The sequence below is a fragment of the Typopeltis vanoorti genome, chromosome 10 (assembly GCF_054136105.1).
Source record: "Typopeltis vanoorti isolate ZY-2024b chromosome 10, IOZ_Tvanoo_1.0, whole genome shotgun sequence".
In the NCBI taxonomy this organism is placed as follows: domain Eukaryota; kingdom Metazoa; phylum Arthropoda; class Arachnida; order Uropygi; family Thelyphonidae; genus Typopeltis; species Typopeltis vanoorti.
Genome location: NC_143558.1, coordinates 136847680 through 137090852, shown reverse-complemented (window position 1 = coordinate 137090852; position 243173 = coordinate 136847680). Strand labels below are relative to the sequence as shown.

The following is a 243173-nucleotide window of genomic DNA, read 5'->3' as shown; positions in this document are numbered from 1 at the left end:
GATTTGGTATCGCTGAATATTTGTTATTTGAATTGTATTAAGTCACTGTTACACCAATTCTCGGAGGAGGACATTTCGCAGTCATCTGACCTCGCATGCACCTATTCTTGAGAGAAAGCGGTACTCTTCGTTTTCTTTTTCCCCATCAAACTTAGCCCTGTGTAAGAGGCTTCCTTCATCATACTTACCAAGTAATTAAGCCACCATTTTAGAATATAGTAAAGTACAAATACGGGAGATGATATGTAGATTGAAAGAAACACGGTAGATGTTCGTTTTACTTAGTGCTCAACAATATTCAGATGATGTATTCGTTACAAGTGAATAAACATTAGAAATGGTGAAAACTAGCACAGAGAAAAAAGTATTCGGTTTGTTTCATATCACAATTTACATCGCATTCATTTAAAGAGAACATATTTGCTTTACGGAAAATTTATAAGCTATTCGCAAAAAAATGGCATTAATAGACATAATTCTGAGAAATCTTACTTCAAAATCTGGAACAATAATCAGTGTTCGAAACTTACCATGTTTGTCTCAACGTAATTACTGAAACCAGCATGGCATCTACGTTGTACGGACAAAGCCAAAAAATAACAGTTTATTATTCTAACATTTTTAACACGATTATTAACAATAAAAACTGTAGTAGAGTACGTCAGAATGAAAAATTAATCCATTTCGGAGAATTCATACAGAATATCACTTTGTAAGTGCAGGATGAATTAACACACAAAGAATGAAACTGAAGGTACAGTCGAAAATAAACGTCTATTTCATAAAATATCACTGCAGTTCGTTATGGAGAAGTCTCGGACTTGGATTAAATGTCAGCAAGTAATCGTTGCGGTTCGTGAGCAAATGATGCAGCTTTGGAAAGCGACCAAAATTGCTGATTAAAATGGAAAAAAATGTCTCTCGTTATAACCTAAAAATATAAAATAATTCTGAGTGTTAAATTTTGATATGGACAGTGTGTGCAGAAATACTAATTATATACGAGCCTCTGTAGTTCAGTCAGTATAGACGAAGCCCTTTGGGCGGAAAGACCTGGGTTCGATTCCCGTCTATGACGTGAGGAACTTTTATCTGGTCTCTTTCGACTTAAGGTGAGTTAGGAAATAGGGGCAGGGTTTTTTACACCCGAAAACTCGGGTTTTTCGTCCCCCGAAGAGGCATCTACAGACATGGGACACACAAGGAAGCATAGAGCTAACCAATTTATCCTCGATACGGTAGCGGTTAAATGTAGAAAAAAAAAAATATATATATATAGTACTTAATATATTGGCTTTTAATGTATCGATAGTTTGTGCTGCTTTCTACCATTAGCCAACAGAATGCATTTTTGTGAATGTTTTAGGTAGTCGATTAGTTATCCAACATCGTTCATAATATTAGGGATTACTCTGCTTATTAGGTGCTTGAAGTGGCTTGAAAAAGTTGTGTATTTGGTCCGTAGAGCAAGATTTTCGAATTATATAACACTTGTCCCACTTACGATAGTAACGTATGATTCATATGCAACCTTTCCTGCATGGGATGCAGATTAAAAATTAATAGATTCAAATTGACTTTTGTCAGCATTGTCGTATTCTGAGCTGGTAGACTTACTCATCACTTTTATGACACAATTTCATTGGGCATTTATCATATTAGGAACGAACTAAAAGAGAGAGAATGAGAGAGAGAGAGAGCGAGAGAGAGAGAAAAGACATTCTCATCGTTGACAGGGGCGCATTTTACTTTCCCGCTTTCCAACATTTCCGAACAATCATAGAAGAAACTATCCCTCTCTGATATTATAATACGAAACTGGATATCGCTTTCACCTCATAGGCATAGCTCATTCGGTAACAATGATGCCTTTTAGTTGAAAAAGATTCTTTAGTTCGAGCCTCATCCAAGACTCGAAGAATCTTTATAAGCGATTTTCAAATGAAAGCGAGTTATCCGGTGTCATATGGGGATGATAAGTTCCTGCATCCGGAGACTCGGGTTCTTCATTCCACAAAGCAGGCTAACTGGCCCATTTACACCAATTAAATACATTATAACTAATAAATAGATTGGTTATATTTATTAGTTATTAGAATTCTATTGAACATTCGTAGCTTTATTTTTGTTTTTCAAAGAAATTTATATTCAGATATTATTCGACCTGAACATTCTCATGTTCAAAGGAAAACTAAATTCATTTTCAGTTACTGTTTTAAAAAAGTATTAAAAAAACTGTTTAAATCATTTCTGAATGAAGGCAGCCGAATAAATAAAATATTTTAAACGATTGAATAGTTGAAAATTTTTACTAATTCTTTTTCGGAATATGGTTAGTAAATTTCTTTCTGTAACACAATGGCATGAAACAACACGTTAAAATCATTTTCTTACTCAAGAAACAGGTTTTGGAAAATTCAGTTTTGTTTTTTATATGAAATTACACGGATTGTCGATAGCCATTATTTGTGCCTCGTTGAAATCATTATTCCCAAAGAAAAATGAATCTTCGTAAGAATGAACTTTTTTTTTTAATTGAACACTTCTTGGGAGAAAAAAGTGTTTATCATTTAAGAAAATCTTTTTTCATGAAGAAGCAGGTAGTTTAAATCTGTTTCCAAGGTATCGACTTTTCTTTTGTCAATTGGAGTTCATTTTTCCATCGCGCTCATCTGGAAATCGAAAACAAAGGCAAAATCAGACTAATCTTTTTATTTCCTTTTGTTGGAAAAAGATTATTAAAACGGAGCGTGCGATAATGACATTTTCTTAAGAAAACATTTTCAAAAGGAGCATTTCTCGTCGTGTAATGAATGCTTGTTGGATGCACAAAGCAGATGTGTTTCAGTTTAATTACAAACGAAGTCATTTGTGACCTTTTTTATATATACTAGAAGTTGTTTTGTATAATCAACGAACTTGAGGCTTAATACAACGGTTATTAAGAATACAATATGAAATATTTCATTCGATAATACTTTAAGCGATGTCTATTAATAACCTGTGCAGTTATGAATTTATAACGCAGTTTCTGCAGAAAATTTTGATTTGGAAATTATGGCAGACTTATTTTGGTTATTCAAATAAGATTTATTCAATACTCCATTATTTATTATTGCGCAAATTTTTGATTAAACATTTGTAATAATTTAGCATAAATACAATACATTCCCAACGTTAAAAGATTAGCGGAGGAGGGAAATGATTATCAAACATGTACGGTAAATCCTGCATTTGTTTTGGCCCGACTGATGATTTTCAGAATGTTTGGTAAAAAACATGCTGCGAATAAAAAGTTCGAGAATAAACCTTAGTAAAATCTTATGCTGTGTAGTTTATTTCGATAATTTGGTGAATTGTTTTTTATATTCAGTTACTGACGCATGCCTGTACAGTTCTTTAATACAAGGTATTATTTAAGATAAAGCTGTCTTCTTTGAATGCAACGAAATAATTGAATTTGAATGCAACGTTTGCTTCTTTTCTAGGAATATTCTTCGAGATGTCAATTTACCGGAGGTGAATAACATGAAAATTCCTATCCCACACACACCTAATAACCATCGAATTAACGTTAGAGGGGAGAAAAATCGCGGTAATTTATTTCCATCCTAATTCTTCTTCGTCCTTGATTACTTCGTCATTTTCACGCCTTCCATCTGCACGGTTCATTATACCTTCCCTTTCACTATTACAGATGCGAATTGGAGGCAGTTACTTTCTCGATATGAAGGATGGGTGGTGAAACTGAATCCCTTTGCTTATCCCCCTTTCCTCTGGTACTGATAAATGCGTGCACGAGAAGCCATTTAGGAAACACGACACCAGAAATTCGAACCGCTTCCCCTCATTAGATTCAGCGTTGGCCATTCAGCAAATCACAAAGCTGTTACAGTGAGGTGCTGGAGAGCGTGAGTCCTGCGAGTACGAATAGCTTGGTGCTGGATGTGGTGTCAGATGGCTTTTTTGGATAAATCATAAACAGTGAAGCTTCTCTCCCGAGTAATGCGGACGGTAAACTGCTTGTAGTGACGGCACTTGAAATCGGGCAGCTCTCATCCAGCATAAAGACTACACTCTGACTTAAATACATTTAGGGGGAAATCCAAGCGGTAGTCTCTCCCTTCTTTGCTCTTCCCTACCCCTTCATCGATCTAAAATTTCTGTTTTGATACAGTCCTATTATGACAGGTGAATATCTAGCCGACGGCGAGGCCTATAGCTAAGTAGCGGACGCACCGATTTGTCCGTTATCGCACGCTAGCACACATCCTGACGGGAGCACGGAGCATGAAAAGCTCCCGGCAGAGAAGCAGCAAGCTTCGTCGTAATACGTCCCTACAGTCGCCGGTATTTACCATCTCCCTGGCTTCTGCAGCATATCGCCGTGCACTGCAAATATCCCTTAGGGAGCTTTGTTATTAGATAACATAGGCCATCATAATCCTGCAACTAATATACTTTTCTGTTCTCGTACCTCACCCCTGGAGAAATGGAAGTTGAACGATATGAGGACTTTGAAGAAGAGTTTCTTCTCATTAAGCAGACACCGCTAGCATAGCATGATTAATGTAACCACAGTGAGTGGGAAAACATGCATTATCCTTGTTAAAAGCTAATAATTGAAATAAACCAGATTTTAGTGGCAATAGGGATGTAAATCATTAAACATCCTGACCGACAAATAAATGCAAGAGCTTACATGGTGGTCACCTCGAACATGAATGAAGGGTGTTGCACAATAGCCCGAAAGTCGTACATAATAACATTACATAAGTACGTAAAAACCATCCCATTCTTTATAAAATAAACAACCTAATATTGTTCGACAAAGTCGTAATTCGAACTTCGAGTGTATGGTGAGAATATAGGTTGATTTTTGGATCGTGAAAATGACACTGAGCAAAAGACACAAGACAAACACAGAGCGGATAAGTTGGGACCTAAAGTAGACGATAACCCACCAAACACAGACTACTGTTATCTGTTTTATAAACCACCAAGAAAAGTTTTAAGCTTACACTGTATGAATGGAGGATTAGATAACCCAGGAAGAGTACTGTAGGTTTAGAACTCCGCGTTTTTCAATATAATTGAAGAGTCAAGATAGTACTCCCTCATTATGCGATGAAAGAGATCTAAAAATCTCCACAGACACTATTGCAGTGATATTATAACCCTACTTTCGTTCAGTCTATGAGGTTTACAGAATGGTTTCTTCTCCTTACTAAGATTGCATTTAATAAACCCAGATTCTCAAATACGTTGTGTGCTTAACTTCATGCAGTGTGATGAGTAATTATGTTCAGCACTTCAAGTTCAGTTCTCGAATTGAACTTGAACAGCAATTTTTTTTTCCTGCTAGTGATTCTCTTTCGGCAGAATTGAAGTATACCAACCATTTCAAAATTACTGTACACGATTAGATTTAGAGCAACTTATAGATCATTACTATTTTATATATTCAAACGTAGTTTTTAAAATTATTTGAAAGTAATTCTCTTTTGATCCACTTTTCCCCGAAAATGACAAATTTTATTATTCTTTACTCTGGACGCCTCTGTACACACTGCTTGGAAGGAAGTCAACGGAGATTCCCATGGGTAAGGTGCATCGTCCCGTGTGTTTGTAGCAGGTATAAATTGGAGCAATATGATGCTTCCAAATTCCAAATCAGTGTAAATGTGTCCGGATGAGATGGCTGCAAGAAGCATTGTGATAAGATGCCATGTCGCAGGCCTATCTGTTCGGCAAATGTTTGACAAATGGAGCCATCCTAAGTCAACAATCAGTAATACCATACTGAGATGGAAGCGCATGAATTCAACTGCAAAGTGCTACCATTCACACACACACACTTAACGTGACCGTAAGGTGCTACGAAGGATAATATGCGAAAACCACCATTCGTCAGCCGACACGATGAATGCGAAGTTACGGGCATCGACTGGAATACAAATCTGCACAAAAACATTCAGAACCGAGGCTCACAACATGAGTTTCCCTGGCAGGACCACAATATACAAGCCCCCACATTATCCGAATCAACATGCAGCTTCGTCTTCAATAGTGAAAAGAGCGTGTACAATGGAACGTGGAAGCTTGGAGAGGTGTGTTATGGAGCGAAGAATCACATTACATCCTTTACCTAGAGATGGACAGGTGTCCCGGATGCTCAAGTGAACGTTTCTTACCAGAGTACGTAAATCCAACTATGAAATTCGGAGGTGGCGATGTAATGGTATGGTGCTGTTTTTCCTGGTTTGGCCTCGGACTATGTTTGTGGCGGTACGAACACTGAACTCTGAAAGGTATCTGAACATTCTGAACAATGCAATGCTTCCTGCTTTGGGGCGTTTCCCAGGAACTAACCATTGTCTCTTTCAGCTGCACTGTGTCATAAGGTTGCTGCTGTAAATGTGTGGTTTGTGGAAATGAACGTCACCACAGTTGAGTAACCTCCACAGAGCCTTGATATCAACCCTATTGAACATCTGTGGGAATACTGGAACTTCGGGTGAATCAACGGACGTCTGTCCCACAACAGTCCAGGACGACATTTCGTGCCTACGGAAAGAAAGGTCCAAAATTCCCATGGTTGCTATCGTACGCTTGTGGAAAGTATGCCCCCGTAGGATCAAAAGTAATCGCAGCGAAAGAAAGTCCTACATCTTATTAAAGTGGGCGCCAGGGCTGTTTGTTTCTCACACTGTGGTGTCTGTTGACTTCTTTCCAAGCATTGTGCATAGATCACTGTTTCAGGTGTTGTTATTATGAAGGATGAATTTTATTTTATTTCATTCCTTCTCATCCCTTCCCAATTCACAGAGTAAAAATCATCCACGCATTCAATTCAGACGAATTGATTTCATGCGTTTCAGATGAACGTTGCCCAGCGTGGATGCCGTTATAGTTAAAATACTTCCTAAGTATACTTACTTCCTCCTCTGTGGATGAATAACTTTATTTATATCGCGAGTTTGAAATATGTTTTGCATATTTCAAACTCACTATTATACCTGTGTGAAACGTTACTTTCTGTTCCTTAGCTTTAAAGTGCATATGTCGACGCACCGTTCAATCTTTTTACACGCGTTTAGCCGGTAAGTTTCATCCAATTTACTAATTCAGAAAATAATGAAAGCCAATTCGATACTAACGGTTTTTACATTTTTTAAAGCAGTGTATAAGATGACATTTATATCAAAGTGTATATGTATTTGTTAAAACAAACTTGAGTGAAGTTAGCCGTATGGGTAATGTGTTCATCTCTAAATAGCATGCTTCGGGTTCAAATCCTGCTTGGGCATAAATGTTATTGTTTTGAGATAGCAGCATCACTGTTGTGAGACTAGTGCATTTATTGGATGCTGGCTTGAAAAGGTTCCATGTCTGGTCTTCTGGATTGTATATATATGTGTGTGTGTGTGTCTGTCTGTCTGTCTGTGTAAGGCTTTGATTTGCACCATGAACTTATTTTATTGCTATTTTTATGTGGATCCTGTACTGCGGTCGGAATAAGGATATACGAGATCCTATAAATCCTTATTCCGTCCGCAGCAGTACAGGATCCACATAAAAATAGCAATAAAATAAGTTCATGGCGTAAGTGCACCATGAACACCTCATTACTAAGTATCACTGTCATACTAGCGAAATTAAACGCAATGGCTGTTGTGAAGAACAGCTTATAACTAGGGCAACTTGCGTTAATGCCGATCGGCTTGCTGTATACCACTTGTGCTACAATGAAATATCGTGAATTCCTGTTTATCGGTTAACGTCTTCAGGCTAGAGTTGATCTCGCATACATTTTATATAGTTATGCTACTGAACGGGTAAGAATTCGAGTTCTCTTAATATTACCTTTCTTAATTTAAAGGTTAGATAATTTTCTCTAGAATGTAGGCTACGATATTTTATCTCTGCTGTGTAATGAATTAGAAATTATTTGTTGTAATTTTCTTTTGTTGGTGGAAGAGTACAAGTAAGAAGTTCGCTTTTACATTGGAAAAAAAATACTGGATCGAAACAATTAATGTTTCCAGCTGTCTTACATTAGCATGTTTCGAATTAAATTTAAAGTCAATCTATGCGTTTATTGCATCCTGATCGGTGTAACTTTTGTCAGCTAATGCTGGGAAATAGTTCGACATGTGAAGCAATCCACTTTTTGACAAATTAATAAAAATGTGATGTGTTTAGATAATTGCTTTGTTGATAGTGCTGGCTTTTGAAATGCTGGACACCTAATGACTAGGTGTCCAGCATTTAGGTAAATGCTTTATACTTAATGCTTTCAGGTTTCGGCTCCTATGAATTTTACATTTAGTGGCAGAAGGCGGAAGCTCCCAGTTTACTTCTAATCCCAATTCAATCATGGCTTCTGTTACCAGAGGAAGAAAAGATACTTAATTTTCTACAGAAAGAGAAAAGAACTAATTATATAACACATTGAACACAGTTTCCAGGGAAGACCAAACAGATTTGAACCATTTTTGCATCTCGACTTTTGAGATTTCTTAACGTGTCATTTATACAGAATAACTTCAAACGTTCTGCAATCTTACTCCTGCAATTAAACCAAACATTAATTTAACAAAATACATTTACAGACCTTCAACAGAATTTCCATTCTTCTTTATATGACTGATGTCCAGTTCTTCGGGCAAGTCTTGTATTTATATCAGAAATCCTTTTTGTTTATAAATTTGATAGGTTGGCCACTTCGACAGAAACTCGATCATTGATGGTGATGCTTTTATCACACAACACTCCTCTCATCTTGGGTAACAGATCAAGTTTAGATGCTCATTGCCAAGATTGTTGGAAAGGGAGAATGCTGAGAAAGCACTTCCACCTATACTTTTCCATAACATTGGATATTTTCGTACAGTACCTACTTGTTATGCAAAATGAGAGTGTAACAGCAAGCATCTCCGGCCTTTGCGTGAATTTTCGAGCACAAAATGCCATCCGGAGACTTTCCGTAATATGCTACTGACACGGTCAGCCCATCATTTAATTCTTGTGGTATTAGACAGCTTAAAGGATTCTGCTCCAATGGAAAAAATCACCGTCTGTATATAGACAGGTGTTGATAAACCTATCTATATACGAATACAGGCGGTTCAAATATGACATCTAGCATGTGCGTGGTCGCCGGCAATTTTTTCATTGGAGCAGAATGAAACTGAAGCCACGCCACCTTTAGTACGTGCATTATTTAGACCGATTCAGGAAGCTCTCTTCAGCACATAGGAATCGGGTATACCAACAACATACAGTGCTCTCACAGATCCAACATTTGTTGTCCTGTTAGTTGAGATCTAATACAGGTACCGTTGTACCTGTGTTAAATCTCAAGCTGCTTTGAGATGAAGGAAAATGAGGCTGCAGATGATGCATCTGCTCCGATCTTTACCTAACATACCGTAACCTGCCTGTCTGTTTAGCTGTGGTTTAATCTATGCTAAGCTATGTTTTATATGTGGTTTGATTTATTGTATGTAATCCTCTACTTAGGGCCTTCTCAAAATCTTCAGTGAAGTATGGTGTTAAGTGGTGTTAAATTTTAAACATTCTCATATTATAAAGAATTGAGTTTAATGCTTACCGAACAATTGATACTTTTGTGTATTAATTGTATGAAGGAGCCGTCGTAGCTTTATCAGTAATGAATGCCATTTGGTTGGAAAGCAGGAGGTTCGAATCCCGTCTGGAAAGCGAAGAACCTTCATAAGGGCTTTTCAGCTAAAGTTGAGTTGCCAGTCTCATAAGAAGGGGCACTTTTTCCCCTCATTGAAACTCGGATTTGACATCCCACGAATTGACCAGAAAAACACAGATTTAAAAGACATAGTACTCTGACCTCATAGCCGTATTTTCTTATTCTGTAATTCAAACAAATTGATTGTATAAACTATCTCCTATTAGGCATTTCCGAATTTGGAGCAACATTTGAGGAATAAATGTTTTGTTCTGCATAACTTTAAGATGCACTTTGTCCATTGCAACTTTCGGACTTCATCGTCAATAGTCCTAACAGGCACTTAAGTGTCCACGACCTTCCAACTATACTTGGACTTTGCAACCGTAACTCGAGGATGAGGTGGTTAGCCCCATACCTCACGGTGTGTCCTATGTCTATAGATGCGTGTGTTCACCGGGCTGGTTGGCCTTCCGTGGTTAAAACCCGAATTTACAGGCGAAAAAAACCTTACCGAAGTATGAGACCGGTTAACTCACCTTTCGTCGGAAAAAACCGATAAAGGTTCCTCACGTCACTGACGAGAATCAAACCCAGGTCTTTCCGACCAAAGGGCTTCGTCTTGGACTTAGCTACGGAGGCTCAACTTTTGGACTTCACAAAGCGAAAATATTAGCAAACTACTTCACTGGGAGAAAATTATTTGAAAAACCGAAATGTGATTCCACGAAATGAAAATGTAGCAAAAATTCTTCAGCACTTCAGTTTCACTTGCGTGTCTTTTTTTCAGACTGCATGCATTTGCGTGGAATGCTTTTGTAATGTGCAAATCAAAGAGGAAGCCGCAGGGAAACATTTTTCTCATCATGAGCGGTTTACAAATAATCCATAATCATTATTAGTAAACATCCTTGTGTTGGCAGATTTGTTATGATATATTAAGAAAAATAATTATGTTAGTCTTTATCAGTTAACACAAACTGTGATACAAGCATAATCGAATCCAAAAACTTCGAACTTTAATTCTTGTTTACCGAAATGCCAGAGCATAAATAGCTTCTTGGAGGATACAAATAACTTCAAAACAAACTATGTTGTCCTTTTCTCTCCCTCAATATGGTTATCGCTTCACGATGCATATATTTTTTCCTTTCCTTTTAATGGAATAGTGGGTTTTGATCATCAAAGTGATTCCCTAAAATTCACACGCCTATTTGGAACCAGCTTATTCAGTGAGTAGAATGGATCCCCCAAACCTCAGAATAGCAAATGGACCTACTTATCTAGTATAGTGATTAATTCTCTGTTTAATAACTTAAAGTCCAAAAGAGGTATGGACTGTCAATCCGCCTTCTACCTTGGACACAATATAATTTGCCTGATCCTCTACCAAGTGGCTGACTCGTTTACCATACATCATCATATACATCACTGTTTTCGAAAGAATCATGTTGTAAATATTCAAACAGATTGATGCTTGTTTCTTGGAGCTATTTTGACAGAACATCTTCGCAGTAAAAGTGTAATAATTTAATCATGAATGCCGTGTTTCTCATAAATGTTACTGAAAACATTACAGGTGATCGGTAGTTGGACTTCTGACTAGTTAAGATCCTTATCGGTAATTCTTGTTGGAGATGACGAACTGATTTCTAATAACTAACTGATTTTGAGCCAATGTTTTATCTCAAAATGAAAAAAAAATTCAGTTTTTGTTTTGTTTGTGATCTCATCGCTTCAAATCAATTTCAGAAACATTGAATTACCAACTGAAATTTAACATAATATGCATACTGTACTTCAGGTGAAAAATTTTAACTTGTTTCGTGACCTCATATATGTTACTTAAACGTGGTATGGTACATAAAAACAGTATTATATATGAAATTATTATATGAGATTGTATTATATTTTGCCTTATTTAAAAATCACTAATCGCTGAGTAGTCAGGGAGATGAATGCCCCTTGTTTACATGGCGTGCTGTTTGCACATTAAATGAACTACGCATGCTCAGCAGTTGTAGATCATTTACATTTATGCATAATCAGCGCATTATTAACATACAGACAATACATTAGCTAGCTTGAAATGAATGTTTCTAGCTCGCTGCTTGTTTTAATGTTCCAATTTTAATTTCAAATCTGTCGCTTTTCCAATGTGTGGAGAAGCGGGATAATAAAGTCAAAAACACTAACAGATCATCGTCTCTGCCATTTTTAAGAGCTTGTCAAAGTAGTTATCATTTTACCTCGCAACAGGAAAGCCGCTCCGTTCCCTTACATACCATGTGTGTAACGGTGTGTTCGTTATATATTTGCGGAGTGTACGTGTTGTTTGAGCTGTTCTTCCTTATCTGGTGACACTTCCGTGTTCCGCTGAACGCTGTCGGTGGCAGGAAGTAGCGACCCATCGTTCAGTTTGTAAGATAAGGTAATCACCTGCGGCCATTTAGTCACCCGCGGGGGTAATCTCATGGGGGCGAACTGGAAATTCTCCATCCAGCGAGCTACACATCATCAGCCCTTGCGAGCGGAGCTGGTTTTCCGCTTTTCCTTTCGGAGAGTCAGCGTTCATAACTGACGCTCTGCGGACACCAAATGACGAGCTGGTGGACTCTGAAGCCAGTAAATCATGCTTGGCGAGGGCATTCTTTTATGTTCCTGACCGAAAAGATTAGGTTAACAAATTGAGGATGTTTCGATGCTCTTTACGTCACAAGAGCAGAACGAAAAACCGCATATGTACTTGAATTATTTTGTTGTGCGCGAAAGACTCCTGCAGATGATCTAACTGTTTTTTCCCGTTTGGAAAATCTTACTTACTCTTCACGACAGACTTACTAAACACCAAGTGAATAACCTAGAAAACGTTTTTGAAGATGTATTTAATAATGCTCCTATTAAGCGGATACAACTAATAGTTTCACCTTAATACCGGATATTTCCTTCCTAAACATACAAGCCCATCAAGTAGCACATACAGTTAACGTAATATACGTATAATACTAACCTTATAGCCCGGTTGCTTTGGTGGTAACCCTTCCATATCAAAATAATGAACGTTATATATATGTAGCTCCCACCCACGAAAGGGTGGGAGCTACATTTTTATATATCATATTTTTATTTTTGATAATCGAGTTGATTTATTTTCTACAAAATATTGCATTTATAATTATCTCGGCAACCGCAAAGCTTTCACTTTAGGATTTAGAACAGGCGAAGTCTAGATAGTCATGATCTCAGATGGAGGTGTTCCCTCCAAGCAAGAATTTTTTATCCTTAGCATAAAAACAGATAAACTAAGTGGCTTAAATATAATACAGCTCTTGATGATGAGTTGGTCGTATCGACACCCAACGAAATTTCTCATTTGAACTTACATAAATCCATATTCACCCTTCATTGCAGCATTGTTCCCACGTTTGGAAATCTCTTTAAAATTCCTGAGGAGTTGGAGAAAGTAGGTTACTTTAATTGACCCTTTCACACCCATTCCTTATCAGATCGTGGAATTTTGTAATTTGTTGAAACAACTGATTTGGGGAAAAAATGTTTCCAAAACATCGAAAGTCATGGCTGCACAATAGTTAAAAACGAAATTCAATTAAATTTCATTACATATCAAATTTTGGCTAACGATTATTAACGAAATCTGGTGACTCATTTCAATGGCAAAATGACCAGTACCAATCGAAAATGGCCCTTGAATAGTGTCATTATACATGCGTGATTATACATGCCCAACCTCTTTATGATTGTTTCGGATCATTTTCTTATTTATTTATAAACATGAATTCATTTTGAAAGAAGTTAACTTTAATTCGATCATTCTCCTTAAAACATGAAACGCAACTAGTAAACATTCATCGACCAACTTTTGACTTGGATTTCGAATGAATGACAATAGTTGCTTTTGTTCCACAAATTCTCCAATAATTTCGTGTGTGTCATGGATCTAAAACATCTCTTTTGGATGATTTTTAAAGTTTCTCTCGGTAGAAAACAATGTACTCATCATTATGCTTGCAACATGCAGATTCTTATCACCCACAACATATTAGTACGAAGGTGGGCTAAGGAGTAAACAATGTGGATAATCTATACTAGAGACCAAACTTTGAACTTTTTCATCTCTTTTTAGACGCTACTTCAGGCCTCGGATAAGAAGAATGCTCGCCTCACTCTGGGCGAGGAAATGTCCGTTCCATTCTCATTTATGCCACAGCAGAATATGAGTTCACGGCCTGTTGGTGAGCGAACGGAGATGTTACCCACTTGCCAGCTTGAAAGTGATTACTTGGAAAAGTTGTATAATTTAGTGAAATTTTAAATGAGGTTTAAACGTGATAATCTGTAAGGTTCCTTCCCTTGTGAAGTTTGTTTCGAAGTAAGTGCAAAATGATCCATTAGAAGGGAAACTGAATACACTGCACTACCCCTCTTTGTGAGCAAGTCAGACAAGGCGTGTTCATAGCATTCTGTGATTCTTTTAATTCTTTAAAAGCATTAACCTATTCTGAAACATACTACAATATTAGCATTTCTTTTCTTATGATAGCACAATGATACCAAATAAATTAATGACATAATGCACTTACTCTGAAATGTATACGCTTGCAATGATATTTCCAATATCAATAAAACCATGTTGAACTTTTCTGCATTTATATTAGATTGTCATTCCGTTTAGTCATATTTGTTGCTCATTTGAAATAATCGCTATTCCAGGGATTGTAATAGTAGTCTTAAGGCATTGCAAAAACTTTGTTTTCATATGACACATAAATAGTATCAATCCTGAAAACTCCACTGGCACTTTTTCGGATCAATTTTAGCATGTGTGCACATTTTGCTACTCAATACTTTAATCTAAATCAATCCTCCAGCATCATATGAGTCAATCACGGTGCTTCTTAAGTTCAGGCAGCTCTGGTAAGTGAAATCGACACATCGATTCGATTCATCAGTGGTTGCAAAGAATCCCTTTAAATATACTAGATCCGCGGAGGAAAATGGAGCTCTGTTTGTTACCGTTACTTGCTTTTTTTGAGATGGGAAGTTATTATTATTATTATTAAGAGAGACCTCCAGGGAGTCAGAGACTCATCGAGGGAGGCCATACTACACACACCAGCTATCATACTTATTCTTGAATTCATTCAGACTGCTTGCACTCACAACATCCAATGGCAATCCATTCCAATCACGCACCACCCTCTGAGAGAAAAATCTAGTCCTTACACCCTTCTTGGCAGCCTTCATTCTCAGCTTCCAAGGATGCTCTCTCATCCTTTCCTCACCCTCCATAATTTGAAAAATCCCATCACTTGAAATCCTGTATGACCCTTTCAGCAGTCTGTAAGTCTCAATCACATCACCCTCTTTCTCCTGTTTGTTAGTGTCTGCAATCTACAAATTCTCAACCTGTCTTCATAATCAGTATTCCACAATCTTGATATCATTTTTAACACTCTCCGTTGTACTTTCTCCAATATATCAGAATCACATCGGAGACCAGACCAGCGCACAATAGTCCAAGTGAAGTCTTATCAAGGCACTGTAAAGAGGCAAAATAGCATCCTTTTCTTTACACGTGAACGTTCGTTTGAGCATTGCCACATGGCCCCTGAACTTTAACTTCCTATCTATTAACCCTGGCCTCACCAGTTTCTTCTAGCCTAATCCCACCAATATAATACGACATTGGACTTGTAATCATGCCGAAGTGAATGACTTTACATTTACTGACATTGAACTGACACCCATTTTCCCATGCCCACAATTCCAGCTTATTCAAATCATTCTGCAGTCGATAGTCTATTTTCATGGATTCCATAGATATTTTCCGTCATTAGTCATAAAGATATTTTAGACACGTCCTGAATTCCGGCAGAGTCATTGAGTTATGTAGTCCTCTGAATGAACATTTCGACAGTAAAAAGTCTCTCTGGAGGTACAAAAGTAGAGACTGTAATTTCACATTTTCGATATTCTTTCGACATAGTATGCCGAATTCTGAGTGTATTGATTAATTTGTATTGGTTGATTGATGGATTCTGAGCGTACTTGACTTTTTACTGTTACTGTCGTGCTCCAAACGCACCTTGAAGTTTATGAATAGAAATTTCTTCTGGAAAAGACAACAGTAAAACCTATATTTCTTAGGGGTTTCTATATTTCTTAGCTAAATCATTCTTAAAATTTGTAGCTTGGACAAAAATAAATATCAGTTACGTCAACCTGTTATAAGAATTGAAAAATAACGCTAAGAATGCATTTCCTATTAAATATCTGTTAAATATAGAATGTGGTACTTGTTCTGTTCACAATGGCACCCTGTTTAGAAGTGTCTCTGATAAAATGCTCACTGTAATTCGTTTTATATCCGCAAAAATCGCACGCATACTCACACGATATCAGAAAAAATCAGACATTTACTTGACATTCATGAGAAGAGGGAGTAATGGATAATCAAAATGATGCAGATAATTTCGAAATTGGAGACATAATGTTATTATGATAAAGATCGAAGCGGAAGTTCACCAAGAACGGAATCGATTGTAAGGGGTGGAAATACATGACGAAATGGGAGCATTTCCTGAAAATTAACGAACAGCTGCGTTCCAAAGTAAAACGTAATTATGAATTAATAGAAAACAAATTGAAATTATTTTTGCATAGGGATGGAGAACGAGTGGTTAAGTATAGGCCAGTTTTTTGATAAATTTTGACTAGGAAGTTCTGTAACATGCATTCAGAATATCGATTCTTCTATTGATTCCGTGTTTGAGAATCTCAAATATAATTTGGTTGATAAAGACAGAAAAGAGGTAAGAAGCTAGCTTGAAATTTGTTCATGGATACATATTGACTTAAACGATGAGTTTAATAGCACATTGTAATATTTCATAATCGGCAGAATGGCTTCGTAGAAAATGTAACTTATATAAGCAAATTTAAATGCGGCTTGTACATGTTTATTTCAGACTAGAATTCTTTATATTAGAAGATTTTACAAAAAAAAGGTATGATTTGCATTTAGTCAAATAACTATTTCATACACATTAAACTCGCATCAGTAGAGTTTAGCACACATCAGTGCCGTGTATGTGTGCATAAGAAGAAAGAAGGAATTCGCTGATGTTACTTGAACGACTGAAGTACCTCAGTTATCTTTTTTATGAAATAAAGATTATGAATAACTTAATGCGATTACTTTAGTATATTCGTTATATTTGTTTAGTGGCAGCACTGTATTTTATTGGCTATTGTTACCTTACTGGTTCGAATCTACTAACTGAGGTTCAAATAAATATAATATTACTGAAAATACAACAAATATTACGAACCAAAAGTTCTTAAGGCATTTCTTGAGATCATCGTAGCGAATTTTAGCATAATCATATGATTTATATGATTTTCATGTAATCATTATCGAAAAACACCATAAGGTGTCTTGTGGAGTTTCTAGGATGAATTTCCCCACACATTTCAAGGCCGTGCACTATGATCGAAGAAAAAGTGCAAGAAGCTTGTGCAAAATAAGCGTAGAACGATCCAGCCGAGGTAAAGGCTTCTTGTTTTTGAGACATTTACGGTCTGCTAAACAAATGTCTTTATGAATCACTATGAAATTCTTTTTCCTTTTAATTCAAAGAAATGTCTGGATGAAATCACGTTTTCATTAGGGGTTTAATACTCCCCATTCTTGTTGATTAGAGTCCTGAAGTTAGAAAATTGGAAAACGTATGAGCGGTATCGACAACAAATGTGGAAAGAGAATGTTTGCAGTAAATTTGGTCTTATAATTGTAAATTTAGTAATTCAGTAAATTCAATACTTGTTTGTTTGTACATTATTTTTTTATGTCACGAGAAAAAGTCACAATATTTTACATGTTTTTCTAGTTCTAAGAAATTAAACTACTTTTAAGGAACTTCGTAATAGATACAAAAATAAGTTTCATTCACAAAATTCTTCAGTTGTTTCGATAAAGACAGAAACTGCGGATTGAACATCATCTCATTTGAATTGCAAACAAAAAGGAAAAATGCATTAAAATCTAATCAGACATTTCATAGAATTGTAAACAACGGATGTGCAAATCTAAATTATAAAAGTAGTTTGCATAAAAATCGGTTGTTTTAGAGGATTGATATCTGCTCGCACTCTGCAAACTCAATTAATATTTAATAATACTGATAGATCACATGTGCATTTCCTATTAACATCAGTCAGTTTTCAAGCAAGAAATCAGCATCTCTCTTATTCTTACTCTGCGCGTTTATCCCGCTTCCAATGCAAGGTCCGCGTGTTACAATAATACGACTTTGTTAGCAGCCCCCAACCGGCCTGTCGCTTGGGGGAGGGTATTTTTGACTGTACCAGCGTGTGTTCAGGGGGCCGGTTTGCCTGTTCTGAGGGACGAAAAACCCGAGTTTCCGGGAGAAAAATCTCTACCTCCGTATGAGACCGGCTAACTCACCTTTCGTCGAAAGAGACCAGACAAAGGGTTTCGTCTATACTGACTGAACTACGGAGGCTCTTAAGAAATCAGCACCTCTTTTCATAAATTTTAAGCTTTGGAATACTGTACATGCGATAACAAAATGTATGGGTAACATTTGAATTTTATTTTAAATTGCATACTTGGAAGCACTTAAAAATGAAACAGCATATATGAGCAATAACAAAATGTGAAATAATTTGTGTGTGTGTGCGAGCGCGAAGTAGGCGAATTCTGCATCAGGTGATATTTATTAGAACCTGGGATATTTTGAAGTTTGTATTCCTGTAACAATAACCCGCCTACATCTTTGGTAACAGGATAACTAATTCGGTGCACCCATACCAGTAGAGCTGCTTTATTTTTTTTGAAAGTAGCCATTTGCTACAAGAAAGACATCTAACATTGTGTTATGATATGAAATCTACCCTATAGATATAAAATGATAAGCTTCTTATGTCACGTTTCAAGTGTCGAGTCTTCAAAATTCGAGTCATCAGAATTCAAGGAGAACCGGCCTACCAGTCGGGAATCCGGGGATTGGGAGACGGAGCCCCCCCCCCTTTGAAAACTCGATACTCGACACCCTAGCTGCCAGCGGGGGCCGATCCCCCTTTCGAGTTTTAAAAATTCGAGTCATCAGAATTCAAGGAGAACCGGCCTACCAGTCCGGAACTTGGGGGGTTGGGCGCCGCAGGTGCCAGGGGGACGTAGTCCCTTAGTATATATTTAAAATCATAGTTTTTGTCTTGTAAACCTATCACCGCAACTTATTCATGTCATACGACTATTTTTTGCACAACCATCGACAGTTCGCACAGTGGAGTTGACACTTGAAAAGCCAAATCGTGTCATGTAGTTATTACTATAAGTTACTCTTGCCGATGAAAAGAATGAAGGATGAAAATTAGCACAGCATTTTTCTGCAAGCCTCAGCCGTTTAATTGTTATTACTCCTCTCCCTTGGTAATAGCAATTGCGCCTGTATTTTTTACTTAAATTTTCCTTCTATATATATCCCAGGCGATATACGGCGACTCACATTTGTGTCGCTATTTCACAACGTATAATTCAAGCTGATATGTATTATCTCTCACTCTAATCACTTGAAAGATTCAACCTCAGAAGTATTTTCTAAAGTCTTCTGGTCCCTCTGCTGTAATAAATCCTGCTTTTCTGTTAGTCCGACACATGAAAGTACCGTTGGTGGGTTTTTTTTTCTTCTATATTTTACATAATCTGGACTTAAGATTAACATGCTGTTCTTAAAAAAGTGGCTTGTTTGGAACAAGTCACTTCACGCCCCTAGTGGTCTTAACCCACGCAATAATAGTAATCTGCCAGCTAAAGAAATTCACAAACATCCATGGATCCTGAACACTCCTGAAACTTCCATAATTCTTCTTACTATGGTTGGTTGTTTCTCGAATTTCGGATAGCAGCCATAACGTAAACTTGCTGGTGTCATCATGCCAGCGGGTACGCAGTACTGCTGAGGACCAACTCAAGATTAACATGCTGAGTTCCAAAGGAGTTTGTTTGGAATAGGCAAAAAGAGGAATCTAAGAACAAGTAAATGCTCTTAATTTTATCACAGACTCAACCGTTATATCGCACTCTCTTAAGAGAGCGGCAACAGTTTCAGTAAAACGATACAAAACAACAGTAAAGCATACAACAGATATGGTAAAGCGATATTCGTTTAAAGTTAGCTAACTCTCATTTAATGGTGTTTTTAGTAAAACGATATGATTATCTTTCAGTGAAAACAAGTATATATTTTGTGTAATGGTACTTTAAAACTGTCAAGTTATTGAGCAGAGATATGAAATAACCAAAGACGGAGTTTCAAGCTCGTGCATTGTTAGCAACGAAATAAACCACTTAGATTTCTAAAAAAATCGCAGTATTTTCGGAGTACAATTTAAAGAATACTTGATCGCCTTTTTAACTTAGTACTTGGTACTAAGTTAAAACAGTTAACAGCTGACAGTTAACCAAGTACAAAGGGAACTTTGTACTTGGTCAACTGTCAGTATAACAGTCAGCACTTTATTGGGAAATGAGTTATTACAATAAGTAAATAACTTTCGTTTATTGAGTAAATAAATCGCATGTTAATGACTTGTAATACTTAAAGTTATCACATTTTCTTAATTTCTTAATACTCCAATCTGCTAATAAAATGGATGAACATTTCATTCATTGCGACAATTTAAGATTCATTTTGCCTACAAAAGCTAATAATTTCGAAACATGGAATATTTTTTAGTTTTCACATAATAAAAATAAGTCTTTCTCAATGTTTAAACTGCGATCCTGATCCTATTTATTCGGCAAAGAGGAAAGCCGATGTCCTAACACCATAGGCTTAGCTTCCGATGAATATTTCGATTCCGTACTTTGTCTGTGGCAAGTAATCCGTCCTAACACCACCAGACCAGAGGCTAAGTGGCGTTCATCAGTCTTTTCATCTGTCTTCCTGTCGCATAGCCGCTAGTCCGACACTTCATTGTCAGAAACACTGCTTGACAGGATGATTAGGTCGAAACTGGGGGATGACGCTATCAGACTTGATACACGGACGGTACTAAAGGAATTCAATTAAGCAGATTCTTCTTAAGGATAGCTGATAGACTTTCAATTAGAATGCTAATCGTTGCGTAAATGTTAATTTTCGAAAATTCATGAATTAAGAAATTACGCTTTATAATAGATTGGTATAAAATTAATCTTTCGGGATAATGTGAGTAAATACCGTAATGCGCATTTATGAGACTCTCGGAGAAAAGAAAGAACCTTAACATCGATGCCTCTTTTAGGAAGCTAGGAAAGTTTCTGTTTTGTTTTATTAGAACTTATTCTTGACATTTTAACTAGTTCACCGAAACTTAAATTACTTAAAATAGGACAGCTGTCAAAATTGTTCTCCCAATGAACACTTTCTTAAGATTTTCATTCTGCAGTACCCTCAAGAAAGACATACGCGTCTTTGAGTCTTTTCTTTTCAGTTGAAAAGAATTTTGGTTCCAATATTCTCAAGTGGTCACAGAAATTGATACATATATTATAACAGTCACATGACCACGGCTATTGTCTATGATTATCTTAAAACCTCGAGGAGAAGGAAAAAAACGCAAATGATGCCATATTGCATCAAACGGGGAATTAAACTTCTAAAACCGAGTGAGACGAATATGGTGGAATTGCGTATCAATCCCCAGTGAGGTGAGGAACTGGAGAGCGATAGTGTGTGAGCTATTAGCATCTCAATATTTGAAAATATTGAAAAATATTTCAAAATGTCAGCAATGTTTTCCGAACTGTCGAAATTGTGTTTAGCAACATACACACAACGCATACTTATACGTGAAATTTGCGATAGACTGATGGCTGCAGATCTTGTCTTCTTTGCATGCTTTCCGAATATCACGAGGATTATCGATTGTATGAGCTTGTCTCCAATTTAGTAGATAAAATTTACCTCCGGAGTGATTACGAATAAAACCTCATTACAGCAGGATTATTTGAAAGCAATGTCTTCTTTCTTTTGCAGTACTTAGCCTACCAATCAGATTGTGTTGTTGTGCCGAAAGAGATGAGTCGGTACTTTACATATACAGTGCGCTGAAAATAACGTTGAAATAAAATAATTGACTAAGCCGATTAACATTGTTAAATGACGTCATTGTTAAATGTTTCATTCTACGCTATTCCTAAACTGGGTTTATTTCATGTGTAGGAGAATGAGAAGGATTCATATCGTGTTGCAAAAATTACGGTGAAAGAGATACTAAGTTTTTTTCAAATATTGCGTGCAGATGACGGACCACTTAAGATAGCAATATATGAACACAAAGAGTGCATAACTGAGTGTAAGTGCGTGCGGTGCTGAAGGCATACGTGGTTTAAGGAACTCTCAGGCCATTATTCACCACATTACTCAACAAATAAGAACTAAATGATAATTATTATGAATATTCATCTAACCTTTATATTTTTATTTAAAACTAATAACTTCTTTAGAAATTAAAACTTAGAAACATATACAATAAGAAAGCTCTGTAAATTCTAGAAACAGTTATTTAAAAGAATTCAAGCGTGATATTACAGGTTAACCTCGTGAATCATTTAGCCTATTAGATGTAAGAAGCAGTTCATTGTTACTCATGGCTTTAAGCTGGTCGCTAGCGTAATGGAGGTCGTATAAGTTGCATATAAACTTCTAATATCTCGTAAGATGAGACCTTTAGGAGCGCATAATTTCGGTATATCTTTGATTTTGAAGACAAAACAAGAGGTTTGTCTTCCAGGTAAGACAGCGATGATCAAATCTATAAAGATTTGTATTCTATAAAGATGCGGGATGCAAGGCCTGGTTTATCCTTCCTTGTGTTCGATGCTGCTGAAGTGTATATGAGGTGTTCATTTTTTCATAGCAAAGAAATAATCATCAGAAAAGAAGACAAAAGAAATGCTTCAACTGTCATCAACACAAATAACTATGATACCAAAATCTGTATTCTTTTAACTGACTTCAAGATGAATACAATAATCCTACGTGAATCCGGAGTGATGTGGGCGATCTTATAGCACGCGCATACTTGATGTTTCAGAGGAATTAAAGAAACAACTTAAATCCCGACATCATATTACACCTAGATTATATGAACTTACTAAAATGGGTAAAATTTGAGTAGGTCTTCCCCCCCCTCCCCGATACAGGAGAGGGGGGGGGACATAAATTTGCCGACCTATCTTCTTCCGAAATGCTTTCTAAACTTCTGCTCACCACATCGGACACTCGGACTCCTTAAAATTTATTACATTTTGTAAAAAAAAAAAATCAATATCCAAATAAACCCTTCATATAATTAATCTACTTTGAATGTCTTTATTCTCATACGTGCCGCTTGGAGAATCCAGTGCTTATCTAGAAGTATTTCCATGTGATATTATAGAAATTTTCAACATTGCCATCAGACATTTTTATTCGAATGTAAAGGCAAGTTTTACATCCAGAAATATGGTCTTGCTATGGATCATCGTTAACTTTTCCATGCAAATAGTGTGGTAGGTACAAGTGACATATTCATTATTTCGAGTCATACCCTTGAAAGAGACCTTCACAATTTGGAATATTTCCTAAATTATCTCCTTCTAAAAATTCAGTTTACCTTCGAAATAGAAATTGACAACAAACGATTTTGATTTCTGAATGTTCTAATTCAACGTAGAGTGCAATGTTTACAGGTAACTAATCCATACTGGTAGATGTCCTCCATCCAGCTCACTTCAATCCACAACAAAGGTTTGGAATTATCACTACCTTAAAAAACATATTTAGCCTACCATAAAAATGACGCAACTTAAAAAATTCCTTTCTTGAAACAGTTCCTTCAAAATGGTTACGAAATAAATTCTTGAATCCTCCCCCAAGAAACCCGCATGTACGGCCAGAAGATTTCATCTCGTTATCTTCGTCCGGAGTTCCTCCAGACCTATAGCTCATATATTGCATGGCATTGTCCTAAAAGATAAATTTCATTCCAAACATATTTTAGTATATACAGAACCTTTTGCTCATACTTCAAAGCCTATGCTGATCAGACTTGAAATCCTTTCGAAATTCATTAAATTAATTAATTCATAAAATAAAATGATAGGCGGTAGATGACGTTGGCATAGATGATGGTTGTAGTTGGTGAATTGAGTGGTGGAGACAGAGAGTTGTAGAGTACATGCCCTCCCTCGATGAGTCTTTGGACTCCCTGGAGGTGTCATGAAATAATAATAATAATAATAATAAATGAACGTCTCATCGACATTGAACACAAAAGGAAGAATAAATCGTGCCTTACATCTCATATTCTCACAGAACGCCACAACATCATTTGGTCACTGATGCTAAGCCTGAAAGACAAGTTCTTGTTGCGGACAAAAGCTAGCGAAGTTATCCGCTTCCAAAGCACCGCAAATAGAAACCAAAATATCGCCCTACACGATATTTGAAGTTTAGTGTCATATGGTTATGCAGCATATCAGACCTAAACAACACAATTAAGCTATGCATAACAATGAACTGCTTTCATATAAATATGCTATATCATTATATACTGTATATATATATATATATATATATATATATATATATATATATATATATATATATATATATATATAATGTTTAACTTCATGAAGAAGCTATTAATTTTAAACAGCAGAACATGCCAGGATTAGTATTGTTGGATTCCTTAAATATTATTGTACTTATTATTTTTCTTTTGAATACATAGCACAACTAGAGCATCCGAGATTGTGCTGATGATGTTAAAAGATGAGACAGTCACATTTATCATAAAAATTGAGAAAATAAGATAACTCTGAAAACTGTTGTTCACTCCTGTCGTCGGACATTAGCGGATTCTCTTGGCAATGAGTTCAGGGTGTCGAGAACATGAAGTTCTGAACTCTAAAGTCTCAGTTTGGGTGATATTTGGCTTGCAGGATGCAGATCCCTTGTTACTGGAGAGTAGGCAGGTCGTAGTGCGCAAATCAAACTAACGTTATGAGGTCAGTGTATTAAGCCTGTTAAGCTCGTGTACGTTCAGTCACCTGGAGTGGAGAGAAAATCCTGTTACCTGCGGATAGCTTCCCTTCATTTGAAAATAGCCTCTGTAATTTCAGAATCGACGATTCCTTTTGTGTTACAAGATTTCGGATCGAATCCAGTCTAGAACGCAAAGAATTTTTATAAGGGCTTTTTAACTGAAACTGAAGTAGCATGTCTTATATGGAGGATGTCCTCGCACCAGCGATCGTGGGTGTCTAGTGATAAATCACAATACGCTAATCAGATTAGAGGACGTGTTTGAGTATGACGGCTGCTAATTAACTGAGTTACTAATTGCGAAAACGCTTCTCTCGGTTTGAACTAGAATCACAGCGTTCCGAAAAATGAATACAAACTTTATATTGCCATTGTAACCAGTTCTGTAGTCTACGATATTTCACCTCTTAGAAAGACCCCAATTGAAATACTTCGTATAACCAGTAGCCATAGTCTTAGAGTATGACATGATGAATTGTCAAACTGAAGGGAGAAATGGGAGTGAAATGGTTAGACAAGACAGCAAGGGCCCAATCCCAACTTGCAATGCATCTTTGGAAAGAGTTAGAACATGATTAAGGACGAAATCAGCGGGTCTATCTTCACTTCAAGAACTCATCGTGGTGGAGCAATGAGTCGACATATTTAAATCCGTTTATCAACATTTAGTAGAAAGTCTACCAGGACAACGGTAATTATGATTTCGGAACATTCGAAAAATTCGTTTCGTTTCGAAAATGAAGGGAATTGCACAGATATTAGATGACTGTATGCATACGCCCTCTATGCATAAAGGATAACACAGGAAGGATAGCCAACAAGGACACAAGCATAGTTCTGGGCGCGAACACCGATGAAACATTTGATCGCCTCTCTTAAGTTAAATATGAATGATTACATCACCTAAATATACCAAGTGCCGCTTAAACTTTTATGGATACTTGTGAATGACAGAAGGAAACTTCCAATTGAATGCTATGGTTCATATTTGAAACAAAGCATGCGAAATATTAGAGTTTGTTTTGTAAATCGCAGTAGAATGAAAGGCTGTTTTTCGTATAATACATTAGTGTTGATACCGTGAGTTGGCTAATTCTCGTGGTTAGATAACTCTCAAACACTGCTCTAATGACCTAGAATTTTACAAGCTACTTCTGGTATTCAAATAGATAAAACTGTCCGTCTCAAAATCTTTAGATTAACTGGTTTTTTGTAATCAGCAGGTCTATCTTTACTGCAAGAACTCATCTTGGTGGAGCAATGAGTCGACATATTTTAACCCGTTGTGCAAATAAATACATAAATACATCTACTGTACTGATGATGTTCTAAGATACTTAGGATAAAATATTTACAATTAAATAATTTTCACCGTGGTTAATACGTGTGTTTCTTTTAATTAGATTAATTGGGATATCTTTCTCATTTCTATATTTTTACTCAAAAGCGCAAAACAAATTTATACGGTATAGTCCACAAAAAGAATTATAGAAAGTGATCGGATCTTGCTCCACCCTTGCTATGAGTTGCCTCAGTGTTGCACTATCCAGGTATTTGCTTACACTTGGACTCGCCGAACTTTATATATAGTTTCTATATTCGGCTATGAAACAATATGGGATGTAATATCCCTTAACTTAAATAACTATAGGAAATTTGCAGAGAAGACACCACCAAAGCAAATAAGAGCAGTAACATGAAATAAGCATCAGTGATCTTTTCTCGGTTTTGCTTGTTTTACCAGTATATCTGGTAAAATCTTTCCTATTAATTTAGGCGAGAACAAACAGGAAATGCCATTTTTTAGAGTATAACTTTAAGAAATTCATTTCTTAAGGAACTTCTGCAAGTGATAATTTTTTAGTTTATCGAGTTTCTAATTAATTACAGTGATATACTTTATTTTTTTTTTCGTTAGAAACGTTTATCACGAGAAAACTGCCTGCACGGAATTCACAATCAGAAAACTAATTGCGAAACGGACTGGTGGAAGTGGCGAATATCTGACAACGAGCCATAAGCAGCTGAGAATTATCTTCTCTTCGCTTGCTACTGGCCGGTGACAGAGTTGTTTATAGCTATGCTAATGAGTTCTACACTCCGCCAATCGCAGGCTTCTCATTTAATTTCCTCATCAGCGGAGGAGAAGTGCTGTCATATTATAATCGCTACAAAGCTGTAATTTGAAATTATAATCATGCTAGGGACGTGACACTTAAAGATCACTCTCCGTAAATATCTTACGGGTGCGCAAAGGCAAACATTTTTTTTCTTGACTAAGTTGCATTTTGTTTATTTCACTAGAATTATAAAGAAACGGCATGCATTCTGAATGTATCCTTTCGCATTTAATTTCATGCATTCTGGCGGCGTTGGGACCCGTGCAAGCTATTTTTAACTTTTATTCCAAATTCGCGAAATTTTTATTACTTGATAAACAGAAATACAAAAAAGAAGAGTTTACGTTTTAACTTATTGTACTTCACTATGATGATGAAGGAAAAACCGATGTCAGAAGTTGACATTGGTTCTTCCTTCCTATTTCCACTTCGCTGATAACTGAAAGAGTGCAGTTGAAGAAATAGTTTGAAATGTCCTTAATTTTTTTTTTTTATCAGAGTTCTGTTGAAAGATCGCCCTAGTTTAGTACCCTTCATTGCTACGACACGATGCATCTACTGCATGATTTTATCTTTTCAAAATTTTGTTGCTAAATTTAGAATATGTCTTTCGACTGTTTGAGATGCTAGATGAGATAAAACGAGAAACTTGATTTTTTTTTTAACGGATAGCACTCTAGCTTCGAATTTCCTTAGAGTATCTATATAGTTCTTATTACTTGATAATAAAATATCAAAAGAAGTTCTTTGGTGGTATGATTAATACCATCGAAGCTTTCGGTGGCATGTTTCATTTTTTGTTTCTAATGTCTCGAGTTTTCCAATGTTTGTTGCAATCTGTGTAGTAGGAAAAGTTGACCATCTGCATTACTGTAAACCTATACGAACTGTTTCACAACAAACGGATAACAAATGATTTTGTATAGTGGTACCACCAAACCGATGATTTTGTCAATGCGTGTGTAGCCTAGTTTCAAATGAAGGCAAATTAGCCCACCTCATATGGGGGTAACAGGATTTTTTTATGCTTTTTAAGATAAACGTAGAAACTGCTTCTTTTCATTCCATAAAAACACCAGGTTTTTATGGAATGAAAATACACACATAATTAACAGAAATCATACATTGTCTTCAGAGTCTTTGTTGCTTCGGTCCCAAATCCAAAACAACCCAACTCGATGCATTGCCTAAAGAAATTTGAACAGTTCTAGTGTATCTACCAGCTCGGTTGCCAAGAGGACAGTATTTCCGCTCTCCAATCAATAGGCTGTGGATTCGAATTCGAATGTAAAGTGGACGTTGTTGAAAGTCTTTAATTTATACTGTTATCCTCGCCCAGTTGTGAGACTGCTACCTTCCTGCTTATTGGAGCCTTGAATGGCTTGAAAAAATGTTCATCTACACTATGTATCTCTAGAGCTGTGGTTCCAGATAATCTAACTATTAGAACACCTGCGCAATAAAATATGTTTCAAGTTTCTCTTTCATGGGTGAAAGCGACATTGAAAAACTATCTGGACTGGAGATGTTTGCATTTTAGTTTGAATTTCATGTAGCTTGAATGATTTTGATCGAAATCAAATGCTTTAGCAGGGCAATAGCAAAAGTCGAAGACAGCCATGGAAAATCTCTTCTCATCTCGCCATATTAGAGGCTGTAATGACCTTGATACGAATCACAAATTTAAAAAAAAGCACTTGGTATTTGGAACAGCACGACAAACTTTTGTTTTAGATTGCAAAATTCAGTTTTTAATGGAAAGCCTCCTGAGCAGGTAGGCGCGTATTGCATGATTAAAATTAAACGTTACATGAAAGGCGGACATTCAGCTACCATGTTTCAGCTCCATCTCTGATTATTATTATACAGAGTAAAATAGTAATGACTAATTTATTATTAATTTTTGTATTTATCTAGAATTTTAAAATGCTTCAGTGATCAGATGATTGTTTGTGGAATGTATGGCACAGTTTGGCTGAAAATATGTACATCTACTGACGAGCAACCTTTATTGTACAGAATACTTAGCAGTTTCACAATAACCATTATATTTCACAGATTAAATGTTAGAGCGATTCCAGGAAGACATTATCTTTATGGACCTGCTATAGAAAAATTGCGATTGTCATGTTTACATGACAAAAGACGGCTTATCATAGAGAAGTTGGTTCAGCTTTCTAAAAGCATTCACATACAGCTGAAACCCAACGATCGGGGAATTTTACATCAAAATTCTCTTAGCTCTCTAGAATGTTTATTTGACGTGTTGTACTCATTTTAGTCCACGGCAGCTACTAGTGCAGCATGATCGCGTTTGATTTTCCCTTTGTTTCGGCTCCGATGTTCGTTATCGGTATTATAATCCAGACAGTAATAATCCCTTCTATGTACACCAATGTTTAGTGATCCTTTTCCAGTAATTTCACTAATCCTTGCATTATTGTCAGGTTGTTGTCTTAAGCATGTAAATAATAGCTTTTATGAAGGATTAAATGGCATTTTACCAAATGATCGAATTGCAAAGGCTTCGTAAACAACAGTATTACCAAGAGACTACTTTGTAGTCTCTTGGTAATACTGTTGTTTGCAAGTTCCATACCGATATCTATAAGCTACAAATATTTCTGTGTAATATAGAAGTCGTAATAATATCCCCATCTGCTCTTAGGAATGCGATATAACGTTATTACTTGTCTCTGGGGTTTTGGTCTTGCCTGGTCTCGAGGAAAACATTCTGCTATTTGAAATAAACGATTCTATTCTTCAAAAGCAATCTTTTACACACACATACACACATTTTTTCCCCGAAGTGAAACTGTTAAACTAAAGCTCCGTCGATTCAGGGGGAAATTGGTTTTTCTCTCTCTCTGTCTTCTTTTCCTTGAGACTCTAGTTTTTCCTTCACTCAAAACAGTCAGCTGGTGGACACTGATACTCATGATTTTATTTCCTTTTTGGAAAACTTCTAAATAACCCTACTTCGAAACTACTCTATCTTAAAAACACCATAAATGCTTCCTTTAAAAACAAACCATAACTTTAGGGCCCGTGAGATCGACATCATTAAAGATACGGGGGATCTACGAAGAGCAGAAAACTCTTCACACACACACACACACACACACACACACAGAGAGAGAGAGAGAGAGAGAGAGATAAAAATGAAAAGACGATCACTTCCATTATTAATAATTAAATACGATCGGCGTTTCAGGTGAATATTTATTTAGATCTTAAAATGAACCTCGGAGCGTTAATAACGAAGTCGACATTTTACACACACATTGAGCCGGATATTAAAATAAAATATCATCACTTCTTACCGTGGACCAAGGTTTCTTGTAAGAGGAAACCTTGGTCCACGATAAGAAGGGTATGATCAGGAATGAGTGCGGTGATGTTTTACATTTCCGCTCAATTTGTCGGTTTTTACCCAAGATTCGAAGTACTCGTTTGCAAGGAAATTTTTCCAATAATTTATTTCAACAAATATTTAGAAAAGTAATTGTCTATAGGATCATTACGAACATCGCTGTTTTTCATTGCAGCAAAACGATATTCGACGCGAACGATCATGGAAGTTATGAGGAAGTCTTCTTTTGGATTTAAGTAGCAATACCATGGTAGTGTATTAGTGGAGTAGCAGAATAAACATTTTGAAGCTGGACACTCATATGTCATATATAACGTATAACATGCGCAGTCTGCTCTGCTAGCATATTCAAAAAAAAAAAAAAAAAACCTGGTTTAATCTTCTTGTTGTCTGAGGGTGTTAGAAATCGTGCCTCAACTTCCCTCCCAAACTCGAGGAAGGGGAAAAGAATGTAAAGTAACCTTTCCAAAGCTCCAAAAAAGGTGCAAGTTTGTTGAGGGGAACGAAATATCGTAGTTATGGTGCCTCCAATGATTTTCTTTGGTAGTGCAAGAAAGAAAGGAAAGAAAGAGAGAGAGAGAGTAACAAAAATCGTCTGGTGCGTTTTAGTTCGGGAAGATTAAAATTTTCATGGTAGTTTATCGGTACAATATGTTGAATGAAATGAGCTGTGATGTTTAATGATATCGTAAATCCTTTATAATTCAGCCGTAGTCAAGTATCAACTTGCCTTCTTCACAGTCGCTTTATTTCGGAAAACATTTCTCAATATGCGCTGGATGATCTGTCAAGAGATCAAAAGTTCGCTTTTATTTGTTACTGTTTTTATCCGATAAGAAATTCCTTCACGTTCAATATTAATAAACCGGTTGCAGTTCGCAAAATAGTTCGCCGTCGTTATTACTCTTCTGGTTAGGTATGTGCGTGTACTTTTGAAGAAAGGTACAATTTCTTTTCAGCACTGCATTTATTAAAAGCGGCAACAAACTCGAGATAAAAACTGGTTGAAAGAGTAAGACTTACGGCGAATGATAATGAAAGAAGTCTTAAGGTATAATAAACAGTCAAATGCAGTCCGTTGATTGAAATAAACAGAGCAAAATGGCAGCCAGTAGTAGACTACTGGCTGCCATCATTCCTTATTATCTTCATCAAATCTCTCGAGAGACGGAATAATGTGATATAGAGAAATGTCTGCCACATTACTCCTGCTTTTATGAATGTACCAGTATTCTTCCATAAAAATATGTAATAATTCAAGGTAGATTAGGGCTTGTTTCGTACCAGAACGTCTACTAAACACAGATCAAGGTAGTTTATTAAAGCCTAGTTATCTTCGGGTAATACCGAATCACTCGAGATGTTCTCAAAAATTTGTTATAAACTATGCCCCTGACATCCTCGTTATGGTGAATTTTTATTTTAACTATCTTTTTAGCGCTGAAATATCACTTCATTTTATTTTGTGTTCCCCAATTCAAAATAATATTTGTGGCGTAATTCTGAACTCGAATATACAAACATTTTATTATTCGGCTACAAAGTTCTGTTTCATTCTTCAGCAAGAAAAACCCATCGTTGATATGAAAACATTTGTTGACACCGGGGCCAATCTTACTTTGCAAAGTGAAAAACGTTAAAACAACATTTTTATCATTCTTATGAATAACATAAACACATTTATTATTGATTTTTGTTTGATTCTCTTTGGGGTAATAAAACCAGTTATGCGCATTTCTCTTCTTGAACTTAGAAAATAACTTTATATCTGAAGAGATTGTCTGATTTTTAATCAAACCCAGAAGCATCGCAATTCGAAGTTGAAAATCCGTCAGTAGTAATAAGGAATTCGTTCTTGTTCGCATTTATTCATCCTGGTTGTTAGTGATGATAATATGACTGGCTATATTACACCAATAATCGTATAATTGTCACTAAACAAAAGTGAGTTGTGTTACCAATAATAGCATTCGCAATTTATTTTCGTTATGAATAGAAATATAGCAGCAAAGTTCATTTTGAATACTTTTAGACAGTCAAAAGCGTAGAAAATCTGCAGAATCTATCAGTTATAATATATCCGTAGTAGTACAGGCAGCCCTCAGTTTACGCCTCACTTCCGTTCCTGAAAAAACGGGCGTATACCGAATCGGCGTAAAACGAACCCAATTTTAATGGGAGATACAAAGTTATGTTCCGCGCAGTCAAAAAATATACACGTGAAGTATGTATAACATTACCATATTTAAAGCTTTGATAATACCTATATATATATTTGTTAAAATACAATTATTAATAACGAAAACAAAACAAAATTAAATACAAAAAATGTGAAACTTTGAAAAGATATTACATATTTCTAATATGTAATATGAAAGATATTACATACTGAAGTTACTGGTTTCGGATCACCTGCATTTTTTTTTGTGAAATGTATCCAGTGTTAACTGCCAAGATTTTCTTTTCTTTCTTTAAGGACTGCAGAGTAAGGTCGAATAGATGCGATTACACTCCTTTTTACGTTCGCACTCCGTTCCCAATCGTGGTCCATTTCGCAGAGTTCATCAGTCAATGTCTCTATGCTTGCAAGGATACGACGTAAATCTCCGTTTTTTTATATCTCTCTCTTTCTCAGAGGACCTTCGTTTTCTTTCTCCTCCTTTGGATGTTGACTTAACTGTTCGGCTAATTCTTTTAAGTCTTCATTGGAAAGTGGTTATCATGGCTCTCTAAGACTTCTGTCACATCTTCAGCTGTAATATCGTACAATCCCACCTCTCGCGCAAGCTTGATAACGTCTTCAATAACATTCTCCTCTTGCTCTAATTCCTCGAAGTCGTGCATAAATGCTGGAAGAACGAAGTGTCAACATTTTGCTGACACTTCGTTCCAAGCTGCCTTGATGTTGTTAATGCCCTTCAAAATATCGAATGACCGCAATAGTGTTTAATAGTTTTTCTTGAAGCGTCCAAGACTCTTACCATTTCCATGAATGTTATACGGAAGTAACAGGCTTTGAAGATTGATATAATCCTCTGATCCATCGGTTGCAAAAACGATGTTGTGTTTGGGGGCATGTAAACAACCTTGTTATCCAATGGTGTTCTTACTTCAACAAGGTTTTGAGGATGTCCAGTGGCATTATCCAAGAGAAGCAATGCCTTGGCTGGCAAATCATTTTCTTTACAGACACGAAGAACGGTAGGACAAAAATAATTTGTGTACCAATCTATAAAAACGTCTTGTGTAACCCAAGCTTTCTTGTTCCATTTCCCACAGACTGGCAGCATGGCTTTTAGACCCTTGAAGGGCGTGGTGTCTGTGAATGGTACACCAACATTGGTTTAAGCTTCAAAGTTCTGGAGACATTTGAACAACAAAAGCGAAAGTCTATCTTTTGCAGTTTACAACCTGGAGCGGAAGGTTCTTCTAGGATATGAAGGTGCGTGATGGTAATTTTTTCTAGTAAAGCCCAGTCTCATCAACATTAAAAATGAGATCAGGAGGATAACTTCTTTGTTCTACAGTCTTGCAATTCTTTAGGAAAAGCAGCCGCTGCCGCAACATCTGCACTTGCTGCCTCACCACATAACTTGACACTATGGCACTTACTTCGAGACTTAAATCTCGTGAACCAACCATTGCTTCCTAAAAATGTTTCTTCGACTCCATCTGTCTTTTAAGATCCTCAAAAATTGTTTTTGCTTTCTCAGTTATAATAGTCTGCGTCAGAGGAATGTTTTTCTGATTCAAGTCATCCACCCATAATGATAATAATTTTTCCATTTTTTCATGAAGTTTATCCCTGCTATAACTTACATGTTTTGCATTTAGTAGTGCCGTAGATTGTTGCGCAGACTGTTTTTTATATTTGTAGTAACAGTCGATAGAGGTAAGTTCATAATTCTACAGACATTAGGACGTCTTCCATTCTTCGAATCACCTCCATTTTCTTTTCAAGTGTGATTGATTTCCGCGCCGTCTTAACACCAAGTTCTGCTAACTTTTCTGCACTTCTTTTATCAGACATGATATGTAATTACGTACTTTATCAATTTAAATACGTATGTACGTAAAAAAAATTAAATAGAACAATTGAGTATTAAATTAATTGATTATTTAACAATTAATAAATTGATACACATACGTCATAGTAGCTCGGCAAACACTAGAGTGCCTGCTAGCGTCGTTTCTCAGTCAGACCAAACTACAGTAAGAAAGCACGCGCAGGCATCGGGCATTATTGCGAATCGGCGTAAATTGAATCGTCGTAAACCGAGGGCTGCCAGTATTTGCAAATTCCGCAGATTTGTAGTACAACTGATGAATTTTCTGACTTTACAACGAATTGGGCGTAACGCCAAATAAAAATGAATCAAGAATGACAAACTCGGCTTCACTGATGATTCTTCCCAAAGAGCTAGCCTCTCCAGCACCATTTCACTACGATGACGTAGTTGCATTTTAGCAGTGTGTATGAGTTCAGACTTTGGATAAATGTTACTTCTTGGTCAAATTTATTGCAATGATCAGATTTATTCTATTTATTGAGTCGTCAAATTAAACAATAAAAAACAGTATTTTTGCCCTAATTGGGAACGATATTTGTACAAAAAGAGCCGAACAGTGAAACGTGAGCGCCAAAAAAAAAGTTATAATTGAAGTAGCGCTCCAAATGTTTGAAAACGAAGCTTGTATCCGCTATAGTCGATCACTATTGCTATAACAACTTAGTTACTGTATAACAGCAAAGGGAAACTATCATTGGATGAGGAAAAGAAATTGGTATAATGGAAATCCGGTGTAACTGACATTATTCTGCAGTAATTTGTTCACCAAATTGGTTCAAACTCACTTGCATTAAAATCGGACCTCACTTTCTTTCCCAAAACTTCCTTCCTGCTGACATCGTTACATCTGTAAAAAAAATATCAGGTTATGAATATGGTACGCGTTCTACATATCCTGAGTGGCCCATTTTGAACAGTCACTAAATAAAGTTTTTTTATGTTAATTTTTTTTTTTTGTGTGTGTAGAACGCCCAAATAACCTTTCAAACTACAGCACGTGTTTTTGATTATGTACAATGACTGAACGATTTTTATTAATATTCTTTCATAGTTATGGCACAATGAAACTCTTCAGCTGCAAAAGACAGGCTTTTTTAACTTAATTATATAAAACAGAATAGTTACAAAGCGATGTCATAATGAATCATAGTTAAATCCAACCATAATGAGACCACCCTTTCGCTGTACTGTGAGCAATATTCACTTTTTGAGTAGAAGAACAGCAGTCGATTGCCGTGTAACTGTAATAAGTTTTTTAGTTTAAAGTACTCTCCCCCCCCCACACCCACACATACACACAATACTCGGTCGATCCCGAGCTGTGATCATTAGGATAGGTGTCTTCATCCAAAGACAAATTTTCGTCTCCTTAAATACCGATCTACTAAAATCGCTTTTCTAACGAGCGAAACATTTTCATTGTGGTGATCAGTTTCACGCAGCAACAGCGGTACGACTCTAACTCGACCATATATCATAGTTTATTTTTACCATAGAAACCAATTACAACGTGTCTGAAGATTTCACCGCTCTCGTCGGAAATATTCATGTCGGATAGTAATGTCCGTTCTGCGTTGCCGTGAAAGCTGCCTTAGGCACATAAACTGCACTCAAGTAAAATATAAAATCCATTGCGGAACAGGTTAGGAAAAACTAACTTGCCAGTAAATTTTACTGCATCTTGGAAAACAAATTTATTGCATGTTCTTTGAAGCCACGGTGACCGCAGCAGAGTGTTTGCTAATGTTCATTATAGATTTTCGTAGTCTCTCTCTCCGAATATCAGTTATATACTAATTTAGCTAAAATTCCTAATTCTTTAAAGTAAATAAAAATTCAATTTACTTTAAAAGATTTTGTAGGAATATCTTTAATATTCCTCCAAAAGATAACGAAGTGTACATTTCCGGCTTTTCACGTTTCGACGCAATCCAAAATCTCCGCCTGAAATCCATTATACTGAGTGTAAATATAAAAGTTCAGTATCATTTCATTAAGTGATTAGCAACTGAAGCTATTATGAACCACTGTGTAGAATTAATCTTATTTTCATTCATTTTACAAATGCAACATACACTGCACTTCACAAATCATCAGATTGCCATAATACAACTAAGTTTAAAAAGGTTATGATTCGAATCGTTAGCCATAAATAACTTAACACTCTTTCACACTAGTTGTGGTTTCATTAATTGATTGATTTAATCCTTTATTAAATCAGTTAATCGAAAGAAGCGGATTTGAATCCGATCTGGAACTCGATAGAGAACATTATTTTCCGTTTTTTTCTTTCAGCACACACCAAATCGGTCTGTGCGGATTCATGGACTCATTAAAATTTCGTTGATACCCCAAAATAATCGAAAGATAACTGCATAAAATGTGTCTATCCAAGGAAAAACAAACTTAGGAATTTTCGACTTTACGATTATCCAGTTCATTTTTGGGAATACTGCGGAAGCGACTTTATGGACGCTTATAAAAAAAATCCATAAAAACTTTTAAGCTATGAAAGTAACAAAACTTCACATTCTCTTGAGATGGGAAAGACACTGGAACGATTTATGATCTTCTGACATGGAACGGAGACATTTGATGAATGACGATACTTTTATAGTCGTGAAAGTGTTGGAATTTAGTATCCAGCGAGTGGTTATTATTTCTAAAAGGAACACAAGTCATGGAATAATGTTCGGAATACGGCTGTGCTCTCATTCAGTAATTTGGACACTGTCGAATCAAGAGAATTCAGTGTGCATTTGAAGAATGTCAAGAGAATTCTGCTATGAGCAGTTTTCAAACATCGTTTTGCGTGATATATCTGAAGAAGTCGATAAAAGGCTTTCGTAAATATAATTATAGAGCTTTCATAATATTTTGGAAATGTTAAACATGCGCCATTTCAAATAGAGCATCTTTTTAATTTATCTTGGTTTAGATTCAGAAACTAGAATGGCTCTTCTGGCTATCAGGTAGATGATAATTCGTTTATAATACTTCTCTCCACTTTCACAAAGTAGCCTTTCCAAAGAGGTGTCATTTCCAGGAGAAAATTATTTTCCTTCACGCTTGCCACTTGACTCGAAATGTTTCAGTACTCCTAGGAGAATTCTGCCTAGGAAGAAATTGAACTTGAACTACGGCCTTCTGTCGAAAAATAAAATTAGCGTGGTATTTCTTGTTAAGATCTCCAAATTATCAATGTGTTATGCTTCAGTCATTATATACCCTGTGTCCAAAAAAGAAACCGAACTTTTTGAAAATAGAAAAACTACTGGCGCCGCCTGTTGTAGAAAGTGGCAATATTCATTAGTGTTGTATCAGCTGTTTATGCCATTTATTTCATTAGAAGTCGAGTTATAGTGCAAACAGTGACAGTGTGTTTTGACGAACGGTCGGTCGTCACGATATTCATGCCGTACGCGACGAATTCTCGCTATCAATCGCTTCAAAACTTCGAGATAAAACACACCATTGACCGTTTGGCCAAGCTGAATGAATTCTTTATGGATAATGCCCTTGGAATCGTAAAAACAAATCAGCATTATCTTTATTTTTGACTTCTCCAAGCGACTTTTTTTCGGATGTCCCTCTTCTGGTGGTCTCCACTCTGCACTCTAACGCTTTGTTTCGGGGTCATACTCAAAACACCACGTTTCGTCAGCAGTAACGATCGTTTCAAGGAAGTTTGAGTCTTTACGATCGGTTTTAATGAGGTCCTTGCAGTGTTCAATTCGATACATTTTTTGGTCGTTGGTCAACTTGTGGGGGAAGAAATCGCGAATTCAATTTACGAAGGCCCAAACTCTAGGTTCAAAATGTTGTGCACAGTTGATTTTGGAATCCCCAATTCCTCTTCAATCAATCTCACGGACGATTTCGGGTCTTCTTTGATGAAATCACGCTTGTTTGATGTTAACTTCGCTCAGTCCAGTTTTTGGACGGCTCGGCTTTTCGTCGTCCTCAAGCGTCTCACGATCACTTTGAAATCGCTTAAACCACTGGTTAACTTGAGTACAGGATAAGCACCGTATGCTTTTTGAAGCATTTGATGCGTTTCGGTAAACCTTTTACCAAGTTTAATCCAAAAGTCAATCGCAACTCTCTGTTTAAAACTCATTTTCCGACAGTTCGTCAAAACACACTATCACTCTTGCCACTGTAACTCGGCTTCTAATGAAAAACATGTCATAAACAGTTGACACAACACTAATGAAGGTTGCCGCTTTCGACAACAAAAAGATACAACAGGTGGCGCCACTAGTGTCTTCTATTTTCGAAAAGTTTGGTTTCATTTTGGACAGGGTGTACCCGACCCAGATCACCGTTTACTTGGAAAAACAGCATAGGATCAAGAATATATTTTTGAAATCGACGTGTTGCCTGATCCTCAGGCCTAAATTTAATTGGACATTCGTGGGACTAATGGAAGGATACCTACAGTGCAGCTTTTAGGAATAAACAGCTGAAATATTTTTCCCACTTCGATCCGATGTGGAATATAATTTCATGTGATCGGAAGTATGCTTAGTAAATGCGTGTGAGCGCGAATGGTGATGGGTTGTTGGTTGTAGGCCACTGATTTGTACAGGCACAGACGTCCTTTGGTGATAAAGACCTGGATGCGATTCAGCCTCAGTAAGAAAAGAGCCTTTATAAGGACAGTTAAAGATTTGTTAGCCTGCGGTGAAAAGATTTTTGATCCCGCATTACGTGCAAACCAGCCAGAGAAAACACATTTGCATGCTTCGCAGACTTGAGTTTGATGAACAGAAACAACGAAGGTCATCAGGCCAGTGTTTGTTTGAGGTAGTAATATTAATCGACTTTTTGTTTTAAATTCGAGTTATGCTGGAAATTATTTCCATTGAAGATTGGCTCTTGTTGCCCGAATGGACATTTTTTATCCTCCCTACAGGCAGTAGGTTCGACTCTTCTTGCGAGATTAATGTTTGTCTTTAGATGGTATGTGTTTTAGACAAGTGAATAGTCTCTCTCTTCTAACCAGCAGACTATGGAATGAAAGTTTGAGTGTCATTAGACCGCTGACGATTTTTATCGTCAGCAGTTGAGACCAGTGTCCTGTTTATTCCAATGCCTGAAATGAATTTCAAAAATAAATGATTGATAATATAGTCCCCGTATTAATATCTAAGAAAGGATTTGCAACCCTTAGTAAACGAATTCTTATTATTATGGTTCTCTTTATCCCAGAAGAACATAACAAACATTCCGAAAACGTAAGATGCCAGCCTAATCACATCAAGGAAATCGTCAATAAAACGCAGAATCTGAATGAATGCTACTGTTTTGAGTTTTTATACTTTTTTCCTGAGCATCAATTCACGGTTAGTGATCTAGTTTTGTAGTAATAAAGAAATAGTTTTATTTGATCGTTAATGATACTTATTATGCTATGTAATTTATAGACGTTGTCTCGTTAATATTTGGGAAATTTCGCATGAAATGTTTTCATCCTGCGTAAATTTCCACTTTCCTGTGTTGATGCATTGCGTGGTCTGTTCTGCTTACTATGCCAAATAGAAATTCTTTCACTTTCAATGTTTGCGATTATATTTTAAAGCTATTTTTTCATGTAAAAACATGAAAAAAATAGATTAAAAATCTATTTTTTCTTAATAACTTAAAAACAGATTTTCCCGACTATATTCAATGTTATTTGTGTAATATTTCAAGGAAATCCTTGGGAATTTACACAGTTTATCGTAACGCTCATGTCAAAATGAATAAGGCGACTTTTAAAGTATTACCATATTCTAGGGTAATATTTTTTTTAAAATCGTTTTCTTCAAATCCTGTTTAGATCACGGATGTAAAACACAGAGTAAATTGACCATAATGCATCCCTGTGGAAATCTCTGAACGTTGAGATAATATTTTTTTGATTTGTGCAGGAACTATCAGGAGAGCTACTTACACGTGCAAACAGCTGCATCCGATAATTACAACAATCACTATGGAGTATAAAATAAATCATTTTAATTGGATTTTTTTATTATTAAAGAAATTGCAATAGTTTTCCTTTAAAATGTTCGTTCATTTAAAATGTTTACCTCTTCTAATTTAAAAATTTTTTGAATGATTTTCATTTATACATCATATGGACCATTGAGTGGCCTGATGTAGAAGAAACATGGAGATCTTTGTGGGTAACAAAGAGAAGTTCCGACAGTTCTCTTGTGAAGCATATGCACACATGAAGGCTTTCCATTTGATGAGTAAGCGGTCTCATGTAGAATGTTGTAAATTTTTTAAATTTACAACATTCTACATTTTATAAAACGAAATACATTTTATAAAACGAAATTTTTTAAATTTTAAACTTTCGATATTCTATGTATGATGCTTCCGAATAGAATATTTCTGAAATGAATAAAAAAAGCGTTTCTTATATGCTCCTGTTTATATTTACATAGTGAATGAGCAACAGTCAATTATGCTTATGGCATAATTGATTATTGCCCAAATACAAAACAGAAAGTGTACTTACACTCAGTAGAAGCGTAGGAGAGTCATTTTAAAGGTGGCCACTCTGAAAACTGCTGCGTATCGTTTCTATTGGGTATTTTACGATTATCATCATATTCATTAGAAGAAACGGGTTACAATATGTCCTTCCATTTTATTTCAAGATAGCTAAAGATTAAACGTTCATCTTGCTCACGCATTCACTCTTTTCCAAAGCTGATTTAGTAAACGACGACGCTCTTTTACAGAAGCCTCTGCAAAAACAGGAATGTTTAAAATAATTTTTTTTTAAATTTTTAATTTATTCACAGTGCCTAATTGTAATGTCATTACGTATTTTGTTACCGATTTAAAAGCCAAATTACGTGACTTTATAAAAATAAAATGCATGAGAAACCAAAATGCTTCGTTCCTTTTCTGAATTTTTTTGGAGACGCGTTTTGCTGAGTATCTCTCTCTCTATGGTATTAAGATGTCAGATCCTTGTCTTGAAGTGTGAGAACCGGCTTCCTGCAGGAAGAAGTACCACAGCTATCTAGGGATTTTGCAGAAAACGATGCAGCCCAATACGACCATTCCTTTTGAGACCGAGGAAGAAAATGCATTGCTGAAATTAATTATAGGAGGGTTTATCCAGTTCATCATTGTATTTCTTTTAAAGAGACGAAATAAACCGAAAGATGTAATTAAAGAAACAATTTGGCTGCCCGTATTCACTTGAACTTCACTCGATCATAATTGGTATCAGCGCTTAATAGTTAAGAAGAAATTCCTAATAGACTTTTTTTTTGACAAAAAGTCTCAGAACTGATGAAAAGAGGTACGCTATTCGATTGAAATTACGCAGCTTTGGAATTTACCTTTTAGACTCTTCCAGCTGAAACTACCTCCCGGGAATTTTTCATAAGTAAAAAAGATATTTTTGAAAATAGAAATATAAAGAGGCCTCCCAGTTTACTGCTTACTAGTAGACACTATTCTGTTCGACAGCAAGAAGAAGAATTAATGGCCAAGTATCAGTCATTAATTCCCCTTAAAAGCAGGTATTGTTGATTTGAATATTGCTCCTCGCGGAATCTTTAGTGCTATTGTTGAGAACAATCATAATTTCTGCTGTGCTTACAATCTCCTCTAGATAGGTCTGCATACGCAGAATAATAACAAAGGATATTTCTTTTCCAAATGTACTACAGTAAAACAAATTAAAATTGGTTTCCAGTTAATTACGTTTTTTAAGCACTTTTCTTTATAGATCCCCATTTATTTCCTAGTTGTTTTATGTAACTCTTTCTGTAAAATATACATAAAAATGTCCTGCTATTTGATTTTACTGAATGAGTAGGAACAACACATCAGTCTGAGCGAAATGGCGATGTAGAGACGCGCCTCCATTCCCCTCAGATTTGGTTTGTTCTTATGTATATAAACACATGATTTGTTATGTGCGTTTCGTTTCATAACAAAACAAATATCTCGTTTGGTTTTGTTATTCCGCAAAACATAAGCACCCACTTTTCGTTTTTTCGATCATGTCAATACACATGTTATTCTTCGCTCCATGAAAATGGATTTTATTCAGATTATGACATGCGGGATCCTTACAAAAGCTTCTTCGGCCATCTCACTTTTCTTTTCTGTCGATCCTGGGGCAAAGCGGTAAAGCGTTTCAAGAGGATATAAATTACTATAACTTCGGTTCACCTACATGGAATATAGTGAAATTTCTTATTTAGATTTGTACTAAACTTTGTCAAGTCAGTTCAGTTCAATTTCGCTTTCATTTGAAGCACCTTAGAGGCAAAATTACATCCGCAGAACAAACATTATAATCTGTAAGGAAATTGACTAATTGGCGGGCCGAGTGCATAGTGCTTCCGCTCTCCAGCCAGTGGATTGTAGGTTCGGATTCCATTGCGAGTATGAATGTGGATGTCTTTAGGTGAGATGTGGATAGATTAGTTTGGGGTTAGCCTGCCACTTTGTTTAATGAAGGCCAGAAGGTTACTTGATATGGTTCCCGATTATTTTAACCTTTAGCTCATCCATAGTACTATAAAAATCGTGATAGCTTTAGACCATTTTATAAAATGATTCACAGACACACACACACACACACACACACACACACACGCACAAAGATTGTAAATAATTAAAAAAGGTGCCTTTCATAACAGCATATTCGCATTCTTAAATATAACAACACAATTTCATCACAACAGTTGAAACTAAAGCGGTCTTTTTATACATGCCTTTATAGATATAATTTTGTTTTACCTATTTTTTTTTCAGTTATCCGAAAGCTAAGAGCTAACAACATTTTTACCTGTATATGAAAAAAAAAATTATGACTGCAGCCAGAAGTAGATTAAGTTTATGGCCAGCATACTAATAAGTCATATTATATTAATAATGTGTTATAAATTTCGTACAAATTAAATTGCAACGAGTCAATTTGTCCAACCCAAACTGCAACGTCGTACCATGCTTAGCACCAAGTGATTCAGGAGTTCTTAAGGCAAACTGGTCCACTCCTCCTTCGGAGCTTTGGTTGTTTTCTGGAGGGGAATTTCGAACAGCAGTGCGTCTCTCTATTGCGTCCCAAACGTGTTCTATGGAGTTAAGATCTGGGGAGCGTGCTGGTCACTCGATTCGATTAATATCCTTGGTCTCCAGAGTATCACCGCTGCTCGTGTACGATGTGGTGTGACATTGTTAGCCATAAAAATGAATTCTTCGCCTACAGCACCACGGAACAATAGAACATGACGTTGAAGAACTTCGGCGCAATATCGTTCACCAGTCACAGTCCCTTTTTCCAGCATTTGAAGTTCAGTGCCTTCATTAATCATAATGCTTTCCCACACCATGACTCCAACATCGTCATATATATATCCCTTTCAGGAACATTCTCGCGATGGTAAGCAGTACCACTTTCACGTAAGATCAAGTGTCGTATAGAATCGGAGGAAAGACTAAAACGACTCTCATCTGTAAAGAGTACACTAGCCCATTGGTGTCTTCTCCACGTTTATGGATACAACACCATTGAAAACGTGCTCTATGATGAGCCGTGGGTAACGGGACTCAGACTACAGGTTTTCGGGCATATAGGCCTATTTTTCGCAGACGTCGTGCCACAGTTTATCGAGATACCCGCGTACCTGTGCTTGAATGGAGCCGTCGTGCAAGCCGACCTGCGGTGGTGCGATGATAACGTTTTTTGCTGTTATAACCAAACATCTTTCTTCATGTTCCGTGGTAGGGTGAGGGCAAACGTCTGGAATACATTCTAAATGGTTGGTTTGAAACGCTGTCCAGAGACTGGATAAAACGCTATGAAGATTCCAAACTCTATCGATATCAGTAATTTTGCAGCCTTCTTGAAGCTTTACAATAATTCTTTCACACGCGAACTCATCTAGAGATATTACAAGACATCCATCAAATTTGCGACTTAATTGCTTCACAAAAAAAATCATTCTTCAAACATAATTCGCTTAGCGCAGCTTTTTGCCTTTTATACTGTTTTGTGCTACCACGTGACCCTTTTGCTCGCGATTCGAAAATTCGAATGTGCACCCGTTTTCTACTCCAAATCGTCAGTTGTACAAATTGCCACAAGCTGATTGGTCTTCGGAAATAGTGTTCATCCTTAGGTTTTGGACAGCAGCGTGTGCGTGTGTATGATTTGAAATAATTTTGCCAAACATTGTTAAGGAGAGATTTTTTTCTTCAAAGAAGTTTGAAACATATGCAGTTCAACAACGAAAACTACTCACCAGTACCATATCCCATCAGAGATAACATTTATTGTTTATATACACAAGATCACACTGATCAGATTAATTTTCGATATGTGCTCTTTTTTCGAGAAATTTCTATGATGACTGTGATAAAGTGATGTTATTCGAGAACTTTACCAAGTGTTAGTACTTTTTAAACATTAATCTAGTGTGTCAAAAGTTATAGTGCGACATGACAACTTTAATAGTGGTCTTGAATATCAAATTTCATTACATTTTATTCAGAAAGTGAGGAATTACACATCAGTTCGAATTATTTTCATAATACAAATGCACATAAATTCAATTTTGAAATCAAGGTATTGAATATCTTTTTAATGTATATCTTAAATTCCAAAATTTTCATTCAGCACCAGAGCAGAGTTATCGAAGCGCATAATTTCGACCCTGTGCCTAACAGATAGTCCAATTCGAACAAAAACTGGACAAAATTTTGCTAGGATTCCAAATTTGAGTAACATCTGTAGACAGAATCCTGTAGCAACTTGCGAACTAAGTATCAAAACGATTCACAAATTCTTTAAGTATTTTGTGAAACTCGCGCAAAAACAGCCAACTCTCACTGTTCAATTATTATGATAGTAAATGGGATCACTACAAAATGCACCTTTTCATAATCGTCTCTGATAATTGCCATACTTGTTTTAATCGTATACAGCTTGTTGCAGTAGTTTGTTTCTCAAAACTTGCATAGCGCAGTCAGTGAGGTCTTCATATTTTCTCTTCGGTTGAGGGAACTGAGTTCAAATCCAACAATTAAATACAAACCCTAATGTTATGGGCCCTTAACAATATCGCAATTTTGGTGGAAATTGAACCCATAAAGGGGATGACTGCTGTTGAAATTTGCTGGGAGACTGTTCTTTTTTGTTGGTTATCTTTGTATAGAAATTTGTTGATGATGTTTCGAGGATAACCATTTTGCGATAGTGTTATAGCGATTTGAGACAGTTCTGTTTGAACTTCATCGTCGGAGATAAAGTTTCTAGCTCGATTTTTCAACATGTGGATGATGCTCTGTTTATGTGACCTATAATGGTTTGAAGAGTAATGTAGATATCGTTCGGTGTCCGTAGGTTTTTTGTAAATTGATTTTTGATATTGTTACCTTGTCTTTTAACTAGTATATCTAAGAAGTGTAGCTGTTCATTGTTTTCTACTTCTAGAGTAAATTTGATTTTATTGTGGAGTGCCTTGATTCTATTGACAAACATATGTAGGTTTTCCATGTTTTCTTGCCATATGATGAAGATATCATCTACATATCTCCACCATATTGAAGGTTTAGGAGTAATGCTGGTGAAGATTTCATTTTCAAATTTCTCCATGAAAAGGTCTGCGCATGGAGGTGACAGAGGGCTTTCCATGGCTAGGACTTCTAATTGTTTATATACCGTGTTGTTAACTTTGAAGAAATTTGATTGTAGGCAATGCTTGAACATCTTTGTAATATCAGCAGGAAAGAGATATTTGATAATGTTCATGACTTCTACTGGTATATTCGTGAACAGAGATACTACGTCTAGACTGGCCATTGTGTCTGTTTGTGTTATCTTTACGGTTTTCAGTTTTTTATGTAGGATTTCGATTACTACTCTAGATTCAGAATTTTTTATGTAGGATTCCGTTTGTCAAATTTTTCCTTTAAGTAAGTTTGCTAGGTGCTTAGCCAATAGGTAAGTGGGGGAGGACCTGCCATCCACAATCGGACGAAGTGGCACTTCTTCCTTATGCACTTTAGGCTCCCCATAGTCTAGGAGTAATGGGATGTGAAGATTTAAGTTTTCTTTTTAGTTCTTCAGGCCAAGTATTCATGTTACGGATCAGGAAGTTTGTTTCATTATGGTTCTTCATGGTAGGATCTTTGTTGAAGAATTTTTTTGCCTAAAGAAAAACGAAAACATAAATCTTCACATCCCATTACTCCTAGACTGTATGGGGCGCCTAAAGTGCATAAGGAAGAAGTGCCACTTCGTCCGATTGTGGATGGCAAGTCCTCCTCCACTTACCTATTGGCTAAGCACCTAGCAAACTTACTTAAAGGAAAAATTAGACAAACGGGATCCTACATAAAAAAATTCTCAACACTTTGTCGACAAACTCAAAAATGTGAAGATAACACAAACAGACACAATGGCCAGTCTAGACGTAGTATCTCTGTTCACGAATGTACCAGTAGAAGAAGTCATGAACATTATCAAATATCTCTTTCCTGCTGATATTACAAAGATGTTCAAGCATTGCCTACAATCAAATTTCTTCAAAGTTAACAACAAGGTATACAAACAATTAGAAGGCCTAGCCATGAGCAGCCCTCTGTCACCTCCATGTGCAGACCTTTTCATGGAGAAATTTGAAAATGAAATCTTCACCAGCATTACTCCTAAACCTTCAATATGGTGGAAATATGTAGATGATATCTTCATCATATGGCAAGAAAACATGGAAAACCTACATATGTTTGCCAATAGAATCAAGGCACTCCACAATAAAATCAAATTTACTCTAGAAGTAGAAAACAATGAACAGCTACACTTCTTGGATATACTAGTTAAAAGACAAGGTAACAATATCAAAAATCCATTTACAAAAAACCTACGGACACCGAACGATATCTACATTACTCTTCAAACCATCATAGGTCACATAAACAGAGCATCATCCACATGTTGAAAAATCGAGCTAGAAACTTTATCTCCGACGATGAAGTTCAAACAGAACTGTCTCAAATCGCTATAACACTATCGCAAAATGGTTATCCTCGAAACATCATCAACAAATTTCTATACAAAGATAACCAACAAGAAAGAACAGTCTCCCAGCAAATTTCAACAGCAGTCATCCCCTTTATGGGTTCAATTTCCACCAAAATTGCGAGATTGTTAAAGGCCCATAACATTAGGGTTGTATTTAAACCAACTACCAGCATCAGACAGGTTCTAAGATCTCCTAAAGACAGTGTTCCATTTTATAAATATCCAGGTGTGTATAATATTCCATGCATGTGCGGTCTTTCCTACATTGGACAAACTTCGAGAAGCCTGGAAATAAGACAGAAAGAACATGTTGGCGATGTAAATCACAACAGAACGATCACCTCTGGGTTAGCACATCACTTTTCAACTTCGAACCACACTATAGACTGGAATAACAGTTCTATGCCCTACGTAAACGAAGATTATAGACATCGTTTATTTAAAGAAGCAGCAATAGTGCTACGTACAGGCAGCAACCTAAACAGAAATCAAGGGACCATACTGAACGATACTTGGAAAAATCTAATTAATTCCCTCAGTTCAACAGAACTACAGTACGCGAATAATCATATTACGCGTTTGCATGTAACGCGTGTTCATGATACTGAATAGAAAAGTCACGCGAACGTGTTACCTTAGCTACCTAACGGGTACTAACGTTTTTTTTTTTTTTTTTTTTTTTTTGTATTCTGAAACCTTTTTTTGCATTTTGTGTACTCTGCAAGCCTTGATAAAGCTAGTCAGTTACTAGCGAAACCGGTAGGCAATATTGTACGAACATACGGACGAATTAAAAATCTATGGTCAGTTTAACAATGTCTTATATTTTGCCTAGTAAAATATACAGGTGTTTCAGGTGTCCATTTTAATATCATAGATATAATTCTCGATACGTGAATTGTGAACTTTTTGTATGTAATGATATTTGAGTGAAAAAGATTCGTCCAAAATGTTTTCTTATTTTCTGCATTATACTCTCCAAACCCCGCGTTGCAATAAGGGTGATATCAGATTAAGAAAATAGTCAGAAGTGGACGATTTCTAGGTATCCTAGACTCTACTAATGTTAGCTTTATGAACTGAACTTATAACATATCATTCACTGCTTGGAATTGCATGAAAACATATTTGAGAAAAAAAAAAATATATATATATATATTAGGATAACCAAGTTATTTTATAAACTTGGTTATTTTAACTCCTATTCCCAAGTATGCAAACAATTAAGTTTGCGCCTGAAACATAGTTCAAGTCTAAAGATGGTACAACACCAGGGCAACTCATTGTAAAGGTGGGTAAAGTTCTGATCACTATTCTTAGTATTTTCCCATAATGTAAAGCACATATCACTAGAAGATGTATACTACAATGCATTATGGGTGGGGTCACTACCCAGACCGGTTTCAACCTTTTTTGAGGTCTCCTCAGTGAGTATCTAGACCCTAAATACCAAGGTTTTAGTAATACAGAGCCTTATCAACTTTACCTATAGAAGTTGCAACAAGATGTTTTTATTTTTAATATACAATATCCTCAAGTTAAAAAACTTATTACATCTATATCTCCACCAGAGATTTTTATTTTACCGGAATTAAATTTTTTTAATAAAAATTAAAAAAATTTAATTCCGGTTCGCCTGTTTTGAGAGGTGAAAAATCAGAATTTCCGGAAGAAAAATCCTGTGTTTAGTAAATTGCTCTGTACACGCGAACACTATTCTACTATTGTACACTATTATTTACTACTATTGTACACTATTATTTACTACTATTGTACACTATTATTTACTACTATTTTACTATTACTATTGTACTATTATACGCTATCTATTATACAGTATTCTAAGATTAGGCGAATTTGAAATGGATAAACAGGTTAAAAGATAGGTCTTAAGCGGAAATGGAAAGTTAATATAAAATTTTGTGTATGGATATTCTCTAGAGAAATGCTAGAGGTAAATCTCAGTCCAAAAAGAGAGATCTGATCATGTTTTGGATCTGGATATGATCAAAAGTAAACGGAGGTCAATTGAGAAATATTGTGCTATAAAGATGGCAGGACTCGTTTTGAAAGCAATTTACTGCTATTAAAACAGTCACTTCATAAAGCGTTAGTTGTAGAAATTTTGCAACTTGGGATATTTGTGCTTGCAGGGTTCATCAAATGAGTAGGAGGAAAGTAATGCGCTACCATCAACAAAATCATGGATGGAGTTAGAGGTCAGTGAGGAAAGTCGTTTATATATGGAGAAATATGATGGATGATAAATCACCTTTCGTCTCTGATGAATTGATGGAGAAGTGTGCAGAGATTCCTATAGGTTTGGTTTATTTCGTTGGTATCATTTAATTTGCACTATTTTGTCTACTTTTATATTAAATAGTCCAGTTTGTATCAACACAAGCACACGCACACTCGCGGGCAGACTGACTGACCGAGCGAGAGTGTGTGTGTGAATATAATTGGTTCTTATACATTATGAAATGCGCATGTTGTTTAGTAAATTTTGCTATTAAATAATACTACTCGTGTCCCGAATTAATAAATCCTTAATGGAGAAAAATGTAAGCCATGTAGAGCATATTGCTCTTGTCTGCCAGTTCTCTTAATCCGATTTTTAAACACGAAAGAGAAGAAGTCCGGTTTTCATGCAGATGTGATAATGCCTACAAGTGTGCGTGCGTGCATTATTCTCTTAGAGCTATGAAATGAATACTGGCTGACGAAGGATAAGTCATTACATAAAATATCCTAGAAAAGACTGTTGAGAAACAGTACCTCAATAAGCAGAAATGGTGTCATTTTATTTACTGTAGGCGTAAGCACAAATTATATCTGAGGCGATTCTGAAACGATGAACTATTTTAAAATAATAATAATATAATCACTGATCGAACATTTGTGAAAAGTAATGTTCCAACTGATAGTGTTACCAGGAACGCAAATGTGGTATTTATACAAGGTTGCACCTTCGAGAATCGGAAATTCTGTTTGCTTCACTTTAATTTGGGGAACAAAATCGCCAGTGCTCATATCAAGTTTCAAAACACGTTGCATTCGCGTGACACCAAATACACCAGCCATGCGTGTATTTGGTGTCTTGTTGTAAGCCCAAGCGATATTCATGAAGTCGATTATTCTGTAAACAGCAGAAAAATCGCTAAGTAAAAAATAAATGCAAATATTCGTGCTAAATAAGAAAGAAACAGGAAATGATTGCTTTCATCCTCGACCCGATTTTTCCTGTCAAAAAGAGTTTGTGTTCAGTAGCTGCTTGAGAGACTGATCTAAGACGTGTGCAAGCATTGCAGACGTTTTTGTCTACAGTGCTCCGATTCGAGGATTCATCGCTATCGTTGAACAGCGATATCATTTCATCGTTCCAAGCCATCGGGAAATCACCTTATTACTCATATTACGTGACACCTTCAGGGAGTCCAAAGACTCATTGATGGAGGGTACCTACTCGGTTTCTCATTATTGGGATCGTTCCTAAAAATAAGGTTAATGACATCGGCAAGAGAATTCGCAACAGGAAAAATAATGGTATCTCTGCATGACTTGCCACAAGAATCCCCTCAATCTAAGTAATTTTCCGAAAGTACAAATTATCAGAGAAAGACTACAAATATGGCGCATCTCTTGAACACGATTAGGGTAGCGTATTGGGTTCAGCAAGTCGCCAGCCATGAGTGTATTTGGTGTCTTGGTGTAAGCCCAAGTGGAACTGGGTACGCAAATCCGATTGCACTGAGATCTAGTCCTTTAACGAGGGACAGAGACCCACTTCATAGATACGACTTACCTATCGCTCATCTTGGATCTTTTGGTATCATCATTCTTTCATGATAATAATACGCACTTTACCACAGTGACATACCAAATTCTTTAGCAGGCTGTCGTTCAACACATGCATGATGATGTCAAAAGGAATCTTCAAAATTCGAAATCCCACGAAGATAAAAACGTTTCCTATGAACTTCTCAGTTATTGTTGAGAGCCTATTTCAGGCAATATCTCGAAAGTTTTAGTTCCGTATATATTAGTACAGTGGAATAGCAAAGAGTTAGAATGTTCCGAAAACCTGCTCTGGAGACGAAACCAGATGCCCTCTTATTGAAAGTTGGAGCATCTTACAAAATAAAAGTAACATCTGGTCACGAAAATTGTTAAACCCCTAATGACATTCACACCATCCATTCCACGATGCGACTTGAAACGTCCTGTAGGTTAGCAGGTACCAGGTAAACTGGTAATATATTTTATTTGCTCATTCTATTATTTGAATTATTGATACTGGATTCCTGCTCCCATTTCTTAATGTTAAATATTATAATTACCAATTCGGCTAACATAAAGGACCAATTTATTTGTTAATACTCAGTGATTTAAATTTTACGTAATAAAGTTAAGTTAATCTTCTTTGTATTTTGATATTCCTCAATGGAAATAACGTTCCTTGTATTATGGTAATAAAGGCTGACTGTTGAACACCCGCACTGTGTTCTTTGTGAGTATGTTATCGCAGTTTCTCATTTTTCGCCGGTAAAAGTTACGTCGTAAAGTAAGACGCCACTGTGCTGTTCTCTGTAGCAGATCCACAGGCTCGAAAAGGTACACGTAAGGAGGGCAAATCACGATTAATCTTGCCGCACTTACAAAGCCGCAAAGTACATCACTTCCGTGAAAACCTCCCTCGTTAAATAATGAACGTTAGCAGCGAATGTGCGTCATACCCAGGGGATTCGACGGGAGTCGCTAAGCTATATATATGTTAAGCTTCGATAAGGGAACAAACGCTTTGCTGATGTGTGTCGATTATACCAACACTACAAATCACCCTATTAATAATCTGTGCAACTTGTGCGTAGTCCCTGTGCTACACCGACACAGTTGCGGGACTTGTACAAGCTGCCGTCAGCGAACGGCGATTTCACTGTGCATATAATTGGGATAAAAAACGTACTTCCTAACCACCAAACTTATTTCATGTACGATGTTTGTTCATATTACTCAAATGGCCTAATTGCAAATGAATTTATCTGAAATCTCCTTCATTATAAAGGTAAAATTTTATTAAGAAATGAAACAATTGCACACCAGTAGAGAAAGAACTATGGTCAAAATGAGTGATTTGAAAAGATCGAAAATAGACAAATAGGACAAAAATTTACCAAATGAGTTTTCAGCACAATCCCAAACACGAACCAACTGAAAGGTGATATGCTGAAAATCATGCTGCAGTCAAAGTAAATGAAAATATTGGAAACTGCCTAACGGAGAAAAATAAATTAAATATTTATAAGATCGACGTTTGGGACTTGAAATGAAAAAAGTAATTAAATAGAAGAAGAATCAAAAACTGGAGAAAGCAAATAGAATTCGACACAGCAAATAGTAGAAATCAACATTTGTTTTTGTTTCACTTTTGCCCGAGTAATTTTTCAATATGAGAATTTGAAAGTGATGTCCCACTTTTTTTTTCACCTTCGGTAAACTGGAAGTAGATACTTCCTTAAAGCAAAGAGGCCGTTTTCCTTAAGTTTTTTTTCTACAATTTGTCAATTAGTTTTCAAATCATCTAGAATCGTTAGTGATGTCAGATAATCTCAAAGTACTTTGCGATATAACTGACGTGATGGCCTAAAGTTTCAAGAAGGGTGGAAGTTAAATAGAGCTGACAAGTGTTGAACTGCAAAGTAGTAGGAGCGGGATGATTAATATCTCTTGGTTATTGATGAGTTTAGGTGAAGTCAAGCATCCTTCTTTTGGTAGAAAAGCTGCTGCATCTTCAAATCTGTTACTTCAATTCCATCTTAGCTCTAGAAGTTGCAGTACCAGATACGAATCTTCAAAGCTCTATATAATTCACGTTAATAAATACCACTGACAGCTCTGTTGCTGTATCTACACATCAATCAGTGTTAACTAATTAGATCTTTTTTAATCAGAACTGACTACTTTCCATGTTTTTTCCCCTTCATTCTTATTGGTGTTAAAAGATACATTGAGAAGATATTATTGAGAATGAAACAACGAGAAAGCAGTCAGCATAAATGAATGTCAGCAGTTTAATTCATCCGACTGTCGGGTTGTTTCGTAAAGTGAAATTTCTCGTTCTTATCTTCTATTTCATTTTGTCATTACCAGTTGGCTATTTTTGTGATGCTTAGTGGTATTTATTAACAGATTCTTTTTATAAGCACAGCAGCCAGTTAGTGAAGCCCAACGTAAGCAAGCAGTAATATGACGAGTCTTGCAGGTCGACCGCACAATTTCCAGAGCTCATCACTTGTAGGTAAAATGAAACTAATCTCAGTTTGTGCAGCGTTCTAAAACACCCTTAATTTTTTTTATATTTATTTTTATACATACATTTATTTATGTATACTTTATCAAATCGTTCGTGTAACATATCACCTACTGTTCCGACACATGCCTACGAAGTATGTTTCAGAACAGTTTGCAGTAACGTGATGGCTTTGCGCAAACTTCCCTGAGAAAATTTCTTTACATAAATATCATTATTACTTGAGCTTCAACGAAACAAACACGTGAAAAGTATCGTTTTAAGATTATTTTAAAAATCTCTTCTGTTAAATACATTATTGAAGAATGATCTCTTGGATGTAATTTGCGAACCATGTTTCGGGTGCGTCTGTATAACGCATTCAAAAGTATAATATGCGCCATCTGCATTAGAAGAACCTGGAGTTTGAATTGCATAAAGGCTCTAATAAACATTTTCGAATCTTTTTCAACCAGATGAAGGCTAAAAGCATCTTCCCAAAAGAAGGGAAAATCCCCCCCCCCCGCGAAGAAGACACAGTGGTAAGAAATAGCATTTTAATCCCATGGCCTTAGTCCCATAAACATCCACTGTAAATACCCTAATCATCATTCTCTTTTATGATTCCAGAAGGGCTGAAATGTTAGATATTTAACATATTTCGTTATCTTGAGGTCTCGCCATTTGATCAGATTCTATGTTTTTTACCTAACAAAAAAATTTTCATCGCCTGTGCGAAATCGTTATTCTGCTTATTTGGGAATTTCAAGCAACTTGAAAGGGTTCCATGTTTGCATTGTTTATATTTAGTACAGTAGGAAGGATGCTTTGCATGTGTTGTCCGCACCGCGCGCAGTTTGCAAACATCTCATTTATTAGGCCGTAATCAGAGTGATCACGGCCGAATAAATAGCCTTACCTGGCTTCTTCAGTCAGGTAAGGCAATGTTGCTGGTTCGAGCCCGCACTACGTACAACTACGCCTTTTGAACATGAATCTCGTCGGTGACTTATAGAAGTAAGAGGCCATCACCAATATTGGAACCACATAGAGCAATCAATCATATTAAGGAGGGTTTAATTATTGACTGAATACTACTGATTTTGTGGCTGGTACTAAAGAATGTGTAAAGTAAGTTATACTTTACACATAAATGAGCTAACCATGTTGGATAGTTTAAAATACCATCCTTCGGAACCGTTAAAAAACGTTCGTAATAGTCAGTGTCAAACCAGTAACGTGCCTTAACCTAACTAATCAGATAATCAGCCTAAGGAACAGATATTCCATCAAAAATCAACTCATCCTCAGTAGAAATGGGGTGAGAAAAATTCCTCTCATCAGTTATATTCATCAGTTATATTTACTCAGTGAGTAGATATGTTCATGTTTTTTTTTTTTTTTTGACTGACTGAAACCGAGAACAGGCAACAAGTTAATTTAATGAAGCACACACACGAGAGCGAGCTGATGTAAGGTAAAGAAAGAAATATAACCCTTGGGGTTGTTAAGAATCTCTGTGTTGTTTCGAGGGCGCTGGTATAGTTGCCTCTTGATGTTTTTGGAAGAGTATCCATTATTTAAGAAAGTTCTTTCCACATATTTTAGTTCATTTTTTAGTTCTTCATCGGACAATACTGAGCGTGCATGGTGAGCCAATGTAGAAATGATGCCTAACTTCTGTGCAGGATAGTGATGTGAGGAGGCATTATTCAGATTCAGATTTTATAGATATAGATTCAGATTTTAAAGATTAGCTCTTCCGGAAACTAGGAAGAATTTTGAAAAAAATTAATATTAAAACGTGTTTTTCAAAATCTTCCAAAACTGAGGTCAATTCTAAGCCACCCAAAACAAGCTCATAACCATATTCAGTTCTTCGGTGTATATAAAATAATAGGTGATTTTGGGAGGCCATACTATGGCCAGACTGAGAAGTCAATCGTCCTACGGCTAGAGGAGCATCAGAGAGACATTTCATACAATAGAATCAGAGCAAGCGCACTCTCAAATCACGTCTTATTCTCAGTGAACACAAACGATGAAGGTCGCCAACACGAAATAGATCGGAATGCAACATAAAACGTTTATATTTGTCACAATGAAGTGGAACCCAAATAAATTATCTTAGATTCTTCTCATATCAACAGCAACCTCAGTTATAGTCTACCTTACTCGCATAGTTCTGCCATTAGATACTGGCTTACGCATGAACTCACACGCTCGCATATGAACAACAATAGAATTATAGCACGGACTATAACGACAATTCAAACTTAACCTCAGTTTACAAGTCTGTTATTATAATAGTACAGTGTTTTTATAGAGTTTTTTTCATTTGCTTTAAGTGTTCCCACACCTGAAGAAGTCATTTTTGACGAAACATGTTGTGTGCTTCATTAAATTAACTTGTTCTCTATTATCTCTAATATCGGTTTCAGTCAGTTATGTTCTACCTGAACCTGACTAAAAAAACATGAATATATATATATATATATATATATATATTAATGTTCGTTATTTACTCGGTAGAACTGTATATAAAAAAGGAAATTAAACGGCTTTATACCGAGAATGACAAATTTATTGTTGAGATACGACTAGTTTCGTTGACATACAACTTCTTCAGGTATCATAGGCAAAGAATAAAATAAAAAATAACAGACACATGAAAAAATACATTAACAGATCTAGTATAAAACAAGTACATTTAAAAAAGGAATGCGTGCTAGAGTTCCAACTGAAGTTGACTACGTGCGTGAGCTGGTATTAGTGCGCCAGTATTGGACAGTGGCAATTTGTACATCAGAAATATTATAGCTAAGGCTGTTATTAATATGAGACGAATCAAGCGATATTTCTTTAGATTCAATTATTCTTCTTTCCAGTTCATCATAGCACACATGGATATTAGAGGTTTTTTGCCAGTCAACGATGTGTTGGCGGCCATCATCTGCGTTGATGGAGAAGAGAACGTGGCTAGAGAGCGCTGGCTCTTGTTCTGTTGTAAGAAATGTCTCTCTTTGATGTTCTTCCACGTAAAAGGATGGATTTAGCAGTTTGGCCGTAATATGGTTTGCCATAATCACACAAAATCTTATAGACTCCTGGATACTGAGTAGGAAGATGTTTCATTTTAGGTCTACTTAGTATGGAGCGAAGTTTAGGGAACGTAGTGAAGCAAGTTCTAATGTTGAATTTCTGAAGCATTTTTGCCAGTTTCGGGGAGAGAGAGCTGGTGTATGGTAACGAAAGAAAATTCAATTCTCTAAAATGTATGCAGGATCGTCACACTTTCAATCTTAATTCTGCCTATTTAAAAAAAGTTGTAATTAATAATTCTTCCAATCCACTTTCAACGGCAGAAGAAAGTGTACTTGCTAAAGGTCTCAATTTTGTTATAGCTCCTACTTCAATACTTAAAGAACTCTTCTTAACAAAGATAGAAAAAGCAGCATCCCTATTACCAATCCAAAACCTTCTTCGCATGGAAGCTATTCTCACCATAAATCATGCAAGACCACCTTCTGATAACATTTCTCATTCTGAGAGATCAGCTATTAAAAGTTTTGAGATACAATAATGACATCATTATTCACCCTGCAGACAAGGGAATGCTACTGTCATCTTAAATAGATCAGATTATCATAACAAAATTTTAGAACTACTAGACACTGATACTTACTCTGAACTAAATAGTGATCCTACTAAAGAACTGCACAATAGGACCAACAATTTACTGAAAATCACCTCAGAGTTACCAAGAAACATCCGTCTTTCCCTTAGGTTGTTTCATCCTCTAATTCCTAGGTTATATGGACTCCCTAAGATCCATAAATTAAACGTAGACCTATCGTTGAAGGCATAAACTCCCCTATTTACAACCTCTCAAAATACCTCGCATCCTTTTTAACAAACCTTTATGCTACTTCCTTTTCTCGTGTAAAAAATTCAGCTGATTTTGTCTCAAAAATTAAAGACATCAACTCTTCACGAATGTCCCTACTCAAGAAGTTCTATACCTTCTCCAGACGCAACTATTCAAGTTTAAATGTTTATAACAAAATTCATAAACAAAACTCAGGTTTGGCTATGGGCAGCCCGCTCTCTCCGATTCTTTCTGACATATTTCTTAAAGATTTTGAAGAAAAAGCTATTAATTCCTCACCTCTTAAACCTAAAGTTTGGTATCGTTACAATGACGATGTATTTTTAATCCGGGAACACAGTATCACCAACCTCAACCTTTTTCTGGACCACCTCAACAAGTTTCATCAGAAAATCAACTTCACCTGTGAACTAGAATCCGACGAATGTCTTCCCTTTCTGGACTTAAAACTTACGAGATGCGCTGAGAACATCAAAATCTCCATTTTTAGAAAACCTACTAACACAGACAGATGCCTTCATGCTTCTTCCCATCACTACCCTCCACAAAAGTTTGGTATTATTTCAACCCTAGCACATCGTGCCAGATCTTTATTAACAGATAAAACAGAAATTGAATACGAACTCAATTTTCTTAAAAAGTCTTTCGTTAACAATGGATTCTCTCTTAAAAAGATTAATAAATTTCTTTCTGTCTACCACTCAACTGCTCTTGAAGATTCTTCTCCACCAAGAGGTTTTATTTCGTTACCATACATCAGCTCTCTCTCTCTCTCCCCCCGAAACGCAAAAATGCTTCAGAAATTCAACATTTGAACTTGCTTCACTACGTTCCCTAAACTTCGCTCCATACTAAGTAGACCTAAAATGAAACATCTTCCTACTCAGTATCCAGGAGTCTATAAGATTTTGTGTGATTGTGGCAAATCATATTACGGCCAAACTGCTAAATCCATCCATTTACGCATGGAAGAACATCAAAGAGACATTTCTTACAACAGAACCAGAGCCAACGCTCTCTCTAGCCACGTTCTCTTCTCCATCAACGCAGATGATGGCCGCCAACACATCGTTGACTGGCAAAAACCTCTAATATCCATGTGTGCTATGATGAACTGGAAAGAAGAATAATTGAATCTAAAGAATCTATTGCATCTATTGCATCTATTCAATATGAATTGAATCTATCGCTTGATTCGTCTCATATTAATAACAGCCTTAGCTATAATATTTCTGATGCGCACATTGCCATTGTCCAATACTGGCGCACTAATACCAGCTCATGCACGTAGTCAACTTCAGTTGGAACTCTAGCACGCATTCCTTTTTTAAATGTACTTGTTTTATACTAGATCTGTTAATGTATTTTTTTTATATGTCTGTTATTTTTATTTTACTCTTTGCCAATGATACCTGAAGAAGTTGTATTTCAACTAAACTAGTTGTATCTTAACAATAAATTTGTCATTCTCGGTATAAAGTCATTTAATTTCCTTTATATATATATAAACACAATTCTTCATGCTCTGTGATGTAAGTCAGTAATCATCCGCTTGCCCAACAGCTTTTTGAACTAGTTTCAGACTGACTTCCTGTAAACAGAAATGACTATTAAAACTAACACAAGAGCTTCCTGCCTGCCATCTAAAAATTAGTATAAGGTGTCAAATTGTCCCTATCGAGGATGTAAAGCAGTTCCGAGTTCACATCGGAAGCTGAGGTTGAATTAAATGAAGTGCGATTACTTGGTAAGGATTAGAAACTGATATTGAGATCAGATAAGAAACTATAACGCGCCATAAGTAAACAAAGAAGTTTTGCTGTAAATGTGTTTATATTCAGCAAAAACGACTTTGTATTACAAGGTTTGTTAATTGATTTGAATACAATTCAAGTAACACTCAGTTGAAGACTATTACAAACACAGACTGCAGCGCTGCATAAAAAGATGAAAAGTATATGTAATAGTGCGTAAATATGTTAAACATATCGCCTACATAAAATCCAAAATTGACTAATGCATCCCGCGTTGTGCTTCATAATGTCTAATGAAGACATTATGAAGCACAACGCAATGAAGACATTATGAAGCACAAAATTCTCTCTTTCGCCTGAATTGTATGAAGTTGCGTGATTTGCGTGAAATAATAATAAAAAAAACACTAGACATATTTGATTTCATTTTTTTACGAATCATTATATTTTATTCTCTTTAGGTTTAGAAAAACATAAACGTATTTGCCATTTACAAACCTATATCAAACTATCAATATCAGCTAGCAAAGCTTCGGATATTTCATAGCGAAAGCTATGAAATATCCGAAACACTTTTCAATAAACTATTGTACAGTAAAAATTTTACTAATATTATTATTTGCAGCTTATTTCCTGAAAGGAAATTCATATCGATAGACGGAGAAATAACAAGATTACTAACTTCTTTTATTCGTAATGCGTTTTGTTGCTACGAAGATATCACGAGAATTTCATGAAAACTTCATAGAGTGTTCGGAAGCATTCATGCCTCTTGTTTCGAGAAACTTCAGTTGGGATCTTCTGAAAGATTCAACGAAACTTTTCTCGGCATTTTCAGCAGAGAATAAATCGTTCTTCTTTTTCCTATAAGATAGCGACATAATCGGTGCTCGAATGCATACAACGGGACAAATTAATAAAGTCCCTCAGAGGTTTTATTTATCGGTGCTAATACGAAAAACGCAACTTTATTTTCAAGCTGAAACTATGATTCACCTTCCTCGTGATGCTAAATGCACTATAAGTTCACAATCGTTCGTGGATAATATTTTCAGAAAAATAAAGTAAATGGTGGTCGATTGGCATCCTCCCAACACGATGGCTCAATATTATAATGAACGTTGGGTGACATTTGTAACATGAATACAACAAAGAATAGACAGAAGCACAACTTTCGGAACAAAACAACTTGTTTTACTCTATGAAGACGAGGAACAAGACATCATACGAATAAACATAAGACGAAACGTTTTAGAGGAAAAAGTTATTTGTGGAAATAGTATAACATACGACTTGAATAAACAATGTTAGATATCACTAACGTTTCCAATTAAACTTGTAGAATGGATCCCACATGCACCGTAAAACGTTGACTGTTCAGAGCTGAAAAACTGACAAGGTGCGATTTTTATTTGTTTTGTCGTTTATTCTCATTCCAAAATAGCTATTGTTTGTAAACTGTAGATCTTCAGTGGGAAAACAAACCCTTATAAAGATTCTTCACATCCTAGACAGGAATCCTAGATCTTTCTAACCAAAACGCACGTCGCTACCGAATGAGATGAAGCGGGGGTTCATTACTAAATGATAAAACTTGCAATCAACTTTCTTTCGAAAGAGCGATATGAAGATAGGATGAATTCAAGGATAGTTCCGAATTAGAAAAATAATGCGCTTTTGAAGCAAAATATTCTTGAGAATTTCAGCTAATCGGAATAATAAGTTAGGAGAGTATATTTGCATGCGAAATGGAAGCTCGGTATTTCTGTAACTGAGCAAGTTTTGGATAAGCAATTTAAGATCATACGAAGATGAAAAACGCACTAGAAACAAAACATACTTTTCTTTTCAGATCGCATTAATTTTACAAGCTCGCAGTGGGAAGTTAAAATGTCAAAGTGTTCGAAATATTTGTTTTTGCTTGAATACACACTATAATCACACTACGAGCATCTCATCGAAGCATTCTGATATCACGTGCGGAAAGATAATGAAAATTTGCACATTATTTCACTGATTTTGTTTTCTGTTAGGACGAAGTTAAGCATGCGGAGAGAAAATTGTTTACAAACTCATGCTCAGTGCACTTCAGTGATTCATTTGCAGTGTTAGCAATGATGATGATGATGATGAAATAAACTTCATAAGTAACCGTTTTGCAGAGGAATTTATTGTTAATCACCTTCAGTGAAGCTTGAATATACACCAGTCTGTACTCTTTTTTTTTTTTTTTTTAAGAATCTGAGTATACGTCGAAGCTGATCGTTGGCCTGGAATTTTACTAGCATTCTTCGCTATGTTCGAAATTAATTAGATGGTAACTTATCAAACTAACGTTATCGATGTTGTAAATGCAAATCTGTGGAAATACTAATCTAAAATTTCTTTATTGTGGTGTACTGCATTAAACAAACAGTTTTCTCGACTAAACATGAGTGATTCTTTATTACTATTCACAATATGCATATAATGTTGAGCTTAGATTAATAGAGATAGCTACAAGATAATTCAGAAGCGATAAGTATTAGAGATGTGTCGATAACCTAATCTTAAAGTTCATTCAACTCTGTAAGTCTTGACCTCCGAAATTCTATGACCTAACCTCAGCAAGTAATTCAAAATTCTTTTCTTTCGAAACACTTAATTTTCTAAGCACCGATCTGAAACAGTTTTCAGATCGCATTAATTTTACGAGCTCGCAGTCGGAAGTTAAAATGTAAAAGTGTTTTACATTTTTACCTCCGTTTTTATCGCATTTAACATTATCCATTGAACTGTAATGAGCGGCTCAATAAACTTATAAAGTTTAAATAGTTTAATAGTTTTTCCCTTGTAATTAAACACGACAAATATTTTTTGGTTTTCAAAATACTTGGCTTTTTTTGTTAATTTCTGATTTTTGAGGAATTAAATAGGAACGGGTATACAAGCCGCGGAAAAACCTAACGAAACAATCAGCTTCGTCAATGAACTGCTTAGTAATTAATGAAACTGTTCCTACCTGTGTAGTACAAAGTACCGATGTCTTTCTTGGTAATTTTTTTATCTTTACTCTCCATTGTCGGCACTGAGATGTCGAAGTGCTGACTTTACTGTGGGGGCTTATCGGGTGGATGACCGTCCGCTGTCGACTGCTGGCTGCTGTCTGGTCCACCGTCAGGATCTGCGGTGGCCACAGAGTCACTGCGCATAAAGCCCACCCTCTGTTTATAATGTATGCTGTGCTTAAAGCTCTCTGATTGACGGTGCAGAGCGATATTGCTGGAGCAAGAATTTATCGAACTTTATGCCGCACTGTCGGAATGAACGCCTCAGTGGCACTATTGGATGAGCCCAGCAATGACGTCACGCCAGACGAGGGATGGCAAATTCCGAAAAACTCGCACGTAACTGTGCTGACGTTGATACTTTGCGCAGTTACAGAACATATCTTCATGCCAATCTCTCCCCCACCTCCATCCCATCTCCTACACGTAACTATCAGACCGCGCATTTTGCCGCATATCCAGGTCACTACTGTTTCGGAAGAAGTTCGCCTTTTGCGCAACTGGACTTACAAATAGTCACGCCCTTCCTCCCACGCAACAGCCTACAGCCGAGCAGAACATCCAGAAGTCTCGGTATGTAGCAGGGAAAAAAATCGCTACGAGTTTAATGTAACCTTTTGACCTTTTAGTAAACGTAGTTTAAGTTAGGAAGGAGGCGATAGTCTTTGTTGTAACGATGAAATATCCATGAAGACTATGAGAAGGGAGACTGTAATGTCAATACTGATAAGGTTTTTGTTATATCTGTGATTATAAATTGGTGATTTAAAACCTTTATGAGAATGTCGGTTATTGTAAAATATTCCGGTAAGAAAAATGAGAACCTCGTCATGTTTATAAGGGAGAAAGGAAATAATAATAATATAAAAATTAGACATTTTAGAAGGATAATTTAATTGGCCATACCGAGATACTCTTTCGTTCTTCCTATGTGCTGATTCATCAAATGATTTGATTGTTTTCTTAGTGTAATATAAGACATGTCATTTTTTCATCATTTCCAAAGTACAATTCGATGAAGAAATATTTAAAAATATTTCCAATCGTTTTGTTTCTTTGAGAAACATTATTTAATTTAAACTAGAAGATTAAATAAATATCAATTTTGGTTTGGAATGTCTAGCTCAGAATTAGAGTATTTCATTTTCTGCTACTTTTCATTTTCAACTATTTCTGTGAGATTTTACTCCTCTGCATAGAAGAAAAGTGGAAGTAAGATTTCATGTATATGTGAAATACTAAATTTCCCAAACAGATTATAGAGATGCCTTTATTTTCAGTAAATATGGTAATTCATGACGTTCAGATATAATTTATATTATAATATGCATAAGTAGAAAAATTTCTTTCATATCCTAATACTGCTACTAAGTTTATTCATTACTTTTATTTGAAGTGTATATTTCTTTAGAAATCCATATTTAAAGAATCAATTTTCGATAGTGTCGTTATGTTACACGAAAGAGACATCTCCGTATTACAAGAGAGCATTGCAGGAATGCCTCTTACGTGGAAAGAAAATTTAAAATGAAGTTGAATTATGTTTGAGAAGGTAGCATAAATGAAATCAATTCCAATGTATTAGTATTCGTGTAATGGAGCGAGTCACAGTTGCAATATGGCGGCGACAGTTTAAAAAGATGCAGAGACGAAGACGCAAGTTTGCAATATCAATAATCCGAGGAGAGAAACTGCAAAATGGCGGCAAGTAAACTTGCTTACATCGAAAAGCAGCATTGATTTTAAAACGTTTAATTTCCTTTAAAAATGTATATATATAAAGAATTTTCGTCCCTTAAGTCTAATATCGAAGCACTAAATGCGCGAATGAAAGAATATTAGATGTGTTATCATTTTTGCTTTAATACATTCTTAATTAATTTTAAGATAAGAAGGAAAATTAATTTTATTTTCATCAAATACTAATAATAATATAAAGAAGAGCTATCGTTAACTAATCCGGTATGTAATAACTGGTACAGATCGTTTCGTTGTGAGTTTAATGTAACCTTTTGACCTTTTAGTGAGCGCAGTTTAACTTGGGAAGGAAGCGTAAAAGCACAACGTCATTCAAACATCCAAAAAAAAAAAAAAAACGTATTTCAGTGTAGGAATATATCTATTAAGGTATGCAGTTTATTTTGTATTCTTAACTTAAAATTACGTAACATAATGTTCTCGATCAAATTACGTTGTTTTTGCTGGTGTTCCAGATCAATACAGTGACGTCATTTAGTGTGAAATATGCTCATAACTATTAAAATAATGTATCATGTAAAGCATTTTTTGGTGTTTACCATGATGACTTTAATTATTATAATAAAGACACTTTAAAGTATTGAAATATATTTTCACTGAAGCAAAAATATTTTGATAGCAGAATTATAATAGATCCTGTTCTGCAATAAGTTTATATACACATCAAAATTGTTTGTAATATATAATATGAATGTTTAATTTCTTCTTTTTCAGAACATTTAATAATGCTGTGTCCAGAATGTCTTAAATATATTAATTAACTTAGGCAAGAATTAAAAAGAGCCTAACGATATTGTACATATCGTATCAATGAACAGGATATTAAAATCAATCTTTCTATACTAGACGAAAATAATCAAAATATTGGCAAATCTTACACCTAGAGTGTAAGATGATGTTCAGCCACTTGATTGGGTTCAATGAAAAAACAGAAATCTGTTTGCGCTTCTGAACTACCCTGACGCAGTCTAATATAAAGAAAGTTTTAGATTTGTATTATTTCTTTATTTTCATAAGGAAAACATTTTGATTGTGACTTTCAAATTTTAGTTGTTGCTTTTCCCACTTTGGTATGAAAGAAATAGCAAAGTAAATTTCCAGACCCCATTCAGGTCATTTATTAGTCATACAGCTAAAATGCACAAGAATGAAAATTATTTTTAAATTTTCATAGCAGAATATCTATTACGAACTATATTAAAGCAGTTTTACTGGCGGTTCTGATTATCTGTTTGTTACCTATAATAAGTCTCAATTACGATCACAATAATAACAGGTTGAAAAATGCTATTTTCACGTGACCGTCATGATTGTGTGACATGCTCTATAAATAGAGTAATAAATAGATTAACCGATATCAGGAGCATATGAGCAGTAAGCAGATTATTCTCATATTACAGTTGAGTAATATTCCCAGAGTATGTTATTAGTTCATATTGCAGAATATTTTTGCGAACGAAAGAAAACGCTTCCGCAGCTTTTGTAAGAACGTAAGAGCATGCTTTACGTTTGTTTCTGCTTCATAACATCTGTGCAGTCTTCGAAATATTTCTCAGAATTTCTGATGTGAGAGAAACAGAACAAGTTGGATGTTCAAAACACACCATTAAATCTTGGATGATACAAGAAACATTGAAATAGAAAATCAAAGATTTTCGTACTGTTCGTACTATTTTCGTACTGCAATCTCGCACTAGGTGCGATGGCAGTTTAAGCGTGTGAAAAAATCACAAGAAAAGGACTCAAGGATATCATTGGCTGCTACTGGGTCCAGTGCTTTCGATTTTACGCAATGGCAGTCGTTACTGGAATTGGTAGGAGATAACTTCGATTTGTGAGCAGCTCAGCTGTCGTGTTATTTCATTTCATAAACCTTCTTTTCATTCATCTTTTCTCAAACTAACTTCTCTAAATTTCTTTGCTGTATTGAAACAAGAGAGGAATATATAAATGGCAGAAATAAGAAGAATCGGCTGCAGTTTGTTTGTTTAGCAATACCATAGAGTGTTATAAGAGGAACTCTTATAATGACTTTTCAGCTGAGGGTGAGTTATTGGACCTCATAGAGCTGAAGGTAAAAATGGAAGAGAACACGCAACTAACTGACAAAAAAAAAATACCCACCTTTAGTTTTCCTCTTCCCAAATGAACCAACTTACTCTTTTGATCAAGAAACTGCGTCAAGCTACTTTCCCAATGACTTCCCATCATCTGGAAATGTAGTTCAGTTATCGCTCAAATATTAGCATGGCTAACAAGGTTTTAAGGAATGCTTTATTATAAGAAGCCTCTATTTTTCGAGTTCTTATCGCTTTGGGAATAAACAATTTGCTGCAGTCAGTTTACTCTTCACTTTTCCTGTAGATTATCTTATAGAAACGTGAGGAGAAATGGCAGAAATGAGAAGAATCTGCGTGGAGTTTGTTTGTTTGACAATACCAAAGAGTGTTAAGAGGAACTCTTCTATTGTCTTTTCAGCTGAAAGTAAGTTATCCGAAATAAGATTCCAAATAATATTTGGAATGAAGAATTAACAAAGCTTGAAGGTTTAGATTCATGGAATAGCAGTTGAGTCCAGTTACTCCATAAATCTCAGCAGACGTAAAACTTAACGTGTGCTGAGAGATGCAATTCGAATAGTGTCACTAAATGCTGGACGCTTTATTAAGAATCACTGGGGACCAGTTATAGTCACTAGTCGATGTAGCAAATTAGATGGGAGGAAAGCCCCATCGATAAAATTGTTTCTTTTTAAATACACACCAATCTTTGGGGTACAAACTCCATAATCATGGCATTATTGTCTTTGCGAAAGAGGAACTTGTTCTTAAAAAAAGAAAGAAAACTTAATACTACCCTTTTAAAAACTGGTAATTGCAGCCTTTAATCTACATAATACAACTGATAACTCCCCACCAGAGACAGGCCCGAAAATATTTGAGTTTAGAAACTAGTATGGCATTTAAAAGCTTCAAAAAACAGTTTGTTTTCTATTCAAATAAAGTGATGATCTGCATAATGAAGTATTAACGAACTCATGAAAATGCAATTGAAAAACTCGCAACTGCATTTTCATGAAGACTAAAATTTAGTTTAATTTCCACATATTTGTAGAAATTAAAGCTCTCACTATGTCCAAGAGTCTATTTGAAGTTACCTTGCTATAATTGCTTAGATGCTGAGTATATTTTTGTAATATCATTTACGCTTGGCAGAAATACCTTCCATTATGATGGTGCATTGTTTCTTTTTATATCTAAAAAAAGAATTTTACTGATCCACACATTTACCAAAATCCTATATCGGTCCTCGAATGTCTTTAATCAGCAAAGCATCAGCAAATGATTATTTTGGTGTGCATCCTTTCATCCATCTGATGATGCTTATTATTGAGAAAGAAAAATTCTCGAGGGAGGAGAGAGCCTTTCAAAGCCCCAAAAGGAATCAAACTAAAATGAAACAGATGTCGTTTTTCTCTCTCTCTCTCTCTCTTCGCACACAAAACGTAACTCTGACGCTGTTTTCCTAAAATCACCAGGGAGTTTTCACAGAAGAGAATTCTTCCTGAAAGGCTTGTAGTTTAAATAAACGCGTTATCAATCAAAATATAATTATAATTTAATTGTGTTTGATTTTTAAAAATTTATCTTTCCCGTTACCCTAGATATGTGAAACTTAACTTGATGCTACTTCTTTTAGACACCATTGCAAGCGAATAGCATCTGTTTAGCTTCGATATATCTCTATTTTACATCCGAATGCACAGTTCAAAAAAATTAACTGATGTTGCTGAAGATACTTCATATTTAAAACTTTGACAAAAACTGTGGAGAATGTTTCGGTTTTCGATAATAAACTGGGAAATAATTATTTCTTCAGTTAAAGACTCGGTCAGATTTTCACTGCCTAGCTAGTGATGCACACAGATGAAGTTACTCTTGGACGCAGGCGATTTTAATCGCTGCCTGGGAATATCAATCAGGTCTGGAGAATCTCCAACTAATTTTGTTGCATTTTGATTATGAAATAAGTGATACGTTACAGTCTCATATTGGGAACGCACGTACAGTGTTATGTTAACGTGCATTCCCTACTTTATTAATGGAATAAAGCAGTTATTTGCAGCCTAGAAGGCGCACCCAACTTAACGGACATTGTCGATTTTTGGAGAGTAGAAAATTTCCAACTACTGACCTCCTTTGAAAGGACACCAGCAGTTGGAAATTTATGACACTCTCAGAACATTTCTTTAATAGTATCGCATTAATAAATTATCGCATTAATAAATTATCTAAATTCTGCATTGTTGTGTAAATACTGATAATTGATCAGTATTCACATTGATTTACGCCACAGTATATCTATTTTTTTTTTCAAGATATGCAGAATTTCACGTATTTATTAGTATTAAAAGATGAGGTCATTGTGTAAATTATTCCAGATCGACTTCAAAGGTTTCTTAACCAAAGATGTTTGGTAAAAACATCTTTGATTTTAAAAAAATACAACACTTGAAATAGTAGGTTTTCTTTACGGCATCACATGGGAAAAATCCAATGCAAGCTGCCATTACTGAATTATGAATACAGTGAACTTTTGGGAATACTTTCAAGATATCGGTTAAGCATTAACCACGTACCTAGAAAAAAAGTATGGCTGAATACACGCTGTAACTTTCGAAATGTTTTATTATACACTATGAAAGGAAATACATCATGCATGCCATTTTAAAAAATGATTAAATAGAAAGCTAAATCTGTAAGAGTCAGTTAGAAAACAGACAAACTGACCAGAAGAACACACGCAATTTTCAGACACAATACACCCGTCTCATATCCTTAATTTCTCCGAAGGTAATTCCAAACCTAAACGCCGTGTCTTAAGGATTTACGGTAGGATTTCTAAAGCATTCTTCTGTGAACAAAAATGAAAGGTGTGGGTCTCGTCTATAGGTGGCATCTGTTACCTACTTTGTCAATTTATTCTTCGATTTTTACCTACTTTGTCTAAAGAAATGACATCGCATAAGTAAAATTTATATTATTACCATGAAGAACGTTGTTCATTTGGTTATAAAGAAAATTATACTCAACAAGAAATCATATTCTTGTTTAATCCTTTATCCAAATATAAGCAAAGTTTTCCCGTGAAGTATTTTCACGACTACGCCACTTGTATATAGAAGTTCTTGACCACATCAAGAGCTTTAGTATCCCATAATGCAAAGCACGCTTCCTTTAGCATGCATTATGCGAAGGGTCACTACTCAGACCAATTTCGACCTTTATTGAGGTCTCATCAGTGTATATGCATAGCACTATATATCCTAAAGGAAATGCGTTTTGCATTATGGGATACATGGGGCAGCAGATACGTATTCCACTTTTAGCGAATGACTGATTGCTTAACCAAAATATTTGTGCTATAAAGAGTGGACCGAAGACTTCGATTTGTCTGTTTCCGACCGAAGGCTCAAAATTAAGGATGGTAAAACCTTGATTCTTCAAGGTACTCACTTTGTCCGACGGGCACTTTATTACAACATGTGAAGCCAACAAACTACAAGTAGTCTAGTCGTGAAGATACTTTACACCCGAGCTCTCTTTGCTTGCACCTGAACTTGTTTAATAAAGGATTAAACAAGAATTAAATTTTTTTCAAGTATAATTTAGAAACTACAATAGGGCTGACATTACTTTAACTATGAAGAATGCAAATTCTATGAATTCATTATTATTTTTGAGGTATAGCAAGAGCAATACCGGTAAAATAACGTAAGTAATGTATAAATTGCATACAACATATCGCTTCAACAGCAGTTGGCCTTTTTTTTTTATTTCATATCAGATTATTTAATGTCATTATGATGCTCACTTGTCCAAAAAAAAAAAAAAAAACGCATGGGGCGGCAGATACGTATTCCATTTTCAGGAAATGACTGATTGCTCAACTAAAATATTTCTGCTATAAAGAGTGGACCGAAGACTTTGATTCGTCTGTTTCCGATCAAAGGTTCAAAATTAAGGATGGCAAAACCTTGATTCTTCGGACTACTCACTTTGTCCGATGGACACTTTATTACCACACGATATGAAACGTGCAAAATTCACCTTCCTATCTAGTGGTTGCATTGATGATTTCAACCGCAAGATCATCAACAAATATAAGGCTACTGCTGTTCTTCTCGAAGAACATAGAGTGCATTAAGTTCGATGAAGGGAACAGTGGAATTCTGAACTTTCAGAATTATCACCTCTAAGTTTCTCGCAGCAGTTATGTTATTTAATGCTGTTGATTAATTTCTATTTTTTATACATCTTCTCATTAGACCTCGCTGTAACTTCATTTATAATTAGTACTCTCTTCTCTAAACAATAGCACAGTAGCATTGTCTGTGCTCTTGTTGCATCTTTCAAAGCGTACTGAATTTCCATGCGATATGCTGAGAAAATAATCTATAAATTAAAATGTTATTTTACATAATTAATCCAAATTTATTATGCAGATATATCTTCGCTTCATAAGTGGAAAACTTTGACGGTCGATCGTTAATGTTTCGTTTTAAACAACACCATACTGTCCAAAACGCAACTGGTAGTCAATAGTTCAAATTAATTTTTTGATAAATCTCATTCGACCCATACACAAAGGTTGGGTTTTTGCATCTAGTATCGTAGCAAGAATGGTACTAAATAATCTTTCGGACTTTTATGTGAATCCTACCTACGAAAGATTGTAAATCTATCGTGCATTAGTACATATACCTGCCATTGAACCCACTGAAACTTTTATTCATCAGTGGGTTCCGTATAGGCATGCAAATGCCAATACTGATCATCTTCAATTCCCTGCGCATAGTTCGGTGAGATGTTGGTCGGGAACAGCCTTCGCCAAATGCTTCGGTCAATTGCTGCACACAAAAAGTTCTGTTTGCCCGTGCAAGCCTTCTCAGTCGAATGCGATCTCATTCCTGACAGACTATCTTAGGACCAGCCTTCGCCTCTTAAACGAGTAATGTAGATTATTTTTCAACATTAAACACCCATAATATCTCACCTTTTGAGAAACGTCAACTCTGCTGTTTTCAAAACCGTGGCTCCAAGGCAAACGGGCATCCGAAATAAGTCCTTTATCGAACTCCGAAAAATTCTTTGTTTTTCCCGTTATGAACAACACTATTGACGATTACTGACCAGCATTCATTTTCTTAAATAGTTGCCTGGAACACGTGGCGACGAACGTGACCAGATATTTGCATATTCGTTAAGTAAGTGACGTATAAGCAAGCATCTGCACGAAGGCTGCTGATTTAATGGTCGGTTTGTGCACTACGAATGGGGTAAAGATACTCTGGAAACTTTTAAGAGCCTTTTTGAGATACTTCAGGCCTCCTGTCAGTAGGACGATAGTGTCACCAGGGACTATCGATGAGAAATTCATCTCCTACTTAAAATCATTCGCAAACATGCATACAACGTTGAAATTCGAACCCAGTGCTTATTGATTGACGCTGAGACGCTGTCCACTCAGTTAGTTATGCCAGCATTTACTAGTTAGCATTTAACCATGATGTCACGATGTTGCTCGAATTTCAGAATAGAGTTGCATTTTTCAACCAATGTCATCTAAGTAGCCGCTTCTAAATTGCAACCTTCCTTCCTACCTTCTCGATACTCTGCTCACTTTTTTAACATATAGGTTCATTTTGGTCCTAATAACAAAAATTGTCAAACGTACCGTAATCAACTTAAGAAAACTATATTTCAAATTATATCGAAAACAGTTAAACGTAGTGACTTATATGAGTTCAATTCTCCCCTACTTTTAGTTCAATTAGGCCTGATTTCTCCAGAGAGCAAATTACGAACTGTAAGCGATATGGTGAAATGATAGAGGTATATTGAAAGGAAGTGATTCGGCCTACCATTTCTTCTTTATTTTAGTCTCATTGGAGAGAATTTTTCAAAAGACATTACGTAATTTCAAAAATATGTATTCCAGTGGAAATTAACAGAACATTGCGATCTATAGATGAAAGTGTCGAACTGGATTGAAATTCTTAGGCGAGCATAAGGAATAATCACTTTCCAAATTTGGTCTAAATCAGTTGAATGATTCTGTCTATACAGGTGTCTGTCTGCTCCTAGCTGAACTATGCGATTTGTAGAAGTGCTTACTAGAAAAAGAAGAAAAACCTTATTTAAATTAAGGGGATATTAAATCCCACATTGTTTTAAAACCGAATAACTCGTATAGCAGAGTATATAAGTTCTTTTCGCTATACCCTTTGGTATCTATTTGGTCTAGCTACTCACTGATAAAGCCTCAAAAAAGGCTGAAACCGGTCTGGGTAGTGACCTCCCACCATAATGTAATAACAGCATACATTTCCTAGGAAATGTGTTTTTACATTATGGAAAATACCAAGAATAGCGATCAGAACTTCACCACCTTTGCTACGAGTTGTCCGGTATTGTACTACGTACTAGGATCACTTGCATTGGCTAACGCTAGTGTCGCCGATACTTTATAGTTTTCTATATCGGCATGAAACTCTCTGATTCCAATCTTTGAGTTTCTTATTTGGTTTTAAAACAATGTGGGATTTAATATCCCCTTAATTTTAATAATGTTTATATCGCCGAAATGAAGCCTATTGGCTCTTTATATCTGAAGAAAAACCTGTTTTTGTGTGTGTGCGATTTTCTCAATTTTCAAGTATCTTATTATTTGGATTTAATGTCACGAATTTGGCAGTTTGGTCCTGTTTACTGCTTCTGTCGAATAAAATTGGCAAGGCCAATCTTCATTTTACTTAGAACTGTAGTTATCGATGTCGAATTTGGGCCTTATTGATTTTTGTAACAACAGCACTTGGCTACAAGTCATTGACTGAAGGGGCGGTAAGTCCACAAATGTATACCGTTCTTTTGAATTCGGATTAATCAGGTTACAACACTTTGTGGTACCTGCAACTTTGTCTCCCCCATAATCAGTACGTTATTGAAGGCGAAACAGACTTGAAGCGTCCTTCTCTGAATAACGGTTTGCTAGAATCATTTCTAAACGTTGAATCATTTCTAAATGTTGAATTTGGAAAACCAACACCTTCCGTTGTTGGTTTTCCAAATTCAACACAAATCTGATATTCGTACGCAAGTCAGCTCCTGTTTTTGCGAAAAATGCTCCACAAAACTGCGCACAAAGAGATAATAAAACTTAAAATGGCATCCGAAAACCATTGTAAATTTAAGTGTTGGCAAATGCTGAGAGTGAAAAAATGTCTTATCTTAACAGTTAATCTATATATAAAATTAAAAGAAAAAGCTCAGTTCAAAAACTTTCTGATACGCAATTATAATACTTATAATTGCGTATCAGAAAGTATTATACTAAGTTGTCTCTTAGTATAATACTTATCAGTATTATACTAAGAGACAACTAGCTTCTTTATTGCTCTACATCTTCAGCCGCAAATTTTATGATTTTTTTTTTCTTTAAGGATGAAAGATGAAAATTTTAAAATGTCGTATATCCTTGGAGAATATCGGAAGAAAACGTGATTGTTCCTGAAAGTAACGGTAAGCAGCTATGACGATACTTTTCTGATAATCTTTTTTTTTTTTATTGCATTTACATTGGATAAATTTTCAAGTACCGTACTTCATCATTTTTTCATCATGATTGCAATTCTCCACGCCAGTTCTTGACAATCAGTAAATCACTATTTTCAGCTCTTTTCTATGTCATATTTCCAGCCTCACATTAGTCGTGATGTCATTTAGTTTCATGTTAAGCATATACGCATAGTGTTAACGTTGTTTTGCCTTATTGGTGTTATTATTATTTACATTGCCTTAAATATCTGTGTGCAGTTTTCGTTATGCTTTATGTAATATGTAGGCATGAACGAATCGTCAATATTTTATGACCAATGAGTTATTTTTGTATATTGTTCATTTTTATTTATACAAAAAGGTTTTTTTTCTTTAAAACCTCTCTACTCGCCTCTCCAATATAGACTGGGGACTCATATTCGCCGTTGTGATCTGCTTACTTTAAATGTGAATGTGCGGAAAACTCAAAATAGGCCAACAAAATGCAAGTATTAATAGTATCACCAATTTGCAGTTTGAATATTGCAGAAAAACAAAATACTTTCTAATACTGGTTTTAGAGGCACATGTACCAATTAATTTCAAAAGAGATACGAGCTGCATACTAAACTAGTATAATAGATCTACTCTATATATATAAAAAGATAAGCCGAAATTTGATACTTTTTTTATGTCACGTTTTTTTGTCTTACCGGCTTACCAGCCCGGAACTCTGGGGGTTGGGCGCCAGTGGGGCAGAGCCCCCTAGTGTGTGTGTATATATATATATATATATATATATATATATATATATATATATATATATATATATATATATATATATATATATCATTTTTTTTAACCTTTAATATATTTTTACAAGATACTAAGCTATTTTAAATATAAACCTGGTTTTCCCAAGATGACCCCTCTTCGCCCAATCGTGGAAGGAATTGATTCACCTACTTAAAATCTTTCAAAATATCTAGCAAAGCACCTTAAGTGTTTCTGCAATAAATCCTCATCGTTCATCAAAAACACCACAGATTTTGTTTCTCATATCAAAGATATTTCCATTAATGAAAATGACATTTTAGCAAGTTTTGAAATTATCTCTTTATTTACTAACGTTCCTACAGACGAGGTACTTACATTACTAAAGGAAAAATTATCCAAAAAATGTTTTCTTTATTAAAACATTTGCATTCATTCTGGTTACTTTCAATATCGGGATTCCATTTACCAACAAAAACAAGGCCTGGCAATGGGCAACCCATTGTCCCCAGTTCTAGCTAACATTTTCCTAGAAGATTTTGAAACGAAAGCTATATCTTCCACCTCATTTAAACCAAAACTTTGGAAACGTTATGTTGAAGATATTTTCATTATATGGAGTAACGGACGCACATCTCTCATGGATTTTCTTCAACATCTTAACAACCAACATCCTAATATAAAATTTACTGCTGATCTAGAACAAAATAATTCCTTACCATTCCTGGATGTAATGATTACACGATGCTCTGAAAGATTGAAAATCTCCATATACAAAAAACCCACTCATACTAATTGATATCTACATAGTCATTCTCATCATTTCCCACCACAGAAGCTTGGAACTATGTCTACCTTAGGACACAGAGCACGCTCTCTTTTGAATGAACCAGATGAACTCCAAAAAGAAATAAATCACCTCTCTCTCTTATCTTTAAACAAAATGGATACTCTGAAAAAACGATTAAGAAATTTCATCTGGATCCTCCTAGGCAGTGCACCACAGAGACTATTAATTTTAAAGGTAGCATATCCATCCTATACATTAGCACAGTCTCTAACAAATTGGCTAAGGTCCTTAAAAAATGCCACATCAGGACGTTCTTCACCACACTTCCAAAAATCCGTTCTCTTATCAGCCATCCAAAACCTATTCATCACAACCTAAAATATCCAGGTGTATATAAATTATGGTGCGATTGCAATATCCCGTATTTTGGACAAACCAACAAATCTATTGAACAACGTATAGAGGAGCATAAAAGAGACATCTCCTATAAAAAGATCACGTGCAACTGATCCTATAAAAACAAAATGCGAGCTTGAGTTCCAAACAAATGTATACTACGCGCTGTCGCGAGTGCGCCAATACTGAACAGAGGCAACGTGTGCGTCAGAGAGATTGAAACTTAGGCTGTTGTTGATATGAGAAGAATCTAGAGAAATTTCTCTAGATTCGACAATCTTTCTTTCGAGCTCATCATAGCACACATTGATGTTAGAAGTTTGAGTCCAGTTCACAATGTGTTGGTGGCCTTCGTCAGAGTTAACTGAAAAGAGAACGTGGCTAGAGAGAGCGCTGGCTCTAGTCCTGTTATAGGAGATATCTCTACGGTGTTCTTCCAAACGTGGAAGGATGGATTTAGCAGTCTGGCTTTCCACAATCACATAAAATCTTGTACACTCCAGGAAACTGAGTTGGAAGATGTTTCTCTTTAGGTTTACTAAGTATTGAAAGAAGTTTTTGGAGCGTAGTGGAGCAAGTTCTGAAGTTAAACCTCTTGAGAATTTTTGCTAGTTTTGGCAAAAATTCTCAAGAGGGCTGATGTAAGGCAAAGAGATGAAGGCTCTGGGGGAATAGGGATCTTCAGAAGTAGTTGAGTGACTGGGGGAAAGAAATTCGTCAATTTTCTTAGGAAAGAAAACATTATTTTTTATTTAAGAAAAAGGAGTTCATTTTCAATTTCTGTTTCTTCTTGTAAGTAAAGATATGGCTCGGTGAGCTAAGGTGGAAATAATACCAAATTTTTGTGGGGGATAGTGATGGGATGAAGCATGAAGGTATAAGTAGGCTTTCTAAAAATTGAGATTTTAATACTCTCAGCACATCTGGTAAGTTTCAGGTCTAGAAAGGGGAGGCAGTCATCGGATTCCAGTTCGAAGGTAAAAGAGATTTTTTCATGACACTTGTTTAGGTGGTCTAAAAATAAATTGAGGTTGTTGACGCCATCTTTGTTTATTTGGAACTCAAGCTCGCATTTTGTTTTCAAACACGCTACTGTCTTTTTGTACATGTTCTGTTATTACAATTTTAAGTCTCTGTAATTCTTTATATATTTCTTTATCTCTCTGTAACAGTCATTAAAGTTTTTTGAATAATATTCCAACCGAGTAAAAATGAATTCTGAATATATATATATTAGGGTTACCAATGTACCTCTAATACTGTTTTTTTTTTAATTACAATACTAACTTCGAATTAATAAAAAAAAGACACTATGAAGAAAAGTACATTTCATGCGCCATATTTTGATCTTTTAACAGAAAGAAAAATTACTACGCCCTAACTTACTCCATCTTGTGTAGATTTTGTACACACTCCTAATTTGCTGACATGACACTTCACCTTGGAAGTTAGTCCGTAGAACTAATAAGCTACTGCTATCATTTCGAAATTAGCTCAGAAATAGTGGAGAAAGTCACACGTCAACGGCCAACTTTTTTTCCGTTACCTTAAAATTCACCATATAATCAACTATCGCTTAAATTGAAAAAAAAATTTCGACTCTCGAAGTAAGACAACAGCCACAATTATCGGAGGCATGGTTTAGTTCAGTGTTTCTCAAAGTGTGGTACGCGTACCCCCGGGGGTACGCGAGAGGTCGTTAGGGGGGTACGTGGCAATTTTCGGCTATGCATAATTAAAAGAGTCATTATATTTTTCAACAAACAGTGCAATTAGAGACAACCGGGATAAAACGGTACTAACTAATAAATCACATCCCCTCTCCAATAGAAACTGTAGACCAAGCAAAACTATATGTTGCCAGTGGAACATATGGTTTTGCTTGATACCACCACTGTCGTTAACGTGATAAAACTAAGAAATATATAATGAATGTGTTTCAGATATTATGGAATTCGGTTGAAGGGAATTAGCATTTCAACTCAACTGTTGAAATGCTAATTTGGCTTTAGTTCGACGATCTTTTGTTAATACCGCACCAATCATATGTAGTTCTTCGCTGCTCTACGTATCTCAAGTCTTGTAAAGTACTGGTAATTTTTGCTTGAAATAATGGGAAAGAAGATGACGCTATTTGGATAGATGACTTTGACGATGCACACAAAGAAACTGTTCTCGATGCCAAAAGTAGTGATGATAGCGAGTAGAAGCTTCCATTAGTAAGTCGCACCATTTTCAGTTTTGTTTCTGAAAACTTTAGTTTCCGAAAATTCCCGCACGTATCTCGCAACACGATGTTTTAATTTTGAGAAAAAAAATTAGAGTTATATTCGAGTCAATACAGTATTTTTTTATTTTAGCTTTCAAATTCTTACGTATGGATCATTGGTTAAAGATTGGATTTATAAAACCCCCAAAAGAGAGCAATATAGCAAATACAAGTAAGCAACAAGAAAACGTTGGTATTGCATCTGGATCAAATGAAATTGATAAGAGTGCGTCGTCTGACATCTCTAGAGAACCAAAATTTAAAAATAAATCATATTTTTTGTTTACATGAACAAAAATTCAAATAAAATGGATATTTAATTTTAATTAATATTTTAAATTAATTTATTTATTGTAACTAAATAATTTTTAATTAATTAAATGAATTATTTTTACTTAATGAATGAATTTATTTTTAATTAATTAATTGAAATATTTTTACTTGATGAATGAATTTATTTTTAATTAATTAATTGAAATATTTTTACTTGATGAATGAATTTATTTTTAATTAATTAATTGAAATATTTTTACTTGATGAATGAATTTATTTTTAATTAATTAATTAGGGGGTACTTGGTAATAATGAAAATTTAAGAAGGGGTACGCAGATATCTGAAGTTTAAAAAACACTGGTTTAGTTGGACATAAGGCGAAGCACTGTGACTATAAGGCTAGTACTCGTATATTATATACATTATCTTAAACGCTTCTAGACATCTGAGTGATAACAAAATGTTGTTATTAATAATAAAACAAATCATTATTTACTTGTTCTTCAAGTAAATCGTCACAAAATATTTTTAGATTAATCTACCGTAATTTTTAATTAAAAGATTACTTATTATATTAGAAATAACGGAAAATGTTTAGAATTAAATTTGCGAAAGTGAATGTGATTCCTTTCCCAAGCCTATTTATTGAGAATTTCTTTCTGATAAGGACAGAAAGAACAGGAAATGAATCCATATGCTCAAATAACTATCTAGCAAGAGACGGTGATTATTCACCAGACTGTCGGAAACAGAATATTTGAATTGCATTTATTGCTAGGTATATAAAGCGACGCTAGTGTCGTTTTTCTAATGAATTAACAGAAAACTGACAATTGTAGTTCAATATATTTACAGTACTAAACCAATAATAAACTTGATCATCAACTGTTTTTCTTATCATAATATTCAGTATAGTTATTTATAATATCATAATAATAATTTATAATACAGTTTGATAACTGATGTAGAAAACAGCGTCTTAGACTTTAAATTCTCACATGATGAAATAAATAAAATGTTTACAAATGCAGTAGTACTTGTCTCACCTCGCTCTCTCGTCACTCTTCTTGAAAAAATATATTAGCAATAAAAAATTAATGTGAGACAAATAAAAATTCCAAAGTTGAAATCCAAATTCGCGTCTAAAAACCCTATAAATTTAAATAATTGCCAATAGGTTTAATTAATTTTTTAATTTACAATTTGGAATAGGAAGAAAAGTATAAAAATCTATAACATTCTGAATGAAATCACTGGAATAAGTAAAACTTTCTTAAATGAAATAAGATTATAAAAGCTGTACTTGATCCTTCAAATATAAGAATTAAAATGTTTTGCTCAAACATTATGAAAAATGAGAGTAGCAACTGAGTATGCAGCTCATGATGTGCGTGGAGATAAGATGGCAATAAGACAAAAACGAATTTCTTTTCTCCTTAATTATTTGTTTCTTATATTTAATGAATTTTTAAGTTTTCCACTTAATAAAATCTGTTACCTTAAGAAGCAGGATCTCATTAGTAAAATAAGGTCTTTATTGGTTCTTAATAAGCAGCATTCCCCATTCCCTCTCTGTGCACGTCTATTGTCCTATTAATCATTAAAACGATAATAAAATTAAAATGGTGAATTACGTATACATTTCAATATTTAAATTATTTCATAAATTTATTTAAGTTATTTATATTTGCAATATCTTTCTAGTAGGTCAGAAATTAGCAGAAAAAATAAGTTATCAACTTCATTATTTTTTCTTTATTGTTCTGAAACACTAGCATCATAAAGTTTTAATCTGTAAACATGCAACGAACAAAACATTATTGGGTTGATGGAGACATCTAAAATATTACACTTGCGCTTTTAGACTGACGCAAAAAAATGTTGATATCCGTACGCATAACTGCTAGAATTACACTAATTTTCTGGTACCAGCGAAACACAATTTGCGCAATTTGGATTTGCATGCCTGGTTGAAGGAGTGTTTAGCGTATAACTTCAACCAACAGACATGCTGTGAATTCTAATCTTATCCTGGCATTAATATTTCGCAAATGTCTCTAGGAGGAAGATTAATTTCATCGCCGGTTCGAGACTATCCTACGCTTACTGAAAGCTTGCAAAAGAATCCATGTTTGTCCTTTAGCAGGTTTTTCAGTTATACAACTCTTAGACCACTGACCACTATAGGCTAATAGTCTTTCGTCGGTGGGATTAACATTGAAATATTAAACTATTGAAAATTAATTCCATGGTAAATTTTCTAAAATTAAAATATTTAGAACACACCATTGTATCTGATACTGCTATAAAAATTAAGTCCGCCATCCATTAGTGTATAACATAATCTAATAAAAATTACGACATACTGAAATTTTAAAAGAAACTTCTGAACATTGATTTTCTTGTCCGTTCACCTCTTAATCTTAAAGCAAATATGCCCTTTTATTGTAAATAATGATAATTCGTCATACATTTCTGTGAGTTTACAACTCGGAGTAACCAAGATTTAGCTCGATTAATCACACATCGAAAGCATGATTAAAATATGTTCTTTCGCGTTGTACAACTTTTAAATTTGCGAACTATGTTTCCATTTTTCTTCTGAGAAATGCTACTGGGCATCTTTATATCACATAGTTTGTTTCCCCCACAAAAATATACAGAAAACTATACGTAAAGAATGTAACTGAAATTGAAAACTTTCCGTAAAAACTTAGAATTAACACAGCCAAAATGTGCATAGATACTGTACAAATAAATTTCACTCATAGAAGAATTTGCTAAAGGTTGACGTACATACAAGTAGATGACGATCCATACAAGCGTATGGATCACCTGCTCGGAAATTATCATTCTAATACGTAGAGTACAAAACGTTCGTTTTGTGTCGCCATGCGATAACGGCTCTACTTCCATTGAACTAGAACGTCAGAAGAAAGAGAGTTATAATTTCAATTCGAGTTCAGTGATTATTAATTCCGCAACCCAATAAAATGGACCTTTGAACTTCATACTATTTCAGACTTGTTAGATTCTAAAATCTAGCACACTTGTTAGATTTTAAGGTCATAAAATGGCTTCACTGTCTGCCCTGCCTTCACCCTGATGATTTTAAAATCACTGATATCACTGAACTCGGCTATCGATGGAGAATAGAGAGTAAAGATTTTGCCAGCAGATTTCCAAACCGTTAGTTACTGCTAAATGAGTTCTGCTTATGAGGAACAAAAAAGGTGACAGTGGATTTTTATACACAGCTTGGAAAGAAGTCAAGAAACACCATAGCATGAGCAACAAACAGCCATGACGCCCACCTTAATAAGAGGTAGGATCCTTTCACTGCATCAATCCTACAGGGATTGCTGCAGTGAAAAGAGCATACCTTCTCTAAGCGTACGATAGCGATCAAATGGAATTTTGGACCATTTTTATATGGGTACGTAATGAGGTCCTGGACTGTTGTGGGGGCGGACGTCCCTTGAATTTAACCGACTCTCAGTTCATCCCACAGATGTAGGGTTGAGGTCAGGGCTCTGTGGAGGCCAGTCAGTGGTGACGTTAATGTCCACAAACTACGCTGTTACAGCAGTAACCTTATGACGTGGTACATTGTGTTGCTGAAAGAGACATTCAATTCCGTAGAAATGCCACAAAGTAGGAAGCATTGCATTGTCCAGAATTTTCAGATACTTCTAGGAGTTCAATGTTCTTAGCACCATAAACAGAAGTCCGAGGCCATACCAGGAAAATCAGGACCATATCATCACGCCATCACCTCCAAGTTTCATAGTTGGCTTACGCACTCTAGTAAGAGACGTTCACCGGGCATCTGTCTCTGCTCGGTAGAGGGTGTAGCGTGAGTCCATTACACAGCTTTTCAAGCTTCCAAGTCCTACTGCACACGCTATTTGCACCACTGAAGACGACGTTGCATGTTAGTACTGGTAATGTGGAGCTTGCAGATTGCAGTCCTACCATGGAAACCCATGTCGTGAGCCTTGGTTCTGAATATTTTTGTGCAGATTCGTGTTTCACTCGATGCTCGAAACTCCGCATTCAACATGCGGCCGACAAATGGCGGTTTTCATTTATTATCCTTCGTAGAATCCTACGGTCACGTTAGGTGAGTGTGATGAATCTTCCACTGCGGCTAGAACTCGCAGTTGATTCCCTGTGCTTCCGTCTTAGTATGTTGTCGCTGATTGTTGACCTGGGATCGCCCAGTATGACAGATAGGTCTGCAACATGAAATCCTATCACAACGCATCTTTTATACTCCGTCAGTTTTCGTCTCACGGCCATTTCACCGGACACAGTTGAAGAAGAAGAAATTAATTTCTAATTTGATTTTGAACAGTGTGGAAATTCAGACTCTCGATACTTTTCTTAATTACTTTTTACATTGCTGCTTTGGACTTGGGAGCATCATATTCCTTCAATTTATACCAGCTACCAAACATGTGAATCGTTATATGGCACGACGCACCTTGCCCATGGGTGGGAATTGTCCGATGACTTCTTTCCAAGCATTGTATATACAGAAAAATCGGACGCCCCAGTTGAAATTTGTACTTCAACATTCTTATCTTCTGCATTGTTAGGTCTTTTATATACATTACACATATTTCTAACTTAAATTTGAAAGAATTATTCTCATCATCAACAAGATTCCAAGGAACCTTATTTTTTTAATATTCTATTAATTTGCAGTTATAAACTCATGTTTTAATAATTAATTTGTATTGAAAGTAAGTTGCACAGGAATTGCTCCAAAATACATTAAGCCTTGCATATCCATATTTTTATTCATATTTAAACTTCGGTATTAATGCAGATTGTCAATTTGGCTGTCATTTTAGTAGTTCGTAATGAAATGTAATTATCACACCGTTTACACTGGCTCAGAAAGTAACATTTTAATTATTCGAAATCGATAACATAAACTCATTTTAGAGATTTTGGATTTAAAAAAAAGCATCAATATAAAAAGGAATTAAGAAAAGGTATCAATAGTCTGGATTTTCATACTGTTCAAAATCAAATTAGAAATTAATTTCTTCTCTCCTGCCCTGAAGACTGGCTGAGTTCCATGTGGATAAGAACCTCCCACCATTCTATGTCCAAAGCAACCTCTTTCATATGCCAACAGATTTGAAAGTCCAATGTAGTTCTAAGGACTTTATGCCATGTAAATCTTGGTCTTCCCCTGGGTCTTGTATCCCCAATAGTGCCTTCAAATAGCAGGCGAGAAAGTCTGTCCAGATCCATTCGCACAATGTAACCAAACTAACGGAGTTGATGTTTTTTTAATTGTGTTAAAAATTGTTAAATTAACGATATTTAAATCTTGCAGCACTTGTGCATTGATCGTATGTTCTCTCCGATGAGTTCTGTTGAAGCATTTTGTTCTGTTGACGCTGTTTGTTAGTGTTATACTTTCGTATTTTATTTTTAGAGTTTTAGGAATTTTGTTGTTTTTTCAAATTTTATAAGTTTATTCATCATTGACCATGCTATGAAAAGTCCGTGTTTTATTGTTCTATGCCATTTAAATTTGAAGCCAAAATTATGCTCCTAGGTAATTAAAACCATTAACTTGTTGTATGGTTTTCCTGATTACGTATTAGTTGTATATCTTCGCGATGTCTTCCAGTTTTCATTGAAAGATATCCGAAGCCATCCGGATCTTTGTTCTACTTGAATTTATAATCATATGATAATTTCTGGAGGTTTCTTGTAATTTTGAAAACTGGTATTGGAAATTTGATTTGCTATCTGTTATAAGTACTACATTATCTGCGTATATGATAAGTGTGATATTAGTTCTCCATTGACACCTTTTGTTGAGGACAATGCTTGTTTGAGGAAAATGTTAAAAAGGAATGGGATAACTCCTCATTTAATTTCAAGTTGTGATATTTTTATGTTGAACTACTGTATGTTGATAGTAGTTTGAAGCAAATCTTAGTATTTCAAAGTCTGTATTTTTCTTTGTTAATTAATTTACCTAAATTAAATTACTTTGCTGAAAGAAAACCAGCTTTTCTTTCTTAAATTAATTGTTAATGTTGAGCACTCTTACGGTATTAAAATGAGATGTCATAATGGCTCTAAGCAGCAATAGTATTAACTCCTTAAAGTAATTCTATAATAATTCGTTATTATATACGCTACTTCGTATGTGATCTTTTTGATTAAAGGCATTAGTTGGCAGAGGCATTAATGAAGTTAATCCGTTTAAATCAGTGTTTCTCAACCATTCTTAGCAATCATCCCTAAAGGACTTTTTTTAATAGATTTTTCAAAGCTCTCCAATCCTTTTTTCTAACAGCCCATTAGAATTTCCAATACCAATATTTTTTTTCGCCATGATAGGAACGAGGAAATCGCTTCTCTAAGTATGCCTGAAAGGTATAGTCTGTTATTTATTCACGATTTAAAAATTAAGCCCATATTTCCTCATTTGTTATACATCTCCATTATCATTCGCCTGTAGCGTTACATTGCTGACTGATTTCTAATATTCTGGTGCACCAAAAACTAATTTCTCTCCCCGGGGGTGATATTGCTACCGTTTAGAAAACTGGTTAAATAATGGATTTCTGAATACTCTAGAGGTGATATGAAGAAAAATGCAGTTATCATTGTTGGTAAGTTTATGGTGGACTTTAGTATTTATTTAATGATTGCATTTGGTAAGATTAAGTCAGAAATATTGATAGAATTCTCTTTTTCATATTCTAATTCAAATTTGAATATTCACAACATTTTTTATCAATCGAAAAATAGCATTTTTTAGGATAGGGGGACCATATGTATCACCAACGAATGGCAGTCTTGGAAATGAGAATTGCAGTGTTTTATTTGTGATTCCCAAATTCGAGTCTACATCCCGCACTTTATTATCACATGTTTACATACCTCTATTTCAGTAATATCGTCAATAATTTCGGCCAAATGGGAGTACGAATCTCCACAAAAAAATTGCTGTCGATATGATTAAAAAATTAAGTTAAACGATTAACATAAACTCGTGTCGCTACTTATTAGGGCTACTGAAGATCATGTTTGGTTTTTTTTTAAATGGTCTTCAGTACATTTCATAAATTTGCAGCTTAGAAACTTTGTTTTCAATGCCATCTGATGACTTATGCATTTGCTAATTCAAGTGTGAGAAAATATTTGTTATTTCAGACGGACATGTTTGTGTCTGGCATACCTGAATAGCGAAATGTACGAATCTTCTCCCTTACCATTACAGAGGTTATATGATTTACATCTCCTTTAATAAAATATTAAACTTGCCAAAAATTTATATTCTTGTTTAATCCTTTATCCAAGTGTAAGCACACACATTTGCGATTGAAGAATCTTCACGACTAAAGTACTTGTATTTAGAGTCTGATGACTTCACCTCAATTGTCTTAGTATTCCAGCAAAGCACACACCCTTTCGAACGCGTCTAATGCTATGCATTACCACTACTCAAACTGGTTTCAACCATTATTAAGGTACGGTTAAAGTAATTCTCCGAAAATTCTGAGTAATCTACATGATCACTCTAAATCCCACTGAGTGACCTGAAGAATCCCTACTAAACTCAACACTAATAACCTGATTTATTCCAGGACAAGAAACTAAGTGGGAGTTCGACCCAATGACAGGCATAAAACTGCCACTCCACATCCGCTGTAGCAATCCCGCCATCAGTGGGAAGAAATACCAAGGTTAAATTAACACAGAATTCATATATTCCCCATATACAAGTAGTGAAAAGGCGTATCATTTCATTATTAAAATACTCTGGATCAAAGAGAGTTGTAGTTTTTCCACTAGGTTATTAAATTTATCGTTGTATGTAAACAGGGTTTTTTGAGTACGGAAAAATCGTAAAAAAAAAAAAAACAACGTTAATATTCAAATATTTTTGCTCTTTTCGTATTCCAACACTGCAATAATCCATTGTAAGAATAATTACTCACTGCACTGACACCCTTTTGGGATCACCCTCTTAGTAAAGATACACATTATTTGATCTCAAGTGTTTTGAGGGTCTCTGTTTACAAGAAATAAGAGAAACATTCAAATACAAAAAAGTGTCTAACAAATAATAATAATGTTGAATAATTAAAGCAAGGTCGCGTCGGTTTTTATGACATTGTTACCCACACGCTATTATTCATATAATAAAATCATCTATCTATAATTAAAATTATAAATAATTTTATATTACTTTTGAAAGATTGTCCCAATCTCTATAGCACAGTCTAAAAATTAACCATCATAATACAATATAATACGCGAGAAATACTTGAGAAACTTGTCAGATGCTTTTTATCAAATATAACCAAATTCCTGAGAATCTGTGCCATAATGTCCTAAAGAATGCAAATGTGTATCTAAGTTCACATGGAATGCTATATAAACTTGGTGGAAGAAAATGAAATAAGTGTGTGTGTGTGTGTGTGTGTGTGTGTGTGTGTGTGTGTGTGTGTGTGTGTGTGTGTGTGTGTGTGTGTGTGTAGTGTGAGATTTCCCTTTTCTGTTTATTATTTACTTTTAATTTTCCATGCAGATATGTTCAAACAGTGACCTTGATCTCTTCTGTAGCAATATCATACATCTGAAATAATTCTGTTTTCGATAATCCTACATTTTATACTAAAGTAAATAAATTTGCTATAAGACGCTTAAACTTAGATAATAGAGAATATTATATTAATTAAAAGACTATTTTATATTTAAAAAAAGTTGTAAATGAGGTGCATCTCTCTTGCTTGCACTAAGCTTGCTCACTCGCCGCAGAATGAGTACGAGGTAGCTCACTTTCAAATATCATACAGAATTCGTGTAGACAGGTCGCACGTATCGATTTCATCTGAAACCATACAGTTCGGATAGCTTGCTGCCTTCTTCCACGTAGGAAGAATCGATACACATATTAGGAATGCCTAGACTTCAAAACGGAAAATATGAGATTCTGTATATCAAGAAGAAATCAGCACGAAAGATTTGTATTCTGTACAATTGGCTCCCTGCTTTCGTCTCCTCCTTCCGACATTTCAATCTGATCTGAAATATAGCAGAAATTATTCCCCTCTCAATTTTTTTAAACAAATTTCATATTCATAAAATATAAAAACTGTGAAAAACTCAAATATATTTTTATGAGCACCTCGTATAGCCACATGTCATAAAATCTAATAGGACAGCGGTGCTGCGGATTCTGTTAGTTGCTCCGGAAATCCAATAAACCCTCATTACTTGTACTCTATGTCCTAGACGTTGAACATTTTTTGGACATTCAATAAGCAGGATAGTGGTCTCACACCAGACGATGAAAATTATCTACCAGCTAGAGACTAATATTCATACTACACTGAGATTTGAATCTACAACCTCCTAGAGAGAGAGAGAGAGAGAGGTGGGGGGGAGGCAAAATGAAATTATTATAGCCGAATCACCTACAGCTATGAGGTCAGTTTATTACATCTCTTAATTCCGTGTTGTCTCTGTCCTGTTTTGTGGGATGGAAAAACTCTGCTGCCTCCGTATTTTCAACTTAAGTTCAATTGAAAAGATTCCTTGCTGCTCAGGGATTCGAACCGCAGGCTTCGAAGGGCAAATGTCTCAACCCAGAGATGGAGAGAAGAAGGGAGGAAGAGAGAATTCAGTCGGTGAAAAGCATCGGGTTTGGTCATGGTCGTATTTCACATTTTAATACTAATTAATAATAATTGCTAGTTTTAAAACCACTCATTCTACACCTTACACTGACACCGCTCTGAAGGTGTACGAACTGATTTGTGGAAGGGGAAAGTGTGCTCGAACCAATCGAAAGAGCACACCTAAGAATTGAAGTGCAATCACAAGCAGGTGCGGATAAAGAAAGAATCAGAGTTTCAAGTTTTAGCGATATCATTTTTTTTTTTTTCATGGTTCGGACTGGGTTCCAGTGACGAGAAATCTTAACGTTCTTAAGAAATAAAACAATTGATCAGAGACTGAAACTAAAATATGAGGATTCTGAGGAAAATTCAAGAAGTAAATGCATGACATCACTGACAAGAAATTTGAAAAGAACTTACTGAATATTTATAGAGGTTTAAGCAGAGCAAGACAGTGAAAAAGACCCATAGGTCAAGGTCTGTTATGGTGCGGCCTATATTCTAGACCATTCTGTGCTTCCAACTTTAGGCAGCCGTTCGCGAAGGCTGTTTCCTGTATAAACACGACAATGCCCCCCGCCGCCGCCACCACCAATACACAAAGCGAAGTAGATGCAAGAATGATTTGATGAGATGGATGTCCAAGAATTTGACTGTCCTGCACAAAGCACTGATCTCAACCTCCATTGAACACTTGTGGGATGAATGAATTAGAACGTTGATTGCGAGTCGAGCAGAATCGCCCGACATCAGTGACCGACTTCACTAACGCTGTTCTGGAAATATGGAAGAGAATTACCACAGCAATCTAGTGGTAAACCGTCTCAGAAGATTGAAGACTGCTGTAACAGTAAAAGGTGGAACTGGGATGAGAAGGCATCTGGATCTTTTTGATCAAATAGTGTATGCATATATATACATAAGAATGAATAGTTCCGTTCCTTTATAAATTAAAATTGTGTTGTTCTTTCTGTATATTTGTAAATACTGCATGTGATCAATAAATACTAATTTGTGTGTGCGTGTGCGCACGCTCATATGGAGAGAGGACTTGCCGAAGAACTTAAATTTTTACACATTTACAATCATTACGTTAAAACACAAAATATGGAAACTGTATCAACAACACAATTGATAAATAACTATCGGAATGCATTGCTATACGAATTGAGAAAACATTCTGTATTGAATATAAGTATACCGAAACATAATTAGTAAATTTTATTGACAGTTCCATCCACGAAAGGCTGTGAGCCTATGGATCACTGGCCTTATTTTAATACAAAACATGTTCATTTTAGCAGTGGTGTAGCTAAAGCTTTTGCCGCCCGGGGCGGTCCCTGAGTTTGCCGCCCTTCTCAATACACACCAAAAATACTACAAAAAGTCAAAACGACGTATAGGGAAATAAATTAAAACACTATGTTTATTTTTAAAGTAAAACTTTAACTTCAACATTCTAAAATGTTATTTTTCTTGCTTTTCTGTTAGCAAAATCGTCGATGACATTGGCGAAGTCTAATTTCATAGTAATGTAGGTAATTCTTAATCTGTTTTATTTAGAAAAAATCCTCTCACAACTAGCAATATTTACAACAAGGAAAATTCGCAGTAGTATTACAATATTTGGAACTGAGTTCTCGAGGCTGTATTTTAGAATTAACTGCAAAAGTTCAAAGTGCCGCCCCCCCCCCAGCTACGCCTCTACAATTTAGTCATTTCAAGTCTCCGATAAACTACTGGTGGTCTTAAAAGACGATGAAAATTATTTGCCACCTAATGGACATCATCTGCGATATAACTGATGACATCCCTCTTTCCTCATAAAAGCTTATTCTGGTTTCGAATACAGTGAAATTATACCTTCAGAATGCTACATGGTATTTCTTTTCTAACAGTAGTGCCTAAACTGCAATTATATTTTTCTTGATTACTGTGGATTCATCACTAATTAAAGATACTGAGTTTTCATCTCTTTCAATTTTGATACATTTTTCAAAGTTAAATCAATTTATTTTACTTGGATCGCCTTATATTTAAATTTACCCTTATTCTTTTATGTATTTTACGGCACCTTTATTTTATTTATTTATTTATTATTTTTTGTACTCATTTGTTCGGTCCTTCATTTCTCTTTTCTTTGTTCCTTCTTCTTCTTCTTCTTCCTATCATGGATTTTAGGCCGGATGACCTGTTCCCGTCTCACGGTATCGCTTTCTTGGTCCCACTTTTATGGCCCCACTTGGAATATCCAGCTGTTTTTCTGAGAAATTTCATTTCTGCTGTTTGTATTCGTTTTTATCTTTGCTTTCTATGTCGATGTTTCACTTCCATATATAGTCTTTTATATAGAACGTTATATAGTCTGATTCTAGTGTGTTTGTGTAACAAGGATGACTTAAAATATGTTGTTTATTATGGCGTTTACTTTAGCAAAATTTGATATTTTAATGTCTATATTGTTTTCGTCTTCCTATGAAAATTCGCATCCCAGATATTTGAAAGTATTTACTTGTTGTAATATTTTATTATCTATCACTTCTTATTGAGTTTTCTCCTTTGAAAGCCATTACTTTTTGTCTTTACTTTTGATATTCTCGTATTATATTGTTCTGAAATTTCATTTAATGGTGTTATTTATTGATCTCTGTAGATCATCTTCTGATGTAGCTAATTATTATTAAGTGACACTTCCAGGGAGTCCAAGGACTCCCTGGAAGACAAATAGTGTGCCATCGTGGATGGCACACTACTCTACTTCGCTAAATACATCTCATCCCCTCTACTACTTAATTCTCCAACTACGACACCACTACCATCAACGCCATCTATCACCCATCATCACTAACAGTATTTTTTTGTCTGTAAATTGCGTGTGTTTTGAAGGCCGATTTCTCTGTACGCGGCATGAAAAACTCGAGTTTCCGGGAGAAAAAACCCTGCTACCACCGTATGAGATCGGCTAACTCACATTCAACTGAGAAAGCGTCATGACGAGAATCAAACCCAGGTCTTTTCCAGTCGAAGAGCGCAATGTTCTGCTATTGTTCCAATTGCGCTACGGCGGCAATGTATATTCCTTCTTCCAGTTCGGCCCTTTGTTTTTCTTTTCTTTGTTCCCTCTTTTGTTATTTTATAAACATAATTTTCATGTATATATTTTGTACAGAAATGTTTGAAAAGTGAAATTTAAATTTTAATGAATGCTATTTATGCTTTCATCCAAACTTAGACCTCAAATAAGGAACACTATTGCAATTCGATTCTAGTAGTCACCGACTTGAACTTTTTCAACCGGTCCTTGAGTTATCAATCTCTGGCACAAGTGAGGACTCCCCTTCCTGAGACTCAGGTTTTTGACCCAGCATATTAGAATCGACTGTGTGACTTTATTTTATACAACACCACTAGTCTTAGGCATCACGAGATGGCAGTAGACGTCTCGTGATTATCATACACTGGTGAGCTCAGTTCTTGGTGATGCTGTGAAAACCTGCTGGCCATCGATTTCCAAAACTTGGTATAATTTGTATAATTATGGTGAGTATAATTTTTACGGATAAAAGAGCTCTGCTCTAGTTTCCTTGGGGAATAAAAAAAGAGTGAACGATTTGTTTATTATATAAGACTGTGTACTCCATTAATGTGTTAGACTGGCCTGTTAACGACCAAATAGCTTGGCTCCAAACAAACCTGATTAATGTTATTATAGGGCAGTTAATAACTACTATATACCCCACTATATCTGTCAATTATTCGTATACTTATACTCTTGAAAGTTTTCTTAGTTTCAGAGAGGACAATCCAGGCCTTCCAAATAAAAAGCATTATCACTATCGCTTGAACTATAAAACTGCTGTTTCTTTTCATTATTATTATTTTATCATCCATTTAAAGTTATCTTGACCAAAATGCAACAAAATACATAAACATTAATACACACGCGCTTTGATTTTAAACTTAGTTCATTCGATAATAGCTATGAGACATATCACAAGACGAAAGGAGAGGAGATAAAACACTTTTTTTTTTCTTATCTTGCTATCAGCTTTAATTTTAATGGAATTAAAATAAATGTTAATTTTATTTCTAATTTTAAATAAATAAACTCCAAAAAAGTCAGTTAATTATACACTGAGGTAGCTTTGCATTTGAAACACACACCACCTAATAACGCGTTGGTCCACCTCTCTGTAATGATGGCTCGCAGACACCTAAGAGCAGATTTCAGAAATTGTCGAACATCCTCCATGCGTAACTCGAATCATGTCCGCTACTGCAACTCCGTCAGTTCACGCTTATTCCATGAAGGAGGATCAGCAGTTCTAGCATATCCCACACATGTTCAATTGGACTACAGTCAGGGATGTTTTTGAAGGCTAAGGCAATGTGGCGAATTCGTTGTCGTGTTCCTCCAACCACTCAGTAGTTGTACGAGCCCGATGACAAAGTGCGTTGTCCTGTTGAAAGATGACAGTAGCCGGGGTAGATCTCCTGCATATATGGATGGATATGGTAGGATGACAGGTCCCTGTAGTGTTCACCATTCAGTGTTTGTGGGATAACTAACGGACCTAGCGCGTGCCAGGGTAAAAAACTCCCCAGACTATAACACCACCGGCCTGTTGAACCCCAACTGCATAACAACGGCTTCATGTGTTTACGCCAAATGCGAACCCGGTCATCAGTGGTGCTACAGGAAACGGGACTCATCACTCCAGAACGACCTTCTTCCATCTGTCGAGGTCCATTGCCGACGTTCTTTGGGCCATGTGAGGTGTTGTTTGCGAGCCTGGTCGTCATCATGGGTATCATTGTTGGTCTCCAGCTGTAGAATCACCAGGCGAAGAAGGTACGGCGCATGGTTCATGTGGGAATGGATCGAACCTCCCCACTGTTGTACTGCTGCGTAAGCTGTGTGACTGTTGCACGTCGTTGGTGAAATACCAGTCGTGACACCCAACGCTCACCTGTAAGATCAACCACGTGTAGCTAATCAATGTGGGCGCTTCTGTTGGATGTCTGTTCATGGTTAATCTAGTTCTGGTACACCCTTGATACAGTAGTACGGGAGCAACCAACAAGTGTGGGTTTTCGAAATACTGGCACTGCCCTTCGGGCTCCAACTATCTGCCCTCGGTCAAATTAGGTGTGCCCATTTACAGTAGCCGCACGTGATGTTGATATCACGTGGTACTTCGTTATCGCTGAATATGTAAATCGTGGGAGAAGATATTCCTAATGCAAAGCTAACTCAGTAGTCCATGTAAATACATTTTCTTTAGGAAAGAATTTTAAAAAAAAATAAAAATAAGTCAAGCATTAATTTTTTTAAAAAAATTATCTAAAAATAAATTGTGACATGAGAAAATAATAACCAGCAAAATTTCTTTGATACTTGTAATATGTTGAAATAATACTGTACATTGAATTAATAAATAAATTCGGAATACGCCGCTACATATTCTGAATTCTATGCGTATGCATCTATTATTTATGCAGAATTTCCTTTCTATTACTGGAATCTTGGTACTAAGTTTGCCGAATCCAAAAAAAGTTCATTATTACTTGAAAGAAATTCCTTTTTCAAGTATAATATTTAGTCCACATCTAAATAGGCATTAAACCATGCTCCCATTTGAAACTGCCATTAAGCAAGTCTCCTCCGTTTTTCATGCTGAGTCCCTGGGTAGTTTTCCCAATATTATTAATCCCGGTGAGGAGGGACTGTTCAAGTAAATTAACGATGAAATCAATTATCGAAGCTGTAATAATGGGCATGGGTTGAAACTAAGAAAAGACCAACTAACGGGGATGTTCACCCGGGATGGGAAACAGGGCAATAAACTGTTACAGTGCAATGCTTGAAGCGAGCTAGCGGAAAACGTATTCACAACCCACAAGTAGGCGACAAGCTAAATCTCCAGATAAATAAGCTCACTGATTGGCTCAGTCGTGGCGGAAAATCGTTTCTGGTGCTGCAGCAATGCGCCGTTATTTAATGCGCACAAGATAAGGTGGGCTGGAAAATGTACGGCATTAAAGGGAGGAAATAACAAGCGTGAGGTTGTGTGTGTGGGAGGGGGGGGGGGGTAGACTGAGGCTAGAATTGATCCATCCATCACAGAATCAAGTTAAAACAATAATAATAATAATAATAATAATAATAATAATAATAATAATAAAACTCTGTAGCATGAATCAACACTGAATGTTTATTCATTCCAATTTTAAAAATGCACAGAAATACTTATAGTAGATTCGAGATAGTAAACTAATTATTTGTTAATAAGAGGATGGATGTTTATTTAATACGTTCCGGTCATCAAAGAGTTAGAGCTAAAAGACTTCTCCTGTTTCTTTTGCAGAATAAAAGATTTTCTTGTTATTGTTTATTTAATATTCCTTTAATGTTTCACAAGTAATATTTAGTAGGTAATAAAATACAAACTTATATAATTTAAAGGCAGGATAATAAACATCCAATGCTGTTTATGTACATAACAAACAGGTAAACAGTGTTTGCATTTAAACGTTAAACATTCAAATTTTTACAAGTTTCAAAAACAATTGGAGAGTTGAATCGTTTATATTTCAACCAGAAGAAACTGCTTGGATTATACAGGATTATACTGTGAATTATGAAAAAGAGTGTAGAACTTCTGAAAAGGAGTGTAGAACAAGGATGTAGAAATTCATAATCAACAGAACTGTGTGTGTGGTTGTAGTTTGGAACTGCGGTTGAAGCAACTAATGCTTCAAGGCCAGTGTATTATGTCTGTGAATTGTATGTATTCTTCTAGTCGATTTGCCCGTTTTGAGGGTTGAAAAACCAGTTTCTAGAAGGAAAAACTTTGCCACCTCCGTATGAGGCTGGCTAATTCATCTTAAAAAGAATGAAACAACTTTACAGATCCTTAACATCTTAGACGGTGAATCCAGGTCTTTCGACTAAAGAGCATTGCCGGAACTGTGTGCAAGCAATAGCTGTCATTCTGATGACTATGCGAGTATAGAAATTAAACAATACACAATTAAAGAGGTTACATTTTATCAACCTTCCAAAGCATAATGTGGACACTAGACAGAAAAACTGCCATATAAAAGTGAAATATGAAAGTGTGTTCCAAAAGATAGCACAGAAATACTATAATACCATCTAAAAGCCTAAACAGAAAAATCTGAAAATCATGAAAATTTGGTATGATCTTAATTGAATTAAATAATCAATAAATTATGGATTTCTTTCGTAAGCACAATATTATAGTTAATATTATCGTACAAGACATGTACAAAAATCTGGTTTTGAGTTATGACAATTAATCTTCTATCTTTATGACAGTTACATCTCCTTTAATTATGATTAAAAAAAAATACAAGATAATCTAAAGCCTATAACACATCAGTAAGTGCATCAGCAAGACGAATAGGAAGCCTACAGGTGTGATTTTTAAACCTTTCGAGTTTATTGTGTTTCAAGGCTTTTCCAAAGAACAGACGTAAGGAGAGAAGGTGAGTCGGGAAATTTGACATTGGGCAGTAAATGGATATCGACCAACATCTGGTTCGTTCTCTTCCACGTTAAGGGAGAGTGGAAGAATGATGGTAACCAGTTGGACAGAACAATGTCAAATTTCAGGGATGGATATTCCTCCACATTGATATTCACATGGGTTCTTTTCCCCTTGGTGACATATCAGATACTGGATTTCAGATTAAATAACGTGTCATACATTGCAGAAGCATCTACTGAGGATGATCCGGCATGCGAGTTCTTTCCGTCGTGATGCCTGGGTGCCTGGCTCCTGAACATAACAGACCCTTCTACATTTATATACACACACTGCTTTAGACATAATTCTAGATGAAATGTTAGAGACGCGAAATAAAAAAAAAATTTTTTTTTAATCCAATAACTTTTCTATGGAACAAGCCATGCAGGTTATCATTTTAGGTATTCACGGACAAGTCGGATAATTTATCTGGAAGTATCAGCTCTCCATATGGGTCAACTGCGTCTGTTTTATCACACCTGTAGAAGAAAGTAGCTTAGTCTGTAAAAACAGCCAATTCGGAATATCTTCTGCTTACTAGTTATGAATTTTCTTTTTTCAATTATGTGTAGAGCAGTCTTAGGCAACTAAGACAAGTCTGCATATTGTTTTAAATTAACAGCTATAGGAAAAGGAACATGATGCATGTTCTTTAGCAGTTACCCGTCGACTAGTATGATTTATTGATAAGAAGCTATTGGTATCTTGACGCTACTTATGTTGTTGGTTTGGGCCATAGTATTATGTTAATCAAAAGTACGTTTGCACAAGAAGAGACTTTAACACAGCCATCCAACCACCCAGGGCATGGAAAAATTTCATAAGAATAACATTCCCTATAGATTTGGAGATAGCAATGCAACCAACTTTTCTCTAGCTGTTCACCGAATGAAATATTTCAAATGGGTGGGGGGGGGGGGGAGGAGAAAGGAAAAATAATGTAACGGAACGATACCATAAGTTAGTGTCACAAAAACATCATGAAATTATGGTTGAAGAAAAGAACTTTAGTACGCCTTTTATTGAACATCTTTAAAGGATTTAGCACCTTTAAATCTTTTTAGAGATCGGTGGGCAGACAGTCTTTACGCTTCAGCCATCACTGACTGTAAGCTCGAGTATCTATGGATCAAGGCTTTCAGGAAAAAGATTTCAGGATAAAGATTGTCAAGTAGCCCTATAAACTAAGAGGGTTATATCTGAAATACTGTGAAATTTAAGGTTAGTTTAAACGGACTTTTAAGTCCGTTTCCAAAGATGTATACATATCGGCCACTGAATTACAAACCTTTAGGCACGTAAACGTCATTTCGCAGCGTATATGCAAAATACTTGGTCATGTGCATCACTGTATGTTTTAAGCAACTATTCAACAATAAATGCTGCTGATCAATAATTGTTAACAGTGTTGATCACAATGGGAAAAAAAAAGGATCTTTCGAATTTCGATAAAGGGAGTATTGTGGATGTCATCTGACTGGAACCACGATTTTGAAAACAGCAGAACTGACTGGTTTCCCAAAAGGTGAAATATCTGGGGCATTTAATCGGTGGAAAAATAACCCACACTGCTTGTCTAAGAAGTATAACTGTGAACCTAAGACAACAGTTTGTCAGGTATGAGATTGCCGTTGCCTTAGGTCTGTACAAACAGAACTTGCTGTATTCAGTAATCGACTGAAACATTTAACGAAAGCTGTTTCCCGACCCGTATATCACCGAATTATGCGCAGAAATTTGAAGAGGATCAGTATTCGCAGTCGCATGCCTATACAGAAACCACTGTATAGGCATGCGATTTCGGCGAAGAACCAGGGAGTTTGTTTACATTGGTGTCGGGATTGGAATCGTGCCTACAACGGACGATCTAGAAGCAAATGACATTTCCATGCTGCTACACAGGCACCTACGTTGAACTACATTATTTGAATATTTGAGGAGAAGTTAAGAACAGCTAACTCTTACCTATTATGATCTTTAATTGCATTATAGTGAATCCTCTTATAAAGAAACTATTTCGTTGTATTCTACTAACCTCCTTATAGTGATATTTATTGCATTCAGACAACCAAGCAGTGCACATCCATTGATACTTTCAGAGGTTTCAACAAACGTACTGTACTATGAAATGAGATCATCATTCACTAAGATTGTTATATGAAGTAGTTATAAACATATTGACCCGTATATGATCCTCGGAATACAATACCGTTTCGTTAGCAAAAAGGAAGGCTACAAAAGGAAATCTATCCATCACAGAAAGAATTATATCAACAGTCTTGAATAATGTAACAAAAATTGAGTTTTGTTGACCAGTGGCGCACCCAAAGTAGCTTTGGGTGCGCCAGTGGGGTTGCAGGGCCCTTCCCCTTGGGAGGAAGGGCCCTGCAACCCCCCCCAAAAAAATAAATACTGGAAATTTTAAAAAAAATCTTTTCTTTCCTAATTCAAATTCATTTTTTTTTATTTATGTTGTGCCGTGTCTTCTCTTTCTATACTACTTATGAATTAGCGGTCACATAAGGTGGGAATACCCTATAGCAATCGGGAATCACGGCCGCTGTGAAAACAAGGCGAACGAAGCAGTGCTCGAGAGGACCGAGCGCTATTTCATTTGCCCGAGCAGGGCTAGAAGTGATCACGGGTATCATGTGTTGGCGATCACTGCAGATGGTCAGTCATAGGTCGTATGCAATGTATTCTCAAAACGTCTACTCAATTCCCCCCCCCCAAGATTAAATCCTGAGTGCTCCACTGTTGTTGACTATAAAGAACGTTTTCTCCATCCACTGTATCTTAACAAAGAAAGTCAGGGTGAATCCCCCACAAAACGGCTATAATTATTATTATTATTATTCCTGACACCTCCAAGGAGTCCGAAGACTCATCGCGGGAGGATACCTACAACTGTCTCAACCACTACGTCGAACTTCTACTACGAATCATCTCCATCAACGCCATCTATCGCCCACCACAACTAGTATTTTTTGTCTGTAAATTGCGTGTGTTCTGAAGGGCCGATTTGTCTGTATGCGGGATGAAAAACCCGAGTTTCCGGGAGAAAAAACTCTGCCACCACCGTATGAGATCGTCTAACTCACCTTCGATTGAAATCGTCCAGATAAAGATCTCTCCCGTCGCGACGAGAATCGAATTTAGGCCTATTCCAATCAAAGGACGCAATGTACCGTCGTTCTTCCAATTGCGCTACGGAGGCGACAAATTCAAGATTGTTGATATTAACGCCCGCATACATTTACTAAAAATTGCTGCAACAGTTTGAAAACAGTGGGTCAAACGTCAACACACGGATACACATTTAATGGATACAGACTGCCCAGTATATCAATACAAAGCAGTTGCTGAAAATGATAGACATAGCGTGTAATCTCGGACTAATTACTGTTTGGATTTTTTCTTGAATAAACTTAATTGTTATAAACAATTAAATTATTTACTTGTAACTCCGTAGTATTTACATTGTCCTTTCCTCTTGCATAGGTTGATTGTAATCTAAGAACCTATTTACTTTGAATTCTGCTGGCAAAGAGCAGCAATTTTCATACTTGTTTAATATATCTGCGAATAAATTTATTTTTCTTTGTAAAAGGGGAAAATAAAATAATTCCTTATTTTTACCCAAGCATAAGTAAACAAGAGTTAGCATGAAAAATATCTTCACGACTATCCTATACTAGAGACATTTCATTTCACATCAAGTTGCACTAGCTAGTATACTATAATACGATACACAATTCTTGGGGGCGTATAATACCGTGCTATACAATAAAGCGTATTATTATACCGGGCGTATAATAATACACTTTATTGGAAAGGGTCGCTAAGTTTCGACCTATACCTATACATTTCATTTTATTGGTAAACTTTGAAGACGAAAGATTTACAATACTTATTCCGTATTAGAAGGTTATAGCACGTTTGTTATTAATGTATTTTGTTGAAAAGGAAAGGCATATGTTTCTTTGACACAGTTCTTTAGAACGAGCAAATTCACTATAATGAAAAATGTCTATTTGCTAAGCATGATAAAACGCTAATCACGTATTCAAGATCGCATTGCACTGTTGTTGATATTTTTTGTTAGTGTCCTGAGGCTGGCAGAGCTGTTTTCAAAAGATTGAGGGTAACCAGATAGGCAAGAGGGTAACAAATTATAACATATGAACTGAGAGATAGTTTGGAGATGAATTGTATATTGATGTTGACCAACATCTCTTTCTTACATGATTAGAGGAGAGTGGATTAATAAAAATACCAATAACAAAAACAAGCCAAAAATTGTGATCTATGAAAAAGTGACGAGAGCTAGTTTGTAACAGAGGGATACTTTGTTAGACAGATAACAGATGACATATCAGTCCTAACAACAATACTCCTTCTTTTGGATAGCATACCATTCTTAGGGTTGTTTTTGATAGATCACTACCCCAAAAAGTATAACGATATTCTAATTGCAGTTATTTGGGATTTATAAAGGATTGGGCAAGCAATAAGTAGTATTTGTTTTGAACAAAGATACCACATATTTTGAGGAATAACGATACAATGTGTTTGCTCCGAATAGACTCCGTGTGAAAGTCAACTCAAAAAGAGAAAAATTATCCTGACTGGAGATCAGAATATTATCAAAAGTAAGGAGAAATGTAGCAAGATCTTTTTTCAAAAGAATAAACCAGGATTGTTTGTTTTCATAGCATCGAAAAATTCACTCGATTATCTTCAGCCCACTGGAAGATAGGGATATCAGTATTTTAAACTGATAGGGATATCAGTAAAACTTTGATTATAGGCAATACAATTTCTTGAATGAAGAAGAGGAATAAAGTTGCATAGAGTATACATGCTACGGATATGATAGAGATTAGTGAGAGGAGGACATTAAGATATAGGAGGAAAAGCGTTATTAAAGCTGCCCTAAGGATCCCTCAGCATTAGGCAGAAATCTGAGAGGAAATCATTTTATGGAATGCGACGAATGACTAGAAATAAAACTGGTGACCAAGTTACCAAGGACAGAAGGGGACCATCACAGTAGTTGTCTTAAGAAGGCCTCTATGAGAGAAGACTAGATAAAATGTCTTAGGAATATCAAGTCCTCATTTCAGCAAGGATTATATTTCAGTTATTCGAATAGTTATTTGAATGAAATCAGACTAGAAGTAGCCACAATGAGCATTGCTTGTAATGCCAGAGAACACAGAGCTCAAATTGGCTAGAAGAGTGAAAGAGGAAACGTAGACCCTCTGATGTAGAGGATGATTCAGTAAAGAATAACATTTCATTTGATGGAAGTCATGTTTGTTGTGAAGCCCCGTAGAACGCTAATGTTGACATTACTCGAAGAGATGGCATCTACAGTACATTTGAAGGGAAGGCTATTAGGAAAAAGTCCAACGTAGATATCGAAATAATAATGTGGATTATCTAAAATGTTAGTTGTGAAAAATTTGTAATAAGTAAACAATTACTGATCATATATTGCTGGCTTCTCTTCCAGAATGTGTGCAATTATAGAAGAGAATGCCGTCTAAATTATTGAACATTCATGCTTTCAAGGAATATGATCTCTGTTTAGATAATTATGTACTTGTTAGCTATCGTGACGAGAAATCAACTTTCAGAGGTATAAATAAAGCAGTCAACATGGCCATCAAAGATGAGAACATCCTAATCAGAATTAAGAGAGAAATAAATGCAGCAAATGAAAGCAACAGGAAATCTTGAGCCAGAGCAAATCGTATAGAGCAGTGGTTCTTAAACTGTGGGACGCGAATACCTTGAAAGGGGGCGCGGCATACTTTCCTACAGATAAAAATTAAAACTGCCCTAAATCAGCTTTAAAAATAACAAATAAAAATACAGAAAAACTTTTGATGATACAGGTTTTAATTATCATGAATTTCAAAATAGCTAATAAATATTTTCTTCACTCGCACTTATAAAACGCGTGCGCCAGAGACAGTATTGATAGTTCGGCAGCGGCCGCATCCTCTTCCAGGCAGCACTATACACGCGCAGCTGAAAGCGACTTAATGACATTAGGCCTAATATTGTGATACTTTAATTATCGTGTGTCAAAAACTGTGAAATAGTATATAGGAAACACAAAATAAACTGAATAAAACGTCAAACTTAGGATGACTTCTATTTTAATAAATAAAACCTAAAACCGGCGGGGGATGACATGTTTTCTCTTGTCAGGTGGGGCTCAGAGGTAAAACGTTTGAGAACCACTGTTTGAGGGTACTGAAAATTTGATATCTACCATGAAATGTTGGATCTCACAAATGCACATTCTTTCCTTTTTATGGAAGGAATCATGCAGATCAGAGAACAGTTACGATGTAGAGCATCGGTTACCAACAGATGGTACGCGTACTCCCGGGAGTACGTGCTGGGCCGTTCAGGGGTACACGAAAAATAATCAGTCATGGCGGAAAAAAGTAAACAATTTTACATTAGGATAGGCGCTGAACAAAAGTGTCAGTATTTAACACGTTCATTGCCAATCACGCGATATCGCGTGTTGCGAATTCTCACCGTTCTGCCGATCACGCGTTATCGCGTAGACGTCGCTAACTAAATAAAAAAATATAAAAAATTTGGCCACCACACGAAATTCCAATTTTCAGCTTGGCAATGAACGTTCATTGCCAATCACGCGATGCGAGTTCTCACCAAACGGCCGATCACGCGTTATCGCGTGGACGTCGCTAACTAAAAAAAAAATAAAAAAAAATTTGGCCACCACACGAAATTCCAATTTTCAGCTTGGCAATGAACGTGTTAAAAACAGCTATTTTAAAAACAAGGGGTACAACGTATAGAAATGGATTTAAAAGGGGTACACAAGTGGAAAAAGGTTGGGAACCACTGATGCTGAGGATGAGATTCAGTAAAGGATAACATTTCAAGTTTTGATGGAAGTCATGTTTGTTGTGAAGCCACACGTGGTGATTTTTTTATAGATTTTGCAATTTTTATTTCACGATTATTTGCTGACTTTGATTTGATGTTTGAGGGAGTTCCCCTCCTCATTGCAGTATTGATATCTTTTGTAATTACAAATGTTAGAAATGTAGTATAGTCATGCAGTAGGAGCAAGGAGCTGTCCAGGTCCCTCCAGGCATCACCTGCTTGAGCAAATAGTATCAGGATTATTTGCCTACTGGTCAGGGCCTGACAGATTTATCGTCAGATTTATTCCGATGTAACATTGATACTGACAGTGGCCTTTGGTTGGAAAGACCTAAGACGTGAAGAACATTTACAAGGGATCATAATCTGAAGGGGTGAGTTAACTGGTTTCATATGAAAGTGGTACAAGTTTCATTTCACAATCTGGTAATCCTGCTTCAGAGGCCAAACATGAAAGTTCTTCAAGCCACTGAGTTCTCCAAAAAGCATGTTGATTGTAGCACACAAGACAATGAAAACTATCACCTAAAGACTTGCAAACATCTATGTCACAGTAGGATTCAACAACAGTCTACTACTAGTTAGAGTGCAGGTATGCTATCTACTTTACGCAGTGGCTATAATTCATATAGCTACTGCATAAAGAACCTTTACAAGTCAATGAAAACTGAATGATAGCAGAATTCTGCTATCATTCAAGATGAGTCTTGGATGACAAGAGTAGAGCATTCACTATATGAAAAAGGGAAATAATGCAAGAATCATAGCAGAATTCTTCAATGAGGCAAATTAAAAAATGAAATTAAAAATTGTGAAAGAACAAGTTCGGTTTAAAGTAACAATTGGTTTGCAAAGATGATTTTTAATTGATAGTGACAAACAAAAAACAAATTATACAGAAATTTAAATTTTCTGTCTAGCACATCAACATATGCTTTGAAAATAAGCAACAAATGTTGGAATGTCATTGTTTTTTAAAAGTTGCTAAATACAAGCCAAAAGAAAATTATGGACAGATATAGAAAACGAATTTGGAGGCTACTAACTTGGATAAAATTAGGCACTAGTTGACTAGGCCTGGGTAGTCAGTGGCGCTTGGTAGCCCGAAGTCGCCGACTGGAGGAACTTTTTCTAAGACTTTCTTCGATCGATTCCTGAGTTAGTCCATCTTTGGTACGAGCAAGTGGGTTTTTCCTCCCGTAAACTCAAGAAAATCGACCGTAGTACCCAAATTATTTCAGACAGTAACATATCTTGTTAGGGTTAGGTACCAAGAGATGGTAGCACTTGATTGCCAGCCTCTTCATCGGTGGCTGCTATAATTAGTGATAGACATGGGCTATCTCTGATTGGCTACCAGTAGAAATTGAACTGCCCACTCAGTCTCCAAAAGCTAGATATGGCATAAAGGCCTCGCCTACTCCTTATAAGGGAATAAAATGTGTTAGCTGATTTATTTTTACTAGTTGACACAAGAGAAAGGTTGCCAGAGAACATTAAGGATGACTCACAAAGGCCTTGACATATAGATTTGATAACTAGATTTGAAGGGGAAGGGACCTATATCCAGGAGTGGATGAAACGGAACAAAAACTTAGAAATTAGGAAGAGTATATGCATAAAGAGGTTTAGTTGTCCAATGAAGGTAGCCACTGGAATTGTGAATTCCATCTCAGTTAACTGAGAACTGCAGAAGTTTAAAATGATGCTGGAACTGGTGATCAAGCTGCCACAATCTATCTATGCTGAACACTGCTGAAATCCAATCAGTCTGATTGGATTGGAGTCTGAGTGGGGTACTGTATCAACTTTTGAATAGCTTCTCTTTTGGCACCTTGTCATATGCTAATACTTTATCCTTCATAGTTGAAGGAACTGTTATTCCTTGCACACCATATGTTTTGTCGACTTCCTGTAAGAAAGGTTCAAGAACCAGTGGTCTCCAGACCCAGAAGTGATAATAAGGTTGAAGTAATGCAAAAGTCATACTTCCATATACAATTAGCCAAAAGGTCATACTTTATTACTAAAATACTCTGGATTAGAGATATATGCCACAAGTTTTTCCATTTGGTTATACTACAAATTAAAGACACCAAGAAATTATATGCTTGGTTTAATCCTTTATCCAAGTGTAAGCAAGCAAAGGTTATGCATGAAATAACTTCACGACTGGGCAACTCATATACAGAGGCTAATGACTTCACATCACTTGCCTTAGTATCCAAAAAACATAATTTCCATTTCTTGGCATCTTTAATTTATTGTATAACCAAGTGGAAAAAACTTTCAACATCTATTTTTAATCCCAGGTATTTTAGTAATAATGTGTGACACCTTTTCAGTACTAGTTTATGGAAATTTGACTTCTGCAGCATTACTTCTATGGTATCACTTCCGAGTCTGGCTCCCACTGATGAGACCTCAATAAAGGTCTCATCAGTGAGTAGTGACGCTTCCCATAATATTACACGTGTCCGTAAGGATATGTGCTTAGTATTATGGAATACTACAGCAAGTATGAAGTCATTAGCCTCTATATATATACAAGTTACCCAGTTAAGTTAAATGCGCAAAGTTTTGCATCTCCCACACCAACTTTCCTTGCTTACGCTTGGATAAAGGATTAAATCAAGCATATAATTTATAGTATAACCAAGTGGAAAAACTTTCAACAAATTTGTGGGGCTTGTTTTGCCAGCCTAGTGTAACAGTTGGCCAAGTGGTTAGCATATCCACTGTCCAGCCAAAAGGCTGTAGGTTCAAATCCCACCATGGGCATGGATTTTGTGATTGTCTGTGAACATACTAGTAGTGGTGGTGGATGGTAGATGGTGTAGTTGTGGTTGGTGGATTGAGTGGTGGACACAGAGTTGCAGAGTAGGTGCCTTCCCTCAATGAGTCTTGGGACTTCCTGGAGGTGTCAAGTAGTAATAATAATAATTGTTTTCCTTCAACTATTCAAATACAATAGGAAGCAGCTTTTAAAACCATTTAACATTAAGACAAAATGTGCTACTTGCACAAAATGCATCATTACTCTTAATCTATTTTAAAAAATATTTTATTTAGATAAAAATATAAATGACTACAAACAACCTTCTGTTTCTGATTACTAACCAACTAAACTATCAGCGAATGCAGCTTAAAATTTAAAATAACATTTTTAATTTTTTTTTTTTTAAAGGAAACAAACATGTTGATTAAGGAAAAATTTTGTTCAATAAAATTTATTAAAAAAGATAATTCAGGTGCTTTATTAGTAAAGTTAAAAATATCACATGACACTATAAATCACAATGAGACAGACATTTTACAGTTCTCCACTGTAAATTAGCAATATTATAAAATTAAATAATGATCTGCAATGTAAAATATCAAATACAAGAATAAAATTGTGCAAAATCATTAAAAATAGTTTTTGGTTATTGTACATGCATCTAATTTTTTTTTTTTTAAAGTAACTCTTTAACACAGAAATGAAACTTTGAATATAAATTTACATTTAAAATACCAACTCATCCATAAAAGAGCTGGCAGAAGTGATACTACAGTTTTTATTAAAACAAAAGTGAGTTTCTCATACACTCCAGGATTTCAGAATTCAAGATTTATTTTTAAATGAAGCCCTAACCAAAGAATTAAATATTGAACTTATGAGAAAGATCATTTGCATGAATACCTAAACTATTCTGCATACTACGAAACATAACATGCACTGCTATTAATTTCAATAACACCAAGGTATTTTATTATAATGGAGGTGGCTGAACTGTTACATCTCTGAAAAATCTATGCCCAAGAGCTGCTTTTGCTGATATACGAAGACTTGGTTCATAAGTGAGAAGTTTCTGGAACAGAAAAATAAAATTAACAACATTTATTTTATGAAAAAAAAAAAAAAGTTATAAAAAGATTGATGAAATGGAAAAATATCACACGTAAATTTTGTTCTTTAAGTGCTATCTAGTCATCGATTTTTGGTGACTCAGCAAACATAGGCATCTCTTTCGAACTCAGTCTTCTTTTAGTATTCATAATTTCATATTAGTAACTTTCTTTATATTGTCTATCCACTCTTCCATCTTCCTCTCTTCATAATTTATAGTGATTAATCTGCTTGCATAACATGTCCCAAATACATTAACTTCTGTTTAGTTCCTTTTCTATTCAGAAAGAGCATTTTATCCCTATGTTCTCCTAAACATTTTTTAAAATCATTCTCACTGTGCACAGGATTCTTAATTGCCACCTTCCATGTCCTTAAGTCAAATAAATCAATTCTTCCCATGTTAATGCTCCAGTTTTTTTTGCATTAATGCTACTGGAAAGATACTGCTTTAACATTCCAATTTTAGTGGCCTTACTGATATTTTTCATAATTTTTGCTAATTTTGACAAAGCTCTTTTCTCCATAGACATCCTTTTAATTCATCCTTATACTGTTCATCATTTCTTATTCTTAATATTGTAAATAATAAGATTTAATCATGAATTCCACCAAAGTGATAGAAGCTATTACTTTTTTTTCCCTAAGAGATTGGAATTCATAATTGATTTATTATTACCCTGATGAATGGAGACCTGAAATGCTATTGTCATTTTTCATCTCTAAAATAGGGTTTCAAGTTTAGCATGCCCCTGAAGGTGTTACCCTCAGGGGCATGCTAAACACACCGTAACCAGAGAGCTGGTACTTACTCCATTTGAGGGTAGAGCAGTAAAGTAAAGGACTGAATATTCATTTATCAGATCTAACATCTGAAGCTAAATATTACTAAACCCTTAATCTCTATAGAGGGAACCCTATATGATCTGTTCTGACTCTGGCACAGAATTTCCTTGTTTCACTTTGTTGCTTTCATTTGTTAACTTTATTGCTGCCTAATTCTGATGATCACATTGATTTCCGATCATCTATCTTTAAAAGCTGATTTTCTACAATTAATTACACAAACAGCAAGATCGTTAAAACCATCAATGAAGATATTAATGTTCATACTTCAAACTAACTTCCGTTCTCTAACTTCAGAGATCAAGCTGAAAGAAAAGCTGATTTATTTGCTATTAGTAATGATCCAATACAAATTGTTCATCTACAAAACAGAATACCAGCAACAAATTGTCCAGGTTTTTATTTCTACAGACTGACCTGCCAATCTTGGCCTTGAGGTACCATAACAATTATTACTGGATGATCATGAGAGATTTTTCATCGCCTGATTACTGGTTCCACTCACCTGCTCTGACCAAATAACTGAAATAATCCTTAATGGAATGAGGGCTTTCATTCTCCAAAGCAGAGACACTGGTTCTCCTAAAAATTTCTCATCTCATCTTCTTTATACCCTCTTTTACCTTGCGGTGTCGAGGGTCCATTGATCATCGGACCTCACTCCGTTTACAGGATAAGGTGGTCAAGCCTTATGCCCCGGTGTATCCTATGGCCTGTAGTGTTAAGTTCTCAAGGCCAGTTTGCCTGCTTTGCGGGATGAAAAACCCCAGAATAAACTGGGGAAAAACCCTGCTGTCCACGCCCAAGACTGGCTAACTTGGCTATGGCTGAGGAAGATCCTTCAGCTCCTCACGTCACCGACGGGAATCGAACCTAGGACACTCCTTCCCTAGGCATATGGTTGCGAAGCGCATAGCTACTAGGCTAACCGCGCAAACCTCCTAAAAATTTACCAAATGCAATTCAAGATAAAAATTCAGCTTATCTTCAATGCCTGAAGTCAAAAACACCAGCATTGCACTTATCCTAAAAGAATTAACAAACCTAATCTGGATCCTTTCTTTTAAGCTTACACGGTGATCCGAATGCATTTTTGAAAATTATGGAGACAACTACTATGTTTGAATAAAAACTTTAGTTGAATATAACTAAAATCTACATTCGATGTTTCGACCTTTATGTCAAGGTCATCTTCTGGAGCATACAACTATACACAGAAAACAAGCTACACTACAATCAAACTGGTTTGTTACAGACACTGACCAACCGCTACAACAATTGTTGGCCTGACCTCTGGTGAAAAAACCCCAATGTTTTTATTCAAACACGGTAGTTGTCTCCATAATTTTCAAAAATGGAAACCTAATCTGGCTTTCAAATAACTAAATTTTAACAAACTTATGAACCTATATATTAGCTCAAAATTAGTGAAAATGTAGGATGGAGACCATTATGCTCCATCACAGTGAATTTAGAAGAGAAAGGCTGTTTTTAGAATCTGCTGCTGCTGCTCTTAAAATAACCACATAAAACTTCCCAAAATATGGGAAATACTAATACTTTGAGATCCCAGTTTACATCCTAGGCCAGGGCTGTCCAACCTTAGGTAATCAGAGGGCTGCATTAAAAAAAAAGATTTATCTGAGGGCTGCATCCATAATAATAAATACAGTACATATATTAAATTACTTGGAGAGTCCCACCATTAGTTAGGTTTAGCAAGCACTTCGAAAATTTCATAAGAAAAGTCATGGTGCTTATAAAAGATTTTATTGAAACAGTAGACAAGAAACAATAATTGTTTATTTCATTTTAGTAAGAGCTCTGCGGTAGTTCGGCTTCGTTTACCAAAGTACCTGTATCATTTTCGATGCTTGCAGTTGCCAATCATAGTAAATTTGCAAGAGAATTATCTGTCAATGAACATCTGTACTTTGATTTAATAAATTTCATTGTTGAAAAAGCGCTTTCACAAAGATACGTGCTCCTGAGCATTGAGCACATCTTGAATCCAAAGTTCTTCAATTTCAGGTACCTCTCTATTGGTAGCAATTTAAAAAATCTTCTTTTCGCTTTTGTTAGTATAAAAAAAAGTGTAAGAACGCTTCTTTGACACATCTAATATTTGAAAAACATGCGAGTATATAGTGATGTAAAAACACCAAATAAAATTACCAATGTCGAGATTATCGATTAGCGATAGAATTAAAATATCTAATACGCATTCGATCCAAATTGTTATTTTATTTTTTCACTCGTGAAAATCAAAACTCACAGGCGAGCCACACAAAATCGCACTGTGGGCCGCATGCAGCCTAAAGGACGGGTTTTGGACAGCCCTGCCCTAGGTCACCGACAAGTGTCCATAGAAAGTGCCCCCCCAACCTAGTTAGGACTAGTCTTTCGTCTATGTGTTTCAGTTAGTTTTGTACTGTGTGTGTGAGATGTCTTAATTTGTACTCCCTGATGTCTCTGAACTGAGATGAAATACTGGAAGCATTAAATATTATTTTAAATCATTTCCTAATGCTGTTTCACTCCATTAAATTTTTATCACTATTTATTATTTCGCGACACCTCCAAGACTCATCAAGGGAGGGCACCAAGCATTTTTCGTATGTAAATTGCATATGTTCTCAAGGCCAATTTTTCTGTATGGAGGATGAAAAACCCAAATTTCTGGGAGAAAAAACTCTGCTACTTCCATATGAGATCAGCTAACTCACCTTCAATTGAAAAAAACAATATAAAGATTCCTCTCACAATGCGAGAATTGAACTTGGGTCTTTTCCAATTGAAGGATGCGACGTACTGTCTTTTCCAATTGTGCTACAGAGGCGCTTATCATGACTGTACAACTTGTCATACTCATCGGGCATCTAAACTATGATATGGAACCATGCCTTGAGGTAAAAGTCAAGCTAATATCTCTGTCTTCCCTTAATTCTTCTCAAAATATTGAAGATCATTATCAGCCATCTTCTTCACTACCTAGAGTCCCACTATGTCCTATCTCCTAACCAATTTTACTTCCCTTCAGAAAAATGCTATGGAACAGTCTGGAGAAATGGTCACTATGGGTATTTCGAAAGGCATTTGATCAGGTCGGGCATAGAGGCCTTCTTACTGAGTTACAATCCTATGGTCTCGCTTCTGCCCTTTTGAGTTGTTGGTTTCCTTGATGGCTGTTAATTGCTTGTCATGAAGGATGATTTCCTCTCAGCAGATTTTGTTATCAATAGAGGTTATGTCAGGGCTGTGCTGCTGCTTACACTCTTCCTCACATGCATCAACAATATTTCCTCACAGCAGATTTTTCTATCAGTAAAGGTTATGTCAGGGCTGTGCTGCTGCTCACACTCTTCCTCACATGCATCAATAACATTTTCTCATAAACCTCTGTAGATAATAAAACACTCCATTTTTCTTCATCATTCGACAACCTTCTAGTGCTCAGATGACTCATGCTTCAAGATTTTCCATAATCAGTGTCTTAAAAACACTCATCTTTTCAGCAATCTCTGCAGTATCCAGTGAATTTCATGAAAATGCAATCCTGTATTCTTTCTTGAAAGAATGATCTTACTTCCATTTCCCCCCCCCTCCTCCTGATAATATTCTGATCTCTAGTCAGTCAGTTTTCTCTTCTTGAATTGACTTTCACATCTATCCTATCTCCGTACAAGCACATTGCATCAAGAGCATACTCAGCCTCAAAAAATAAAAATAAATACACAAATAAAACATGGTGTCCTCTTTAGTTCAAAACTATTTCTTGTCTGCACAGCTTCTAATACATTTATAAATTCCAAACCCACCAAATTTTAGAATACTGTTTTCATATCCAGGGTGATGTATCAAAAAAACTCCCTAACATTGTTTGATACTATCCATCTAGAGGACACTTACTCTGATCACTTTGTCATAGATGTATTGTTTCATCAATGTTTGAGGTTTAATGGAATACAGGCAGTCCCCAGGTTACAAATGAGATACGTTCCTGAGAAAGTCTTTAAGTCAGATTTGTACATCACTCCGATCCCTGATGAACAGCGCATATACAGTAAGAATAATATCCCTGTGCTAGCTACTAGCGTAAAGAAGCTGTGCCAACGAACTGCTTATGCCATGCAGGATTGTTTACATGCGTGGAAGAAACTAGTTCCTGAATTATTAATTTAATTATCCTTGTGGGGAGCCTTGGAGCCCATTCGTAAGTACGGAACGCCATGAGTTGAGTTGTCCGTAACCCATGGACTGCCTGTATTTACAGCACTAGGAAAGGATTAAAATCTAATTTTAATGCTTCCAATATTTCGTATTAGTCACTGAGACATCTTCAGGGATTACAAATAACTCTTGTAACATACACACAAAGACAACACAGTACTAAATGAAACACGTAGGTTACTCCAAAGTCCTATCTAGGCAGTACTCCCTCTATGGGCGTTTGTAGGTGGCCTAGGATGTAAAGTGGAACTCTGATAATTATCGTTTCCCAAATTTTTGGAAGTGTTATAGAATCCATATTTATTTAAATTTGGTTGATTTCTGAGTGCAGCCACAGATTCTAAAAACAGTCTTCCATTTTTAAATTTACTATGATGGAACATGGTGGTTTTCTTCCAGGAGATCTTGTAGGTCATATCCAATACATGCAAGGCAGATTGACCATTATTGTGATTGCAGATGTATGATTTTTATTCTTCCAAATGGATGGTTGCTGATTTACCTGCCTGTCTGAAGTAAGCCAGCTTGCAGGCACAGGGTACTTTATATACTACAGGCACTAAGAGAGGAGGGAGCTGATCTTTGGTAGAACGGATAAGGTTTTCTTTAAGTAACTCTCAAGTAACCCATTTCATTTAGTATTGTGTGTGTTGTGTTACAAGAGTTAGTTATAATCCCTGAAGATGTTTCAGTGACTGAGACAAATATTGGATGCATTGAAATTAGTTTTTAATCCTTTCTTAGTGCTGTAAATATTCCATTAAGATGCCAACAACTGATGTCCTCTCAGCACTTAAACCTTAACACACAGATGTATTGTTATTTACAAACACAAACCACAATGAATAACTAAATTTATTAATAACAGATCAATAAGTACTTTATTATTCAAAACATCCTCAGTGTAGTCAGAGCAATAAACAGAAATTTGAATACAACCATACAATGAAATGCATGCAATAACAACGAAAATCTTTCTGATGTATAGTCACAAAACAGCATTACCTTTGCAGGGAACCATTCTGCATGACTAAAATACAAAGTTATATAAATATGTAACATGATAAATATAGGTATCCCTTGCAAAATTAATTGCTATGATCCCTTTATATACACAGCAAGTGTTTTAATTAACATGCCCTTAAATTTACCATGCAAAAACATACAAGCCTCGAGAACTGTTTCCTGGCTGAGAGAAAGGAAGTCATGAGCATGATAACGTCATTCCTACCATTAAGCATTACAAGCTCCAATTGTTCTTATTCTCAAACTGTATTTACAAATTATGTCCTTTGTAAACTTTTCATCCAAAAAAGGAATTTCATTCAAATTCTCTTAATGATCTGTGTAAGAATGTGAAAGTTTTATTTTTTCTACCAAATACGACATCATTGCTACAATCCCTGGACATGGGCGTCATTATAACTTTCAAAGCCTATTTTCTTAAAAAGACATTCTCAAAGGCAGCAGAAACAACAACAGGAGAAAATGCGATTACGCTCCAAGAATTTTGGAAGACTTTTAACATTAAACACGCAAAAAAATTAGTCTAATAAATATCTTGTAAACATGGCTCAGCAATGATATGGGTCTATAGTTGTCACATTTTCTTTTATCTCCTTTTTTATCTATTGGAATGATTTTACTGACTCTCCAGTCATCAGGGATTTCCTCTTTTTCTAATATTAGGATGTATAATTAGTTCCAGTATTGTATAGTCCTTTCTTCTCCTCCCTCACATATTTCTTTTGAAATACCATCCAGTGTCCAGGTGCCTTTTCATTCTTCATTAATTTTTTGCAATGATAATTTCTAGAATTTTTGGTTTGGATTTTGTTTGATCTATTTGTGCAGTGTGTTGGACCTGATTGGAGATGCTCTTATTTTTGAGTAACTATGAAAAGTGTTTTGTCCAGATTGTTTTGATTTCTGTTGGTTTCCTTCCACCTTGTCACAACTGAGCACATTATAATTAGAATAAATGAACATTATACAGACAAAAACATACCTTAGATTTTTTTTTATTTATTTATTTATTTATTTATTTTATGTGGTTATTAGTAAACCTATAGTACACTTGTATCATCATGGGTGGGCTCAGTAAATTTTTTTAATTTTTTTTTTATAAATTTTAAATATTTATTTGTAATTTTTTATTTATGTTGTACATAGTCTGGAAACCTTGCTCTAGAGACCAAACATGGAACTTTTTCAAGCCACTTCAGACCTCCAATAAGTGGGCAATAGTCTCGCACTGGGAATGGTATCTCCCACCTAAAGACAATCACAAACATCCATGCCTGCAACAGAATTCGAGCAGGTATGCTAATCACTCGACCAACTAGACCAGCAAAGAATGGAAGGATGTACAAGAAGATGATTTGATGTAAATCAGATGCAAGTACGTTAAACATGATATGAAAACTGCAGATGGCAATCTGCAGTTTTCATATTTAGAATATGAAAAATTAATTTTAAAAAAATTAGAATCTGCAGTTTTCATTAAGAATATGCCATTGTTTACATACAGTAAAGAGCGGCATATTCTTAAATAAAATTCAGTTCAAGTCTTTGGCCTTTACTAAAAAAGAACTGCAGCAACAAGCTTCGTATAAAAATCAGCAATAAAAACAAATACTATGAAAATAGCAAGAACACAGAAAACATGAATTGCATTCTCAATGGAGAATGAACTTATGGAACATGTGAATTGGGATTTTAAATTTATTGACATTTCCAATTGCTAGTCACTCGGCAAAACTTTTCATAAATACTAGTTCACTGGTAACTCCTTCCATTTTCAAAAAAACACATGGAAAGATAATCAATATGCCACTTCAGTTTTGTATTTCTTATTGTCAATTGAAGTTTTCCCTTCATTGATAACTCAGTTGATATAAAAAAAACTGAATTTCAAGTTACAGCATACTCAGACATGGAATCGCTAACTTCAGTTTTTTTTATATAAAGGCATTCCAATAAGGCTTAAATCTTTTTATTATAACTTTCTTATAATTATCTTTATTAGTGTATATAAATTTACTAAATGACACTGCAGCAAAAAAAAACAAAAAAACTCATCAACTTTGGTAACTTATTAATAAATCACCAATTTTTGATCAAGAGTCTAAAACATCACTCATTTCAGTTGAAGGTGCTGTATCATCAGTTATCTTTATCTCCCTTTTTATTGAGTTAACTCTATGTAGCTTTTTATAAGTTAATTTTGTGTTAGTGGTGCTTTTCATAAATTTATGAAGTAAGCTGCTAGCAGTAGATGGAAATGGAAGTATTACATCATAAAATTATGTAAGCCAATAGTACTTCCACCTGCTGCTTTAATTATTATTATATCTTCTTTTTCTTTTGCACCATTTACACACACACACACACACACACACACACACACACACACACACACACACACACACACACACACACACACACAGTCTCCTACTTCAGTACATTTAAAGTAATACCTGTGAATGTTTTTGTAGCTATGGATAAAAACGTTTACAGAACCTCATTTTATCAAATATTAACTCACACGAAATAATCTAATTCTTACCTTTGACTTTTCACTATTTGACACAATATGTATCAAGTAGTGAAAAAACTGACACTACTCACAGCTTGCTTAATGAGAGAGAGAGAAAATGAAAGAACATAGAATCACAGGATGTAATTTTATCATTAATAAACAATGTCAAAGTACTTGAATACTTTAACTGTTTACAAAAGGCATGGATAAGTGTTTCCATTGAAACAAAAAAAAATATATATATATATATATATGGGGGAAGGGGAGAAAATAAAATGCTTGTTTCAAGATATATTAGATACTCATAATAAAGGACAATTCTATATTTGATGGTACATCTTAAACTTGAGCCTCCATAGCTCAGTCAGTATAGACTAAGCCCTTTGGTCAGAAAGATATGGGTTCGATTCCCATCCAAGACATGAGGCACTTTATCTGGTCTCTTTCAACTAAAGGTGAGTTAGCTGGTCTCATACAAAAGTAGGGGTTTTTTCACCCAGAAACTCTAGTTTTTCATCCCCTAGAACAGGCAAACTGGCCCTGTTTGCCTGTTCTAGGGAACACATGCATCTACAGACATAGGACAAACTGGGAGGCATAAGACCAACCACCTTATCCCAGAGATGGTTGTGAAGTTCACAGCTAAGAACCTTAATAGTTCGTTAAAAGCTTAAGATAAGACATTTTAAACTAACCTATAATAAAAAGAGCCTGCATATATATCAGTAGCTTAGCAGAATGAAAATGTCCAGGGAAAACATTCCCAAAGACATTGTAAAAACTCGATGTTACAAAAAATAATAATACCTCTAATACATCGATTTTTACAGTAGGAACACACCTTAAATACCTTTGTATAAAATATATCTATGCTTCCTATGTTTAAATTTCGTATAAACACCAAAATAAGCCAAAAGGGAATTGACTCATTCATTGTTTTAAAAACAGAAGTAGGATGTTTGAAACCAAGGTTAATGTCTATAAGTCAGCAGTTTCCTTTGAAAAGTGTTTACAAGTCCTGTAGCAGGTGACCTTCAAGGTCAGTACTGAAAAGGCATGGCTGGCATCAAACAGAAAGTCCCGTATGCCACAGCTAAATTAAGGATGCAAAAGGGGAAGAATAAGATTTGTCACCGAAAGTTCGAGAACTACCAAACTCGTGCTGTTGTCCGGGGTTCTCGTAACTACGCGCAAGACATACACGGGGAAATTTGGGGTCCCATAACCTTGAAGAGAAGTGCAGGGGTAATGAGATATATAAGGCTTGGAATTTTGTTGAAGAGGGCTTCCTGTTTTCATCTCGCATGATCTGTCCACAAGAGGTGCCGATTAGTTCCGGAGGGGGAGAGATGGGAGTCCGTCCACAGAGGGAGTTTCCAGTCTGAAGCCAAGGATAAACCGGAGGTTACGGTCTAAGGAGAAACCTTGCCATATTGGTCCAAGCCTTGCAACTCTGTTTGAGTACGTGCATGCCCACCGACCTACGCAATTCCTCGCCGTTCAGTTCCAGCTGCCGGAAGAAACCTATCCAGTATCCCGTTGGCCGATGCCATCCCTCGACAGTGCCCTGAAACTCCTATCAAGGAAAAGAAGAAAACACGGAATGGAGAAAAGATCCATAGACGGTAGAAAGTAAACAGAACAAGGAGGGAAGACGTGCTAGACAGTCAAGGACCCACGTGAGTCAGTGTGTTCATTTATTTTGTGTGTGAATTAAGACAATTCCCCTAAAGAACTATTGAACTGTTTGGTATAGAAAATTAGGAGTTTTAACATGCATGAATCACTCATAGATCCATATAAGTGATTGATAAGCTAAACATGAGAGTAGTTAAATTCCCTAGGATGTAATTGGGCTAATTGAATTCTCTTTTAATAATTGTATGTGCTAATTTAAATGCTTGTTATAAATAATAGGAATCTTTAATCTCGAAAGGATGAAATTATGCTAATATGATCACCAGTTTCATAACTAAGTTCTTAAGTTAAAGAGAGAGAATCTAAGAGATATATACTGTATGCATGGTGCATGTGTAAAGGTTGATTACGTTTATTATTCGCACCTAAAATATGTGCTTGTTATATGTGAAAAGTCTTTGAAAAATTTGTAATATGAAATGTACCAATTGAGATTTAATTGAGAGAGCTTGAGAGAGTTAATTAAGGATCATACCTGAGAATATATTCAAGACCTAGAATTTCTAAAGTGAATGAAGTATTAATTTCATGTATTGTATATAACTATCTGACCAGTAATTAAATTTTGATTGTTTATTAGTACAAAAATGATTCTGTCTCAGTTTAATCTTTTTGCAATGCACTGATCCCAAATAAAACTAATTCGGATCTGTAAGGTGGGAAACCCGGTAGTTATTAGTTATTTGAGTTCAATATAGAAATTTAGGCCATGACTGCAAACCATGCCTAAGTTAAGATATGAATAAGTTCTTTGTTCAACTAGGGTTGAACAAAGTTCAACAAAGTTGGTTTCTTGTGTCTCAAGGGGAACTTCTGAGGCGCAGTCTTGAAATTCAAATAAGCATCTAGAGATCCCAGGCACAAGTGGGAGTACTTTAGAATAGGACAAAAAAGGAGTAAACCTGGAGTAAGATTGAGTATATAGAGAAACCCCCTAAGAGGAATTAGAAGTCGAAATAAGGTAAAGCAAGATAAAGATATTACAATGTCGCAGCATTGACATTAACGATAAGAAGCAATAACGTCTAACGTGCCAGAAATAACATATTATTATCAAAGGCCCATATTATTACAACATCATGCTGCACAGCTGCAAGCAAAACCATTTTACTATAAACATTAAATAAAATATATAGAGAGCACATGCATTGTATTTAGACAATTAGAATAATTACAGTGTTTAGTATAATCAGTCAAATGAAATTTATGATCCTGTACAGTCAAAAACATCCTTTCTCCACACCATACTGCATGGATGCAAGCCAAACAAAGTAGAAGGTTTATAGTAGCACTAAATTACATAGTGTCCTAACAACCTGCTTCGAAGTAACTGATAAGGAAAATTTATTCATTCATATAAACTTTACTAAGTGCAGAAACAAACTGATTTATGCAATTCACATTTTCAAAAACAAATAGTTTTTTGCAGGCGTAGACTTCTGTGACTAATTGGTTCAAACGACACATTTCGGTGATTAAACCACATTTTTTATTATTCAGTTATACAATATACTGAAATAAATCAATGAATAGCCAGACGGTTATGATTTGTATTTATTAATTTCTCCTGTTTAAACTTTAAGTTATACTATTTACCCCTGAAGATGTAAATCCTACGATTTACAAAACTTGTCGGGAATTATTATTTCAGTATATTGTATAACTGAATAATAAAAAATGTGGTGTAATCACCGAAATATGTCTTTTGAAATAGTTTTTTTTCTTCTTTTTATGACTTCAAATAAGTTAATGTTATATTTAGAATTTTCTATACCATTAAGATGGTTCACAAATACTATTTTCAGAAATGAGTCTGCCAAACTGAAATTTGCACGCTACTGTACGACCACAGATGCAAGACCCCTTGACACTTCTGTGCATGGCAGAAGAAGGCGAATCCATTCCAATAATAGAGTAATCAATGGATTTCATGGGATGAGTTGTTATTACTATACATCGGAAAATTAGCTTCTCTTTCATGAAAATTCTAGTTTTTTAAGTGGTAACTATTTTGCTTGTACAACAGTTGGAAAATTTACGTATAAAGCATGTGATTTCATGTGTTGGTAATGAATTCATACATCACCTTATTCCTTTCTCTCCTCCAACTTGAATTGACTCTTCTTGGCATATTGCCAGCCGAGGATCTTGCATTTGTGGTCAGACAGTATATATATATATATATATATATATATATATTTAAAAATTTATAAAAACGAGTCTGCCAGATGCCGAAACGATATGCTATATTATTATTATTATTATTAGAATGGATGTTCCCATGGATTCAGAAGACTCATTGCAGGAGACACCCTATATTGATACACTAGCCATTATTTACACATTACCTATCATTGCTCTCCTTAAAGTCATTCAAAGACAAAGCATTGCCAGAGGTGGTTGTGAATGCTTTGTCTTTGAATTATTTTCAAAGACAAGACTTTCTTTATTTTCATGTTTTCAACAGTGACATGCATCATAATCCAGCCCTCCAAGTAAAAGATCTATTCTTAATACCCTTGTTAACTATCGGTGGGGGCTGGTGAAAATGTTAAGTGGGTATGCTGCATATATAAAATAAGAAAAATAATTAAATTTTTCATAATTCCTAATTTCATAATTCATTAATTCAGCCCTTGTATAATAAATAAATAATTATATGTTATTTTAACAGAATAAAATAAGATTTACCAAAAATATTTCACCCTCACCACAAACACACACCAATAATAGAGGTTTCGTATCTCACAGAACTAACGCGCACGCAAGCATACAATTTATCTGTAGCACGACACTGCTCAATGAGCAGTGACAGATTCACTTGTTATCTGCAGAGACAAGTGCAAACGAATATTGGAGAGTCTAGCCGTAACTGACCAAAAGTGATAATTCTGACACTGTGTTAGATCGCAGTGCATTTGTTTTGTGTAAAGATAATTCAAAAATAAAATTATTTTCATATTTTCAACAGTGACATGCATCATAATTCAGCCTTGTATCTATAATAAATAAATAATTATATGTTATATTAACAGAATAAAATAAGGTTTACCAAAAAATATTTCACCCTCACCACGAAACACACACACCAATAATAAAAGTTTCGTGTCTTACAGAAATAATGCTCACAAGCATACAATTTATCTGTAGCGACACTGCTCAACGAGCAGTATTGGATTCACTTGTTATGTGCAGTGACAAGTACAAATGAATATCAGCGAGTCTAGCTGCAACTAATCGAACGTGATAATTCCGACTGCATTAGATTGCAGTGCATTTGTTTTGCAATCTACAGAGTTAATCGAACAATTCTAATTATCAATTATTCAATCAATGTTGAAACAAGCTGTAACACCTTTAACATGTTGTACTGCATTTATATAATGTTGTAAGCATTGTTATTATTTATAAACGCAAACAAAATTTAATTTGTTTGTTTTTTCATTGGGGTGCTGCAGTGCTTACGTACAAGCTACCACTGTTAACCACACTCTTACACAATTTGGTGACCCTTATTCTCTCACCTCCTGCACTGTACCAAACAAAATGTCATCAGTGTCAACCCTATAAAATCCCTTTAATAACTTATATGCTTCTATCATATCTCCTCTCTTATGCCTAACAGATAGTTTTCGGAGCCCACAGACCTTCAATCTATTCTCACAAGAAGCATTCCACAGACCTGCCACAATCTTTGTCACTTGCCTCTGGATCTTCTCTACCACTTCATCACCAAGGAATCCAGGCAACCAGATCTGCATGCAATAGTCCAGATGTTGCCTTATAAAGTGGAACAATAACTTCCCCATCCATGCTTGTCAGTGTGTTCTTCAATGACCATGTAATTTGATGTGGTTTTTAAACCTTTGATACGCCCTCTAAACTTGAATTATCTGTCCAAAATCACTGCCCTTTCCCCAAGTCCCTTGCCTCATCAACTTCTTGCAGTTCAATTCCATCAATATATATATATACACACATACATACATACACACACACATATATAGTACACAACATGTGATGTCAAACTCCCAAAGTGCATCATATTACACTTAAACTGGCAGCCAATTAACTTTGCCCATACCGCCAACATATTTAAGTCATCCTGTATGATCTCCACATCACTTCATTGAACATGGCTCATCCCAGTTTTGCATCATCAGAAAATAAATGGATATTTCCTGTAAAAGTATTTCCAATATCATTCAAGTACTGAGCCCTAAGGAACACAACTGGTTACCTGCCTTCTCAACTCCTCCATAAACCACTCTTTGATATTTGTTTATCAGCAGAAAGTTCTTGTCTGATATACAACTCGCATGAGATGCAGCCGGGTGTGAATGTGTTAACTTTACGAGTTACAAGTATCTCAAAGTTAAATTAATTGCAAAATATCTAAGGTAATAATGCAAGCAGTTGACTACACTAACATAAGCATGTGGCCACACTGTCACAAGCCTCATTAAGGTCTCAGTGGTTACATTTTATTGTAAAATATAACAATAAAATTATTACAACATGCATTAAAAATATTTTGTTTTATCAAATACCAGTAGAAAACACTGAATTTCTGGTCAAATTTTAAAGGATTTTTGCTCCACTTGCATGTAAAATTTTCCAGTCTGGTTGGCCAAGTGATTAGCTTAGCATATCTACTCTCCAACCAACAGGTCACGGTTCGAATCCTGCCATGGACATGCATGTTTGTGATTGTCTTTAGCTGGGATATGAATTTAATTGCCCAGTGTGATATCAGTTCCCCACTTAGTGGAGGCTTGAAGTGACTTAAAAAAGTTTCATGTTTGGTCTCTAGAGGAGGGTTTCCAGACTATGTAAAAAAATAAATAAAAATATAAAATATATATTTTGTATTTTTTATATATAGTCATACCCCTACTTACGCGAATCCAGAGTTACGTGGTTTGTTATGTGTACGTATTCCCGTCCCGCTTCACGCCTCACCGGTAGTCATATCTTTCAGGCGCCAGTCGCATTCGCCAGTGTCGCACATACTGTAAACAAGCACTAACGTGTTTCGCGCAGTCTCAATTCACAGACGATTTTTATAGTCTACAAACCTTGCGATTGTTTAATGTTATGGTCTTGATAAATTTTATCACATAAAAAATAATAACGTCATCCAAAAGAAGCAAGTCCGTTTCTTCTACAGCTAGCAAGAAAAGAAAAACATTGACTTGGGAAACAAAACTGAACATTATTAAGGATTTAGAAGGTGGAATGAAAATTTGTGAGCTAGCAAAGAAGTTCGATCTACAGGAATCCACAGTAAGAACAATCATAAAAGAAAGGTTTACAGATTTTGGAGGACATAGATTCTAACGAGGAACGAATTGTAGCCACAAGGCAAGGAATAAAGAAATCATTAGCTTGCTATGAAGACATTTTGCGTGACAAGAAAAAGACATTATGGCGTCAGAAGATTTTATGAAACCATCGACATCGAAATATCTTTCTTTTTTTTTTATGTACGAAAAACTATAATTATGATTATATTTCTTAAAAAATATAGGTGTTTTTGTAAACCTTTGGTCCCAATTGTATGTTTGTATATATAAATTACATGCAAAATTATACCCCGAGTTAAGCGAATTAGACTTGCGCGTTTTTTGTTGGTCCCACCCACCTACCACGTAACTTCGGGGAATTACAATATATATATAAAATAAAAATCAGCTAACGCCTTTTATTCCCTTATAGGGAGTAGGCGAGGCCTTTATACCCTATCTAGCTTTTGGAGACTGAATGGGCAGTTCAATCTCCACTGGTAGCCAATCAGAGATGGCTGGCCTATGCCTATCACTAATTATAGCAGCCACCGATGAAGAGGCTGGCAAACAAGTGCTGCCATCTCTTGGTATCTAATCCTAACAAGATATGTTACTGTCTGAAATAATGTGGGTACTACGTTGATTTTCTTCAGTTTACGGGATAAAAACCAGAGTTTCCAGGAGGAAAAACCCATTGCCCATGCCAGAGATCCACTAACTCGGGAATCGGTCGAAGAAAGGCTTAGAAAAAGTTCCTCTAATCGGCGACTAGACTTGAACTTAAGTCTGACTTCAAGCGAACAAGTGCAGAGGACGTAAGCACCACCTCCACTGAGCTACACAGGCCTTTTATATATATATATATATATATATATATATATATATATATATATATATATATATATATATATATATTAATTATGTTAAAAGATACCAAGCTATTTTAAATATAAACCTAGTTTTAATCCATTTCCCAAGTAAGCAAACAGACAAGTAAGTCAAGTTTGTGCCTGCAAGTAGTGCAAGTCTGGGTGACCCGCACATAGTGCAAGTCTTAGGCAACTCGTGGTAAAGGTGGAATAAGCTCTGATCACTATTCTTTGTATTTACCCTTAATGCAAGGCACATCTCCTTGAGATGTATGATGCTATGCATTAAAGGCAAGGGGCCACTATTCAGACTGGTTTCAACCTTTATTGAGGTCTCATCAGTGGGAGCCAGGCTTAGACAGGCTTAGACTTGTTTTGGTAAAATATTTATAAGCTCTGTATTACTTAAACCTTAGTATTTCTAAGCCTGGCTCCCACTGATGAGACCTCAATAAAGGTCGAAACCGGTCTGGGTAGTGGCCCCTTGCCTTTAATGCATAGCATCATACATCTCCTCAAGAAGATGTGCCTTGCATTAAGGGTAAATACCAAGAATAGTGATCAGAGCTTATTCCACCTTTACCATGAGTTGCCTAAGATGTTCCTGCTTATTCCACCTTTACCATGAGGTGTCAATAAATGATGCCAGACTTGCACTACTTGCAGATCCAAACTTGACTTGCTTGTCTGTCTGCTTACTTGGGAAATGGATTAAAACCAGGTTTATATTTAAAATAGCTTGGTATCTTTAACGTATATTATACCCAAGGTAAAAAACTTTCTACATATAATTATATATATATATATATATATATATATATATATATAATTAATAAAAGTAGAAAAAAAAATCCTTAACCCTCCATGGTACTAATGTACTATTGGGAATCACATAAAAAAATAATAAATACAAAAACAAATCAGTAAACCGGTTTACCAGCATTGCAATCCATACTTGTGAAATGCTTCAGCTATATTGCCACAATTAAAAATTGTGGCAAAATAGCCAAAGATGGACATGAAAATGGCAAATTAAATATGGAAACAGACAACAGAATAAGTAAACTTTGTACAAGGAATGAGAAATGTCAAGAATAAATTTATGTGGACTAAAAAAGAGAAAGATTAGCCAAACAATAACCTAACAGTAGTAAAAATAAGTTTTAATTGTTTTAACTTACAGAGAACCATGTTAGAAATGAAGTAGTCAATAAATGGCATAATCATATTAAAAATATGATCCTATTAAGAAATCAATAAAACAACATTAAGATATTTGTTCAACTGGAATAGATGTTCAATACTTTAAATATGTTAATTTTCTGAGTGGTGATATGAGTTGTAATGAATACATTATGTGTATGCAGGATCATTATAAATAAATGTAATCAGAATTGTCAATAGGAAATTAATAATAATGTGAACTTATCATGTAATGCTATCAATGTATCCTGCACCCTCAAGGAAGGTACAGGATACAATGATGGTCCATATCATCCTTGAGAGTATATATCAAGAATTTGATGATAACCACACAAAACTTAAATAGAAATGAAATCAGAAAAACTTAAATGAAATCATATTTCAGAAATTTTTGTCTTAAAGTAAAGATCTGATAATCCCTATTTGGCCTGAGTCCAGTTTATCCTTCCAGCTTTTCTTCTATATTTCCTCTGTCTATTCCAGGTAAGATTCTTAGTCCATTGATAGAAAAATTCCTCTAATTCTCATTTGTTTTATTTTGTTTTTATAGGTGAGTACTGAAAGCTCTGCATGATCTCAAATTCTACCTTCTTAATTTATGGAGAGTACCTACTGTAAAACTTCTGTACCACCATATTTGAGCATTTCTGGTCAAATATCGTCTACTACATGTTTCCACAGTACCTTAAAAATAGTTGCAGATGTGGTAATCCTAGTAAGAACAAAAATTTTTAAGAAATCTCAACATGTATTTCAATACAATACAGTTATATATAAATAAAATTCATCAAAAAGCAATACTCACTAACAACAAATCATGGCCATCAATATCCAAGGTTGAAACAACTTTTCGTATATCTTGTGGATGCCATTTAGGGAATGAAGACTTATAATCAGGAAGCTGTGTAACACCTGGCCATATTGTTTCATCTGGAGTTCCCAAAGTGCGAAATACTCTAAAAAGTTGATCAATTTCTGAATCCCCAGGGAAGAGAGCTCTTCTGGTTAACTAAAATGAGAAAAACTACTTACAATAATTGAAAATAGTAAGGCTTTTTATTTTAACCACTCATGTGAATCTATACAGAAGATAACACAGACTGCTGAAAATTAATATTCCAAAACTGCTAGGGTCTAGCTCTCTCTTTTTCACAGAGTCCCTGAAATCACTTCCTTGCAGATTCTCAGGTTCTGAGAATGTTGTTTGTTATGTCTTTCTAAAAGAATTTTTCATCAAATTCTCCACTATTCTACTTTCCTCTAAACACACAAATGAGCAGCTTCTGGCCAATATCCATACACAGTTTAGCTTAAAACTTATCAAACCAACTTACTCCTCTCTTTCATTTCATTCACCTCTGCTTTTTAAAACAGCTACCTCCAGGTTAATTTGAACGACCTACAGTTGTTCAAAAAACACATCAATAGATTCTTTCTTTCTCCCTAATTACTTGCCACTTATCACAGTTCTGTTATAGGTTTTTGTAACTGATCATGTGCAGCTTAGGAAATTCAAGTAGTAACATATACCAAGGATATGCCTTGGGAAGTTTGTTAAATTCTCCATGTGTTATGCAGCAAAGAAAGGATTACTGTATATTCCATGTCCCTCTCGATTTCAACTTGCCTTGCAATCACTAAAGAAGGTCAAAAAGAAAAAGATACCTCAGTAAATATCAATATGCTATAAGTTTACAGACTTGCATTGGGTTGTGAGTTAACAAAATTGTTTACAATAGCATTTAACTGATGACTAGGATCTGGCATATGTATATATATCAACCCTACATATGAGAGATCTCAAGAACTATACACAGCAGTGCTGTGTGTGGGTAAGAAAAGCTATAGTTTTTTTGTTATACACATTTTTATTGTATGCACTGTCTTGATTACATACCATAAAGAAGTTGCAAAAATGTATAGCATGCAATTTTTTCCTTCATTCTTAATGATACATAGTGTGTGTGTGTGTAGGTTTTTGCAACTACACAGGGCTTTGTTATGGTGTAATTTTGCAACTTCTTGTGTATGGGGGGGGAGGGGGGAGACTTTCCCTCTGTCTTAACCAGAAAAACATGGTTAAGACAAAGGAGGATGATAAAGCTAGTATGAAGTTGGTCTGAATGTCTACCTAGATGTAAAATGCAATTTTACATGCTTAAAGAAAAGTGGAAAAACAACAGCAGCTAACTAGCAGAAAATCACTCATGAAAATAACTACACAGAAGGGCTATAATAAATTTAGTTTAATCCTTTATCCAAGTGTAAGCAAACAAAGTTTACACCTGAAAATATCTTCAGGACTGAGGTAAGGTGGTACAACACTTAGGCAACTCAGAGAAAAGGTGGACCAAGCTCTCATCACTCCTTGCCTCAGTATCTCCCATAATGCAAAGCACATCTCCTTGCAGACATGTATAATGTCTATGCATTAAGGTAAGGGCCACTACCCAGTTTTGACCTTTATTGAGGTCTCATCAGTGGGAGGTAGACCCAGAAGTGGAGATACCATGGTAGAAGCAACAGGAAAGGAGTGATGAGAGCTTGGTCAACCTTTGCTCCGAGATGCACCACCTTACCTCAGTCCTGAAGATATTTTCAGGTGCAAACTTTGTTTGCTTACACTTGGATAAAGGATTAAAATAAATTTATTATAGTCTAACCAAGTGCAAAATAAGCTTCCTACATAATGCAGAAATAAAATATTTATCAGAAAGTGAATGGAATGACACTGTGAGAGGGAGAAACCATCTATTAACTGAGATGACCTTTTTTCAGATAGCATCTAGTATAAGAAAGCACTATACCTGAACAATCTGGAATTTGTGTAGAATTAGTTGCTGCTGCTGCTGCAGAGGTAAATAGTGTCTTGAGCAAAAAAGATATCTAGCTTTACCAAGGCTAGGAATATATTTTATGTCAGGAAAGGCTAGTGGTGTAAGCTGGCTTAAGAAAAATGTTAACTTTTCTAGGGATCTGTGCTTTCAAAGGTAAGGTGAAAGTGAAGCAAGATCTTTCTGGGAAGACATAAAATAGGACTGCATTTTAGTAACATTAAAGTTGATAAGACTATCCTTACCTCATTATAGCATGGTATGTAGATCAGTGTTGGCTGTGAAAATTCATGAAGCTTAGTATGTTTGAGCACTGATCAAATAAAAAAGAGGAATGGAGTATACTACTATCAGCAAAACTGCAAATAGAATTTGTAGTCAGTAAGAAGATGTCATTTATGTATAAGTGGGTGAAAATTCAGTTCACTGGGGTACTTCAACAATACAAGAAAGTCTGAAGAATGAGAGTCATCAATCATTATGTGCAGAGAAGAAACAAGCTATCTGACTGCCGAGGATGGAAGGGAGACCATAAATGTGAATTTCCAAACTACTATAGCAATTGACATTTGTACCCAACCCAACAAATGTTCTGGAAATGTAAACTGTGACCACGCTTCTCCAATCCTTTCCATGCTTTCTATCCAAAGGTGAATGATGTTTGATAGGAGATGTGCTTTGAGGAAAAATGGTGGACAGTGATTAATAGTAAGTCTCTAGGGCTGAAAAGGTATCTGTTAATCACCTTCTCCATTATTTTTGAGACAACTGAGATAAGGGCAATGCTACAATAATACGATGGATGAATTTTATTTACCATTTTTTATTTTCAGAATAAGCTTAATAAGTGCATGATTCTATGAGAACAAATGATAAATGAACATAAAGATTTTAAAGATTATATGCGATGGGTGTTAATTTTGGAGAGTAATTGTCATAAAAACTTACTGATATCCATATTCAGGATTCTAATGAAAGACCAGAGGAAGCATGTGGTGAACTCTCATGGGCAAAGGCGATTTTATGTGCTATCTGTGTAGGAGTTGGAGAGGAATGATGCCAGGTTTGGTTTGGTTTGGTGTGAAACAAAAACTAGCCAAAACAACTAAGGCACTGAGGCCAGCACTTCATATATGTGGGGGGGGGGGGGGGGGGTACATACATAAAGTTAGCTTTGCATTAGTAATACCTCCACTGATTTACATATTCGGCACAATAATGAAGTACCACATGATATCAACATCACGTGGGGCTACTATAAATGGGCACACCTATCCTCTGTATGTAATCAGTAAATGTTTGCCAGTAATGGGGAAATGTGCAATGTAAGCCAATCTGATCACAGAGAGATAGTTGGGGCTAGAAGTGCAAGTTCCAGTATTTCGGAAACTGGCCACTTTTGTTGGTTGCTCCCATACTCCTGCATCAAGGGTGTACCAGCACTGGATTAACCACGAACAAACATCCAGCAGATGTGCTCACACTGACCAGCCATGTGTGGTTGAATCCAGAAGTGAGCATTAGGTATCATGAGTGGTATCTAAGCAACAACGTGTAACAGTCACACAGCTCACCTGCCAGTACAACAGCAGGGCATTTCAACCCATTTCCACGTGAACCATACACTGTACTTTGCTTCACCTGGGTTCCACAGCAGGTGTTGCATAAATCTTACCAGTAACACTCAGTATACAAAAAAAATACCTCTGTAATTTTCACATTCAGTTTTATATCTCTTTTTTGTGTATGGGTACTATGAGAGTGCTACTCCAATCATCTGGAATTCATCCCTCTGTCCAAACCTTCTGAACTATGCAGTGCAGCCACTGTAAGACTTTTATACCTTCATACATGAGCATTTCTGGTCAAATATCATGTACACCAGCCCTTTCCACATTTCTGGCTTTTTTCTATGAAGTATGGATACATATTCCTGATTTCATGCCTGTTGAGTGCTTTTTACTATTGAGCTGTTGCTGACTGTTTCATTTAGCAATTTTTCAAAGTAATTACTCCATACATCAAGGATATATTTTTCTCCAGTATTCATCCAGTTATCAGAGATGATAAAGGTGACCTTTATCATCTCTGATTCCTTTCACAGCGCTCTTTACTCCATTTCTGAGCTTTTTCAACAGCCTCCAGAATATCTTGCCACCTTCATGATATTTATTGTCTATGTTCTTACCAAGGTCTTTTCATGACTTTCGTTTAGCTAGTTTTACATAGTGTTTAGCTTTCTTACGTTTGCCTCTATATTCTCTATGAGCACAACCTGAGTTATTTGCCAGGAACTTTTGATATGCTTTCTTCTTTTCCTTCACTGCCTCTAACTTCCTGTGTCCACCACGGTGTTATGATTTTTCTATCCTTGCAGACAACCTCACCAGATGCCTCTCTGGCTGAATCAATCAGTGTTTTCTTCAGGGTTTGCCACTGAATCACCAAGGTTTGGTTCCTGTTCTCAAACTCTTTCATTTTTTCTTGAATAATATTTGTGTATTTTAATCTACAGTTCACATTTTAAAAGCATTTTAAGAAAGTTTTAAAGCATTTGCTTTAAAACTTTCTTACATGTTCTTCTTTTCAATATGAAATTCAATTTTATCCTGCTCAAGACTAAATGCTAATCCCTTCCAATTTCAAATCCTTTGTACACTCTAGTATCCTGAACCAGTGAGAAAACATCACTATCAACAACATGGTCAATGAGACTTTTCTTATTCCTTGCATCTTCTCTCCATGTGAATTTGTGCACATTTTTATGTTGGAGCATTGTCTATTCTTGAACTAGTCCATGTCCTGTACAGAAATCCAACAGGTATTTGCCATTATTACTAGCTTTGTTCTTTTCTCCAAATTTTCCCAAAATATTTTTGTGTCTGACCATCATTTCCTATTCTGCTATTTAGATCCCAAACAAGGATCAACTTTTTTTCATTGTCAGTTGCTTTAATAAAGCCTCCACTTCTACCTTAGCAGAACCATCTGTGGGATCATAGGCACAAAGAAGTCTCATTGTCCAGTTCCCCATTCTGATATTTGCCCGCATCACTCTACTTGATATTGCTTGCCATTCGAGAAGATTATCCCCATATTTAATGTTGAATACTATCTGTTCTATAGCAGGAAAAACCCTCCAACTTCCATATGAGCACAGCTAACTAACCTGCAGCTGAAAATGATTCTGTAACCAAAGGACAAACTGCAACAACCTCATAACTACATTAGCAAAGCACTAATAATAACAGGAATCTCTCTTTGGGTGATGTCATGATAGTACAATCTGGATGGAAGAAAGATGGAAACATGGTAAAATTTTATGCAAATCCAGAAAGCAGAAACTTTTTTTGTCCTTTGGTAAAGGACCATTGAAGAGCCCCTCTCAAAATATGGATTGTCTGCTTTTCTCAAAACTGCAATGACTGAAATGTGAGGCTGAAGTTTTGTATCAAACAACTTGTGATATGCCAGAGGGTTTACTTGGACTACCTCAACATGCTGTTTAGAGAACCAAGGCTTTGGGATGATGTAATGAACAATAAAATCTTGCTTCATTCCATTAAGAATCAATTCAGTTAGTCACAGTGGCTGTCTGGATCAGGAGAATGGAAAAGATAATCAGATCCTGGCAGAGGAAAACTGAAATTGCAGAGATAATTCTATTTAGTGTCACTTATCATTGCAGTGCCAAAGGACACGAGACCAAGGAGTGGGAAAAGAACATTCCACTAAAAAGAACATTCTTTCAGTGAAACCATCTCAGATTACTTATTCACGTGTTCTTGAATACTGAGATAATGTTTAGAGTATGTAAAAGTTAGGGAAAGGATGGCACGGATTATTTGGGTATTTTGGAAGGGAATCAGAAAATTTGTGTTAGGTTACTACCTGCTGACAGCAAATATCTTAGTGTTTCATCCAGCTGATCAGTGGAATTAGAAAATCTGAGCCCAGTTGCAGACAAAGTCCCCAAGAAAGATGACTTAATTACAAAAATTCATATACTTCAGAGATAAATACCAAAACAAAAATGGTCAGAGTAATTACTAGAGTTTAGCATGATAAAAACAGTAAACAAAAGCAACTGAATGAAGTAGAAAAATTTTAAGTTAGCAAAAATCAAAATGAGGAAGTAGTGAGATTTGAAATTTTCTGGCAATGGATATCAGAGCATTTATTAAATAAAAGTACCAACATGAAATTTCATCACAATTTACTGGAAATGTCCTCAAGGGATATATATGTGTGTGTACTAGATAAAATGTGAGTTAAACAAAATTAGAATTTTGTAACTAGTTTCCGATCAACTTTTTTCTGAATTAGTTTATTACATGTAAAGTCTCCAAGTGAGGAAAGCAATCACCTCCCACATTTCAATCTCTCGACTGCATCCACCTACTCAATTTTTCTATGTATGCTATTTTTGCTTTGAACACATTTTTTTTGTATGATTTTGAATCTGAATAATTCAAAAATGTCAATAGGGAAGTGTCACTTGATTAAATCAAGTCTGTTAGTCAAACAGTAAGAAAGCTGCAATATCAAAACTAACAATAATGTGTCTGAAATTTTACTAAAATTGTAATATGGTGGCATCTAATAATCTTCAATCTAACTAAAAAAAAATTATAACTATACACATTACAGTGTACCAAATCAGGAGTTTAGGTCATTTGCCAGATATAATTTGAACTATCTCCTATATTGATTTTTGCTTATACGTAACAAAGTAGTTGTGCTTGGAAGATGATGATTAAATATAGTGAAATATAAGCCAGTTAGTATTATTATTTTTTTTTTGTTGTTGTTTTTATGATTTACTGTTTTGGTATTGTAGTATTGTGAAAAATAGGAAATAAGTTCTCTGTATTCCTCACAGCTATAAGGTCTCCTCTCAATTATCTTTGACCCTTAAGCAACCCTATATATTCATTATAAATCCAACATATATACACAGGTAAACACTCAGCTGAATTTTTTCTTCTGTATTCTAATACCACAGACTGAACTATTCTAATGCATAAGAAGGGCATTTTTTTTTAATCAATATTCTGCTCTGCTTGATTACAACCATTACAGTTGGTAGTATGCTTTGAAGATGACTAAGAAACTTGGTTGAGAAATTTTCGTTAAATAAAAGTACACGAGCTCTTTCATGCTAACCTGGTTGAGTGGATGACATATCTGCTCTCACATCCCACACACACTGTGGACTCAAGTCTCACAGTTGCATAGATGTTTATGGCCTTTATGTGGTACTTTTTATTGCCTGGTTTGAGACAACCCACACCGTACTTAAGGGAGGTTGAAATGGCTTGAACCCATAGCATTTTCTTGGTATAGAAACTACATTGAAAGTTGTTTTTTTTTTCACTTTGTTATACTATAAATTACAGATGCCAAGAAATTATATTCTTGATTTAATCCTGTATCCAAGTAAGCAAACAAAGTCTGCACATGAAGTGTCTTCATGACTTAGGCTATTTGTCATCATCATCACCATAATAAACAATTGTAAAATCGTGTATAGAAAGATTTTTATACAAAAATACCTTATATACCGATTTTACTGGAAAACGAAAATCCATACAAACATACTTATGGTTAATCAGCAAAAATTGTTATGTTTAGTAAAATGGAAGTAAATCTTGGTGAATTGTTAAATAATGTAACCGCCAAATTAATGTAAAGAACAAAGAAAGTTAAGGGTGAATAATTTATGTCAAAAGAAAGTTCTAGACAAAGATATTTCCAGATGGATTACCTTATTAACTTATGACCTGAGGCAATTACTATGGCAAAGGTCAAGTATGTATGGGGGTTTTCCCGCCTTGATGCAATGACAGAAAAAGGTGGCAGGTGCAGGCACACAAAATACCCAAGGGATTAAAAACGTAAGAAAACCCAAGGTCAAGTGAGCAAGATAAAAGAGGGTTACGATACGACGATCATGAGTTACGCAGTTAGGATGTAAGTCACGGCAGTTACGACAACAGAGGTCAGAGGTTAGAGAGCCGCAACAGAGTTTTGCTAATCGTCATCAGAGATGGTTCATAGTTACCAACGGGAATTTTTGTAGGCTTAGCAGAGGTGAATAGTCTTCAGGAGGAAGGCCGTGTCGATGTTTGTAGCAGAACAAGTTCATCTTCATTTTGTTTTGGCTCCAGGTTCAGAAAAGCTGTCCCGATTCAAGGTCCGAGTCCTGCGTTCCAGCCGATAGATGCTACAAGTGCAAGACAACTAATTTGAGTTGTGTTTGAAGAAAGTATTACCGGATTTTCATGCTGCCAAGTTCCTGACATTCGCAAAAGATCGGAAAGTATCAGAGGAAAGAGAATTCAAGAATCTATGAGAGTGGACTAGACTACTACTTCAAAGTAAGGTTATTTATGTTGTTCTTACTAAAGACAGAATTGTGATAGTGATTTGTCTGGAGTTTTCTTTGTAATAATAATTGAGGACAATAGGTATTAAGCTATTCTTAGAATTATCTTGGTCAGTTGTATGAGAGAAAACTTGGCATAATTTAAAGTGAAGTATTATGTGCTTAATATTGTTGGTATTAACTAAGCCTGCCTTTGTGTAGAATGGAAGAATTGCTCTGTATGTGATTAAGTGTTAACTAAAGAAATATCATAGGTACATTGTTTTACAAGGATTGTTTACCTAAGAGGTTTAAATGTATTTGTATTCATGAGTTGTTATTGAAGTATAGAGCTGGAGAATTAATTGGTAGTTTTAGTATTAACCCTTTTGTACTTTCTTTGATTATGAATAAATTGTTTTCTTGTTTAAATAATTTGCCTGATTCTTGCTTACCAATACACTGCTCATAAAAATTGAATCTGTATGATTTAAGGGGATAGTTTACCACGACTGTAGTACAGAAGTTTTACGTTGCTAGATTTAGTATTAAGTAATAGAGAAAGGTTCCGTGTTTTACCGAGTGTTTTTCTTCGGAAGGATACTCATCTGCTATCCACAAATTTTGGTGGCACAGCTAGAAATCAAATAAATTTCCAAAATTCAATTTAGAAAACGCTAGTTGTTCAGACAAAGAGATTGGCTCCAGCCAGAGGCAATTTCTTAGATCTGAAGGTTTTGCACACATGAACAACAATATTTGCGGCCTTGAGACAAAAAAGGAAAGAGAGGATTGAAATTTAAGAGATTAAATCAAGCAATGTATTAAGAGCTCGGAGTTATGACTGTTAAGATTAAGATTAAAGTATAAGTTAAAGTTTAAGTTAAAATAAAGAGAGATTTTGAAGATAAGTTTTGAATATGATAATATCGTAGTTTTTACAAAAGCGCAGACGAAAAGATTTAATTAATCGCCATAAATTTACAATGGCGCAGACAACAAGGATTTAATAATAAGATTTAAAAATTTTACATAAATTTAATACAATCCTTATTCATCTGCTGCTGGATGATGATCTCTTCCATATTTTTCCACATTTTGGCCCATAAACTCCAGTCGTTTTCTGCTGAATGATGTAGTTCATCTCTCCACCTTGCTGATGGTTTGCCAGGTCTTCTTGACCCTTCAAGTATTTGCCTTTCTGTACAAATTTTGTCCAGAGGTTGTCTCCCTGTCTTCAATGTGTTCTGCCCATCTTCATTTTTTTATTTTTATTTCTTTAATGATTTCTTTTAATCCTAAATACAAAACTTGACTGAACATTAAAATTTCTACAATACAATATTGTAAAGCATTTGTATATCATATTGCTGGTTTTCAAAAGAATGTTTTTTTTTTCCTAACTCTCCACAAATGGTATTTTAATTCATCATCATCAATTTCCTGATACATACCCAAGGGTTGTTCGGATTACAATGACAGCACTACATGATTAAGTTTACATTATTATTAATCTGCTATCAAAAATATCATCTAGCACTCCAACATTGTCATATCTAACATTCTGTGCATCTAAGACACTTCTGACTGAATCAATCCACCTAGACCTTGGTCTTCCTCTGGGTCTCTTTCCTGCCATCTTGGCATCAAAACACCTGTTTTGCTATTCTTTCTTCATCCATTCTATTTAAGTGGCCATGCCACCTTAGATTAGCTCTGCTGACACATTCTTGAATGCTAACAATGTCAAGTTCCTTTCTAATATCTTCATTTTTAATATGATTCTGCCATTGATTCACTCCCCTAATTTTTCTCAGAATCTTCATATCTGTTGTCTCCGGTCTTTGATCAAGTGTTTTATTTCTAACAAAACTCTCAGATAACTTAAAATTGGTTTGAATACTGTCTGCATTAACAGTTAATCCACTGATTTTGCTGAATTTTTACAAGATATGTATGGAATTAATATCCCTCAAAATCCCATAACAGGCTCATTTGTAAACCTATAGTACATTTGTACCATAAGTGAACAAAGAATTTTTATTTCAATGGATTATATATATATATATATATATGTTACGGTTAAAGTGATAAATCCAGTCATTATTAATAATTACCGGTTAAAGTGAATAATTTACAAGATTTAATCACTTTAACCGGTTAAAGTGAATAATTCCTAGAGGAGTCTGGTAAATGTAATAAAAACATGTTTATAGGTTTTATATATAGGTTTTCATTCTCAATGGAAATTATAACAGCTTAGGTTAGGTTAGTTCATAATGAAAAAAGTAAGGAAAGTACTTTTTTTGCACTCAATGAAATCAGAAACCAGAAATCATTATAAACTAACCTAACCTTTATCTGGAAATCATTATAAACTAACCTAAACTTTATTGGTTAGGTTAGTTTATAATGAAAAAAGTAAGGAAAGTACTTCTTTTGCACCCAATGAAATCAGAAATCATTATAAACTAACCTAACCTGGATGAAAGATAAACATTGTTGTGGGCCAAGCTTAATGATTGCGGGCAGATAAATGGGGATGACAAATAAAAGTTATCCTGGGCAGATGAATGGGGATAATAGATAAACATCGTTGCTGTACCTCTTGCCTCATCAATGGAGAAAAACCTTGATAAGTTCCTCTCTGATTTATCTATTATATCCCATCCATCTGCCCACAATAACTTATTTGTTATCCCCATTTATCTGCCCGCAATCATTAATCTTTCTTTTTTATCTTTCATCCTCATTAAGCTGCCCACGACAGAATAATTTACAAGAATTAATCACTTTAACCGGTAATTATTAATAATTCCTAGAGGAGTGTGGTAAATGTAATAAAAACATGTTTTATAAAAAATATTTTATTTAATAGCAGAGAGAATAGGAGATAAATACATTATTATATGATTATATTGTTGTCCTGTTAAAAACAAATTACTCATTTTTGAAGGAAAGACCTCTGTAGCACTTGGAATTACAAAGAATTTCTGACTTTTTACATTTGCAGCGATGAGTTACGATGGGTACAGTTGCAATATCGGAAACCTTGACCACCTAAATTAGAATTCTTGCGGGCACATTCTCTTTGTCACTGAAATAACCATATTTTGTACCTAATTTATATAAGTTTTCATTCTGAATAGAAATTATAACAGCTATAATATTCCGGTTATCGGTCTTCGCCCTATCTGTTATAATTTGCAATTATAACAGATATGGCGAAGATAGGTCTTCGCCCTATTTTCGCCATATCTGTCCAATTGCAAATGTAGGAGAAATAGGTCTTCGCCCTATTTCTCCTACATTTGCAATTGGAAATTTACTCACTGAAAGCTGTAACATTTTTTCAGCTTGCTTCTTAAGCGACTGCTTAGCAGTTTCGAGATTCTTGAATTTTTTTCTGTGATTTCATTGAGTGCAAAAGAAGTGCTTTCTTTACTTTTTTCTTTATCTTCTAATTCAATATTAGTTATATTTTTTTATTTTGTTATCTTCCTTGTCGATCGTTCCTGTTTCAGAAAAATGTTGTTTTCCTTCGATTTGGCTAACACTTGTATCATCTATTTCCACTTCCACATTGTCACCGTTTTCTGTCCTAATACCGCTTTTCCTCTCTGAGATTATCTTCTCATATTCAACATCTTTATTAGTTTGATCTTTTAATATCATCTCAAAATCTTCTTCACTTGTGATTTCTGACAAGGTATCGACTGGTAAGTATGTTTTCAAACCTACCTTAGCTTTACAGCCAAACATAGCTTCACAGCGATCTATTCCAGAGTGATGTGCTCTGTTTTTCATAAATTGAATAAATTTTATCCCTTCCAACCATTTTATTGTTTTATTTGTTTCAAGCCATGTGTATAACATTTTTTCAATGTCTTCATTTGCTCTTTCAACCGAGCACTGCGATTGATTTTGCCATGGTTTCCCGTGAACAATCTTAAGCTCATTCCACATTCCGCAGACTTCTTCAATAATTTTATTCGTGAATTCCTGGCCTTTGTCACTTTGCAAGATGCATGGGGCTCCAAATATTGTAAATACATCTAATAGATGATGTGCAGCTTCTTCAGCTCGTTTTGTTTTCAAAACTCTAAGTTGAACAAATTTCATAAGATGGTCTTAATAAACCATTATAAATTTATAATCGCCATCAGCTTGTGACTGCATATCAATTAAATCAATCTGACATCTAGAATTAAATTTGATGCTTTTAATTAGTTTAACATGAGCCCTTTTTTTTTTTTTGAATGCTCAATTTTTTTTGGCAGGGTTCACAAAGATTCAAATATATCATAACAATTTCAACTGTGATGTTCTTATACTTCTCTTTAAGCGTTTTCATCATTCTGTTTCATCCTTATTAGTCCATGTTAGTCCTTAAAATCCATGGCTGATGGCAATATGAGTGTCATGAATTAACTGAAAATTTTCCTCCAAGAAAGTGTAATACATAATCTGGTTTCTTTCACTTTTAACAGGTACGACGAGTTTTTCAACATTTCCAATTTTTACGATATCAAATCTTGAGAACCGTTGATAATCTTCAGCCAGAAACCTTCTCTTTGTTCTTTTCAACTTTCGCTAAAAACGAATAATACTCTTCTCTCGTAAATAACCGATTATTTGTCCCTTTTTTCGATCTCAACATATTAACTTGGTCGTTAAATCGTGTTCTCATTATTTCTAAATCTCCCATTATGCTTATGGGTACGTAAAATCAATGAAAATGTGGAGAAATGTATGCACTGACGTAAATAAGAAAAAAAGCAACCTATCCTATTAATGCAGTAATCAGTACTTCTTCTAGGGCTTGTCAATTATGATTATCTACAGGGCTGGCCTGAGAGTATTGATGTCCCTAGGCAAAGAAAATTAATGAAAACCTATAATCTCCCATTATGCTTATGGGTACGTAAAATCAATGAAAATGTGGAGAAATGTACGCACTTAGTAGTGACTGACGTAAATAAGTAAAAAAAGCAACCTCTCCTATTAACATAGTAATCAGTACTTCCAGGGCTTGTCAATTATGGTTATCTACAGGGCCAGTCTGAGAGTATTAATGCCCCTAGGCAAAGAATATTAATGAAAACCTATAAACATGTTTTTATTACATTTACCAGACTCCTCTAGAATTATTCACTTTAACCGGTTAAAGTGATTAATTCTAATTATTCACTTTAACCGGTTAAAGTGATTAATTCTAATTATTCACTTTAACCGGTTAAAGTGATTAATTCTAATTATTCACTTTAACCGGTAATTATTAATAATAACCGGATTTATCACTTTAACCGTAACATATATGTTCAACCAACATACTTTTTATATTTTGGTTGAAGAGCACATACACTAAACACTTAACCAATCAGACCAGCAATAAGACAAATTTTACATAAGTTGGATTTAATCCACCCCACCCATTAATCACACCTTATTTTTTACATGTTTACAGCACATATATGTGGTAGTATGTTAATATATTTTAGAGATTATTGCTGTTAGTTTCATTCACAGGATGTCCAAATAAATTATATATCAATATGTAATTATTGTATAAAGTATATAGTATAAAAAGTATACAAAAATAGAAAAATAAAATTGAATTTGAATTTTATTTAAACAAGAAATCAATTTTTTGTTTAATCCTTTACCTAAGCATAAGCAAACAGCTTTCTGCGTGGTGTGAAGTATCTTTATAACTAGGTTACTTATATATACAAGTTTACTTCCCATCATTTGTCTCAGTATACTATAATTGATTCAGTAAAAAGGTGTATCACTTTATTACTAAAATACTTCAGATAAGAGATAGTAACCAAGGAGAAGAAACTTTCATCAAACTAAAATTATATTGCACAAGAAAGTATATTCTTGTTTAATGCTTTACCCAAGTGTAAGCATACAAAGTTTGCAAGTGAAGTATCATCTTCTTGACTATACTCAGTAACCAAGTGAAAAAAACATTCAACAACTATCTCTGATCCCAAGTATTTTAATAATAAGATGATACATCTTTTTACTATTCTATATGGAAAATATATGACTTCTGCATGGATTTATTAACCTTAGTATCTTCCTGAATCTAGATCCCACTGATGAGACTTCAATAAAAGTCAAAACAAGTTCTGGGTAGTGGTCCTTTCCATACTGTTTTTGCATTATGGGATAATGAGGCAATAGCAGCGTGAAGTCAACAGCTCCTGCATACAAATAGCTTAGTCATGAAAATACTTCATGTGCAACCTTCGTTTGCATACTCTTTGATAAATGATTAAACAAAAATATAATTACCGTATATTCTGATGTATAAGATGCTCCTATATACATAGGAGCGTCTCGATACGATGCACCCAAGAAATTTAATACAATTTTCTGGAAAAAACCTAAACTTTAAAGTACGATTTAAAAAAAAATGGATAAAATAATAGGTAATTTTTAATAGTAAACTGACCTTTCAGAAATTTGCAAAACCCATGTCACTGTCACCTGACTCTTCTCTTTCTCCTTCCTCTTGTTCTTCATCATCATCTTCTTCATATAAGAAATGATCTTCACTTCCATCAAGGGCGTTGCTAATTCCACATTTCAAGAAAGATTTAACAATAGTTTGTTCATTCATTTTTGACCAAGATGTCTTAACCCACTCGCACACTTGAGAGATTGATGGCCGTTTCAGGGCACCCTTTGGTGTTAGGTGATGTACATCGGCATTCATCATCCACTTGTTCCACTATTCGCTCATAAAGACTTTAAAGGGTTTGTTTAAAGATGCATCAAGTGGCTGCAATTGTGATGTAAGTCCTCCTGGTATGACAGCCAATTCAGTATTGCACTCTTGGAATTTTTGTTTGATTGAATCCTTCAGATGAGCCTAGAACTGATCAAATACAAGAAGAGCTTTCTTCTTTAGTAGTGCACCATTCCTTCTTTTTCCATACTTTATCTATCCACACTTTCATGCCACTTTCATCCATCCAACCTTTTTCATGCACATGTACAATCAATCCTGTTGGTATTTTTTCTTTAGGCAGAGTCTTCCACTTAAAAATTATCATTGGCGGCAGCTTCGTACCATCAGCACAACATGCAAGAACTACAGTGTAGTGTGTTTTTTCGTGTCCACTGGTTTTGATTGTAATGTTTTTCTCACCTTTCTCAGCTACAGTTCTATTTGAGGGAACATCAAAAGTTAGGGGCATTTCATCCATATTGGCTATCTGTCCCATTTCAAAATTGTAATTTTTTCGATGTTGAATCACATATTTATGATAAGAAATAATTTTGTCTTCATATTCTTTTGGCATTTTTTCACTGATTTTTGTTTTTGTACGGATACAACGTCCACTGTGTTTCATGAAACGGTAACACCATGACGCAACACCTTTAAAATCTTCAATGTTACGCCTCACAGGCCACTTTGACTGCATGTGTACGAATCATTTTTGTTGAAATGGCAATGCCATTTTGCCGATTTTCTTGCTCCCATTTCAAAACTTCGGTCTCTAGTTCTGGCCACTTCACAATTTTTCCACGTTCTGCATGCTTTTCATTACATAAATTGTACAAAATCTCCTTCTAATCATTTTTTCTGTGGGCGGAGGTCCAAAATGTCTTTCAGCTTCCCTATTCCCATGTTCTTCCGCATATTTTACAACCTGCAATTTGTAACTTGAAGTATATGAATGTTGCCTGTTTTTTTCCATCACTAAAATCTATGGGGAAATATCAAACTGAACACAAAATATCTCAACACATCAACTCAATACTGATAAACATCGGTAACTGATTACTCGGATAAGATATTATGAAACTTGAACAGGGACTCCCCGTTCTTAGCCAATGATGCGCTAGAAGTCACGTGAAGGTCACGCATCAATTTGATTGCACCATCAACCGCCTACAAAGATCTTGGAACATAAAAGGGAGTGCGTATGACTTTGAAAAGAGGAAACAATCTTTACCTTCATTATATAAGATGCACCCCATTTTTAAGATGAATTTTAAGGTAAAAAAGTGTGTCTTATACACCGGAAAATACGGTACTTGTCAAATATATTTCACTTAGTAGCCAATCCCAAAGTGTCAACTTATGAAATTTTCATGAGATAACTGAACAGTAGGTCCTCTCTCTCTCTCTCTCTCTTTTTATTTTTTTTATAACTCTCTTAACAACATGCTGAAGTGTCATCTATTGCTCTTTGCTTTTAAGAATCATGATGCATTAGGATCCATCTTCTCATGCCATTCCTGCTCCTGCTGAAATCTTACAGAATGTGATTGTGATCTCTTTTAGTATGTTTCAAGATGTCATCAAAACTCTTTTTGGTTATTGTTGACTTTAAAAAGGCATGCTTTCCTTTATATGGGCAGCATCCTTCACAGTTGTATTCAATGGTGTGAGACCTATACCACGTCCTATGGCCATTAATCTTTGCCCACCATATTTCTTTATAATTTTCAGTTTAATTCAGTTTCAGTTATAATAGATCGGTTTTAATGTGTTTATGCACTTTCCATTTCTGTTTCTTTTTCTAGTCATGACTTTACTCTACTGCAGTGCATAGAAATTCTAAAAATTAACTCTAAAAAGTGTATGAACACAAATGTACAGCATGTCCATCTTCAACAGTAAACAAAGCAAGCCTGAGGAAAGCACATACATACATTTTGGGATATCTTAAGGAACATTATGTTAGATGGCATGAGAACACATAGGTGTTTTTTTGTAAAAATGTTTTCATAGTCATTTCAGGATAATTTGCATAAATTAGAATTTACACTGGTTAGGCCTATCAATCTATCTATATACAGTAAAACCCCTTTTTTTTACACTTTTCAAGGGACTGATGGAAAAAAGTGTAAATAGCAGGAAATGTAAAAAAGCATTAAAAAAAAGGCTAAAAGATGACTTTGCTAGTATGTGAGTCTACATATTAGATTACAAAATTTAATAACTGAAAATAAATTAATTTACAACTACTTGCATTTATCTATTTAAAAAAATCTTTAATTGTTGATTGTTTTTGCTTTTCTTTTTTTTTTTTTTTTTTTTGACATAGCACCAGATTGCTTTGCACTGAGTTCAATGCTTGACCTGTTTTTTACTATCGTGTTCAAAGGGGACACAGAGAGTCCAAGATCTTTTGCTAAATGCACACGTGTTCCGGCATTCCAATTTACACGTCGCAGAATTGCCATCTTTTCTTCTACCGAAATACGTTTTCTGTCTTTTTTCTCCATGTTACTAATATCGATCATCCACCACTGCAACTTGAAAGCAACTTTCACACGCTAAATTACATAGCAGAAATTCTGCATTATCAATTCTTAGTGTGATTGAAAAATCGCGGTATCGCTCATCACTACATTACTGCTGCAAGTCACCGTGATGGCAGAAACGAAACTACAGCCAAAAGCAACGCCATCTGGGAACAGAAATGAGCAGATTTCCACAGAAATCTATTCGAAAATCAGTATTGCCACCCGAGAAAAAAACGCAAATCACAGGAAATAATGTCCACATCAAGTTGTTAATGGCAGGAAAACAATATATCGTAAGAATAGGTCTTAAGACAGGACCAACGGAAAATGACGTAAATGGCAGGAAAACGTAAATTGCAGGAACGTAAAAACAGGGTTTTACTGTATATATATATATATATATATATATATAATTATTTCCATGACTATATACAATTCTCCCAGTTAAACCACTTCAAGTCTTCTCCAATAAGCATAGTGCAGAACTATAACGAAAACTTTGGAAATTATTTTCATTACAGTCATTTCAAAATTACAATGATGAAGTCAAACTGTCCTCTTTTAATGCAATAATCATCTAAGGTTAATTTCATTTTTTTTTTTTTTTTGATGCATACTTACACACTTTCTCCAAATGTGATCACATAAAATAGTCCATATGATTCATAATTCTATGTACTATGAGCAGTCTTGGACAGATTAAGATGTGCTTCCCCCACCACCAACTTACAGTTCTTTGTAAAATGTGATGTTGAGAAATATGCTGATTCTACTGAAACTTTCTAAATACCATGTAAGCATAAATACTATACAGAATAGTTCTAAGAAAAACATCTTTAAGTTCCTTACCATTTCAGCAAAAATACATCCAATACTCCAAATATCTACAGGAGTTGAATAAAATCTTGTTCCCAAAAGAATTTCTGGGGCTCTGTACCACAGAGTAACAACCTGTAATAAATAAACTTTTTATCAAAAAAAAATTCATTCTTCTCCATAAAAGTTGAACACTTACAGTACAATTGGCATGTGTGCAAGGGTAGACTTGGAAAATGGATAGGACATTTATTCTTAAATGATTTAAATAACTGCAGGTTATGAGAAATAATGATGAATGAATGAAAACAATGAGAGAAAAATATTGAGAAATTTATGAGAAATAATGATGAAATAACTTTCATTGTTATTTCATTGTTAGGAGCATGAACAGATAAAATCGGTGACATAACCATACAAAAAAAAAAATATACCAGAAAAAAATAGTTTATAATTTATCAGAAATACTGACAAGTGCTTAAAGCAAAAAATGCTGGGAAAAGACTGAGATGAAATTGAGTGCTTTAGAAAGATTAAAATGTAGAAGATCATCAAATCAGACTTGACAAATAACAAAGCAAACTGGAAGAAAGTTGCTAATCAGAAACTAGTCACAAAATCCTTATTGTAATACACTGCAGTAACATCTGGTATAACTCTTAATGATATACATAAGTAAACAGTTGATGATATTGATGGAAGAATATTATTTCACATGCATAAAGCAGTAGAAATGAACCTAGACAGAACAAAAGATCTTCAATAAAAAAGGATAGGAGAAATATCCAGAGCAACATATAAATGATGTCATGTAGTTAACACTGCTTTAAAAGACTTATGGATGATTCAAAATATCACACTTCTTTGCAGAGTAATATCCTTCATTATCTTAAATTCAATAAGATACTGTGGCATATAACTCCATATCATGTTATAGAACTGAGGCATCAAGAAATTATTTAAATTTTAACAAAGTGAAACGGTATAAGTTTGCATACATAGCAACTCTTGGTATAGGGCTTCATGAAACAGATATTAAATTATTTTTACAGCTACTTTGTCTGCTTTTGTTTAGGAGTGCCCCCTGTTTTAATGTCATTGGCTTTTTACTCAAGAATTCTTAGGGCATTGCAGATGTATTTTAGAGACAAATATATGTAGCATAATAGAAGAAAATTTGCACATACCTTGTCTTGGATGTTGTTGCCTGTCTTCTTTCTTTCTGCAGTGTGCATACTTCTGCTGTTATGGTGTTGAAAGGGGAGTGGGGGGGGGGGCTTAGGCAGTGTGGGAGAATTAATTTGAAAAAACCTGAGTGTTTTGTATAATATACATATATTATTTTTAAGGGTGGGTGGAGCACTTTTTTTTGTAGGGTGGATAAAGGTGAAAAAGGGGGCTGAAAATAGCAACTGTTTTTTCAGAGGAAGGGAAAGGGTTTATGGGGGTGTGAGCCGTTTCGACTGTGTGGGTCATTGTCTCTCGTGGAGGGAGTGGATGCTATGTCGTGTCAGCTTGGTGTTTCTGCCTTTGAAGTGTTTGTGTTATCACTCAGAGTTGTGAAGCTTCCAACACTCTGAGATTATGTAGGGTCGGAAGACATTGATCGAGTTCTCGTCACATTTTATGGCTACTGTTTCCGATATACTAAGCACTGTTTCATTGTCTTGTCTGTCTATTATGATGGCCTTGTTGATTTTCAGGGTAGGAGGTATGTTTTTGTTCAAGGGCATGAACTGCTATTTCTGTTTTCCCTGTACTTTGTATTCTATTTTTCTTTTTGATGTTGTGTTTTTAGTGTTTAAATGTTCTGGAATAGGGATGTTACAGTCATGGAAGTGTTCTTGTAGTCTTGCCCATAAAGACCTGATGGTAGAACCTGTGTAGGTGATATCACAGTCTTTTTGGCAGGAAAATTTGTAGACTACGTTGTGTTCTAATATTTCTTTGTGTGTGAGAGATTTAGTGGGTTTTAGAAGATTTGCCAATTTTTGGTTTGTGGTGAATAACAGTTTGTAGTCATTGTGTTTGAAGATGTATTTGTAGGCTTTGTATGTGTTCTGGACGTATGGCAGGTTGATAACTTTTTATGTTGGGAAGTTTGTTTTGGTTGTTGGGTTGTTTTGACGGGTTTTTGCTGTCCTGTTTGCATAAGTTATTAGTTGTGTGGGATAGTTGCACTTTTTAAAAATCTGTGTTAGTTTTTTTATTTCTGTGTTAAGATAATTATGGTTAGTTGAAACCTTGTAAACATTTATTAATTGTGATAGGATGACCGATTTTTTAACAGAATATGGATGGTATGAGTAGAAATGGAGGTAATTTCCAATATGCGTGGGTTTGTATATTTTCATGGCTATTTTGTTGTTTATTCTGATCAATGTCAAGTTTAAGAAATTGATGGATTTGTTCTGTTCAGTTTCTATGGTGATGTTATTATATATTCTATTATTATATATTATATATTCTAGCAATACTTTGATTTAATAAGTAAAATTACTCTCCCGGTGTTTAGGCTTATACGTTGATTCTCCAGCATCGTGTTGTTTAAGGAAATTGACAATGTGACTAGACAATAACTAAAAATATGTGATTATTGCTTCCTATCTTTTGCCAAAATTAAATCGGCAACTTCGGGGATTAATACACTGGCATTAAACATGTGCACACAGGCACACTTCAGTAACAAAAAATTCAACAGGAGAGATATAAACTGTCTGCTTATTGGAAGATATTCCTTTTTTGGGAAAGTTAGCTAATATTGTTTGTGTATACGTTAACAGCTCCTGGGGAGTAAAGAGTATCCTGTAGAGTACCACAGGATACTCTTTACCAGTAACTCTATTGACTTTGGTTGTACGTCACCTATTGGCTTTGGTTGGGTGTTCTTGGCTGTTAGACTGACTGTCTGCTGATGAGGGTTTCCCTTAGGTTGTGATCGTTGAATCTGCTGCGGCTTTTACCAGAGCTGCAGCAGATTCAAGGAAAAGCCTCTCGAATTAAAAATTTACTTTGGTGGAGTAAGGTGGCTTTTTTCCCCCAAAGGATCTTGTGCTGGGTATCCATGGCGTAGTCTGCTAATCCTGAGTGGGTGTAATGGTGGAAAAGGATGTAATCCTGGTGCTCTGATATACAAATGTTGGCTGTCCTACCTTTTTGGCCATAATATGAACGGTTGCAGCTGCAGGGTACCTGACACAGTCCAGGTAAATCCAGAGGTTGTAGCTGGTCTTGGGGAAGCAGATAACAGTTGCTAGCTTTCTGTATGGTTTATAAGTGGTCACAAGATTGTCCTTTTTTAAGATCTTGGCCACCTTTTCTGATACACCACAAATATAAGGGATAGTGATGGATTTGCTGTCTCTTACACCATCACTTATATTCTTTGTATTCCTAATCAGAATTTTGTCATTTATAACAACATGAGAATAATGAATGAATAAATAATGTCTGAACCTAAAGAAATGCATAAATATGGATTGTCAGCCAGAGGATATAATACTAATAACTAAGTTACTAATAACATCATTGCAAATTTTAAGCTAGCTGAGTTAATCCTAGATGTAAGAGCATATCGAGGTTTTGAATTAAACTGTGATCATTATATGGTATTGGCAAAAATTTGATTTAAGCCAAAATGATTAAAAATAAATAAAATGGAAAATTCCTATCAACTGAGTTAAAAATTTCTGCATTATAAGATTCACATACTATATCCCAGGATGATAGTACACCGTATAGGCAATAATATCAAAAATGCACTGATGAAAAAAAAAAACAACCCACTCAAAAATCAAATGACAGAGAAGAGGACTGGAAAATTTGAAATAAATCCTGACAAAAGTAACAGAACAGGAAGCTTAGGAATGAAAAGCTTAGTAATAGGAATGAGAATAGAGAGTAAATGGAATAGAAAAAGAGTGGAATAAAGAAATATTATTATTATTACCTTTGGAGAAAGATTAGACTCATCATCATCATCATCAAATTCCTGCCATGTACCCTCAAGGGGTGTACAGGATATGACAGTACTACATGACAAAATTACATCATTACTAACTTCCTATCTACAATTTTCCTCCAAATCAGTCTGTTACTTGTCAAGACTCCAACATTATCAGATCATATTTCTATCGTCTAAGGCACTTTGTACCGTATCAAACCACCTATATCTTGGTCTTCCTCTGGGTCGTTTTCCTGCCAACCTGGCAGAGAACACTTGTTTTGCTAATCTTTCCTCTCCCATTCTATTTAAGTGACCATACCATCTGAGATTAGCTCTGCTAACGCATTCCTGGATGCTGACAATGTCAAGTTCTTTCCTAATATCCTCATTTTTAATATGATATTGCCATTGATGCCATCTGTTCACGCCTCTAATCTTTCTCAGGACTCTCATATCTGCGGTCTCTAGTCTTTGGTCAAGTGTTTTACTTCTGACCCAGCTCTCAGATCCATAAGTTAAAATTGGTTTGAACACAGTCTTGTATACAGCTAATTTAGTGTTCCGACTAATTTCTTTCTTATTCCATATGAATTTATTCAATTGACTTCCCACGATACCAGCTTTGCTGATTCTGTTGTCTATTTCTATATTTAGTTTACCATCTTCAGTAAAAATTGTGCCTAAGTAGCTGAAATGTTTTACTTGTTCCACAGGTTCTCCATTCACAACACAGTTGACATTTTCAATGATTCTGCCTATTTTCATTGTCTTTGTCTTTTTATTGCTGACCTTCATACCATATCTATTACAACAGCTATTCAATTTAGTCAGAGAATCTTGCAGACTTGTAGCGGATTTATTTAGAAGTATAACATCATCCGCATAAAGCAGAGCTGACATTAACATCTCCAATTTTGATATCAGGTTTAATACCACATTCCTTCATAATGTGATCCATATAGATAATGAATAACAGAGGGGATAATGTACATCCTTGTCTCACACCAGATTTAACATTAAACCATCTTCCTGTACTTCCTTCAATTCTAACTGCTGACTCACAACTCAAATAAAGACTAAGTATTGCTTGATATAATGCCCCATTGACACCATATAACTGCAGCGTATTGAATAGCTTCTCTCTTGGCACCTTGTCATATGCCTTTTCCAAATCGACAAAACTTAAATACAGATCTTTGTTATATTCCCATGCTTTCTCGACTATTTGTCGTAAAGTGAAGATCTGATCCTGACAGCCTCTATTTGGCCTGAATCCAGCTTGTTCTTCACCAAGCTTTTCTTCCACAATTCTTCTCAACCGTTTCTCAGGTATACTTGCATAGATCTTGCCAGGAACACTCAGTAGGGATATACCTCTGTAATTCTCACATTCAGTTTTATTTCCCTTTTTATATATGGGTACTATGAGAGCTCTACTCCAATCATCGGGAATTCGTCCCTCTGTCCAGGCTTTCTGAACTATGCAGTGCAGCCACTGTAAGACTCTTATACCACCATACTTCAGCATTTCTGGTCGAATATCATCTACCCCTGCTGCCTTTCCACATTTCAAGCCTTTGATGGCTTTTTCTACTTCAAGTATGGATGGGGGTGCTTAAGGGTCAAAGCTGTATAACTGAGAGGAGACCTCCACATAGCCTTTAAAGGAATGCGGAGAACCGACCAGGGCTTCTGACCTAATGTCCAATCCTCACCTTCCCGTGGTGCACCCTGTTGGGTATCTACTTTGATACTGAACGAACGAGGATGGGCTGGCAATTTGGGATTTAGCCGACCAAATTGTATTCTTATTGGTTAAACCAAAATAAAAAAAAAATAAAAATAAAAATAAAGATTAGACTCATCCTATGCAAATGCAAACAAAGTATTCTGGCAGACCATCTGCCGCCTTCGAGGGAGGAAAAATCGTGCACAGCAAGGGCGATTAAGGACTCTGATGATGCACTTTTAACAACCGAGAAGGATATCCTCCACAGGGAGGGAATACTTTGAGAGCCTTCTTAACCCAGGTGACCCAGCAGTTGTGGACATCCAAGAGGTGCAGATCGGGGCAATGACTAGTCTCACAGCAGAAGAGGTCCATTTAGCAATAAAATCGCTAAAATCGGGCAAGGCTGTTGGCGATGATGAAATTCGGCCCGAAATGCTAAAAGCCTTAAATCGAGGCGGTGTTCTCTGGCTGACTCGAGTGTGTCAGGCTACTTAGATATCTGGGCAAGCACCAAAGCAATGGCAGACAGGCATAATAATACCAGTCTTCAAGAAGGGAGACCAGAAGAATTGCAGTAATTATCATGGCATCTCTCTGCTCAGCCTGCCTGGGAAAGTGTATGCTAGGTGCTTGGAAAGACGGTGCAGGAGCATAGTTGAGTCAAAGTTCCAGGAAGAACAATGTGGCTTTTGTCCTGGTAGAAGCACAACTGACCAAATCTTCACATTAAGGCAAGTCTTTGAGAAATCTTGGGAATATGCCAAGAATGTCTACTCATGTTTTGTGGACTTGGAGAAGGCATATGACCGGGTTCCTCGGGATAAGCTTTGGCAATTAGTACAGGAGTATGGAGTGGATGGCCAACTATTAGCTGCCATCAAGTCCCTCTACGAATGCCCAGAGTTTTGTGTCAGGGTAAACAGCACATAGTCTGAACCTTTCACAGTCTCAGTTGGCCTCCACCAAGGGTGTGTTCTGTCACCCCTCCTTTTCATAATATTTATGGACTGGATTGATAGGCACAGCTGAGGCAGTGAGTGTGTCAGAATTGGAAGATGTAGCATTGGACGTCTGCATTTTGCAGATGACCTAGTTCTGCTTAGCTCTTCCACAGATGACCTCCAGCAGACCCTGGATAGGTTTGTAGCTGTTTGTGCAGACGCCAGAATGAAGATCAGTGGCCAAAACTGAAACATTTGTGGTCTCGAGACAACCATCCCAGTGGACTCTACATGTAAGTGGAGTCCCAATGAGGCAGGTGGAGAAGTTTAAATACCTTGGGTCCATATTCACGAATGATGAAAAATGGGACGTAGAACTAGATACTCGAATTGGCTTAGCAAGCTCAATATTGTGGGAGCTTGGCCGTTCAGTAGTATTGAAGCGGGAGTTAAGCCAGAAGGCAAAGCTGGCTGTCTTCAATACAGTCTATGTCCCCATCCTCACCTATGGTCATGAGAATTGGGTAATGACTGAAAGAATGCGGACACGAATCCAAGTGGCTGAAATGAGGTTCCTTCGAGGGGTTGCAGGGCTGACAAGACTCGACAGTCAGAAGCTCTGCAATTCGGGAAACCCTCAATACTCAACCATTGCTTCTCCGTGTTGAGAGATCACAGTTACGTTGGTACGGGCACCTGGTCAGAATGCCACAAGAGAGGCTCCCTCAGCAGGCCTTTGCCAAGCCAGAGGGTGGGAGGCCACGTGGAAGGCCAAGGACTTGCTGGATAGATTCCCAAACGTGTCCACCCAAAACCTTGGGTGGACACGTTTGGGAATCCCACCAGAACACCTGAGCTTGGTGGCAGAGGATCGTGACCAATGGAAGTTCCTCTTGCAGCTGTTTCCCCCACAACCCAATTAGGAAAGGTGGGCCTTGAAGATGTATGCATGTATGTATTGTTATTATTAATATTTGACACCTCCAGGGAGTCCAAAGACTCATCAAGGGAGGGCACCTGCTCTACAACTCTGTCTCAACAACTCAATCCACCAACTGACCGCAACTACACCAACGCCATCTACCGCCACTAGTATTTCCACAGACAACACAAACATCCATGCCTACAGTGGGATTCGAATCCACAGCCTTTTGGCTGGAGAGCAGATATGCTAACCACTTGGCCAGCCAGGCTGGCCAAAGTTACCAGAAATGGCATTTTCTGGAAAGGAATTTTACTATATAAAATATAGTAAAAACAAAAGGTACCAGAAATGGCTAAATTCCGAGACAGTAACTAGAAAAGGATATATGTAAGCCAGCTTTCTCTCTCTCTCTCTGGTCTTCACCATATATCATGATCAATGGCTAACTCTCTCTTCAAACTTTGCCACCAATAAAGGAGTGCCCCAGGGCTGTTCTATCATCTAGCCTCTTTTCTCCTACACATTAATTACCTATTCTCAGTCACCACTAATCTTATTCACAGTTTTGCTGATGATAGTACACTCCATTCAGCAAACCATGCAGTGTATTAGACATCCCAAGTTTGAAAATTGCTGTGACCAGTGCATTTCCATATGACCCTTCAATGTGCCAGGATAACCGAGTTACTTGCAATACCACCAAAATGCAGTCTTGCCTTTTCTTTTGCAAAAGGCATCTCAACCCACCTTTCCATATCCCCAGTAATACACAAATCTCCAGACAGACAACATAAAAGTATTATAATAATAGCTTTCTCAACCTCTGAAAACCAGGCATTCTTTCCTGCATATAAGATGTTATTTTTCACCCACCCAACTAATGCTATAAAAGTCCCTAATGCTGTCCAGACAATCCTTCCCTCGCAGACTTACTTCAACCTCTATCCCACAAGCATACTCTTTCAGTTTTTTTTTTTTTTTTTGCAGGTACTTTCATCATGGTTACTGCTTCACTGAACTGGCAATATTCCTACACTTCTTGTTGAGACTGTTAAAACAAGAGCAGCTGTACTTTCCCAACATTCCTTTCCAGTACCACTGCAAATACACCACACTTCCTTCTCCTATTCTCTTCAAATAAAACAGCCTACCTAATAAAATGTTCCCATATAATTACAACCTGTAACTCTTCAAGAAAAATGTCAATAAACTTCTTTCCCAGCCCTAACTTGTTATACCCCAACAGTACCGATGTGCTATAAGTTCAAATCTTCAAATGATATAGTTTCCTGAAGATATCCATGTACATCAATTGTTAACTAGGACAATATGGCCAGAAAATCACTGTCAATATTCTTCAAACAACAACAACTCTCGTGCTGCCATTACAAACTATAAATGACAATGTCAGCATTATTCTCATTTAAAAATCTTAGCCAGTGTATTTTCTCTAAAATTGAAAATTATCTGCACAGAGATAAATGCGATGAAGAGAACACGATTCTATATGAACTATTTAACAAAACTACAATAAATACACTGCCAGGTGCAGCAATTACCAGTAGCTAAATCGGACCTGTATTAATACAAACTTTTTCTGTTGTTGTTGTTTTAAAATCACTCAAGGAATCAATCCTGGAAGTGCAGTTTATCTTGAATGGCCTTGTTTATAAAGTTTAATCTGATAATCTGTTTGAGATGCAAGTGACATAGCATTTTAGAGTATTTACTAATGCATTTTTATCTCTCTGAAATAATGTAACATTTTATTTACAGGAAAAAGAAGTTGTAGCTATAGTACTCAACACTAAATATGGGGATAATCTGCCAAAATTTCCCCTATCGGCGACTTTTGGTACTAAATCTGCAGTGGACAAAGATCAGCATGGGGAACTGGACAATAAGACTTAGTTATGCCTATGGTCCTGCAGATAGTATTACTAAGGAAGTGAAGGAATTTTTGGAGAATCCAACTGACACAAAGAAAAAAAAAGTTGGTCCTTGTTGATCAAAACGGCAGAACAGAGTAGGAAATTATTACTACATATAGTCAATGTATTTGAGAAAAGTTGGAGAAAAGAGCAAAGCTAATAACAATCATTAATACCTGCTGGATTTCTGTTCAGGACAAGAACTAGTCAGTCATTACTAACAACATGTTCAAAATAAAGATCTACATAAATTCACACGAAGAGAAGACATACAAGAAAAAAGGAAATGAGACACAAGAAAAGTCTCATTAACTATGTAACCGTTGATAGTAACATCTTCACACTGCTTCAGGATAAAGAGTATACAAACAATTTGAAATAGGAAGTGATTACTATTTAGTTTTGAGCAGGATAAAATTGAATATTATACTGAAAAGAAAAATTTTTCCTGAAATATGCTGCGGCTCTTACCAGCTATCCCAACATAAACAAATATGGTTATATCACATTGCTTCTCATATGGGGAACCCTCATTCGCAGACAGTCAGCCTAACAGCCAAGAACACCCAACCAAAGCCAATTGATGGCATAATTATAGGACTTAGATCATCTCCTGTATTGCTCCTGTTCCATCTTTGTTGCTGAAGTGTGCCTGCATGCATGTGTTTAACACAGTGTATTAATCCCTGAAGATGCAATTTAACTTTGGCAAAATACAGAAAATAATAATAGTATATTTCTAGTTATTATCTAGTCTACGTTGTCAATTTTCTTAAACAACAGGACGTTGAAAAGAAAAGTTGTAAGAAAGTTTTAAAAAAGAATCTAAATTGAGCAGTCTTAGAGTTGAACTCTGTAGACACGAATGCAAAAATACAATTCGAGGGGGGGGGAATGAAAGAGTTTGAAAGCAAGAACCAAATCTTGGACATTTATCAGCAGACCCTAAAGAAAACGCTACTGATTCAGCAAGAAAGTAAAGATGGAAAAATCAGTATTCCACAGCAGACTGAGGATGTTAAAGAAGCAGTCAAGGAAAAGAAGAAAGTTCACATGCGCTCAAAGAGAATATAGAGAAAAATGTAAGAAATGAAACGAAGCAATATGTAAAACTAGCTAAACAAGTTATGGGAAGACTTTGAGAAGAACAGAGAAAACAAATATCAGGAGGGTGGCAAAATATTCTGGAGGCTATTAAAAAAAAAAGTATAGACATGGAGGAAAATGTAATGTAAAAGGAATCATAGCTGATAATGACATGAAAATAACTGGAATAATTATTCTGAAAGACTACTAAATGAAACAAACAATAACAGCACAGTGATAGAAAACATTCAAAAGAAATGTAGTCAGAAGTACATTATTATTATTATATATGCAAAGTGGATACTAGATCCAACATTATTTCAAAGCCAAATGTTTGTAGAAATGATGAAAGTTTCGTACATTGACCTGAGAGCTTACAAGAATACAATCCTCGTCATCCCTGAGTTTCCTTAGCTTGTACTACTTAAAAGACATAAGCGCTTCCCAAGCGTCCATATATTTGCATTTTATTAGTACATTTGATAAAGGTTTCACTGGTGCTGCTGTTTTGAACTGGTTGGTTCTCTTAGGAGACCAGGCAGAAACCTTAAAAGAGCAAAAAAAACCCATTCAGTACTAAGAAAATAGAAATGTCAGAGAAATGTATTTTTCATAAGTGAACCCTCTGTCAGTGCATAAAAGTAATTACTAAAGAAAGAGCCAAAAGGCTTCATTTCGACGATGTAAAATTACATATCCAAAGTGGATACTAGATCCAACATTATTTCAAAGCCAAATGTTTGTAGAAACTATGAAAGTTTCATAAGTTGACCTAAGGCAACTTTGGGGATGCCGAGAATTGTTTTCTCTTAAGCTCTTATGACACTTTCATAGTTTCTGCAAACATTTGGCTTTGAAATAATGTTGGATCTAGTGTCCACTTTGGATATATAATTTTACATCATCGAAATGAAGCCTTAGGCTATTTCTTTAGTAATTATTATTATTTTCCTAACCTCCCTGGAGTCACAACTTAATGTGTGAGGTCAAATCTAGTACGCAAAGTCTATCATACCACTCATCCACAATCTGCACGTTCACCACCATCTCAGGTAATGCATTCCATACTCCTATAGTATGCCCACAGATACGAGACCCTTCAACACTTCTGCGCATGTCAACAGAAGGAGAATCCATTCTGATAATAGGGCAATCAATCCGTATTGTAAGATGAGTGTTTATTATTAAACGTCGGAAAATTAACTTCTCTGTTATGAACATTGTAGATTTTAAGCTATTTTGCTTGTATAACAGTTGGAAACTTTTACGTATAAAGCATGTGATTTTGTGTGTTGGTGACCAAGAAGTCTGTTGGCAGACAGCATCAACAGACTTCTTGTCTGCCAATGACAGCTCTCGCTTATGTGGTCAGACTATACCATTCTCCATGTGAAAAAACACACTTCTTACCCTTTTACTCATCACCTTCTTTTGCAACTTCCAGGGATGGCCCCCTGCCCTTGCTCCCTTTGTTCTACTATATGAAATGAAACATTTCATAAATTATATATTTAGTTTAATCCTTTATTCAAGTGTAAGCAAACAAAATTTGCTTACACACTTGGATAAATATCTCATCGCTTTCCTTAGTATCCCATAATGCAAAACACATCTCATCTCCTTGTGGACATGTATAATGCTATGTATTATGGGAAGGGTTACTACCCAGTTTCGACCTTTATTAAGGTCTCTTTAGTGGGAGCCATATCCAGAGGTTGAAGCAATGCAGAACTAAGAAAATCATCAACGTCATACTTCCATATGCCAGTGTCAAAAGGTATCACACTTTATTATTAAATTACTCGGGATTAGAGAAAGTTGTTGGAAGTTTTTTCCCACTTGGTTAGACTATAAATTATATATTTAGTTTAATCCTTTATTCAAGTGTAAGCAAATAAAGTTTGCACCTGAAATATCTTCAGGACTGGGGCAACTTGTGGCAAAGGTGGACTAAGTTCTCATCACTTTCCTTAGTACCCCATAATGCAAAGCACATCCATCTCCTTGTGGACGTGTATAATGCTATGCATTATGGGAAGAGTCACTATCCAGACCAGTTTCGACCTTTATTGAGGTCTCTTCAGTGGGAGCCTTGAGCTTTACACTTGGATAAAGGATTAAACTAAATATATAATTTATAGTCTAACCAAGGAGGAAAAAACTTCCAACATGAAACATTTCCACAGTGTTAATACAATAACCCTTCAACAGCTTAAAGTCTCGATCATATCTCTCTCTCTCTCCCCTTTGCCTTCTATCCACCAAACTCTGCAGTCTGCTTGCCCTCAGTCTATCATCAATGTCATACAGTCCTAATATCATTTTTGTTATCCATCTCTGCACCCTCTCCAAGGTTACTTCATTCTCTTCAAATCCCAGTGACCAGATCTGAGCACAAAAATCCAGATATGGTCTGATCAAAGCTTTATACAATGGGACCAGCACACTTAACTGTTGTGGTCAGTTTTCTCCTCAACATTGCCACAATTCTCTGAGATGTCTTCACGACCTTTTCAACATGTCCTTGGAACTTCAAATCTTTATCCACGATCATCCCTTCATATTCATTTAATGGAGTTATACTGTTTCTTCCACTTCTTCCAGTATAACTCCATTAAGTGAATATGAAGCATCCCACTGTGGATCCCAAATTTTAAAACCTTACATTTAGTTGCATTGAACTGATATTTCCATTCATTTTCCCATCTTTCCAGTTTATTCAAATCTTCTCCCTAAAATATTCTGTCTTATAAAGATCTATCACACACCATATACTCTCAAAGCCATTGGTGTTATTTCCATGGAGATTCTCCATCCTGAGAGTGTACGATTCATCTCTTATCATGAAATAAGAGATGAATTGAAATGTATCCTGCTGAAATGTGCTATACCCTTCATTTCTGTCCCTGTTAGAGCATCGTCCTCAGTTAACCAAGATTCACTGATACCAAAAATCTTTGGAGAGACTGAGTCAATGCCACAAACTCATTCCCCTTATTCCTAATGCTTCTATAGCATCTGTATACAGAAAAACCAGTGCATTGCCAGTATTCTTAAAGCCATTATTACCCCCCCCCCCTCATATCCACCTGGCTCTGTAATATAATGAGTGATTATTAACAACCACAGTTGTTAATAATCGCTCATTAAGAAGAAATGCAATTTCTGCCCTATGAAACTTCCATTTTCTCTCGCATCCAGATAGTACCATGGTAACATCTAGAAGTGCACCATATATTTGGTTTTGCTTTAGTATTACATTGATTCAATGTGTTCTGCAAAGATTCAGTATTCAGAAGCAGAAAATTTCCTGTTACATGTGTCGGCAAATGCAATGAATTAGGGTAAAAGCTTCAGCTTACCGCACACCAAAGCTTGTTGCATTTATGTTGCCTCATATTTGATGTTTTCTGTGTTTTTATTTTGTATTATGAAGGCTTAAATACTGAAAAAGTATTTAATTTTTGCAGTGAATAATACATATATCAGGGGCAAATATTCTGGGCGTGCTAGGTGTGCAGTGCTCATCCACGAAATATCAGTATTACCGATATTATATTTTTGCATTTATTCCTGCTAAAGTCTCCCCTAATTGTTTGCAGACGTTGCATGATTCTTAAAATTAAACCCAATATACTAATGTTTCATTGCCCTTTTTATGAGGATAATGAAGCATGTGCTTCATGAAGAGTGCACTTTTCGACGCGCAAACATTGCGTCACATTCGCGTTAATAGCTTGAGTGTGCTTTCAAAATGCATACACCTTTGAGCCCTTTGAAAAGATGTAAAGCGGGCACAGTGGGTCAAATTCTTAGCATTCTAGTATTTTTAAACTGCTCAGAAGGCTAGCTCATGTTGAGAGCTCACCCAGCATCTAGCGGCTGTGATTGGTTATTGTGTCAACCAATCCAACTGAACGTTGTCACTTGTCATGAGCTGAGTGCTTTCTGTATCCAATGGCTGTATTACAAACAGCTGTTACACATATTTTCTGGAACTGAAAATTTGAAAGTGGATGTTAGGAGAGAAAACTAATTGTTTCTCTTGCTTGCAGTATATCATCTGCTGAGGTTGCAAATTTTTTAACGGTATAGAGACATTTTTATTCTAGTCTTCGGATACAACAGACAGTAAAAAATATCTATTCCTGAATGAAAACGAATATTCTATGTATTATAAGGTGTTGTTGATCTACAAAAAAATACCAGCATATGTGAGATTGATATGACAGATGAACTGCTGATACTAAAAAAAAAATGTAGGATTCCCAAAAGTGTGGATAATTCTGATAATGATCAGATGTTATGTACACTGAGTCTCAGTAAATAAAAGAAAATTCTTGGAAAATGGAGCAAAATATACACAAACCAGAGAAATACACATAACATGGGCAACAAATTTTACAAAATGATTTGCTGCTCCATCAAACCATATTTATTCCTGCCATACTCTCTGTCTCCCCATAAGTTTTTTTTTTTAAATTATGCCATCGTAAATTCACTTATTCATGTTTAGATTTTATAGGATCGTGCTATTCGCTCTACCCAGCAAATTATAGGACACACACATATTGCAATTGTGAATTATTAATAATTCATTTACCATTAATGAAAGTATTTCTACTCACACTTATTCTTTCCTTTCATTTCCTATTCTCACACGTCTTATAAATGATGGTTCACATATTTTCATCTTTGAGTATTTCAAATATACCAACCAAATATAGCATTCTCCTTAATTGTTGTTTTCTAATAAATCCTAAAACAAACAGATTGTTCCCCCACTCTATGCAGAAGTATTCAAAGTTATCCTGCAATTAATTGCATTGGACCAATTAAGATGAGCGCTGATACGCTATGCACTCTCAAAACTTTCATTCAATGATAAAAATGCAATCATGCGGTCATGTGCATCTGCAGAGGGGAAAACAGGGCACTCCCCCTACCCGGGATCGAGAAAAAAATTCCACAAATTATAATCATAAAAGTGATTGAGATATGTAAGCTTTTTCTGTCTTAAAATTTTATTATGGGTTGAGTTGTTTTGCCTCACGGCGGGGTAGCCATAGCGTGATTTATTGCAGCAATAAAGCATGTGTTCCTGTTTTTGGTTCATCTTTTTATGATTTGTGAAAAAAAGTTCATTACTGTTGTGAACAGCGACTAGTTCGTTTTCCCTCTGTGTCTAGTGAGCAACTGAGTGAAGTGTGAATTGTAAATTTATAGTGAAATTCACCTTCTTGTACAAATTTAAACAGAAAAATACATTTTTAAAGGATAAGCCTTTGTAATTTAATATTATTTTACTTGTTAGTTTTATGATTTTTTTTGCTTTTAAACTGAAATAATTTAATTTAGGGTTTTGGTATTAATTAATTAGTTGATCTTTAATAAAATATACCAGTCAATTATTTTTATATATGAAATTTTGCAAAAACTGTATTCATTCCAAATACGTTTTTTCCCAAGAATTAAAGATCATTAAAATCGATGTAAAATGAAAATAATGTATTTATAGTTTACATTGACAAATAATTACATAAAAAACTGCTAAAAGATGTTTATTGATGACATTATTTAATTACATCAATAATTATAAAAATTTATTGATGTAATTATTTGTCTCCAAGCTTTGTCCTTACCCCCGAAAAATATTCTGCGGACACCCATGCATACAGTCAAAATGAAGTGAAATTTGTAGCGTAGGTTGCATAACCTGCACAAGAGCACACCCAACCAAAATGGGCACTCGATGTCACTAATATATATATGGAATTTTTGATTTATGTGAAGATTCAAAATGCAAAATGTGCAAACAAAAAATATCTTTGTATGGTATGGGAAAAACTGCAAGCACAACTCTAACTATATAAAATGCAAGCATACCTAGGAATTTTTATTTATTTATTTTCTTTTACATTTTTTCTACATGCCACTGGTAAATTTAATATCAGTATCTGTGTAGTAATAGTGTCTGTTGCAAATGCGGAATATACACTTTCTTTTAGAGTTACACGGTGATCAGCATTCATTTTAAAAATTTATGGAATTGACAACTGTGTTAAAAAACTTTTTTATTATCCTGACGTTTCGATCTTCACATCAAGCTCATCATCTGGAGCATACATCAATATACAAGACAAGCTGAGTTACATTATTAACCGTAAGCTAAAGAAAAAATGCTTTGATCACATGTTATTCTACTAGCATGACCTCTAGTGAAAAAAAAAAAAAATTACATCAAATTTCAAGCTAAATTCTATTTACAATGACAGGAATAAACATTCTTTCAGATGGTTTTCTTTCTTTCAGAAAGAAAACCATCTGAAAGAATGTTTCTTCAAGATCATATTAAGATCATCAATTCCAGATGATGATCTTGATGTGAAGATCGAAACGTCAGGATAATAAAAAAAGATTTTAAACACAGTCGTAAATTCCATAAATTTTTAAAATGAGTGGAATATACACATTTCACACAGTCACATAATCGTTTGAGGCAACAGCACTAATGTTATTAAGGAATATAATGATAATGAAGTTTTAAGCATTCTGTGTTTCATTCACACATTGAAGTTAGCAGTAATGGAGTAATAGTAACATTTAACCACACAACACCTGCTGCCTGCCTGAAATTAAAATATCAAACTGGTCTGGTACTATTACACAATTAGAAGATTATCACCTTCCTGTACAACACATCCAGCCTTGAATTAAATTCAGCTGAATTAAAAAGAAAAAGAAGTCTTTACCATTTTTGGATACACTAGTTGAAATATCAGAACAAAACACACTCAATTTCTCAGTCTATGGGAAACCAACTAACAAGGGACATTATAAATGCAACTTCTCATCACCACCCAGCACAAAAAAATGGACATTATTCATTACTTATGTAATACAGCCTACAGAATTTTCACCAATATAGACATAAGAAACCAAGAGCTACAATATCTTAATTCCATCCGTCCAAAAAAAAAAACTAAAACAGATCATTAGCAAAAAAAAAATTCTATTTCAACCTCAATCAGAAGAACAAAAAATCTTAAAATACAAATGAGCAGTGATTCTTCCATATATACAATTCAATCACAAATAAAACAGAAAGATTGCTTTGCCAATGAAACTTAAGTTGCCGTCTACACAATCAAAAAAATCTCTGAACATCTGAAAACTTCCTAAAACCTCCACATCTGCCACTCAAAAAACTGCAAGATTTGTTGCAATTGTAGATTCACAATTGCAACAAATTTTGCCAGTCTATCCTATGCAACTGCAATAATTGCATAGGATAGACTGGCAGATCTGGTGAGATATGCCAATCAGAACACTTTAAGGACATTGAGAATGAAAGATAGCACAAATCAGGACTGGCAATGCATATACAATGGAAACAAAACACCAATTAGAATGTCAAAAAACTGAAAGGCTACACATTGATTACCATTTTTCCTCAAGCATTCAAAGAACAGCTGAAATGATGAAGCATCCTCTACAGTGTAACAAAAAATAAGGGATGATTTTACATCAAGTCTGGTCTTCCTTAATATGTCACTAAACACTTATATCTACCAGAAGTATGCTACAAGAACCTACAAACCAGCAGCCAGCATAACAGCGAATGCATGCTTTTCGTTGTTTAAATGTTTTCGAATATTTGTTCAATAGAAATGTAAACTGTTGAAACAGTTCACATTTCTATTGAATTCCTATTAATTCCTGTTATTTCCTGATGAAGTGAAACAAAATATCTCCCAAAACTAGTCTAAAATAAAACACAGTTTCTATTTGACATCTTTGTTTGTGGTTTAATACCAGAAGAAATCATTCTAAAAATGTTCTATAAATATATTATGCTCAAATCAGTGGTCTAGAATGAAGCCACTGCTAAATTTATTGAAGCCTTTCGAAGAAATTAACCATACCATGCATTCAAATATTGCTTTAATTTTTGAAGTGCTCCAAACTATTACTACTCTGACACATTTTCACATTTTTTCAGAGTAGGAACAATGAAACAATTTTTCTGTGTAAAAATTAACAGAACATTTGATAATTCATCCAAAAATATTATATTTCTACAGTTAAATCCAAGATTCAAGCTAGCATTTTCAACCTAAAAAAAAAAAATGATTATGTTAAAAGTATTCTAATTAATGAAAAATAAATGATGAAGAACTCATAACACCACTCTATCAAAAACAATGAGATTGTTAGAACATAATCAAAAGAAAAATAAGAGCATCATTTTGACATTATCACTTCTCCTCCACTGCTGTATTGCCATGCAGTTGAAAGCAAAATCAGCTGTAGTAAAACATTAATGATGATTTTAATAAACCACTGAACTGATTATCCATAAATGTTTCAAAAATGGAAAATAGTACTGCCCATTTTGAGTGAAATAGCAAGAAAAGCTGTAAACAGTGGTACTACTTGTACCAGTGTTTAGAGCAAAAAGAATTTTTTTCATAAAGAAATATTTATTATAAATGAAGAAATCCAGAAGTGGATTTCTTCAAAAAAACAAAAAAAGCAGAAATGCAGTCAAAATCAAGATTTTCCTTCCTGGGATGACTTACACTCCAGGCCTTATTATTCTCATGCTTGGGATGATGCACCAAAAACCTTTCTAAAAACAATTCATGCTATTGAGAATAGGCAGTCTGAATAATAGATTACTCTCTCTCACACATTTTGGCTTCAAATTTACTGATCAAATTTCTCAACCACTTCTTTCATTCCATCTACCTCTGATCTTTAAAACAGCTTCTCTCCTACTGCTTTCAACAAAGGGCTATGACTTTTAGCTTTTCAAGAAACACAACAGATCCCTTCTTTTGTACAAATCACCTGTCCATGCTACATCAATGTTTCAGGGTGTAACCTCACATGTGTGGTTGATATAACAGTTGATATGGCAAACTATCAGAAGTATAGAGGTAACTAGTTTATTCAGAAGCACTACTAATTTCATCTTAATTGCATTCTTTAGTCAAGTGTAAGGGAAGGATCTAACAGACAAACAAATAGTAAAAAATTAGCATGCCAACAGATGTGGAACTATGTAGCATTCCAATAATTTAAATAATGTATTCATTGTTGCACACACTGCCGTGCTTTCATTTTGCATGGCTGGAAATAGCTAGGAAGCATTAATAAGTTAATGCTAGGATTTAAACTCATGTATCCAGGATCTAATAACACTCCAAAGATTCTTAGATTTTCCTTTCTGTTTATCATAACACAGTGTAAAAATTCAGATTCATTCCACAGAATGTGGCATTTCTCTGCCAAGGCATCATGTGAATCATCTGAAGACAGTACATGTGAACATAGAGCTGTGGCCTGACTCCTGTGGTATTCTATAGCTCTAACATACCTTCTCGATGCACTGTTCAATAGATTTCTCAATCTCTCCATGTACAGGGTCCTAAAGTCACACTACAGTTGATAAACAATAAACCCTTGTATATTTCAGAGTTGTCTGGGTTTAACAGACAGAACTATTAATCTTATTATGATTGAAGGAGTAAATACTATTCTAATCTTCTTTAAGGATTTTAGCCAGTTTCATGTTTACATGCTATAATGCTAAAATGAACTAACAGAGAAGAGGTAATAAAAGCTTTGACATCTCCATAACTAAAGGTGCCTTAAGTGCATTGGTTGGTAAAGAATCTCAAAAAGATGCATTTGTTGTAAATATTTTATAAAAAGATACTTTTTTTTTTTAAATTTAGAAACTGGAGTTCTCTGTCTAGTTCTTCTCATCAATAATGAGATGAATGGCTCTTGCTCTGTGTAGAAAAGATGCCGTTTTTGAGATCTGTAATGAAGCAAGTAGATATCTGTCTATATGAGTCAATTCTAAAGAAAGAAAGAGATTTTTAATTCACTAGATTATTTAGTTAGGTTTAAATCCAAAATTGAAACGACTGGACTAGTTCATAAGTGAATGTGAATCTTATGTTAGGATGTTGTGTGTTGAGATAGTCGATAAAATCAAAAAATGACGGCTGTCTGTGGCACTAAATTAAGAAAATATCATCAATACCTCTTTCTCTCTCATACTTTTAGTATGAGATGATCCAAGACCTTTTTTTTTCAAGTGTTCAATATAAAATTTTCCTAAAACAAGAGAAAGAGTTTATATATGGGATCATAGTATGCATTTAAAATATTCAGAGGAGATAGTGTTTGAAAAGTACCACAATTTTCTTTGAGAATTTTTCTTGTGGTAATATGAGAAGTTCATTAGTTGGGACATTGGAATAAATTGACGATATGAAACCTCACTAAACTGTCATGTTCATCAAGATTGATATTGCTGATAATAGAAACAAAGTGTTGAGAATTTTGAAAACAAAAGATGACTCTCCTCTCAGGCCTTTTATAGTAGTTTAACTAAATATCTTACAAGATGATATGTAGTAGAATCTATACTTTTGACTATTGGACAAAGAGGTGTATGTTCTTTATGAATTTTAGGAATCTTGTACAGCCATAGGGAAGAGGATGTTGAGATCTGAGAGCTAATCTAGTATCCCTGTTAAATTCATAGATAGTTTTTAGAAGGTCCTTAGTTTTGTAACCCTGGTATACTGATGGTCTTTTGTTTTTTTAGGGATGCCCTTTCTAGAGGGTAAGATTGTTAATGGAAGTTTCAATGTATTTATTATGCTTATTTAAAATTTAAGCTGATTTAAAATGCGTCAAGGAAGCCTTTTGTAGAATTAGGAAGGAAGTAGCTATATTTTTGCTAAGAGGAGCTCTGCCGCCATGTTTTTCTCTTTTTTTTTTCCCACCAACAGAATGCAAAGTTGAAGCCTTTGCTAAGAACAATTATTTGTGCAGCCGTAGATACAATTTTTGAGTTGTTGATGGGTTTTTTCTTATCGAAGACTGATTATAAGGTTTCAGAATCATATTTTCAGAGCAAATATACATTTTTAACATGTGTATTTGTCTGTTTTTAAGATGAACTTCCTAATCAGTTGCTTTATTCTATTCATATAGCAAAACCTCCAAATGACAATCTTTAAAACCACATTCTAAACTTTGAGGATGTGATAACACCATTTAAAAAAAGTTCTCAAAATGGCATGTAGATTATTGTATTTATATGAGATGACAGACATTAAATATTCATTTTATATCACTTAACACAAGTATTCAAAAAAAAAAAAGATATACTCCTCCTTGTAGATACATATTCAAATAAGATTTGAAGTATATCAGATGTAAATTAATTTTTTTTAACTTCAAATACATACACATGGACAATTTGCAACAACAAGCATTTCTGAACTTTGTCATCCAGATGCATTCATTATTCATGCTTAATTCATTCTATACATGCAAATAGTAGAAGAAATTTGATTAAAGGAAATGAACTACAGAAAATGCTGTCCAAACCTCATGTGTATATGTTCTAAGAGGCACACCAAAAGCTCTTGCAAGACCAAAATCTGCCAGCTTGATATTTCCTTGCTTGTCAATAAGCAAATTCTGAGGCTTTAAATCTCTATGTAAAACCCGACGGGAATGACAATATGCAATGCCTTGAAGAAGCTGCCACAGATAGCTCTGAAATTAAAATAACCAAAAATGCATTTGGATAAAGTTAAAACAATTACAATAAACATTACTTATTTTTCAGATTTAAAAAAAAAAGAAAAAGAAAACAGATTTTGCTATAATATTTCAAAAATCCAATCATTTATTCTCAATATCAAGGAGAGCAGAATGATATTTTTTGAAAAGGAACCAATTTTTTTTTTTTTTTTTCAAACAGAACTGTGCAATAACAAAAAATTGCAAAATAGGCAAAGAAAATAAGCAAAGCTTATTAGGTAAATATTCTACATTTTTAAAGGTAAATATCTAAAACTATTAAAATCTTTTGTAGACTTAATAAAATCTTTCAAACTCAATTAGTATAGAAAACAAAGTAAAAATGCAAAATTTATTATTATTATCATTATGCTGATATTTTTTGAGCTATGTTTAATTTATGATACTTGGAATAAAAAAAAAGTATAATACCGATTCAAGAAAAACCTTTTCCCTTGAAAGATTAGGAATGAGAAGGTCTTTAAGTCATACAGCTTAATATTCCATAAATATTTTAAGATTCAAAATATTGCACAAAATTTCTTTGCTTGAATTTCCTAGTTGTTGTTTTTTTTTTAATAGATTATAAAGGAACCTCGGTATCATTCATGTTCAAAAATGTGTAAGCAGAGATACTAGGCTTGTTATATAATCTTGATGTTCTTCATCAAGATTATATAACATTAGTAGTCAAACAGCCAGTTTGTCCAACGTAGCAAAAGATGACTAAAACAGGCTATTTGATAAACACCAGGAAAAGACAGAGGTGATGATATATCTTTGATAGGCGATAAGAAAGATGATAACGTCTAGGCTTGTTTGAAGGTGATATTGTTATTATTATTTGTCACCTCCAGGGAGTCCAAAGACTCATCGAGGGAGGGCACCTACTCTACATCTATCCATCTCCATCATCTACACCAGCGCCATCTACTGGTAGTAGGCAATCACGAACATCCATGCCCACGGCAGGATTCGAATCCGCAGCCTTTTGGCTGGAGAGCGGATATGCTAACCACTCAGCCAGCCAGGCTGGATATACAAAATATATCTGCAAAGGGTCCTTGCTATTTAGCCAACCCGGTTGGCCGAGTGGTTAACGTATCTGTTCTCCAGCCAAAAGGCTGTGGGTTCGAATCCTGTCATGAGCATGGATGTTTGTGATTGTCTGTGGATATACCAGTAGTGGTAGTGGGCAGTAGATGGCATTAGTGTAGTTGCAGTTGGTAGAGAGAGAGCTGTAGAGCAGATGCCCTCTCTTGATCAGTCCGGACTCCTTGGAGTCCAAAGACTCATCAAAGGAGGGCATCTACTCTCCCTGGAGGTGTCACATAATAATAATAATAGTTCCTTTAAGGTAATGTATGCTGATCCTTATAAGATCAGATTGCAAATCTGGAAGAGGGATGATAATTATCAAATATTTTCTGTATCTTGCGCTATCCATTAGGTAATAGAGGAAGTTTTATTTTATTTAATTCTTCTAATAAAAGAGACCCAGAAGAACAAATTGTGTGTGCTTGGTGTACAAGGCTTTTGATAATACCTATTTTTTGTAAAGGATGATGATGTGAAGATACATGGATATATCTGCCTGTAAAGGATGGCTTCCTGTAAACAGAAATTCAATATTTAGCCAAACTATCAAAGTTATGATGTATTAAAGTATCCAATAAGGGGAGACTGTTGTTAGTTCATGTTCAATTGAACTTGATGCAAGTACATAGAGTTAATTTTATCCAGAAATTGAAGTAGTTCATTTTCAGAGTGAGATCAGATTGCAAAGATATCATCCACAAAACAGTTAAATGAGATGTCGGGGAGAAATGGTGTTAGAAATCCAATCCTCTAAATGCTCCATAAAATAATCAGCCAAAGCAGATGATATAGGACTACCCATCTCAGTACCCTCGATTTGCTGAAGTAAATTATTATGCAAAATAACCAGCATTGATAGCAAACTTGAATAAATTAATGATATTATCAAGGAAATCTACCTGTAAAAGATTCTAGAAGTGGTATATTTGTAAACAGTGAAACTACATCGAAGGAAACCATAATTTCAGACTTCTGAAGATGATTTTTAATTTTAAGTCAAAATTATTTTTAATATTGAGAAAACATTTCTCTATAATAATTTAAGTAGATTTTAGAGTTACCATATTGATAAGTGCAATGTAGTAAATCTTAGATTGCAGAAGTGTAAGGCTATCTATTGTACTGATGGAACTATGTTCAAGCAGTAGTACAGGATTTGTGATCTGGAGATAATGGCTAATAGTGACCAGTAGTTTAAAGAGCACACTGCATGAAATGCAAGGAATACATAAGCATTGCCACTCTGACAAGGAAGGCACTGACAAGTAAAAATAAGGAGGTGGTTGTACAAATCCTTTATCAGACTACACCCAGACTGCTGTGTGCAGATTTGGTCATCTGATTTCCAGAGTGAAGAGGAAAACTCTAGAGAGCATCTACAGATGAGTAACTAAAGCAATATCAACAAGCTAGAATGCTTATAGTAGCATTCTAACTGAAGAAATGTGAATTGCTGAGTTAAGTGGAAAGATGTGAAAGAAGTGTAAGAAAGATAATTAACATGGTGAAGGGATTTTTTTCTTCTTCTTCCTTTTACCCTCTTTTACCTTGCAGTGTCCAGAGTTTTCTATTAATTTAACCACAACCATACACAAGGATAAGGTGGTTAGTCCTATGTGTATTCTATGTCTGTAGAAGCATTGAGTTCTCAAGGCTGGTTTGCCTTGAAAACTCAATGTTCCCAAGGCCGTTTTTCATCCTACTTGCAGGATGAAAAACCCCAGATAAACTGGGGAGAAAAACCCTGCAGTCCGGCTAACCTGGCTATGTCTGAGAAAGATCCTAAGCACCTCACATCAGAGACAGGAATCAAAACCAGGACACTCCTTTCCAAGGCATATGGTTGCAAAGCACATAGCCACTCAGCTAACCACACGGATGGTGAAGGGATTTTGCAATATTAATATGAAAGGGAGCACAAAGGCCATCAATGGATGATGTAAAACATTGTTGTGAACAAGGGAAGGAAGAGTTGTTTATTTTTGTTTACATGGAATGGTGGATGCTAAAATTATGAACGAGTTTATGGTATAATCGCCAGCAAAGATTGGTCGATTGGTAGAGCCTCTGTTACTAATGGCTCACAAAAAGTTAAGCAAGTCTGAGTGCAGTTAGTAGTTGGAAGGGATTTGTTATTTGATGGTTATGATTTTTCTCCATGAAACTTCATTAATAATAACAGCAGTGTAAGAATAGTTTGCTAGCCTGATATGGCAGAGCACTTCCACTTTCCAACCAACAGGTCATGGTGTTAGACCATCCATCGTAATGAAGGCTCAAACTGGTATAGAAAAAAGTTTCGCACTGGTCTCTAGAGCAAGGTTTTCAGATGATATTACCAGTAGCAATATCATCTGTCAGTTATTATTCTATAAAACTCATGATTTATAAAACATCATTTATTCTGTAAAACTCATGACTTGATCTCTGCTGTCAGAAATAATACTATTCAGTCTGTCACATGAGAAATTTAAATTTAAATTTAATTTTTCTTTTCAAGTTTCTGTTACTCTCAATTGATGCTTTCATTTTTTTTCTTTCTTTTGATGCTTGTTATAATCTTTCTGATTTGCAGCAAGCAACTGCTGATGCAAGTATAAATGATATCAGAAATCATTTCCTTTGAATTTTTTCATGTTTTACATTTATTTCCTTTATTTCTTGCTCATTCAGTTCTTTTCTTTTTTTAAAAAAAATTATTTATGTCCAACTTACCTAACAATAACAGTTTGGAGCTAAATTGCTTAATCCCAAAGCAAAAAACTTCTTTACCATTAAGGATTATTTGACACTATGAATTCATTCCATTGGTAGAGAAGAAAAGAAATTTGTTTCATGGACAAATTGGAATGCCTTCACAAACCTAGAGGATTCTACAGTTATGTTGCTAGTAGTAGAAAGGGTGAATATGGTAGACTGACTTCAATTGCTGGAAACGGATATGATGGCAATGTTCAATGATGATTTCGTATAGGGTATGATTAGCAACAGGAAGGAGGACAGAAGACTGACAGTTCAAGAATGGGAAGTGTTTAGATATCATTACATATGGGAATGTGCAAGGAAGCTAGTAGTGCCCATGACATGGTTGTTCAAAAGAAGTCTGGCAACAGGAACAGTCTCAGAAGAGTGGAAAAATAGTACCACGGCATAAGGGAGAATCCAAGTCAGTTGTGTCAAACTATAGGCCTGTGTGTATATCAAGTGAAGTGGTGAAGGTGTTAGAGAGGCTGGTTAGAAATAGAATACAAACCTGGATTGATGAGAATGGAAATCTTTCGAGAGAGCAGCATGGGTAAGTAAAGGAGAAGCCATGCTTAATAACTTAGTTATGTTTATAACAGGATGACTAGTGTATTGGACAGAGGAGATGCTTATACCGTGATTTATCTAGATTTTGTTAAATCATTTGATCAAGTACTTATAATAAACTACCATTGAAATTGAGGAGGATGGGGATGGATAATCATTTAGTATCTTGGTTACAGGGAGAGCTGATTGATAGCAGCTAGTGAGTTGTATATAGAGATGCAGTGTGCAGAAAAAGGAAGGTGGTGATGAGTGGTGTGCCACAGAGTTCTGTTCTGGGACTACTGTTGTATTTAATTGATATATCAATGATATATAAATTAAATTTCTAATATGATTCCTCCACTGATGCCATCTGTTCACCTCCCCCAATAGTTGGTATAGTTCATGGTATGAAAAGAGATATTCAGTTGCTTGCTAATGGTACTAAATTAGGAAAACCAGTGTTAGAAAGTTCTGACACTGGTTGTTGTTACAAAAAGATTTGAATAAGTTGGTGCTTTGGGCTGAAGAAAAGGATGTCATTTCAATGTTTGCTAAGTATAAAGTTATGCCCTTTGGCTAGAGAAGATAGAATGAGGTTTAACATTCTGTTACAGGACTTCTTCAGGAGGTGGAAGATACAAGGGATCTAAGGATCTTGGTGGATAGAGAACTGAAGTTCGGGAAACATGATGAAAGTTGTAAGAGTTACTCAGAAAATTGCTGCTATAATGCAAGGAATGCTGACATATAAGGAGGTGATAGTGCTACTGCATAAGGCACTGATTAGGCCTCATTTCAATTTCTATGCACAGATCTGGTCACTTGGTTATACTGGTGATAAGGAAACATTAAAAAGAGAGAGTATAGAGACAAATAACTACAACTGTCTCAAGACTAAAATACTGAATGAGGAGAGATTAAGGGACTGTAGTCTTCAGAACTTAGCAGATAGAAGGAGAGGAGATATGATTGAGACATATAAGTTGGTGAGTGGAGCCTATTAAATAGATATATATGGGGAAATTATTGCATAGGATAATGGATGATGTAAGACTGTACAAAGTTCATGTTAGTAAGGAAATGAAAGCAGATTTTTATTCAGTGGGTAGGTAATGAGCAGAATGTATTGCCAGAGTGGGAGGTGAGTGCTCAAACAGTGAATGTGTTCAAGGCAAGGTATGACAGTTGTCATAGCCTGTGAGCATTCAACCTCCCATGAATTCCACGGGCTTGGAAGTAATGCTAAATAGTTTGAATCATGCAGTCAAAATTCTCTGCTAAATTTCATTAAACACTTATTTTTTATTACTGAACAGTTAAATTTCATAATTTTTGTTTCTAGTGTATGTATACTGAATTTGAATAATTAAAAATATATTTCATTATAATATAAAAAAATATAAAAATTTAATAATTTAAAAAATAGTTTTACATGTTTAATTTATTATAATGCAAATTTTAAAAAACACATACCTGTATATTCATGTTTGAATATTATTGTAACTTCTCCCAAACTGCCTTTGCATGAGAGAGGTATGCCCATCTCATTTAATTTTTAGAAGGGATATAAGGGATATAATTGTATTAGTGCTGCATGATTCCAACTGTTTTTGATGTTGAATGTTTGACATCTCAATATTTTTTTTTATTGCAATACTACCAAATTTTTCACTTATTTTTTTTTTAAATAACAGCATACAAACACTGATTGCAACCATATTTAAAACACTGGACAGCATTCCCCCCCCCCCCAAATAAGCAAATTAATTAATACAAACAGGAGAACAACTTTTACCTTAGACTGATGTGTGTGTGTGTGTGTGTGTGTGGGGACAATCCAAATTCATAAACTTCTAAAAAAGTCACTAAACTGCAATTATAATATAATATACATCATCAATATTACTGATATATATATATCTACTAGTCCACACGGTTAGCCTAGTGGCTATGCGCTTCGCAACCATATGCCTGGGGAAGGAGTGTCCTAGGTTCGATTCCCGTCGGTGACGTGAGGAGCTGAAGGATCTTCCTCAGCCATAGCCAAGTTAGCCAGTCTTGGGCATGGACAGCAGGGTTTTTTCCCCAGTTCATTCTGGGGTTTTTCATCCCGCAAAGCAGGCAAACTGGCCTTGAGAACTTAACACTACAGGCCATAGGATACACCAGGGTATAGGGCTGACCACCTTATCCTGTAAACGGAGTGAGGTCCGATGATCAATGGACCCTCGACACCGCAAGGTAAAAGAGGGTATAAAGAAGAAGAAGATATATATCTACTATATATATAAAATGATAAGCCTTTTTATGTCACGTTTTTTGTCAAGTTATTTGAAACGTTTTGAAACTCACAGGCTACCCTGAGTGTCGAGTCTTCGAAATTCGAGTCATCAGAATTCAAGGAGAACCGGCCTACCAGTCCGGAACATAGGGGGTTGGGCGCCGTAAGCACCAGGTGGACGGAGCCCCCTAGTGTGTATATATATATATATATATATATATATACATACACACACACACACACAGAGAGAGGGGGGGGCACACACCATCAAAAGATGTACAGAATAGTGCCAGTAATCATGTAAGCTTTTCATGTAGTACTAACTTCGTATCAAAAAATTTTTCTCCAAATTAGTTTTATCACTGAGGATTCCAATATGATCAGATTTTATATTTCTGTCCTGCAAGACCCTTTAACTGCATCAATCCATCTAGATTTTGGTCTTGCTCTCAGTTTGTTTGTTTGTTTTCCCTGTCATACTGGTATTCTGCTTAAGTGATCATACCACCTGATATTAGCACAGTTCACATTACTATATATAAATAAATAAAATGAAATAACTAAATAATGAAAACTTATTCCTCGTCCTGTCTTCCACTGCCATGCACTCGACCCCGACCCCCATCCTCTTGGCAACCAAAACACACAACACTGCGACAACCAACTCCAAAAAACAACCACCGAAGGACACTCGTATTCCAGAAACAACCCAGCACCACAAAAACGGACCATTCACAGACTAAAAAGCACTTTCCTCAGCACAGCTCAAATTCCCCACCCATGCTACGGTGACTCTAGCACCACCCATCAAGGTGATGGGTGATCAATTTAAGGCACTTTTTATTGTATCAATCCATCAACATCTTGGTCTTCCTCTGTCTTTTTATCCAGCCAACTTGGCAAAGAACACTTGTTTTGCTAATCTTTCTTCTCCCATTCTGTTTAAGTGATCGTACCACCTGAGATTAGCCCTACTAACACATTCTTGAATGCTAACAATGGCAAGTTCTTTCCTAATATCTTCATTTTTGATGTGATGTAATTTGATTCTTATTCCATATAAATTTATTCAATTGACTTCCTGTGATACCAGCTTTACTAATTGTGGCATCTATTTCCATACGGAAGTAGGGTATGTGCGAAGTGTGAGCTAAACGAGGATTTGATGAGAGCTAATATGAATTTGATGACAGAAAGTGTTAGTAGTGAGAATGTCATGGGAAAAATGAGTGCGCGTTCGAAAGAGAAATATGGTGTGAAAGAAAAGCGAAAAATTGTTAAAAAATCATTGAAAAAGAAAACGAGTGATTTGAAAACCATAATAGATGGTAAAAAGAACAAAAGAGAGGTGAATGTGGTGGAAGGAAATGAAATTGAGAGAACGAAAGAAACTCAAAATCACCGAAAATAGTGTGACGAAAGGATCGAAAGAATGAATGAATCTGGAAATAGCGTGACGTAAGGTTCAAAAGTGGGAAAAATGGAAAGAATGAATGAAAGTGAAAGTTAGACACATGGACCGAAAGTAAGGAAACTCAAAAGGATGAATGAGAGTGAAAGAGTGAAGTGGGAGTCGAGAGTTCGAAAATTAGAAAGATTGAATGATAGAAAGAATATGAAGCAAGAAGTTGAATTGGGTTCGATGAGGCAAGAGATGAAATGGATGCAGAGTGAAATTAAGAAAATTCGGGTGAAAACGATTAAAACAAATCAAGTAGGTACGAAAGACGAGTGAGTGGAGCATGGCGACTCCATTATTGAAGGATGTGCTTAATGAGAGGATGCACAAGGTATGTTTTCCAGGTGGTAAAATGAGTAGAGTGATTGAGGCATTGGATATGAGGAGGGAGCGAGCAAAGGAGTTGATGGTTTTAATAGGTACGAATGACTTGACAGAAGACAAAGAGTACATCAGAATGGATATCAGCAGGCTGCTTAGATAAATAAAAGAGAATAGTGTGACAGGAAGGGTAGTAAATGTGTTGCCTAGGTATGACTGTTGTGAGATGAGGCAGAGAGCAAGGATTATGAATGATATGTTGGCTGAAATGTGCGAGGAGAGGCAAGTACAATTTGTTGTATGGAATGAGTTTGAAAGATGAAGAACTGTATGGGATCGATGGACTGCATTTGAGTGGTTATGGTCTGAGTCGCTTGGAGAGACTGTTGCTGGAAGGTAGTGAAGTGAGTACAGAGAATGAATCGGATCAAGTGGGAAGTGATGTGGAAGTGCAGGAGAGTATGATAGGAGAGATTGAAAAGGTGGTTATGAATGAGGAAGTGGCATGAGTATGGAAAATGAGAGAATGGGTGTGCAAGATGAACAGGGAGGCTCAGGGTGGACAAGGGTACACAGCATGAGAAAGGCGGATGCTCCAAGAGGATGTGAGGGAGTTGAGCAAATCAGATGTAAATAAGGCTGTGGGACTTGATAATATATCACCACTTATTTTGAAGGAATGTGCCAGGGAGTTGATGCCTAATTTTTTAATACAAGTCTTGCACTGGGGCAAGTTCCTAAGGAGCAGAAGGAGGGCAAGATTGTGCCACTTCATAAAGGAGGTGATAGAACTCAAGCATCAAACTATAGGCCTATCTGTGTGTCAGGTGTTGTAGTTAATTGTTGGAGAAGCTTGTGAGAACTAGGATTCAGAATTGGATTGACAACAATGGCATTATCTTTCATGGACATCATGAATTTACTACAGGCAGGTCATGTTTTAGTAATCTACTTACTTATTACAATAAGATGACTGCTTCCATGGACAGAGGAGAAGGATACACAGTAATATGCTTAGATTTTGCAAAGGCTTTTGATAGATTACCGCATGATAAGTTGATAGTCAAACTAGAGTGGATGGGGTTGGATATTAGATTGATGCATCGGATTGGAGACTGGCTTGTCTCCACATCTGATAGGTATCAACAAGTTGTGTATGGGAGAGTGATAGCCAGAAAAAGGAAAGTTACTAGTGGTTTGCCTCAAGGGTCTTTTTAGGGCCATTGCTGTTTAACTTGTATATTAATGATATGAAGATTTGGATGGAGATATTCAGTTGTTTGCAGATGATGCAAAGTTGGGACGAACCATGAAGAGTAGAGATGTTGTGGCCTTACAAGAAGACTTGAATAAATTGAGTGATTGGGCACGGGAATGGGGATGTTAGTTCAATGTTGCAAAATGTAAGGTTTTAAAATTTGGAAAATGAAAATGGGATGCAGAATTTATGCTTGGTGAGGATATATTGTCGGAGGTGGAGGAAATAAGAGATCTGGGGGGGTGATGGTGGATAAGGATCTAAAATTTAGGGGACACAAAGCCAAAACTGTGAAGACAACACAAAGGCTTCTGGGAATGATGCGGAAGACACTGACATGTAGAAGTAGGGATATTCTTGTTCTGTTGTATAAGGCTTTGATTAGGCCACACATGGACTATTGTGCCCAGATTTGGTCACCTGGTTTTCAGAAGGATGAAGAGATGTTGGAAAGGGTCTAGAGGCAACTGACTAAGGTAGTTTCTAACCTCTGGAATGTCGAGTATGAGGAAAGATTGAAAAGATGCAAACTGCAGAGTCTGGTGGACAGGAGGAAGAGGGGAGATATGATAGAGACCTACAAGTTATTAAGGGGTTGTTATAGGATCAATGCTGGAGAGGTTCTACAGAAAATAGTGGGAGATCAGGGAAGAACCAGAGGTCATCCTTGGAAACTGTATAAAGAGGGTGTGAGTAGGAGAGTGAGAAGCAGGTTTTATTCATGCAGAATTGTGAATGATTGGAATGCCTTGCCTGAGAATGTGGTGTCTGCAGAGAATTTGAGTGTGTTTAACGCATGGTATGATGAGCTGTGTGTATGATAAAAGGACCTCCTAGATGAGTCTTTGACTCCATGGGGTCTTGAGTAATAATAATAATATTTAATTAACCATCTTCATGAAATATTGTGTCTAAACAACTGAAATGTTTTACTTGTTCTATAGGTTTGCCAGAAACAGAGAAAACATCAACTGTTTTCTCTGTTTCTGCCTATTTTCATTGTCTTTTTATTGCTGACTCATACCAAATTTATTACGATAGTTATTCAAATTAGTCAGGGAATCTTGCAGACCTGTACTGGATTTATTCAGAAGTATAACATCATCTACATAAAGTAAAGAGCTAAGATTAACATCACCAATTTTGATAGATTTAATAACACCACTTTGCACTCATATCACATACCTGATTTTATTTCAAACCATCTTCTCAATGTTTAAACCTTAAAACCAAACACTTTTCTTATAAAGTTAATTTAATGTTTTGGCTAATTCCCATCTTATTACATATAAATTTATTCTGCTGACTCCCTGCTATAGTAGCCTTACTTATTCTGTTGTCTGTTTCTACGTAGATCTTTTCTAAAAATTAGTATACATAATTAATCAAAAATGCTAACCTCCATTGTTACAACATACAAGATAATCAAACTCTGAAGTTAATAACAAAATCTTGCAACAAAAATCGATAAAATAAAAGCTGCTTTGTAAGTTTTGTGCTCTAAAAGTATGACATGATAATTCAATTTCAAAAACGCAATGTAGAGCACTGTAAACCAAGTTATTTTCTACTTTATCTATGAATCAATTAAATAAATTAATAAATAAAACAAGAAAAAAACCAAGGAGCAGCTAGACTTTGTCTCTTGATATTAATAGCATAACTGGAAAAATAACTTAAGCATAACTAATTTTTATTTGTATCTGAGAATTAAAATATTACTACCCAAGTAAGAAACAAAAAGTGCAGCTTTTAGCCATATAAAATTATGTAGGTTCACTTAGAAAACCTTCCAGTAACTATGGGCTAAATTTGATTGTCAATGCACATTTATGAACAAGCAGAAATAACAGCATCATTATATGTAATAATATGAATGCTGTGAAGATATATTTGCAGTATCTTACAACAGAAAAATCCAGAAAATATCATTTTAGATAAAATTAAAATCTTTCAGCATTCATATTTTCAGATATAATACGTAATTCATAAGTAAATCTGTGAAAAATAAAACCTTTAAAAACAATGGGTTGATATGATTTGCTAACAGATTTTGAAAACTGACCAGAACTTCTGAAATGCCCAATACACACCATTATGTGTTTTGATCCATTATTAGTATTGAGTGAAAAATGATCCCTTGTTTTTATCATGGAACAATTTGAACAACCTCAAATTCAATGGAAATGAAGACAGCTATCAGTGTAGCAAGCACTGATGGAGAGAGAGCTCCTATAAGAATCACAAAAATAATTTGTAATTTCTTACAAATTGCTATAGAATGATATAACTGCTGTTACCAAAATATAACACAGGAGACCAGAGTGGGATAATTCTAGCAAACAATATTGTGATCATTTCCTATTTCAAATACCTTGTATATGTATCCTGAGCCAGTATGAAAGTATAACTATCAACAATAAAAAACTTATTGAAAGTAATTTTTGTGTGTTCTCTCCATTTTGTGCACAACTTTATGTTGGAGCACATTAATAATGCATAGTCCATGTCTTGAATGGAACATCCACATTGACATATAATCATAAATGAACTCATTTATGATTATATGTTGAGTAGGCAAACTAGATATTTGATATACTGATCCAGGTTAGGCATGTCTGTACCTACTAATTGAGTGTGCCCTTCTCACAATATCCAATCCAAAGAATCCTTTGTATACAGAAGTCCAATAATAAGATGCAATGCACTGAATATATTTTATAGCGTGTGCGTGCATACACACAACTATATTTATATATTCAGTTGGCTATTCTGAAAATTTTAAAGATAAGTTTCCTTCTGGAAGATATGTCAGTCTTCTTGTTGTAAATTTAAGCATGCAGAGAAGAAAAAAAAAGAAGTTGCTGTCAATGAAGCAATGTCTTTATTCTGTGTATGCCTAAAAATTATGTGCCATCTAATAATCCTAAAAAGAAATGCTTCAGTACTCTAAGGCAGCCTTCGCCATAACCTAATAAACCACAGTGAATATTATCATAACATCACAGAATATCTAAAATAAGGTGAAAAATTAAAAACACATAAGTGTGCTACCATGTACATATGACCAACCTTTGTACTTCTGTACCATAATTTCATCATCATCAAATTCCTGCCATGTACCCTCAAGGGGTGTACAGGATATGATAGTACTACATGAAAAATTTACATCATTATTAACTTCTATCTATAATTTTCCTCCAAATCAGTCCGTTACTTGTCAAGACTCCAACATTATCAGATCTTATATTTCTATCGTCTAAGGCACTTAGTACCGTATCAATCCACCTATATCTTGGTCTTCCTCTGGGTCGTTTTCCTGCCAACCTGGCAGAGAACACTTGCTTTGCTAATCTTTCCTCGCCCATTCTGTTTAAGTGACCATACCACCTGAGATTAGTTCAGCTAACGCATTCCTGGATGCTGACAATGTCAAGTTCTTTCCTAATATCCTCATTTTTAATATGATATTGCCATTGATGCCATCTGTTCATGCCTCTAATCTTTCTCAGGACTCTCATATCTGCGGTCTCTAGTCTTTGGTCAAGTGTTTTACTTCTGACCCAGCTCTCAGATCCATAAGTTAAAATTGGCTTGAACACTGTCGTGTATACAGCTAATTTAGTGTTCCAACTAATTTCTCTCTTATTCCATATGAATTTATTCAGTTGACTTCCTACCATACCAGCTTTGTTGATTCTGTTGTCTATTTCTATATTTAATTTACTATCTTCACTAAAAATCGTGCCTAAGTAGCTGAAATGTTTTACTTGTTCCACAGGTTCTCCATTCATAACACAGTTGACATTTTCAATGATTCTGCCTATTTTCATTGTCTTTGTCTTGTTATTGCTGACCTTCATACCATATATATTACAACAGTTATTCAATTTAGTCAGTGAATCTTGCAGACTTGTAGCGGATTTAGTTAGAAGTATCACATCACCTGCATAAAGCAAAGAGCAGACATTAACATCTCCAATTTTGATATCATGTTTAATACCACTTTCCTTCATAATGTGATCCATACAGATAATGAATAACAGAGGGGATAATGTACATCCTTGTCTCAAACCAGATTTAACATTAAACCATTTTCCTGTTCTTCCTTCAATTCTAACTGCTGACTTACAACTCAAATAAAGACTGTCACGTGAAATACGGGAATGTTTCTGAAGTTATTAATTTCACAATTTTTCAAAACCTGGCAACAGGACTTCCAGAACCCAAGAACTACAGTACAATGTGGCAAGACTACTTTATGTCCTTGACACAATGACATTTCCAAATGTCATGCACCTATATTGAATAATATCAACATAAATGATCAGAGCAAGAAAATAATTCTTGCCTGTACAAAAATAATAACTGACCGACTTACGCAAATCACTGGCCCAAAGGGGGGAAAAAAACTGAGGACTTAATTTTGAGTTTGAGAAAAAACAAATAACTTTTCTTATTAGCAGCCACACCTGACATGCCATGCAAAAACTGTCAATACCACAGAACACAAGACCACTGCATGTGCTTAGCAGGGCTATAAACAAAGTTCAATATATGCTTAAAAACTCTAAATCAGCAGTGGGAGATGAAATATCAGTCAGAGGATCAGATACACTGTAAAATGACCAAAGTTCTACACATGGACTGCAACTTCTCCCACTAATATGCAGCAAACGGTCTGGTTTACCATGGACAAAGTTGAAGAAGCTTTTGTCAGCAGCCTAGAGAAGCCATGTAGTCCAAACTACACCCACATGAATCTAGAATTTTCCAATCCTCTGCAGTGCTATCCACACAATAGGTATCCCCAGAAGACAGAGTGATCGTGTTTGGTCCCCCTGTTCCATCACAACCAGTACAGAAATACTTAGTGGTACAACTAGATGAAGGAAGGGCTTTGCTTCACAATCCATATTGATTATGTGTGCTCAATAACAGACTCAATTAACACAGCTGGCTAAGTCCAAAACTTAAACTGATTCTATACATGATGCTAATCAGCCCAGTCCTGACAGATGACTCTTCTGCCTGATGTCACACAGTGGATTCAAACGTTACTTAAGATAAACCAGAACAAATGTTTACAAATAGTATTCAATTCTGTATGTTTATAAGAAATCAAGGGTGCTAGCTTTAAGATCGAAACCGTTTAAAACAAAAGGGTTGCAAAATTCTTCGCAAATGCTACCACTCATCCTAACTCATCCCGTTAATCCACCGAGCTCTACACTATAGTGAACATGACCTTAAGCATCCTACCATACTGAGCAAGTACGTTTTAAACTCACTACCATCCCACAATGGACAAGCCAAAGGCTCAATCTTTGTGGGCCTCTTTTTATTCCCTACCACCTAGCAGTAGAGCACAGCAAACATCTTCAGGAAAACATTATTTATCAAAGTTCTTATTATAATAAGTTATTTAAAAAAAACTTGCTGACAATGAGTGAGCCAAGTGCTCAATAATCACCAATTTCTCTAGCAAATCTGAAAAAGAGATTCCATAGTTCATCATACCAAAATAGTTATCTTGGTATCTTCCTAGGTCTAGCTCCCACTGATGAGGTCAAAACTGGTTTGGATAGTGACCCTTCTCATGATGGTTTTACTTATGAACTGATGTAAAGTCAACAGTTGTTGACTTTACATCAGTTCATCACTTATATCCTCTTTCTATTTGTAATTGGAAGTGACCACTCATAAAGTTGACTGACTGCTGAAGTTTTCGTGTTAATTTTGAATTTAATGGTGCAGAATTCACATTTTAGTTTATTACTCAAAGTTCAGGTAAATATTAATCACATTTTGAAATTGAAACATTAATTTTGGATTTTCATATTTATAATATTCTGGTTCTTTCTTATGTCTTCCTTATTGTTATTTCTTTATTCTTTGTTATTATGTTTTCCATAAGTAGCCTAGTCATGAAGATAATTCACACAAAAAAAAACTTTGTTTGCTTACACTTGAATAAAGGATTAAACAAGAATACAATTTCTTAGCATCTTTAATTTAATTATACTTTTTCCTGTTGTCATTTTGTATGCGCTAGTGTTGACTTCCTGCCAATCCTCTGTATTCTGATGACAAAGCACAAAAGATTAGCAGGACAATGTCCTCTGCCATATCCCTTGTTCTCTTTCTTACAATTTATGTTTTCTATCCTGCATTTTTTTTTTTTTTTGATTTCCTGCAGTTTTCTTTATTCTGTTTCATGTGATTCCTCATGATTTTTTTGTTTCATTTCCTTCATTGAATGGAGTGGAGAAAATTAATATTTTTCACCCTAAAATCACTATATTATTATTACAGGCAACTCCAAGGAGTCCTTAGACTCATCAAGTGAGGCCCTAAACATCATGCCAAGAACTATCCAACATTTGCACAGTTCTTTGATAGTTTCATTACTCTCCCAGCAAAAAAACCTAGTTCTAACACCCTTGCTAACTACACTCTTACTCAGTTTCCATGGATAGCCCCTAGTTCTCCCACCACCAGACCTGTTCTGAAAAAATTACTTTCAATTAATCTTGTAAAAGCCCTTCAGTAATTTGTATGATTGAGACATACAAATTACTGAACCTATCAACCAGTTTCTGTAACCCACAAATCTTCAACCTGTTCTCGTAAGGTTCATTCCATAGACCTTGCCCAATCTATCTCAATCATCCCACAAAATTTTGACATCTGTATTAACTATTGCTCTACCCGACTTTGCATCATAGGCAAATAACTGAACAGTTCCTCTTAGATCTTTTTCTATATTGTTAATTAACAAAATAAACAGTAGTGGTCCAAGAATAGAACCCTGTGGCATGGCACCAGTCACGGGCCTTCATCTTGGACTCTACTCCTGAATAAACTACTCTCCGATATCTCTCCATTACCCTTCCATCCATCTCACCAATCCAAAGTGTTCACTTAACAAGTGTACTATTTCGACTGATTCAGTTATCTCCCTACAATCAGCATTCATTAAAATCATTCTGCCATGTACATTCTTTCTTTTACTTGCAGCATACGGAAAGCACTGTTTTGGAGTCTCTTTAGCCTACATTGATAACTTCATTTCATAATTTACTTTTGCCTTTCTTACCATACTAGTTACTCTTCTGACCTGTACCTTGTACCGTTCATGTGCCTGCAGATCAACTTTCTCCTTAAATTCCCTTCACAATTGCTTCTTTTTTGCAGCTCCAGCTTAATGATGATATTCATCCATTTAATTCCCACTTGAATTACTCTCCTAATTCTAGGTATGCAGTCTGCCATTACCTCCCTCAAACACTTCTTTACCACTTCCCATGCACTATCGACATTCGGCCCTTGCACTTTTACATGCCATGGCATTGATCCAAGTGATCTCCTAAGCTTGTCATACTTACCAGCCCTGTAATTCCACATCTACCCAGTCTTTACTAAAAATTCCACACATTTAGCCACTTCTCAGGTCAAGACCATATGATCGCTCTCACCAATTGTGCCAATGTGTTCATTTTGGTTATAGACAAATTGTTGTTGTTGTCAAGTCCACTGAAGATCTTCTAGGTATGACCATGGATCTGTAGAACTGCTTTGGCAATCTGTTGAACTTTGATGGAGTAGAGCTTTTCTCTAGAGTTATTGTCAATTTTCTGTAGAGCAGCAACAATTGCTGGACAAGAATAAATATAGGCAGGTGTTAGTTTAAACTCCTGGACAGCTTTTGCATGTTTCATAGCTCCTACTACCGTCTGGCTGAATTTTCATGCCTTTAAAATCTTCCATCCTTAGTCTGGTGATGATTGTGGTTATTTCTCTATTTTCATTAATTTCACTGATTTCATTCTTCTTCTGATAGTTTGTTTTTACCAATCTTATTTTGGCGACAGAGTTAGCATCAGTTAATGATAGTGGGTGTAATTTTTGAGTAAATAACTTGCTTCTTTGGCGAGTCTGTCTGTTCTTTCATTGCCTTCAATATTTACATGGGCTGGTATCCATTGCAGTGTGCAGTTCTTATTTTGCAAATTTAAGGCAATTAATAGTTCATGAATTTCCTGTGTGTGATTTGTTTTTCCATTTTTTTAATGATTTTGTGTAACTGCAGATGGTTATTCCTTCTTAATGTTTATTACTTGATTTGAGAGCTGTTTGTATGGCTATTAATTCACAAGTGAAGTTTAAAGCTATTTTGCCAACTGTGGTTTTAATTTGCATTTCCTTGCCTCCAGGTAGAGTTAGAAAAACCACTGAACCTCCTTGGTTCATCAGATGATCCATCAGTGTAGGCAATGACATGGTTTGGATTGTTTAAGTGATGTATAGCATCAAGTCCTTTTCTTTTATTTTCTTGCTGTGAATCCTTTTTTGAACAAGGTTCAAGGAGATTTAAGTTTATCATTGTGTTTTTTGGTAGAATAGTGGAAAAGAATAGCTCTTTGCTTATTTCAATGGATAGGTGCTCTAAGTCAATCTGTTTTCTAATTTCATGATCATATTGTAACGCAGATGATCTCTTTAGACTAGATTTTCTTGTCCAGGCATCAAAACTCCTGAGTGAGATGTGATCCTGTTGGTGGCTCCTGATTCTGATAGTGAATTTAACTGGGGTTATATCATGTGCCTGCAGATCAACTTTCTCCTTAAATTCCCTTCACAATTGGAGCGTTGTTTTCTAGTATATGAAGCCCACACTCTTGTTGAGCTTTTAAATTATTTGTGGATGAGACTGCACCTATGATAATTTTTGCTGCTGTTGATTAGTAATAACCAGTCCATGTCCTGAGCAGAAATCTAACAGGTGTTTACCATTATTATTAGCTTTGCTCTTTTCTCCAAATTTTCCCAAAATTTGGAGGAAAAAGACCAACTTTTCCTTTTTCCGTCAATTGCTTTCTCTAAAGCCTCAAAAAATTACTCCACTAGAAACTTCTGTGGGATAATAGGCACAAATAAGTCTCATTGTCCAGTTCCCCATTCTCATATTTGCCCACATCACTCCACTTGAGACTGCCTGCCATTCAAGAAGATTAGCCTCGTATTTAGTGTTGAATACTATGGCTACTCCTTCTTTCCCTTGATTGTCATTGACTGAATATAACATTTTGTATTTATTGCTCAGAAAGTTCTCGCCTGTTTTTGTCTTTTTTGTTTCAGTCACCTCTATTATGTCGATCTGGTACTTATCTAATCTCTTAGCTAGTTCCATTTCTTTGCTATTCAGGCTTCTTATGTTGATAGTACCGATCTTGAACTCTGGTGAAGTTGAGTTGGGGTGAGTTTTAGGATTTGTTCCAGTAGCTGACTTTTCGCTGTTTGACCTGGTTCCCTGACGAAAACAATGGGAGCCATTTAACTGGGCGATATCCCAGCCGGCATGAAATTCTGTCATGTTGTACCATCATTTGAAATTTTGGTTTAAGCCAATAAAAATACGATTTGGTTGGCTAAATTGCCGGCCTGGTTGGCCGAGTGGTTAGCATATCCGCTTCAAGCTACTTCAGGATGGTGTAATCATTTTATGCACAGACAAAATCTGGTAATACTACAAAAAAAAGAAAATTGCTCAAAAACTACCAGCAGATCTTGACCACAAACTTACCAGTTTTTTTCATAAAACATGTGATATAATGAAGAAACACAGTTTATTAGTATGGGATATGTCTCATAGTCATTTAACTGAGAATACTAAGTCTTCTAGAAAAAAAAAAAACACAAACATTGCTGTTATACCAGTTGGTTTAACTTCTATATTGCAACCACAAGACGTCTGCTTGAACAAACCATTTAAAGATCACATGCAAGAAGAGTGGAATAATTGGATGTTGAATGGTGAAAAATCATTTACAAACGGTGGATCTATGCATGCTGCATCACTTGATATGTTGTGCAATTTTGTGATCAAATCATGGAATAAAGTAAAAGTAGAGACTGTAATAAAATCATTTAAAAAGTGTGGTATCTCTAATCTTATGGATAGTACAGAAGATGATCTGTTGTGGGACACTGATGACGATGAAAATGAAATCAATTCACTGGATTCGAACTGGGATCCATAGGATGATCATTTAAGCAATGGGGAACTATTTTCAACAGATGATGATGAAAATTAACATGAAAATTGAGATTAATAATTATTATTTGTAATTATATGAAGAGCCAAAGGCTTCAATTCGGTGACATGAACTTATTTAAGTTAAGGGATATTACATCCCATATTGTTTCTTAGCCGAATAAGAAACTCAAAGAGTTTCATGCCGAATATAGAAACTATATAAAGTTCGGTGATTCCAAGCATAAGCAAATACCTGGAAAGTGCAGCACCTGACCCATTTGGTAGTGCAAACTGAGGCAACTCATAGTAAGGGTGGAGCAAGCGCCGATCACTATTCTTGGTATTTATCCATAATGTGAACTTAGCTCCTAGGAGCTATATTACTGTTCTACACTATGTAGAACAGTAATAGAGTAGTAGTAGGTAATATAGTAATAGTAGGTAGACCTAGTTAATACCAAGTTTGTAGCAAACAGAACTTATATCCCTTCTATGAGAATTGCCAAGAAGGTGTCCTAATAAATTACTAATTATATGAAGAGCCAAAGGCTTTAATTCAGCGACATGAACTTATTTAAGTTAAGGGATATTACATCCCATATTGTTTCTTACCTACTCACTGATGAGACCTCAATAAAGGTTGAAAACAGTCTGGATAGTGACCTTCTCTCATAATGTAGAACAGTAATATAGCTCCTAGGAGCTAAGTTCACATTATGGGTAAATACCAAGAATAGTGATCGGAGCTTGCTCCACCCTTACTATGAGTTGCCTCAGTTTGCCCTACAAATGGGTCAGGTGCTGCACTATCCAGGTATTTGCTTACACTTGGAATCGGCGAACTTTATATAGTTTCTTATTTGGCTAAGAAACAATATGGATGTAATATCCCTTAAACTTAAATAAATTATTATTTGTTTTTTAAGACTTACATCTATTGTAATATTTTAAATAAATTTATGTAACAAAAAATTAATCTGATTTGTTTATAAACACTGTCTATTTTCTTATATAATGATGTATTGTTCCTAAATGTTCATCTAAGAAATTAAGCTTCCTTTTTTATACTCGCCGTATAAGACGACCCATGATTTAGAGGGTTTTCTGTAGTATTTGAGAGTCATCTAATATGCCAACATATACGGTATGTTCCCATAGTTGAAATCATACATAATAAATACCTGTCCTCCACTCATTGAGTCTATTTGCTGATGCATATTATCTCCATAATCTATTTCTATCCCCTGGTCTATAGCAGCACCCAACTGTATATTTTGTTTTGCTGGCCTCAATCTCATACCAGATAGCCTCAACTAACTATATCATTTTCTGTTAGCCATGTCTTGCTAATGCCAATAATCTTTGGCCAGGATGAGCCAACCAATGCTAAAAATTCTTCTTGCTTGTTCCGAATGCTGCTGGCATTAGTGTACATAAAGTGCAAAAGCCCCTTAGGTTCACCACAATCCTAATGCTTTACGCTAACTATCCCATTCTGGTACTATAGCAAACCTTGCACTATAAGAATCTCTAGGGGTTTGCTATAACAAACCTCTAATGTATATCTGTGTACCTTAGGTGAACCAAGATATATTACTATGATATACACATTCTTAATGATTATAAAGCACTACAAACTGAGCACAGCATTTGTTATTGCAAATGTGAAATTAGTATACATGTGAGTTATCAGAAATAATGGAAGAATACAGGGCTTTTTATTGAATAGAAAGAAAGCTGCAGAAATTTCTAATACAACAAATGTATTATGTATTTTATATTTTGAAAGTACATACCTATTTTTAATCTCCTATACTCCCTGCTGCTTAAAAAATAAACATGTACATTTAGCTATAAATCACACAAAGACACACAAGAAAATTAATTTATAATTAATTACAACTCTGTTATTACTGAGCAGGTGCATTCCATGGTACATTCCACAAAGCTTGTATTAATTTCTAATATAAAATTTTATGCATTTAATTTCATATTTATATATATAATTCAGTAAGCTGCATTCTAGTTATTGAAAATGGGATCTTATGAAAACAAAAATCCATTTAAATTACACTCCCCCGCATGTCAAGAAAATAAAGTTTCCTCTGAAATTCCTCATAATGTGCATGAAAATGATAAGAACATTTTCCAGTAACTGAAATTTTGATCAACAAAAGTGCCTTAAAAAAGTATTCAACCAGTTAAAATCTTCCTAATGGCCTAAGATTTTCCTAAGATAAAAAAAAAATGATATAAATTCTCTATAATTCAGGCATCCATATTCTCAATAATATACTAAAATAGGTAGTGTTGCCTCTTTAAATCTCTGACAGGCTTGAGGGTTCAAAACTTTTTTGCAACTAGAGCCTTACCTGCGAATATACTACTAATATTCACAGCTTCTCCTCTCTCTTATTATTAATTATTAAAAATTAATTAAATTTAATTGTTTGGCCAAGAGGATAGCATTTCCACTTTCCAACAGATTGTGGATTTAAATCCACAATGTTATATGGATGTTTGTCAAAGTCTTTAAGTGATATCCTTTCTTTTAGGCTTACACAGTGATCCGAATACATTTTTGAAAATTATGGAGACAACAACAGTGTTTGAATAAAAACTTTAGTTATAACTAAAATCTACATTCGACGTTTATGTCAAGGTCATCTTCTGGAGCATACACATTATATACAGGGAACAAGCTACACTACAATCTAACTGGTTTGTTAAAGTTACTGACCAACTGCTACAACAATTGTTGGCCTGACCACTGGTATAAAAAAAAACACTAGAGTCCTATTATTAGTATTATCTGTTGGTTGTAGAATTACATTGGGTGCAATATATATATATTTATTTATTTACAAAATGATTATACATGTACATTCCACAAGTTGGTATGGAATGGTTTCTAATACTAGCTGGAGGTTGGCTAGAGTTCTAACTTAGGCTGGATCTTATATATTAGGTAGGCTGAATGTGTGCCATCCAGATCCTTGGAATTTTCATGCCATCTTTGTTGTTGATATTTGGGTGGTTTATCAGAATTTCGTAGGCTTCCTTAAATTTCCTTTCATACCAGGTTTTTGTACGGTGTAAAGAGCGGGTGCTTTTCCAGTTGATTTGGTGTAAGGTGTTGAGCACGTGATCTTCACCATAATGGTTATATTTAATGTGTCTTATGTGTTCTTTCTTAAGTATTGGGATTGTACGTCCTGTTTCACCAATGTATGGTAAGTTACAAGTGTAGTGGATGCAATAGACTCCAGGATGTGCCAATGGGAGGAGAGGATTCTTAGAGGAGTTGAATATGGTTTTAAGTTTAGTAGGTGGCATTGAGGTTATAATGGTGTAGGATTCTGTTGATTTTTTCTGATAACCCTTTAATGTATGGGATGGCTATGGTTTTACTGAAATCTAGATTCTTTTTTGTTGATGTTTTATGGAGTATTTTATTAATAGTATTTTTGTTATAGCCATTATTTATGAATGTGTCACTGATGATTTTTAGTTCTTGTTTCAGGGCTTGTTGGTTAGAGCAAATTGTTGTAGCTCTGTTTTCAATGGTTACATGTTAAAATTACACGGGACAAAATTACACAGGGAAGAAATTACATATAGATAAAAATACACTAAAAAAATATTACACAAATTTGAATATTCACACCGAAGTTTTTACTTTAGAGTTTTAAAATTTTTATGATGAATTTTATATTTATTTTCAGATAAGAGTTCCGTTAATTTTGTAATACTTTATAAGACCTACCTGTTGACTTTAATTTGATTAAAATATTATTGGTATTTTGTTGTCAAATTAAACACACAAACTTTCTTAATATTGCAAAAATTACTTTTATTTTAAAAAATAATAAAAAAGAAACACTAAGTCATATAAGCTATACAACGTAAAAAATCCAATCGTCTATTAGAGTCATAATTTTGTACACTATTTGAAATACGTTGTTTTAACAAAATGTACCTACAACGTCCTGGGTTTCGTTGACAAGTTAAATGCTGCAAATAATTTGTATGTTGTAAAGAAAATTCTTTAACAATGTTATCCAAAAATTTCCAAACAGTTGGATGGGAACACTGAAAGAGCGACTGAGGTCCATAGTGCCATCCTTCGATACAATTTGTAATTCTAGCTATACAGTTGGCTGCAGAGTGTCTATGATTCCAAGTAGAAATATTGAATAGAGCTATAAGTGCCGACCACAAATGTATGTACGTTCGAAGTAAAGGAGAACTTGCTCGATTTGTTCATTATATTCGTCTAAATTAGAAAACAGATCAGCAACCTCTAAAAATGTTTCTAACACTTCTACTGGTAAAAGTGCAAGTGATTGTAACATTTTAATGTATACTGCAAATGACTGATTGGATTCATACAGAGATTTTAGTCCACATTCATTTACTTTGTGTATAAAAGAATGTGATAAGTGGAAAAAGCAGCCACCAATTTCGATGTTTTCAAACACGGTACGGAAATCATTCATTGCTGCTGTTTCAAAATCGGTCAAAATTTTTTGTAGTCAAGATTGAGGAATTTTCTCCAGTAACATGTTCAGCATTTTCACGTATATTTCTTCCTTTTTCCCTGGTAGAAGAGCCGGTAGACAAGGAAAAGCGATGCCTGGATCATACTGGACATGGATACTGTATAACTGATAATATATTTCTGGAACCACTTTAAAATGTACCATCTGCTAACCAAAAATCGTTAACTGCAAGTTAACGATTTTTAAAAGTTAAAACAACTGAATATTTTCTGTTGAATACTTTCCTACATCATTAATTACAAATTAAACAATATAGGACAAAGAACTGACACTGTGGAACACCACTGGTCACTTGCCTTTTGATGAACTCATCTCCTCCATAAACCACTCTTTGATATCTGTCCATCAGCCACCCGCTAATCCAAATCACCATTCATATCCATCCCAATATGCCACAATTTATGCAATAGAGTTCTATGTGTAATATTGTCAAATGCTTTTTGCAAAGTTTAGCAATATCCATGAATAGCTTATTTCCCTTATCCAAATCCACTGGCACTTGATTATAAAAAGTAAGCAAATTACCTAGGCAAGACCTACCCTTCACAAAACCACGCTGTCCCTTACAGAGTTATCATATTCCTATCCACCCAGCCCTGAATTCTGTCTGTCACTAATTTTACCAATACCTTCACCACCACTCCTGAGATGTTGATTGTCATATAATCTCCTACATCTGTCTTGGAGCCTCCTTTATGAATGGGAACTATTTTGTCCTCTTTCCACTCTATTGGCATCTTCCCAGTAATAAGGCTTAAATTAAACAGCTTGGTCAGAGGCACTGATAATTCCCTTGCACATTCTCGTAATACATGGGCTGATATGCCATCTAATCCCATGGCTGTATTCGTATTGAGGCTCTGCAATATTTTATGCACCTCCATTTCTTCAACCTCTATTCTCCTATCAGTCAATGTTACTACCTAGATACCTACAAAGTGCCCACTCAGCAATTCAATTACAATGAATTCAACAAATCAAAGAAAAATTCTGGTTAATTGGTACACATCGGGACTAGAACACTTTGTCCCAATTAAGCGGCTACTCCAATTATGCGAAATTTTATGGAAAACATTATATATCAATAAAAGTTTAAAATGTTTAAAAATAGAACAAACTTTCAGTATACCTTTTGTTTACCATGTTTTTATTTAAAAAAACTAAACACACATGTATGTGTCAGTATCCCTAAAGAGGTTAATTATACATAGATATCTATCAAAGAAGCATATTTTCCCTAATAATTATTTTGAAGAAATTTATCGAGTGTACCCTGATGTGTTCCCTTTCTAGACTGCAAACTGAACAAAATCAGCACAAGTATCTAATTCAGATAAAGGATTGCCTTCTTGAGTAAAATAGCATCATAATTCAGCAATAAATTTCCTGGCTTCCTGGTTAGTCACTCGCACATGTTCAGGTGTGTCATTCTCATTACTTTCCTTGTCTTCTGGTGTTTTGTTGCAATTTGTTCAACAGCTACAGCCTCACAATCCCCATTTTTATTGTAACATTGAAAGCTATTGTCAATGCATAAAAACTCTTTGTAGTTTCTGATGTGTTGCAGTTCAAAAAAATGATTTCATTTGTAGTTATATCTGGCATTTCCTGGTCTGAATTCTTAAAACCAGTCTTTTAAACCACAATGAACAAAGTAGTTTTGAATTGTTGTGCTACTTATTTCTCACACTATCTACAACAAATTGTACTGCCTGTAAAATTGGTAACCTTTGCACGGATTTCTTTGGCTGTTGAAGATGTCAGTAGATTTTCTTCAACAATTGTTTCAAAAATGTGGTGTACCAACCTTCCATGATATGTCTTCAAATTTTTTTGATTCCTGTGTCCATACTAGGGAAATGTTGTTAGGAAGGAAAAAATTCAACAGGAAGAAATTCAAGTTAAATGTTTTTCAGACATCTAATTGAGGATGTACCAGATAAATATCCAGAAGCAGAAGAATTTTTCTTGATTTCATTGCAATTCTGCATCCAAACTTATTAGCCATTCCTGAAAATAACAGAAGTCATCCATGCATTCTTTTTTTGGCATAACACAGAACTAACAAACTGTCCGTTCTAAGACCTTTAAAGCATCGAGGCTTGGAACTTTTTCCAAAAGCCAACAGCTTCTGTTTGTCACTTCCCGACATATTATAGCAGCATAAACACGGTATGCAATCCATTACTTTTTTTTTTTTAACCTGACAGCGCTGCAAGTTTATAGCTCAGGGAACCACCTGGTGTAGCATGATAAAACAGACCTGTTTCATCAGCATCATAGATTTCATCAGGACTAAACTTCTGTAGCAATTTAGATAGTTTAGTTGATTTCCACTCTTTAGTGCTCACAGTATCGGCACTGTCCTTCTCACCGTGCACCTTCTTAAATTTTATGTCATGTCTGGTTTTCCGCTGCGATAACCAACCATCTGTAGCTTTAATGCTCACATGGCCCAGCTTTCTAGTCAACTCTTCTGATTTGGTTTTTAACATTTGACCATTAACATGCATGCCTCATTCAGTTACAATAGAAAACAAGTGATTGAGTGCCTCCTCAACATCCAGATCCATGCCTTCTCACTTCCATTTTTGGGATTTTCCTGTTGTCCACCATGTGATGTCCATTCTTCTTACAATCTATAATAAATTTAGTTTAATCCTTTATCCAAGTGTGAGCAAACAAAGTTTGCGCCTGAAAGTATCTTCAGGACTGGGTTAAGGTGGTACACACCAGGGCAACTCGTTGCAAAGGTGGAGCAAGCTACCAACACTCCTATCCTAGTATCTCCTATAATGCAAAACACATCTCCTTGCGGATATGTCTATTGTTATGCATTAAGGGAAGGGCCACTACCCAGACCGGTTTCGACCTTTATTGAGGTCTCTTCAGTGGGAGCCAGGCCCAAGTCGAGATATCAGGCAGAAGCATTAGCAGGTCATCTCCACCTATAGGAATTGCCAATTGGTGTGCCACCCTTTTTTTAATAAATTACTCTGGATTTAGAGAAAGATGTTGAAAGTTTATTTTCCACTTGGTTAGAGTATAATAAATTTAGTTTAATCCTTTATCCAAGTGTGAGCAAACAAAGTTTCCACCTTAACCCAGTCCTGAAGATACTTTCAGGCGCAAACTTTGTTTGCTCACACTTGGATAAAGGATTAAACTAAATTTATTATACTCTAACCAAGTGGAAAATAAACTTTCAACATCTTTCTCTAAATCCAGAGTAATTTATTAAAAAAAGGGTGGCACACCAATTGGCAATTCCTATAGGTGGAGATGACCTGCTAATGCTTCTGCCTGATATCTCGACTTGGGCCTGGCTCCCACTGAAGAGACCTCAATAAAGGTCGAAACCGGTCTGGGTAGTGGCCCTTCCCTTAATGCATAACAATAGACATATCCGCAAGGAGATGTGTTTTGCATTATAGGAGATACTAGGATAGGAGTGTTGGTAGCTTGCTCCACCTTTGCAACGAGTTGCCCTGGTGTGTACCACCTTAACCCAGTCCTGAAGATACTTTCAGGCGCAAACTTTGTTTGCTCACACTTGGATAAAGGATTAAACTAAATTTATTATACTCTAACCAAGTGGAAAATAAACTTTCAACTTCTTACAATCTGTCCTGCTGGCCTAACAAATGTGTGATTGTAGATTTTGGAACTAGTTATCTCTGCTAGTTGATAATGACTGGTGTTAGATGGTTGGTTTTTTATTTTGTGAAGTAAGGCAATTTTATCTGCTAACATTAGATCTTTCCTTGGCATCTTGACAGAAGGCTTATAAAAAAATAAAAATTAAATTGCTACATTGTTTGTTACACTTTTTTACTAAAAAATTAACACACACCAGTTTTAATCAAAGTACACTACCTAGCAGTTACAGTAAGTAGAATCATTACACTGTTGCAAGTCCTCTCTACTCTGTATCCTGGCACTAACTGACAGCAACACTCTCTATGCAACTCACTACACATGCACCATCTACATCCACTGTCCCGGTAAAGCAGTATTTGTCCCAAATAAACTGCCCCAATTAACAATAATCTACTGTATTTGGTTTCGCTCTGTTATCTCCCCATCATCAGCACTTTTAAAGTCATCTCTCCATAGTCATTCCTTTTTTTACTTGTCACATAGCAAAATAACTCCCTAGGGTTTCTTTTGGCCTCATCAGATAGCTTTTTATCATAATTAGTTTTGCCCTTCCTTACCATACCAATCACCTTCTTGCCTGTGCCTTACTCTGCTCATGAGCATGCTGATCATTTTTTTCCCTATAATCACTCATAACCTTTTCTTTGTGTGAGACTCCTGCTTAATGAAACTATTCATCCATCTAACTCTACCTGATTTATCCTTCTAACTAAAGGTTACATTCAGATACTGCTTTCTTCAAACACCCATTGTCTACCATCCATGCACAAACATCTCTCTTCTTCAAATTGTTATGCCATTGCTCTGCTGAAAACTGTCTCCTCGGCTTGTCATAATAATGTAATTATTAATTCCATATATATCCCTTCTTAATAGAAAATTCTGTATGTCTGGCAATTTCCCAGATCAAGACTACATGATCACTTTCTCCAAATGAACCACGTGTCCCCTCCACTGCATGTTGCCTCATGTAGTTATTTCTCATCAGTTGTATAAATTGTATTTCCTTCCCTGCCTGTGACCATTCCACCTCCCAATCTATGCCCTCATAGGTGAAATCCCCCATAATAATTACTCAACCTATACTCATCATGCTAATTTGCAAGTGCATGTCATCTACATTTCCCCATATACACCCCCCCCCAGATTATAGCAGCAGTCAATTATATATTTAGTCCTGTTGGCATCTATCTCACACTTAATTGAACATCTGTTGTCAGGTTCATTTCAATATCATTAATGTACACATTGAACAACAATGGTCCAACAACTGATCCCTTGGATACACCCAATTGTTAGCTTAAATCCAGCAGATTCACACCTCTATACACCATTTTCTGATATTTATTCTGTCAGCCATCCACTTATCTGTGTCAAAGTTTTATCCAACTCAGTTATAACATTATTATGAAATATGAGCAAACAACTCAGGCATGACCTCCCTGTAGTACCACTCCAGAGATACTGATCAGTCAGTGGTCAAAGACATTGTAAATATTTTTTTGATTTTTTTAATGTATTTATGTTTTTTTTTTTAATAACAAAATGCTAACGACATTCCTATACTATGGAAATGCTGTTAGTGATATCAGACTCAATTCAGAGAAAACAATTATTGCTGAAGTCAGTAATTACTCCAAGTATGTCTAAAAACAATTTAATAAATCGAATATCACTTACAATAATTTTATACACTTATAAAACATAAACTTTTCTCTCAATTTAAAATACAAACAAACAAGAATGTGCACTGGGCTCAACTAAAAAAAATGAAAAAACTCATAATAAGAAATATTCTATAACACAATATTAAGCCATCAATTGCACTCCAAGCAACTTCAAATAAATTTTTCTACTATTTAGTTCCTTGAGTAAAATAAGCAAAGCAGTAATTATATCAATTATTGTATTGAATTTCAGTTCCAAGTTGATAAGTCATCCATTCCACTTTCAACAAAAGAGAATTTAACTGAAGAAAATTGATATATCAGTATATATCAATTATTGTTAACAGACTATATCTATGCATTTCTTAATAAAAATTTTGTTTGATTCCTTAAATTTATGGAATTATGGATCCATGTTATTCCATAACTTTAAATTTTCCCTTCGCTCTATGCTACACTCTCTCAGTTCCCAAGCTGTTATTTTCTAATGTTCTCTGTTCCTAATCCAAGGAACACTGCCCAATGTCATGCAGATTGCACTGGTTATATCTGGTTTCTTCACTCTGTGTTTGGCAATATCGTTGTCAACACATGTGCCTCTGTCCAGCAGCAAAGATCTAAAAACTTCTAAAATAATACTATTTGCACTTTTCTTCAGTATTTTATTGTGAGAAGCATCTAAAATTCTTTGCATATTATCCATATGTGATATACATATGTACATCACAATATTTATAAATGATTAATCCAATATTCAAATTATACATATTTGGTCATAAAATACTTAAAAAACGAGACTTTTTGTGGTTGACCATAGGTTCTTTATTTAATACATATATTCGTATAATCCTGCCTACTAGTTTCGCTAGCGACTGTCTAGCTTTGTCAAGGCTCGAACGGTACATACAAAAAAATATGAGAGAATACAGAAACGTTGCTAACTGTTAGGCAGTAAAGTTTGAACATATGTGTGACAATGGTTGCATGTGTTGAGAAGCTTCAGTCAGTATCATGGATACGTGTTGTATGCACACGCATAACATGATTTTTCGCGTATTGTAGTTCCATTAAACTGAGTGAGTTGATTAAGTTTTTCCATATATCTTTCAGTATGGCACCCTGATTTCTGTTGAGGTTGTTACCCGTTCTTAATACCACTGCCACTTCCTTGAAAATTCTGTAAACGTAATCATCATCTAAATACGGCACAGAGCTATTTTCCCAGTCAATTGCATGGTTGGAAGTAGAAAAGTGATGTGCTAAGCCTGAGGAGACTGTCCTGTTGTGATTGACATCCCCAACATGCTCCTTCTGTCTGATTTCCAGGTTTCTTTCCTTCTGTCTGATTTCCAGGATTGGTGTAATTCACTTGAATAATTATTCAAGAAATACATATCAATTTTTGTGCCATCCTCAACATAAATACATTCTATTTTTGTAGGATCTATAATGAGCTAAGACTCAACTTATACAAACAAGTCAAGGGCCTAGCTAGTTCAGTTCAGTTCAGTTCAGCTGAACATTCTTTGGCAATACTGATTTCTCATCTATTTCAAATGCTTATCCAGGTAATGCAACAGCTCCTTAACTTCTCTCCATCCAATGTAGTGCCAACACTGTGCACCATGTTACATACACCAGGATGATAAATAGCAAAGCAAGTACTCATTATTTGAACAACTGCATCTGCTTTTGACATAAGAACACTATCTACATTCAGTAAGGTTATTCATTCAAATTCATTATATTTTTTACTTACAGCATAGTGATAAAATTATTTTGAGTAGTCTGTACTTTATACATTTCATAACTCTGCTCAACCTTCAAGTGCATGATATTCCCTTCCCTTCCACATCAACTTCTTCCTATGGACATCTTACTTAATAAGGTTTCACATCCATTTCACTCCCACACCATTTGTTCTGTGAACTCCAGAGACATGTTCCAATACTGCATCAATTAATTATCTTTTCAAAGTTTTTCCTGCACTTCTGTCCTTTCTATTCATACCACAGCACTGAACACAGTATTCTTCTGTGTTCAGTGCTGTGAACACAGAAGTTTTCCAGCTTTGTAGTTAAGCATGTAACCTGTTTTAATTAAAGTAATATATTTAGCTGCTTCTTAAGACAGTGCAGCATGATCAATCACCAACTACTGGCAAAACATTCACATCCTTAACTGAAATCCTCTCTAATGTTATGATCAAATCTAGCATTCTTTGGCCTCAAGTTGCTTAATTCACATGCTATTTGAGAAAAGTTTCCACAGCAGCTCAATAAGTTCTCCTTCATTCTTCCCATGAATGATGTTTTTAAGGAAATTACAACACAGACTAATATAATTAGGAAGGCTATGCTAAGTGATGCCTACATGCACATATCTTATGTTTTATTTCCTGATGATGAAATTCCGAATTTGCTAAAATATTGGAAGTATTCATGAAATTTATTTTAGTTAATATATCAGTCTATCTTGTAATTTCAGTTAAGAACTTATAACTTAAAAATACAGTTGTTGTTGTTATTATTATTACGTGACACCTCCAGGGAGTCCAAGACTCATCGAGGGAGAGCACCTACTCTACAACTCTCTGACACTCGATCCACCAACTACAGTGAACCGCATCATCTACAGCCCATCACCACCACTAGTATTTTCACAATCACAAACATCCATGCCCACAGCAGGATTTGAACCCACAGCCTTTTAGCTGGAGAACAGATATGCTGACCACTCAGCCAACCAGACCATTTTGAATAACCAATGTATAAGCCTTGCCAAAAGATTCTTCCCATGAGTTTTCATTGCTACCCAACCAATGGTCAGATAATTTAAGTCAACCGTGATTATTAATTTAATATTCATCAGTAATTTGGTGATGCATTTCATCATCCCCATCAAGCTTATAGCAACACTTAACCATATATTTCATACTAGCTTCCACTTCACACACAAATAGCTTCAAAAGTCATTGCTATGGATTATTATTATTGTCTTCATGAGTTTCTACCCTAACTACAGTCAGATCATCTAATATCATTAGTAGTAACCCTTGGCCTCCTATCCTTCCTAAGAATACTATATCCTTTATGCTCAATTCCAAGTGATTAAAATATCAGTTACTGGTATACTGAAGAAATAAATGTACTATCACAAACAAAACAAAACAAAACAAAAAAAAAAAATGCATTTTATGAACATTTACAAGATGAGACTAATATAGCCAAATATGAAGAGTATAAAAGAATAAGAAATGAAATAAAAACAAAATAGGACTCATAAAGCAAAAATATTGGGAAGGTTAGTCTAAAAGAATTGGAATATGAGTTATGGAGCAAAGAAACTAGCATGGAGAATAATTTGAAATTATCATCAAATTCCTGATATGTACAGGATATTATGATAGTACTACATGAAAAACTTTCTGTCCTGTTGTACCATCATTTTATTTGTGGTTTAAGCCAATAAGAATACAATTTGGTTGGATAAATCCCAAATTGCCAGCCCATCCTTGTTTGTTCAGTATCCAGGTAGATATTGGTTTCTTCTTGATGGGGAGGAAGTGGAGAGGATCCAGGAGGTGAGTGACCAAGATGATAGCAGGTCTATGGAATGAACCTTATGAGAACAGGTTGAAAATTTGTGGGTTGCAGAAATTAGTTGATAGGTAGAAAAGGGGAGATATGATTGACACATTCAAATTGCTAAAGGGTTTCTATAGTATTAATTCAGAGAAAATTTTTGAGATCAGGACTGGTGGTGGGAGAACTAGGGGTCACCTATGGAAGCTGGGCAAAAGTGTGGTTAGCAAGGGTGTTAGAGCTGGGTTCTTTACTTTTAGAGTGGTAAATGAGTGGAATTAGCTGCCAGAGTCTGTTGTGGGTGCTATGACGGTGATTGAGTTCAAGGCAAGGTATGATAGATACTGTGAGAATGTCGTATAGTTGTGTGGACATGATGTTTAGGGCCTCCTTCGATGAGTCTAAGGACTCCCTGGAGTCACCCGTAATAATAATAATAATAATATCTAACAGCATGCACACCACAAGAAGGTGAGAATTAGACATTAGGTCAGAAGCCCTGGTCAGTTCTTAGCATTCCTTAGGCTATGTGGAGGTCTCCTCTCAGATGATGATGATTTGCTGAAAGTTCACTGGTATTATATCCAGCATCTTAAGCAAAATATCAGCAAATAAGTTAATAAATAGTAATTATGTTCTAATCAGTCTGAGTTCTCATTAATACCATTAAAAATAAATTAACAGATAAGGTGATTCTTTAAGTCCATATTTATTTAACAAAATAAATTATGGATGAAATCATAACAGAATTTACAAAACAGAAATTAAACAGAATAAAAATAAAAAGAGAAAATTTAAAGATGGGTAAATATGCCCTTCAAAAGATGACCTTCAAAAGCAGTTATTCAAATTCCAACAGATATGCAACAGTTTTAACATGAAAATATCAACAGTAAAATTAAAAAACAGCCAATAAGATGTAAATTAGGACTAACTAACTAAATGTAAATACTGGAAGAAGTAATAACATTTAAATATGTAGGAATATCTCTCAACAGTGAAAATATAATAGTAAAGTAAAAAAAACAATCCCTGAAGGCTAATAAAATATCAGGATGTCTAAATTTGCCAGGAGTGAAATGAAAACCTTCAGAAAAAATAGTTAATAAAACAAAATTTGAAAGAATAAAAAAAATGTCAAATGGATGAAAAAAGATACCAGAATGGAATAAACATGAATGTTTATTCCTGGAAACCAAATATAAAAAAAATCAGTTGGAAAACAAAGAAAATGACAGATTGCCTGCATTGAAATATTGTTGATGCAATAAGCCTAAAGTTTATAGCAAGAAGACTTATGTAAACTGCCTTTATAATATGGAAAAAAACAAACAAAAAAAAACTGCATGTTGTCTACAGAAACATTAAAAGAAAAACAAAGTTAATTACAACAATCAGTATTTCTCTCCCTTATCTAGATATATTAAATTCAGCAGCAGCAGCAGCAGCATATTAAATAAATGCACTTGCATTTATTTTAATATACTGTTGCTAAATATTACCGTTTACATAAATCTGGTTTAATCATCAGAAATAAATCAAACACTGTATAGAAAACCATAGTCATTGTTTCTTTCATAAAATAATCAGATATTTTCTTTTTTTATATCATTTCAGGAAAAAAATTAAAATTGTCTAATATGCTATTTTTCATATTTCAGTCTTTGATATACTTTTCCAAACCTGGTGAAGCCTTTGATATGCTTCACCAGGTTTGGAACACAGATTTTGCACGGAGCTTCACAATTCTTTATTCCTCAGTTGATTTCCATAAACAAGGTAAGCCTTCCTGATCTCTTAGGATTAGCCAAGCTTTTCTTGAATGTCCAAAAACTATAGTATTTTCTTTCTCAGGGTTAAAGAATAGAAGGAACAGATATCAAATAATCAAAAATTCTTAGAAAAAAAATTCTCATTACTATATTCCCTACTAAATTTACTTTGCTTTGCTTGCACCTGTATGGTGCAGTGCAGGTGGGGGGAGGGGGGATATTATTCAACCAGTCTTGTTTGATTATGAATAAAAATTCACCTTAGTGCATAAAAATGAATCCTATGTTTTATCTTAAAAAAAAAAAATACCAAGTAGTAATAAACCTTGCTGACTGTAGGCCTGAGCTTGAAAACATTCACATTTGTTCACTGGAGGTAGGCATCTGGATTATATAAAAAAGGAAAGAAAGGGGGGGGGGTATATAAATATAATAAAAAAGAACAAAACCTTATCCTACCAATGTTACTAATCTGCTATAAGTTTACAGTCTTTTGTATGTGGGAGTAATGCAAAAATAAATAAACTGGCATCTGTAATTTCACTTCGATTTCACTTTGTTCTAAAACTATAAAAATATAAGCACCATAACTATAGGCATAGATATGCAGACTTTAGGGAGGCAGTTGAATGTATAAATGAGTATAATATGCCCGAGCGAGTACGACGGACAACAAATCAGAATGGAATAGTTAGTATAAGTTCACTCGAAAGGCATAAGGCATCAAAGTAGGGACGGGACTAACGGGCTTCTGCAATTCATGTACACTAATGCCAGGAGTATTAGGAACAAGAAGGAAGTTTTTGGCCTTGGTTGGCACTTCCAGGCCACAGGTTGTTGGTATTAGTGAAACATGGCTGACAGAAGATGATAAAGTTAGTCAGATTGAACGCGACGGGTATAGCATGTTCAGGAGTGACAGGGTGAATAAAAAGGGGGGGGGGTAGGAGTGTTATTGATGATAGCTGATGAGCTACAGCCAAGGAGAATAGAAGTTGAACTGCAGGATAGAGAAAAGAGCACATTTGAGGCTATTTGGTGTGAGACTGAAACTAGCAGAACAAAATATACAGTTGGGTGCTGCTATAGACCAGGTGATGGAATAGATGGTGGAGATAGTATGCATAAGCAAATAAAAGAAATGAGTGGAAGGAGGGTAATTATTATGGGTGATTTCAACTATGGTAACATTGATTGGAAGGAGGAGAGGACACGTGGGAGGAAGGAATTGGATTTTATGTGATTATTAAGGGATAACTATCTGCGACAGCATGTAGTGGAAAATACTAGGGGGCAGAAAGTGCTTGACCTAGTAATTGCATCTGAGAATGTGGTTGCAACAAACATGACCATGTTGCCACCAACTGGTGAGAGTGATCATAAGGTCATGACTTGGGAGGTGGCTAAAGGAGTGGAATTTACAATTAAGACAGGGTACATGTGGAATTACTGGGCTGGTAAGTATGAGAAGCTTAGGAGTGTGCTTGGCTCAGTGCCATGGCATGTAAAACTGCAAGAGCTGGATGTTGATAGTGCATGAGAGGTGGTTAAGAAGTGTTTGCATGAAGCAATGGTTGACTGTATACCAAGAGTCCAAATAATAAATCAAGTAGGGGTTAAATGGATGAATAACACTATTAAGCTTGAGCTGCAAAAAAAGAAACAATTGTACAATTGTGGAGGGAATTTAGGGAGAAAGGTGACCAGCACGTGCAGGAACAATATAAAGCTCAGGCCAGGATGATAACAAGGGTGGTAAGAAAAGCAAAAGTGGATTACGAAAGAAAATTGGCCATGCAGGCTAAAGAGAATCCCAAACAGCTTTTTCAATATGTTGCAAGTAAAAGGAAAAATGTTCATGGCAGAATGATTTTAAAAAATGCTGAGGGTAGGGAGGTAACCGAATCAGTTGATATAGTGGAATTACTGAGCAAGCACTTTGCAAGAGTATATCATCCAGGTGGTGACATTGCAGGAATGGAAGAACCAACAGCTTATACTGGAATTGTGATGAATGAAGTAGAGGTAAATAGACTATTACAGAAGTTCAATGTCAATACATCTGTGGGACTGGATGGTATACCAGCTCGTGTCATACGTGAAGCAGCTAAAGAATTGTCAGTGCCCTTGACCATTTTGTTTAATTTGAGCTTCGGGTCTGGGTCAGTCCCAAGGGGGGGGGGGAATAGTTCCGCTGCATAAAGGTGGTTCCAAGGCTGCTGTTGAAAATTACCGGCAAATCAGCATAACAGGAATCGTTATCAAGATCTTGGAGAAAATAGTCAAGAGGAAAATACAAGATTGGATAGATGAAAATGGCATACTGTATCGGGGACAGCATGGTTTTGTGAAGGGTAGGTCATGCCTCAGTAACTTGCTCACGTATTATAACACAGTGACGGCTGAACTGTGTAAGGGTAATGGGTTTACAGTGATTCTACTGGACCTTGCTAAGGCCTTTGACAGGATACCACATGGAATTCTAATCAGTGAATTGCAGCATATGGGGATGGATATAGGGTTGGTGAGATGGATAGGAGGGTGGTTGACAGAGAGGGGTTTATTCAGGAGGAGAGTCCACAAGATGGCCTGTGACTAGTGGTGTGCCACAAGGATCTGTTCTTGGACCACTGCTGTTTAATTTGTTCATTAATGATATAGGAAAGGATCTGAGAGGAACAGTTCTTTTTTGTGGATGATGCAAAGTTGGGTAGGGCAATAGTGAATGCAAATGATGTCAAAATTTTGCAGGATGATTTGGATATTGGAGGTCTGGGCTAAGGAGAATGGATGTCAATTTAATGTGGCAAAATGTAAGGTTATACATTTTGGGGTGAAAAGATTAGCAGCAGTTTACTACATTGGTGGAACTATACTCCAGGAAATTGATGAGGCACGAGATTTAGGAGTGTTGGTGGATAAGGAGTTGAAGTTTAGGGGGCACATTGCAAAAGTGGCGAAATCAGCTCATCAAATCACTTGGTTGCTGAAGAATACGTTGACAAGCAGAGACAAGTAGGTTATTGTTCCTCTGTATCGAACCTTGATATGACCCCATCTCGACTACTGTGCCCAGATTTGGTCACCTAGGTTTCTTTCTTCTTGAAGGGGAGGAGGTTGAGAGGATCCAGAGGCATGTGACCAATATGATAGCAGGTCTGTGGAATGAACCTTATGAGAACAGGTTGAGGATTTTGGGGTTGCAAAAATTGGTTGATAGGCAGAGGAGGGGAGATATGATTGAGACATTCAAATTACTGAAGGGTTTCTATAAAATTAATTCAGAAGATATTTTTGAGAACAGGGCTGGTTGTGAGAGGATTAGGGGACATCCAAGGAAACTGGGCAAAAGTGTGGTTAGTAAGAGTGTTAGAGCTGGGTTCTTTACTTTTAGAGTGGTGAATGAGTGGAATGGGCTGCCAGAGTTTGTGGTGGATGCTGTGACAGTGAATGAGTTTAAGGCGAGGTATGATAGATACTGTATGAATGTCGAATAGTTGTGATGAACATGATTTGGGACCTCCCTCGATGAGTCTAAGGACTCCCTGGAGTTGCCCATAATAATAATATTAAGTATACATCATTACACACTCTCGCGTGCGCACCCCTAATCCAGCTTCAAAATCTACCTAAGTGGCTTCATCTTTTGTAGAAAATTCCTGGTAAATACTGCACACAACCATATTACATGGCTGCCTAAAGAGTGGCATATTTGGATATATTTGGATATATATATATATATATATATATATATATATATATATGATCTAATATATTATCCCTGTCTAGCAAATGGTTGCTTGGAATGATGATTCAAAGCAAAATGAATCATCATTTTGCTTTGAATCATCCCAAGTTTCTAAGGAGGGTGGGGGACTGCTTAGCAGCAAAGTTAATGCAGTGAATTCTGCACTAACAGTATTGCCATATTACTGCCATCTTTGAAGCATCCATTCTGGAAACTTTCCAATTTGTAGTTATCCAGTATAATCTTGATGTCCAGATATTTTGTGTCACTATATAAATAAGTTTTACATTATTATCAATCTCCTATCAACAATTTTCCCCCGAATTAGTCTATTACTTGTCAGCACCCTCCAATAGTGTCATATTTAACCTTTTGTACAATGTTGGAATGTTGACAGATAACAAGCTTATCTGGAAGAAAAGTATTGATAGGAAGTTAGTAATGATGTAACTTTTCATGTAGTACTATCATAAGACCCTGTATACCCCTAAGGGTATATGTCAGGAATATGATGATGATTATGAACATTTTGTACTTCTAAGGCACTGCTGCTAAATCAATCCACCTAGACCATGATCTTCCTCTGGATCTCTTTCCTCTCACCTTGACATCAAATGCAGTCGAACTTTGTTGTAAAAAGCATGAAAATAATGGGATCACAGCTGTAACGAGCAAAAGGCCATTATAATTTTAATTTATGCATATTCCCATACAACTGCTAACTTTTATAATATGGATATACTACAGGGATATACTTTGGTAACTATGCAAACACTCTTAATTGCTCAAGCAGTTTTGGGAATACCCAATTCTTGAAATAGACAAAAGTGAAAGGAGTGACTCAGCTTTTATAACCACCTGCATCATATTACAGGCTGGTTTATAACCTAATTGCCCTTGAGAACTATCATTATGCTACCTACCATCCAGCCATCCTTCCTCCCTTTACCCAAACACTATTCATGACTGTAAAATCAGATAAAAATGAACCCTTCCATCAGAAACATGTCTACTAAAACAAAGTGTCTCTCAGTTCCAGAAAAAGTCAAAATTATTCTTGAGTCAGAATGTCGTGTGAAACATGTTGTCAAGAGGATCAACCTTGTAGAAGAATAAAGATGTTTACATATGGCACTGGAAAAAACAACATAACCAAAATTTTGAAGGTGCAAGCTTACAAACATCAATGAAGCATTGCTTCAATGGTTCACTACGTAAAGAAGTGCTGGATTTTCTGCAGATGTTTGTCTGATCTTCAAGGCCTCAAGCAGGAAAATCTGCTAAACAATTTGAATGGGGCAATTTCGTATGTAACAACAACTGGCTGGATAACTGAAATAGCGTTATTAGTATTATTGTTAATTATGGAGAAATAAATTGTATTTAATATTAAGTGTATTGTAGTTTACACAACAAACTTATTCGCAGAAATAATATCTAGGTATGTGATTATATTTTTTTCTGTCTATTACTTTTTTTTTAAAATCGATCTTTTTATAGAGTTATTGAGAATTAAAAAAAAATAGGAGGTAAATTTAACTCATCACTGATATAGTGAGTAATGGTCATAACCAAATTTTTCAATTTGGTTATGACCATTATTCTCTCCCATTCCATATAAATTTATTCAACTGGCTCCCCACCATAACAGCTTTGCCTATTCTGTTGTCTGTTTCCAAAATTTAATTGGCCATCTTCACTAAAAACTGTGCCTAAATAGCTGAAATATTTTACTTGTTCTATAGGTTCTCCATTGAGAATGCAGCTGAAGTTCTCTATGTTCCTGCTTATTTTCATCATCATCAAATTCCTGACATTTAGCCTCAAGGGGTATACAGGATATGATAGTACTACATGAAAATTTACATCATTACTAACTTCCTATCTACAATTTTCCTCCAAATCAATCTATTACCTGTCAGATCTTATATTTCTATCTTCTGAGGTACTTTTTACCATATCAATCCACCTATATCTTGGTCTTCCTCTGAGTCTTTTTCCTGTCAACCTGGCAGAGAACACCTGTTTTGCGAATCTCTCCTCTCCCACTCTATTTAAGTGACCATACCAGCTGAATTAGCTCTGCTAACACATTCCTGGATGCTAACAATGTCAAGTTCTTTCCTAATATCCTTGTTTTTAATATGATATTGCCATTGATGTCATCTGTTCACGTCCCTAATCATTCTCAGGAATCTCATATCTGCGGTCTCTAGTCTTTGGTCAAGTGTTTTACTTCTAACCCAGCTCTTAGATCCATAAGTTAAAACTGGTTTGAACACTGTCTGGTACAGAGCTAATTTAGTGTTTTGACTAATTTCTCTCTTATTCCATATAAATTTATTCAGCTGACTTCTTACCATACCAGCTTTGTTGACTCTGTCGTCTATTTCCATATTTAATTTACCATCTTCACTAAATATTGTGCCTAAGTAGCTGAAATGTTTTACTTGTTCTATAGGTTCTCCATTCACAATGCAGTTGATATTTTCAATGCTTCCGCCTATTTTCATTGTCTTTATCTTGTTATTGCTGACCTTCATACTATATCTATTACAACAGTTATTCAATTTAGTCAGGGAATCTTGCAGACTTGTAGCAGATTTATTTAGAAGTATAACATCATCTGCATAAAGCAAAGAGCTGACATTAACATCTCCAATTTTGATATCAAGTAAAGAGATGGTGGCGCTGGTAAACCTTGGAGCTGCCCTATGCTCCTCCCGTATCTTACTAACTAGAACTTAGTTATTCTTATAATAGTTTACCTTATTATTATGGCTATAGGCTAGCGGGCACCCTGTTCTCACCACCTGGGCATCAATTACCCAAACATCATCATCTCTTTTAATCACTAAGTCTGGCTTACGCAAACCCGCAGAGGTCCTATAATGTGGTTCCACTGCGGTCTCCCAACCTTTGTTTTTAAAGCGGTTGTTCAAAATGGAGACAACGCCATCATACTTCTGCACATGGATCCCATAGGTGCGGAAGCAACACTGGGTTATATGAGACAATGTCTCACTGTAGTGGCAGTCAGCCCTACAGTTTGAATCGTCATAATCCCATCGAGCTGTGCGGGCAGGGCACTGATCCTTGTCCTGATAAGGTCAATATACGCGAACCCAGTGAGGAGTCTGGTGCCATCCCTTACTCAATCATGCTGGGGAGGCACCAGATATGACTCTTTTAAAGGAGCACCATCTACAGAAGAGTGCAGCAGAGATGCCCATCTCTTGTGTTCTGCGGGTGCTGACTCAATTAAGGTACCTTGATAATGGGACCAGCCTTTAGCCTGCCTAAAGTTTTCTTGTATTAATGGACTATAGAAAGCCTCTCTGCAGATAGGAGAAGAAGATGGTTCTAATTTCGCAATTCTGGACAGCCACAGGCGTGGGATCGGCCATCTAAGTGATGGAACCCCGAGCCAGCCATCCTTCACTCTCGCATGGAAATATACAGTAGGGGTGAGAACTGTTATTGTTAAAAGACCATAAGATTTAATGATTACAAATACAAAAAAGCCAACAAGTTTCACTAGCCACTGTCTAGCATTTTCAAGGCTATACTGGTGTGAAAACAAATGCATCAAGTTACATGAAAACATACACTTTAGTAACTGTAAGGCTGTTACATTTGATAATTTGTGTTTGATGGCTTGCATGCATTCGAATGCTTCAGTCAGAATCCAGTACATGACCACGTGTTGTGTAGTTTTTCACATATTGTAGTTCTGTTGAGCTGAGAGAATTGATGAGATATTTCCATATGTCTTTAAGAATAGCACCTTGACTTCTATTTAAATTATTGCCTGTGCATAGCACCACTGCTGCTTCTTTGAAAGTTCTGTGTCTGTAGTCATTCTCGATGTAAGGCATAGAACTGTTTTTCCAATCTATAACGTGATTTGATGTTGAGAAATGATGAGCTAAACCAGATGTGATGATTCTATTGTGATTGACATCCCCCAAATGTTCCTTCTATCTTATTTCAAAACTTCTAGAGGTCTGTCTAATGTAGGAAAGGCCACATGTGCACGGAATTTCATATACTCCAGGAAATTTGAAGAAAGGTACCTCATCTTTGGGAAATCTTAAGACTTGCCTGATCGTGGTAGTTGGTTTAAAAACCACTCTGATGTTATAAGCTTTTAACATTCTCGCCAATTTTGTAGAAACTGAATTAATATATGTAATGACAGCTGTGGACACATATTGGGACTCTGTTCCACATTGTGGCCTTTCTTACATTGGACAGACCTCTAGAAGTTTTGAAATAAGACAGAAGGAACACGTGGGGGATGTGAATCACAATAGAATCATCACATCTGGTTTAGCTCATCATTTCTCAACATCAAATCACGTTATAGATTGAAAAAACAGTTCTATGCCTTACATCGAGAATGACTACAGACACAGAACTTTCAAAGAAGCAGCAGTGGTGCTATGCACAGGCAATAATTTAAATAGAAGTCAAGGTGCTATTCTTAAAGACATATGGAAATATCTCATCAATTCTCTCAGCTCAACAGAACTACAATATGTGAAAAACTACACAACACGTGGTCATGTACCGGATTCTGACTGAAGCATTCGAATGCATGCAAGCCATCAAACACAAATTATCAAATGTAACAGCCTTAGAGTTACTAAAGTGTATGTTTTCATGTAACTTGATGCATTTGTTTTCACACCAGTACAGCCTTGAAAATGCTAGACAGTGGCTAGTGAAACTTGTTGGCTCTTTGTATTTGTAATCATTAAATCTTATGGTCTTTTAACAATAAAAGTTCTCAGTTTTAACAGCTTAGACCAAAAATGAACAGTTTAATGCAGTAGGGGTGTCTTGCAGCAGTCTTAGCCATGATCTCACTGCTGAATGGATAGCCCTGTCCCAAATGGACAGGGCTATCCATGATAATTTTGTATAACCCAAACCCATTTTCTCCAATTTATGCAGCAGTCTGCTATGCAGTATTCTGTCAAAAGCCTTAGCAAAATCCAAAAGTATCATGGTGTATCCATTCGCCTTGTCTAGTTCAATGGTAACATTGTTATAGAATGTGAGCAAGTTGCTAAAACATGACCTTCCCTTAGTAAACCCATGTTGTTCATTGCAAAGAAGAGAATCACTCTCAACCCATTTCTGAATGTGGACCCTAACCAATTTTTCCAAAATCTTCACCACCACTCCTGAGATACTAATTGGTCGATAGTTGGATACATCGGTCTTTGCACCGCCCTTGTGCAATGGAATTGCCATACATCCCTTCCATTCCTGCAGAATGGAAGGGATGTATGGATGTCTTCCCTGTTCTGAGACTCATATTAAACATCCTGGTCAAAGGAATGGCCAGTTCAGCTGAACACTCTTTTAGCACACATGCTGATATTCCATCAGTCCCTATTGCTGAATTCTTATTCAGTTTGTGCAACAGCTCTAATACCTTGGCCTCACCCACCTGCGTTCCTTCATCTAGTGAAGAGGTAACAGTGAGCTCAATGTTGCGTTCACCAGGTTGATAGCTTTTAACAAAATGGGCACTCATTAACTACACAACCTCTTCCGCATCTGTAACCCTCACACCATCTGGATTTAGAAGAGTTATTCTTTCATATTCATTCTTTCTTTTACTTGCAGCATATCGATAGAATTCATGTGAGTTGTCTTTAGCATTCAGAGCCAGTTTCTTTTTATACTCAGACTTTGCTTTCCGTACAACAGTTGTGACTATTCTAGCCTGCTGCTTATAACGTTCATAACGGACATCATCCTTATGCAAACAGTATTCCTTCCACATTGTCCTTTTCTTACGAATCTCTTGCTTAATAAGATTACACATCCATTTGACTCCTACTCTATTTGTTGAAAGTTTATTTTTCACTTGGTTAGACTATGATAAATTTAGTTTAATCCTTTATCTAAATCCAGAGTAATTTAATAATAAAAAAAAAAAAAAAAGGTCGCAAACCTTTTGGCAACTCCTGTAGATAAAGACGACCTTGTTATTGCTTCTACTTGGTATCTCCAACTCTGGGCCTGGCTCCCACTGAAGAGACCTCAATAAAGGTCAAAACTAGTCTGGGTAGTGGCCAATCCCTTAATGCATAACATTATACATATCCACAAGAAGATGTGTTTTGCATTATGGGAGATACTGGGATAGGAGTGTTGGAAGCTTGCTCCACCGTTGCCTGGTGTTGTACTACTTACCCAGGTAAGATAGTACAACACCATATTCAGTCCTGAAGATATTTTCAGGTGCAAACTTTGTTTGCTCTCACTTAGATAAAGGATTAAACTAAATTTATTATATCCTACTCTATTTATTCTTCAAACTCTTGGGACACATTCTGATATCACATCATTTAAGTATTGTTTAAATGCTTCCCATGCACTGTCAATATTCTTTCCATCCAGCAACCGATCCCATTCCACTGAACTCAGTATATTCCTCAGTTGGTCATAATTTACAGCTTTGTAGTTCAGCATGTAACCTTTTCTGAATGGGACATTCATAAACTAAGTTTATGAATCTTCAATATATAATCAAATCTAACACCCTTTGACCTCGAGTTCCTTCTGTCACATGCTGCTTGAGGAAGTTGTCCCTAACAGCTCAATAAATGCATTTTCATTCTTCTCATGAGATTCTACTGCTACCCAATCAATATTTGGATAATTAAAGTCTCTCATTATGATTACTCTTTTCGTACTCACCTTTTCTATTTGGTGATGCATTTCTTCATCATCAGCAACTGATCCACCAGGTCTGTAACAATACCCCACTATGTAATTTGTCTTGGTAGATGCCAAGACAAATTACAGATGGCATCAAACTCACTGTCACATGAAATATTATTAGTAGTATTACTACATTCATAGGTCTCAACTCTAACTGGATATAAGTCATCCAAGATCATTAGCAGCATGCCCCCTAATCTCCTATCCACTCTATCCTTCCTAAAAATACTGTACCCATGACACTCGATACCAGTTAGTAGGTCTGATTCTGATAGCCAGGTCTCACTATTTCCTACAATCTGAGGTCGCAACATATTGACTAAGGCAACAAACTCTACCCTTTGTTTCTGATACTCCTAGCATTCGTGTACAGACATAATAATCTACCTGCATGTTCTTTTGTATACTCTTGTTTGCAGTCTGCCTGACACAGCTGGACAACTTGCAGATCTCTATTCTTCTCTAATGCCTTACACATGTAGACATCTTTGCACACATATGATGGGTCCAAACCGGATGAACACAAACCCGAAATCGTTCTTGCCTCATCAACATTTCCATGACAAAGCCCATTCCCGTCATTAACACAGTTATATACCATTGTCACTCTTACACTCACATCATTCCTCCCTTTATAATTTATTTTTCCTGACTATCTGTGTTAGGTCTCATACCAGTTATTAGTTTTTCTAGACTCCTGATACCAAACGCATTCAGGTGTAGGCCAGCCCTCTTATACAAATCCAATCTTCTCTCGAACTCACTCCACACATTCAAAAACTCTCATCCATTCCTTCAAGATAGCCTATGCATCGAATCATTTGCCACCATAGCCTTTCTTTTTAATTCATTTTTATCATAGCGAGGTAAAATACTAACGATTTTCACTTTCTCACTCTTGCCTCTTCCAGCAAACCTTTCATGTCCTCTCTCATAATGAACTTATCGCCAGTTAAATCGTTCGTACCTACTACAACTATGATTTCGTTTACTTTTTTTTCCTGTTTTTGAATTACTTGCATTATATTTTTAATTTTTGCTCCAGGAAAACTCGATGTTATAACTCTCTCATCTATAGCATGTTTTATTATTGAGTCACCATACCAAATAACCTCTTTCTTTTTACTAACAACGTCACTTACCTGATTTTCGTTATTCCTGACTTACCTGTTTCCTTGCTTTGTTGTTTCTTATTTTCCTGTTCATTTTTCTTTTTCTCCCTATGCTCATTTAAACATCTCTAAACTTTTTGCAATTCTCACATTGTCTCTCTGATGATCTGCTTCAACTTCACTATTTTGGCGGTTAATTCATTTTCGTTAACCTCCTCCAAGTGCACAATAACCTCATTGGCAGGGCTAACCTTCTTGTTCTTGCCTACAGTGCTTTTTTTAGCATTACATTCCTTGCCCTTTTTTGGCGCCATTTTAAACGTATACTAAATATTAAAATATCTTAATAAAAATATATGATAAAATACTAAATACACTATAAAACACTAAAATCTACACTAGTATACTAGAAAACACTAATTTTCTAAGTGAAAACACAATAAAAACAGACAAAAATCATCAACTTTACAGTAGCACTAAATTTGCTGACTAATCACTATGTATCCTCGAACCAAAATCCTCAAAAAAAAAGCAAATCATACAGTAACTGATTTCAGATTGTAAACACTGATGATTATTTGGCAGAAAAATTGGAGTTCTATTTTGTTTCCCAAAAACTATTTGATTTTGTAATTATGATCAAAATTATTTTGTACTTTTAATTTTTAACAAGAATCCTACCTATAAAACATTGTAAACCTTTGCACAATAGTCCTATAAGTGTACTGGGGGTTATGTAATTCAAAAACCTTGTTCTAAAGGACAAACATGAAATTCTTCCCAGCTACTTCATGCCTCCAATAATCAAAACAGCCATCTCACAATGGATGATGAAAATCATTAACCTCCTAGTGACATTCACAAACATCCATGCACAGTAGGATTTGAACAAAAATTATATTAGATGAAGAGAGGAGCATCACTTACTCCATCATCCGTGCTGAAATATTTAGGTGGTTTTTTTTTTCTAATACTAATCCAAACCATAAAATGTTGCGAAAATATACTAATTTAGCAACATGAGTGCATAGGTGAACTAAGACTGAGATTATTTGGTTTTGCTTGGCTCAAAACTTTCTCTTACATTACACAGGTGTCTAATCTCTTGAGTAATCATCACTGCAAGCAGAGCAGAGTGATTCAATCCACCTAAGATCAACTTTCATAGTACCACTAAGAAAATATGATATTTTTACATGTATAATACAAAGGGATATTATAATGTGAAACTGAATAAACCTTTTCTTTCTCCTGGACTCTTCGATCCCTATGATGAGGAAATCATAAAATCACTGGATGACTATTGATGGGTGACTTAAGAATCAATAACTTAAGATATGCTGATGATAGAACTAATAACAGAAAATGAAAAGGACAATGAATGATCTCCTTGGAAGAACAGAATGACATAGTTTGACATATGGAAACAAGATCAATACCAGTAAAACAAAGCTGACAATTCCAGATAGGAATCAAAGGGAGAGAACATTTGCACAGGGCAAGTTATCAAGAGCTAGAAGAGGCATGGAAGATAGCCAGATCAAATTCCTGCACTCACTGGACTGAGACTGGAGGAGGAGGCACTTATATTGACAGAAAACAGAAAAATGGAGAAGACTAATACACTGGGTCCCAAGTCCTCAGCCGGGGGGGGGGGGGGAGATTGACTAGCAGAGCAATATATGACACGTAAGAAGGGGATTGAATAATCATACATAATTTCCACAAATTTCTTTGCATTTCAAAATGTGTAAAATTAGCTCTGCTGCTAACTCACATTTACATAAGTAGATTTTATTTGTAAAATGTCATCATCAATAGTATAAAATGACCATGTAATTCTAAAAATATACATGACTATTTGATATACACACACAAACCTTAACAAGCTGAAGGGGAAGTCCCACTACTGGCCCTTTATCCATTAGTTTTTTTAAATCTTGATCAAGGTATTCAAACACAAGATAAAGTTTTCTACTACTTTCCACAACATCTAGTAACCTACCAAAAAAAAAAAAAACACTCATTTAATAACAAATATTTTGCCATGACAGAACTAAAGTAATTAATCACTTTCATATGATGAAATGATTGTCACAGCAGTTCAATTTGCCAGCGAAACAGCTGTAGATTAAATCCATAAGGAAAAATGTTTGTAAAAGCCTGTTCTATACAAATTTAAATTATTTTAAAAAAAAATCTATTATGAACTATCATTTGTTTAATTTCACTGGAAAAGATGCGCACTATGTTTCACCAACATTCTAATTCTAGACTAGGCCTGGAAAACTGTGGCTAATTTTCTTAATTTATATTTTTTATTATTATTATTAAGAGAGATGTCCAGAGTCAGGGAAGCCACATACTACCTGCACCATCTGTCATACTTGTTCTTGAATTCAAATCCTAGCATTCGTGTACAGACATAATAATCTACCTGCATGTTCTTTTGTATACTCTTGTTTGCAATCTGCCTGACACAGACAACTTGCAGATCTCTATTCTTCTCTAATGCCTTACATGTGTAGACATCTTTGAACACAAACCAGAAATCCATTTCATCAGTGCTGTAACGAGAGTATGAAGCACCTGTGGCAAGTATCTAACTTGTGCCCCCCTAACCCAAAAATGACAAAAATTTTTGAAAAATTTAAATGTAACAAGTTATATTTTATTAAATGCAATATGTTAAATACTTACTATTAACCCCATCAAAATGAGTTGCCTATAAATCCAATTATGTATTTATATAAATAAATAATCTATTAAATAAGAACAAATTTTTATTCATATTCAATGACAAATAGATTAAAGAAATGCACAACATCGGTATAATATAAAATAATATAATAAAAACATAAATAAGTTCAGCATATTCTATAAAGAAATTTTTCTAGCTTTTTCATTTGCAAACACATCTATTATACCGTCATAATTTAATGTTTTTGCAATATCTTTTTCAATTGATATTATAGACATGTTTGTCAATAGCTCTTGTCCAATAGAAGAATGAAGGAATGATTTTACAATTTTCAATTTGCTAAACGAACGTTCGCAGGAAGCTATTGTTACAGGCATTGTTATGAAAATCCTTAATGTTATGTCTAGATTTGGATACGTGTTTTGTAATGAGAGTTCGTAATTTTTTTTGCAAGATTTGAAAAGTGTCCATAGCACCTAAATTTTCAAAAACTTCCATGGTTTGATATTCGAAACTCTCAATTTCACATATAAATTCTGAAGCATCTAAGTCGCTATTATATTTCAATGCCAGGTCAGCTGTGCATCGTTCGAGATCTAGCTGCATAATTTTTAAAGCGTGTCCATTTAAAAAAACTGAAGTTGTTTGCGACCTCTTGTAAAGCAGTAAATCTATCGAGTTGTACGAGTATTATATCTAAAACTCCACACATTTCTTTTTTTAGTAATTTAGTTTCATTCATGGCAAACGAATCATCAGTAGCTTTCTCACCAGGCATATTTTTTATTTTGTCACTTTTCTGGGAATGTAAGTTTAGCCGAAACAATAAATACTGTTTGGGCTAAACTTTTTGCTGAATTGTGAAGCGAATCGAAAAAATCATTTCGGTACTGTTGAATTTCATTTTTTAGAGCTTTTATCATTTTCGCAGCATTTTCGACTGTGGTTTTTTTTCTTGTAAAAGTAAATTTACTTTATCTTTACTAATATTGTATCCCAAATTATTAATAGTGCAACAAAATTAAATTTTGTTAATAATTTTAGCAACATTCGAGCATTTGTTACAGAGTCTACTGTAACTTGTCTTTGTCCATCATCACACATTTCATTAAGAAGTTGTATTATTAAAGGCATTTGATTTTGTAAGGCTTTTACTGCGTTAGCTTTTGCGGACCACCTCGTGTCACTTAAACCTTTAAGACGAACAGATAATTTTTCCTTTAAAAAATCCCATCTATTAGTAGAATTTACAAAAATAGTTAAACAATCATTGAATTGTTCCAAAACATGATTTTATTTGAACAGATGTTTGTACAGCATGAATGCCTATTAAATTAAGGCTGTGAGCAGTGAATGGAACACACCTCGCCATATGGTTTAAACATAATATCCTGGCTTGTACCCCCTTGTATTTACCTGCCATATTAAGATCTAAGAAGGTTTCTTCAATGCTATATTTATTCGTGTTAGGATCCATAGTGCGAAATTTGAGTTATCTGCTCCTGGTGAGTAGTGTCAGGTGTGCTATCAAATAAAATAGAAAAATATTTTGCTTTTTGAATATTTGAAATAATATGCTGTCTAATTTTAGAAACAACTATGTTAATTATATCATTTTGTATTATAGCAGAGAAATAATTAACTTGATTTTTCATATGACTTTCAATATGTTGTGCAATAATAGGGTCGTAATGACTAATTAATTGTATTGTGTTCAAAAATTTTCCACATTTGGGATGATAAATTTTTTCACAAGTTCTTCTCAAAGTGTCATTATTTTTTTATGCAGTGCAGAATGGCATCCAAAATAACTTTTAAAATATGCCTCCACTTTTCTTTTTCTTTTAAAATTGCTTCTTGTAATTGATCATCTATAAAACCACCTTTCTTAATTTTTGATTCAGAAGTTTTCCATTCGACATACTTTTTTTATGATATAATGAATTTTCATGACATGGTAATATAGGATTCAAATGCTGCCAGTCTAGAAACCCTGCAGTTGTCCATACATTCTGATTTTTTCCAAAAAGAATACATGGAAAACAGAACAGTGCATCTTTTCGCTTGCAATATATCAACCAATTTCTGAGTACTTGTTCTCTGTTTGACATGGTTTTTACAAACCATTTTTTATCAAAATGCCGATTTTCTGTATCAGGATAAATACATATTATCGCACAACTCGGGTCCATGTTGAACAAATATTTGTATGTTACTATTGGTTATGTGCCATGTTGTAGGATCATTAAAATCTATTATTTTTGCATTATCAATATTTTCTAATTTAACATCCACCATATAATTATCATTATTACATTGCTTCTCGATTTTCTGGTTTTGATGTTCAATTGTACTTTTCTCTTCGGTTTCAATTTCACATAAAACCTGAATTAAATCTGCCTTCTACTTGTAGAAGGCAGATTTAATTCAGTTGTTAAGCTTCAATGAACTAGAGGTGTAGATGATTTTTTAATAAAAAATATCAATTGGAGTTATATTTTTCTTTACATTTTCAATCTTCTGTTCTCTTATTTTTTTAAACTGTGCACCGGAAGGTTTTTTGATGGCATATTACCCTAGAAGTGTTTTTTAATTTAAATTTGTGTTTAAATTAAAAAAAATTTAAATTTAGTACTAACAGATAAAATTATCTGTCTTTTCCAGTATGTTTTGTTCCGCAAAAAAGCAAAAATATCTAACAATAATTACGACACAGCAACAACATAACTGATCTTATGAATGACAACAAGACTAATAATAATTACATGATTTTTGAAATTCTCTTATCTACAAAAAGTGGAGACGAATGGAAATATTGAGGATGGGAAGATTGTGATTTTCATTGGATTCTGGGTTTGATGGGTGTAAATAAGGGCTGGCAAATAATTTTTGTAGGTGGGTCATGAAATGAGGGATTCAGGTAGATGGAATGATATCGAAGGAGGTCATAAAGGGATTAAAATTATAATATGGAAGGTAATAAACTTGGGATGGGCAAATAGACAAATCAGGAGGATAACGGAAGAATATATTAGATAATCATAAATACAATACAAAATCATAAAAATGGGAAAATACATTCATTAATAGTTAAAAGGTGCGATGGAACAATTTACTTGAGACAAAAACAAGAACAATTGCAAAGAAATGTTATGTTCAAGTGGTTCAAGTCGCGATATTAGGTGCTGTCGTTGCCATCTAACTCTAGACGAATTGGAACTCACCGGTGTTACCAAATGTAGTGGAATTCCGCTGTGTTGCAGAATTTGTATGTCTAAAGTGGCGTATTGCCAAAATTTAAAAATACAATATAAAATAGTGGGTTTTTATATCTATTTATTTATTTTTAACATTTTTTACATTTTGCGCCCCAAACCTAGTTGAGCTTGTGGCGGGCACCTCTTTCGCTACGCCCTCGTTACAGCAATGCATTTCATTTTTTGTAGCTATTTTTGTTATAGAGTCAATTCTCACTACAATTAATTCATAGGACCCAAAAAAGTGCTCTAATAAATTTCTTTTAGTACAATAGTATAATTCTTTGTGACTCTGGTTGGGCCTTTGAGAACTTTCATTCTGTAAAATATTAAAATGGAGAATATTATGGATCCATTAATATAAACTTCAGCATCAAAGTTGCTTGGTTTACACTACTTAAGACATGTTGTTATGTACCTACTGAGAGTCAATTTATGAAAATCTAATTTTCTGGCATAGGGAAACAGTTTTTGCTCTCACTGTCAAGTGACAGAACTGTAGGTTCTCTTAACTTGTATTAGGTTTCACTGTTAGACTAGCGAAACCTAATTTAAGCACTAATAAAAGGCAACATACAGGCTCCTGGGTAGAGCTTGTGTCTTAAGAAGTGCAAACAAACCAAAGCAACTCTAATGCCAAAGGATATATTCTCATATAAGGCTGAGATCTGTATTTTCCAGATACCTCTGTTCTGAGTCACCTAGTTCAGCTTCTCTACAACTCTGCCAGCCAGCAATTCTTTCCTTTTCTGTCCAAGTTAATTTAAGCCTTCTCCTTTTCCATTTTCCTTCTGGAATCCATGTCAAACCACTCTAGAAATCTTTCTACTGTCCATTCTCAGTATATGTCCACTCCATTTCAATCTGCATTTTTTATTTAAATTTGATGATTGATGCTTTTTGAATCACTTGTTTGTAGCTGGTATAAATTGGAGGAATATGATGCTCCTAAGTCAGTTAACTGTGTCTAGGTGAAATGGCTGCAAAAAGAGAACTAACAGAGCTTGAAAGAGGCATTGTGATAGGATGCTATGTTGCAGTTCTATCTATTCAACAAACTGGATCATCCTGGGTCAACAATTAGTGAAACCATCCTGAGATGGAAGTGCAACTAGTCAACTGCAAGTGAATGACCAACCACATTCACTGAACATGATTGTAGGGTGGTACGAAGGATAACATGTAAAAATCACAATTTGTCAGCCAACATGTTGAATGCAGGGCTCCAGGCATCAATTGGAACACAAATGGTAAGAATGCACTATGCAAGTCCTGCAATACCCAAACCAACATGCAACATCATATTCAGTGGGATGTGGAAGCTTGGAAAGCAGTGTTATAAGATCTTGTTTCAAATCGCTCAATTGTGTGCTATGCAATAACACAACTTTTATTTCCCTTCTACATTTTGTTGATTACTCTCATTTGTCTCAGGAATTCTATAACTTTTAATGATTAACCATAATGTTTCTCTATCAATGCTGTCAAATGCTTTTGCAAAATCTATTAAATTTAGGTATAATGGGCTGAGTTCTATCTTTGTTCAATGATGTTTCTTAAAGTAAAAATGTGATGCACAGTACTCCCACCTGTTCTAAAACCAGCTTGTTCATGCCTTATATCTTCTCTACTTTAGGTACTGACTGTAGACTAATTCCCCTCCATTTTTCACATCTAGTGAGATCTCCTTTATTAGGAATTTTAATTATCATTGCTTTTCTCCACTGTTTAGATATCTTTTCAGTCTCTAGCACACTATTAAAGATCAGTTACAACTTATAAGCAGTCAGTCAGTTTCTTTAGTTGTCAAACATTTCTATTGCTATATAATCACTGCTCAAAGCCTTTCCACTTTTTTTTTTCCTATTACATTATTTCATTTTTAGGTTGTAATGTATATTTAAATCTATGATTACAGGAGATTCTTTCATTATTGAACTTCTAATTAAGTCAGTATACTGTTTTCTATACTTACAATCACAAAGTATTCTTTCCATCTTCTAACAATTCTATCCTGTTCATTTAACAACAAACCATCTTTATATCGTATAGCATTTATTTGTTTTTTTTCTTCTGAGCATATTTTCTTTGTCATCTCATACAGTCTTCCAATGTGTCCTAATGTTGCAGCCAAATTGTCCACATAATTCCTTTTATCTTCTCTTGCAGATCTGTTAACTACTTGTCTTTCATTCTATAATTGCTAAAATGAATTTCTTTGGCTCTCTTAGATTTAGCATTTTCAAACATCATTTTAAACTTTATGCCTTTCTTCTATGAGTTTCCAGGTCTTGTCTGATACCAATCCTTGTTCTTTTTCCCCTTATTAGCACCCAAACAGTCACTTGCAACCACATTATATAATGTTTTAAAATTTTTCCATTGCTTTTCAATCATGTCTTCTGGGCTTTCTACTTTGCCTGGATTGAAATTAAAACTGAACCACATTAACATCTTGTGTACATCCTAAATCTCAAGTTAGAGTTATTACAATAGTTGATATTAAGATATTTCTTCTCTTCATGTCCTTGCATCATGATCCAAATTAAACTTATATTGGAATGGCTTGAAAAATTTTTTATAAAAGATTCCAAATAACAACTCTATAAAATCCAGCAAGCCACAAGAATCCTGATGTGCATGGATGGCCAAGTATTTGTGATTCTACAAGCATGCCCAATATTTTAGTAGTTAGAGAGTCAAATGTTAAAATGTGTATGCACAAATGCCAACAGTCCTATGACTAGGTGGGAAGGAAAACTGAATTTCTCAAGAGGCTGAAAAGTTGTAATTACCAAACTAAATACCAAAACCTAAGAATTTATATTCAAAAGATATAGTCTGGATGATACTATACAGGGTGTTCGGGATAAATTTGACATATTTATAATTAATTATATTTTTCCGTAAGTTACATGTATTAACACACACTTCTCTTCATTTAAAAGTTTGGACCCTTCTTCATTCACATACAAGATGTCAGAAAGGATGGATAGCTGGAACCCACCTGAATCATGGAAGAGAATAACTTATATCATGATGATTCGTGCCCGCCATCAAAATAAGGATATTACGACTGCTGCCCAATGCTCCCTGAATACAGTAAAAACAATCAGGCATGAACTAGAGACTTGCAATGGTGACTACGAGGATGTAGCAAGAAGAAAGATCCCTAACAGACGATCTGATTGCGTTCGTACAGCAGAATTCCTCGCAAATCTGCAGGAACAGGTGTTGAAGAACCCTGGCATTGGAATTCGGGCTTTGTTCGTGGAGTTGCTAACTGTAGTCAAGCCCTGGATAACAAGGGTAGCCAATGGTAGGCCGTATGTATGGCAGCAGGATTCGGCCCCTTGCCACACCTCTGGGAAAAGTCAAAAATGGTTGTCTGAAAATTTCTACGACTTCACCAGTCCAAATGTTTGGCCTCCAAACTCCCCAGACCTTAACCCCATGGATTATTTTGTATGGGGCGCAGTTGAAAAAGACACCAATCGCACTTCCAGTAATACAAAAGCCCAGTTAATGGATAAAATTAAAACAGTTTTTGCGGCCCTTCCCAGGGAGACTGTAGCATCAGCTTGTTCGAGGTTCCGAAGCAGAATTGAAGCTGTGATCGATGCTAATGGTGGTTATTTTGAGTAAATCTTGTTGATAGTATTGTAATTAACTCTGCCTGTAATGTTTTTTTGTCAATTCATTAAATTTAATAGATACAAAGAAGATTTTCTTTTTCCTTACGAAACTGTCAAATTTATCCCGAACACCCTGTATATATTCTCAAGTAGTATGCCTTACCTTCTCCTTAATGTGTTAGGCGCAGTAGCTTTCTATAGCAAGATAACTTGGCTTCACATAAGACCAATTTATACTCTGACAGGGTGGTTAATTCTACTCACACAATGTGTCATGTCTATCAATTGCATGTAATCTCAAGCTAGTTTGTCTACTTTGTGGTATGAAAGATCCAAATTTCCAGAAGGAAAAAAAAAAAATCTTACCACTTATGTATGAGCCCAACTAAATCAGTTAAAAAGTTCTTATAATGGTTCTTCGGATCCTAGATCGGAATGAAACCTTGAGCCTTTCCAACCAAATCAGCTACAGAGGCTGTTCTGGTAAATCTTGTGCTATACAAAACTTTGTCAGCATGGTTGGCTAGGTAGATAGTATATTAGGTGAGTGTGAATACTCTTGTGGCTGAATTTGCAAATATCTCAGCATTTAGATAATTTTTATTCCATTTTGTGAGACCGTAAGTAGTTTGAATGAGTTCTGCGTGTGGTCTCTTGAATGAAGTTTTGAGATTATCTAACTCATAGTCCACTCGGTACTAATTTAGGTTTACAACCTTTATTTAAACACTAAACATTAAAACACTAAATTAGCTGTATACAAGGTAGTGTTCAAACCAATTTTAACTTATGAATCCAAAAGCTGGGTTATAAATAAAACACTTGATCAAAGACTAGAGACTTCTGATATGAGAGTTCTGAAAAAGATTAGTGGAGTGAACAGACGGCAGCCTCACATTAAAAATGAAAATATTAGGAAAGAACTTGTCATTGTTAGCATTCAGGAACATGTTAGTAGAGCTAATCTCAGGTGATATGGTCACTTAAATAGAATGGGAGAGGAAAGATTATCAAAAAAGTGTTTTTTTTTTGTTTGTTTTTTTGCCAGATTGGCAGGAAAAAAAACCAGAGGAAGACCAAGATGTAGATGGATTGATAGAGTAAAAAGCACCATAAAAGACAGAAATATATGATCTGATAATATTGCAATCTCAAGCTAGTTTGGCTAACAGATTTTCCTCCAGATTAGCCTCTTATCTTGACAGATAGCAGGCTAATCTGGAGGAAAACTGTTGATAAGAAGTTGGTAATGATGTAACTTTTTCATGCAGTACTATCATAATTATCCTGTACATCCCCTGAGGGTACATATCAGGAATTTGATGAACGTTTATATGGAACATATAAAAATAAGGCTATGTGCACTATAATAATTAAATTGAGTCTGTTCACCCAAAAATTGTTGGAATAAGTGAGACGTGGCTAGATGAGGACGACATCCTGACAGGAAGAGAGATGGAAGGGTATGATGTTTTTCGTGAGAACAGAAAGGGTAAAAAGGAAGGAGAAGTGCTATTGATAATAGAGAAAGAGTTATGTCCATATAAAGTAGCAAAGCAAGAGGGGAAATAGTGCCAGTGGCTTTGTTGAAATACTTGGTTGGATGATAGACCTGGTAATGTGGATGGTAGTGACTATGAAATGTATAATCAAATTAGCCAAGCAAATAAAAAAAGGGTGATCATTATGGGTGATTTTAATTATGGTAATATAGACTGGGATGATGAGATAGCAACTGGAAGTAAAGAAAATGAGTTTGAGTTTTTGAGGGACAACTACATCAGACAGTATGTAACAGGGCACACAAGGATTGACGGTCTTGAATTTGATCATCTCATCAGAGGATGTAATTATAAATGAGGTGTCCAATCACCTTCCTATTGGTGAGAGTGACCATGAAGTGATTACCTGGGTGGTTGCCAGCAGTGTGAGGACCTCTGTGAGAAAAGGGTATATGTGGAACTACAAGAGTGGTGATCATGAAGAGCTCAAGAGACAGCTTACAGGTATAGCATGGAATGAGAAGTTAGCTGGAAAAGAGATCAATGCAGCTTGGGGGATATTCAAGAACTATCTAGTAGAAGCAATGTCTAAATGTATTCCAAGGGTCAAAAGGTTAAATAAAGTAAGTGTGAAATGGATGAATGAAAAGATTAAGCATGTGATTCAGACAAAAAGGGCATTATGGAGGCAGCATAAGAGAAGTGATAATAACCAATTCTATGAGGATTACAAACACCAGGCAAGGCAGGTGACTTGGTTGGTAAGGGTAGCAAAAGTGAGGTATGAGCAGCAGTTAGCTAATGAAACCAAAAACAATCCTAGGGAGTTCTTTCGATATGTAGCCAGAAAAAAAAAAAAAAGAATGATTATGGAAGGATGACATTGACTGGAGAAAATGGGATAAGGACAACTGTTGCAGAAGATATAGTGGATATACTTAATGAGCAGTTCATAAAGGTCTTTTATTCTTGTAAAAGTGACTTCATGGAGAGATTAAGAGCAGTTGATGATGAGGAGGAGAGACTGACTGTAACTGAACAAGAGGTGTATGGGGAGTTGAGCAAACTTGATGTTAATAAGGCTGTGGGACTCGATAATATATCACCACGTATTATGAAGGAATGTGCCAGGGAGTTGCAATCTGCCTTGACATATTTTTTTAATATGAGTCTTGCACTGGGTCAAGTTCCTAAGGAGTGGAAGGAGGACAAGATTGTGCCGCTTTATAAGGGATGTGATAGAACTCAAGCATCAAATTATAGGCCTATCTGTGTGTCAGGTGTTGCGGTAAAGTTGTCGGAGAAGCTAGTGAGAACTAGGATCGAGAATTGGGTTGACAACAATAGTATTATGTTTGGTGAACAGCATGGATTTGTTAGAGGGATTTCATGTTTAGTAATCTACTTACTTATTACAATACGGTGATGGCTTCCTTGCACAGAGGAGACGAATACACAGTAATATACTTAGATTTCACAAAGACATTTGACAGATTACAGCATGACAAGTTGATAGTCAAACTAGAGCAGATGGATTAGAGATTAGATTAGATTAGTGCATTGGATCAGAAATGGCTATCTGATAGGTATCAGCAAGTTGTGTATGGGACAGAAAAGGAAAGTCACTAGTGGTGTACCTCAGGGGTCTGTTTTAGGGCCATATAGTTAAACAGGATCCCTGTTTAACTTGTATGTTAATGATATTGGTGAAGATTTGGATGGAGATATTCAGTTATTTGCAGATATGCAAAGTTAGGACGAACCATGTAGAGTACAGAAGATATTGTGGCCTTACAAGAAGACTTGAATAAATTGAGTGATTGGGCATGGGAATGGGAGTTCAATGTTGCAAAATGTAAGGTTTTAAAATTTGGGAAACAAAGATGGGATGTAGAATTTATGCTTGTTGGGGATATATTGTTGGAGGTGGAGGAAATAAGATATCTTGGGGTGATAGTGGATAAGGATCTGAAATTTAGGGGGACACATTGCCAAAATTGTAAGGAAAACAAAAAAGACTTCTAGGAATGATGTAGAGGACACTGACTTGTGGAAGTAGAGAGATTCTTGTTCCATTGTATAGGCTTTGATTAGGCCACACATGGACTACTGTGCCCATATTTGGAATGGTAAGATCAGAATTGAATACATTGGTCGTAGAAGATTTTGAAGCTTGAATCATTTGAACACTACAAGATTTTGTGAATGAAGAAAAGGAATGGAGTGTGTAGTCATCAGCACATACACATCCTCCTGTACATTATATCTCTGGAGTACTCAAGAAATATTGATAGAGAAATTCAAAGTGAAGAAACCACCCACCATGACAGAATTAGAGAGAGTAAATTGGAGACAAACAGAAGACCATTAGATGGAAGTTTAGTAAGTATCCTCTGTGATAGATCCAGTCAAAATGCCCTGGAATGTCAAAAGCAACCTCATGAGTTACTCCAAACCTTACCATGTCTTATTTTGAACAGTTTGGCTGATGTCTAGAAAATTACTGTGGAACAAGAGTTGCAAAATTCATAACAGTGATTGCTAATTAATGGTGAGCCTTTACACATGAAAGGCAGGAGAGAATACAGCAAATAAATGCTCTGTGTGGGCAGTTGATATTCTTCTTGAACTGTTGGAGGTTGTAGCCCTTGGAAATGCTTTGGGGGGGGGGGACTGTTCTACAGAATTGAGATGGATGGAATGAAAGATGATTCAGAGTAACAGGTTCTGTGAGTATGAAATTTAACTGTGAAAGGATGTTGAACAGCTGTTGCCCAAGTTCCTGTAAATCTAGAAGAAATGGGAAGCTTAATGGATATTATTTCTGCTGAACAAAACCATGGAAATATCTGTAGAAGAGACAATGCAGAAATTGATCCTATTATTAGCATGGGCACCTCTGTGGAGTCCAATGACTCATCGTGGGAAACCCAAACTATCAACACATCTGTCATACCTCTCACTGAAATCATTAACAGAAAAAGCACTCACAAACTGACTCTAGCAACCCATTCCATTTATTCACTCTCCAGTAAAAAAAAAAAATCTAGTCCTCACACACTTGCTAACCAAACTCTTATTCAACTTCCAGGGATGAGCTCTTGTCCTGTACCCTCCAGTCAAGTGCTGAAATATTTCTTTCATATTAATTCTATAAAATCCTCTGAGTAAAATCTATCATATCCTCCCTTTTTCTGCCTATCACCTAACATTAGTAACTCACAAACCCTGAATTCATCCTCATACAGAGCATTCCACAGACCACTAACCATCTTGTCAAATTGCCTGTGGATTCTCTCCAGCACTTCCTCATCCCCAAGAAACCCAGGTGACTAAATCTGAGGAGAGTAATCCAGATGCGGTCTTATTAAGGCTTTATAAAGAGTAATGTTAATGCCCTTATCTCTGCTTGTTAGTCTGTTCTTCAATAACCAAGTAAAACCAAATATGCCCTTTAAACTTCAACTTTCTATTTATGTAGTATACAGCTTGTAATCTTTGTATCCCAAAATGCATGACTTTACATTTTTTCACATTAAATTGACATCCAGTATGTTCTGCTCATACTGTCAGCCTATTCATCCTGCAAGCGCTCTACATCATCTTAATTAACTATTACCTTATCCAACTTTGCATCATCATCAGCAAAAAACTGAATATCTCCTTTCAAATTTCCTATATAAGTTATATACAAATTAAACAGCAGTAGTCCAAGTACATATCCCTGCAGCACATCACTAGTCACCTGCTTTCTCATCTGCTCCTCCATATCCTACTTTTTGGTATCTGTTCATCAACCACCCTCATACCCACTTAACCAGTGTCACATCCATCCTCATTTGTTCTAATCTGCATAAAAGTTCCATATAGTATCCTGTCAAATGCCCTTGCAAAATCCAGCAATATCATTGTGTAGCTATTTCCTTTATCCAGCTCAGCTGCCACTATTATAAAAAAAGTTAATTCACTAAGGTATGACTGACCCTTCACAAAGCCATGCTGCTCCCTCATATGGTATAATATCCTTATCCACCCATTACTGAATTATCTTTTTTGACCAACTTTTCCCAGTATCACTACTCCTGAGATACTGATTGGTCTATAATTTTCTACCACAGACTTAGATCCTCCTTTATGCAAAAGGAATTATTTTGCCTTCCATCCACTCCCTTGAGACTTTGCCAGAGCTAAGACTTAAATTAAACAGCTTAGTTATAGGCATTGCCAGTTCCCCTGCATATTCTTGTAAACATGAGCCAATATCCCATCCAATCCCACAGCTGTATTTGCATTCAGATTCTGCAATATCCTCAGTACCTCCAATACATCACAACCTCTGTTCTCACATCATCCCCATCAACTCTGCCATAACAATATCTTCATTCAGATGATATAACCTTGCAAAGTGGTCACTCAGTAGCTTTACAATTCCATCTGATTCTGTCACTTCTCTACTATCAGCACTTGGAATTATCCTTCCACAGTCATTCTTCCTCCTATTTGCCACATAATGAAAGAACTCTTTGGGATTCTTTTGGCCAGCTCAGCTAATATCTTCTCATAATCTGATTTTCCTTCTTTACCATGCTAGTCACCCCTTCCTGCCTGACTCTTGTACTGTTCATGAACTACCTGGTCACCTTTCTCCTTATACACCCTCCACAGTATTTTCTTTTTTTTTTTCCAGCTCATGCTTGATGATTATGCTACTCATCCATCTAACTCCTATCCAATTTACCCTCCTGGCCTTCAGTATAGTGTGATGCTGCTTCTTTCAGATACCCTGCATTATCTTCTAGGGGAAAGTGGCTGAAGAGGGTCTGCAAGAGATGTGTTATTAATCAACCAAACTACTCTTTTCTGAACAGCATCAAGAATTTTTAGGGAGGAGATAGGTGCAAGACCCCAAACATGAAAGCAGTATTTCAAGATTGGCTGGAATTGGGATTTATAGAGTAAATAACTGGTCAGAAGAGAGGTACTATCTTGAGCAGAAAAGGATACCAAATTTTTTGGAAGATGATGATACTACAAAAGTAATATGATTATGCCAGAGAATAAGAGTCAGTCCAAGAAGAGAGATTTGGTCTCGACTGTTGAGCTGAGTAAATATCTAAAGTAAATAGAGAAGATCTGAAGTCTTTTTTGTTAGAAAACAAGCAAAACTGTATTTTGGAAACACTGAAGTTGACCAGGTTGTTTTTCCACCCAATCAAGGATACTGTGGAGATCAGCATTCAGAGCATTTACTAAAGATGATCTTGAAACTTGAGACATTTGAGCACTGCATGGCTTGCAATATGAGTAGGACAAGTGGGGTGTGCTATCATGAAAACTACGAATCGAGTTTACAACCAATGAGCAGATCATTTATGTAAAATCATGCCACACCACGAAAATGACAGAGCCCTGAGGGACACCAGCATTAACAAGAAAGTTTGAAGAGAGAGAACACCATCCACCATCATGCACAGGGAATGATCTTAGAGAAAACTGGCACCCAATTACACAACGAGAAAGGCAATTCAAATGATAGGAACTTGTTGAGAGGCCCATGATGCCAGATGCTATCCAAAGCCTTAGAGATGTTGAGAACAATAACACAGGTTTCTTCAAAACTTTCCATGGAACTGGTCCAGAGGTACGTAATGTCCGATATTGTTGTAATGCCAGAGTACATGAAGATGTGAATGCTGAAGGAAGGTTGTTCCCACCAGAGATGAAACTTGGATGAGATTATGATCTGAATTACCAAAAGGATCAGTCACATGTAGGGCCGCATTTACCATTAGGTGCAAGATGGGGGCCTCACTCTCTAGGGGGGCCTCATTTTAAAACCTTACTCCTCACAAAGAACAATAAAAAAACAGCATAGTTATAGTTGCAAAATAAAATACTTATTTTTAAATGTTAAATTTATAATATAATAACTAGAGGCTGCTGAAAAATTTGTGAGGCTTCCCACTTCCATTTGAAATACATTGTTCTTTCCTTAGAATATAAAACTAACAGGAACTCCGTATTCCATAAAATTCATGTATGTAAGCGTACCATTTCTTTGCTGGACGTACATACACGTCCAGCAAACCTGGATAATATTCTGTCCACCTGCTGAAAGAACATGGATAAGAAGTGTAGTTTGACCGTCATGTCCATTATAATGTGCGATAATCCTTCACGTGGAAAAGAACACTTAACTACATTACCTGTCGTATGTAGTAGCTACGTTCTGTAGCCTACAGCAAGAAACACAGTTGCTTGCTGTTTGCTTGGTAACCGGAATCTATGTTATATCAGACTAAATACCTACGAGTTATATTCATTTTGCTGCTTGTTTTTATCGCATAATTATAGTTTTAATGCCAGCGTAAAATAAGAAATCCTTTCATACTTTCTTCACTTCATATTGTATCACTATGGAAGATCAATGTCACTATCGTTTTTTTGCTAATTATTTTAATCGCCAATACATTTTAAAATTCTCCAAGAACTCGATTGAAGATATTTATTTTTGTCAAACAATTATTTTATAAATTCATGAAAATCCGAATCTAAAAAATGAATACAGCCTCCATCTGTTCTATATTAAGTTTCCTATTTTATTCATAATCTTAGTTCGAAGGTTAGTTATCATACGTAAATCTTGAATCATATCATGTAATGCATAATTTTTATAATGTAGTCTGTAAGTTTTTGCATTTCAACTTTCTTGGTTTCTCCCTCTAATCACTCACTACAAATCAAAATGAACGGCAGTTATGAAGTCAACTGTTATTTTATTATTATTCAGGCCTCATGGAGTCCAAAGACTCATCGTGGGAGGTCCTTCCTAAGAACATAAAGTCTGTCAAGATTCATCGAGGGGAGGTCCCCCTTAAGAAACACAAAGTCTATCATACCACTCCTTAAACTCATTGACCGTTCTCGCTCTCACCACTCCATCAGGCAATGCATTCCACAGTTCAACCACCCTCCACGCAAAGAAACCACTCCTCACCCTCTTGCTCACAGTTTCCTTTCGTAACTTCCAGGGATGGCCTCTTGTAATCACTCCTTCCTGCTGTTCAACCAAGCGAAAGAACACCCCAGTGTCAACTACGTAACCACCTTTCAACAGTTTAAAAGTCTCAATCATATCACCTCTCCTTCTTCTGTCCACCAAACTCTGCAGTCCACATTCCCTCAGCCGATCCTCATAACTATGCTTGTACAGTCCTGAAACCATCTTTGTCATCAGTCTTTGTATCCTTTCCACAGTTAATTTATCCCCTTCAAATCCTGGGGACCAAATCTGAGAACAATAGTCTAAGTGTGGTCTGATCAGAGACTTATACAACGGAATGATAACCCTTTTATCTCTGCAGGTCAGTGTCCTTCTCATTATTGCAGCAATCCTCTGTCTTCACCACCTTTGCAATATGTCCCCTAAATTTCAGGTTTCTATCAATCATCAACCCCAGATCTCGTTTCCCCTACTTCCTCCAGTATAATTCCTCCCATCGATGTTTCCCAAACCTCAAGACCTTACATTTTGCTGCATTAAACTGACACCCCCATTCATTTGCCCATCTATCTAGCTTATTCAAATCCTCTTGCAGGGCTACCACATCTGCACTATTACTAGTAATCCTTCCCAGCTTCACATCATCTGCAAACAACTGACTATCCCCTTGCAGTCCACTGGCAATGTCATTGATATAAAGGTTAAACAATATAGGTCCTAGTACTGAGTCCTGTGGGACCCCACTTGTAACCCTCTGCCTCCTTGAAACTGCTCTGCCATACACAACTCTCTGATATTATGGAAATATCTGATATATCTGTTATTATGGAAATGTTGACTTTTATTTTCAATAAACTAAAAAAATGCTTATTTTTGAGGGCCTCATAATGATGTTGTGCCTTGGGTCTCCAAAAGTATAAATGTGGCCCTGGTCACATGAACAAAGTATCTGGAAGAAGAACTAGTTAAGAGATCCAGAGTGTTGAGAGAGTGAAAAGGATTGTCAGGAATTCTGGTAGGGAGATGAATGATGTTTGAAGTCACTGCTTACAGCCAAAGTTTCTGTCTCTGTTCCAGCTTGGTCAGCAAAATTTAAAAAAGGAAGCAAATTAGTATTGTGGACATTGAAATCACCAAGAAAGATTACTTCACTGAACAGAAACCAGAACCCTCTAGGAATCAAACATAGCAGTAACCACTGCAGGTCCCCAATAAACAAGGTGGTGGTTGAGAGAGTGAAAAGGATTGTCAGGAATTCTGGTAGGGAGATGAATGATGTTTGAAGTCACTGCTTACAGCCAAAGTTTCTGTCTCTGTTCCAGCTTGGTCAGCAAAATTTAAATAAAGGAAGCAAATTAGTATTGTGGACATTGAAATCACCAAGAAAGATTACTTCACTGAACAGAAACCAGAACCCTCTAGGAATCAAACATAGCAGTAACCACTTCAGGTCCCCAATAAACAAGGTGGTGGTATTTCATTGGGCAATGATCATTGCCCAATGAAAGTCCACTGGTGAACCTAGGACTAGTTTACTCCAACTACAAAGGCATCCCTTTGTAGCAGGAATACTCAGTCACCAGAGCAGATTTAGTAGAAACATGCAGGACCACAAAAAGGCAGAGATGATTTGACTGAAAAAGGCTGTATATTGCATATCACCAGCCCAGAGTGTCCACAGTGGTTATTGATGATTTTGTCCATTGTTCTCAAGAGGAATAAAATGAGAGCAATGAAACAGTTGTCTGACAGCTGGCTTATTTTGTGGCTGGAAGTCTCCAGCCACAGCCTTTAGCTTTTTAAAATTTTCTTCTTTCTATCTTGGTTTAATTTTTTTTTCTCATTTAATGTTCATTTTGCTTAATATATCCTTTGTTATATTTACCTTTTCACAGAAATACTGAATTTGGGATGGGTCGAAGGTGGAATCAAAATTATTGAAATAAATTGAATTAATTCAATTATTAAATTGAAATAAATCAAAATTATCCACCAAATTACAGACACAAGAGAATTTTCTCCCCTTTAACCTGATGAAAAGATAAAAACAAGCAACTACCTAAAAAAGTAAGAGTACTGAAAAGATATAGTATTTGCCTTCATAATTTGATGTAAATTCTACTAAGAAGTTAACTGCTTTAACAGCAATGCCAGTGAAAGACAGAAAAATAAATAAAAAAAAAGAGCAACACATATCATAAAATACAATCACACAGGTTTAAAATACAACTATTAATTACTTTTAAAAGAGTGTAGTCTATAATATTTCTGACTGGAAGCAATTCCATGGAATTAGAAAGAAAGAAAGGCAGGGAATCTTACTTTGATTTCCCTTTATATAAATGTTCCTGAATAATAATTGAGAAAACTTGCAACATGAAAATATGCTGAATTATTAGTGCAACTGATATCTACGTTACCTTACAACATATGGATGGTCTAAATCCTTGAGTAAAGCAATTTCTCTAATGGCTGTACTTGGAACACCTTCAGATTCTCTGAAAGAGCAAAATTATTTGTCAGACAACAAACAACTGATGTGAAATATCATTAAAATTTTTCAATAAATGTTTTCATACTTTGTACAATGAAATGTCAAAAAAAAAAAATTATTTCTCTGTAGCAAACCAACATACTGAGATCTTACTCAGCGATATATCAGTACGATCTCGCCAATAGGTATCATGCAATGTGGGTCAACAATGCCGCTGGTTGGAATATGGTGGTAGTTGTGTGTATGAAAGAAGCACTATCAGCAGTAAGAAGCATTTATAAATGAAATCTGAGTGAAAAGAGGAGTGAAAGAAGCACTATCAGCAGTAAGAAGCATTTATAAATGAAATCTGAGTGAAAAGAGGAGTGAACATCCGTGCACTACACCTGATCGAGGTTTTTCAGATTAGCACAACTTTGTTTCCTTGTATATGTTATAGTAACATGACACCAGGGTAATAGTACAATGAAAAGTTTCAGAAGTATTCTCTAGTGAGGCACTTTGCCCACAAAAATGAATTACACTATATACCACCTCCTGCATAAATATATTCAGTATGGTTCCCCTTTCTAGCTGGCCTGGTTGACTGGTTAAGGTATACCACAACCAACAGGCTGAAGGTTCTATTCAAGTCATAGATGTCTGTGAATGTCTTAAGTTGAAGAATGAATATGGTGTGAACACTAGACTGCTTATTGGAGACCTGAAATGGCTTGAAAAATGCTTCATGTTTAGTCTCTAGAGCAGAGTTTTATAAGTCTCTAGAGAAGGGAATCATGTAAAATATAAAAATACAAAAAATATAAATAAAATAAACAAATAAAAATCTCTTAGCCCACACAGTAACAATGTACTACATTATACCTATTGTGAGTAGGGGCCACATAAAATCAACATAGTATTTGTGCACAAAATCAAATATTGATTTCTCAATTTTATTCATGGGTCACTACTGTAAATATATACCAAAGCTATTTTCATCCAACTGTGGGCAAACTCAAAATCTGCAGTTCCTTAGAAAATTGTTCACATCTCATATGAGGTAGTACACCCAAAACATCCCTAAAAATTCTTGATGTTGTACAGAGGAGAATGATTCAGCTGACAGATGACCCACCTTGATGACTCACTTCCATCAGTATCTTCACAGATACATACAATTCAGCTGCCTTTTCTACAGCCCCCTTCTATGCTCCATCAAACTGGCAGCCATCATTCCTGTTGGAACTGTTATAACAAGTATCAACTCTTATAAAAGTGCAGCAGTTGCCCAGCATCTCTTTTCAGTTCAACTGCAAACACACTGAACCTGCTTCCTCCCTTCCTCATTTATTCCATCAACTTTAGTCCAGTGAAAGAGCCTCTCTCATGAAGTGTTTCCTATCAACTACAGCCACTAACTCTTACAATAGAAATTTCAGCTTCTTCCTTCTCAGTCCTTTCCTGCACAAAACAAGGCACTGATATGCTATAGATTTTATTCTCTTATGCATGGGAAAAAAACTAGAAGCACTGGGTTTCACAAAATGGTAATTATGTCACTAGTAGCAGTATTGTAAATAGTAATGAAACACCTTTATTTTGATGTACTTGCTTCCATACTGCTCGACAAAATGAACAAAAACACTTAGAAAGTATAGTGTAGCTCAAAGTTTGCAATGAAGCAGGACAAAATTTTTTTATGATAATAAAAAATGAGGAAACAGCGAGAGATTGGTACTGTCTTCTTATTTCAGATTACAGAAGTTGACACAATGTGCTCAAAAATATGGTCACAACATCAGGATGGTGTATGATCCCCTCTGACAGCTGAAGGTCTGCTTGATATAAGGGCAGTGGTATACATGCAAGCCAAATGTTAAATTTTCAACAATTTTGCAAGTTGGTTGTGGAACCAGCAATGACCATAAACTGTAGAGTCACACTTCAATCCACATGGCTAGTGGCATTTGAGCAATAGCTTATTTATGGCAACAAACAAAATCCAGGTTGAGTGCAATTGTTTCAGCACCCCTGGTGCTTCATTAACCCTCTCCCTTCCTATACAGCAGCCTGTGTAGGGATTATCTCCACTCGTAATTTATAGGAACATTATTTTCTTGACTGATTTAAGAAAGTGACGCATCACATACCAGTTAACACACACACACGAGCACATACACTACATATCCTACTTTAATGCCACTTCAGGCTCCAAATAAGTGGAGTAGTGACTTCATCAGGCAATGAAATTCATCTTCCACCTAAAGACAAACATCCATGCCAAGAGAAATTTGAACATGCAGCCCTTTGGCTGGACAGCTGCTCAGCCCACCAAGCCAGCAGTGTTTTGCTATTAAAGTTTTGTTTCCTTTAATCCTGCATTTAGTGTAGCAGTTAAACAAATGATTAATCACTAGTAGTTTGCTTCCAGATGCGTAAAATGTGTAGTAATGGAACATGCGTTTTAATAAAATTCACTTTTAAATTTTACTTTTATTTCCAAAACAGCTATCCTTACATTTGTAATTAAAAAAAGAAGCACAATTAAAGAAAGGCAAATATACAGTATAATGGATCTAACTAGTCCATCCATTCTCAATCTTACTTTTCAACGGAAGGTGAGTTAGCTGCTCTCATATTTTTCATCCTGCAAAATGGAGAGAAGAATACATGCAATTAAACATAACAGATTAGCCTCATGGCTTAATTTCTTCAGCTACAATTCCAAATAACATCCCCCTCTCAAAATACCATGATTTCTCTATAAAGTCTAAGTTAAAAACTCTGAAAAAACATTTGGAAAAATCACAACTCTCAAATCCATATTTCTGTTATATATGAAGAAATACCTTATATGGCATTTCCTAAAAACTGGACAATTTGGTAAGAACTGTTGCCTGAGTGAAACTGTGCCATGTCCACAATGTATATCATATTGGACAAGACATGATTTCACTCTCTGGACTTTATGTTGTATAGATGCAAGGGAATGTTTTTTGGAATTACAGCTGAAGAAACTAAAGCTATGAGGCTAATGTGTTCTGTCTGTTAACTGCATGTTTCCTCTCTTGTTCTGATTAAAACCCTGTCACCACCATGTGAGAGACCAGCTAATTCTCCTTCTGTACTGTATACCATCTCAAGCATGGTTAACAATTTGGCAATGGTAACCACCATATACTGTCAGCAGGTAATAGTAATTATGTGGTTATCAGTAAGCATACACTGTGAGGTATTGCTAGGAAAATACTATGTAATGGAATACAATATATTTTCAATTTTAAACTGGGACACATATTTCAGTTTATTTTATTTAGCACAAATCAATATCAGTACATACTGTGCATATTTGCATTAGCTAATGTTACAGTTTTATGATGATAAAACAATCTTTAAATAACACTCAAAGATACTAAAGTTAAAATCTGATAGATAACTCTGAATATAAAACTATGCAATAATATTAACTTTTAATTTTTCTTGTGAGAAGATTTCATGTTGAAACTCTACTTGTCACACTTTCCCCTTGTTTAATGCTTGCTATATAAACAGTTCTGATGTGTTTACTTCTTTATAGCAAACAATATGTTCACCTTTTATGTTCATCTGAGAAAGCAGAGGCCTGACCAAATATCTTTATGAAAAAGAATTGGATAAGAATTGGAAGGGTGATCATCGTCGGCTTGTCGAGAGCTCCTAAAGATTAGTAGTATTTTGTGTTAACATTAGATATTTTACTAGAATTTTAAGTAGTATTGTTTGCTTTTTGTTTCTTGGTGTGTCTGTGCAATTTTTGCATGTTTTCTGTTATTTTAATTATAATTTTAAGAAAAGATAGCATACACATGGCACCGATAAAGAAAAAAAATGGTGGCCAGGTCGCCATGTTTGTTTAAGAGTTTTGATGTAAACGAATTTATGCAATGTGCTGTCTGTGAGATGTATGCCTTGTGAAGAGCGGTGGGAGTCTGGTTAGAAAGTGATAGTGGAGTTAATATGTGTAGAAAGTGTAAAGAGAATGAGGACTTCAAGCGTGTTTCGTGTGTCAAGAGTGATATCATTAACGATAGTCAGAATGTAGAAAATGGCGGTGTGCTAGAGAATTGCGTGGTAGTGCCAGATAGGTGTGAGAGCGTCGCTGAAAGTGTAAATGAAGGTAGAAACACAGAAAGAATGGATGATTTGATCGATAATGAAAATGGTGAGATAAATGTGAGTAGCGAAATTGCCCCGTTTGAATGGTGCGATACACAGAGCTAAAAGACAACTGGAGCGTATGGAAAAATGTGTGCTGAACGTACCGACAAATAATAGAATGTTCGTAAACATCAATAAAATGAAGGAGCAAGTGCTGTATGGGGATTCGCTATTAAGAGGCGTAATAATTGAGAGTTTAACGAAGTCGTACCAGCCGGGCGCGAACATAAAGGACGTCAGCGAATCTATTCGACTGCAAAAACAGAGGGTGAAAGAGATGATAATCGTGGCAGGAACGAATGATTTGAAAGAGGACAAAATGGAAATGATAGAGGATGTGAGGGAGTTGTTTGAGGTAGCAAAAGAGAAGAGTGAGAGAGTTAGGATGGCGAGTATCTTACCACGGTATGACAGCGAAGTATTTAGAAGGAGGGCCATAATTGCCAATGACTTTATGCGTGGGTTATGCATGGAGAGTGGTGTGGAATTTGTGGATGTGTGGAATGAGTTCGATGGGCGAAAGGACTTATATAAGATGGATGGGTTGGTGTACGGAGACTTGAAAGAGTGTTGATGAATGATGTGGAAGTGGATGTACAGACTCAGGGAAACTAGATTTATTAAGAGGGGGGGGGGAGTAGATATGCAGACTTTAGGGGGGCAGTTAAGTGTATGAATGAGTATATTATTCCTGAGCGAGTACGACGGACAACAAATCAGAATGGAATAGTTAGTATAAGGCATCAAAGTAGGGATGGGACAAATGGGCTTCTGCGATTCATGTACACTAATGCCAGGAGTATTAGGAACAAGAAGGAAGAGTTTTTGGCCATGGTTGGCACTTCCAGGCCACAGGTTGTCGGTATTAGTGAAACATGGCTGACAGAAGATGATAAAGCTAGTGGGATTGAATACGACGGGTATAGTGTGTTCAGGAGTGACAGGGTGAATAAAAAGGGGGGAGGAGTGTTACTGATGATAGCTGATGAGCTTCAGCCAAGGAGTATAGAAGTTGAGCTGCTATAGACCGGGTGATGGAGTGGATGGTGGGGATAGTATGCATAAGCAAATAGAAGAAATGAGTGGAAGGAGGGTAATTATTATGGGCGATTTCAATTATTGTAACATTGACTGGAAAGAAGAGAGGGCACATGGGAGGAAGGAACTGGATTTTATGCGGTTATTAAGGGACAACTATCTACAGCAACATGTATTGGAAAATACCAGGGGGCAGAGAGTGCTGGACCTAGTAATTGCAACTGAGAATGTGGCTGTAACGAACATGACCATGTTGCCACCAATTGGTGAGAGTGACCATAAGGTCATGACTTGGGAGGTGGCTAAAGGAGTCGAATTTACAATTAAGACAGGGTACATGTGGAATTACCGGGCTGGTAAGTAAAACAAGCTTAGATGTGTGCTTGGCTCAATGCCATGGCATGTAAAACTGCAAGGGCTGGATGTTGATAGTGCATGGGAGGTGATTAAGAACTGTTTGCAGGAGGCAATGGTTGACTGTATACCAAGAGTCCGAATAATTCCTAGATGAGTCTTTGACTCCATGAGGTCTTGTTTAATAATAATAATAATAAAAAATCAAGTAGGGGTTAAATGGATGAATAACACTATTAAGCTTGAGCTGCAAAAAAAGAAACAATTGTGGAGGGAATTTAAGGAGAAGGGTGACCATCAGGTACAGGAACAGTATAAAGCTCAGGCCAGGATGGTAACAAGGGTGGTAAGAAAAGCAAAAGCAGATTACGAAAGGAAATTGGCCACGCAGGCTAAAGAGAATCCCAAACAGTTTTTTCAATATGTTGCAAGTAAAAGGAAAAATGCTCATGGTAGAATGATCTTAAAAAATGCTGAGGGTAGGGAGGTAACCGAATCAGTCGATATTGTGGAATTACTGAGCGAGCACTTTGCAAGAGTATATCATCCAGGTGGTGACTTTGCAGGAATGGAAGAACCAACAGCTTATACTGGAATTGTGATGAATGAAGTAGAGGTAACTAGTCTATTACAGAACCTCAATGTCAATAATACATCTGTGGGATTGGATGGTATACCAGCTCGTGTCGTACGTGAAGCAGCCAAAGAATTGTCAGTGCCCTTGACCATTTTGTTTAATTTGAGCCTCAGGACTGGGTCAGTCCCAAGGGGGTGGAAAGAGAGGAAAATAGTTCCACTGCACAAAGGTGGTTCCAAGGCTGCTGTTGAAAATTACCGGCCAATCAGCATAACAGGAATCATTATCAAGGTCTTAGAGAAAATAGTCAAGAGGAAAATACAAGATTGGATAGAAGAAAATGGGATACTGTATCGGGGACAGCATGGTTTTGTGAAGGGTAGGTCATGCCTCAGTAACTTGCTCACGTATTATAACACAGTGACAGCTGAACTGGATAAGGGTAATGGGTTTACAGTGATTCTACTGGACCTTGCTAAGGCCTTTGACAGGATACCACATGTAATTCAAATCAGTAAATTGCAGCATATGGGAATGGACATAGGGTTGGTGAGATGGATAGGAGGGTGGTTGACAGAGAGATATCAGAGAGTGGTTTACTCAAGACGGCCTGTGACTAGTGGTGTGCCACAAGGATCTGTTCTTGGACACTGCTGTTTAATTTGTTCATAAATGATATAGGAAAGGATCTGAGAGGAACAGTTCATTTGTTTGCAGATGATGAGAAGTTGGGTAGGGCAATAGTGAATGCAGATGACGTCAAAATTTTGCAGGATGATTTGGATAGATTGGAGGTCTGGGCTAAGGAGAATGGATGTCAATTTAATGTGGCAAAATGTAAGGTTATGCATTTTGGGGTGAAAAGATTGGCGGCAGTTTACTGCATTGGTGGAACCGTGCTCCAGGAAATTGATGAGGCACGAGATTTAGGAGTGTTGGTGGATAAGGAGTTGAAATTTAGGGGACACATTGCAAAAGTGGCCAAATCAGCTCATCAAATCACTTGGTTGCTGAAGAATACGTTGACAAGCAGGTTATTGTTCCTCTGTATCGAGCCTTGATAAGACCCCATCTCGACTACTGTGCTCAGATTTGGTCACCTAGGTTTCTTCTTGATGGGGAGGAGGTGGAGAGGATCCAGAGGCGAGTGACCAAGACAATAGCAGGTCTGTGGAATGAACCGTATGAGAACAGGTTGAGGATTTGTGGGTTGCAAAAATTGGTTGATAGGCGGAGGAGGGGAGATATGATTGAGACATTCAAATTACTGAAGGGTTTCTATAAAATTAATTCAGAAGATATTTTTGAGAACAGGGCTGGTTGTGGGAGGACTAGGGGACATCCATGGAAACTGAGCAAAAGTGTGGTTAGTAAAGGTGTTAGAGCTGGGTTCTTTACTTTTAGAGTAGTGAATGAGTGGAATGCGCTCCCTAAGTCTGTGGTGGATGCTGTGACAGTGAATGAGTTTAAGGCGAGGTATGATAGATACTGTATGAATGTCGAATAGTTGTGATGAATATAATTTGGGGCCTCCCTCGATGAGTCTAATGACTCCCTGGAGTTGCCCGTAATAATAGTAATAACTCTTCTGCACATGTTCCTTAAGATATGCAATGATATCCCATTCATTCCCAGTCTTACTAGAATCTAACTGAATAATATTCAATACACTTAACATTATCAACTTCCACTTTCTGCTCAGTCAACATTAAATGTACCAGCAAATATTAATTAGCATTTTTTCTATATTCTCAGCTGATGTTATCTATACATTACCACAAGCAACTGATAACTTCATTGGCAAATGAAGATATCTTTCGTTGTCACCCTTCCTTCTACTAGCCACATAACTACAGAATTCCCCACAATTAGCTTGACTTCCTCTACCAATCTCTTATCACATGCTAATTTCTCCACAACTGTCATTAGTCTGGGTTGCTTCTTTTAATGTTTAGAGAATTAATTATAAATAATTGCAAATCAACCTTATTTAATAAAGAGTTTAGGTTATAACAAGAGTTCAAAGGTACATTTAAATATTGATGAGCTCATCACCGACACACTTTATCTTGAAAGCAAATTAAAAGACATTAATTAATGAAGAATCTTAAATGTATTTAAAATCAAATATATTTAAAGTACAAATCAGCCATACTTTGGAATTAAAAAAGAAACTTGTCTGTACTATGTAAGTACCAAATAGGGTTTCAAGTGAAGACAATTTATAATTTATATAAATTACATAAGCATCACTTTGATATTGCACTACCTAAAAGACAATCTCTGTAATACATATATTCACTTTTTTTTTTAGTTTTTAATTGACAATCATTAAAAAAGAAAAGAAAGAAAAAGTGAATACAAACTCATAGGCGAGTATTTTTTTAAGTAGTGTCACACAATAATAACTTGCATCTAAAGGTTATGTAAAGCTCTATACTGTGTTCAAAAAAATTTTTTTTCAAAGTTACGCTGCACAAATATTATTATTATTATTACGTAACAGTGTTTCTTAACGTGGGGTGTACACTCCACAGGGGGGCAATTTGAATAATTTGGGGAGCAATTAGAAAATAATGTTGCATTCATCACTGATATACTCAAAATACTCACCATTGTCGGTGGGGGGGGGTCAAAATCTTTGAGGCTTTGAGGTGGGGCATGATCCAAAAAACGTTGGGAAATACTGACGTAACACCTCCAAGGAGTCCTTGGACTCATCGAGTGAGGGCATCTACTCTACAACTCTCTGTTACCACCAACTGCACCTACCTTCATCATCTACAGCCGACTACCACCACCACTAGTATTTTCACAGACACTTGCAAACATCCATGCCTATGGCAAGATTCAAACCCGCAGCCTTTTGGCTGGAGAGCGGATACACTAACCACTCGGCCAACCAGGAACATATTAGTTTGTCTGCTTGGTTATAAAAAGATTTTTTATTTTTTTTTAGAAATATTTGTCTACTTGTAATTATTTAAATAAAATAATTAGTTTACAAGTTAGATACAAAAAGGTAGCATGGATTCCCTCCCAAAAAACAGACTAAATGAATGGTAAACATGGACACATGATTAACAAAAACAATATATGTAACAGGCAAAATGAAGATGTGTACTGCATAGTTCAGAGCAGCCTGCTACAATAAGTTTTAGAATTCCTTGGAGGTGTCATGTAATAATAATAAGAAGAAGAATAACAACAGCAACACTTCGGTATTAGATATAATTATTACTTGAAACAAGTACGTTTCATAAATATTTTGTAAATTAAGGAATATTCTGGAATACTTTGAAGAGGCTCTTCATCAAATAAATAATATTTTAAGGTTAATTTCTTAAAATAAATAATCATTTTTATTTTTTAATGGTATATTGTTGCTGTTTCTATTTAAAGGAAAACTGTCTCTGAGTTTCAGAATGCTGGAGTCTCAAATATTTAATTTACAAGGAAAAAAACTTAAAAGATTCCAGTTTCTTTCTACTGTATATGCTAGCTTACAAGATGCAATATAACAGATTTATTCCTTTAATGCAAAATTGTTTTTAAATGGATGACAGAGGGAAAAAAAAAAAAAAAAAAAAAAAAAAACTTAATGATAAACATTGCGACTAATTTTTGTTCTACCGAAAATAAACTCCCCACCCCGGACATATTATCATGCTATCTCAGCTAAAATTATATGATTAGGATTAAATAAAAAAAGTAATTCATAAACTGTACTCACATATCCAAACGAATTTTCTTCAAAGCTACTAAGTTTCCGGTCAGTCTATCTTTTGCTTTATACACAACACCGTAAGTTCCTTCTCCAATTTTCTCAACTTTTTTAAACTGATCCATAATAGCTCCAGCAAGTAGCAGCGCACTTCAAACATAACCAAACTGCATTGTGTTACTAGCTGTCCTATTCTAAATCAAAACAACAACAAAATATTAATAACAATAATGTATAAAAGAAAAAGGACTCAGTATAAATCAAACAATAACCAATGCAGGGTTCCCGTACATTAAAATATGAATTTAGCATTTTTCCAGAATATTTCAACTTGTACTCACGAACAAAACGGGGAGAGAAATACGTATTTTACCTATCGCTTAACATACACAATAATACATGCTCTTATACACTGAGAGACAGACATGAGTTCATTCAGCGTCTGCTATTGACCAAATTCGCACAATAAGTTTCCCGCCATGAACAGCTGTTTATATTTTAATTTCTTCTTGCAAAAGGAAAACCCGCCCAATTTTAACTACCAAATTAGCAGATTAGAGGGAAACATAAAAACTGTTCACAAGAAAAGTGAAAATTTTTGTAATGCAAGTTTCATTTTCGTCATCATTTTATAACAGATT

General features: G+C 35.6%; 1 protein-coding gene across 2 annotated transcripts; it reads right to left on the bottom strand.

Moving 5' to 3' along the window:
* Window positions 1–105533: 105533 nt before the first annotated feature.
* On the bottom strand, window positions 105534–242973 carry Cdk2 (Cyclin-dependent kinase 2). 2 transcript variants are annotated; one of them, XM_090399739.1, is made up of 8 exons: window positions 242874–242973; window positions 242542–242726; window positions 232587–232664; window positions 213949–214069; window positions 165272–165442; window positions 143326–143427; window positions 124805–125008; window positions 105534–106286 (listed from the first exon to the last, which is right to left on the bottom strand). In XM_090399739.1, the coding sequence occupies exons 2-8, from the start codon at window positions 242655–242657 to the stop codon at window positions 106188–106190; spliced, it is 891 nt and encodes a 296-aa protein (XP_090255865.1). In that variant the 5' UTR covers window positions 242658–242726; window positions 242874–242973; the 3' UTR covers window positions 105534–106187. The 2 variants fall into 2 exon arrangements, with proteins under 2 accessions (XP_090255865.1, XP_090255864.1); XM_090399738.1 differs by having other exon boundaries at window positions 242824–242929.
* Between the last annotated feature and the right edge of the window lie 200 nt (window positions 242974–243173).

Excerpts from the sequence above, each read along its gene's own strand:
- Cdk2 (XM_090399739.1), bottom strand. The coding sequence starts at position 242,657 with ATGGATCAGTTTAAAAAAGTTGAGAAAATTGGAGAAGGAACTTACGGT. Across the intron at positions 232,665-242,541 it reads AAGAAAATTCGTTTGGATAT|AGAATCTGAAGGTGTTCCAA; the intron begins GTGAGTACAGTT and ends TTGCTCTTTCAG. Across the intron at positions 125,009-143,325 it reads GATGTATTTTTGCTGAAATG|TTAACCAGAAGAGCTCTCTT; the intron begins GTAAGGAACTTA and ends TTCTCATTTTAG.